Source organism: Mobula hypostoma, chromosome 14, assembly GCF_963921235.1.
Source record: "Mobula hypostoma chromosome 14, sMobHyp1.1, whole genome shotgun sequence".
Taxonomy (NCBI): Eukaryota; Metazoa; Chordata; class Chondrichthyes; order Myliobatiformes; family Myliobatidae; genus Mobula; species Mobula hypostoma.
The window spans coordinates 33008131-33296488 of NC_086110.1; the positions used below are offsets into that span (position 1 = coordinate 33008131).

General features: G+C 42.2%; 1 protein-coding gene across 2 annotated transcripts; it reads left to right on the plus strand.

Annotated features, from left to right (window-relative positions):
• Positions 1-37479: 37479 nt before the first annotated feature.
• Positions 37480-207646, plus strand: si:ch211-212o1.2 (uncharacterized protein LOC492735 homolog). 2 transcript variants are annotated; one of them, XM_063066914.1, is made up of 6 exons: positions 37486-38291; positions 63628-63747; positions 136432-136523; positions 154365-154509; positions 193466-193678; positions 204310-207637. In XM_063066914.1, the coding sequence occupies exons 1-6, from the start codon at positions 38129-38131 to the stop codon at positions 204429-204431; spliced, it is 855 nt and encodes a 284-aa protein (XP_062922984.1). In that variant the 5' UTR covers positions 37486-38128; the 3' UTR covers positions 204432-207637. The 2 variants fall into 2 exon arrangements, with proteins under 2 accessions (XP_062922985.1, XP_062922984.1); XM_063066915.1 differs by lacking the exon at positions 63628-63747 and having other exon boundaries at positions 37480-38291; positions 204310-207646.
• Positions 207647-288358: the final 80712 nt, after the last annotated feature.

Here is a 288358-nt window from a genome sequence, read left to right on the forward strand (position 1 = left end):
AAAAAAATCTTGATGGTCTCATCACCGTTACAGCTGCTGATTATAATGTTCCTTTTTGCAGGAGGAAATCCTAAATTGACAATGAATTAAATGGTCACTGTGAAACGATTGGGCCTATTTCAAGTGTGCTGGATTAGTACATATATGAGCTATTTGTATTTCATAACTGGGAAAAAATAATTCTTAGTGGCATTATTTAAAGACGTTTTCCAGCATTTTCCATTGGAGGTGGCTTCCAGCAGGTGAGAAATAATGTTCAAAAATGTGTCGTTGCTGATTAATATTGTGTAAAGTTTATGCAGCACAGAGAGAATTCCGCGCCCCCCCCCCGCCTTGTTTTGGGCTTTTTTAAAAAGCAGCTTGCAGATGGTGCACATGATATATTGTACTCTGTTGAAATTTCTCCCCCTCCCATACATCAGACAGACTGTTGAAAGCAGCAGATGGGCAAAATGGTCAGCAGGAGGGTGGTGACTATGTCAGTGCTGGAGACTGCTCCGTCCCCAGTAAGGTAAAGTGCAGGAGCAATATTTTTTCAATAGATTGTCCATACAAAATCATTGCTATGGAAGATATTAAAAATGTGCTTTGGAACTTAATCAACGTGTGTACTGTTGAACACACAAAATACTAGAGGAACTCAGCAGGTCAGGCAGCATCTATGGGAATGAATAAATATCATCATTTCGGGCCGAGATGCTTCATCAGGACTGGACAGGGGAAAGGAAGGGGAGAATGCCAGAATAAAAAGTGGGGGGGGGAGGGGAAGGGGGACCAGCTCAAAGGTGAAGGTAACAGGTTGGTGAGAAAGGTAAAGGGCTGGTGAAGAAGGACCTCTGATAGGAGAGGGGAGTGGACCATGGGAGAAAGGGAAGAAGGAGGACCATCAGAGAAGTGGGAGGGACATTTTTTTTACTGAAAGGAGAAATCAATGTTCATGCCATCATGTGGAGGCTATCTAGATGGAATATGAGGTGTTGCTCCTGCCCCCCAAGATTGGCCTTGTCAAGACTGCGGACCAATGTGTTGGAATGAGAATGAGGATAGGAATTAAAATGGTTGGCCACCAGGTAATTCTTTTTTTTGGCGGATGTAGCAAAGGTGCTCATCAGAGTGGTCCCCCAATTTACGTCGGGTCTCAAAATTGTAGAGGAGGCCGCATTGGGAGCTCCTGATACAATAGACAACCTTGACAGATGCACAGGTAAAGTGTTGCCTCACCTGGAAGGACTGTTTGGGGCCCTGTATGGAGGTAAGCGAGGAAGTAAATGGGCAAGTGTAGCATATCCATCGCTTGCAGGGATATGTGCCAGGAGGGAGAGTCGTGGAGAGGGATGGATGGAGAAGGGGGTTGTGGAGGGACCGATCCCTGCAGAAAGTGGAGAGTGGGGAGAGGTGAAGATGTATTTGGTGACGGAGGTTGCGGAGAACTATTGGACGCAAATGGGGTTGTAGGTGAGGTCAAGAGGAACTCTAACCCTGTTAAGATGGGGTGAGCATATATGTCTGGGACATGGTGGAGACAAGGGTGAGGGCTGCATTCAATGGTGGAGGAAGGGAAACTCCATTCTTTGAAGAAGGAGGATATCTGATATCCTGGAAAGGTAAACCTCAACCTGAGAACAAATGTGGCAAATGAGAAAATGGAATAGCATTTTTACAGGAGATAGGGTGGGAAGACATACAGCCAAGATAACGGTGGGAATTGGTAGATTTATAAAAGATGTCGGTGGGCAGTTTGTCTCCAGAAATGGAAACGGGGAGGTCAAGAAAGGGGAGTGAGATGTCAGAAATGAATTTAAAGGGAGGTTGGAAGTTGGATCCCCATTCTCATTCTGATAAATCAGTCTATGGCCTCCTCTTTTGCCACAATAAGGTCATTCTCAGGGTGGATGAGCAACACATATTCCATCTAGGTAGCGTCCAACCTGATGACATGAACACCGATTATTCTTTCAATTAAATAAAAGATTCCCTCCCTTTCTCTCCCCTTCTATTCCCCACTCTGTCCTGGTAACTCTTCTCCTCACCTGCCTATTACCTCCCCTTGGTGCCCCTCCTTCTTTTTCTTGCATGCTCCACTCTCCCATCAGATTCCTTCTTCCCCACCCTTTACCTTTCCCTCCATCCTGGTTTCACCTATCACATTCTAGCTGACCCTCCTTCCCCTTCCCCCACCTTTTTATTCTGGCATCTTCCCCCTTCCTTTCCAGTTCTGAAGAAGGGTCTGGGGCCGAAATGTTGACTGTTTGTTCATTTCCATAGATGCTGCCTGATCTGCTGGGCTCCTCCATCATTTTGAGTGTGTCGTTTAGATCCAAATGAAAGATGTTTAAAAGAATCTTTTAAGTGACTCTTACATCGGTACATGGCACTTAGAAAGATAGAGGGCTATGTGGTAGGGAGCTACTCTAGGCAGCTTCTAGAATAGGTTACATGGTCGGCACAACATTGTGGGCCAAAGGACCTACAACGTGCTGTAGATGTTCTATGTTTCTATATCACACTGCAGAGATTGAAGGCAAGTGCCCAATGAGGTAAAGTTAATTTTCCCATGTAGAAGAAGTAGCGGCAATGGATCTGCAATCCCCCTTACTGCAGTGAGCTAACCGGAAAGGGACATCAGTTGTCAATTCATCTGCACTTGTTGAGACACTAAGATGTATTTTACCCATTAACACAAAAGCCATTCATTAATAACACAATTCATAGCATTCATGCCAGCAGTTTCAGACTTCAAAGCTATTGTTTGAATGTAATATAATTTTATCTGGTGAAGAAAATGAGTGTTACAGAGTCCCTTCTCCTCCTGGAGAACATGCCTTTACTGAAAACGTGCTGACATTATTTGCACTTTCCTGTTACCCACTCCTCCCCCAGCTGTACCATATCTCAATGTCTGATGTCTTTGTACAGTCAGCAGTCCAGTGACCGCGACACAAAACAGGGGAAGTAAATATCTCATTGTCTTATAAATATTGTAAATAACATCAACAATTGTACAGTAATCAGTCCATGTCACCTACTGATGGCTGCATTCACCATCCTTTTATCATTTTGTGAATGTCACGCTTGATTAAATCTCCTAAGTAAGAGGGAGAGAAACCAGACTATAATTATTGAAAACCATTCTTTAGGACAGTTGGTTGCTCAAATGCTAAAACAGATTACAAGCTGTAAAACTGATTCAGGATGCTAATCTGAAGGCAAGAGTTCCTGGCCTCTTTATTCTGTCTCCTTGATTACCTCAGCCAGAGTTCCCTGATGAGAATCATTTTAAGTTCACAACAATAATCAGTGATCTTGGCTTCCAGTTCCTTCTCTTACCGGAGTGTTGCATAATAATTTATTATGTACAAATGAATATATTTATCTAATTTACAATATAAATAGATGCTAAATTTAAAATTGTTAAATATTTTAGCACACCCATTTTAAAATCATATAATGCTTTGAAACAAATATGATGAGGTGCAGGATTAGATTTATAGTTGGCAACAATTCTGGCAAGATGCAGCCAGGGTACAGACAGAAAGCTTGATGGCCCAGTTTCTGTGGTAGTAATAATTAATGGAAGTACTGATCTTCCCTGTCAACAGTCCATGGAACTGACAGAAACCTTGGGATTTCATGTATGCTTAGTTTAAGATGGAAAGTGCGAAGGTGGTGTCAGTGATTCAACATTGCTCCATGGCTATACCGTTTGCATTCTTCACCATAACCAGTGAAGTTCGCCTGAACTGACAAAGAATAAGTGACCTGATACCACTGTCAAATGCTTTCAAACCCTATGGCTTCCTACATGAGATCTAAATGAGGATTAAATAACATAAACATACTCTTTGCTTTCAGTAGTTTCAATTCTGTATTGTTATTTATGCAAATATTTAAATGCAAGCAGATATATCTATTTTTAACCACATATATAAAATTTCATTACATATTGGCTTCAACCATAATCATTAGTTTCAATGTCTTTTTTTTTAACACTTTGAAGTGAATACAGAATTATACTTTTGCTCCCTGTGAGAATTCTTGAATGTGATTGGCTTCTTTGACATTTTCATAACATGGGCTCAATAGGAAACCATCAAAACCATGTTTTTTGATGGATTGTTCTGGCAGATATCATAAATGAGGTTTTGATGAACTAGGTGAGGGGAAATTTTCTCCAGATCAATGGCAAATGCAATTGTTTTCTGTAACAACAAATCTTGAGCCTCTAAGTCTAAGACAGCATCCTCCTCACACTTGACAAACCGCTTAAAACAGATATCAGGGTTTCTTTGTCCTATGAAAACAATGATTTACGCTTTAGCTATCATTGCTGCCCTCCTTTAAAAATTTTAACGTTGCTACATTTTTCCCTATCTTCCGTTTAAGTTAAACTTTAACTTTAACTTTAGTTTAACTTTAGGTTAATCTAAAAAAAACTTCGAAGTGTGGAGGCATAGGAGTGCAAAGTGCATGTTGAGCCTCAGTGCCATCACCGAGAACCTGGCAGCGTGCTGGTGGAGACTTCGATGGAATCAGTTACAGATACAGCCAGAGAAGTAGCAGGTGATGTTTAATCCAGGCAGATGTGAGTTTTTCAGTTTCGATGGTCAAATGAAAGAAGGGTGTATAGAGTTAGACCCCTTAATAGCATTGAGGTACAGAAGGACATTGGGGTCCAGGTCCATAGCTCACTGAAAGTAGTTACACAAGTGGATAGGTGGTTAAAAAAAAATGTGTGGGATACTTGCCTTCATTAGTAGGGGTGATGAATATAAGAGTTAGGAAGTCATGTTGCAGTTACATAAAACTTCAGTCAGATGGCACTTGGAATATTGCACGTCGTTCTGGTTGCCCCAATACAGAAAGGATGTGGAGAGAATGCTGAAGATGTTTACCAGGATGCTGCCTGGATTAGCGGTTGTGAGCTATAAGGAAAGGTTGGACAAACTTGGATTGCACTGGAGGTTGAGGGGAGACTTGATACATGTTCTTAAAATTATGAGAGTCATGGATAGGGTAGACGGTCAGAATCTTTTCTTCATGGTAGAAATATGACGGTATTTTGTTTGCTGTCCGTAAAATTCGGAACTCAAAGAAGATCTTAAGCCCTATCCAATATAGCTATCAATGGGTATACTCACTAAAGGGACTTTATACTGTAGCCACCCACTTTTCAAAGGCTAGATCACTTCCCTGTCTCTCATCCATGGTGAGTTTACCTGTCAGTACCCACTACTTGAGTGGTGGGTCCCTCCTCGCTACTAAGGAGAAGATAATTCCAGCTAACAAAGTAGTTTTAAACAAAGTTTCTTTATTTTTAGTGATACACATTTAAATTTAGATAAAATTCTTGAAATACATTTCACAGAGGATCACAAATGATTAAAAATAAAGGATTTCCAAAACACAGGTACAGTTCCTATAAGGTAAAAAGGCAAACCAACAAGTTGCACATGAATGAGTAGTCCATTGCAGAAATTGAAAGCAGAGGAATGGATTCTAGTCACCCTGTCTTTCTGTCATTCTTCTGGTCATTCCTTGACCATTCATAACAAGCGTGATTGCTCTCCAATATTTATTTTGTTTTTTCTCTACTTGGCGACTTCACATGCATGTGATGTTTTTCAGTTACATTTGTCAGGTCAGATGAAGGCATTGTTTAATTAAGCTGAAGTGGACTCCATTGTCTGATTAAATAATAGGCCAACCAGGACTGAATTTTTCACTTGTTTACGACAAGAAGCTGAGCTGAGATTATTGGTTGGAAGTTTAACTTAGTTTAAAAAAACAACTCTTTGACCCCTGGAAGAGCCAGCTGCTATGTTAGAAAGCTGAGCTTAGCAAAAAGGCCCCTGGACCCTGGACAGTGAATATCCATCACAGAAATGTCAAACACCAGATGACATACTTTGAAGGTTAAAGGGGGGATGTTTAAAGGCGACATAAAAGGCAAGCTTTTTTATATGGCAAGTAGTACCCAGGTAGTGGTGGAATCGGGCATTCTGGTGAAGTTTTAAAGGCTTTTATATAGATACATGATTATGAAGAGAATGGAGGGATATGGATGATGCACAGGAGGAGAACATTTAGTATATATTGACATCAAGATTGGCAAATTTTTGGGCTGAGTAATGATGTATTCTTGAGTCCAAAGGAACAATCCTCAATTCTCTTAGCATGGAGGCTCTTCACAGATTTGTAAGTGGAAATCAGTTTCTTTTCATTTGATTCAATTCAGTTAATTTAAATGTATTTAAATATGCACAGACATATTACTGTATAAAATATTTCAGAAGGATTTTGATTGTTGTAGCTGTGCTGAGTATTTTTGGATAGTTATGAATTTCGCAGAGGCTTACAATTGTTTCTGAAGGGCCTCAGCTACTGTCAAGGCCATTCTGGGAGCAGAACCTGGCACTTAGTCTTGGAGGTAGCCATGCAGAAGGCTGGGCCAAGCTCGTCAGCTGAGCCCAGTCTCATGGTAGGAGACCGTAACATAGGGATCTGCTGCAAGAAGGTGGTTACGTCAAAGTAGGTGAACCATGAGCTCCAGGGGTCTGCTGATCAGCAGTAAATTCTTTTCCTCTTGTTCTAACCTTCAATTACCTGAAGGTGCTGACTGAAGATCAGAAAGTTACCTGCCAATTTTACAAAGGGCATCCCATCAATATGTCATACCCACAGTGTTATTTAGACTAATGCAACACCAGTGTAGAAACTAATTACCTTACTGTTACCTAAATAACAGATTTAAAGCTAAGTTAATGGTTAGGCACTGAGTTAAATGAATAGGTATTTAGATATTTCCTTAATTCCTAAAGCACACATTAATAATTTGTAATGTATAATTTAAGCCATGGTGTTGATTTAAACAGTAAATACAAATCATCAGACACATCCTTAAACCTGGTTGATATAGCAATCATAATAATTACAATGACTTGGTGAAACTAGGTTACCACTGTGGCTGTACTAGTATCATCTGATATTTGGCACATGAAAGAGCTAATATTTGTCTTCAAGCACTGTTGACAGTAATAAGCGGTTGAATTTATACAGGCAATATCAGCACAATCCGGGCAGACGTAAAAGTATGACGTGGAGGCTTCTGCAGTTTGTTAAGAAAGAGTCCTCCAACACAGAAAACCATGAATAAAATCTGATGATTGAATGTAGAAGCAAACAGGCAGGTGCACGAAGATAGATTATTATTTAAGGATTTGTAAAAGGCAGCATGTGTAAGCAACAAAACCAGTAAGAATAGAGGTAGTTGAGGACATTTTACAGTTAAAGCCATTATATTCTTCCTCTTCAACTGCCAACTATGAATTAATAATTTATAATAAATGGGATAGTGTGCCATAATTTAGATTGTCACTTCAGGAATGAGGCATTCTTGTTGTGTTCTACTGTCAGTGAGTTTTCATTGTTGAATTTAACAAGCTCCACTCTTGCTTTGTTTGGAGAAAAGAACATGAAAAGTGTAATTAGTCACTTTCTGCTCTTTACAGAATAGTAATTATTTCAGTAAAGTTTTTGGTGTTAACTAATGATTAATCTGTGTGCTTGATGTTCTTTCTCTGGCATTAGCATCAATTGAGTTCAATTATCTTATTAGTGTGAATAAATACAAATGGGGGTGCCTGATATTCTTTCTGGAATGAAGAGGAATTGTTGTGATGACTAACTTACTTTGTACCTTGCTAGAAATGAAAACAGAAACTAGATCAGTGGGGGAAAATCAGGTGATTGAGCTCCTCCATGTGACTGTAAACAAAGGAAATGTTATTCCGGCTTCAATAAAGCGAGCACCGTGATGACCCTGTTTTCCACAAGTCGATTCACTTGCTTCACATATTTGGTATTGACTGATTTGAATCCCTTTCAAATCTATGCTCAGTTCCCTGAGTAAGATGCTGAAGGTCACAACTCTGGTTACTTTCCCCAATCCAAGAATACAGGTTAGCAATCTAACAACGGTGACCAGCATTAATTTTGGATATGCCAGAATTTCTACTAGCTGAACATCAAGAAGATCAAAGCTATGTTTAAACCTCTACTGCCTTCCCTTTGGGACCATTTTACTCTCTGTTACTTATACAGGCCGAACCAAGCTGTTCAATTTGCAACAGGACTAAAAACTATTTTCTGGACCAAAAGTACCTAATAAGGGTTGAGCCTACATACATACATATGTGCTATTTCAAGTCTATATATATATATATATACACACACACATTTAATGAGGTTTGAACCTACATATGTGTGTATGTGTGTGTATATATATATATATACACATACATACATACACATACACACACACACATAGTGGATTACAGTTAATTGAGTCAACAATTCATTGGGAATCAGGGCAGCTGCTTATTTGGGACAACTCTTAACGAACAAAAACTCATAGAGAAAATAGCCAGGATTCCCTTTGTTCATTTGGGCCACTTACTTGGGGACAGCAGACTGTTTCTGAACAGATTCTAACTAGCCTCAATCACGTGCACTTGTGTGGCTGTTAGACACTACACTCTGCTTACAGTGAACGGTTTTGAAATAGCATCAGTTGCATGTGTTTGTGTTCAAAAAGCAGTGATTTTGGTCACTTATAGTCGGTGTGGAATAAACAATAAGTCAACTCAGAACTGTTCTCTCACCGCAATCTCAGGCTTACAGACTTGGAAATGCTAGAAATGGCCAGAAGTAAAAATGAAATAATTTCACTATTTCAACAAGTTAGGAACTATGAAGAATTCGAACGTATCATCAATCATCTTGAATGATACAATGAAAATGAGAATTTGGAGGATTGTATGAAGGCAGTCAATTTTCTGCACTGATTTTGTTTATTTACAGTCAATTGGCAGCGTACACTGAATGAATTCCTCCATCGATCACGACTAGAAACTAATATGTAGTTTTATAGTACTGTAGAGATATTACTAGTGTTGTAATTTGTTTTGTTTTTCATTTAAATACATAAATTGTTACTCAGTTAAATGGTAGTTTGTCTTTTTTATACCTTTTTAACCACGTCCATGAAACTTTGGCTAATTGGGGCAGCCATTTAATTGGGCCAAAACGTACTGGTTGCAATGTGTCCTAATTAACCGGAATCCTATATACTATACTTACGTTGACTGCAATCTTGAGAAAAGTCAACCAACATTTTATTAATCACATATATATCCTTTGTTTGTTGAAAAAAGAATTGCATGGCCTTCTCTTCCGATATACTTTGGTGATTCCAAACTGTATTTGAAACAGTATCTCTGAAAATACTTTAACTACGTTGAGTGATAATGTGGCCAATATCATCTGTTTTACACATTTTTCATTAACTAATCCTAAATACTACCATTTTACCATCTGTTGGTGATCTCATAATGCTGATTGGAGCTTACTAATAAACCATTTCAGCAGACAACACATTTTTCCATCGTGACTTTATACACTGAAGGCTTTTTTCTTTCATGTCAGCCAACCTTTCTGCATTAATCCTTCAGACTATTTTTGTATTTCTCCTTTAGATGATAACAATACCTGTAGCCATGGACATTTGTAATTATGAAACACATGCAGTTTCGACATTTTTAGGAAATACTCAATTCCTGAAAATATTTTTTCCTGGTGTGAGAAATTATCTAATGAAAGTTTAGAACACTTGCAGTAAATTACATTTTATTAGGTACAGCAGTGCATCTACTTGTTAATGCAAATACACAACTAATCAGCCAATCATGAGGAGGCAACTCAATGCATAAAGGCATGCAGACAGGGCATCGCAATGGGGAAGAAATATGATCTAAGTGACTTTGATTGTGAAATCATTTTTGGCGCCAGATGGTATGGTTTGAGTATCTCAGAAACTGCTGATCTCCTGGGGATTTTCACACAGAAGTATCTAGACTTTACAGAAAATGATGCAAAAAGCATAAAAGAAATATCACGTGAGTGGCAATTCAGTAGGTGAAAACTCCTTGTTAATGAGCGAGGTGGGAGGAGAAAGGCCAAACTGGTTCAAGCTGACAGAAAGGTGTGACAGTAACTCAAATAGCCACACATTACAACAGTGGCATGCAGCAGAGCATCTGTGAACATACAACACATCAAACCTTGAAATGGATGGACAAAAGACAGAGAACATACACTTAGTGTCCACTTTATTAGGTACTGGAGGTACCTAATAAAGTGGCCACTGAATGTCAGGAATCAACAGAAAGTGTTGCTGTTCATTATCCACAGCATGTTATCCACAGCAAGCTTTGCAAGTTATCAGCGTTGGTGAAGATATTCTGAAGGTCATCCTTTGGGATCTCCTGCAGATGTAAAAGTCTTTATCTAAAGCAGCAAGTCCAAGGGAGTTGGGACTCATCCATGACATTGATTTAAAATATATTAGCCAATAAGAAAGCTGGAAAAGACACAAAGCCGTAATCTTTACACAAAATAATTATTTTGTTTTTAATTTGCTTTGGTTTCCCATGGGGTTAAGACCAATGTTCATATCTGGAAGAAAGATTAGAACACAGGTCCCAATAGAAGAATGTCATTATTTGGTAAACTTGTTAATTCTTGGCGTACATTGAGACATGCTCATAAGTGTTTGCACATCTACCCCTTTGTTATCAGTGCTGTTCGTTCAAGACCAGTTTCTACTTTAGATTGAATCAATCATTGAATATTCATTTCACACATCAGGTTTCCTTTTGTCTCATTGTTAAGTTTTAGTGGTCATGAAATTAATTTATTTTTTATTCCACTGTTTATCAGAATTGATTAAAATGATAGCTTGACATAAAATCTATTGACTTATTTTTATGTATATTGTTGATATTTTAGAAAGTATACAAGTCACTGAGTTTGATTTTGTTTGTTGTAAAAGTACACCATTATCTTGTGTCAGTGAGCAGCGATATTTAGAAGAATGAACCATAGAAGTCTATGTTAAAATGTGCTTCACTCTGGACAATAGTTGAAAGTTAGCTTTCTGTTTATGAGTGGCATTTAAATGTCTCTAGTTACTTTAAAGAAGCAAGTCAGATTTTGCAAGAACAACCTAATTATCTCTTTCTTTGTTTTTATTTTTCAACCATCTAAGTACAGCCTTTTGGAGGAAGTTCACAAATCGCTCAATGGTGGACATGTAAGGAAGGACATAATTCAGAATGCAGAATAGATGTATTCCAATAAGGGGAAAATTTCCAAGGAGAGGACATCAGTGATTAACTAAGAGAGTTAATGATAACATGAAATTTAAGGGAATAAAAGCATGGGCAGCACGGCAGTGTAGTGGTTAGCACAATGCGTTACAGTACCAGAGACACAGGTTCAATTCCCGCCGCTACCTGTAAGGGTACATTCTCCCTGTGACCGTGTACGTTTCCTCCAGGCGCTCCTCCCAGAGTCCAACGACGAACCAGTTGGTCAGTTAGTTTGTAGATTGTTCATTGATTGGGGACAGCATGCTCAAAGGCCCAGAAGGTCCTATTCCATGCTGTATCTCAATAAATAAGTAACATGTAATTACACAACACACACCAAATGCTGGAGAAACTCAGCAGGCCAGGCAGCATCTAATGGAGAAGAGTACAGTCAACGTTTCAGGCTGCATAGACTCTTTTGCATAGATGCTGCCTGTTCTCCAGCATTTTGTGTGTGTTGCTCAGATTTCCAGCAACTGCAGAATCTCTTGTTTGTGATATAGTTACACAAGCATGAGTAGCAGAACAGATCAGATGCTTTTCACAATAAATACCAAGAATGGCTGAGCAATTAAAAAAAGGGAAATAAAATGATTGTATGAAATAACTTCAGAAGTGTAAGAGCATAATTCCTGTAGATATTTAAAACAGAAGAGTTAATAAAGTAAATGCTGATCCTCTGCAATGTGAATCTGGAGCATTAGCAAGAAGAAATAATGAGACAGCAGATGAATTTAACACATGTTCAATTAGCCTTCACAGTAGAGAATACAAGTAACTTCCCAATAATAGCTGTAAGTCAGGAATTGGGAGGGACTCTGGAAAATTGCAAACACCGGGTGAGTGTACTGAACAAGTCTCCCAGCTCCTGATGGACTTCAGCCTGGGATACTTAAAAGAAGTGGCTTGTGTGATAACTGATGCATTGGTTTCAATTCTCCAAAAACCCCTAGATTTGGGAAAGGTACCATTAGATTAGAAATTTGAAAATGTAATGCCTCATTTCAAATTGGGAGGAAGACAAAATGCAGGAAACCACAGACCTGTTAACATATGATCCATCATCTGGAAAATGTTGGAAGCAATTGTTAACAAAATGATTATGGGCAACTTAGTAAAAGTAAAGTTATCAGCAAGCTCAACATGGTCTTGTAAAAAGGAAGTCATGTTTGACCAATTTATTTGAGTTCTTTAAAGAACTAATGCATGATGTGGTAAAGGGGAACTGGCAGATATGGTATACTTCTAGAAAACATTTGATAAAGTGTGGCATCAGAGGTTATTGTGGAAAACAAGAGTATGGTCTAGTAGGTCATGGACGGAAGACTAGCTAGCTAACAGAAAACAGAAACATAAACAGGTCTTTTTTCTGGCCGGCAGGATACAGAACTGTGGTGTCAATTTGTCAGAACTTACACAAATGTTTTCGATGTGGTCACTAGAGCTAAATTGGCTGATGACATAAACATAGCCAGCAAATAATTTGTGAAGAGGACATAAAGAAACTTTCAAGGGATATACGAGCAACACACACAAAATGCTGGAGGTGCTCAGCAGGCCAGGCAGCATCATGGAAAAAGTACAGTTGACAGTTCAGCATGAAACATGGAGGCAGGACACACCTGAAAGGACAGAGTTTTGGTAAGTGGAGTATAATATTGAAAAAAATGTGCTTACTTCAGCAAGAAGAATGCACCAGCATAAATGGTAACAGATTGCAGAGCTCTGAGATGCAAAATAAGCTGATTTCTAGTGCATGATTTGAAAGGATTGGATAGTGAGAAATTAGGAAAGGTATCAGAATATTATTGTTACTTTAGCAGAATTGAATACAAATGCAGGATAGTTGTACTTAAGTTATATTGGTGAAACTGGAGTATTGTGTACAATATTGGTCTTCTCACCTAGAAAGGATGTAAATATATTGGAAACAGTTTGCAAAAGGGAACTACCTGGAATAGATGGGTAGTCTTATCAGAATCAGCACCAGAATTAGGTTTATTGCCGCTGACATCTGTTGTGAAATTTATTTTGTGGCAGCAGTATAGTTCAACACACAAAAATTACTCCGAGTTACAAAAAATAAACAAGTGGAGTGTGCAAAAGAGGAATAGCAAGGTGCGCCTGTGTTGGATTCATGGGTCTATGGACCATTCAGAGATCTGTTGGTGAAGGGAAGCTGTTCCTGAAACACTGAGTGTGAATCTTCAGGTTCCTGTACGAAAAGAAGTCACGTCCCAGGTGGTGAAGGTCCTTAATGATGGATGCCGCCTTTTTGAGGCGCTGCATTTTAAAATGTTCTCGATGGTCTGCAGCCTTTGCAATCCTGTGCATTGGACTCTCCCTACCAGCTGGTGATGCAACCAGTCAGGATGCTGGCCACCACAGAAATGTCTGAGTGTCTTTGCTGATATAATGAAGTATAGTCATTGGCATGCCTCCTTCTTGATTGCATAAATGTGCTGGGCCCAGATTGCCGAACAACTTGAAGCTGCTCACCTTTTCTATCACTGACCCCTCAATGAGGATTGGTATGTGTTCTCCCAACTTCCCCTTCCTGAAGTCCACAATCGATTTCTTAGTCTTACTGAGGTTGAATGCAAATTTATTGTAGTGACAGCTCCTCTTGCTCCTGTTTGCCTCCTCATCATCCTCATCACCATCTGAGATTCTGGTAGCGATAGTGTTTTCACTGGCAAATTTATAGGCATTAGAGTTGTGCCTAGTCATGAGTGCAGAGAGCAGTGGGCGAAGAATTCATCCTTCAGGTACGCCTGTGTTGGTAATCAGTGGGGAAGAAATGTTATTACTGACACAAACAAAAGAAAATCTGCAGATGCTGAAAATCCAAGCCACACACACAAAATGCTGGAGGAGCTCAGCAGGCCAAGCAGCATCTATGGAAAAGAGTGTTGCCGACGTTTCGGGCTGAAACCCTTTGGCAGGACTGGAGAAAAAAAGATGAGGGGTAGATTTAAAAGGTGGGGGAGGGGAGAGAGAAACACAGAGGTGAAACCTGAAGGGGGAGGGATGAAGTAAAGAGCTGGGAAGTTGATTGGTGAAAGAGACAGAAGGCCATGGAAGAAAGAAAAGGGGGAGGAGCACCAGAGGGAGGTGATGGGTGGGCAAGGAGATAAGGTGAGAGAGGAAAAAGGGGATGGGAAATGGTGAAGGAGAGGGGGGCATGAGGGGATTACTGGAAGTTCAAGAAATCGATGTTCATGCCATCAGGTTGGAGGCTACCCAAATGGTGTTGTTCCTTCAACCTAAGTGTGGCCTCATCACGAAAGTGGAGGAGGCCATGGATGGTCAAATTGGGATGGGAATGGGAAGTGGAATTAAAATGCGTGGCCACTGGGAGATCCCACTTTTTCTGGTGGATGGACTGTAGGTGCTCAGAGAAGCCGTCCCCCAGTCCCGCTTTGGGAGCGGCATCCCACCACCAAGCTCATGTTTCCCTCTCCCCCCGCTTTCTGCAGGGCTCACTCCCTACGCGACTCCCTTGTCCATCCCCACTGATCTCCCTCCTGGCACTAATCCTTACAAGCAGGACAAGTGCTACACCTGCCCTTACACCTCCTCCCTCATTACCATTCAGGGCTCTAAACAGTCCTTCCAGGTGAGGTGATGCTTCACCTGTGAGTCTGTTAGGGTCATTTACTGTGTTTGGTGCTCCCAGTGTGGCCTCTTGAATATCAGTGAGACCCGACATAGATTGGGAGACCACTTCGCCGAGCACCTATGCTCCGTCTGTTTGGAAAAGCAGGATTTCCCAATGGCCACCCATTTTAATTCCACTTCCCATTCCCATTCTGTTATGTGCATCCATGGCCTCCTCCATTGTCGTGATGAGACCACACTTAGGTTGGAGGAACAACACCTTATATTCTGTTTGGGTAGCCTCCAACCTGACGGCATGAACATTGATTTCTCAAACTTCTGTTAATGCCCCCCACGCCCCCCTCTGCTTCAACATTCCCCATCCCTGTTTTCCTCTCTCACCTTAACTTCTTGCCTGCCCATCGCCTCCCTCTGGTGCTCCCCCCCCCCCGCTTTTCTCTCTGCCACAGCCTTCTGTCTCTTTCACCAATCAACTTCCCAGCTCCTTACTTCAATCCTCCCCCTCCAGGTTTCACCTATCACCTTGTGTTTCTCTCTGTCTCTCTCCCCCCCACCTTTTAAATCAGCTCCTCAGCTTTTTTTCTCCAGTCCTGCCAAAGGGTTTTGGCCCAAAACGTCGACAATACTCTTTTCTATAGATACTGCATGGCCCATTGAGTTCCTCCAGCATTTTGTGTGTGTTGCTTATAACCAATCCACACTGACTGTGGTCTCTGTTATGTTTTGTAACTTCAAAATGTTAAACTAATTCAAAGGAAGACATGGGAGTCCAACATGTGAGTCTAACTTGCTTTCTTTTCTTTCTCATGTTCCTTCTCACTTTCACATCTTTCCCAGTTACATTCTTTCTCTCTATCTCTTCTCTCCTTTTCAACTTCTTGTCTTTCTTTTTCTCCCCTTTTTCTTCTCCTATCTCTGAATTTGCTAATTTCTTGAGAAATTTGGTCTAGTTCATCCTCTTCTATTTCCATAGCCCTTATGTCAGCCTGCTCTTTCTTTTCCTTTTTCTTCTTTCAAGGATGTGAATTTTGATCTTGGGAAGGTGCATTTAGTTCACTGGAGTATTGACTTATTAATCCCTCTATTGCTCCATTTACGATCCAATTGCTCTTCACTTCTTCATCCACATCATCTGACAAGTCCTCTGTTTTTGTGTCTCCATTGATTCCTTTCTTTTTGGCATTCCATTCATCCAGCTGGGCGTTGGTCTTTTCATTACTTTTACAAGCAGTTTTTTGTCTTCCACTTGAAGTTCATGTAAAATAACCTCAATGCATGAAGAGTAGATTCTGGTTCTTTATTCTCACAAAAACAGAATGCTTGCAACTTTCCTGAAACTCATTGAATGCTCTTCCAGCTGAAAACCAAGCCACAATTCACAAGGAACTGACTGATTAAGGTATCAGAATCTTTCTCAGATGTGTTGCTTACAAAATCTTTTGTAGTTGGCCCACTGCTTTGGTCACTTTCACAATTCCTCTAAGCAGCATGGTCCTTCCTTGCTCCAATATGATTTCCAACCGGAGACACGGAGACTGGCACCAACACCTGGTTGTCCTCTGTTGGGCAAGAGTCATGGTGTTTTACATGGAGACGGTTGTGGCATCATCCAGTATCTTTTTAAATTCAATTTCAATTGACTTTATTACAAGGGATGTGGAATGTAAATGGTGGATGGATCTCCAATCAAGTTGCAATTGTCTTAGCCCCTGTTGGGCAAGAGTCATGGTGTTTTACATGGAGACGGTTGTGGCATCATCCAGTATCTTTTTAAATTCAATTTCAATTGACTTTATTACAAGGGATGTGGAATGTAAATGGTGGATGGATCTCCAATCAAGTTGCAATTGTCTTAGCCCCTGTTGGGCAAGAGTCATGGTGTTTTACATGGAGACGGTTGTGGCATCATCCAGTATCTTTTTAAATTCAATTTCAATTGACTTTATTACAAGGGATGTGGAATGTAAATGGTGGATGGATCTCCAATCAAGTTGCAATTGTCTTAGCCCATCACGCCCCACAGTGGTGGCCCTCCTGTTTCTCCCACATACAAGACCAATGGTTATTTACACCCTGTACTCACTTTTCATGAACCCCTGAATTCTTCCGTTTGCTCTTTTGCGTTTTTAGAAACTCAACAGTCTCTGCACGTGGGGGGCTGTTTTCTCACTCACCATTCCTCACTACACTTTTCTTTGAACTTGAACGTCTCGTTGCACTTCAACAGCCGTCACAGGTTCGTTTTAAAAATACCTCGTCGCCACTGCGATGTTCGGTAACTTCAAAACATTAAACTAATTCAAATGAAGACATAGGAGTCTGACATGTGAATCTAACTTTGCGTTTTACTTTAAGCGAGGCCTGCGCTTATCACATGGTAGCGTGATGTCATGTGCAATTCCTGTATTTACAAGTATATGTATAACGCATCATGAATTATTGAAACGAAGAAGACTGCTTAATCAAACAATATATTTACAAGGCTACTCAAATATAACTGAAATATTAAATTCTCAAGTCTCTCAGTGAGCAAGTCAAGAATCCAGTTGCAGAGACCCAGGTTTTGAATCTCGTTGATTAATACTGAGGAGCGAATGGTATTTAATGCCAAGCTGTGATTTATAAACAGCAGCCTGACCTCTGTATTGCTGTTGTCCAAGTGGTGCGAAGCTGAGTGGAGAGCCAATGAGTTTATGCACATTCTAAATCTGTTGTGTCAGTATAAGCAACAATTAACCTGGCCAGGCCTATATCCTTTGAAGTTTAGTAGAGTAAGGGGGACAGTGATTGAAACATTATGACAGGATGAATGTGGAGGAGATGTGGGAGAATCCAAAACCAAGGAGGCAGGAATCATTCAAAAACACCACTAAGCACATCTTTCCCTCCCCCCCCCACTTTCTGCGGGGGTCACTCCCTACGCGACTCCCTTGCCCATTCGTCCCCGCCATCCCTCCTCACCGATCTCCCTCCTGGCACTTATTCTTGTAAGCGGAAAAAGTGCTACACATGCCCTTACACTTCCTCCCGCACTACTATTCAGGGCCCCAGACAGTCCCTCCAGGTGAGGCGACACTTCACCTCTGAGTCGGCTGGGGTGATATACTGCGTCCGGTGCTCCCGATGTGGCCTTCTATATATTGGCGAGACCCGATGCAGACTGGGAGACCGTTTCGCTGAACACCTATGCTCTGTCCGCCAGAGAAAGCAGTATCTCCCAGTGGCCACACATTTTAATTCCACATCCCATTCCCATTCTGATATGTCTATCCACGGCCTCCTCTACTGTAAAGATGAAGCCACACTCAGGTTGGAGGAACAACACTTTATATTCCGTCTGGGTAGCCTCCAACCTGATGGCATGAACATTGACTTCTCTAACTTCCGCTAATGCCCCACCTCCCCCTCGTACCCCATCCGTTATTTATTTATATACACACATTCTTTTTCTCTTTCTCCTTTTTCTCCCTCTGTCCCTCTCACTATACCCCTTGCCCATCCTCTGGGTTTTTCCTCCCCTCCCCCTTTTCTTTCTCCCTAGGCCTCTTGTCCCATGATCCTCTCATATCCCTTTTGCCAATCACCTGTCCAGCTCTTGGCTCCATCCCTCCCCCTCCTGTCTCCTCCTATCATTTTGGATCTCCCCCTCCCCCTCCCACTTTCAAATCTCTTACTAGCTCTTCCTTCAGTTAGTCCTGACGAAGGGTCTCGGCCCGAAACGTCGACTGTACCTCTTCCTAGAGATTCTGCCTGGCCTGCTGCGTTCGCCAGCAACTTTGATGTGTGTTGCTGGAAAAGTGGACCTTCCTGTTTGCCAGCTCTATTATGTTTAGCTCGGGCCTTTGGTCATTGTGCAAGACACATTGGCAGCTGGTGGAATAAGAATAACAGTACAACTGATGCCCTGCAGCATGCTTTCTCTTTGAAGTTTTGTGCTAAATACCCCTGAGTGAGAAACATTCCTGAAGTGGAATATAGTCAACTTGGCTTTGCATAACTAACACCGCAAACTAGAATTTACAATCTCCCATTCAATCCTTTTAACACCTTGGAAATTTCGCGGCAGCCCATGTTGTACAATGTTTGTTTATAAATTAAACAATGTATTATCAGGACTTGGCAACACGCTGTGCAGCATAAGGCAGTGTTTGTTATTAACAATCATTGCGTTTGCTCACTTCGAGCTAGTTTCTCAGCTTATTTCCTTTGGAAAACAACTATCTTCACAAAATCTGTTTCCACGATACACAAGGTTGGTTCGTGTGCAGAGCTTCTTGGAAGCCGGCGAGTTTGCTGTGGGATTGGCAACTGCTGCGCAGGATCCACGCATTGGCAGCGAGCAACCCTGGGACGGGCTTTGCACAATGTCACTGCAGCGATGAAGTCCCTCTAACAGTGTACAGGTTCCTGTGGTCTAAATGCTACAGGAGCCACTACATGCCAAATGTAAAACTGCCAGGACTTGTTAAGAAGGGTCATGGTGCCAATATAAAGAGACGTGGCAAAATACAATAACTTAGCCACTCAATAAATATTTAATTAAGGCTCTGCCTGCTGTATTTTTAGACAATGGTGATCTTGCCATGGCATTCATATAGTCAACAATCAAAATGGGGTGCATAAACAGACACAGAAAGGTCATGGGACTGTCCTATAAAGCAAGAATGAAAGTAGAATATAACATTGGCTGTGCCATTGACTGTACAGCACATTAATGATGTGAGGGAGATATGAAAGGTTATCTTCACACTTTGTGATGGAGGTGTCCATAACAATTGAACCACACAGGCATGGCTACAGTACTGATAGTATTTCCTTGAACAATCATGACGAGTGTTCAAATGGGACTCAGACCCTTTGCTTTAATTCGTTTGAGTATCCTGCAATGTTCCCTCCATGCGCACACATCTTTTGTTACTATCGCACAAAGGACTTTAAACTTGGCACAAAAGATCATCACCATCTACCTCATTGGCATGGTGGGTATATTTCACGATTATACACAATCTCATTTCCTTTTCCGGTTTCTGATGCGGATGGTGTTGACAAAGTGGAGTTTGCGATGATTTGTCTGCAGAATTTAGGACTGGCTTATTTATACTGTTCTTTATTGAAGAAATTATTGATTCACTACGTCGAATTGCAAAGAAGCAAAAGGCACGAAGCGCAAGAGAACTGCGAGTTCATTTAGAGCGGAATGGATTTTTATCCTTAAATAGTTTTGGATTTACTTGCACTTAAAAACTCAGTGCACACATGTTGTCACTAGGCACAAGATTTTTTTGCACGCCGGTCATTACAAATTAGAGGGAACACTGGTGTCTTGATGCTTCAGTAGAAAGCTGATCCAGTGCAATGGATGTAGAATGTCCAGCTCAAAACAGATGTGAAAGATCCGAGTGGCATCTAGCTTTGTAAATTGGATGTGGAACGACTTCAATTTGAACAGGTAGAAATTTGTCCTTGGTCAAATTCTCAATCAATGAGAAGTGCGGGTTATACAATGGAATCAATGGAAGCAAATGTCAGAAGCAAAGCACAACACACAATTGCTGCTTATATCATGCATCGTGCCCATGGGACTCGCGAATAATTTCTTGCCCTGGGTTCTGGTATTTTTATTGCATCCATATTTGAATTTAATTGGTATTGTTGCCTTCCAAATGTGGTAAGCTAACATACCAGTAAAATATATTGTAACTAATTAATGCTCCATTGACGTGGGCATTGATGCCATGAGTTTTAAGCAGTGGATGATGTTGTCGCCAATGATTCAGACTTGGATCTGTAGATCAGCAGTAATTAGATTATTTTCTATTCAAGTAAACAACTCTGCAGTCTCTGGAAAACAAATAGTCCTGTGACCAATGTTCGGTTCTCCTGGTTTAGACATGGAGTACTGCCACATTATTTGCTCCTTGTTCCAATAATGAGGTAGCAGTATCTGTTCTGTGAAAACTAGCATTCAGGCAAACAACGCAGCAGGCTTGCCCCATGATTTTCTCTCAATAATTTTGAAGATTCTTAAATCTTCAGAGATTGCTTTTCTGTTGCTTATTTAATATTATAAGTATTTACTTTCCTTATTCAGTTCACAACGTGATTTGAATCAGGAATATTATCAGTGCAGTTCAGCCATCACATGCTGATGAACTCACTCTATAGCTTGGATTGGTGCACCACATCATACGAAGGAATCTGAAGCAAGTGTGGGGATTACTGCAATAATGCATTTCATTAAAAGAGAAGATAAAGCAATTTAGGACTGTATTTGTCAGTATCTAAAGGATAAGGGTGATTTCATTGAAAATTTCAAAGTATCAAATGAATTGGTAAGGTATGTAGAGAAAAACTATTTCAGTTGAATGGAGAGTCTATGACTAGAGGGCATGGCCTAACAACTAAAACCAGTCCCTTGAGGAGCAAAGCTTAGAGACAGTTCACTTCTGCAACTGGTTTCTTGATTTTCGCACTTGCAAAGCCCAGTCAGTTCGGATTGGCAACAACATCTCCTCCACGATCTCCATCAGCACGGGTGCACCACAAGGCTGTGTGCATAGCCCCCTGCTCTACTCGCTTTATACTTGTGACTGTGAGGCTAAGCACTGCTCCAGTGCCACTTTTAAGGTTGCTGACGTCACCACTGTCATTGGCTGAATCAAAGGTGGTGATAAATCAGCACATAGGAGGGAGGTTGAAAACCTGGCTGACTGGTGCCACAACAACAACCTCTCTCTCAATGTCAGCAAGACCAAGGAGCTGATGTCAGGAGGAGGAAACCAGAGGTCCATGACCTAGTCCTCATCAAGGGATCAGAGGTGGAAAGGGTCAGCAGCTTTAAATTTCTCCGTGTTTTCATTTCAGAGGATCTGTCCTGGGCCCAGCAGCTATATGCCATTATGAAGAAAGCATGGCAGGCCCTCTATTTTCTTAAAGGTTTGCAAAGATTCAGCATGTCATCTAAAATGTTGACAAACCTCTACAGATGTGCACTGGACAGTATATTGATTGGATTCATCTCGGCCTGATATGGAAATAGCAATGCCCTTCAAGGGAAAACCCAACAAAAGTCATGGACATGGCTCAGTCTATCATGGGGAAAGCCCTTGCCTCTATTGAGCACATCTATAGGGAGGGCTGTCGCAGGAAAGCTGCTTCCATCATCAAAGACCATCACCATCCAGGTCATGCTCTCTCCTCACTGCCATCAGGAAGGTGATACAGGAGCCTCAGGACCCACACCACTGTGTTCAGGAACAGTTACTACCCCTCAACCATCAGGCTCTTGAACCAGAGTGGATAACTTCACTCGCCCCATCACTGGACTGTTCCCACAACCTATGGACTCATTTTCAAGGAATCGTCATCTCATGTTCTGGATGTTTATTTATTTGTTTGTTTGTTTATTATTTTTCTTATTGTATTTACACACTTTGCTGTCTTTTGCACACTGGTTGTTTGCCACCCTGTTGGGGTCTGTATTTCATTGATTCTATTGTGTTTCTTTTAGTTACTGTGCATGCCTACAAGAAAATGAATTTCAGGGTTGTATATTGAAACATGTATATATTTCAATAATAAACTTTGAACTTTACTGTGCCAGAAATTTGGGGATTGCAAATAGCAGCCAATGCTAAGTCAGTTGCTAATTTAAATGCTGAGGTAGATGCCAATTCCGAAACTTTTCTTTTGTTAGCTACAATCATTAACAAAAGTAAATGTTTCCGCCCCAACATGCATCCGTTAAACCCATTTAGGGCCTAGCAAGGAAATATTAGCATGCATCAAATTTCCAAAAAAACTTAAGAGTAAATCACACTATTTCTCTATCCCATTGCTTGATTTTCAAATTTTCAACAATTTCAGCTCTGTTTTTTACTTCAACTATTTGCAAAGTCCAAAGTTTAAAACCTTGATTCTGCTGATTTCCAAGCAATTAACTTGCTGAATCCTTTTCATCAATAAGTCACTGTTAAATTCTCTGAAATCATCTCCCATTCTCCAGATAACGTTGGAAGTCCTAACTGAGACTCGTGCACACAAACAAGGAAGAGTTTTGTTTTAATCTGAAACAAAGAGTGCAGTGTGCAGATGCAGAGGTTAGTGCCTCTGACGCATGGTTCCAGCTACCTTGGTCCTGTCTGGGGCCATGGCTACATGCGTTTCATCCGGGTGCTTTGGACCTCCCATGTCCCAGCCAAGTGCTGCTCAAATAAGCAACTGCCATAAATAAGCCTCAGTATAATTGGGTTTCATGATCGAATTCAAGAGAGAAGGGGTGAGGGGGGAGAATAAGTTACAGGGAAATACTTGAGAAATAGAATGAGTGGATTTGCTCTGAGAGCTGGCACAGATATGATGGGCCAAATGGCCTTCTGCTGTATCTTTAAAAATATGAGAAACATTTGAGAATGAACTGGTTTTGGCAGGAGCAATTGGTCACAGTTGGAGGAACAACAAAGGGAAACTGTGCAAGAATTCTGGTTCGAATTCTTGCTGGCTGCTGCTCCCTGAATCTAAAATGTGTTGATCCCACTCTTAACTAGCCCACCGAACCTCATTATCAGTCCCCATATTGGAAAGGTAAGGTATTGCAAGTTGTTTCTAATCTTCACATTGGAATCAGACTCAGGTTTATTATCTCTAAAGTATGTTGTGAAATGTGCTGATTTTGTGACAGTAGTACAATGGAAGACATAAAAAAAACTAGATGTTATAGGCATCCGTTAGTCTCGTGAGACCATAGGTTTGTGCCTTGGAAGGTTTCCAGGGCGCAGGCCTGGGCAAGGTTGTATGGAAGACTGGCAGTTGCCCATGCAGCAAGTCTCCCCTCTCCACACCACCAATGTTGTCCAAGGGAAGGGCACAAGGGCCGATACAGCTTGGCACCGGTGTCGTCACAGAGCAATGTGTGGCCTTACTCAAGGATGCAACACGCTGCCTCAGCTGAGGCTCGAACTAGTGACCTTCAGATCACTAGACCGACGCCTTAACCACTTGGCCACGCGCCAACACACTAGATGTTAAAACATGTGACATTTAATATACTGGCCACTTTACTTACAGGGAGGCAGTGGCGAAACAAGTGATGGAGGAAGTTGGAGAGTGATAGGAAGTGACAGGTGGAAGTGGGGGTGGTGGTGATACAGTCTTCTACTTCTGGAAACCCAAAGGAAACAGCATGAACTAACTTCTGTACTATATTGGAACTTGTTTCCTAGCTTCATATTGCTGGGTTGATTGGCTTTCACTATCAGAACAGAGGTGAAACACTTTGAAGGGGATTGGAGAAGTGATGGCTTGTTGAATGGAGGGAACACTGATGAGGGGTGTGGGGAGACTGGGTTTCAGTGAAATGTAGAAAGAAGGGACGAAGATCTAAAAAGCTGGAGAAGTAAAGTGAGAGAATCCAGGAGTTATAGCAGGACATGTTACTGGAACAGGTCCAGCGTGATGGGGGCAATAGTATAGTTGGGTTTGATCACTGGGGAGACATATAGGTTTGTTTGGCGGGATTATGGAAAGCATCCTTCTCCAACCTGACTTGGTGACAAGAGTTGGAACAATTCTTTCATGTTCCATCAGCATATTTCTTCTGCCTTTAGGTGTCACAACCATGGATTTGGCAGTGCAGTAGATACGACAATGGTGCTTGTGAATTTGCACGTGTCAGCTAATTATTACTTAATCGTGATGGTATTTAACTCCATACTTGTTGTTGTAGTGCTTGTCGAGACTTCGACAGAGCATAGCAACGCTTCGCTGCTGTTTTGCATTCAGCCTTCCCTGAGATATTGGACTTTCAAGTCAACTGACTCTGAAGACTGGCAGTACTGGTTTAATGTTTAGATGTTCTTTTCAGCCGCAGTGTAGGCTTCGTTTTCCTTTTGAGAGTTTTAGCTAACGGCCCTGTTTGGCCTTGCATTTATTGTTTTATTTTCCCTCTAACACTGTTCATATTAAAGTCAGTGAACTATTGACCCACTTCAATGTGTCTCACTCCGCACTTGGGCCATGTCCGAACCCGGTGACGTTAGGTGTTTGGCTCCATGGTGCCCTGGAAACCCTCCATGAGGATTTCAACCTAAAACGTCAATAATTCCTTTCTTTTCACAGATACTGCTCGATCCATGGGGTTATGACCCAGTTTTTCAACCTCATTGAAATATTTAAGTAAAAGGGTATCCTGAGAGCTTGTTGTCACCTGACCCATCTTCATTAAAACTGGAACTAACTGTTTACATCTTGGCTTGGGTCGACATTCTTTATTCATTTATTTCCTGGCTCAAACATACATCTTGGAGAGTTAATGTTCCTCCCTGTCTCAGCCAGAAGTTCATGTCTTAGGAAAGAAGGTAAAGAAAATCTCCTCTCTGTCTGAAATCATTATTTCATGGTTTATCTGGTGCAGCTGTACAAATGAAGTTTACATTAGAAAATAACAGCAGATTCATCAACTGCAGGAAAAAGTTTTGAGCTAACAATTCTCAAGGAATTCTCACAATTTTCCACCATAACTTTGATGGTTGAATGACAAAACTGCTGTGAAACTTTGGAAATGATGGGGAACAGAAATGTATCTGCTGAGTAGCTAGCTGTCTTGGGTTGGACCAGTGTGGTCAAAATGCATTTAAAAATAGACATTGAACCCTTGAACACTACCTCACTTTTAAAATATTTCTGTTATTTCCGTTTTTTGCACGATTTTTAATCTATTCAATTGATTTACTTACTTATTTGTTATTATTTTATTTTTTTCTTCTATATCATGTATTGCATTGAACTGCTGCTGCTAAGTTAACAAATTTCACGACACATGCCCGTGATAATAAACCTGATTCTGATTCTGACTGGACTTTGTACTGGTGTTAATGGTGACAGTCATCAGCTTTTGCTACAGTGGGGAAGGTCCTGAAAATTCAACAGAGTCAGCTGGAAATCACCAATTTTATCTTTGACTTGTTAAAGTGCAACAGCATGGAGACAGGGGTGGGGCAGACTGAGAGGGGTGCAGCTTTTGCTGTTAACAACACGAAGGGAACACCTCTGCTTTGTTAAAACTCAGAACATTGCAACTTGAATCAATAACTACTGGGGTGAATTACAAACAAGAGAAAATCTGAATTCCTCCAGCATTTTGTGTGTGATTTCCCCAAAATGCTGGGGGAACTCAGCTGGCCAGGCAGCATCTAAGGAAAAGAGTAAACAGTCAACATCTCGGGCCGAGAGCCTTCATTGTCTCAGCCCGAAACATCAACAGTTTACTCTTTTCCATAGATGCTGCCTAGCCTGCTGATTTCCTCCAGCATTTTGTATCTGTTAGAAGGGTAAATGTGAGCTTTAGATTGCTGTTGTGTTCCAGAGACACACAAAGGTCTGCATCTTCTGCAATTGTTAATGTTCTGGGTTGAAATCCCAAACACACTGGACCATTGTTATACTGCCATCAAGGATGCCTACCATGTTAATCCACGCCCTCACTTCGGGAAGTCTGATCACCTATGTAGCTGTACTTCTACTCCCTGAGTATAGGCAGAGACTGAAGACTGTAGCACCAGTAGTGAGGACCAAGAAGGTTTGGACCAGGGAAGCACAGGAGTGCCTACAGGACTGCTTTGAATTGGTGGACTGGACTGTATTCAGGGATTCATCTTCGAACCTGGATGAGTATGCTGCAATTGTTATCGGCTTCATTAAAACCTATGTGGATGAGAGTGTACCTACAAAGACTTACTGTACATTCCCAAAACAAAAGCCATGGATGAACCAGGAGGTTTTTCATCTGTTGAAGGCTAGATCTGTGGCATTCAAGTCTGGCAACCCAGGCCTGGATCAGAAAACCAGCTATGATCTGCGAAGGGTTACTTCAAGGGCAAAGAGACAATTTTGAATAAGTAGGAGATGACATCTGATGTAGGACAGCTCTGGCAGGGTCTGCAAGACATTACTTCCTACAAAGCGAAACCCAATAACATGAATGGCAGTGATGCTTCACTACCAGATGAACTGAATGCCTTCTATGCGTGCTTTGAAAGAGAGAACACAACTACAGCTGTGAAGATCCCTGCTGCACCTGATGATCCTGTGATCTCTGTCTCAGAGGCTGATGTTAGGCTGTCTTTAAAGACAGTGAACCCTCACAAGGCAGAAGGTCCCGATGATTACCTGGTAAAGCTCTGAAAACCTGTGTCAACCAACTGGCAGGGGTACTCAAGGATATTTTCAACCTCTCACTGGTACGGGCGGAAGTTCCCACTTGCTTCAAAAAGGCAACAATTATTGCCAGTGCCTAAGAAGAATAATGTGAGCTTCCTTAGTGACTATCGCCCGGTAGCACTCACATCGACAGTGATTAAATGCTTTGAGAGGTTGGTTATGACTAGACTGAACTCTGCCTCAGCAAGGACCTGGAGCCATTGCAATTTGCTATTGCCACAATAGGGCTACGGCAGATGCAATCTCAATGGCTCTCCACACGGCTTTAGACCAGCTGCACAACACAAACACCTATGTCAGGATGCTGTTCATTGACAATAGCTCAGCATTTAACACCATCATTCCCACAATCCTGATTGAGAAGTTACAGAACCGGGGCCTCTGTACCTCCCTCTGCAATTGCAACCTCAACTTCCTAACCAGAAGACCACAATCTGTGCAAATTGGTGATAACATCTCCTCCTTGCTGTCGATCAACACTGGTGCACCTCAGGGGTGTGTGCTTAGCCCATTGCTCTACTCTCTATATACACATGACTGTGTGGCTAGGCATACAACCATTGTTGGTAGAATCTCAGGTGGTGACGAGAGGGCGTACAGGAGTGAGATATGCCAACTAGTGGAGTGGTGCCGCAGCAACAACCTGGCACTCAACATCAGTAAGACGAAAGAGCTGATTGTGGACTTCAGGAAGGGTAAGATGAAGGAACACATACCAATCCTCACAGAGGGATCAGAAGTGGAGAGAGTGAGCAGTTTCAATTTCCTGGGTGTCAAGATCTCTGAGGATCTAATCTGGTCCCAACATATCGATTCAGTTATAAGGAAGGCAAGAGAGCGACTACACTTCATTAAGATTTTGAAGAGATTTGGTATGTCATAAATCCACTCAAAAACTTCTACAGTTGTACTGTCGAGAGCATTCTGACAGGCTGCATCACTGTCTGGTATGGAGGGGCTACTGCACAGGACCGAAAAAAGCTGCAGAGAGTTGTAAATCTAGTCAGTTCCATCTTGGGTACCAGCCTACAAAGTACTCAGGACATCTTCAAGGAGCGGTGTCTCAGAAAGGCAGTGTCCATTATTAAGGACCTCCAGCACCCAGGGCATGCCCTTTTCTCGCTGAAGGCACACACTCAGCGATTCAGGAATAGCTTCTTCTCCTCTACCATCCATTCCTAAATGGATATTGAACCCTTGGACACTACCTTACTTTTTTAATATATATTATTTCTGTTTTTTGCACAATTTTTAATCTATTCAATATATGTATACTGTAATTGATTTACTTATTTATTTGTTTGTTATTATTATTTTTTTCTTCTATATTATGTATTGCATTGTACTGCTGCTGCTGTTAACAAATTTCACGACACATGCCGGTGATAATAAACCTGATTCTGATTCTGATTCCTGATGCAGGGTTTTAACCTGTAATTTCCTTTCCTCCCACAGGCGCTGCTTGACCAACTGAGTTCTTCTAGTTTCATTGTTGCTGTTGTATTCAAGGTGTCTTGCAGGAATGACAAAACATAATACTTCAGAGCACTGATTACAGAATAATTGATAGGGGCACCTCCGGTTTGTGGCTCAGTAAGAGATCTCTGTAGGCAGAGTACTTTGTGGCTGGTTCCAAGACTTATGTTTCTGAATTTATTCTTTTCCTCTTTCTCACGCACAGCTACAGACCATCTGAGCTTTCGAATCACTGACCTTTAACAAAAGACAGTAATCGGAGATTTCAAAAGTAGATGCTTATTTTTTTGTTTGAAGCAGAAAATGAATTAAATGAGGAAAGACCGACATGTTTTATTTCGCTCTCTTTCCATTGATGGGTCTCTGACAAAATGATATCTTTACATTGACGAAACTCATGATAAATACTTGCACTGAGGTTTTCAAAGGGTCACTGCAGCAGAAAAATAAGAACTGAAAATCAAGCTTACAACTGGGAAGTCCGCGCGGTTGTAAATTCTTTGTGATGCCTACTCACATTCACATGAAGAATTAACTTGAAGATTTTTGATGGTAATGGCATGACATCAGAAACTTGCCATGGGGTACACAGAGAGTTCTCGGTGGCTCCAGACAATATCCTTTCTCTATATTTAACATTTTGTGCCTTTTCTGCTAATTAGGGCAGAAGAAAATGGCTGGCAAGAAAGCATAAAAAGCAAGGAACAGAGGTGAAACCAAGCTCGGAGGAGGAAAGAGGGCAAACTGGTCCAGCAGTCTAACAGAAGTCATTGGGAAGCAGGGATCGGGAGAATTTAAAGCTGGTCGTAATTTAGCTCCAGGGTTTCAAGATAACACAGAGGGAGCAGAAAATCTGTGAGGAGTCAACAGAGTAAGTTAAACAGTCTGAGACTGATTGTTTCCAGTAGTTGAACTGGAAAAAAAGTGCAATTAAGAGAATCAGTCAGTGTACAGCCAGAGATTAGGTGTTACATGACTGGAGGCACTAGTTTCTACTGATCTATGAACAAATTCTTCTGTTCCTTGTGGGCCAAACAATGGAATATTAGTGCTCTGATTTCCAGTGTAAGTGGAAAGTAATTTAATTACAACAGGAGTGCCATTACAAGATAAGTTAATTAGTATATTGGAATTTTTGACTATATTCTTCTATATTTAAATGAACTGCAAATAAACCTCATTCTAAGTTAATATTTCATATACATGTGAAAAATCTTGAAGCTGCTGCAACATAAGGTTGATTATGATGCATTTGATTGGATTTGCAGATGTATCTGGTATTGAATCATTATCATAAGATGAGTGTAGCGGGGTTTAGAAATTAAACCAGAGCCCTTGTCCACCATGGCTCAATGAGTATATGTACTACATAATGTGCTACTGATCTACAGAAAAGGAAGGTCAAACATTCAATTCTAGGCTTGCCTTGAGACTAACAGATCTCAGCCTAGCTGGTAATAGTCTTGCACAACAAAGCATAGGAATGATTTCAAAAAAGACCGAAGTTACCTTTTCAGATTGTCAACCAGTATACGTGTACTGGCATTGCACAACTTCTTATGCTAAAAGCTCCAAATTTTAAACCTCTGCCTTGTGGTTAAAACCTTTCCAGACTACAGTTTCTCCTTTCTCCAGGATTTTTTTTTTGTTCTGTGAAGTGCCTTGGGATGTTTTTTTTTACAATATACAGTATTGAAGACATTGTCCAGATGTAGTATGTTGTTTTGATTTCTGTCAGTTTGAATTTTCCATCTTATGTTTTCTGTGAGTAAAGATATTTTAGATATTTTTCATCCTCCAGATGTGGCCTTCTCTCAAAAGGACTAATTGTACCTTCCAGATACTTGTTGCTGTGTTGGGAGAAAGGGTATGCGTGTGCTCTGTTTTATAAAATGTGACACACCAAAGATAATGAGAGGCATGCTGGAATTTCTGAGATTGGAGGTGGGTTTTCATTAAGGGCTGTTGTCTGCTTTTAAAGTTGTTCTGCTAGATGTGAAAAATGGCCAGGGGCAATTGGGCTCAGTTAAACAACCAGGCAGATACAGGGAGCCCTGCTCCAAATGATCACCACATTTGGAGGAAAATATCATCCTGTAACAATGTACTTTTGGTGATGATGATGGCCTGAAGCTGGGGAAGAGATGAAGATGACATTTTCTGTCCTACTTACAATTTCTAAGCAGTTGAGCAGCATTTAAATTGGTTATTTTCTGAAACCCATTGCTTTTCACTATAAATGTGGTACACCGCCATAAAGTGATAATATGTTCATTTAACTAAATGCATGGGCATGCACATTTTCCTTCATGGAAATTTAAATGCAGCCATTTCAAAGTGAAGATTACATTTCCCATGCATGAAATTGTCCGCTGCACAATTTTTGTTAGTCTTTATACTGCTTAATTCTCCTCTACTTATGCCTCTAATATCTGAACATTCATCGAGTAAAGTTATTAAGTGGAGTCACAGTGTGAGATGGGCAAGCATGGTTCTACAGATGTAATAATTTATGTCATGTGTTTATAGCAATCCTACTTTTTAGTAAAAGTGGCGGTTTTTATCACAAGTTTATCATTCATGTCCAATCGCCCTTACGTGATTTGATAACTCATTTTAAAGGACAGCTAAGAATCAACTACTTGTCTGTGATCTTGAGTCATGTTCATGGCGTTGGCTCATATATAGATCTGACTGGACAAACGCAGCAGACACCATATCCAAATGACAACAGTAAACCAGCTGAGTTTTTTAAATGACAATCAAGTGGTTTCATGGCCATTGTTATCACGACTGGATTTTGCTTTGTTTCAGATCTATTCAACTGAAATTGTGAATTTCATAGTTGTCAATGCAGAGTTTGGTCTTGTGCCTTTGTTTCGATAGTCCAGGTTTCTGAACTGCTAATGTTGGTTGCACAACTGCTTGGCTACTGTAGCCCCACATTGTCGACTGGTGAAAGGGAGTGGCAGATACCAACGTCCTTGAATGGAAAATCCTACAAAAAGTAGTGGATTTGGCCCAGGTCATCACAGGTAAAGCCCTCCCAAACATTGAGCACATCTACATGAAATGCTGTTGTAGGAAAGCAGCATCCATCATCAGAGATCCAGATCATGTTCTCTTCTCACTGCTGATATCAGGAAGATACAAGAGCCTCAGGACTCGCACCACCAGGTTCAAGAACAGTTACCATCCCTCAACCATCATCTCTTGAACAAACAGATAACGTCACTTTCCCTTCATTGAAATATTCCCAGACACAATGGACTCACTTTCAAGGACTCTTCATTTCATGTTCTCGTTAATTATTGCTATTTATTTACATTTGCACTTGCAGAGTTTGTTGTCTTCCACACTCTGGTTGAATGCCTCAGCTGGGCAGTCTTTCATTGATTCTGTTATTGTTACTATTCTATAGATTTGTTGTGTTTGCCCACAAGAAAATTACTCTCAGGGTTGTATATAGTGACATATATGTACTTTGATAATAAAATTTACTTTGAACTTCAGCCAAAGGTGGGGGCGGCTGAACGGTATATCTGGCCATAGGATACATTTCTTTTTGTTGTTTGCACTCTCAATGTTATCGTTCAAAGTTCAAAATAAATTTATTATGAAAGTACGCATATATCACTATATACTATCCTGAGATTCATTTACCAGTACTTGTGGGCATTGACGGTAACACAAAGAAATGCAATATAATCAATGAAAAACTCCATACAAATAAAGACTGTCTTAGATTAAGATTGCCTCTCGTTCTTATAACTGTAGGCATGGTCGACTCAATCTCTTCTCATTTTGAGCCCCAGCATTCTGCAACCAGTCCGGTAAATCTTCACTGCACTCCCTCCATAGCAATTGTATCCTTTTCTAGATTAAAATGTTGTATTGTGAAATAGTACTAATACCCTTATTTCTGTTTCCCAACCGCCTTCCGATTTTAACTAATATACAATACTGTGCTAAAGCCTTAGGCACTCTAGCTATATATATGTGCCTAAGACTTCTGCACAATACTGTATCATTATTGTACACAATGTCTCAAATGTGGTTTCAAAATGGCCCTGTGTGATTTCAGCCATTCTGCGATTAAATGTTGAAAGGCATGGACAGAATGGATGTGGCAAAGTTGTTTCCCATGATGGGGGAGTCTAGTACGAGAGGGCATGACTTAAGGATTGAAGGGCGCCCATTCAGAACAGAAATGCGAAGAAATTTTTTTAGCCAGAGGGTGGTGAATCTATGGAATTTGTTGCCACAGTGGAGGCCAAGTCATTGGGTGTATTTAAGGCAGAGATTGATAGGTATCTGAGTAGCCAGGGCATCAAAGGTTATGGTGAGAAGGCAGGGGAGTGGGACTAAATGGGAGAATGGATTAGCTCATGATAAAATGGCGGAGCAGACTCGATGGGCCAAATGGCCAACTTCTGCTCCTCTGTCTTATGGTCTTATGGATTCAACCACTTTTGCATTCAAACTCTCTTGCAATTAAAGCAAGATTTAAGATAATTTACTGTCATTCTTCAGAACACAGGTAAAAAGGAGAATGAAATGATTGCTACTCTAGATCTGATGCAGCACAAAAAAATAAATTAAACATAAAGAGCACAATAAATATAAATATAAAAGGGATACTATAAACACAATATACAGATAACTGAATGTGGTCCTATATATATAACATTAACTTATATACATAAACTGATTGTATGCATATAAAGTGATACACGTAGGACAGTGACAGTCAGTGTAGGTATGAGGTGTGGAGTCTAGGGGTATTGTGGTAACGCATGGGGGGTGGCGAAGGATACTGTGAGGCTGTAGAGAGGAGAGGCTGACGTGGATGTAGTGATGGTGGGGCAAATGATACAAACCCGCTTTCTGTTTGCCTACATCAGGATGTTGTTCACCGACTATAGCTCAGCATTTAATACCATCATTCCCACAATCCTGATTGGAAGTTGCAGAACCTGGGCCTCTGTACCTCCCTCTGGAAGTGGATCTTCAACTTCCTAACCAGAAGACCACAGTCCATGAGGATTGGTGATAACATCTCCTTCTCGCTGACGATCAACACTGGCGCACCTCAGGGGTGTGTGCTTAGCCCACTGCTCTACTCTCTGTATACACATGACTGTGTTGCTAGGCATAGCTCAAACACCATCTACAAGTTTGCTGACAATACAGCCATTGTTGGTAGAATCTCAGGTGGTGACGAGAGGGCGTACAGGAGTGAGATATGCCAACTAGTGGAATGGTGCCACAGCAACAACCTGGCACCCAACATCAGTAAGACAAAAGAGCTGATTGTGGACTTCAGGAAGGGTAAGACGAAGAAACACACATCAATCCTCATAGAGGGATCAGAAGTGGAGAGAGTGAGCAGCTTCAAATTCCTCGGTGTCAAGATCTCTGAGGATCTAACCTGGTCCCAACATATCGATGTAGTTATAAAGAAGGCAAGACAGCGACTATACTTTGTTAGGAATTCAAAGAGTTTTGGCATGTCAACAAATCCACTCAAAAGCTTCCATAGGTGTACCATGGAGAGCATTCTGACAGGCTGCATCACTGTCTGGTATGGAGGGGCTACTGCACAGAACTGAAAGAAGCTGCAGAAGGTTGTAAATCTAGTCAGCTCCATCATGGGCACTAGCCTACAAAGTACCCAGGACATCTTCCGGGAGTGGAGTCTGAGAAAGGACTTCCAGCACCCAGGGCATGCCCTTTTCTCACTGTTACCATCAGGTAGGAGATACAGAAGCCTGAAGGCACATACTCAGTGATTCAGGAACAGCTTCTTCCCCTCTGCCATCCGATTTCTAAATGGACATTGAAGCTTTGGATACTACCTCACTTTTTTTTAATATACAGTATTTCTGTTTTTGCACATTCTTTTAAAATTATTCAATATATGTAATTTATTTATTTATTTATTATTATGTTTTCTTTTATTTATTATTATTATTATTTTCTCTCTCTGCTAGATTATGTATTGCATTGACCTGCTGCTGTGAAGGTAACAAATTTCACATCACATTCTGGTGATAATAAACCTGATTCCGATTCTGAATCTAGATGCTAACTTTCAGACCTATATGTGCAAGAATACATAGGAGGGAGGGACTGCAGATGCTGAAATCTTGGGCAACACCCAAAATGCTGTTGAAACTCAGTGAATCGGGCAGCAGTTAGCGAGAGAAATGGACAGTAGATGTTTTGGGTCAAGGCCCTTCTTCAGGACTGGAAAGAAAAGGGAGGAAGCTGGTAAAAAAGGATGGGGAAGGGATGAAGAAAAAGCTGGCGAGTGATAGGTGTATCCAGGTGATGGGGGCAAATAGGCAGTTGGGGGTCAGGGAGTGTGAATGATGTAAAAAGTTTGGAGGTGATAGGTGGAAGTGACAAAGGGCACAAGAGATGGAAACTGATCGGAGAGGGCAGTGGACCAAGGAAAAATTGGAAGGAGGTAAGGAGAACTGGAGGGAGTACTGTGTGGGTGATGGGCAGATCGGAAGGGTGGGGGAGGGGAAAGGGAAAGGTCAGTGGAATAAGGGAAAACAAAGGGGGGAGGGTGATGGGAATGGTTACCAGAAGTTGGAGAAATCTTCGTTTGTGAATCTCCCATCGGATTCCATCTTCTTTATCCCTTTGTCACTTTCACCTATCACTTCTGAGCTTCTTGATTCATACCCAAGCCCTCCTTCCCCACCTGCCTATTATCCCACTCTCACCTGGATCCCCATATCACCTGCCAGGTCTCACTCCTCACCGCCCCCCGACTCTTTTGTGCCAGCTACCTCGCCTCTCTCTTTCCATTTCTGAAGAACTCCAAATGTTGACTGTTCATTTTGCACTGTAGATGCTGACTGATCCACTGATTTCCTCCAGCATTTTGTCTGTTGCTATCTGTATGGATAATCAGGTTCCTTTGAACATAAGCATTCCCCAAGTAGCTCACCAGTTTTGTCTAATTGATGGGCTCTGGCCATGTTCCGTGTGAAAGTGACTAACATAATTCTTCTTTTGAAAACATAGCTTTGGGCTTCTAGGTGTCAAACGTAATGGTTTGGAGCACGTTATCGTCATTGCACTGCAGATCACAGGAAAATTTCTGTTTAACGTCAGAGTCCGTAATCATGGTGAGAATTGTCCAATCAAAATATTAAAGGGCTGTAAGCTAATCTCAGAGCACATATTTACTTATTTAGTGATACAGTGCAGAGTAGCCCCTTCCAGCCTTTCGAACCACATTACCCCAGCAAGCTCGATTAACCCTAAGCCAATCACAGAACAATTCACAATTACCAATTAGCCTACCCGGAACACCGTTGGACTGTGGGAGGAAACTGGAGTGCCTGGGCGTTCCTTACCGAACTGAACTCTGTACTCCCGAACGCCCCGAACTGTAACAGCATTGTTTTAACCACTACGCCACCCTGGCAGTTGGTATTTAACATACCAAGAGACTGAAAGTATCATTATCTCACCCCTTATTTTAATGTGCTCTGCTGTAACCACTTGTAAGTCAGACTGGACCCGTGTCAAATCCATTCCTGGAATAAACACGCTGTGGTACTTCAGCGAAGGGACAGGCAGACGTGCTGAAGCTTTCTCCCCGTCACACCTTGGACCTTACAGAGGGACTCTTCACTCTCTCTCCTACCAACCCCTCACACCTTCCACTGATCCCAATTCAATCAGAATCTTTTAGTTTCCCCAGAGACGGCAGGCGCTGGAATCTGCAGTAACAGACAATCTGCTGGAGGAGCTCAGGCAGAGAGTTGGGGCCATGGAAGGAACACTCTGATGCAGGGTTTCGATCCGGGCACCTGTGCTCCCTGTCCACCAGAAAAAGCAGGATCTCCCGGTGGCCACTCGTTTCAATTCTACTTCCCATTCCCATAGCCTCCTCTACAGCTGCGATGAGGCCACACTCGGGTTGGAGGAGCAATATCTTATATTCCGTCTGGGTAGCCTCCAACCTGACGGCATGAGCATCGATTTCTTAATTTCCGCTTATTACACACCCCTCTTCACCATTCCCATTCCTGTTTCCCTCTCTCACCTCATCTCCTTACCTGCTCACCTCCCTCTGGTGCTCCTCCCCTTCCCTTTCTTCCATAGCCTTCTATCCTCTCCTGTCAGATTCCCCCTTCACCAGTACTGATCTCTTTCACCTGTCAGCTTCCCAGCTCGTCACTTCACCCCTGCCCCCTCCCGGTTTCACCTATCACCTACCACCTTGTACTTCTTCCTCCCCCCCCCCCCCCACCACCTTCTTGCTTTAACTTATCTTTTTTTTCGGTCCTGACAAAGAGCCCCAGCCGGAAACGTCGACTGTTTACTCTTTCCCAGAGATGCTGCCTGATCTCGGAGTGCCCCCAGCATTTTGTGTGTGTTGCTGGGATTCCCGGCATCGGCAGAATTTCACATGTTTGTGCCAGAGGAAGAGGCATGGCATGGACAGTTGTAATATTTAAGAGACATTTGGATTGGTACGTGGAGGGACTTTGAGTGTTACAGGCTAAACTTGGCCAACTGGGACTAACCAGGAGGACACTGTGGTCTGGATGGTCAGTTGGGTCAAAGGGCTCGTTCCTGGGCTGTTCTACTCTATGATAGTATTGTGGGCCGAAGGGCCTGTTCCTGTGCTTGCACCTGTCCTTTGTTCTAAGTTGCTACATCTACTCACTACACTAACGCTACGCCTGGTTCTGCAGACATTTTTGCTGCCTAAATTTCCTGCCACGATAGCATCCCTAAGGCCTTCATTCCTGTTGGTTCCCTTCATGACATCCCCGGATCCCCTTCACTCCACTCTCAAACTCGGTATGATTCCCCTTCCCCTCACCACTTCCTTCCATCATCGGGCAGCCAGGGCGGACGCTTGTGTGATCTGGGAACGGACTGCAGTGGCGAGTTTAAAGCGTGCATCGGCAATGCAGAATGGAATCTGTTGGACCTGCACGGAGACGGATGTCCTGCGAGATTTTTGATTGCGTTAACATCATATGGACCGAGACAAAGTGGCCAGACATGAACACTGTTTCTCTGTCCACGTATGGTTTCTGACCTGCTGAGTTTTCCCAGCATTATGTTTTATTTTCTTAGTTACTGTTTTGTTTACTTAATGCCGCTGCCCCGTATTTGAAAACCACCCAGCAAAAGTAATAGGAACTCTGTGGACTCAGTTTACCACCTGAGCACGGTTACTTGTGTTGCATTCTGACATTTGCTGGTGTGCGTGTGGTTTTCTCGTTGCTTTCTGTGTTCGGGCAGCGAGAGTCGGGTGGAGCGCAGGCAGTCCGTGCTGGAGCAGGCTGCTGCACGCCTTCCATTGCACGTACGGGGCTGCACGTCTTTCCGTGCCGAGAGGCTGCGACTCTCCTCGCTTCTCGCCGGCCCGCCCGCAGCATATCCCGGCGCCGGTTTTGCATACAGCTGCTGCTGAGGGCGTGGGCTCTGTCCTCTAGTTGCTGCGGGCTTTCTCACACCGAGCCCCGGGCTTCCCCTGCGCCAGCTGGGTCCCGGCTCCAGGCTATCAGATCCCCGGGAGCCCGAGCTTGAGCCGCCGGCTTTTCCTCTTCTGCGGGGCGCGGGCGATGGCGGCCGCATTGCTGTCGGAGACGGAGATCGAGCAGCAGTCCATGGCCGAGGAGGACCCGAACGGCAACGAGCACGGCGCCGGGGCCAGGAGCAGCACGGTGCCGCGCTGGGGACCGCAGCACGCTGGCGCCAGGGAGCTGGCTCAGCTCTACTCGCCGGGTAAGCCATGCCAAGGTGCCAGCGGACAGTCTGGGCACAATCTAATTATAGCTGAGTGAACCACCCGCCTCGGTACCACTGACATCTCTGTTTGCACTGCCAGGCGGAGCAGGGAAGGCCAGGGGAATTACAACAACGCAGAGACATTACAGTAACATTACTCTGAGGTTTATACCATAGGACGGGGCCATTTGTCTCTCCGTGTCAAAATTCATCCCAATGACCCTGTTTTTCCCCGCAGGTAATGTTCCCTGCTTCAAACATTTTGTCAAACTTTCCCTGAAAAGTTAAACTAGTCTGTCCCTCAACCACTTATTGCTGGAAGGCATCTATACACCAACTGTGTATGGAGTTTAGCACTCTGATTTGTCTTCATTGCATGATCTGTCTGGACGCACGCACACAAAAGCTTTTTACTGTATTTTTGGTACATACTTCAATTATAAACCAACAGAGCACTGGACATTACAGCACAGTACAGGCCGTTCGGCCCACAATGTTGTGCTGGTCTTTTAACCTACTCTAAAATCAATCTAACATTTCCCTCCAACATTTTGTATCAACCAAGAGTTTGTTAAGGGAACTGTACCTGCCTCTGCCACCACCCCTGGGCAGGCAGTCCGTGCGCCCGCCACTCGCTGTGTAAAGAACTTAGCTCCGACATCCCCGCTGTATTTTCCTCCAATCACCTTAAAATCATGCCCCTTTGTGTTAGCCACTTCTGCCCTGGGAGTGTTATTTCCATAATTGCAATGCTGAGATGTGGGATCCCGATGGTTCAGTTACCCCTATCGATAGCCTGGGGAGACACAATGCAGAGGGCATGCTGGTGTATCAGCGTTGTCACATATGCTGCTTCTAACAAAAAAATTACTTGACAGTACTCAACAGGGCTGGCATCTTCCCTGGAAACTAAACCAAAGTTAATGTTTATTTCCTGGTTTGGTTTCAGAATTGCAATAGCTGTTTTTTTTCGCTTTATATTCACTAGTCCCAACTATAAGCCGTGTACACATAATCCAGGCAGACACACAGGAGCCCTACCAAGTGCTGTGTTAAGGAGGTCCATTTGTCAAGCCAGGCCCTAAAGTGAGGCCTGTCTGCTGTCTCAGCTCTGCCCTGTGCTGCTCTTTCAAAGAAGAGCCGGGGTGCTGTTGGGAATCTGGGCCAATACTTATCAGCAAACACCTCCAAAGCAAATCAATTAATGATTATCACAGAGTAGTTTGCAGGCTAAATGCAAACTAGAAGAACAGCACTCCTATTCTGCTTGGGTAGCCTACAACTCAAATGCATGAAAGTTGGGAGTTCTCTAGTTTCAGGTAACTTGATCCTCCTTTGTCCCTTTCCCTTTCTGTCCCCCCATTCCCTCATTTACCCAGGCCTTGAATACCCAGCTGCATTCCCTTCTCCCACCTACTCCACCTGTCCATCACCCTCACACTCCTCTTACTTGGGTACTCACCAAGCCCATTCCCATCTGACCACCATCCTGTCCCACCAGGTTTCATCATTATGCAGCCCTTCACTCTCTCAACCGATCACCTCCCAGTCTCTCTTGCTGTTTCCACCCTTCCCTCCCCAACCTGACCATGTGTCAGTCACCCCTCCTGGTCTCAATCCACCGATGACATATCAGCCTTCCCCTTCACCTCTTTACGCTGCCTGTCTTCCCACTGTTCTTTTTGTCCTGATGAAGGGTTTTGACCGACAGTTTCCCTTCACAGATGAGCTGCTGAGTGCCTGCAGAAGCTCTAGCTTCCAGCATCTGCAGTTTGTAGATGTTTGATGCATAAAAATGGTAGTTTCCTGCAATCCTTTTCAAAAGTACTTTTCATGTGAAGTTTCTTGGTATACTGTGTAATTTCATTTACAAGTTCTCATTGCCATTAAAGAACCTTAATTTTTTCACCATAAGTAGTATTTGTCTTGATCTAAATTTAGATACAACATTTAAAGAAAGCTGTTTGAATTCTAGGCTCTTTAATTAAAGTTTGCAGCTCCTATTTAACTTTGCAGTCAAAGTTGTGATCATTGCTTTAGGGTTTTCAAAAATATCCTCTGACAAGATTATATAGAGAAGCATAGAGACACTGTCTTTGGTATTTAGCTTTGATTACTAACCTAAAACCTTGAATATTTCATTCATATACAACATTGCTGCTTTTTAGAGCAGTTCATGGTTGATCCCACTAGAGGATCAGCTATTCTTGATTGGGTGTTGTGCAATGAACCAGAATTGATTAGCGAGCTGAAGGTAAAAGAACCCTTAGAGGCAAGTGGTCATAATATGATCAAATTCACCCTGAACTTTGAGAAGGAGAAGCTAAAGTCAGATGTATCGGTATTACAGTGGAGTAAAGGCGGATTACAGAGGCATGAGAGAGGAGTTGGCCAGAATTGTTTGGAAAAGAACACTGGCAGGGATGATGGCAGAGCTGCAATGGCTGGTATTTCTGGAAGCAATTGGGAAGGAACAGGATATAGACATCCCGAGGAAGCAGTATTCTAAAGGAAAGATGACACAACTGTGGCTGACAAGAGAAGGAAAAGCCAACATAAAAGCCAAAGAGAGGGCATATAATAGAGCAAAAACTTAGTGAGAAGTTAGAGGATTGGGAAGCTTTCAAAAACCAACAGAAGGCAACTAAAAAGTCATTGAGAAGGTAAAGATAGAATATGAAAGTAAGCTAGCCAATAATATTAAAAAGAATACCAAAAGTTTCTTCAGCAACGTAAAGTGTAAAAGACGAGAGAGTGGATATCGGACCTCTGGAAAATGACACTGGAGAGGTAGTAATGGGGGACAACAAAGTAGTGGATGAACTCAATAAGCATTTTGCATCAGTCTTCACTGTGGAAGACAGTAGCAGTGTAGTGGAAGTTTCAGGTGTCAGGGGTCATGAAGTATGTGATGTTACCATAACTAGAGAGAAAGTTCTTTGGAAACTGAAAGGTCTGAAGGTAGGTAAGTCACCTGGACCAGATGGAGTATCCTCCAGAATTCTGAAAGAGGTGGCTGAAGATATCATGGAGGCATTAGTAATAATCTTTCAAGAATCACTAGATTCTGGTATGGTTCCAGAACAGTGGAGAAATGCAAATGTCACTCCACTCTTCAAGAAGGGAGAGAGGCAGAAGAAAGGGAACTATAGGCCAGTTAGTCTGACCTCAATGGTTGCGAAGATGTTGGAGTCGATTATTAAGGATGATTTCTCAGGGTACTTGGAGGCACATGATAAAGTAGGCTTTTGTCAGCATGGTTTCCTCAAGGGAAAATCTTGCCTGACAAATCTGTTGGAATTCTTTGAAGAAGTAACAAGCAGGATAGACAAAGGAGAATTGGTTGGCATCGTGTACTTGGATTTTCAGAAAGATTTTGACAAAGTGTCACACATGAGGCTGCTTAACAAGCTACGAGCCCATGGTATTACAGGAAAGATTCTAGCCTGGATAAAGCAGTGGCTGATTGGCAGGAGGCAAAGAGTGGGAATAAAGGGAGCCTTTTCTAACTGGCTGGGAGATTGGGGCTGAGAGGAAAATTGGTTCAGCCATGATGAAGTGGTAGAGCAGACTTGATGGGCCAAATGGCCGAGTTTTGCTCCTATATTTTATGGTGTTTATGAGAACACTGTTACTTTTATGAACATTGAGTAATGTATAAATAATTATATTAGAAAGCCGGTTTTGGTAATATCTCACAATCTAGCAATATAAATGTTGACTTAAATACATAATTTCTATACAGCAAACATTTCCACTCTGCAAAGTAATATTGGCTTGTGTGATGTAGGTTAAGTGATAAATAAATCTAGCTGGGATACGGGGAAGAAACAGGACATTTTGCATCTTATGAGCTGGCAGTCATTCATTTGAAGGTTGGAACCTTCAACACGACAGTTCATTTTGTGATAGAATACAGAACAAAGTGTACAGTGCAGTACAGCCTCTTTGGACTTCTGTGTTCTTTATAAGGCATGTTCTCTAATCCAGGCAGCATCCTGGTAAATCTCTGCACCCACTCTCAGGCTACCATAACCTTCCTATGACGGGGCAAAAAAGAACTGAAAACAATATTCCAAGTGTGGCTTAACCAGAGTTTATAGAGCTGCAACGTTACCTTCCTGCTCCTGAACTCAATTCCCAACTAATGAGGGCCAACAGACCATATATCTTCTTAACCACTCTATCAAGTTGTGTGCCCACTTTGAGGAATTCTGTGGATGTGGACCCCAAGATCCCCGTTTCTCCCCACCGCTAAGAATCCTACCATTAATCCTGTACCCTGTCTTCAAGTTTGACCTTCCAAAGTATATCACTCCACTCTTTCCCAGATTAAACTCCATCTGCTACTTCTTAGCCCAGCTCTGCATCCTATCCATGCATCCTGATGTAAACCTTGACAACTATCTACACTGCCAACAACTCCACCAATCTTTGCGTCACCTGCAAGCTTCGTAACCCACCCTTTCACTTTCTCATCCAAGTCATTTATAAAAATCACAAAGCGCAAGGGTCTCAGAACAGATCCCTGTGGAACACCATTGGTCACTTTGCTCCAGGCAGAAAACATTCTATCTACTACCACCCTTTGCCTTCTGTGGGCAAGCCAACTTTCAGTGTCTGCCCAAGTTATGTGCTTAACACTGAAATGGGATTTGAACCTAAACAACTCTTGTTCGTGCTATGTTTCTCCACCTGTCACCTTCCCTTAGTATCTGAAATTCATTCATTCCATTCGCATAATGTTTGGCTTGCACTCCTTCCACAGATGCCGGAGCGCGGCGACTCTGCGAGCTGCTCTCTGCAGATTTACCAATTTATCGGTGGTGGGAAGTGGATTAGAGTGTTTTTATTTTGTAATGTGATCCTCTCGTGTGAAAGTGGAAAAAACACCGACCCAAGTCTCCACAGAAAATAACAATAAATTTAGTTGTTTATACAAATGTTCCTAGTAACTGATTAGTAGAGGTAAGACTTGGAGTCATTCATGCTTTATGAAGTGGGTACTGCAGCTAAGTCGTTTTCCTGAATTGAGGATGCAGTTTATTCCCTCATTGTGGCCCATTGCCAGTTGTGACATCCCTAAATTGGCATATCAAATATTCCTGGCATTCAAATGTGACTGAATATCCAATATGGCACAGAGTTATTAGATTTGACTTTGACTCTCATTTTAATGAGAGCTGCAAACCTTATTTAATTAAAGAGCCTAAAATTAAAATGGTTTCACTTAAATTCATTGTCTAAATTTAGTGCTAGACAAATACTACTTGTAATGAATAAATTAGGGCTCTTCATCAGGAATAAGAATTGTTTTGCCTTTTAAATAAAATTAGATCCGTGGTATTTTAAATAGAGTTGGAGATGGCACTACCTAATTGCAGGGTTAGTAATTTATTGTTCATTGTATAACTGAGGTCACAGGGTTCAGGTTTAATCAGTGGTGAATTAGATGATTTCTGTTGGATGACGATTGGGGCCAATAATTGGCCTCAGCATCCTTCAGTTAAAGGGAGGGAAACCTCCAGAAGGTTCTTGGTGATGATTGTGATTCTCTACCTCCTGTCAGTATAATGGATGTCAAGAAAGAAAGGATCGGGTATGCAGTGATAACTCTTAAGGTTGAATAACTTCTATGGAACAATTGCTCATCAAGTTCCCTAATCGTAGCTGTGTGGTCAACTGGGAGAAGCAAAGGCATGTTTTAAAGAAACAGGTGAATTTAGGGGAAATATTATTTGGGAAATTAGCTGCAGACCCTGAAGATGATCAAATTGAGATCCAGTAGCAATGCGTTACATCATCCACCATCTCACCTTTCATACACTGTGGTTTATCAGTCACAGCAATCAACTGAATATGTGTAGAGTCCAAACAAACTGCAGGAACTGGCAACTTCTTCAAATGGTTCACTACCTTTTACAAAAGGAAGCAGTTGCTGCCTAATCTATTGCTGTGTTTACAGTTTATGTGCATTGCCAGCACTCTCAACAAGTTTTGCCTGCTCTGTTTAATTCAGGTCATCTTTCAACATAATTACAGTCTAATTTGTTCATCATTTTCAACACTTAAGTTACTTCTAAATCTATGCTATTCCAGAGCAAGTCATTTCAGCCTTTGATGTCTATTCGATTGTTCTCATGGAGAATTTTACCAGGGTCTTCATTTCGCTCTGCGTGAGGGAAGCAAAGCCGAACACAGTACTTCTAATAAGGCTGTGCTGGGGGTATGGGCATGACTGGCATAAAAATACCCTTAGCTCTGGTAATTCTCCCAGCCTGTGATGTGGGGACCGTGGGACGGATTCTTCCTGTTGAGGTTCTCTGTGAAGAAAGAACCTTTGCTTAGAGGAGAAAGCTATAACAAGCCTGCCCTTAGAGGGTATTAGACAGCTGGCTAATTCACAGAGAACTGACAAACTATCAAACCTTTTACAAACACTGATGCACGAGACGTTCCAGAATATTCAGAAGCTTAGGTGTTAAAGGAAAGCAGAACTTACAGTGGTGCTCTAAAGTTTGTGCACTCTGTAGAATTTTCTGCATAAATATGACCTAAGGTGTGATCAGATCTTCACGTAAGTCCTAGAACTAGATGAAGAGAGCCCAATTAAGTAAATAATACAAAAAAACATACTTGTTCATTTACTTATTGAGAAAAATGAAACAATATTACATGTATTTGTTGGAAAAAGAATGTGAACCTCTGGGGTAATGCCTTCGACAAAAGCAACTTGGAGTCAAGTGTTCCAATCAATGAGATGAGATTGGAGTTGTGGGTTGTAGAGGTGCCCTGGCCTATATATAAAAAAGAAAGACAAAAAGTCAGGTTACTGATAGAGCCTGCTCTTCTCAAGAAAGATCTGTTTATGTGCACCATGACTTGATCAAAACAACTTTCAGAGGACCTTAGAAGAAGAATTGTAGAGATGCACGAGACTGGAAAAGGCTACAAAAACGTCTCTACGGACCCGAGTGTTCATGCAGCAAGAGAGATTGTCTGCAAATGGAGAAAATTCAGTACTGTTACTATTTACCCTAGGAGTGGGCATTCTGCAAAGATCACACCAAGAGCACAACATGCAATGCTGAAGGAGGTGAAGAAGAACCTAAGGGTGACAGCAGAAGACCTGCAGAAATTACTAGAACTTGCTGAAGTCTCTGTTCATGTGTCCTTAAGGCATCTGTTAGTCTTGCGAGACCATGGATCTGCACCTGGAAAGTCTTCACTCTCCAGGGCACAGGCCTGAGCAGGGTTGTATGGAAGACTGGCAGTTGCCCATGCTGCAAGTCTCCCCTCTCCACAACACCAATGTTGTCCAAGGGAAGGGCATTAGGACCCATACAGCTTGGCACCAGTGTCATCGCAGAGCAATGTGTGACGACACGTTGCCTCAGCTGGGGCTCGAACTCACGACCTTCATGTCGCTAGTCCAATGCCTTAGCCACTTGGCCACGTGCCCACATTCATGTGTCCACTAAATAAAAAAACACCAAACAAGAATGGTGTTCATGGAAGGACACTACAGAGGAAACCACTGCTCTTCAAAAAGAGCATTGCTGCATGATTCAGGTTTTTAAAGGACCACCTGGATATTGTACATTGCTTCTGGGACAATGTTCTGGGGACAGATGAGTCTATAAAGTTGAACTTTATGCACGTTGCTATGTTTGGAGGAAAAAGGGCAGTGCACACCGACACCAAAACCTCATCCCAACTATGAAGCATGGTGGAAGGAGCATCAGGTTGAAAGTTGTAAAATTAGTCAGCTCCATCAAGGGTACGAGCTGCCGTAGTATCCAAGGTATTCAAGGAGCAGTGCCTCAGAAAGGCGATGTCCATTACTAAGGACTCCCATCACCCAGGGCATACCCTTTTCTCACTGTTACCGTCAGGAAGGAGGTACAGAAGCCTGAAGGCACACACGCAGTGATTTCAAGAACAACTTCTTCCCTCTGCCATCCGATTCCTAAATGGACATTGAACCCCTGAATACTACCTCAGTTTTGTTTATATACACGTTACTTCTGTTTTTGCGCTCCTTGGCATTAAAAAGTGAAATTAAAAAAGTGGTTGTAGATATACTTGTCCAACTGTGGAATAAGGGAGAGGTGGGATGGTGAGCCATGGTGTAGAGCTGCATATACAGTAGCTCTGGTCATCATATGACCCAAAGTTTGTGAAAACCTACTAATTTTGAGACTGGTATACAAGTCACCCTTGCCCTTAATTCAGTCCACTTCACTCTGAAGTTCTGTGAATAGCAAGAGTTTTTGCAGATGCAGAAGTCATACAACGTCAGTTTCACTGTGCATGTTGGATTTGTAAAACTCAGTTCATATCAACTCACTGCAGCAGGTCACACTTCAACTATTGTTTCTACTTTGTTCATGGGATCTTTTCAGTGGCACAGCTGTCTTCTCCAAACTTTTATGAAATGCTTCTCCCATGCTCTTCAAGAAATTAAGGCAGTTCCTCTGAAATTGTCTGCCTCCGAGTCTGAAATTGCCAATTTGCTGTCAGACTAATGCTTCTGTATTCTCTGGGACAGCTCACTTTGGTACAATCCCCTGAGCGTCTGATTACCTCACCTTCTCATCTGCTCATTATCATATCTGGCTCCACTCATCTCCTGCCAGCCCCTCCCCAAGCTGGTTCCATTTACCTGTCACCCCTCCCCAAAATCAGAACCAGGTTTAACATCACTGGCATATGTCATGAAATTTGTTTCGTGGCAGCAGTATTGCGAATACATAATAATAAAACTATAAATTAGGGTAAGGAATTTTGTTCCTTAAAATGTTGAGTGTGTGTCTTCACGCTCTTGTACCTCCTCGTAGGTGGTAACAGTGAGATGAGGGCTTGCCCTGGGTGATACGGATCTTTAATGATGGGTGCCACCTTTTTGAGGGAACACTTTTTGAATATATCCTGGATGCTGGGAAGACTAGTGCCCATCTTGGAGCTGGCTGAGTTTACGACTTCCTGCAGCTTTTTCTGATCCTGTGCGGTGGCCCGTCCATACCAGATGGTGATGCAACCAGTTGGAATGCTGTGTGTGGTACATCTGCCTATCCCCTTCCAGCCTTTATTCTTACCCTCCCTCGTTCTGCTACACTGGAGGTTAACCTGGGAGTTCACGGATGCTCGGTTAATGATAGGGGTTCATGACATCAAAAAGGTTGGGACCCTTGGTACAAAACACTGGCAATTTTTACTGTCCTCTCTCAGTGCTGATGCAAGATCTCCACCCAAAATGCCACTTTTCTCCTTTTTGCCTCCACAGAAGCTTCTTGACCAACTGAGTTTTTCCAGCGTTGTGTTTTTTTTTGTGAACATTATCCACTGCTCCAAGTCTGTTTCAATTTCATGCTTGGCCACTCAGTGTTTCTGTTCTCAATACTTTCAGTCTGAGTAGTTCATGCCACTTTGATGCATATCTACTTCACCCGCTGACCTGCAGTGATGTGTACACATGCTTAGCCTTTACTGTTGCTCCGACCTCCACAATTCACTCTGTTCTTAATGGCTTTGAAGTTGTATCTTACGTGATTATTCACTTCATTGCATACTTATGAATGTATCATGTTACTATTTATTGCTGTGCTTCGTTACCACATCTCTGGGCTCTCAAGCTTGCTTGCTTATTTGCTTTCCGTCCCGCGTGTCACGTTGCCAGTCAAAAGGACTGCTGTCTAATTGTACGTGAGTTACTGCATTGCTACCTGTGCCTTGATCACTGTACCCGCCCTTGCGGAGAGAGCTACTTGTACTCATGGTACTGTTGTACCACTTTGCAGTTTCTCTCATTGTTGCTGGTAGTTACCTAGTAGTTATTGATCTGCCATTTTCTCCGATTGCACCCTGTTTGTTTCTACCTGCTGCCTGACAAACCTTTCTCTCCTCCTATCTCCAGTGGCTCAGGTGGGGCCACTGCACCCAGAAGTGTGTGGGATCCCTCGACTGCACCCCTGAGCGATCATCATTTCAAAGATACTGTCATTCAATTGGACAGACTCAATCCATTTTATGTTCCTGAGGCAACTGGACACCTCCGTCTCTCCTAGACGCTCAGCGTTTTACTTCCCATGTAACTCAGAGGTCCCTCTGTTGCTAAAGAGCCCAACATAATTCTTCTCTGCCTTATTCTGGCCTGTGATGGATTGTTTTGGCATAGTATCCATGTACAATGTATGTTGCTTTACGATTGGTGTTAAATATATTGTCCTTATTACAGTGCAGTAGATACTGTGGAGTATTTCTCTTTCCATCTTCTCAACATCTCATTCTTCCATGTGTACGGGTACCCCTTCTGGAATGGGCTCATCAACTTCTGTACCCTGAACCCACTCAAACCATACGGGAGCCTCCACCTTTGGCAACTGTCGCCATTCTCAGGGGTTCACCCCCCCCTTACAAAATTTGGCCCATTCTGCGATATCTGTTGTGCTTGTGTAGTGCCCCGTGTAGCATCCATGCCAAGACCTCTCACCTTTTGCACTCAGGCGACCTACTGGTTTTTCTCCTGATCCACGTAACTTGGCCAAGTCCTGCCGAAGGGTCTCGGCCCGAAACGCCGACTGTTTATTCTTTTCCACAGATGCTGCCTGACCTGCTGAGCTGCCCCGGCGTTCTGTGTGTGTTGCTCGGCCAGGAGGATGGTCTTGCTGCCAGTATCACCTCTTGTTGCCTTTTCCCCTATGTGCTTCTTAGAAGAGTGGCCAGAATGAACCAGCCTCAAGTTTTTAAATGGCATCTCTGTGTTAGTGGCCCTGCTACTTGCAGCCTCAAACGTTAGATTCGCTGTTTTAAATAGTATTGCCTTAAATTTTCTGATCAGTCCAAATGCATAGTAAGTGATTCTGCAATGGCCAATCTAAAAAGGCTTGGAGAATCTATTTATTTGTTTGTTTGTTTATTTTATCTATATATTTATTAATTGATTGAGATACAGTGCAGAATAGGCCCTTCCTGCCTTTCAAGCCGTGCGATCCAGCAAACCCCCTATTTAAACCTAGCCTAATCGTGGGACAATTTACAATGACTAATTAACCTACCAGCTGTTATGTCTTTGGACTTTGGGAGGAAACTGGAGTACCTGGGGAAACCCATGTGGAGACGGGGAGGACGTACAAACTCCTTACAGGCAGCGGTGGGAATGCACGATCCTTCCTTGTCTTTAGGCTGAGCAGGCGTTGCTAGTCATTTCCTCTGGCTGCATGTGTCAGACTTGTAGCTCTTTTAAAATCTCCAGTGACACAGAGGACTGAGTTGCCCCTTTGGCTTTTCAGTCTTTGTGGTGCAAGGGTACTCACGAAGCTCTCAAATGCCTCTGGCCCTGCTACCAGGAGCAGTGCCTCTGTGTTTCAGTAATCTGTGCATTCCCTCAGGACCTCGATGATATTGTTTGCCTTCATGAACATCAACAGAGAGGGTAGTTAGTATCTATTTCTGTCTCTCAGGTTTCCTGACACATGTGGCATGTCCACTGTCAGCCAGCAACACTGCTCTACTTAGTATACCCTGTCTCAATGTTCTTTGCACCCCAGTTACTCAACCAGTAACATTGCAAAGTCAGTGCCCACTTAGTGACTGAAGTTCCTTTTGTGCTGTTTGTAGAAGCACATAAAGAGAGAGGGAGAGAGAGAGAAAGAGAAAGAGGGAGAGAGAGAGAGAAACAGAGCAGTCTTTAATTTTTGAGCAGTGGCTTTTAATTAAACTACAGTGTATAAATATGTGAACAACATATGAAAAGTCTTAAATTGTAGATTCTGGTTCTGAAGCTATGCTCTGGATAATGTACTTTCAAAGATTAACTTCTTCAAGAAAGTGACAGAACAAGTCGATGAAGGTGGAGTGGCGGATGTGTTGTCTGTTTATGGATGTACGTAAGGCGTTTAGCAAGGTTCTTCATGGTAGAAAGTCAGGAGGCATGAGATCCTGGAAAACTTGGCTGCAAGGATTCAGAATTGGAGGTTGGCGACTGGTGATGTTCTGCGACCTCTGCTCTTTGAGATTTTTATAAAGGCTTGGATGAGTAAGTGGATGGGCGGCTTAGTAAGTTGGCAGTTGACTTGAAGATTGGCAGTGTTGTTGATAGTGTAGAAGTTTGCCGTAAGTTACAGTGGGACGGTCTTTGAATGCAGAGCTGGGCCAGATGGAGTTCAATCCAGGGAAGTGTGAAGTGTTTGGAAAGTTGAACTTGAAGGTGGATTACAGGGTTAATGGCAGGAATATTAGCAGTGTGGGGGAACAGAAGCATCCTGGGGTCCACGTCCATAGAGTGCTCAAAGTTGCCGCACAAGCTGACAGGGTGGTTTAGAAGGTGTATGATCTGTTGGCCTTTATTAGTCAAGTCCAAGTGCCATGAGGTAGTGTTGCAGCTCAGTTAAACTTCTGTTAGACCATGTTGTGTTCTGCTCAAATAATTTTATGAAGGAAGTGGAAGCTTTAGAGAGGGTGCAGCGGAGATTTACCATACCTCTGGATTGGAGAGCATATCTTATGAGGAAAGGCTAAGTGAGCTAGGGCTTTTTCCATTGGAGCGAAGGAGGATGAATGATGACTTGATAGAAGTATATAAGATGATAGTCGTCATAGTCATAATTTATTGATCCCGGGGGAAATTGGTTTTCGTCACAGTTGCACCATAAATAGTAATAAAACCATAAATAGTTAAATAGTAATATGTAAATTATGCCAGGAATTAAGTCCAGGACCAGCCTATTGGCTCAGGGTGTCTGACCCTCCAAGGGAGGAGTTGTAAAGTTGATGGCCACAGGCAGGAATGACTTCCTATGACACTCTGTGTTGCATCTCGGTGGAATGAGCCTCTGGCTGAATGTACTCCTGTGCCCAACCAGTACATTATGTAGTGGATGGGAGACGTTGTCCAAGATGGCAGGCAACTTGGACAGCATCCTCTTTTCAGACACCACTGTCAGAGAGCCCAGTTCCATCCCTAGAACATCACTCAGCCTGCTGCCCCAGCACACAACAGCAAACGTGATCGCACTGGCCACCACAGACTCTTAGAACATCCTCAGCATCGTCCGTCAGATGTTAAAGGACCTCAGTCTCCTCAGGAAATAGAGGCGGCTCTGACCCTTCTTGTAGACAGCCTCAGTGTTCTTTGACCAGTCCAGTTTATTGTCAATTCGTATCCCCAGGTATTTGTAATCCTCCACCATGTCCACACTGACCCCCTGGATGGAAACAGGGGTCGCCGGTACCTTAGCTCTCCTGAGGTCTACCACCAGCTCCTTAGTCTTTTTCACATTAAGCTGCAGATAATTCTGCTCACACCATGTGACAAAGTTTCCTACCGTAGCCCTGTACTCAGCCTCATCTCCCTTGCTGATGCATCCAACTATGGCAGAGTCGTCAGAAAACTTCTGAAGATGACAAGACTCTGTGCAGTAGTTGAAGTCCGAGGTATAAACAGTGAAGAGAAAGGGAGACAAGACAGTCCCCTGTGGAGCCCCAGTGCTGCTGATCACTCTGTCGGACACACAGTGTTGCAAGCACACGTACTGTGGTCTGCCAGTCAGGTAATCAAGAATCCATGGCACCAGGAAAGCATCCACCTGCATCGCTGTCAGCTTCTCCCCCAGCAGAGCAGGGCGGATGGTGTTGAACGCACTGGAGAAGTCAAAAAACATGACCCTCACAGTGCTCGCTGGCTTGTCTAGGTGGGCGTAGACACGGTTCAGCAGGTAGACGGTGGCATCCTCAACTCCTAGTCGGGGCTGGTTGGTGAACTGGAGGGGAATCTAAGTGTGGCCTGACCATAGGCAGGAGCAGCTCCAGGACAAGTCTCTCCAGGGTCTTCATGATGTGGGAGGTCAATGCCACCAGTCTGTAGTCATTGAGGCCGCTGGGGCACGGCGTCTTCGGCACAGGGACGAGGCAGGACATCTTCCACAGTACAGGAACGCTCTGGAGCCTCAGGCTCAGGTTGAAGAGATGTAGATAGAGTGAACAACCAGTGCCTTTTCCTCAGGGTAGCAAGGGCCAATATGAGAGGACATACTTTTGAGGTGTTTGGAGGAATTTATAAGGGGGATGTCAGAGTGAATGGTAGATGCATGAAATAAGCTGCCAGAGATGGTGTTAGAGGCAGATACGTTTGGGACATTTAAGATGGTCTTAGGTAGGCACATGGAAGAAAGAAAATTGGTGCGCTATGTGGGAGGGAAGGGTTGGATTGATCTTGGAGTAGGTTAACTGGTTGGCAGCACATTGTGTGCTGAAGGGCCTTGTATTGTGTATTGTCCTGTTCTATGTAAACACTTTTGTACTATTACATAAGGTTCCTTACCTGGCCAACTGGTTTTAATTTTGTGCCATGCATGAAGTATATATTTGGCATGCATTCCAGGCTCGAACAGGGTGTTATATTGCTGATGAAGAATTGTTACTTAGATTAAGAACCAATGATTGTGAAACTGTACACCAACAAGAATTAGCACCTTGCAAAGCAGAGAATAACAAGTGCTTCACAAGAAATGCTCACTTTGAGAAAGTACTGGCACATTTTCAGGCGATCAACAACTGAGTTTACTCTAAGATAAAGCAAATTTGACTTCAGATAGCCCTTCAGCTTGGCGCTGATTTGTTTACATAGATTCAATGCACATAATTTTACTTAGCAGGGTAATAACTTTTACTGAGTATTTGTAAACAGATAAAGTCACTCAATTGGATTTTTTTCCAGTTTAATTCTATACTCAAGCATTCAAACTTAACATTAATTTTCAAATTATACTTTAAAATCAGTGTGTTAAATATGATAGTCAAATAGATACTTTGAAAGGTAATATTTTTCAAGATGTCTAATTTGCTTCGGTGAATGAGTTGCACACAAGCCACAACTTATATGATCTGCTTTTGAATTAGATAATCAACTTTAGCATATGTAGCTTATCATTTTAGTTCCAAAATCTGACTGTAATTTTTAAATTTTTTTTTGTAACAAGGACAGTAAATGGATTGGTTCATTTTTCTCTTCCTGTGGTGACCCATGTTTGCTTTCTATAGAGTGTAAAGAATTCACAGCACAATCAATTACTTTCTATTAGATACTTACAATCGGGTGGGAAAAGGTACTCCCTTCATTGTAGGAGATGTGAAATCTGTCTACAGGCTTGGTTAGCTTGACAAATACAAGAAAATATTGTGAATAAACCCCCAAGAATATTACAGCAGATTCCTGGTACCTTACTCAGTGGAATTTGGATGTCATGGAATACTGGTTAAAGTAAAGATGACAAAATATTTTTGATGTTTAAATGAATTTGACCACATTTATTCCATAGTTTTTAAATTATATGCACTGCAAGCAGAATGATTACAGTATTATAATTTCTGCCCTTCAGTAGGCAAAGTAAATTTATTAAAGCAACACAGACAAAACGCTGGAGGAACTCAGCAAGCCAGGTAGCATCTACGGAAGAGAGTTCCAGCACCTGCAGATTTTCTCTTGTTTGTAAATGTATTAAACAACTTTTAGTTGAAGCTTTATTGTCATAAAACTGTGGCAGGACTGAGGAGTTGCAACCCAAAAACCATGACTAGGTAATTGGGAACTTTGGATGTTGAGAGATATCGAGGTTTGAATGAAGAGAAATATAGGAGTTATTGGGAACTAGTGATGGGGGAGGCCCATCAAGACTACAGTGTATGTAGGAAGATGCCTAAAAGGAGATTAGGAGGGAAAAGGGGGATTATTAAATTTTACCGGCAGAAAAATTGATCAGCATGGATATACTCTTAGTGGCTACTTTATTAGGTGCATCTAATCAGCCAATCGTATGGCAGCAGCAACAGGACAGTTATGGTCATGAGGTTCAGCTGTTGTTCAGGCCACACATCGGAATGGGGATGAAATGTGATTTCAGTGATCGTTGGTGCTAGACAGGGTGATTTGATCTCCTGTGATTTTCACACATAACAGTCTCTAGAATTTACAGAGAATGGAGCAAAAAAAAACAAATTAAAAAAAATCCAGTGAGCAGCAGTTCTGGGGGCAAAACCGCCTTGTTAATGAGAGAGGTGAGAGGAGAATGGCTGGACTAGTTCAAGCTGACAGGAAGACGACAGTAACTCAAATAATCACGCGTTACAACAGTGGTGTGCAGAGGAGCATCTCTGAATGCACAACATGTTGTACCTTGAAGTGGATGGGCTACAACAGCAGAAGATCACAAATATACACTCAGTGGCCACTTTATTAAGTATAGGACGAACCTAATAAAGTGGCCCCTGAGTGTTTATAGTGGTTGAGTGGCTTGTTTCTACACTAACACGAGGAAATCTGCAGATGCTGGAATTTCAAGCAACACACATCAAAGTTGCTGGTGAACGCAGCAGGCCAGGCAGCATCTCTAGGAAGAGGTACAGTCGACGTTTCAGGCTGAGACCCTTCGTCAGGACTAACTGAAGGAAGAGCTAGTAAGAGATTTGAAAGTGGGGGGAGGGGAGATCTGAAATGATAGGAGAAAATAGGAGGGGGAGGGATGGAGCCAAGAGCTGGACAGGTGATTGGCAAAAGGGATATGAGAGGATCATGGGACAGGAGGCCTAGGGAGAAAGAAAAGGGAGGGGGGAAGCCCAGAGGATGGGCAACAGGGGTATAGTGAGAGGGACAGAGGGAGAAAAAGGAGAGAGAGAAAAAGAATGTGTGTATATAAATAACGGATGGGGTACGAGGGGGAGGTGGGGCATTAGCGGAAGTTTGAGAAGTTAATGTTCATGCCATCAGGTTGGAGGCTACCCAGACGGAGTATAAGGTGTTGTTCCTCCAACCTGAGGAACATATATAACATTAGATTTATCAGAAAAGGTTGTCAGTTTTTCTGACCCCTAGTCCTGATTGTTCAAAACCAAAGCACATAGTCCTGTCTTCTTTTGAAATTGTTGGGCGTTTCTTTTCTCAGTGCATCACTGTTTGAGTTCACTACATAGACTAACGAATTTAAAACGTGTCAGGAAATTTCTTTCAGGCTGAGAATGGGTCTTCAGGTTCTTAGTGATGGACTTAACAATAAGCATTTTATGTAATAATCAGAACAGTATTTTACATAATAACTTGAACAGGTTAATGAAGAGAACCAGGTTAATTTCAGTCCAAGCTGCCTGACCTGCTGGGTTCCTCCAGCAGTTTGTGTGTGTTGCTCTGGACTGCCAGCATCTGCAGAATCTTCTGTGTTTATAATGAAGAGAGCCCCCTGACTTCTGTCACAGAGAATTTTCAGTTTTATGCTGTGTGAGTAGCATTATAAAGACCACTATTAGACAGCGTTAGACAGCGTAATATAGATAATTTGGATTTTGTAGTCAGTGAGGAAGCAATGAAAATCCCATTCACTGTACTTATGCTGGCCATGGGCTTTTGCAAAACATGGTAATTAGAGTTATAGTTTTGCACTCAAAGGAATCAGAATGATGTTTCTTATCACTGTCTTATATGATGTGAAATTTATTGTTTTATTGCAGCAGTGCAAAGATATGTTACCATGAATTGAAAAGTAAATAGTGCATAAAAATAAACAATGAGGTCGTGTTCATGGGTTGAGGGAAGATAAGAACATAAGAAATAGGAGCCAGAGTAGGCCATCTGGCCCGTCAAGCCTGCTCTGCCATTCAGTATGATCATGGCTGATCTGACCATGGACTCATCTCCACCTACTTGCCTTTTCCCCATAACCCTTAATTCCCCGACTGTGCAAAAATCTGTCCAACCTTGTCTTAAATATATTTACTGAGGTAGCCTCCACTGCTTCATTGGGCAGAGAATTCCACAGGTTCACCACTCTCTGGGAAAAGCAGTTCCTCCACATCTCGATCCTAAATTTACTCCTCCAAATCTTGAGGCTATGTCCCCTAGTTCTAGTCTCACCTACCAGTGGAAACAACTTTCCTGCCTCCATCTTATCTATCCTTTTCATAATTTTATATGTTTCTATAAGATCTCCTCCCATCTTTCTGAATTCCAGCAAGTACAGTCCCAGGCAACTCAATCTGTCCTCATAGTCTAAACCCCCTCATCTCTCGAATCAACCTGCTGAACTTCCTCTGCACCACCTTCAAAGCCGGTATATCCTTCCTCAAGTATGGAGACCAGAACTGCACGCAGTACTCCAGGTGCAGCCTCACCAGTACCCTGTACAGTTGCAGCATGACCTCCCTGCTCTTAAATTCAATCCCTCTAGCAATGAAGGCCAACATTCGATTTGCCTTCTTGATCACCTGCTGCACCTGCAAACCGACTTTCATGATTCATGTACAAGCACTCCCAGGTCCCTCTGCACGGCAGCATGCTGCAATATTTTACCATTTAAATAATAATCTGACCTTCCATTTTTCCTTCCAAAGTGAATGACCTCACATATACCAACATTGTACTCCATCTGCCAGACCCTTGCCCACTCACTTAACGTATCTATATCTCTCTGCAGACCCTCTGTATCCCCTGCATAATTTGCTTTTGCACTCAATTTAGCAAACTTGGGTACATTACACACGGTTTGCTCTTCCAGATCATCAATGTATATCATGACCAGTTGCACCTACCCCCGTGGCACACCGCTCACAACTGATTGCCGACCAGAGAAACAGCCTTGTATCCCAACTCTCTACTTTCTATTGGTTTACCAATTCTGTCTCCATGCTAATACAGAAATTTGAATTCAGGCATTCAGAAATCTGATGGCAGAGGGGACAAATCTGTTCCCAAATTGCTGAGTTTGGGTCTTCATCCTCTCGCACCTTCCCCCTGGTGGTAGTAATAAGAAAACATATCCCAGATGGTGAAGGCCCTTAATAATGGATGTTGTCTTCTTAAAGATGATGGCCTCAATGGTAGGAGGGTTGTGCCCATGATGAATCTAGCTGAATCTACAACCCTTGTGATCTTGTACATTGGGTCCTTCATACCAGCTGTGAAGCTGGACAAAAATGGTACATGTAACCAATCACGTTGAAGAGTCTTTAATGAGGTTCTCAGCTCTGGTCAGGTTAATTGTAAAAGCATTCCAGGGTGGTCCGTAAAGTATTATCTTGAGGACCTACCGTTGCAGATGTATTGTGTGTTTTGGAACTGTACTTGTACACATTCAGCTATTGAAAGGCATTTCCTTTGAGTGCTTCACCACTGAGGAGTCACCTGGTATACAGATGGAGGGGTAGGGTTGCCGTGGGTGCTGAGAGTTGGCATGGCATTTTTTTTCGAGAGAGGAGTTGGGGTTCTTGACATTTGGGCTAATACGTGGGAGGAAAGGGGTCTGCGGGTTCCGGTCAGCTACTTAAAAGCAGGCCCCGATGGGACCATCACAGCCAGGTCCCCATTTGTAAAACAGCCTGTGAAGTCCTGTTTGTGCATGTCGTCTGCAGGCCACATTTGTGTGGACAGAAATCACAGCAGTGGCATTGAGGGACACATTGTGCAATGTTGAAGCCGCTGTGCTTGTCCAACTGTGCCATCACATCAGGCACGTGAAGTCTGGAAGGAAAATCATGCGTATTGTTGTAAGCTCTTTAACCACAGCCTTTTCGTAGAAATTGTATGATGCAGCTTACATAAATGTTGTATTAAATGACTAAAATTCACAAGATCTGAAGCAGAAAATGTAAGTTTGGATATATTGTTCATTGTAACACATGGACCCAAAGAGAAGTATATAATAGAGAAAGATAGGGAGAAGAACATAATAATGAAATAAAGAAGGAAAAGGTAAAAGTGAATCTTTATAAATAACTACAATCTGAAGAATAAGATTGCACAATAGTAATTTTGCACTGCCAGAACATTTTTTGCAATGTTGTTTTAAAAAAAATCACTTGCGTTGGAAAGGACAGGTTTCAATTTTTCTAGTATATAACTGGGCAAATAATAATGTTTCAAGGCCACAGTTTCAAGAATGCTGCAGTCTCTCATGAAGTGAAACTTGTGCATTGAATTACATATGCATGGATACTGTATGGCCATATGAACCATGGCCTCAGATACGTGTGGCACATTGAACTACTTCAAGTCCATATGGCATATAGAGGCTTCTTAGATTTCCTATTACAGAAGCACCAGGAGATACTGTAAATATTGAGTACTGCATCTCCTCCTTTTTTCCTCATTAATATTCTATACAGACACTGGTTCCAGCTGGCTCTCCAGGTGAGGGTTGATTCACACTAGGCTGTGAATATAAACAGATGACAAGTCTACAGTCAGAGATGATTGCATCATACTTTCCAAGCCAGATGTAGGAATAATATTCAGTGTGAAATGGAAGATCTCAGATGTTGATGGTATTATTCAAAATAAACAGATAACCGTGTTTTGAACTGTGGCAAGCTATTGGTGAATAACTTCGACTTATTCATAGAATGTCATCATTCAAAATTTCATATACAAAATTATGGGGGGTATAGATAGGGAAACTGCAAGTATGCTTTTTCTGCTAAGGTTGGGTGAGACTAAAACTAGAAGTCATAGGTTAAGGGTGAAAGGGGAACATGAGCGGGAACTTCTTCACTCAGAGGGTGGAAAGAGCTGCCAGCAGAATTGATGGATGTGGGTTCTATTTCAACATTTAAGAGAAATTTGGGTGAATAGGTACAGTACATGGATGGGAGGAGTGTGGAGGGCTATGGTTTGGGTGCAGGTCGATGGGACTAGGCAGAGTAATAGTTCGGCATGGACTAGATGGGATGAGTGGCCTGTTTTTGTGCTGTAGTGTTGGTGATTGTACGACTATAACTTATACCCCTGAACTGAGCAGGCAGATAAAGGTCCTTGTTTGTGGACCTTGGAGTCACATATAGGCCAGAATGAGTAAGGAAAACTAATTTTGCAATTCAGAAAGTGCACTGTGAATACTTCAGTGCATTGTATTCCTCTGGATGGTGAGGAGTGATGGCAGAAGATGGATTCATAAGTTAAAGAGTCAGAGGTGTTATCATGAACATTTGTAAATGGAATGAGTGTAAATCAAGCAATTGCTCTTAATAAACAAATGCAGTGTTCAGAACGTCTAACTCTTAAGTACTAGATCCTTTTTCTTATCACCCAGTCCAAGTCATTGCTTCTACTGTGTGAATCTTAGGTCAATCTATCAGTTTGATGCTCATATTTGGTCTTCAGTTAAAGTAACCTTGATTCGCCTGTTGTGGGTTGTTTCAAGAAACTACATGCTGCTCTTTCTCAAGCTCTCCAGCGGCTATTGCAGTTGGGTGTTGATCAAATCTTTGGGAGATGGAAGTCGTTTTACTAGAAGGTCACTGTTTTGGGTGTGTCTCTTTACCTCTGACCCATTAGATGCAGTAAAAGTCAACACATTCTCAGAGGAGGTAGCTACCTGGGGATTCTAACTAGTTTTTGAGTTACCAAAGGAAATTGAACTGCACAGAGAGAACATTTCAATAAAATTGGCACAGGAATTTTCCCAGTTGGAATGGAGTATGTATCATTATTGGCCCACGTGAATTGAAGCAATCCATAATTTGGTCAATGTTAGTGAATCTGTGGAAAAGTCTGGTTTGAAAGCAGTAATTTGTTTTTGCTGATTTATTAGTTTTCTGCGTTCAGGCCTGCTCAGAACCCAATGGACGAACGATGAGGATGTTAACACTTCAATTCAGTTGCATCTAAATTCAGAAATTTGCATAATCTCTTGAAAAAGAATCCTTGCCTGAGATTGAGATTGTGTTTTAAAATATAAGTTTTGCTATCAGTCAATTAATGTTTTGCTTGTAAGTTAAGACTTGTGTAGTTGAAGGTTATATTTGGTTTGCAACCCTCAGCAGTTCAGTATGGACTTACTGTTTAGCACCTTTTTGAAATTAGATTTTTGTACAGAACTAAAAACAGTTTGCCCTTCAATTCTCTGGAGTCTGAAAGTTACTTGTTATTGAAGGGTGGAATCTTGACTCTCGTATGGAATCTTGACTATCCAGTTTTGTCTTGTAGTATCCATCAGGAACAGAGTCTCCCATCAGAAAGAGTTAAAGAGGTAAATCACAATACAGTGGATGCTGGTTAATTGGGACACATTGAGACCAGCACAATTTGGCCCAATTAAGTGGCTGACCCAATTAGCCAAAGTTTCATGGAAATAGTTAAAAAGGTATAAAAAAAAGACTTTTAAATTAAATTACAACACTACCAATATGGCTGGTGGCTCTGTCATATCAGATGATGACAGGAAGCCTGTGCAGGACAGTTTTTAAAGTGGAAAGGCCGTTGCAGCAGTTCCGCTGGCTTGACCTCAGAAAGCCAGGTCCAGTGGTATGACAGCTGGGGTCTTCCTTGGTTACAAGGGAATGACTCTGACATTTTCTGTGCCTCGCCACGGAAAACTGCAAAACTGACTTCCTGGCCATTGGATCTCACTGTAGATTTCATGCCAGAGCTGACTTCACACGCGTTTCACACGCGTGTCCCGATCTCACTGGGATATGAGACCTGCCAGCTACCCTCACCTGGTTTAGCCCGCCTGTCAAAGTGGGGCACTGGGATGTGTCCGTAGTTGCATGCAAACAGTTACTTCGAGCCACAGGAGAGGACTGAGTGTATGGTGGGGTCCAGAGGTAACATTCAAGATGATTACTGATACATTCAACAAGCTTCTAACTTGTTGAAGTAGAGAAATTGCTTCATTTTCACTCCCAGCCGCTTCTGGCATCTCCATGCCTGAATATTTGAAACTGCAGCGAGCAGAACAGTTCTAAATTGTCTTATTGCTTATTTCCCTCCAACTATCAGTAACAAAAATCACTGCTTTTTGAACACAAATGCATGCAACTGATGCTATTTAAAAATTGTTCACTTTAAGCATGGTGTAGTGTCCATCAGCCACACAAGTGCATGTGACTGGTGCTTGTTAGAAACTGTTTAACTACTCAATCCTGTTCCAATTAAGTGGCTGATGGCCCAATAAACTGGAATCCACGATATTCCTTTAAGACACAAATACTCAACAGGAAGTGTCCTGTCGAGCCCATAGTATCCCAAATAAATGAAGTGAAGCCCGGCTATTTTCTTAATAAATTTTGTTCATTAAGGGTTGTCCCAATTAAGTGTCTGCCCTGATTAACCTATGGCCCAATTACCTGGAATCCACTGTTTAAGAAGAGACCCAACAGTTTCAGCATGAGATCAAATAAACTTGCTTTTCTTCAGCTGCTTCTCAGGTGAATGGGGATGAAGATGTTTTTAGCTAATTTGAAAATAAAATGTAAATCCCTACCTGTTGTAATTGTTACTTTGGAGTCCAGTGCTGTGAGTAACAGCACAGAGTATTGTGCACCCCTCCCTTCTATTTAAAATGCTTTTGATGTTCAGTTTGTGAGGCAGAATGTTGCCAACATTTTGGAAATAAAATACCTGCAGCAACGTCTCAGTGATCATTTCCCCAGGAAGGAACTTCATTAATCCCCTGGCTTTAAATGCTGCACTTTGAAACAATTAGATAGTTGTATCAAATTTTATATTTAGACATCCAATGAATTGTTTACATCCTGGAATGGCATTCTATTTGCATAAATTCTAGGTTGATTCTTGCATAATTTCCAACTGCTTTTGACGCAGACGGTCAGTAATTCCTTCTGTTAAAACATGAAGGAGTGTAAAACATCTGAAGATTGGTAGGTGGAATTTAAGGCCTAGTTAATTAATAAATTAAAGTGTTTAATAGGATAAGACTTGGTTTATTAGCTGGCAACAATACCTTTAGTGAAATCCACACCTTATAAGTGTCTGATGATAGAATTCTTGATCTAAGCTAGTCTGACCTGGTTTGACAGTAACTTTATTCTGTGCATTTTCTTTGAAGCTTGCTTACATCGTGCTCTGTCATTAGTTTTTCCTGGTGTCAAATATGGCTTCCGCAGGAGGCCTTGGATGTCATGAGGCAATCCCTCCGTAGCGGTCAATTTGATTTATAGTTGTAAGTCTGTAACCCTGGTGCAAATGCTCTCAATAAGGTATGGAAGCAGTATGATGCCTAGTTTACATTTTGGGATTGTTGTCCTTTCCCCTCAGGCAGTCCCTTTGTATCGAGGATGATTTTATTTCCACTCCGGTTTTGTGGGTTGTGTGGTGGCTCAGGAAACCAATGGCAGAAACAAAAGACTTTTCCATAGATGAAACAGGTGGTGATTTATGAGGCGTGTTGGGTGATTTTTTTTGAGGGTGGAGGGACACACCTTCTGTAAGGTCACTGTGTCCTTCTGATACATGACTGCAAGGTTCTCTGTATCTTCACAAATGCTCCTTCTCCACTTCAATGTCAAGGGTCAGAGGTTCTCAAGAATTTGTGGGGATTTTGTATTTCCTCAAGGAGGCTTTCAGCACACACTTGAATCTTTTTCTCTATTGGCCTGGCAGTCCCTCTGTGTTGCAGAGCGCAGAATAGAGCATTTGTTTTGGGAGGCTGGTGTGAGGCATGGGAATGGTGTAGCCTGCCCACACTGGTGCATTCTGGGATTGTGCCTCACAGGCCGGAACATAAAGGTAAAAATGCACTTACTTTTTAAAAAAAAAACTAGCTACCTGCTGTTTCCATCAGCCTTCCATTCCAATTCCATACAGCAGAATTAAAAAGGCAAGAAAAAAGTATTGTTTCTTTGTTCAACCTGCCCACTCTGAAAGCTGGAACCTTTACACTAACAACTATATTTTCTCTTCACAAATATTTTGGAAAAAGTCTTCAGTTTCTGCTTTCAAAGGGAGGCCATGAAGTAATGAAACACGACAGAATTGAGGCCATTTCTGTAGCTGAGATAAACCTTTATTTATGATATAGTTTGTAAACTAATTTAAGTGACTCAGCAGGGAAGTGCTTTGCTGAGTGATGGATTAATTGGTCTTGGAACTGCAAAGATTTATGCTTCATATATAAATGCAGTGGTTATGTTTTACAACTATCGTGTAGATTGCTTAAAGCAGGCAATCAAGAATATATTGTTTGACCATAAGATTAATTGGTATGATATAAAATATTTTTATGAAGGATCAGACTACCAAAACTCCTTATTTAAATATTCTCTGAATTCATTTGTAAGTATCAGTTGCAACATTTTGAACTGACTACAATGCCTCGCAAGTCAAGGCGTTGTTTTAAATTGCCTTGGTTCAGGCAAGTTTTTAAAAAAAAAAGTATAACTTCGCATTGGCAGACACATAAGACGCGTAAAATAAAGTGGACCAAAATGCATTTAGTGTAGGGTATTGTGCTTACAACTTCATTATTTGGTTTTACGTTGAATTATCATTATTAAGATGAAACTACTTCAGTATTATAGTTTCCAAAACTTTCTTTTCCCCCTTTGTTCCCAGGAAAACGGTTACAGGAGTGGATCTGTGTCATCTTGTGTGTGTGTTTGGTGGCCATCAACTTCCTGTGCCTGGTGCTGCACTTTTCCATGGATCACTGTTTCAAATTAGCAATAGCCATTTGTAAGTATTATGCATGCATTGTTGATCTTACATTGTGTACCAAACAGTTGAGCAAATTATTACTGGTAAATTGCAGGAGATGGTGTGAATGAATGCTGGATTTGCACTGGCTCAAGGTTCAAGATTGTTTATTGCCATTGTTCAGTGCGCGAGCTTAAAGGAGAATAACATAATACTCCAGATCTGATGCAGCATAAGAAACACAATAAATACAAATACATAGAATTAGCTTATATACACAGACATAAAGTGGACATCAGGAGCCTGTGTGCATAAGGTTGCTCTGACGGGTAGTGGCGGCAGACATCCCACCCTGAAAAAACTCATTTCAGGGAGGTAGCACACCCGCCCCCCGCAACCCCATATTCCCCTCCCCCCCCCCCCGTTGACCTCCAAGGGTGTATGTAATACTTTGTTTAGTGATTTTGTCTAATCTGTAAACCAAGTTGGGTAATAGCTTGTTTATTTCGGCTTTTTTCTTAAAGATGTGTGGCTGCGTTCCAGCCACCGCTGTATTTTTCGCGGCCCGGAGGTTGGGGACCACTGAATTATGAGTCACTTATAAGTCAATAGCATCATAGCATTTTAAGTAACGTTTGGATATTAAACACACAGCACATATTTTCCTCATATGAACATATAAAATCATTGTAACACACCAATATCGCTGAATCAGTGGGAGCCCTGGGCTTGTTTCCCTGCAACAACACGGTCCTATCGCGGGGTGATGGGAGACAGCGATACTCAAAGGGGGTTCCTTATGTCCAGTCTGTTCCGCAATTTAGTTTTCATTGCATTCAGTGCCGAAAACTCCGCTTCGCAGAAATATGTTGGAAATGGAAGCAACGTTTTCAGTGCTTTCGTGGCTATCTCAGGATATTCAGCCTTGACTTTGATCCAGAATGCCAGCAAAGATGTTATGTCGAACATACTTTTCAGCTCACCGTCATTTGCGAGCTCGAGGAGTTGATCTTTTTCCCGCACTGACATGGATGATTCACCGGGGACATTCACAAATGGCTCACGGACCCATTCCTTTGCACGTCTTGGGTCACTGATGACCTCGTGTGCGTTAAAATTCAACAATGTGTGACAGGGAATAAGGAAAGTGGCAGTTGACTCATATTGTTTCATATCGCCAAATGATAGTGTTTCCTCACGGCCCGGTGGTTGGGGACCACTCTTAGCATGAAGAGAGACCAATCAGGATGCTTGGTCTCCCTCTCCCTCTCAAAAAAATCTATTTCCAGGATATTGTATATAATTTCCGGGTGTCAGGGAGCCACTATCGATATGCGGGAGACTCCCGGAACTTCCGGGAGAGGTGGGATGTCTGTGGTGGTGGTGAGTCTCAAAAACGAAGTTACCTTTGCAGCTTTTTGGCATTTTTCTTCCCATTATAAATGGCAATCTCTGATCATTTTTCTGCATTTATGGCTGTGGATTTGCACTGAGGACTACAATATATGATGCTACAGTCCACATGGAGAGATGGTAAATTGGATTAGACATTGGCTCGATGGAAGAAGCCAGAGAGTGGTGGTAGAGAATTGCTTCTCCGAGTGGAGGCCTGTGACTAGTGGTGTGCCACAGGGATCAGTGCTGGGTCCATTGTTATTTGTCATCTATATCAATGATCTGGATGATAATGTGGTAAATTGGATCAGCAAGTTTGCTGATGATACAAAGACTGGAGGTGTAGTAGACAGTGAGGAAGGTTTTCAGACCCTGCAGAGGGACTTGGACCAGCTGGAAAAATGGGCTGAAAAATGGCAGATGGAGTTTAATACTGACAAGTGTGAGGTATTGCACGTTGGAAGGACAAACCAACATAGAACATACAGGGTTAATGGTAAGGCACTGAGGAGTGCAGTGGAACGGAGGGATCTGGGAATACAGATACAAAATTCCCTAAAAGTGGCGTCACAGGTAGATAGGGTTGTAAAGAGAGCTTTTGGTACATTGGCCTTTATTAATCAAAGTATTGAGTATAAGAGCTGGAATGTTATGATGAGGTTGTATAAGGCATTGGTGAGGCCGAATCTGGAGTATTGTGTTCAGTTTTGGTCACCAAATTACAGGAAGGATATAACTAAGGTTGAAAGAGTGCAGAGAAGGTTTACAAGGATGCTGCCGGGACTTGAGAAACTCAGTTACAGAGAAAGGTTGAATAGGTTAGGACTTTATTCCCTGGAGCGTAGAAGAATGAGGATTTGATAGAGGTATATAAAATTATGATGGGTATAGATAGAGTGAATGCAAGCAGGCTTTTTCCACTGAGGCAAGGGGAGAAAAAAACCAGAGGACATGGGTTAAGGGTGAGGGGGGAAAAGTTTAAAGGGAACATTAGCGGGGGCTTCTTCACACAGAGAGTGGTGGGAGTATGGAATGAGCTGCCAGACGAGGTGGTAAATGCGGGTTCTTTTTTAACATTTAAGAATAAATTGGACAGATACATGGATGGGAGGTGTATGGAGGGATATGGTCTGTGTGCAGGTCAGTGGGACTAGGCAGAAAATGGTTCGGCACCGCCAAGAAGGGCCAAAGGGCCTGTTTCTGTGCTGTAGTTTCTATGGTTTCTATGGTTTACAGAAGTGGCATTGGTGTCTGTGCTAATCTGTAGCTGGATTTTCAGCAGAATTTGCTGATCACTTTTCACTGGTAATTAGAACTTTCAGAATGTTAGGTGTTGCTCCTTTTGAAACCAACATACCCAACAATAAGATGCATTTGACCTTTTTTTCTGGGTAGAAAAAGGACAGGTACTATCATATTGCAGTTTTAATAGTACAAATAAATGATAATAGCCCTGTACTCCAAACAATCAAGTCTTTCTTAACAAGTTATTTTGTGGGTCTTCATCACTTTAACAAGAAACATCAAAATTTCAGTTCTTCATTGAAACAAGAATATTTCCATTCCAATCAAATCCTCCTGTCCTTTTCTGATGTGGGATTGCAAACAATTGGATGAGGGTGCTGAAGAAACCAATCTCTAAATGTTAAAACACTTAAACTGTTGAATTAAATAACTGGAACACTTAAAAAAACAAAAGGTGCATTTCAAAATGTATTACTATCCTACTGCCAGGGGTAGTGATAGACGCAGATACATTGGGAACATTTAAAAACTCTTAGATAGGCAAATGGACGAATGAAAAATGGGAGACTATTGAGAGAGAAGGGTTAGGTTTATCTTAGGCTACGTCTACACTACGCCGGATAATTTTGAAAACGCCGGTTTCGAGTAAAAACGACAGGCGTCCACACTAAGCGTTTTTCAAAATAAGTCCGTCCACATTAGGCGGATATTTGGGCGAATCTCCTCCTACTGGGCATGTGCAGGACACACAGAAAACAAGCGAAGCAGAAACGATATACTTAGTGCGCATTTGTCCAGTTACAGAGTAGAAAAACTTTAAAGTAATTGCTCTTGGCTGTCGCACAGGAGGACTTAAAACTTAAAAAAAAAACAAATACTGGAGCGTATGGAGGCAACCGACAGGGAGTTCACGGACAGTATGACCCTGCTGACGACGAACGTTGAAAAACTGACTAACTCTGTTGCATTAATAAAGCACCTTGTTAAATGTATAAAACGTCTGCATCAGCGTTATCTTGTATTTCCATACAATGTTACATTAGGCTGTTACACATCTATTGTCACAGAAGTACTTGCATAAGTAGGTAAGCCACCTTCATACAAGCAAGGACAGAAAACAGGGCGAAGTGAGTATACTTATTCACTTCTTCACTTCGTTGTTAAAACATCGAACATCTGTTCCGGCACGTCATGACAGTGTTTTTAAATAGTCAAAAAAGCTCACTTTACAGTTTAACTCTCACGCCGTTCACACTGACTGCGCGTTATAACAGCAGTACGGCAGTGCTTGCGCAGTACCAAGCAGAAGCAGAAAAAAGCATTGTTGTTGTGGTGTTGTCATGACAGCGTTTTTAAATCTCTCTGGTTACCCCGTACACACTATGCTGGATATTTAGCATTTTCAGATTTATTCACTCTGGAGAGTGTTTTCGAAAATCTCTGTTTTCAGGGGCTGAAAACGCCGGCTCAGTGTAGACGGGAGGGCAAAACGAAGAGAAAAAGCTTTGTTTTCAAAATTACCTGGTGTAGTGTGGACGTACGCTGAGTTTAAAGGATCGACACAATATCGTGGGCTGAAAGGCCTGTACTGTTTTATCTTCTCTCTAAGTGTGCATGCTTTACACCTTGTTATGATATAATAGTGAACAGTAAGAACTAGCCTGACTGTAGAGTGAATAAGAAACTATTTCATTTCAAGGTTTATATTGGGCCTTGTTTAGTGGAATTCTGAAAGCTCGCTGTTAGTGACGCTGTGTCCTAATCTCTCTTCCAGTGACGATGCTGTATCATCTTCTTCCTAGATGGTGTGAGCATTAAAATACTTGCACTTAAAATAAATTCTGAATTAAATATGCGGTCCAAACTTTAAGGTGGAAGGAAGGTTGATTTTTCTGCCCAATCTACTCCTGACACTGTCAATTTTCCAAAATGTCCGTTTTCAAAATAGCCAGTTCTGGAGCACTGACGCTGAAGTGGATTAGAATTAGCTTTTGATCCTTAACTAGTGATGTACATACCCACTACCAGCAGATTTATACATTGTCCTGCCTGTACCTTGCTATCCAGTGTATATTTTATATTGTGTACAAAGTACACACTGCTGTCTGAGAGCCAGGGTTCTGGGTTCAGTCCTGGCCTGAGCTGCTGTATGTGTGGAGTTTGTATTTCTCTCCGTATCTACATAGGTTTACTCTGGATGTTCTCCCGCACCCCAAAGGTGGACGTATTACTCGTCCAATTGGGCAATGTAATGCCACCAGTGAGTCGGTGGGAGCAGAATTTTGTTGGGGGGGAGTTAGGGAGAATAAAGTGGATTTAGCAAATGGTGTAAATGGGCCATTTGCGGCCTTGGTGGGCTGTCCTTGGTTGTCAAGGCCTTGTTGGGCTGTCCTTTTGGGTTGACAAGGCCTTGGTGGGCTGTCCTTTTAGGTTGACAAGGACTTGGTGGGCTGTCTTGGTTGGCAAGGCCTTGATTGGGCTGTCTTGGTCGGCAAGGCCTTGATTGGGCTGTCTTGGTCGGCAAGGCCTTGTTGGGCTGTCTTGGTCGACAGGGCCTTGGTGGGCTGTCCTTTTAGGTTGACATGGCCTTGGTAGGCTGTCCCTGGTTGGCAAGGCCTTAGTGGGCTGTCCCTGGTTGGCATGGCCTTGGTGGGCTGTCCTTGGTCGACAGGACCTTGGTGGGCTGTCCCTGGTTGGCAAGGCCTTGGTGGGCTGTCCCTGGTTGGCAAGGCCTTGGTGGGCTGACCTTGGCTGGCAAGGCCTTGGTGGGCTGACCTTGGTTGACAAGGCCTTGGTGGGCTGTTCTTTTAGGTTGACATGGCCTTAGTGGGCTGTCCCTGGTTGACAAGACCTTGGTGGGCTGTTCTTGGTTGGCATGCCTTTGGTGGGCTGTCCTGTGCTCTATGACCTTATGTGGCTCATGTAAAACTGATAATTCAGGACTTGGGTTATATGGTGCTAGCTGTTTCTTTTTCCCACAGTATTGGATGTTATTCCTATTAATACCCTGACACATTTTAACTTGCTCCTCTAGATACAAAGCAGAATGATAATTTTTCCAGTGAACCCAATAAGTTTAAAGGTAGCATAACAAGCTGGGCAAACAACAACCCACATCAAAGTTGCTGGTGAACGCAGCAGGCCAGGCAGCATCTCTAGGAAGAGGTACAGTCGACGTTTCAGGCCGAGACCCTTCGTCAGGACTAACTGAAGGAAGAGTTAGTAAGAGATTTGAAAGTGGGAGGAGAAGGGGGAGATCCAAAATGATAGGAGAAGACAGGAGGGGGAGGGATAGAGCCGAGAGCTGCACAGGTGATAGGCAAAAGGGGATATGAGAGGATCATGGGACAGGAGGTCCGGGAAGAAAGACGGGGGGGGGGGAACCAGAGGATGGGCAAGGGGTATATTCAGAGGGACAGAGGGAGAAAAAGGAGAGTGAGAGAAAGAATGTGTGCATAAAAATGAGTAACAGATGGAGTACGAGGGGGAGGTGGGGCATTAGTGGAAGTTAGAGAAGTCGATGTTCATGCCATCAGGTTGGAGGCTACCCAGATGGAATATAAGGTGTTGTTCCTCCAACCTGAGTGTGGCTTCATCTTTACAGTAGAGGAGGCCGTGGATAGACATGTCAGAAACAGTAGAGGAGGCTGTGGATAGACATGTCAGAACAGTAGAGGAGGCCGTGGCTGGGCATTGGCCATTTTAAAGGCAATGTGGATAATGGAGCCCCGGTGAGTTTTTGGGAGTATGGGGACTGGATTCCTGGTCGAAGGGAACGTGAAAGGGGCTGAAGTGACTTTAAAGGGAGCGTAGGAAATCGGACTGTGGTTAGATTAATAGGAGTGCAGGAACTGGACTTTAATGCTGCGCTTCATTTTAAAATTACAAATGAGTAGATAAAGATTGCATGACCACTGAGATGAAAAGAAGCACAGCAAATATCATTTGATGAGTCAGATGTCACACCATTTGGGATTTTGGAATAGTCAGAATATGGATTATCAGAATTTTAGTGTATTTCTTCAATTTGTATTTTACTGAACTACATGAAAGGTTTGACGGAAGTAATGTGATGGGTTTTGGCACACATCATATATACTGTGCTCTGGAAGGGACTGGTTCACAATGTTGCCATGAAATTTCAGTTTAACCAGCTAAAACTGATAACCTTCCCTAACTGTATACTGGAGTGAGTGTAGTAAGAGCTGTTCTCCAGAGAATACCCCTGACTGGTGAAGATAACTGGTGCAGTGGTGTCTAAATCATAATTACCTCGCACTGGCACACTGATCATCTGTGGAATTCACCATTTAATAGATTGCCTTCACGTTTGAAGTAATTGCATCTCTGTGTTATTGTGTCCAACGTGGAGGTGTTTAGATATGAAGCATCTGTAAAAATGCCAATCATTTTTTTGTAATTTAAAATAATATCTCTCATGAGACAGGGACCAGGTTGGCAGAGAGTTATTGTGAAATATAGAAGTAACACAATAAATAATTATTTTTAAATGAAGATTATATAATGCATGTTGAGCATCCTATTGGATTTCGTTGTTTTGCTGAAGCTTCTAACTTTTCTTGAACATGGGAAGATATCATATAGGTGTGTATTCCTCCTCTCTTCCCTGCTTCAAGTGTGAATTAATTTTCACTGACGAGGATTGCTGCACTAGTTAGTTTCACCAGTCAGGGACAATTTTTGGAGAGTTACTCCCGTACAATTGCTGACTTCAGTTTGGTATCAGAAACCAGAGAGGGGCTGTTTCAATTAGGTAGTCTAAATTCCATTGCAGCATTCTGGAATGGCTCTTCTCAACTTGCTTTAGAAATGATTTATCCTCAGTACCAGTGATGTCTTCTGAAATCCTCTCAATGGCATTTTGCAGTGTTACTTAAAAATACTTTAAACCAGCGATATAAATTTGTTTACATCATTCACAATGTACATTGTGACCAAAGTTCTCATGTTATAAATGGTATACTGTACAGTTAGGTGTCCAAAACAAACAGCATATCATGTAACTTACGATCTGTTATAAACAATGTTCTGACAGTAATATTCTCATTCTCAAAATTTTATACTGCTTGCTTCATGATGTAAATCTTCCGTTGGGTACACAATCTTATGTGATGGATACAGCCCAGTCCATCTCAGGCAAAGCCCTTCCCACCATTGAGCACATCTGTAAGGAGCAGTGCCCCAAGAAAGCAGCATCCATCATTGAGGATTCCACCATCCAGACCATGCTCTCTTTGCACTACTGCCATCGGGAAAGAGCTATAGGAGCCTTAGGAGCCTTAGGTGCCTTAGGTCTCACATTACCAGCGTCAGGAACAGTTATTACCCTTCTGCCATCAGGCTCCTGAGCTAGTGCGGATAACTTCACTCACCCCCAACACTGTACTGTTCCCACAACTTATTGTCTCACTTTCAAAGAGTAGATTTTCATTAATTTGATTGTATATTTCTTTTCCTACTGTGAATTCCTGTAAGAAAATGAATCTCGGTAGTATATGGTGACATGTTTTGATAATAAACTTACTTTGAACTTTGAAGAATTCCCATTCCTGTTCTCAAAGGTGTACTGTCCAACACCTCTCTCAACTTATTGTCCCTTCTCCACTTATCACCTCCCAGCCCAGTCTCTGCCTTCACTTATCATCTCTAACCCCTGTTGCCACCCACACACTCTTCCACTGGGTCCGCTGTGCCCTCCCCTACTGTTCCCATCTGCCACCATCCTTGGTAAATTAGCAAAAAGGATAATTTTTGTCACATATATACAAAGGTAGGGTGAAAAAAACTGTCTTACAACCTGTCCATACAAATCAATTTATTACAACTGGAAATAGAAAAGGCATGTAAAGAGGGGAAACGTTACAATACTCATGGAGGATTTCAATATGCAGGTAAATTGGGAAAGATCTGGTTGATGCTGGATCCCAATAGAAGGAATGTACAGAATGCCTATGTGATGGGTTTTAGAGCAGCTTGTGGTTAAACCCCCTGGGGAAAAGGCAATTCTGGATTGGGTGTTGAGTAATACAGTGGTGTGCAAAAGTTTGGGCACCCCTGGTCAAAATTTCTGTTACTGTGAATAGCTAAGCGAGTAAAAGATGAACTGATTTCCAAAAGGCATAAAGTTAAAGATGACACATTTCTGTAATATTTTAAGCAAGATTTTTTTTATTTCCATCTTTTTACAGTTTCAAAATAACAAAAAAGGAAAAAGGCCTGAAGCAAAAGTTTGTGCACCCTGCATGGCAGTACTTAGTAACACCCCCTTTGGCAAGTATCACAGCTTGTAAACACTTTTTGTAGCCAGCTTTCAATTCTTGTTTGGGGGGTTTTTGCCCATTTTTCCTTGCAAAAGTCTTCTAGTTCTGTGAGATTCTTGGGCTGTCTTGCATGCACTGCTCTCTTGAGGTCTATCCACAGATTCTCGATGATGTTTAGGTCAGGGGACTGTGAGGGCCATGGCAAAACCTTCAGCTTGCACCTCTTGAGGTAGTCCATTGTGGATTTTGTGTTGTGTTTACGATCATTATCCTGTTGTAGAAGCCATCCACTTTTCATCTTTGGGTTTTTTACAGACGGTGTGATGTTTGTTTCCAGAATTTGCTGGTATTTAATTGAATTCATTCTTCCCTCTACCAGTAAATGTTCCCCGTGCCATTGGCTGCAACACAAGCCCAAAGCATGATTGATCCGCCCCTATGCTTAACAGTTGGAGAGGGGTTCTTTGTCGTGAAATTTTGCACCCTTTTTTCTCCAAACATACCTTTGCTCATTGCGGCCAAAAAGTTATATTCTGCTGTGTACATACATCTACTGATGCTTCTGGACACATCTTCAGTGATGTTCGTGGAATCATCGGGTGTTTCGGGTCTTTCAACATCATACAACCTCCTCCAGGTGACCCAGCCGGGGCTGATCAGACCCCAGCTTGTGTCCAGATGGCGAGCTACTTATGACTCCATGGCTCCCCTCTTTTGAGCCACAGCCATCTTGAGGCCCTCTCTGCCGCATCGGTGGTACTGCGGATGGCTCTCCTCTTCCTCTCTCCCTCGATGCCCAAATTGCTGAAGGCTCTAACTAAGGAATGGGCTACGAATCCCCTACAACCAACCTCCACTGGGAGACACCTCGCTCTCCATCCAGCCTGCTGACAGTTGCTGACCAGTCCTGTGTACTTGGAGAGCTTCCTTTCAAAGGCCTCTTCCAAGTTATCTTCCCATGGGACTGTCAGCTCCAGTAGCACCACTTGCTTAGTAGACTCAGACACTAGGACAATGTCTGGTCGCAGGGTGGTGGCTACGATATAGTTGGGGAACTTCAGCTGCCGTTCGAGGTCCACCAACAGCTGCCAGTCCCTTGCAGAGGTCAGAATGCCTGCAGATGTTCTTTTGGCAGGTATTGGCTGCTCCCCAGCTCTGACAAAGGCAATGGTCTGCTTGGAGGGTCGAGACCACTTCGCCCACTCAACTCCTGCGCTGACGGCTTCAGCGATGGTCTTCAGGACCTGATCATGCCTCCACCTGTACCGCCCCTCACCAAGTGCCCTTGCGCAGCCACTGAGGATGTGCTCCAGAGTTCCTCGCTTGGAGCACAGTGGGCACGCAGATGACTCTGCCTTTGCCCCATGTGTGCAGGTTTGATGGGCTTGGAAGCACATCGTACACTGCTTGGATGAGAAATTGGATGTGGTGTGGTTCGGCTTTCCAAAGATCAGCCCAGGTCACTTTCCTCTCAACCGCATTCTCCCATCTTGTCCAAGCTCCCTGTTGCTTCATTCCCACTGCCTTGCAGGTTCTCATCTCCTCCACTGCTGCTCTCACCTCCTCCTGAACTAGGCAACACCTTTCCTTCCCTCTGTTGTCCATTTGGGGAGTTGGAAAGGATCCTAGCCCAGCTTGGCCTCGTGTGACCACTCCCACCAGCCTCCTGTGACGCAGCCTTGTCTCTGCCTCCTGAACAGCTTCCTCTGCCTTCCACTTCCTGCCAGTCCTCACTTGGATCCCTGCTCTAGCCACCTTCAGGTCACTTGAGTCCCTGTACTGTAGCACTTTCCTGGCTCTTGTTACCTTGAATTCTTCCTCCAAGGATTTGAAGGGCAGTTGCAGTTTGTTGTGGTGTCCATAGAGTGCGATGCTGCTCAGGCTCTTTGGCAGCCCCAGCCATCTCCTGAGGTGGTTGCTAACCCTCCTCTCTAAGGTTTCAGCTGTCAAGATCGGAACTGCATAGACGAGGAGGGGCCACAGGATTCTGGGAAGAATGCCATGCTGATACACCCAGGCTTTAAACTTCCTCGGTAGGCCAGACTTGTCCTCAAAAGGTTCGAAGGAACATCAAGACAAGCCTGCTGCATTTTGGAAACAAGTCCTGTGGACTGATGAAGTTAAAAAAAGTGGGTGCTACTAAGTACTGCCATGCAGGGTGCCCAAACTTTTGCTTTGAGCCCTTTTCCTTGTTTGTTATTTTGAAACTGTAAAAGATGGAAATAAAAAAAGTTTTCTTGCTTAAAATATTAAATAAATGTGTCGTCTATAACTTTATGCCTTTTGGAAATCCGTTCATCTTTTACTCGCTTAGCTATTCACAGTAACAGAAATTTTGACCAGGGTGCCCAAAATTTTGCATTGTAAATCAGATTTGATCAGGGAGCTTAAGGTAAAGGACCCCTTAAGGTAAAGGGGAAGTGACCATTGTATGATAGAATTCACCCTGCAGTTTGAGAGGGAGAAGCTAAAACTAGATAAATCAGTATTACAGTGGGGGTGAAGGGAACTACAGAGGCATGAGGGAGGTGCTGGTCAAATTTGATTGGTAGGGGACACCAGCAGAAATGATGTCAGTACAGCAGTGGCTGGAGTTTCTGGGAGCAATTGGGAAGGTGCAGGATAGATTGATCCCAAAGAAGAAATATTCTAAAGGTAGAATGAGGCAACCTTGCCTGACAAGGGAAGACAAGGATCATAAAAATTTAAGTAGGCATGTAATATAGCAAAAATTACTTGGAAGCTTTACAAAACCACCAGAAAGCAACCAAAAAGGGAATTAGGAGAGAGAAAATGAAACATGAATATAACCTAGCAAATAATATAAAAGAAGATACAAACATTTTTTCAGATACATAAGGAGTAAAAGAGAGGCGAGTATAGATATCCGGTCACTGGAAAATGATGCTGGAGAGGTAGTAATGGGGACAAAAATATGGGGTCGAACTCAACAAGTATTTTGCATCAGTCTTTACTGTGGAAAACACTAGCAGTATGCCAGAAATTCAGGAGTGTCTTGGGACAGAAGTGAGTGTAGTTGCCATTACTAAAGAGAAGGTGTGTCACTTGGACCAGATCGACTATATCTTAAGCTTCTGAAAAAGGTAGCTGAAGAGATTGTGGAGACATGAGTAGTGATCTTTCAAGAATCACCGGAATGGTTCCAGAGGACTGGAAAATTGCAAATGTTACTGCACTCTTTAAGTAGAGAGGAAGGTAAGAGACTGGAAATTATAGCCCAGTTAGCTTGACATCAGATGTTGGAGTCGATTATTAAGGATGAGGTTTCAGGGTACTTGGAGGCACGTAATAAAATCGCCCAAAGTCAGCTAAAGGAAAATCTTGCCTGACAAATCTGTTGGAATCCTTTAAGGAAATAACAAACAGGATAGACAAAGGAGAGTCAGTGGATGTTGTTTACTTGGATTCTCAGAAAGCTTTTGACAAGGTGTTGCACGTGAGGTTGCTGAACAAGATCCCAGGGGAAAGGTACCAGCATAGCTTGAAGATTGGTTGGCTGGCAGGAAGCAGAGGGGAGCCCTTCAGGCTGAACACACATGAGTAATGGTGTTCTGTAGGGGTCAGTGTGGGACCGATTCTTCTCACATTATTTATCAGTGATTTAGATATTGGAATTGATGGTTTTGTGGCCAAGTTTGCAGGTAATACAAAGACAGGTGGAGGGACAGGGATCTGCAGAAGGACTTGGATCAGGAGAATGGGTAGATGGAATACAGTGTACGGATGTGCATGGTGAAGCACTTTGGCAGAAGGCATAAGAGCATTTTCTAAACGGAGAGCAAATTCAGAAATCAGAGGTGCAAAGGGACTTGGGAGTCCTCATAGAGGAATCCTTAAAGGTTTAAAGTTCAAAGTACATTTATTATCAAAGGTATACTATATATAACCTCGAGATTTCACTTCCTTACAGTCAACTACCAAACGAAGAAACACAGTAGAGCCTGTTAAAAAAGATCACCCAATGTGCAGAAAACGAAATGATGTAAACAATAAAAGTAAACAGGTAACATTCAGAACTGAAGTCCATGAAAGTGAGTCCACAGTCGCAAAGCCATCACAGCTGACCCAGGAGCTGGTTGGTTGCTCTCAGTTCAGCTCGCGGAGCAGTGAGTTCAACACTGGCCCGTCCCTGGCCTCCAGCCCCAAAACCCTGAACTTTTCAATTTGGCCCGGCACATAATTCAGCTAAACAGCTGGTTGTTCCTCGCCCCTGGACTTGGACCGTGCCGCTTTGGTATACCCTTGGGCCCTGAATATGCGCCTTGCCTTAGCCCATACTTGGCTCTTCCAATTCATCCTGGCGCGTAAATTGGTGAAACTTCTGCCTGTTCCTCGCCCTCAGGCTCGGGCCCCACCGCCAGTGCCCTGATTCGGTCAGTGCACGCCATGCTGCAGCTGTTGTAAGTTCAACTTCGAAAGACAAGTTACAGGTTACAGATTGCAATGATTGTTATCGAGAACAAGTGTGATTAATAACGTGTTTGCTGACAGCAAGTCATCGCTGTGCTTTATCTGTGCCATCTTAAACCAGAGATTATTTTGCAGGTTGGGTCTGTGGTGAGGAAGGCAAATGCAATGTTAGCTTTTATTTAGAGAGGATTAAAATGTAAAAGCAAGGATGTAACGCTGAGGCTGTATAATGTATTGGTTAGACCGCATTTTAAGTACCATAAGTAATTTTGGGCCCCATATCTGAGAAAGTTTGTGCGGGCATTGGAGAGGGTCGAAAGGAGGTTCATGAGAATGGTCCCAGGAGTGAAAGAGTGAATGTATGAAGAGCGTTTGATGGCTCTGGGCTTGTACTTGCTGAAGTTTAGAAGAATGGTGGGGGGGGGCGTCTGCTCTTATTGAAAAGCCTAGACAGAGGATGTTTCCTATAGGGGGGGAGTCTAGGACCAAGGTGCACAGCCTCAGAATACAAAGACGTCTCTTTAGGATGGAGATGAGGAGGAATTTCTTTAGCGAGAGTGTGGTAAATCTGTGGAATTCATTGCCACAGATGCCTGTGAAGGTTGAATCATTTTGTATATTTAAAGTGGAGGTTAATAGGTTCTCAATGAGGAAGGGTGTCAGAGGTTGTGGGGAGAAGGCAGAAGAATGGGGTTTGAGAGGGAAAATAAGTCAGCAAAATGGAATAGCAGAGCAGACTCGGGCTGAATGGCCTAATTCTACTCCTATGTCTTAAGTCTTATAGCCATGCATTGAAGTAGTACAAGATAAAACGATAACAGAATGCAGAATAAACTGTTGTGTACCGAGAATGTGCAGTGCAGGTAAACAATAAAGTGCAAAATTGTAGCCAGATAGATTGTGAGGTCAGCAGTCTATTTTACCATCCTAGGAACCATTTAATAGTCTTATAACGGTGGGATAGAAGCTGTCATTGAGCCTGATGTCTTATGTACCTTCAGGCATTTGTATCTTCTGCCCAGCGGGAGGGGGGAGAGGAGAAAATGTCTGCAGTGGATAGGCGGCTTTACCGAGGTCGTGAGAAGTGTGGACAGAATCCATAGAGGGGACCATGGTTTCCTTGAAGTGCTTCTCTTATTTTGTTCCACAGTTCACATTTTCTTATCACAGTCCACCTTTTCTTATCACAGTCCATGATCCGGAGCCCTTTATTTTCTCTACCCACCACCTGCCAGTCTTTGTCATTTTGCCCACCTTTCCCTCACCTACCTGACACCATCCCCCAGTCACCCTCCTCACCTGGATCCACCTATTGCTTGCCAGCTTTGGTCCTACCCCTTCACCTCACCTCCTTATAATGGCTTCTTCTTCCTCTACTCTTTCAGTGCAGATGAACTCTGGGCTGAAAGAGCAGTTTTAGCACAAAACGTTGACTGTCCTGATCTGATGAGTTCCTCCAGTGACTCATCTTTTACAACCAAACAGCCTGAGTCATATTTTTACTATCAAAGATATGCTTAGTGGCAAAAGGTTATTGGTTCTGATGTTTCCAGAGTACCCTATGTTGCACTGTCAAAGCTCTTGACATAGTCAGTGCACTCCATGGAAATCATAAACTCAAGATTCTGCAGATGCTGGAAATCCAGAGAACAGACACAAAATGCTGGAGGAACTCAGCAGGTCAGGCAGTGTCTATGGAAAGGGATAAACAGTCGATGGTTTGTACGAAGAACTTCCATTGGGTGCAAGATCAATACAGGGTAGATTGTGAGGTCAAGAGTGTATATCGTCATACTAGGGAACCATGAGTTCTGATGAAGGGTCTCATTGTCCCTTTCCGCAGATACTGCCCGACCTGCTGAGTTCCTCCAGCATTTTGTACGTGTCATTCCATGGAGAGAAGTTCATGCTCCCTTATGAATGGTATAGTGTACAGGAATGTCTTTGGGCTTCTGATGTAAAATAGTGTGGTATATAGCATGGTGTTCAAATACCTGATCGAAATTTTATACTTTACAGGAAAGTATTCCAACTCCTTTGAAAAGAGTACATTGTATAGCAAGGTATTTATACCCACCTATAAATAGCATAATGTATAGCAAGGTGTTCATATTCCTGATATAAATGGTTTACGTCTAAGGCTGCTATTCAAGCTGCCAGTGTAAATGGAGACACAGGGGACTGCAGATGTTGGAATCTGGAGCAACAGACAATCTGGATGAACTTAGTGGGTCAAGCAGCATCTGGGGTGGGTGGGGGGGGGAAGGAATTGTCAAAGTTTTAGATGCAGAGTTTTAATCCATAATGTCAACATTTCCTTTCCTCTTACAGATGCAGATTGACCTGATGAGTTCATCCTGCAGATTGTTGGCTGCACCTCATATAAATGCTACAGTATATGGCGAGGCCTTCCTATTCCCATATACTTGTCTTGTGCAATACAGTGAAGTGCGTACACTCCTCGGTCACACTCACTCATTGTGTTACGGAAGCTTTTCATCTTTCCCTGAACTGCTGGACTCTTACAGCCGTAACACCAGCGTAATTAAACCAGCAGCTTTGTTAAAACTTGTATGAACATATGAGCTAACATTTTACAAATATAAGAAACTGTCAGCATCCTTAATGGTGCAGCGGATTTTGCCTGCTTCCTGTCTCCATTGTAAGTTCTAGGAAGAACCCCATTCCCCTCTCTCATTGACCATGATTTCTTCACAACCTTGAGCTCCTCCCTAGCTTCTCTCAGGCCTCCCCATGGAGCACAGCCAGCCAGCAGCAGCTCTTCCTTGATCTGTTCTCTAGCCCTGAAATAAAATTGCTTTTGGAATGAGCTGCCATTGAGCACACATCTCTAGGACTCAGTGAGGAGCCTACTCTATTCTCACAGAGAGAGCGAAATGATTAAAGCATTTATATATAAAAAAATTCCCCCAATGAATAAAATACAGAATGGTAGCAATGGAATATCCTTCAGGACACAAACACAAACACACACACACACACACACACACACACACACACACACACACACACACACACACACAGAGACAGACAGACAGACAGACACACACACACACAGTAGTCAACTCATGACCAGTCCTACGTGTAAATACGATTTTGTATTCAGCAGTGCCTGCAGGATGTCTATTCTCCTGTGTACTGAGAAATTACACAGAAGAGGGAAAAAGCCATTTGCAGTAACGAGGAGTTGTAGGGCCAAGAGGTTGGGGGAAGGGGGGTTGTGGTGAGAGCGTAAAGTAGAATGATATCAATAGTCTTCATGATTTGAAGCATTTATACTGGGACATTTGCAGAATGTCAGGCTCCGGGATATAGACGAGTGTGATGGAAGAAATGCTGTTCAGATGTGGAAAAATAAATTGCCTGCAATTAACCAATGGCCAGTGTGAAACCTGTCACCTATTGAAAATGTGGTCCAGAGTCTGAATAGTGTTGACCCAAAATATTAAACTCTGTTTTCATGGAAGGCATTTAACTGGTGCTGACTGTGTGTTCTTTTAAATATGATCCTGCATTCCAGTGTCCTCTGGATTTCAATGTCTCCACATTGGGGAAACATTTCTTGCTGTCCACTCTATCAAAGCTCATCATCATTTTGTATAGCTCTCTCAGCCTCCTTTATTCCAAGGAAAACAAACCCAGCATGCTTATGCTTTCTCTGCCCTGCATCCCATATACCTTTTTCACTGTTTAATCTACCTGTGCTGCTATTTTCAGAGATGTGGGGACATGTACACCAAGGACCCTCTGTGATGTTCTGTCGGTCCAAACCAATCCTACCTATGTCCCATCTTAAATAGTCCTCTCAAAAACTGTAACTATTGGGATTAAATTCCATTCATCCATTTTTCCAGATGATCGGTAATTTCTCTGTGACCTATGAACTGTCCTCCTCACTGTCAACAGCACTAGTAACCTTTGAATCATTGACAAACGAATTGTACTGCCCGTGTTCATATCCAAATCATTAATGTACTGTATATGACAAACAGCAGGGGTTTCAGCACTGTGGCGCCATGCAAGTTGTAGATTTCCAGTCACAAAAACAATCCTATACCTTCACTTTCTCAAATACCTCGCTGACATCCATGTAGACTACATCAACCCCACAGCCTTCATCAGATAGTTTATTACTAATGCTACAAAACTCAGTCAAGTTACTCAGACCTCATCTCCCAACAACAAAGTCATCCTGACAGTCCCTGATCAACCCCAACCTTTCCTTGATTTTCCTGTCCTTCAGACTCTTTCCCACACCCCGCCCCAATAATTTCTACACTGCTGATGTTAAACTCATTGGCCTTTAATATAGGAAAAAAATTGGTGGGATGTTAGAGGATTGGTAAGTTTTTAAAAACCAACAGAAAGCAACTAAAAAGCAATAAGGAAAGAAGAGATAAAATGTGAAGGTAAGTTGGCCAATACAGTAAAATACAAACGTTGTACAAACGTTTGTAGAAGGGGGTACTGAAAGCTTTTCAGATATATAAAGAGAGGCAAGAGTGGACCGCTGAAGACTGACATTGGAGAGGACAAGGAAATAGCTGGCAAACTGAGTAGGTGTTTTGTGTTAGCCTTCACTTTGGAGGACACCAATGAACATGCAAGGAATTCAAGAGTGCCAGGGAACAGAAGTAGTCGCTATTAATAAGCAGAAGGCACTTGGGAAGCTAAACCTCGTGGAGGTAGATAAGTCATGTGGACCAGATGGACTAGATCCCAGGGTTCTGGAAGAGGTAGCTGAAGAAATTGTAATGATCTTTCAAGCATCACTAGGTTCTGGAATGGTTCCAGCGGATTGGAAAATCACAAATGTCACTCCACTGTTTAAGAAGGGAGGGAGGCTAAAGAGAAGAAATTATTGGCTAGTTATCCTGACTTCAGTGGTTGGCAAGATGTTAGATTATGTTATTAAGGTTGAACTTTCAGGGTACTGAGACAATAGGGAGAAATCAGCTTGGTTTCCTTGATGGGAAAACTTAGCTGACAATTCTCTTGGAATTCATTGAGCAAGTTACAGGTAGGATAGACAAAGAGAGTCCATGGATGTTGTGAACTTGGATTTTCATAAGGTCTTTGACAAAGTGCTACACATGAGGCTGCCAAACAAGATAAGAACCCAAGGTATTGCAGGAATGATGCTAACACGGAGAGAAGATTAGCTGACTGGTAGAAGGCAAAGAGTGGAGATACAGGGGAACCATTTCTGGTTGGCCAATGTTGACTAGTTGTTTTCAGCAGAGTTTAGGCTTGGTACTGCCTCTTTTCTTGTTCTGTGTTAATGACCTGGATGATGGAATTGATAGCTTTGTGACCAAGTTTGCAGATGATACAAAGATAAGGTAGAGGACCAGGTAGCGTTGAGGGAACAGGGAGTCTGCAGAAGGAATTAAACAGATTAGAGAATGGGCAAAGAAGTGACAGATGAGATATAATGTTGGGCAGTGTGTGGTCATGCACTTAGTAGAAGGAATAAAGGCATAGACTATTTTCTAGATGGGGAGTGAATTCAGAAATCAGAGGTGCAAAGTGATGTGGACCTAGTGCACAATTCTCTAAAGGTTGAGTTAGTAGTAATAAAGGCAAATGCAATGTTAGCATTGATTTTGTGAGGACTAGAATATAAGACCATAAGACCATAGGATCTAGGAGCAGAATTAGACCATTTTGTCCATTGAGTCTGCTCCGCCATTTAATCATGACTGATCTTTTTTCTCCTCCTCAGCCCCATTCCCCAGCCTTCTCCCCACAACCTTTGATGTTGTGTCCTGATTTTCCCTTAAGGCAAGGTTGTAAGGCTAAGGCTCATAAGGCATTGGTTAGACCACACTGAGTATTGTGAGGAGTTTTGGGCCCCTTATCTAAGACAGAATGTGCTGGCATTGGAGAGGGTCCAAAGAAGTTTCATGCGACGGATCCCAGAAATGAAGGGTTAAAGTTTGAGGAGCATTTGATGCCCCTGGGCTGTATTCACTGGAGTTTAGAGTGGCGGGGGGGAGAATCTAATTTTTGCTGTAGTAAATGAGTCTTGGACCAGAGGGCACACCTCAGAATAGAAGGAACTCCATTTAGAGCAGAGGTGAGAGAGAATTTCTTTAGTCAGAGGGTGGCGAATCTGCGGAATTCATTGCCACAGACAGCTGGAGAGGCCAGGGCGCTGGATATATTTAAAGCGGAGATTGATAGGTTCCTGCTTAGTAAGGGTGTCAAAGGTTACAGGGAGAAGGCAGGAGGATGGGATTGAGAAGGATCATAAATCTGCTACGATGGAATGGCAGAGCAGACTCAATGGGCCGAATAGCCTGCTCCTACAGTGTGTCCTATGGTCTCGTGGTCAGTACCTGTGTCATTAAAAGCTAAAGCATAGACATCAGAAGCACTCTAAATGACAAAATTGCTGCTGATTCTCTCAAGGGGCGATGATACTTGAGTTGTGCAGAACCTTAGACAGGCCATAGAGTGTTGGACTGTGATTTGGCCTTCAAAGGGCAACAGTGGAGATTCAGAACAATACTAGGGTTTAAATTAGAAGGATGTGAAAGATTAAAAGTATTATAGATAAGCTTTATCTGTCACACGGGCAGTGAAATGTGTCCAATGTGTCAGAGACCAGCACAGTCAGAGGTTGAGCTGGGGGCAGCCTGCAAGTGGCACCTGCTTCCGGCACAACGTGGCACAACATGCCCACAGCGTACTTCCGGCACAACAGGGCACAACATGCCCACAGTGTACTTCCGGCACAACGTGGCACAACGTGCCCACAGCATACTTCCGGCACAACGTGGCACAACATGCCCACAGCGTACTTCCAGCACAACATGCCCACAGTGTACTTCCGGCACAACGTGGCACAACATGCCCACAGCGTACTTCCAGCACAACGTGGCACAACATGCCCACAGCGTACTTCCAGCACAACATGCCCACAGCGTACTTCCGGCACAACAGGGCACAACATGCCCACAGTGTACTTCCGGCACAACGTGGCACAACATGCCCACAGCGTACTTCCAGCACAACATGCCCACAGCGTACTTCCAGCACAACATGCCCACAGCGTACTTCCAGCACAACGTGGCACAACATGCCCACAGCGTACTTCCAGCACAACATGCCCACAGCGTACTTCCGGCACAACAGGGCACAACATGCCCACAGTGTACTTCCGGCACAACGTGGCACAACATGCCCACAGCGTACTTCCAGCACAACATGCCCACAGCGTACTTCCGGCACAACGTGGCACAACATGCCCACAGTGTACTTCCAGCACAACATGCCCACAGCGTACTTCCGGCACAACGTGGCACAACATGCCCACAGCGTACTTCCAGCACAACGTGCCCACAGCATATTTCTGGCACACCATGACAGAACGTGCCCACAGCATACTTCCGGGGCAACGTGGCACAACATGCCCACAGCATACTTCCGGCACAACAGGGCACAACATACTTCCGGCACAACAGGGCACAACATGCCCACAGTGTACTGACCCTAACCCTTTTGGAATGTAGGAAGAAACCAGGGCACCAGGAGGAAACTCACATGGACAGTGGCGGCAATTAAAACTGTAACACTGGCACGGTGAAGCGTTATGCTAACCGCATGCTACTGTGCCACACCCCAGGTTGCATAAATGCCACTTCTTTGAGGTCATTGAAGTCTTGAGGAGGTGATCAAATCATTGAAACTCATGAAAGGATTTAACAGGGAAGGTGAGCAGATCTGTTGGAATAGCAGGGCACTGATGAGTGCTGTGGTTGGAGTGAACTGAGCATACAATTGCACAGATCACTGACAGTAGACAGCCTGGCAAAGGGGGCATTTATGCTGGCATTCAGGGCAACAAGTTAGGAGCAGGGACATCATGTTGCAGTTATATAAGTCGTTGGCAAGGCTGCACTTGGAGTATTGTGTGCAGTTTTGATCACCCTATTAAAGGAAAGCCATTGTCAAGTTGGAGAGGATACAGAAGAGATTTGCAATGCCATCGTCTGAACTAGAGGGCCTGAGTTATAGGAAGGGGTTGGCCACGCTGGATCCTTCTTCCATGGAGTGTAGGGGAATAAGGAGTGACCTCGCAGAAGTTTAGAAAATCATGAGGGGTATGGATAAGGTGGAAGGTCATTGTCTTTTCCACAGCGCTGGGAAGTCCAAAACAAAAGGGCACAGGCAAACTGCTGGAGGAACTCAGCAGGCCAGGCAGCATCTATGGAAAAGAGTAAACGGTCGATGTTTCAGCCTGAAACATTGACTGTTTACTGTTTTCCATAGATGCTGCCTGGCCTGCTGAGTTCCTCCAACATTTTGCATGTGTTGCTTTGGATTTCCAGCACCTGCAGGTTTTCATGTGTTTGTAAAGGACACAGATAAAAGAGCGGGGAGACTTAAAAGAGACACAAGAGGTAACATCTTTACACAGAAGATAGTGAGTACGTAGAATAAGTGGCCAGACGAGGGGGTTGAGGCAGATACAGTTGGAACATTTAAGAAGTATTTGCATAGATACATGGAGGGCAGGGGCTTGGAGGAGGGTTATGGTCCGAATGCTGCCAACTGGGACTAGCAGGAAGGGTGCTATGGTTGGCATGAACTAGATGGGCTGAAGGGCCTGTATCTGTGCTGTATTACTCTATGACTTCCTTACAAGGAAATAAAGGACATTGTGACCTTGCACATAAAGGGATTTGGAGATGTCAAATACCTTCCTTCCAACATACAATTGACACTGGTGGTCAGGCTCTTGATTTGGAGAAGTGAAGTTGAATCTCAGCAAAGGAGTGGGGATTTTAAATATAAGGAGTTAAATAAATTTGGAAGAAAATGCTAGCAATAGTCGTGGTGGCTGTAAAACTGCCAGATTATCATAAAAATCTGTTTGGCACACAATGTCTTTCAGGAAAGAGATCTCCTATATTTATCACCTGAAACGTTGTCAGATTTCACCCCCCCCCCCGCCCCCGTAGATGCTGCTTTACCCACTAAGTTCCTCCAGTAGGTTATTTGGTGACCACATGTGACTCAGGGGTAACTGATGTGGTGGATTTTTAGTTGACCTTTGAGAGGGCTTGGGAGGAAACTCATGAAGGACAATAAATTCTGGTCATTGACAACCACATCCTTTTTTACCAATAAATAAAATAAAAAGTGCAACTCTCAGTAGTGGAATCATAAGACTTTTGTTCGTTGCAAATATTGACAAATATAAATAAAACAATAATTAAAATGCAGATAAGGTTCGAGGAAGGCCTACTCGTCTCTGTTCCTGTATTTCATTCATATCTCCTTATTGTAATTAAGAGAGTTCTGTAAAAACAATCTTTTATTCCTGTTAGCTGTTTCCTTGTAGCATTGTCAAACATTTTCTCTTCCTGTGTCCAGTGAAACACTTAAGAAGTGTCGATAGTAAAGTGAGGTTAACAGAATATGTAAACTCTGGTAAAGTTCAAAAGGAAGATTGGCAAATGGGCAAAAACAATTATTTTCAAAATGTTGTGAATGTATAAAGGTCCTGAAAGCTGCATCTGTCATTTTATCTTTGGCGGAGATTCAGTCATCTGTCTCATGACATCTTCCAAACCCCGTTCATTGTTCTTTAATGTCACCAACTCTTTTCTCATTCTTTTGTGATTTCACTATTTTATCTGATAGAATTGATTGGCTAATATTTCAGATGTTAGGAACGATTAACCCTCTGTGTTTACTTGCAATTCTCTCAAAGTTATTTTGAAATCTTAACTTTAAATCTAGCTCCCCACACCCCTTGCCATCTATTGTAATCTCTGACATGCTGTGAGTTATTCCACAGGAGACCTTCCTGTATTCATAATAATATGCACTTCTCACCTTGCAATCAACTGTTAATTATTTTGTGATTAAGCATACCGTGATTACATCACTGTCAAAAGTTGTGTGGTTGTCTTAGCACCATGAACGCCACAGAGTGTTCTGGTTATTCTGGCTCTTTGAAGTCACAGCAAAAACAACTTGGTTTTGAAAAATAAGTCAGAAACTGATTAAAATGTCCCGATGGTGTTAATGGCATATATTCCAAAAAATCGACTGCACTGAAATACTTGTTCAAGATTCAACCTAACTTGGGGCGCTTTGGGCTAAACCACTTGTATTCACTTTTGGTGAAGTTTGCCTAAAGAACGAGATTAGCAGCTGAGAGGTTCACACAGCAGTGTTGTTGGGTTTCCATGTGGAAATGCAGCAGTGAAGCTAACACTGTTGGTCTCAGCCTGGCTTTCTCCGTAGATCATTTTTGCATTTGCCAGTATTTAGCCTTACAGCCAATTTGGTGTAGAATACCACAAAACAATGAACCTGCTTTCAGCCACAGGGTGCGTTGTTCTTGAATGAATCGATGGTGCAGTGAAGAAAAAGGTTGGTCAGAGGGACTGATCAGGCCAGTGAAAAAGAGGCATGTTATTTATGCATGGGGGGAGGCGGTGTTGGCAATGAGATCTTTGTGTGGTTAAAACTGCAGTCTGTGGTCACCTGCACATTAAGGGAAGTTTGTGAGTGAGTGAGTCTCCATCAGTCAGGATTGACCATGGATACTGCATCCTAGCTGTCTAGATACACAAGCCATGGCAGTATGATATGGAAAGCAAGCTGTTGCCCATGTAGCAAGCTCCCCTTCTCCACGCATCTGATGAACCCAAAGGAATGGTAGAGACCGATACAGTTTGGTACCAACAGCATTGCAAGAGTTGCCAGTCAGCATTGAATTCACTGTAATACTGCCTTAGGAGACTCTAGTTCCGGCTTTTTCCCTTGTAGTTTACTTTCAAAGCCTTTCCCATCAGCGGGTATCGCCACAGGGCAGCAGAGTTTTCCTTCTCCTGGATGAGCTGCCAATCACAGCTGATGAGCCCCATCTGCCAAAGCGACTGGTTTTAAGGCACCAGTAACTCGCCTTTGCCCCTTCTCCTGTTGGCAGAAATGGTCCTGCCGGGCTTAGTAAGGTCAAGAGCTGAGCTTGGCTGTCGGAGGCTATTTGAGGTGTACGCCATTGGGAGCATTTGGTAGGTAATGGGAGCTTGTCCCCATTAACATCCCTGGCTATAACAACCTTAAGGAAGCTTGTAATATAGGAAATACCTGTGTCTGCTCTTCCTGGGCCTCTGAGGTGAAATAAAAGTGGTTGAACTCTTCACTCCTTGAACATTAGGTTTGAGTGAGATCCGTAATGAGATGGTGAGTGACATGTTCGGAGATGTAGGAGATATTAGCAGAAGCAGCCTGGAATGACCCTGATGAGATTAAACTGAGGGTGACCTTGGACGCGACCACTGGAGGCATAGCAGTCAAGGTATATACTGTATGAGAGACACGTGAGACTGCAGAAGCTGGAATCTGGAGCAACAGATGATCTACCAGAGGAACTCAGTGGGTCGAGCAGCATCTGTGGAAGGAAGTCAATTTCCTGATGTAGTCTTGATCCAAGGCACACGTGAGATTGTGTCGGAGGTCTTAGCAGCCTAAAGCCTGGTTTATACTTCTGCGTCAATGCGTCGCCGCAAACCCTACGCAAAGCCGATGTGCATCCCTACGCCAGAGCCTGCGTTGCTGCGACGCGTACCTCTCCCAAAATGTAACCGCACGTCGCAGCAACGCAGACCGTAAGAACTGTGATTGGTCCGCTTGGTAGCATCGCATTTCTTCTACGCTGCAATAGCTTCCCATTGGGCGACTGAAGGACAGGGAAGGAACTCTGGCTGCAATGCTTTCTATAAAGCTTTACAGACCTGCGAAATTATGGTGGACACATTTCATTTTTACGAAAAAAGACGCTCGCTTCTTGTTTACCCCGAGAAAGACTACCATGACCATGAAGCCTTGCGTGGGCAGGTCAGTGCACATGCGTGACCTGCACGAATTGCAGAGCGACGCAGACACACCAACGCACAAGTATAAATGCTCACAACGTGCGTAGGTTATGGCGTCCAGTTAATGCAGAAGTATAAATCAGGCTTTAGTGATTTCAGTGAGGACGCAGAATGCAGTTTGAGTGTTACCCTATTAAATAGCTTAATTTTAGGAGTAAGTGAAGTAGTAAAATCTTAAATAAAAACAGAAAATGTTGGAAATACTTAGTAAACCAATCACAAACAAGAGAAAATCTACAGGTGCTCGAAATCCGAGCAACACACACAGTTGAAGTTTTGGGCCGAAATGTTGACTGTACTCTTTTCCATAGATGCTGCCTGGTCTGCTGAGTTCCTCCAGCATTTTGTGTATGTTGTTCGAAATAATTAGTGGGATGAGCTTTTTGTTATCTGTTTTACTCCCCACCATGCAGCTTGACGTGCTGAGTATTTCAAACATTCTTTATTTTGACTTTAGGTGTCCAGCATCTGATTTTTTTTTACAATTTTTCAGAAGTAAAATCTTGTTCTATGAACCAATATTCTACTTTTCAGACTAACTAAATCTGATAGGTTATGAATGATGTCAAGAATCAGGAAAAATCGAAAAGAAACTGCAGATGCTGGAAATCTTAAATGAGTAAAAGGGTCCTTGACTTTAAATGTGAATTCTCTTTCTCTTCCCACTAAGCTTCAGATGATTTCTGCCATTTTCTGTTTTTATTTATAATTCAGGGAATTATATGATAGAAAAAGAAGGTGCTTGGACATATTTAAATCCTGACTACAAGGCTGGAATCAAATTAGGACCCCCCCCCCCCCCGCCGCCCCACCAAATGGACATGGAATTTCTCTACTCTGAGCTCAATCAATTTTCATCTGCTTTGCACTTTTTTGTTGGGAGTGTGTGAAGGAATTTCTAGGCCTTGGGCTTTGTTGCCATGGTTAAAAGTTTTGTGTCGACTCTTTAGTAGATTACTATCTTAATATCTTAATGAGGACTGCATGTCCTCATAATCTAATCTAATAGCACTCCCAGGTATCCATTATTCTTCACTTAATATGGTTCAACAGATGTCATGCTTACCCCATTCTTAGAAATACAAAAAGCCCTTTTAAAAACACGGATCACTCAGAAGTAAATTATATAGTTACCTACAGTTTATGGTACAGACGTGGGTCATTAGGCAACTGGCCGTTATTCCATGTGAGCATCCTACCATAACATTATAATATCTTATTAACCAATTCCCCTTCCTTTCTTCTCCTTCTTTATCTGATTTACCCTTAAGCACATTAATAATATGTCTCAACTACTTCTTGAACTCATCCTATATCCTTCTGAAATCCATGTTGACCTCATTAATTGCTTTTTAATGATTTCTGTTTCTGGAGTCTGTGAAGTCTTCCTGACGTATATATCCTCTCAATTTTTTAATTATCCTTAAAACCATTTTTCCACTTTCTCAAATGCCTTTAATAGTGTTTATATCGAAGGGCAGATGAACACTCTCATAGGGTCAACTACCATCTAGAAAACACGTGTCGCGAAGCGCAGAAAGGATATCCCTTGCATCGAAGCTTGGTCTGGCCATTCACTGCAACAGAACTTCCTCCAGCCGTCTTGGACCCAACCATGCTGCTGGATCCGGGAGGGGATGTGGAGAGGATGGGTCTGAACCTGTGCAACCCCCTACTCACCTAAAATCCATTCACGCACACGCTGTTCCTTTCTGAGTTAACCCCACTAACTGACTGAAAGGAACCATCATCATCCTATGGGACGGATAGCCAGAGAGAGAGAGTTATAACAAGAAAATGTAAACTGAACTTGGTGCTCTGAAATATGCGGCTAATAAACTATTATAGAAATTTAACATTGCAGAGTTGAGACAGAAAAACAGAGAAGTAGAAATAAGCTCCTGTGGTTTGATATGTTTAATGTCCTTGTTAACTTGTGCTACTGCTTTGTGATTTGTGTATCTTGGTCTCTCTAATTCCTTCTGATTTTCTAGCTCATTACATTTTTGAGTATGTGGCTTTCTTAGTCCTTCTACCAAAATCACCTTGCAGTTAACCCATGTCACAATTACTTTGTGAACTGTATGGCTATTCTGCATGTTTTTGTGTATCTCATCATATTTCTCTTAGTGTCTGTATCAAGATAGAATACCAGAATCCATTTCGTTCATGTAAAAGGTGATCCACAGTACTCTACTCTCATGTTTAATCCCATGAACCATCACCACAACTTTTTGCAGTCTTGAGGAACTACTTGTAACTGCTAATCTCTGTTTTCTGTTTTGTAGTCAGCCTTCTTTCCGTTCTGCTGCATGTCCCCTGACTTGACCTTAATTATGAGCCAACTATGTGATTTTTCTGAATTCTTTCGAAAGTTCAGATATATTATGAGGATTCATAATATATATATTATATATTATGAATCCTCAATATTGCATTGAGGATGTTTAATATGAATTCTCTATTTAAATAAGACAACAGTGTAACCTCACATATATCTTGTAATGGTGTGAGTTTGGATATAGGCCATGTCCCACAACACAGAAATTAATGTTTGGATTGTGATTGGAGATATTAGTAATGTTGTGGTTGATAATGAGGGAAGTATCAGTGGACTAGTTGAGTGAGCAGTGAAATAACTAATGGAATTCAAACCAGAGAAGTGTCCTAGGTAAAGCATTTGAGAAGGGTGACACAGTAAAGGAGTACACAATGTATAATAGCATCAGTGTTACATTTAGAAGAAAGAAATCTTCAGTGCACATTCATGGATTCCTGAAGGTGGCAAGAGTAGTTTATTGGGGATGATAGAGAAATAAAAGTTGAGAGAGCCAAAGAACTATTGAACAAAGAAAAACTGCATTGAAGGTTTGGCATTCTTGTCCTGGCCTTTTATTAACCCTTGCCCAACATCCTTTGCCAACTTGCTTTGATAATAGATTTACTTTGAACTTTGACCTTTGAGCATTGACATCCGTTAGGCATCATCTTGGTAGAATGTGCAGTGTTTTTCAGCTTGACGTCACCAAGCAGGCTGAACGGCCAAACATAGTGAGAATACCCTATTGTCTTCAATCAGTGGAGAAAGCAAGATAAAGCTATACAAATAATATGAATTCATACATTGAAATATGATCAATATTAAAAAGTGAAAAAAAAATTCTTGTAAGACTGAAAATACACAAATGCAAAATTAGTTTTATTGGAATCTGAAAGGTTACTGAGCAATAAGTATACTATAGTAATCCATTAAGATTCTTTGCATCTTAATCAATAAAACATAATTTCAGGATTTAGTTTTTACAATGTGCTTAGTTCAGAAGTATCTTATATTCTCATCTATTCATTAATTTTTGTTAATGACACTAGAGAAGGCAATATTAGCACACCTTACAAGGTATCACTGAGGGCTACTTCTGGATTTCCGCACTCTAGAAGCCTTCTCAGATATCCTCCATTATAATTGAGCGCTGATAGCCACATCATCACTTCCCATTACAAATTCTTGTCCATTAATGATCTGGGATTTATTTTTATGGTGGGCGGATTTCTCAATACTCTGGAGATGTGTCTTTATAAAACATAGATCAGAATTTGGCCATTCAGCCCATTGGGTCTGCTCCACCATTCCATCGTAGCTGATTTATTATCCCTCTCAACCCCATTCTCTTGCCATCTCCTCATAACCTTTGGCACAATTACAAATCAAGAACCTATTGACCTGTGCTTTATATATACCCAGTGACTTGGCCACCACTGCCAACTATGCCAGTGTTTTCCACAGATTCACCATTACCTGGCTAACAAAATTCCTCTTCATCTCTGTTCTTAAGGATTTGTCCCTCTATTTTGAGGCTGTGCTCTCTGATCTCAGACTCGCCCACTATAGGAAACATCCTCTCCACAACAACTCTATCTATGCCTTTTAATATTTGATATTTTCATTCTTCTAAACTCCAGCGAGAACAGGCCCAGAGCCATCAAATGTTCCTCATATGTTTACATATTCATTCCTGGAGTCATTCTCGATTATTAGCACTAGATCCTTTTGTTAAGCATTAGATCTTAATTCTCGTGAGCCTTTCTCCACTGTCAGCATATCCTCCAAAATGGCTCACTATACTCCAAGTGCGGTCTGACCAATGCCTTATAAAGCCTCAGCATTACATCCTTGCTTTTATATTTTAGTTCTCTCGAAATAAATGCTAACATTGCATTTGCCTTCCTTATCACCGACTCAACTTGCAAGTTAACCTTTAGGGAATCCTGTGCAAGGACTCCCAAGTCCCTTTGCACCTCTGATTTCTGAATCTTCTCCCCACTTTGGTGCACGACCACACACTTCACTACACTATATTCCACCTGCCTTTTCTTTGCCCATCCTCCTAATCTGTCTAAGTCGTTCTGCAGACCCTCAGTCTCCTCAAAATTGCCGGACCCTCCACCTATCTTTGTATTGTCCACAAACTTGGCCATAAAGCACTGGCATCCCACCCTGCAAAAACTCATTTCAGGGAGGTAGCACCACCAATTTGCGTGAGACTTCCGGAACTTCCGGGAGAGGTGGGATGTCTGCAATAGAGTAGCTCCTTAGCAGCTAGCCAGCTAGTTTAAATAACGTTAGCTATGCTAATGAACGAATGACACCTGTTAAACTCACCTCAACACGTCTTTTACAGTCTTAACCCACCATGGGCAATAGAAGAGTCACTGTTGCAAACAGTGCAGCGAGCAACACTGTCATTATTTTTGACCCCTATTAGGCAGGGGTACACTTTAGTGTAGTCTGGGGTGACGTACGTTTTATATTTTCTTTTTTTGGAACACTCTGCCATGGTGCATGTGCGCTCTCACTCTCTCTCGCTCGCTCTCTGTCACGCTGCTGCTCGCTCTCTTTGGCATTCGCGCTCTCTCTCTCTCACTCTCAAAAAAATTGATTTCTGGGATGTTGTATATAGTTTGCGGGCATCAGGGAGCCACTATCAATATGCAGGAGACTCCCGGAACTTCCGGGAGAGGTGGGATGTCTGAAATCATTGACATATAATGTGAAACGAAACGATCAAACATTGACCCCTGCGGACCACCACAAGTCACCGGCAGCCAACCAGAGAAGGCGCCATGCTTGCGTCCTGCCAGTCAGCTATCCATACTAGTATCTTTCCTGTATTACCATGGGCTCTCGTTTAACAGCCTCATGTGTGGCACCTTGTCAAGGGCCTTCTGAAAATTCATGTAAGCAACATCCTCTGACTCTCCTTCATCTACCTTGGCTGTTATTTCCTCAAAGAACTGCAACAGATTTGTCAGGCGGGATTTCCCCTTCAGGAAACCATGTTGACTTTGGCATGTTTTATCGTGAGCCTCTAAGTACCCTGAAACCTTAACCTTAATAATGGACTCCCACCCACTGAAGACAGGCTAACTGGCCTATAATTTCCTTCCTTTTGCCTCCATCCCTTCTTTCCCTCCTTGGTTCTGGAGGACTAGAAAATTGCCCATATCCCTCCCTTAAAGAGTGGAAGGACATTTGCAATTTTCTGGCCCCCTGGAACCATTCTAGAATCTAGTGATTCTTGAAAGATCATTATTAATGCATCCATAATCTCTTCATCTACCCCTTTCAGAACCCTGGGGTATAGTCCATCTGGTCCAGGTGACTTACCTGCCTTCAGTCCTTTCAGCTTTCCAAAAGCACCTTTTGCATAGTAATAACAACTACATTCACTTCTGCCGCCTACACTCACAAGTTTCTTTTGAAAGGTAGAAGATACGCACATTGAATCCGTGTTATAGGAACTACTTGAAAATTCCTTTCTGTAACTTAATGTGCCAAAGAGTTAGTTGAGCGTAATTTAGAGCATCACATTGAGCGTTAAGATGTTCAGTAATAAAGAGGTGTAGCAATCCAGTGATTAGAAACTGTAGGACTTCTAGCAATTTAATTTGTTACATATATGTTGTGCAGGTTGTGAAAATTAATGGCACTTATCACCATTCTTGTCAACAGCCATGTTGTCCCCTTTACTCCTTGAGCCTGTGATGGGCATGTCTAGACCTCGTACATCAAATTCGCTGTGTAGTTCTGTCCTAACACCAAAGAAATTTGAGGCCCACAGACCCTCATATTATCATGCATAGCATAATCTGTTAACTGCCCCCATAATCATATGTTTATTGTACTTGGTTTTGCCAAACAAGTGCAACTGCGGTGCTATTTCTAACCCAAGCTTTTATGGCTAGGTATTGTGAATCGCTGTTGTGCTGAGTTGTATTCTGGCTCCCTTCCTCATCTCCCTGAACCAAATATTATCACTAACTGAGTTTTCATATTGTGACTTGCCTGATCTCATCAAAATGGCTGTCATCTGGCATGTCTGAGAAGACACAAAAGTAGTGCATGGATGATCCTTGTCTCCATTTGGCTTCCTCCCCTGTGGAAAAATACAACACTTCAGTACCAGTGCTGGGTAGTGTAATAGGAACAAGACCCCAGCAGTGAGAAAGATCTGTTAAGCCATAAAACGTTGGAGCATGTGGGGGTTAATTAAAAAAGGGTTACTTGCCAGAAGTTGATGTCAGGTAAAGCCTTTGCATACATATTAGAGGAGGAGTGAAAGCCCTCATCAGTAGAGAATGCGGTTGTGGGATTGCGGAAAGGCACAGAGATCCAGGCTACTTATATAACCTGCAGTTATTTGAACTAAGCTTTATTGTTTTTGCAATGAGGATTTCTGTCATACTGCTTTCAATTCCTTTCAGATGATACATTTTAAAGTATAAAATATTGTTTTTATTCTCTTGTGTTTGAGGGGGAGATGAACCACGATGATCAAATCCTTTATTGAGAAACAAATTGAAAAAGTACTGAAAGCTTTTAAAGTCAAAATCAAAAGTGGCAGCCATTTCCTTTGGGGAAGTTCCTGCTATGCACGATGTTGTCTATTTGTGTTAGGATGAGTTTTTGAGCCTTCCTTAATCGTCTTTTTCTTTTAAACTATTATCTCTGTCTCTGTGAACAATGATCTTGGGTGAAGATGATGGAGAGGTTGCTTCTAGATCAGGCCCTGCGCGCTGGTAAATGGGTAAATTTTAGATGCTGCTTTCAACAGGTCATGGTACTTACTTCCACCTCTGGCAGCAAGAGCTATTGTGGATCATTTAGTTTTCCCAAGTTATGTATCAGAGTGAAATATAAATCATAGGCTTCCTCAATAGGTAAGTAATTATATTTTGAGTGTAACCAAGTTTCTCTGAACACACAGTCCAGGGGGAGTTCCCGCCACTAACTGCAAGGAGTTTTATACGATCTCCCGTGAGCACCTAGCTTTCCTCTGGATGCTTCAGTTTCCTCGCACCTCCCAAAACCATAAGGGTCAGGAGGTTAATTGGTCCCATGGGTATAATTGGGCGGTACGGGCTCGTTGGGATGAAGGGGCCTGTTATTGTGCTGTGTCTGTTAAAAAAAAAAGTGGCTGAGTTCGATTTCAGCTGATCTCAACGGGGCAGTGGTAGTGGTGTTACTATCAACTCTGGTACTCCTGTGATAAAGAGGAGAAAATTAGTGCAGATCGCCACACTTGATCGCTGCGAAATGCTCTCGATGAGAAGTTTGAAAGTGTGGATATTCTGTGAGGATGTGAACAGACTTAGCTGAGGTACCACACACGATGGAAAAATCAGAATCGGGTTTATTGCTACTGACATAGGGCATGAAATTTGTTTGTGGCATGGCAGCAGTACAGCGGAAAGACACAAAAATGTATAAATTATGGAAGCAATTACAGTGCGGAAAAAAAGGAGCGATGATATTGTGCTCATAGATTATTCAGAAATCTGATGGTGGTGGGGAAGAAGCTTTTCCTAAATCTTTGAGTGTGGGTCTTTGGACTCCGATTCTTTCTGTCTGATGGCAGTAACAAGAAGAGGGAATGTTCTGGATGATGAGGGTCCTTAATGGTCAATTCTGCCTCCTTGAGGCACTGCTTCGTGAAGATGTCCTCGACGGTGGGGAGGCTTGTGCCTGTGATGGAGCAGGCTGATTCTATAGCCATCTGCAACCTCTTGCGATCCTGTGCATTGGAGCTTCCACACCAGACTGTGATGCAACTCTCCATTGTGCATCTATAGTCACTTGTAAAGGTCTTTTGTGACATACCAAATCTCCTGAAACTCCTGATAAAGTAGACCTGCTGGTGTGTCTTCTTCACTATTTCAGGCCCAGGATAGATCCTCTGATAAGTTGACGCACTGGAACTTGAGGCTGTTCATCCTCTCCACAGCTGACACCTCAACGAGGAGCAGAACATAGAACCTGTAGAACGCAGGACTGATGTGTGTTTGTCCAACTTCCCCGTTCTGATGTTCATAATCAGTTCCTTGGTCTTGTTGATGTTGAGCGTAAGGTTGTTGTGTTACCACTCGAGCAGCTGATCTAACTCACTCCCGTAAATCTCCTCATTACCAAATGAAATTCTACCAACAGCAATGGCGTCCTTTTGGTGAACTTACATATGGCATTTGAGCTGTGCTTTGCCACACAGTCATGAGTGTAGAGAGAGTAGAGCAGTGGGCTAAGCACACATCCTTGATAAGTTGTCCCTGTGGTGTAGATTCACCATAATTTAAGCATTTAAATTCCGAAGAAATTTTGATTTTATTTAGTTTAGATGGTCGACAAGTGATCAAATCGAAGGCTTAAAGTTATTTTAAAAATTGAGAGATGCAGAACAAAGGGTTGTGATCTTAGAATGAGAGAGCAGCAGGTTTAATGTGATGGTTGATCTGAAGCCCTCTTCCCTGAAAGGCTGTAGATGTCAGGCCAGTTGAAAATTTCAAGGCACATCAATAGATTACAGGCTCTCGGGGCTCGAAGGCCTACTTCTGTTCTATAGCTTGACATTTGCTGTTAAAGCTCACACATGAAGAATGGCCACTTTGGCAAGGTTCCAAAGGGCAATTGGTGCCTATGGCACCGCACCTGAAAAGAAGCTAACACATTCAGAACATGAGAGGTGGGAATATAGGGAAAGAAATTCCACTATGTAATTCCCAGCTCTATGAGCCTTATTTTGCAGTTTGCCAGGAACAATACACATGAGTGTATCACCCTGTGTTATGCTACTGATTCTGAAATAAATAAAGATACCATATCTTGCAGGAATAATATTGCATATTATAGCATTAGTTATTGTTCGCTCTTTTGGTAATCACTTGTTTCTTATTTGACTGTTTTCCATGAAATCATCTGAATTTGTAAATGTTTTTTTTAAAGAGCAGATAATTAACTAAAAGCCACACAAATTATCTCACAATGCCAGCCTACTTTCGTTTTCCCAGGGGTTCAAACTTGTCTGCATTATTTTACATTAAACCTAGTATAATATAATCCTGTGTACGCACAGGAGATGGCAAATGCATTGTTCAGTTGACTTGTACTCAGTCAGCCCGTAAACCCTTTAAAAATGGTGACAATGTTTTCGCCTGAAATCAGGAGTTCCCATCCCTAACAGATGCCGCTGTTGTATATTCAGTGCATGACAGACATCAAAGAAAAGCTGCTGCTTATGAACTTACTGTCAAAATCAGTGGTAATAGTAAAGAGAGAAATCTTCCGAAACAGACCAAAGTTTGACAGCCGACTCCTTTTGATACATTACTTACTTTATCACAGTTAATGCTAAGAAACCAGGGTGTCTGTCATTTTGGCAGGAGTTAAGAAAAGTGCAAGTGAATCTCAGCTTTTTAAGACTTCACTGCATGGATATTGTGTAGTATTTAAACTTTTAACAGTGTGATGCCTCTGGCAGTATCATCGTGTCATTGGCACCACTGCAATACGAACTTCACTCCGCTACTAATGAAGGGTGTGCATAGCGATATGCTATCTGGGTGACCTTGAGGTGCCATCAGTTTTCGAGCTTGCTGTAGTACTGGAATGTCTCCTATTTCTATATATAGTGCAGCAGCAATATTGCTATGTTGTAAATTCAATAGTTTCAAGGTCCCTGTGAAAAATTTGTTAACGCAAGCAACAAATGCACTCAAGATGTATCATCAGGCAAATGATCAATGCAAAATACCGATGCACTCGACAAATTTCAATTTATTTAATTTTCTTTGCTGATGGAGCAATATTAGTTTCCTTTATAGTTATTTGTTTTTATTATGAAGTGACAGAAAATTTAAGCCTGAAATCAGCTCTCTGTTAAAGCATTGATAAAGATGAATGTGCATGTTGGCTTACAGGACTATCATAGCTCATCCTTAGACACAAGGCCCACCTATCCTCATTCTGAATTAATTGCTCTCTTCTCATGTTGCTTTTTCTGAAACCATTTTGACAGTTCTTCACTAGGCTGCAGTTGGTAGATAAAACATTTTACAACTTGTCGAGAGATCTTGACTGAGGTAAAGGGATGGTGATGTGACCTGTCTCATTTCCTGGATTTGCACGGTGGTGAGTAAGGCTTAAGGTGATAGGGTTATAGCCCATTCTAAATTGTTCTTGGCTGTGTAAGTAAGTGGTAACATCTAGGGGGCTATGAGGGAAGATGGGAATATGAGGAGAATATGATTGAATTAGTACAGAATTATTGTAGAAAATGGGCTCAGAATAGTTGATGTGAATTCAGTGAGATGAAGGGTGTTTTTCTTTTTTGTATCTCGGACTCTCTGCTCTCCAGGAAACCTCAGTGTGACAGGAGGGAGAAATTGAGAGGAATATCAATGGAATGACAACCTTGGAACTGAATTATGAAAACAAAATATTTGTATTGATTTTCTTGGTCATAATATGCACCTAACTATATTTATTCATTTCCTATTGAAGTTCTGCCCAAGGGGATTGAATTGTGCACTTCCTGTTGTGACTCAACTAAACACAGATACTGGTTCCACATTAGTTTCTGTGTATAGGATGACAGCAAAAATGAGTTTCTGACTTCCTAACAGAAATTTGCTCAAGTCACCATGACCTGTGGCCCACAACCTTTATTCGCTCACAGTAGAACAATAAGTCCTTCATGCAGAGAGTTGAAAATTAACAAAGAGCCATTTGGGACATAATTTAACATTCATCAGCTTGCCTACACTGATTTACCTTCTGTCCTTCTGAAAAGGATGATGCTGAGTAAGATTGCATCTCCTGTGAACTTGAAACTGCTTCGTCACAGCACTGTCTCTGTCCGGGCTGTTCTGTCGAATGGCGCTTTATAACTCACAACACTGTCACCTGTGTCAAAGGAACTTTTGAGCTAGATTGATCTTATCAGCCTATTTCTGTACACATTGCAACATTCTAGACCAAATGTTATGGTCTTCTTTGAGAATGAGTGACGACCAACACAGATTCTGATGAACAAACTCCACCATTTGTCCAATTTCCTCTTCGATTTGCTCTTCTGCCTGCTTCCCTCTCCCTCTCCCCCTCCCTCCCCACTCACTCTCCCTGTCCCCCTCCCCCTCCCCCTCTCCCTCTCCTCCTCTCTCTCTCCCTCTCTCCCCCCTCTCACCCTTCCCCTCCCTCTCCTCCCCCTCCCTCTCACCCCTCCCCCTCACCCCTCCTCCTCTCCTTCTCCCTCTCCCCCTTCTCCCCTCCCCTCCCCCTCTCTCTCCCCTCTCCCCTCCCCCTCTCCCCACTTCCCCCTCTTCCTCCCTCTCCCTCATCCCCTCTCCCTCATCCCCTCTCCCCATCCCCCCTCTCCCTCCACCCCCTCTCTCTACCCCCTTCTCTCTCCCTCCCTCCCTCTCCCTTAATCCCCCTCTCCCCTCTCCCTTCCTCTCCCCCTCTCTCCCCCTCCCCATCTCTCCCCTACCCATCTCCTCCCTCCCCCTCCCCCTCTTCCCCTCCCCTCTCCCCCCCTCCCCATCCCCCCTCCCCCTCCTCCTCCCCCTCTTCCCCCTTCCACTCTCCCCCTCCCTCCCCTTCTCCCCCTCTCCCCTCCCCTTCCCTCTCCCTCCACCCCCTCTCCCCCTCTCCCTCCCCCCCTCTCTCTCTCTCTCCTCTCCCCGCCTCTCTCCCCACCCACTTTACCTTTTCCTCATTTCTGGCTGCCACAGAAGGAACTCTTGAACAGTGTTAACCCATTTTGTTGAGGACAGGGTGTGGATGAAACTACAGCATGAGTTAGTAGGATTTAATTTTTAACACTTTAAACTGGGAGAATGCCAAGGTATAGGATGTCTCAAGTTAGTGAGTTGGTTATTTTGGAATCTCCTTCCCCCCATGCAAGGGAAGAATAACTTCCACATGGTACTTTAAAAAAAATAAAGAGTGATAAAGCATGGCAATGAGGAGGTGGTCTCCTGAATCCTGTAGCTGGAAACTCCTACTTCAGCAAGAGCTGGAATGTTATGATGAGGTTGTATAAGGCATTGGTGAGGCCGAATCTGGAGTATTGTGTTCAGTTTTGGTCACCAAATTACAGGCAGGATATAAATAAGGTTGAAAGAGTGCAGAGAAGGTTTACAAGGATGTTGCCGGGACTTGAGAAACTCAGTTACAGAGAAAGGTTGAATAGGTTAGGACTTTATTCCCTGGAGCGTAGAAGAATGAGGGGAGATTTGATAGAGGTATATAAAAAATTATGATGGGTATAGATAGAGTGAATGCAAGCAGGCTTTTTCCACTGAGGCAAGGGGAGAAAAAAACCAGAGGACATGGGTTAAGGATGAGGGGGGAAAAGTTTAAAGGGAATATTAGTGGAGGCTTCTTCACACAGAGAGTGGTGGGAGTATGAAATGAGCTGCCAGACGAGGTGGTAAATGCGGGTTCTTTTTTAACATTTAAGAATAAATTGGACAGATACATGGATGGGAGGTGTATGGAGGGATATGGTCCGTGTGCAGGTCAGTGGGACTAGGCAGAAAATGGTTCGGCACAGCCAAGAAGGGCCAAAGGGCCTGTTTCTGTGCTGTAGTTTCTATGGTTCTATGGTAACTTCCCATCCATGGAGTAACCTTTAACATTGACAAATTTGGAACTCATTTCTTAGTTCCTTCTGAAATGTGGGGCATCAAATTGTGACAATATTGCTTTAGTTGTTGTGTTTTATTTCATATCGTGTAATGCATCAAGACTTTACATTCAGTTTTATGTAATTCGTTTAATCCTCGTAATATTTATGTATAAAATAGCCTAGTTGCTCCAGTGACTGGAGTTGATATGGAAACATACTTAAGCTTTATTGTTTTGTGCTTTGAGCCTGTTAATGTGCCACTCCCTGACTAGTGAACTAGATCTTTGTTTAAGTTCAGGAACAAAGTTTTAAGACTGAAATTCACTTTTATTTCCTCGTGTTAAAACATTTAACCGACTGAATAAAGTTCAGTGTCCTTCAGATTTGTCTCATTCTCTCAGATTCTCTATGCTATTAGTTTTATTCTGGTTTGTATGCTATGTCCTTGTTGGATACTACATAGGCCACTGAAATACATTGAAGCTGCAATGATGTAAAATTGTTCCGTGAATATTACATATAGTATATCTGAACTTTAGCTTACACACTTCCATGTCAGTTTCTGGATAAGCTGAATTATGTTTTTGCCCTTTTGTTGCTTCTCATCCCAAAACTGAACCATATTCTGGATCTCAGCCGGAAACGTAAACTGTACCTCTTCCTAGAGATGCTGCCTGGCCTGCTGCGTCCACCAGCAACTTTGATGTGTGTTGCTTGAATTTTCAGCATCTGCAGAATTCTTCTAGTTTACATGGAGAAACATACCCTCCGGGTCCTCCGAGAGGGAGGGAGAATGATGGACCCAATCGGATGGATACAGTTAATTACAGGGAACGACTACGACCAAGAGCTAGGATAAGAGGCTCTGAGTGTCCAGTGTGTTGGTGTGGGAGAGTGTTTTCCAGCATTAAAGGTTTACGAGTCCACCAAGCAAAGTTAAATTGCTATTCCATCCCAGTGGATGAAAATGAGATTTCTTCACCAAGCACAGATGATGTGGTCTTTTCAACCACTAATTCACAAGCCACAGCGATTCGCTCTGGAGAGCGTCATCATACTCCAGGTCAGATGAGATAACCCAGGTCAGGTTTCAGACCACAGTACCCAGGTAGATTCTTCGCATGATGGCGGTGGTGAGGAGGTAGAGAAGAAGAGGAAGGTCAAGTGGCCAGCAATGGCAGATGAGAAGGCTTGGCGTGTATTTGATGAGGATATCAGTATGATGTTGGAGAACACGCTCAGGGGAACATCAAAGAGAAAGTTGGAAGTGATGGGCGATATGATTTACGATATTGGAAAGTACAGGTTTGGTTTGGTTGAGTTGAAGAAAACAAAGCCTACACAGCAACCAAGCAGGCGCCAGAAGGAGATTAGTAGGTTGAGGAGAGAGCTTAGATCGTTGAGACAGAGGTGGAAGGTAGCAAGTGAGGATGACAAGCCAGGGCTTGCTGATCTTCAAGAGCATTTTCGAATAAAGTTAGCATCACTCCGTCGTGCAGAGTCACAACGTAAAAGGAGAAAGAAGAGAGAGAAGGCAAAAAAGTCATTCTTTGAGAACCCTCACGAGTTCACAAAGAAATTGTTTGAACAAAGTAAGAGCGGGCAGCTTAACATCTCTCAACAAGAACTTGAGGATCAGCTGGCAAGCACTTACTCTAATGAACAGCAGGAGGCCCCTTTGCTTGACATTTCAGGGCTTGTGAAGCCTACTAAGCCAGGGGTGAAGTTCGATCTGTCAGAACCCAAACTGGCAGAAGTCGAACGGTTCATCGGAAAAGCAAGGTCAGGCTCAGTGCCAGGACCTAATGGAGTGCCGTATAAGGTGTTCAAGAAGTGTGAACAGCTGAGGAAATACTTGTGGAGATTGTTAAAGGTGGTGTGGAGACAAGGTGTTGTTCCTTTGTCATGGAGTGAGGCTGAAGGAGTATACATCCCGAAGGAAGAGAATTCTTCTACATTGAATCAGTTCCAACCAATTTCACTCCTGAACGTAGAGGGGAAGATTATGTTTGGCATTCTGGCAGAAAGAATATCTTCATTTGTGATTGAAAATGGATTAGTAAATATATCTGTGCAGAAGGCAGGAATACCAGGCTTCCCAGGATGCCTTGAACGTTCTAGTATGATATGGCATACCATCCAGGACTCAAAAAGGTTGAGAAGACATCTGGCTGTAGTTTGGCTTGATCTGGCAAATGCATATGGTTCTGTTCCCCATGTTCTGATTGAGTTTGCGATGGAATTCCTATGGATTCCTGCTAAGGTGAGGAACTTTGTTATGCAGTACTACAACGATTTCCGGATGAGGTTTTCCACTCAGCAGTTTACAACTAGGTGGCAGAGCGTGGATGTTGGAATCCCAATGTGATGTGCAATTTCACTCATCCTTTTTGTGTTAGCCATGGAGGTATTGTGAGGGCTGCAGAATCAGTAGGACCAGGTGGCGCACTTGATGGCGGAGAGGAGTTACCACCAATACGAGCGTTCATGGATGACCTTACCCTTTTGGGTCCCAGCACGGAGGCAGTGGGAAATGTACTATCTAGACTCGAGGAGCTAATGGATTGGGGAAAAATGAAGTTCAAGACCAAGAAGTCAAGGAGCCTTGTTCTTAGGAGAGGAAGGCTGGTTGACTTTCATTTCACCCTTTGTGGAGAGGAGATTCCATCCATTCAGGACCAACCAGTTAAGAGCCTCGGGCGATGGTACACGGAGGAACTGAGAGACACCAAGAGGGTTCAAGAGACAGGAGAACAGATCAGCAGAGGTCTGATGTCTGTTGACGAGTGTGGCTTGCCTGGCAAGTTGAAGTTGTGGTGCTTGCAGTACAGACTGATGCCACGGATAATGTGGCCACTAACTGTCTATGAAGTGGCAATGTCCCACGTTGAGGCAATGGAACAGAAGATAGTGGCTTGGAGTACCGAGCAGCCTCACCAATGTTGCAATCCACGGTAGCCAGACAAAGCTTACCAGTGCAATCCCTTGTTGAGGAGGTCAAGGTAGCCAAGGTAAGATCATTCTTGATGCTTCGAGACTCAAAAGACCCTGTCATCAAGAACACCCAGCCGGATGTGAGATCAGGCAGGAAGTGGTCAGCCCGTGTAGCAGTTGATGAGGCAGAGTCCAGATTGAAGCACAAGGAGACGGTTGGGGCTACTCAGCTAGGCCACCAGGGACTTGGATGGACAACCCACAAGTGGTGGTCATCTTCTACAGGTAAGGAGCGCCGTGAGCTTGTAACACAAGAAATACGAGAGGTAGAAGAGGAGAAGAGGCTAGCTAAAACAGCTGGCCTGGCCAAACAAGGGGCTTGGACCCGGTGGGAAAGTGTTGAACAACGACACCTATCTTGGAATGTTCTGTGGCAGATGGAACCGCTCCACATTTCTTTTTTATGCAGAGCAGCGTACGATCTGCTCCCAACACCTGCCAACCTCGGCACCTGGTATGAAGATAAGACAGACAGATGTGCTGCTTGTGGCGAGAAGGGAACACTTCAACATATCTTGAGTGCATGCAGAGTCAATCTTTTCAGCGGCATGTACACGTGGAGACATAACAACGTTCTCAAAGTTGTAACAGAAGCGGCTGAGCAGAAAGTACTGCAGCACAACTTATCTCATGCCCCATGCTGCACAGAACATCGCATATCATTTGTGAAAGAAGACTCCAAGTCAAGGGTGTACAGTATAGGCTCACGATCAAGCATACTTTCTTCAGCCAATGATCGGTGTGTCAAGGCTGACTTGGACGGGAAAGGCAATTTCCCGGAGCAAATAGCTTTTACAACATTGCGTCCAGATATAATCGTATGGTCTGACACCAGTAGAGAAGCGGTTATTGGTGAACTCACAGTCCCCTGGGAAGACAACATCGATGAAGCCCATGAGCGCAAGTTAACCAAGTATGCAGAGTTGAGATCAGAGTGCAGAGACAGAGGGTGGAAGGTCTCATGCTATCCATTCGAAGTAGGCTGCCGTAGGTTTATTGCGTTCACTCTCCAGAAGTGGCTGCGTGACCTTGGCTTCACTAGAAGAGAGATCAAGTCAACCAGCAGGGCTGTAGCTGAGGCAGCAGAGAAAGGATCAGCATGAGTGTGGACCAAGTATGTCCAGAGGGGCAGATAGTCAGATAGCGTATACATATCTTGCAAACCCTTCAGTAGTTGCATAGACACCTGAAGAGTAGACTATCTGTTGGATGGAAGTGACCAACAACTCTGATAGAGGCAGATGCCAAGTTTTTAAGCTCACCAGTGGGAGGTAAGTGCTTTAGCACTGCTGGCCCACCACCTCGAGGGAGTCTTGATCATAAGCGGGCCGAAACTCCTGAAGACAGGTGGCAGATCAACTGATGATCCCACTGGTGATAGCACAGGACAGTTAACATCTTAGTCCATGTGTATTTTGTAATTCTGGATCGCAGTGTTGGCTGCACATCTGATCCACTTTCCTGATCTCTGATCAGAATTCAGAATCAGGTTTAGTATCACTGGCATGTGATGTAAAATTTGTTAACTTAGTAGCAGCAGTTCAATGCAATACATAATATAGGAGAAAATATAAAATAATAACAATAAATAAGTAAATCTTATTTCGTATACTTTATTCAGTATACGTATATTGAATCGATTAAAAATCGTGCAGAAAACAGAAATACTATATATTCTAAAAAAAAGTGATGTAGTGTCCAAGTGTTCAATATCCATTTAGGAATTGGATGGCAGAGGGGAAGAAGCTGTTCCTGAATCGCTGAGTGTGTGCCTTCAGGCTTCTGTACCTCCTACCTGATGGTAACAGTGAGAAAAGGGCATGCCCTGGGTTCTGGAGGTCCTAATAATGGACCCTGCCTTTCTGAGACACTGCTCCTTGAACATGTCCTGGGTACTTTGTAGGCTAGTATCCAAGATGGAGCCGACTAGACCTACAGCTCTCTGCAGCTTCTTTCAGTCTTGTGCAGTAGCCTCCCTCCCGCCCCCCCCCCCATACCAGACAGTGATGCAGCCTGTCAGAATGCTCTCCATGGTACATCTATGGAAGTTTTTGAGTGTATTTGTTGACATGCCAAACCTCTTCAAACTCCTAATAAAGTATAGCCGCTGTCTTGCCTTCTTTATAACTGCATTGATATGTTGGGACCAGGTAATATCCTCAGAGATCTTGACAGCCAGGAACTTGAAACTGCTCACTGTCTCCACATCTAATCCCTCTATGAGGATTGGTATGTGTTTCTTCGTCTTACCCTTCCTGAAGTCCACAGTCAGCTCTTTCCTCTTACTGACGCTGAGTGCCAAGTTGTTGCTGTGGCAGCACTCCACTAGTTGGCATATCTCACTCCTGTACGACCTCTTGTCACCACCTGAGATTCTATCAACAATGGTTGTATAGTCGGCAAACTTATAGATGGTGTTTGAGCTGTGCCTAGCCACACAGTCACGAGTATAGAGGGAGTAGAGCAGTGGGCTAAGCACACACTCCTGAGGTGCAGCAGTGTTGATCGTCAGTGAGGAGATGTTATCACCAATCTGCACAGATTGTGGTCTTCCAGTTAGGAAGTCGAGGATCCAATTGCAGAGGGAGGTACAGAGGTCCAGGTTCTGTAACTTCTCAGTCAGGATTGTGGGAGTGATGGTGTTAAATGCTGAGCTATAGTCAATGAACAGTATCGTGACATAGGTGTTTGTATTGTCCAGGTGCTCCAAAGCTGCATGGAGAGCCATTGAGATTGCGCCTGTCATTGACCTATTGTGATGATAGGCAAATTGCAATGGGTCCAGGTCCTTGCTGAGACAGGAGTTCAGACTAGTCATGACCAACCTCAAAGCATTTCATCACTGTTGATGTGAGTGCTACCAGGCGATGGTCATTAAGGCAGCGCACATTATTCTTCTTAGGCACTGGCATAATTGTTGCCTTTTTGAAGCAAGTGGGAACTTCCACCCGTAGCAGTGAGAGGTTGAAAATGTCTTTGAATACTTCCACTAGTTGGTTGGCACAGGTTTTCAGAGCCTTACCAGGTACTCCATCGGGACCTTCTGCCTTGTGAGAGTTCACTCTCTTTAAAGACAGCCTAACATTAGCCTCTGAGACAGAGATCACAGGGTCATCAGGTGCAGCAGGGATCTTCACAACTGTAGTTGTGTTCTCCCTTTCAAAGTGTGCATAGAAGGAGTTGAGTTCATCTGGCAGTGAAGCATCGCATCATTCATGCTATTGGGTTTCGCTTTGTAGGAAGTAATGTCTTGCAAGCCCTGCCAGAGTTGTCGTGTATCCAGTGTCGCTTCCAACCTCATTCAAAATTGTCTCTTTGGCCTTGAAATAGCCCTCCGCAGATCATACCTGGTTTTCTGGTACAGGCCTGGGTTGCCAGACTTGAATGCCACAGATCCAGCCTTCAGCAGACAACGTACCCCCTGGTTCATCCATGGCTTTTGGTTTGGGAATGTACAGTAAGTCTTTGTGGGCACACACACTCATCCATACAGGTTTTAATGAAGTCGGTAACAACTGCAGCATACTCATATAGGTTCGAAGATGAATCTCTGAATATAGTCCAGTCCACCGATTCAAAGCAGTCCTGTCGGCACTTCTGTGCTTCCCTTGTCCAAACCTTCTTGGTCCTCACTACTGGTGCTGCAGTCTTCAGTCTCTGCCTATACTCAGGGAGTAGAAGTACAGCCAGGTGATCAGACTTCCCGAAGTGAGGGCATGAAATAGCACGGTAGGCATTCTTGATGGTGGTGTAGCAATGGTCCAGTGTGTTGTTTCCTCTGGTATTGCAAGTGATCTGTTGATGGTACAGTAATTGCTTAGTGATTTTTTCAGACTGGCCTGGTGAAAATCTCCCAAAACAATGTTGAAGGCGTTAGGATGCGCTGTTTCGTGCATGTTGATCCCATTGCTCGGATCACCTAAAGCCTGGTTGACATTGGCCTGAGGGGGAATGTATACTGCTACCAGAATGACCCCGGATAACTCCCGGGGTAGGTAAAAAGGACGGCACTTAACTGCTAGATACTCCAGGTCTGGTGAGGAGAATTGGGACAGCACTGATATATTTGTGCACCAAGGAGAGTTGAGGCATACACCTTAACCTCTGCTTTTGAGAAACTCTATAGATCTGTCCTGACGATATATAGTAAACCTGGTGATCTGAATCGCTGCATCCGGTACAGAAGGGGTTAACCAGGATTCTGTAAAACAAAGGACACACGCGGTTCTAATGTCCCTCTGATTCAGCATCCTGGCTCTGAGATCATCGATTTTATTCTCCAGAGACTGCATGTTTGCCAGGAAGATAGTCAGTATTGGGAGTTTAAAACCTCGTTTCCTTAAATGCATTTGTAACCCCGATTGACAGCCGCGCTTCCATGGGGGTTTCCATCCACAGTCAGAGTTCACCAGACCACAAGATCACAAGACAAAGGAGCAGAAGTAGGCCATTCGGCCCATCGAGTCTGCTCCGCAGCTCCCCCATGAGCTAAACTATTCACCCATCTAGTTCCAATTTCTGGCTTTTTCCCCATATCCCTTGAGACCTTGACTAATTAGATACCTGTCAATCTCCTCCTTAAATACCCTCAATGATCGGGCCTCCACAGCCATATGTGGCAACGAATTCCACAAATCCACGACCCTCTGGCTAAAAAAATTTCTCCTCATCTCTGTTTTAACTGGGTACCCTCTAATTCTAAGACTATGGCCTCTTGTCCTGGACTCACCCACCAAGGGAAACAACCTTTCCACATTTACTCTGTCCAACCCTTTCAACATTCGAAATGTTTCTATGAGATCCTCTCTCATTCTTCTATACTCTAATGAATACAATCCAAGAGCCGACAGACGCTCCTCATATGTTAGCCCCTGCATTCCAGGAATCATCCTTGTAAATCTTCTCTGAACTCTCTCCAACATCAGTATATCCTTTCTAAGATAGGGGGCCCAAAACTGCACACAGTGTTCCAAATGAGGTCTCACTAATGCCCCATAGAGCCTCATCAACACCTCCTTACTCTTATACACTATTCCTCTTGAAATGAATGCCAACATAGCATTCGCTTTCCTTACCGCCAATCCCCTCCAACTTGGTGGTTAACCTTTAGGGTATCCTGCACGAGGACCCGCAAGTCCCGTTGTACTTCGGATTTTTGAATTTTCTCCCCATCTAAATAATAATCTGCCCGACTATTTCTTCTTCCGAAATGTACAACCGTACATTTGTCAACGTTGTATCTCATCTGCCATTTCTTTGCCCACTCTCCTAAACTGACTAAGTCTCTCTGCAACCTTTCCGTTTCTTCAACATTTCCTGCTCCTCCACCTATCTTGGTGTCATCTGCAAACTTGGCCACAAAACCATTTAATCCATAATCCAAATCATCGATATACATCGTAAAAAGAAGCGGCCCCAACACCGACCCCTGCGGAACACCACTAGTAACCGGCAACCAGTCAGAATAGGATCCCTTTATTCCCACCCTTTGCTTTCTGCCTATCAGCCAATGCTCCACCCATTTCAATATCTTTCCCATAATTCCATGGGCTCTCATCTTATTAAGCAGCCTCATATGCGGCACCTTATCGAAGGCCTTTTGAAAATCCAAATACACAACATCCACAGCCTCTCCCTTGTCAATCTTATTCGAGATTACCTCAAAAAATTCCATTAAGTTGGTGAGGCAGGATCTTCCCTTCATGAAACCATGCTGGCTTCAGCCTATCTTGTCATGCACCTCGAGGTATTTCATAACCTCGTCCTTGAGGATTGACTCCAATATCTTTCCAACTACCGATGTCAGACTAATAGGTCTGTAATTTTCTTTTTGCTGCCTCCTTCCTTTCTTAAATAGCGGAACTACATTTGCAACCTTCCAGTCCTCCGAAACCATGCCAGAGTCTATCGATTCCTGGAAGATCATTTCCAATGCTTCCACAATCTCCAAAGCCACCTCCTTCAGAACCCTTGGGTGCACCTCATCCGGGCCGGGAGACTTATCTATTCTTAGTCCACTTAGCTTCCCAAGCACTTTCTCTCTAGTTATCATGACTGTACCTAATTCTATTCCCTGATACCTCTGGCTATCAGGTATATTGCTCATGTCTTCCACTGTGAAGACTGATGCAAAATACTCATTCAGTTCCTCCGCCATCTCTTTGTTATCCATTATAATTACTCCAGCATCATTTTCAATCAGTTCCATATCTACCCTTGTCACTCTTTTACTCTTCATATATTTAAAAAAACTCTTAGTATCCTTTTTTATGTTAATCGCCAACTTCCTTTAATAATTCATCTTTTCTTTCCTAATGACTTTCTTAGTTTCTTTCTGTAAGTTTTTAAAGGTCTTCCAGTCCTCATTTTTCCCACTAAGTTTTGCTTCCTTGTACGCCGTTTCTTTTGCTTTTATTTTTGCCTTAACCTCTCTCCTTAGCCACATTTGTGCCATTTTTCCATTCATGATTTTCTTTTTTCTTGGAATATATTTTTCCTGCATTTTCCTTATTTCTTGTAGGAATTTCATCCAATTCTGCTCTGCCGTCCCTCCATTTAGTTTACTTTTCCAATTGACTTGGGCCAGTTCCTCTCTCATACCACTGTAATTTCCCCTGTTCCACTGAAATATCGATACACCTGATACCAGCTTCTCCTTTTCAAATTTGAAACTGAACTCAATCATATTATGATCACTACTTCCAAGGGGTTCCTTTACCTCCAGCTCCCTAATCGCCTCAGGTTCGTTACACAGCACCCAATCCAAAACAGCCGGTCCCCTGGTGGGCTTCTGGACAAGTTGCTCCAAAAAGCTATCCTGTAGGCATTCTGCAAACTCCCTCTCCTGAGATCCATTACCTTCCCGACTTTCCCAATCCACTTTGATATTAAAATCTCCCATAATTATCTTGACATTGTCCTTCTGACACGCTTTTTCTATTTCCAACTGCAACTTGTAGTCCACATCCCGACTGCTGTTTGGAGGCCTGTATATAACTGCTATTAATGTCTTTTTACCCTTGCCATTTCTTAATTCTACCCATAAGGATTCTACCTCTTCTGATCCTATGTCCCTTCTTTCTGTTGATTTGATATCGTTACTTACCATCAGGGCCACGCCACCCCCTTTACCTACCTTCCTATCCTTCCTGTACACTGTGTATCCTGGGATATTCAGCTCCCAATCACATCCATCATTTAGCCATGACTCGGTGATGGCCACAATGTCATATCTTTTAACCTGCAGCTGTGCAGCAAGGTCATCCACTTTATTTCTAATGTTGCGTGCATTTAAGTACAGTACATTTAGATCGGTACCTGTTGCCACTTGTGCTATATATCTATCTTGCAGCAAACTATCCTGTATATTCACCGGCCTGTCCTTCTTACCATCTTTGCTGCACAGTATTTTTGACTTATTTCTATTTTCCTCTTCCTCGATCCTAACACCTTGGTTTCCTTCCCCTTGCCAACTTAGTTTAAACCCTCCCTAACAGCTATATTAAACAATCCCGCTAGGATATTAGTGCCTTTTGAGTTCAGGTGTAATCCATCTTTTTTGTACAAGTCATACCTTCCCCAAAATAGATACCAATGGTTCAAGAATTTGAAACCCTGCCCCCTGCACCAGTTACTTAGCCACACATTCATCCACTTAATTTTGCTATTCTTACCATCATTAGCGTGCAGCTCAGGCAGCAATCCTGATATTATTACTCTGGAGGTCCGGCTTTTCAATTTTCTTCCTAGCTCCCAGTAATCTTTTTTCAGGACCTCCTCTCTTTTTCTGTCTATATCATTGGTACCAACATGTACCAAGACTTCCGGCTACTCGCCCTCTCTCCTCAGAATACTCTGGACTCGATCTGAGACAACCCGTACCTGGGCACCAGGGAGGCAACACACCATCCGGGTATCCTTGTCTGGCTCGCAGAACCTCTTGTCCGTCCCCCTTACGATGGAATCCCCTATAACTACCGCATTTCTTCTGCTCTCTTGATTTTGGCACTGTTTCATCAATTTTAAGCAGCGATAGTTTGCTTAAATGCATTAAGACATCTTTGTTGACTGTACTGACCTTGGAAGCAGTTGTGCTTTTCTGATTTTCCTGACACTGACCTCGTAAGGTTTCTGAGTGGGAATTTAAATATTGGAGAACTCCATACACCAGAGTTTCTAAATTTGGTCTGTGCTGTGTCTGCTCATCAAATGAAAGTGGTGTATGGTTCCTTTAGGTTTTGCCTTTTCAGTTACTGCTTCTGGACAGGGAAGAGCATGAAGAGCTGAGGTTTCTTTTCTTAACCACAATCCAATGACCATATGTTGGACCAAGGACAAAGATTTGGCTGTTTCAGTATCCACTACAGCTATACTGTCTGTTGGTCTCCACTGTCTCAGCCTATATGTTACAGGCACCGTGGCTTTCAGTTGCCTCCCACTTCATTACTCAGAAAATGTGTGTACTTTGGGAAAAGATGAGAAAAAAATAGCTTAATATTTGATGGTGAAGGAAATGTCATGTATTGACCACTGTTTTGGATATGGTTAACTTTAATAATTAATATTTGCAAGATCAAAGTTGCTTCCAAGATCAGAGTTTCATATGGTTGAGCCAATGGTATGGTTGCCTAACTGGTACTCAAAATATGCCAGGGATTTTTTCTGCAGTAGCATAGAATCATATCATGCAGAGATATTCCCTTTGACCTGACATTTCCACAATGACCATCAAGCGCCCTTTTATACTAAATATATGCTTTTCCTATTTTAGTTTCCCCACATTCCTGCTAATTCCTGCACATTTGATCATACACCTACGCACTAGGAGCTATTTACAGTGGCCAGTTAATCTTAACAACCTGCACATCTTTTGGGATAAGAGAGAAAACGTGGCGGCAGGGAACACAATGCATGTTTTGCACTTGGCTCACTGGAATTGTGATGTGCTTTGTGTGAGAACACCCTGGCAAAGTGCTTACACTTGCTTTCTACTAATTTGAAGCACTGCCACTTATCCTGCACCCAGCACTTAAGCTTCATCTGGTGCTTGAGAATATACCCTATCCCTTCTAGAGCCAAGGGAATCTGGACCTTTGCGGAGTGTTGGACCCAACCTCACTTGCCCCTATTGAAAATCCTGCCACCACATCCCACTCCCGCACTGGCTACCCACCATTACATTCAGTTGGCCGTCTTTCATCTTTGAGTGCACCCAGCCCTTCTCTCCCGTGACAGGAATTGTCTTTAATATTTCCCCAATGCTGTGTTCGCCAGTCCTACAGATTATTTTCCTCTATCAATTCTAGTTCCTTACTTATTACTGAAAGCAAGTTCTTTGAAAAAAACATTTTCGTTCTCCTTAAATGACATTTCTCCTCTCCTCTCCTCTCTCCTCCTGCTCGGTATCCTGAGCTCGTAAATGTGCTCGGAGATATTTCTTTGTATGTCTGGAAAGCTAAAGAAGTGTAAGTGGCAGGTTTTTTGTACTTCTAATAAGGTCAGCCCCTAGTTTCGACTCCTATCAAGGATAAAAGCTGATGCTTTCTCTCATCTTTTCTTGGAGCCCACTGCTTTGATGCTGGGCTCAGTCTCAGAGTCTAAGTGCTCGAAGGGCAGGCTTCTCCCTTGGTGTGTCTGCTGACCAGCGCTTGCTGAGAATGTCTGATCAGAGCAATAATCAGCTTAAAAATGACTGCACTGTTGTACTCTTGTTGTTTTGGTTGTATAAAATATCATTCCATTACCAACTCTACTGAAACCCCTGGAGTTCATTTCATTAACATTCGCGGAGTCATTTTGCTTTCCATTTTCCATCCTGTGAACAGCACTTTTTACTTGTTTACCTTAAGTTTCATCTGCCATTAATTTGTCTCCAGTTAATTTGGTTTGTAATTTCTAAGCTGTTTCCCCATCATACCTTGTTCATGTTGGCTACAGTTTCAGTACTTGACCACTTGATACTGAGCTTTGAATCCATTTTATCTCTATACATTAGAAGATTAGTGATCCAAAATTTGGGCGTGACATTAATCTTGATAACTATCTTCTGCTGCTGATCCTTAATTTCCTATCCAAGTTTTTCTGATCTGACCGATGAGATGGTTGGTTATTATGTCAAAACAGAAATAATGTGTAGGGTTGCATGTGGTACTGTGAAGATTTACGCTTTTTATGAAAACAATGCAGTGTAAATATGTGTGCTATGAATGTAATTAATAAATATCCCGTATTTATCATCCATCTGAAGCCATATACAGCTCCACCACAATTTCCTATCTATTCTTAAAAGCCATAGTGCTGCAGAACATAGTTCTGCTTTCCTGCTATTGACTGAACATAAGAAATAGGAGCAGTAGTATGTCGTATGGCCCCTCGAGCCTGCTCCACCATTCAGGAAGATCATGGCTGCTCCTGTATCTTTAATCCACTCTCCCACCCAGTCCCTGGTGTCAAAAAAATCCATTGGCCTCAGCCTTGGATGTTCTGAATGATTGAGCATCTATAGCCTCTTGTGTAGAGAATTCCAAAGATTTTTCCTCCGAGTATAGAAATGGTTCTCCATCACAGTGCTATCAGTCCACAGAATCAGGCTCAGCGCTTGTTCCAGGCTCTCCAGCCTGAGGAAGCATGGATAAATTTGGAGAGGAATGACCTGTTCCTTGCCCTCTCCTCGTCGTCCCCCACCCCACCGCCCATGCCCTCTGACAGACAGGGCTTTTGATTTAGTCTGTCATCCAGAAGATGGCAATGTAGCACATCCATGGTACTGCAGTGACGTGTCAGGTCCCTAACCTTCTGACTGACCCAAGAATGAGGCTTTAAAATCCTATCCTCCTAATGGAGCCACAGCTGGCTTTGTGTGTGCATTTCTGTAAACTCAAACTTCCCAAACACGTTACACAAGGTTAGTCAGTTTACAATATAATTAATACTGTTTTGCAGACAAATGCAGAGGTTTCCGATGAATGGCCTATTAATCTGGTATCAGCGGAGTTGTTTGAAGAAATAATATTGATCAAAGCACTGAGAGAACTGCTCTCTTTATCAAGCCCTACCAGCTTTCTGTTTCTCAGTATTGATTTTAAGATTTTTTTCCCCTTTAGATCTATCTGGAGCCTTTCCTATCCTGCCTTCTGTTATTTTCTTCACTTTTTAAAAAATCTGCCAACACTGTATACCTGAATGCTTCTATTATCTGGTGAGCTCTTATCCCCATTCAACGCTCTGAAACTTCACTTCACTCCTCTTCTTCTGGTATCCGTGCTGCTCAGTGTCTGTTCCTAACAATAGTCTCGATGCCTGACCTATTTATTGAGTTGTGGCCCATTATTCTCTGCCATCATTTACTTAGGGGGTGGGATGCTTCATGAAACTACTGATTGACTAAAGACCACTAATGTTTTCCCTTTGCTTTGCAATTAAAGAACAATCTGCCATCATGCACACCTGATTGACCAAGCAGCTTTAAGGGAAGTATTTTGACCAGGTATGTGAGCAAAGTCTTTTTCTACCTCTGTCTGTCTTCACTGAAGACAGAGAATACATCTATGGCCTGTAAATAGATGTATTTACTGTCCCTGCAGGTGGCGAAGTAATGTTGGTCCAACGTGGGAAGTTTGCTGGGGCTCTTCTCGAAAGGCCATGCTGCAACTGTGTTCTGTTAAGTTCCCAACCACCACCATTTTTTTCAGGTGCAGTTACTTCGAAGGGGAAACACAGAAACTAAGCAATCCTGGAATACGTAAACTAGGATCTTGGGGTTCCAATCCAGAATGGCTGCCACTTTGTAGACAGAGACTGACACATAACCAAGGTGCCAAAGACGCCAAACTCTGCAAATAAAAATAACACTGAGAACATGAGTTGTAAAGAACCCTTGAAAATGAGTCTGTAGGTCATAGATTCTGTGCAGGGTAGTAGTGAATGAAGACATCTATGCTGGTTCAGGAGCCTGATGGTTGTAGGATGTAACAACTGTTCCTGAACCTGGTCGTTTGGGACCTAAAGCTTCTGTACCTCCTGCCCAGTGTTAGTAATGAGAAGGAATCATGGCCTGACTGGTGGGGGTCCTTGATGATGGATGCTGCTTTCTCGGGGCAGTGCTCCATGTTGACGTACTCCATACTGGGGAGGGTTTTACAGTATCCACCTCCTTTTGTAGCATTTCTGTTCCTGGGTACAGTGTTTCCATACAAGCCCATGATGCAACCAGTTAGGATTCTCTCCATTGTGCATTGATAGAAGTTTGTCACTGCTTTCGATGACGTGTCAAATCTGTGCAAACTTCTAAGAAATTCAAAGTGCTGTTGTGCTGTTTTTGTGATGATGCTTATGTGCTTGTCCCAGGACACATCCTCTAATATTTAATGCCAAAGAACTTAAAGCTATTGATGCAACATACATTAAAGTTGCTGGTGAATGCAGCAGGCCAAGCAGCATCTATAGGAAGAGGCGCAGTCGACGTTTCAGGCCGAAAGCTATTGATCCTCTCCACCTCCATTCCCCTAATGAGTCTGACTCCTGTCCTCTGGCTTCTTTCAGTTTTTGGTTTTATTGATGCTGAATGAGAGGATGTCGTTGTGGCACTATTCAGTTTCCTTTCTATATGCCAATTCATCACCACTTTTGATTTGGCCAACAACATGGGTGTCATCAATAAGTACAGCATTGGAGTTGCAATTAGCCACACAATTGTAAGTATAAAGTGAGTAGAACAAGGGGCTAAGCGTATACAGCTCTGTGGTGCATTGAATACATTGAATGACTCCCACCTCTACAGTTCACTGTGATAAGGAAATCCAAAGATTCGTTACCCTCTGAGCAGCGGTTTGTCCTCATCGCCATCTGAAACGGGTGGCTCCATTTGTCAGGAAGTGTAAGTAGCAGAAAGAGTACACCATCTCTGAAGTCCCTCACCTTCTGCTCTCCTCTCCCCCACCCCCCGTGATAAAGTTTGTGGGTTCCACATTGGCCTAATCAGCCACTTCAGAAATCCCAGAACTGAAGTAGAAGCCGATGATCCTTAACATTGAGGAACAACCGCAGAAGAGCAAGAAAAAGAAGATATTTCAATTTGCAATGATCCACGTTAATTCAGAGATGAGGTTTAAGTGATTTCTGAGGCAGCGTAAGAGAGGGAATGGGGTTTGGCAAGGCAAATTCACCTTCCCCTCCTTTCGTCACAATCTTATGATCAAAAGGTAGTCTTCTCCTCGTATATATGGTATCAAAATCTTTCAGGAATGAGATTGCTCAGAATCACTTCTATGCCTTATTTGCCAGTCTTATTGCTTCAGAATTCTAAAAATCTCATCTTTTTAGATTTCTAAAACTAATTAAACAGAAAAACCAGAATTGAAACGCTTTGTATTTCAATATTAACTTACTGTCTTGATGAATGGTTTTGCAGTGGTTAGGCCCAGACAATGATTTTGTGTTTCTGCAGTGTGTTTCCTTGAGTATCGAATTATTGCTTTAGCCATGCCATCCAAAGGAAGTGGTGAGCGGAGACTACAGATTCTCCACAGGAAGTGAGGAAACATCTGTTGCTGAATCTGCTCTCACTCATCTCCCAATGACCAGGTCAAGCTGGAGAAATGTGGCTGTTGGAGGGGGGTGGAGGAATGGTTGGGGGGGGGGTGCGGAGTGTAGGATTAGCCATAGAGTATTAGAAGGGGAACAGGAAGAAATACTGAAAGAAATATTTTTTTTACCACACTTGTCAAGTGTTTCATTAAACTTATCATTCATTTTATGTTAAAGATTCAAGAAATACTTTGCTCATGCTGTTGTGTTTGGAAAGGTGGATTTGTTGTTGAAATAAGTCAAAGATTTTTAACCAACCATAAAGGTAGTTCTTATTTTGTAATTCTTAATGAAAAAAAGAGCAGAAGGGGCCTTCCTGATCCCTTAGCATGCAAAGCTGTTAGTTTACAACAATCTAGGCTCCCACTGGATATCTTTTTGTATATCTAATACTTGAGATTACTCCCATAAGTAAATTCATTCTTAGCAAGCAGCAATACATTTTCTTATGCCCGTTTTACCCCCTGTTGATGTAGCATGCTCAATGCGAGCAATAGGCTCCTTACACTACTGATAACTAGAAACAGCATGAGATCCCTCCTACCTCTCTGTTTCCTCTGACAGATAATGCTTGCCAGACCAAATATCTCAGCCTGCAAACTAGTTTTGCAAAGATCGAAAACACACAGCAGAAGAGTCAAGTAACAAAGGAAAGATAATGCATAAATAATCATCTATCTTAAAAACTTGTTCCACAATGCACCTGCCTCAGTTCATCAGTTGTTTAGCAAACCAGGTGTTCAGTAAAGGAATCTTGGTAAGGTTTTCCTGCTCAGAATCCTCATTGCTGTGAATCTCAAATTGGAATACATAATAATCAAAAGGATGAACTTCACAATAGACAACGCTACCAGTCAACTTAGAATTCGAAAGGATTGGTTGGCCTGGAAAGGTTTAGAATTAGAAGTTTGATACCTGTATGGCAAAGTACTTCATCCCACAAAGAATGCTACATATGTTGACACTCATAACCGAAAGGTTTTTATTCCTTAGACAAAATACGAACAGCTGGGAGAAATTGAGTGGATCAAGAAACAACTGTGTAGACAAAAGGAAAGGCTTTTTTTTCTTGTAGCTTTGTCAAGGTATTAACTGTGTATATTACCTGTACCGTTGTATTGACGTTCATTCAACATATCTTAAGCTCCTCCATTTGAATAACATTGATGTGCCAGATTCATCATGGAATATATTTTAAAAGTGCATTCTTGAGTTAAAAACAGACTTGTCTTGAGGGCAACACACAGAAAATGCTGGAGGAACTCAGCAGGTCAGGCAGCATCTATGGAAAGGAATAAACAGTCGACACTTTGGGCCAAGACCCTTCATCAGGACTGGAAAAAAAGATGAGAAGTTAGGATAATGAGGTGGGGAGGAGAGCAAGAAGTAACTGTTGGTAGGTGAAGGGTGAAACCGGGAGAGGGACAGGGGGATGAAGTAAAGAACTGGGATCACAGAGGGGGAACAGTAAGAGAGGGTTTCACTGAACTCCCATTGAAGAGTTCATTGTGTAGCTATGATGGACTTTTTTTTACAGACAAGATATTACCACTTAAAATGGTATAGGCGGATTTTGCATTTGCCATTCATAACCTTTTAAATTTCAGATTATATTTTCATGTCCAGGGGCATTCTTTCAGTTTCAAACATTTTTCATATCTTTTCCAGTCAGCATGTTTCATGTTTGCTTTGTGCTCTCTGTGTTCTGCCTTCAGAGAAAATCTTTTAGTCCTCCTTGCATTCCTGAATGACCCAGAGCTACAAAACTTACTTGGTAGTTAGAAGTAGTGAATGAACATCGTTTCTGCACACTTATCAATTCATAGTTTTTGGAGAATTGTAGAATTTTGATGTGGTTATGGCTTTTCGTATAATATTCTAATTTTTTAAAATTATGGTGTTTACAAGGAGGTTACCTATTGCTACCCATTGATATTAAATAGAAAAGTTTCTTTTTACTTAGTGATATCAAAATAAATAACTAACTTTGGAATCGTAAATATATTTAACTTGGTAACAGAGAGATTGAAAAGACATCTAGATTGATTAAAGCCGATATTTTAACACCACCTTTCTCTTTACAAAGGTTGTATGACTTGAAGAGCATCTGTCAAATGTTCTGTTTTATTTGTCGTTTAGAGCTGTCTGCAACATTTTCCTTCTCCAAGGTCCAGCTAGTTTAGTTGTTACCATCCTGTTAATGAACTGTCTCAAGGACAATGGAGTCATTGACTAGACATAGCAATCAGTCTCCATCAGTTCACACGCCACTTGCCATGTCACGTCTCAGATTACATGGGCTTTAACTCAAAATGCTGTTTTCTGATATGTCTGCCTAAGTTTCATCTGAATTTAATCAACACCCAACTGCTTCTCCCATCTCCTTTGCTCCATAACTTTGCCACTGACTGGATTTAAATGTACTATATCTTCACCAGTCCTTTGCCATGGACAGAGTGAAAGAGTTTGTCACTGTCTGTATCACCTCAAGGCAGTGGTTGTACTTGTTGCTCCTTCCATGAGTCTCCCGTTTTCCGAAGAGCCCATGTCCTGCTTCTATCATTGCCCCTCACAATCCAGTGTCTCTATCTTAAACAGTCTGGTGGTTCTTTTTGTTCTCCTTCCAATAACTGTGCTGCACTTTTCTGCACTGCAATAAAGGTTCTATGTTGTCACCTATATTTTAATCTAACATTATTGATTGTTCCCTTACTAAGGGAATTTGAGGGGGAGGGGTGGATCTATTGGACTTTGCAAATTAAAAACCAGGTATACCTTTGCCAGATTTCCATTCTCTGCCCTATCATTTTAAGTGAAAGCTGATAGTTGGTCTCTCCCTAACTATTTTCATATGTGGTTGCAAGAGATATGAAGACAAATCAATGTATCTCTTCCTTCTGTATCAAAACCGAAATAGTTTATCCCTCTGTACTTTATGCACAGCTCCAGCAAGTTAACAAGCTACTTTTACCTGTCATTTTGTTAATTGTGAAAACGTGAAAACCAATGTACATGGTATAATTTCACCCCATGTCATTAATTTTTCAACCTCAAGTATTACAAGGTTATTTCACAGGGTCCAGCCCCTCAGTATCCAGTCGTGGAAAGATGTTATATGATGGTCTTTCTTCATAGTGGTTGCACCAAATGTGGTGTGTACCTGAACCGTGAAGTTCTTTGCACTGGAAAAGCAATAGGTGTCAGGCAGACCTTCATCGAGTTGATGATTATCCATCAGCAGTTAATGTTTGTTTCACTGTGGAGCAGCCCACAGAACTTAGAATCTTGAGTTGTGTAACTGGATTCCTGCATTCCTTCCCACACCTTCCTGAAAATACACCGTTAATGAGGAGGTAGCTGGCACCTCAATGGCAGCATGCAGGGATGTGGGCAGTTACATGAAAGATCTGATAAACTGTATGAAAGATATGATGGAGAAAGCCCATCTCACTTGCATGAACCCATGAACACTACCTCACTATTCCTCTTTTGCACCAGTTTTTTTAAGATTAGATTAGATTCAACTTTATCGTCATTGTGCGGAGTACAGATACAAGGCCAGTGAAATGCAGTTAGCATCTAACCAGGAATGCAAAGAATAGTGTTATTTACAAAATAACTGCGAATAAAAAGTAAGTGCTACAGCACACAAATATAAAAGTACTGAGACAGTACAATATGGATGCAATACTGCTTAGCGCTGTGATGTGAGGTTCAGCAGGGTCACAGCCTCAGGGAAGAAGCGCTTCCTGTGCCTGCTAGTGCGGGAGCGGAGGCTCCTGTAGTGCCAACTGGATGGGAGGAGAGTAAAAAGTCCATGGTTAGGGTGAGATGCATCCTTGATAATGCTTTTCGCCCTGCCCAGGCAACGTGTTTATGGTAGATGTTCTCAATGGTGGGCAATTGGGCACCGATAATCTGCTGGGCAGTTTTCACCACACACTGGAGTGTTTTGCGGTCCGATACGGGACAATTGCCATACCACACTGAGATGCAGTTGGTGAGTATGCTCTCAATGGTACAGCGGTAAAAGTCCGTCAGTATCCTGGGACAGAGGTGAGCTTTCTTGATGCCTCACAGGAAATCAAGGTGCTGTTGCGCCTTTTTGATCAGGATGGAGGAGTTCAGGGACCATTTGAGATCCTCGGAAATGTGGATACCAAGGAATTTGAAGCTTGATACACGCTCTACTACAGCTCCGTTGATGTAGATGGGGATGTGAGTGTGGCTCCTAGCTTGTTGAAGTCCACAATGATCTCCTTGGTCTTCTGGGTGTTAAGAGCCAGGTTTTTGTCGACACACCACACAGCCAGATGCCGGACCTCGTCCCTGTAGGCCTGTAAACTATAGTAATTTTTTTACCTCTTGCTGTAACAAAACAACAAATTTCATGACATGTGTCAGAGGTAATAAACCTGATTCTGGTTCTGATCCAAAAATGGCCTTGCTGCCTGTCTCTAAATTCTGACAATGAAATATCCTGGCAATTGACTTTGCGGGTCTTCTCAGGAGCCATCCAAAGGATCCACGTCTCTTTGTCCTTCAAGGATTCAGTGCCTACAGCCTGATTGATGAGGTCAAAGGTGTTGTTGTATAGAAACTACGTATTCCATGTCAGGTGATGCTGTACTGCCCATTTGAATGGAATGCTTCTTGGAAACAAGGCAGTGCCCATTTACTACACCCACCCTTTGCAACACAAGAGGCAGGTAGAATTTCAGGATGTGGTGATATTTAGTGTTTACACAGCCAGGTTTTGTGCCACACACAATATTTGGCCAAAATTCAGATGAGGGTTTCATTATTCTCCCTTTCCCTGCATGTTGATTTTGGATCTCCAGATAAAAGGTGACTTTTGCAATGCAGGAGTGGGATATGGTCCCTAGTTGTGCAACGTACGGCAGGATAATGTGCAACGAAATTGTAATTGTGGTTGTGCCTTCAGCTGAGTGCCCCTGTTGAGTTTGCTACTTAGTTAATGTTGCACTTAGACTTATAATTTAACATGAGAAAATGTAGGTCAGAGAAAGATTTTACTTACATCCAGAACTCTGAAGGTTTACAGACTCATTGGGGCTGGCAAAATCATAGCTTCAGGAAAACAGATATGTGCAAGTACATTTACTTGAGGTCTCTCAGGTGGTGCTGACATGCCTAAGGAATGGGATTTTCACCTGCCAGCTATCTAATAATTTTTTCCCATTAAATTCTCTGAATCTAATGTACACTTGTTGATTCATAGTTGATCAAAAGCATCAAACTCATGATCACATCATTGTTCAACATCATCATTCCATAAAATCTGCTTTCTTCCCCACATTTACATATCAGCAAAATGATTCTAAGCTAATTTATTTCTATAGTTGCAAATGCAGATTTGCCTAAGAATTAACTGGCAAATTTAACAGGATCTAATCGCGTTTGTCATTAACATTTTCAAGCAGTGAGTGCTTGCCACGCAACAGTGTTAAACTTGTCGTCCTGTAGATCTTTCTGATAATGCATCGTTGGGTTCAATTTCATGATGTACATGGGACAGAGCAAACATTCATTCCTGCACCCAACTGAAATGTGGAAGAATGGGACAGATTCGAGGACTACTAAAAGTGGTAAAAAAAAATACCCTTGCGTATCTCCAAATAAGGAAAATTTTGGAAGGTCTTCCTTATTCAGAGATATCACTTAAGTTTTTTTTTTACCACTTTTAATAGTCCTTAAATCTGTGGCTAAATTCAAGAATGATGAGATACGACTTGATCTGAATTTTGTACATTACCTCTGAATTACTTTATCATTGAAGCTCTCACAGAAGAATGGTACAAAGAAGAAAATGAAAGCTTGAGAGAATAATTAGTTTTAGAAAAGGTAGCAAGGAATTTTGATGATGATGGAGGTGTTCAGCCTTTATGTGATGTACACAATTTGAACAATACTTAATGAACTGAATGAAGTGCACAACTCCAATCACCAACTTGGTAGCTAAGCTAAAATATTTTCTGTGTGGTTAGAAACTAAAATACTTTCAAATGTATAATAGCCATTTAAAAATATTCATTATGAATTATGATCATATAACATACTAAAGTTATAACGTGGAAGAGTGCATGCTGAGCAAAAATGGATTTTAGATGGACCCCATTTCCACCTTTGCCTAAAGGTAATGTGCTCCTCCAGCTATTCCTTCACACAAGGGAGCTGCTTCCTGCACACGCTACGTACTCAGGGGTCTGTGCTAGTTGGTGTAATGCAGCATAACCTGTCACTGAAAGGTTGCTGCCTGTACAGTGGCAGCAAGAACCAGCATTACAAACCAAGCCACTTCTGAGGGCCACTCAGGGTTTACGTATGCTTAGTGTGCACCATGCCTAACCGGGCACCTATAGGGATGGCATGGTTGCCTAGCGGTTGGCATAATGCTCTTACAGCATCAGCAAAATGGATTCCATTTTGCTCCTGTCTGAGAGGAGTTTGTATGTTTTCCTCATGACCATGTGGGTTTCCTTCCACGTTCCAAACATGTACGGGTTGGTCGGTTAATTGGTTTCCTGGGTGTAATTGAGTGGCACGGGCCCATTGGGCCGGATGAGCCTGTTGCCGTGCTGTGTTTCTTAAAAAATATATTCATGTTTACAGACACAAGAGCCTTAGTCCTCTCTGCTCTGTCACATGTTCTCACTGCTGCACTCACAGCCCTTGTTGCATTTACTTCTAATCTGGTGTTTCTCCCTGTTGTTGTCCTCCTCGTCCTCCATTTTTACTCCAGTTACTGTCTCCTCCCTGCTGCACAGTGCAGACTCTCCTTTCCATTTCAGCGTTCCTGTGCCAACCAGTGCATTACCTTTGTTATACAGTGACAAACCTATGCCCATCTATCACATATAGCCTACTGACAGTGTGCACTTGGGACCAGGGATGGATATCAAAGTGAATCTGCACCTGGGCCCAGAAAGCCGAACTGCCCCCAATGTGGACGTGGGGTTTCTGATCCCTGGGGAACTTGCTACTGGGTCCCTGTCCCAAGTTCAAATGGGTCTTGGCCTGGTCCTGGAAAACTGAGCTGGAGTCCGTGGTCTCTGAGTAACTGCGTTCAACTTCAGGTGGGCTGTGAGGAAGGTGGAAGTGGGAAGGATGGGCCTATTCTGTGGGATTCAAGGGCTACTGGCTGAGGTCATACTGTGAGGAAAGGTCCTGTTAGTATGGCTGAGTTGCAGAAGATGATAACGCCGACAAGCTCTGTTATGGAACTGGTGGTAACAAACCTCATGATTTTTTAAAGAGGTTTTCAACACTGTGAGGAAGATTGCTGACAGCAGAAAAAGAGTGACAATGAATTTCTAAACTCAGGTTCCTTCAAAACTTCCAAACATTTGTAGAAATTGATTTTACTAAGTTGTTTGGAATCCATTGAACTTGTTTTTTTGAATTATTTCTCCATTTTCAAATTGTAGATTCCAGGTCCATAAGTAGTGGTATAAATTGAACTGATAAACCTCCCTCATTGTAACAATCTTGACAAGTGCATGATGTCAGCAAGAAATGCATCTTTTTGTGTTGGCATTTATATTTTAAATATAAAAGAAGTAATTATTTAATGAATTTTTAAGCCAAGTTTGGCTGTGGTTACCTTCAATGCAACTAGAACATAGAATTTTGAAATGCCTTTGAAAAGGGGCCAGGATAACAGAGCTGATTTGGGAGCAGGCAGAGTACTATGCACATCTGAATCATTTTAATGAAAATGATAAGAATCAGAGCAGCATGGCGGAACGAGAATGCTAGTGTACCAGCAGGGAAGTTGTGGTGTCGTGCAGATGTAGGATGCAGGTTGGCGTCCACAATTCCCACACAGTTGCATGTCTCATTATTTTAAATCTGCCTAACTTCTGCAACTGGCATTTTTATTTCAGAATTCCTCATTAAAATAATGAGCTATTTTAGAAATAAGAGCAACAAAAATTGGCTTTCTCTAAATAATCTACAATTAGTTCTTTAATAAAATGTATTTTTTCTTTGTTTTATAAATTGAGTGGACTGTAGTTGGAGAGTCTGACCCAAGTCTCCATTCCTTAGAGCTGCTTTTATGTTGTAAACAATAACATCATGGGTTCCTTCCCTCCTTTCTTTGCCAGAAGGACCATAGTCAATTATCCCTTGATTATTTTGAAATGCTAATAGATCTCCTGTGGCACCCCTCACAGTGTGTCTGAATGCTCTTTGATACAAGTTACAGTGGCAATATAGCTCCACCCTGTGCTCAATGCACATAATTACAACGTCACCAAGACCTGTTTACATAGGAAATTAGCATTAAACCTGGTTACATGGATATTTGCAGTGCAAGATATTTGCACAGAAGTGTGGGCAGGTTTTCCTTGTGGGGACAAAATTGTAGTCTTAAAGAAGATTCTGAATATATTCCTGATGAAGGGTCTCTGCTCGAAATGTTGGCTGTTTATTCCTTTCCGTAGATGCTGCTTGAACTGCTGAGTACCTGCAGCATTTTTGAGTGTTACTTTGGAATTCTAACACCTCTTGTGTTTCTTACAATAGTACTAAGTTTTTTAAAAAATAAATGAGGCATATATTTTTCACAGTGCATCATCTTCTGCTTGCTGCTTGAAGGAAAATAATCTAAAATTTTAATCACTAAATATGATTGGCTCCTCTGTGCATGGGCAATTTTATTTTTGCTGACTTCCTCTAGATGTGTGGAGTTCTCTTTCATGAATAGTGATACTGACATCTTTGATAATTATTTTTTCTGTGGACCACTCACAACAGCAAGCTACTTGAGGTATGTTTGTGCTGTAATTAAACTAATCAGCTCCAACATGCACCCTGGTTGTTCAGTGGCTCATGTGGACCTCTTGCCTGCCAGGACCTCAAGCATTTTTCTCACTATTTGATTTGACCTTACCTGGCCAATATTGCCATTTTGTCTTATGCCAGGTACATTCTCCCATCTGACACTTGCATACCCTCAAAGATTAAAAGTCCCAAATGGCTGCTCAATCAACCTCCCGCCACAGATTATTCCCCCCCCCAACTTTCCTCCCCAAATTTCCTAGTCTCATTGAAACCTCCCAAGATACTTGCTATTACCTGAAAATCTTTCTCATATTTCCATACCTAAGGTCTCTCAAAGGTTCATTTTACTCTTAAGGCATGTATGCAGAATACAACTCTGAGACTCGTCTTCTCCAGATAGCCATGAGATACAGAAAAGTCCTTCAAGAGCATTGACTCCCCTTCCCTGCATGAAAAAGAAACAAAACTTGTAAACCCCAAACCCCTCACTCGCACAATAATTTACAGATTGCCCACCAACACACAGCAGCTAAAACATCAAACCCCTAACCCCCAAGCCCCTCCCACGCACAATAATTTACAGATCGCCCACCAGCACACAGCAGCTAAAACATCAAACCCGTAGCCCCCAGGCCCCTCCCATGCAAAAAAAGTGACAATTGTTCCTTACAATAGTGGTACAACAGTATAGGTGATAAGATGGCCACGTAGAAATGGTTCTGAGTGTTCATTAACTGTTTCTGTGTGGCCATCATATTCCCTATGACTGTTGTACCGCACATTGTAAGCAATAGGAAGGCCTTAGGTGTGGAAATATGAGAAAGGTTTTCAGGCAGTAGCAAGCATCTTGGGAGGTTTCATTGAGACTGGGAAAGTTGAGTAGATTGGGGTGAAAAGTTGCTCAGGTTTGTGGAAGGTTTGTCTTTGGTGGAAGGTTGAGATGCAGAAGCATTGCTTGGCTTATTTTTTTAAATCTGCAGTTTGAAAGGAAGCTGCAGAGCTGAGAGAGCAGAAATAATGAAGTGATTTGGATTTAGTTAAAATTCAAGAGTCCTACAACGTGAAGCAAAAAAAAAAATCTGTTGGAGGAGCTCAGTGAGTCACGTGATTCCTGTGGAAGCAAAGAGATGGTCAGTATTTCAGGTCAAGATACTGCATCAGGACTGAGATTGTAGAGATGAGATAGTAAAACAAAGTGAGAGAGAGGGGCTGGTAGGTAAGAGGCAGAACCAAGTGAAATGGGGGTTACGGCAAATGGAGGCCGATGGGAAGAGCGGAAGGGGTAAGTTTAGAGAGAGAAGTTGGTGGGCAATAGGTGAAGGGACCACATTCTCAGCGACTCCCTGGTCCACATCCCTTGGCACTACCCTGCAGCCATTGGTGATGCAACATTTGTCCCTACACCATTTTCCTCACCATCAAAGCAGCCCTTTCAGGTGAGGGAAAGATTCATGTACACTTCCTTGTCTGTCGTACTTAGTGTCCTCGATGAAGCCTCCTTTGTTTCAGCAGAAACGAGCACAGATTAGCAACCATTGCTGAGTACCTGCATTCTGTCTGCAGCAGCTAACTTGATCTTCTGGTTGCATGTCACTTAGAAACCATAGAAACCATAGAAACTACAGCACAGAAACAGGCCTTTTGGCCCTTCTTGGCTGTGCCGAACCATTTTCTGCCTAGTCCCACTGACCTGCACACAGACCATATCCCTCCATACACCTCCCATCCATGTATCTGTCCAATTTATTCTTAAATGTTAAAAAAGAACCCGCATTTACCACCTCGTCTGGCAGCTCATTCCATACTCCCACCACTCTCTGTGTGAAGAAGCCCCCGCTAATGTTCCCTTTAAACTTTTCCCCCCTCACCGTAAACCCATGTCCTCTGGTTTTTTTCTCCCCTTGCCTCAGTGGAAAAAACCTGCTTGCATTCACTCTATCTATACCCATCATAATTTTATATACCTCCATCAAATCTCCCCTCATTCTTCTACGCTCCAGGGAATAAAGTCCTAACCTATTCAACCTTTCTCTGTAACTGAGTTTCTCAAGTCCCGGCAACATCCTTGTAAAACTTCTCTGCACTCTTTCAACCTTATTTATATCCTTCCTGTAATTTGGTGACCAAAACTGAACACAGCACTCCAGATTCGGCCTCACCAATGCCTTATACAACCTCATTGTAACATTCCAGCTCTTATACTCAATACTTTGATTAATAAAGGCCAATGTACCAAAAGCTCTCTTTACGACCCTATCTACCTGTGACGCCACTTTTAGGGAATTTTGTATCTGTATTCCCAGATCCCTCTGTTCCACTGCACTCCTCAGTGCCTTACCATTAACCCTGTATGTTCTATGTTGGTTTGTCCTTCCAACGTGCAATACCTCACACTTGTCAGTATTAAACTCCATCTGCCATTTTTTAGCCCATTTTTCCAGCTGGTCCAAGTCCCTCTGCAGGCTCTGAAAACCTTCCTCACTGTCTACTACACCTCCAATATTTGTATCATCAGCAAACTTGCTGATCCAATTTACCACATCATCATCCAGATCATTGATATAGATGACAAATAACAATAGACCCAGCACTGATCCCTGTGGCACACCACTAGTCACAGGCCTCCACTCAGAGAAGCAATTCTCTACCACCACTCTCTGGCTTCTTCCATCGAGCCAATGTCTAATCCAATTTACCACCTCTCCATGTATACCTAGCGACTGAATTTTCCTAACTAACCTCCCATGCGGGACCTTGTCAAAGGCCTTACTGAAGTCCATGTAGACAATATCCACTGCCTTCCTTTCATCCACTTTCCTGGTAACCTCCTCGAAAAACTCCAATAGATTGGTCAAACATGACCTACCACGCACAAAGCCATGTTGACTCTCCCTAATAAGTCCCAGTCTATCCAAATGCTTGTATATTCTGTCTCTTAGTACTCCCTCCAATAACTTACCTACTACCGACGTTAAACTTACTGGCCTATAATTTCCCAGATTACTTTTTGATTCTTTTTTAAACAATGGAACAACATGAGCCACTCTCCAATCCTCCGGCACCTCACCTGTAGACAGCGACATTTTAAATATTTCAGCCAGGGCCCCTGCAATTTCAACACTAGTCTCCTTCAAGGTCCGAGGGAACACCCTGTCAGGTCCTGGGGATTTATCCACTTTAATTTTCCTCAAGACAGCAAGGACTTCCTCCTTTTCGATCTGTACAGTTTCCATGATCTCACTACTTGTTTCCCTTAATTCCATAGACTTCATGCCAGTTTCCTTAGTAAACACAGACGCAAAAAACCTATTTAAGATCTCCCCCATTTCCTTTGGTTCCGCACATAGCCGACCACTCTGATCTTCAAGAGGACCAATTTTATCCCTTACAATCCTTTTGCTCTTAATATACCTGTAAAAGCTCTTTGGATTATCCTTCACTTTGACTGCCAAGGCAACCTCATGTCTTCTTTTAGCCCTCCTGATTTCTTTAAGTATTTTCTTGCACTTCTTATACTCCTCAAGCACCTTATTTACTCCCTGCTTCCTATACACGTCATACAACTCCCTCTTCTTCTTTAGCAGAGTTGCAATATCCCTTGAGAACAAGGGTTCCTTATTCCTATTCACCTTGCCTTTAATTCTGACGGGAACATACAAATTCTGCACTCTCAAAATTTCTGCTTTGAAGGCTTCCCACCTACCGACCACATCCATGCCAGAGAACAACCTGTCCCAATCCACGCTTTTTAGATCCTTTCTCATTTCTTCAAATTTGGCCTTCTTCCAGTTAAGAACCTCAACCCTAGGACCAGATCTATCCTTGTCCATGATCAAGTTGAAACTAATGGTGTTATGATCACTGGAACCAAAGTGCTCCCCTACACAGACTTCTGTCACTTGTCCTAACTCGTTTCCTAACAGGAGATCCAATATTGCATCCCCTCTAGTTGGTCCCTCTATATATTGATTTAGAAAACTTTCCTGAACACATTTTACAAACTCTAAACCATCTAGACCCCTAACAGTATGGGAGACCCAATCAATATATGGAAAATTAAAATCCATATTTTAATTTCTGCTCCCCTTCCCTTTCCCACACTTGTCTTTCTGTCCTTGGACCTCCCTACGGCCAGACCGAGGCCAAACATGCCTCATTTTCCTCTTGAATGGTCTCCAGCCCAATGGTATATACAATACTGAATTTTCAAGTTCTAGGTAACCCCATCTCCCTGTGTTCCTTTACCATTCCGATCCGACCACCCAAGTGTAACTTTTTTTTTTCATTTCTACCCCCATACCTAGGTTTGTCACCCTCTTCTATTTTACCCATTACCCATGCACCTATCCACCTGGACTTCTTCCTTTGCCTACCCTTCCAATTCCCCGCTCTGTCTCATTCCATCTTCTCATCATCCCTCCCTTTTCTAGTTCCACTTATCACCCTCTATCTCTATCTCCTCCTTCATCTTCTACTACTGGGATCTACCTGCCTAATATTTTTCCACCTGTCTCTAATCTTCCCCATCCTCCTCCTTCACCTGTCTCTATCTGGCCATCAACCCTGGCTCACCTATCACCCTTCCTTTCACCTCTTTATAATGGTTATCTTCTCTCTACATTCTCAGTCCTGATAAGAGTAATGGCCCAGAAACGTCGGCCAGCCCTTCGCCTTTGCAGGTGCCGCCTGGCTGTCCTTTCCTCCCACACATATGTCTTTTGCTTTAGATTCTAGCATCTGCAGTGTCATCTCTGCCCTCTGCAATGTGAATGTTGGTGAGTGTGCAGGAAAGGTGATCTCAAACTGCATACTTGCACACTGATGTCATTGTCAAGGTGACAGAGCACACATTAACGCAGGTGATGGATTTATACTTTGCATTTCCTTTTCATGGTAAACATATGTTGAGTTGTGGTGCTGAGTGAATTCTGCCTACTGAGGAGGAGACTTAAACATGGTCATTTCACTCCAGCCTCCATGGTGCTATGTGCTGATGGCAGATTTCGACTCCAATATGCTGTCGAGCTTCTTGACCACTAAGGACCATTGCCTGAGTGGCCATTATTCGGTGATTTGTGTTTGGAGTCATGGCTATAGAAGACTTTTACACATCAAATCTAAAGCCTGCAATTTGCTGGTCACATTTAAGAATGTCTCAGGTCTTTACACATCAAGTATTCACAGTATTCAATCATATATTAATGAAAAGTAATTGGTCTTTGAAGCTGCAGAATTCTTATGGGGCTTGGCAGGGTGAATGCAGAGGTGATATTTCCCGTGGCTCAGGTATCCAGAACCAGGGGTTCACAGTCTCAAGATAAGGAGCTGGTCATTTAGGAATGAGATGAAAATTCTGCACCCAGAGGATAGTGAGTCTAGAATTCTCCGTCCAAAAGGATTATGGAGAGTTAGTTGCTGAGTGATTTCACATCAGAGGTAAATAGATTGTTAGGATGTTAAGGGTATCGGGGTTGGACTTGGTGCAGAAACATGGTGCTGAATAGAAAGTCTTGCAGAATGGTATAGAATGGTAGAACAGATATTTTGGGCTGAATGGCCTATTTCTGTGATTTAAAAAAAATCAAATCATATAACGCCACAGCACAGAAATGGGTTCTTGGGGCCAACTAGTCCATAACGAACTTTTGATCTGCTTAGTCCCATTGACCTGAGCCTTTCATGTCCCTCCCATCCATGTGCCTATCCGAATTTTTTTCAGATGTTGAAATCAAAATCATGCCTACCACTTCCACTGGCAGCTCATTCCACACTCTCAGCGCCCTCTGAGTGAAGAAGATCCCCCTCATGATCCCCTTAAACAGTTCACCTTTCACCGTTAACCCATGAATTCTAGATCACTATTAACCCATGATCTCTCACCCAACTTCAGTGGAAAAAGTCTGCTTGCATTTACCCTCAATATACCCCTCATAATTTTTTATACTGCTATCAAATCTCCCCTCATTCTCCGATGCTCTAGGGAATAAGATCCTAATATATTCCACCTTTTCCTATAACTCATGTCCTCAATTCATGCCAATATCCTTGTGAATTTTCTCTGCACTCATTCAATCTTATTGATATCTTTCTTATAGGTAAATGACCAGAACTACATACAATAGTCCTAATAAGGCTTCATCAATGTCTTATACAACTTCAACGTAACATCCCAACTACTGCACACTATATTGATTTATGAAGGCTAATGTGCCAAAAGCTCTTTTTACAACCCTGACTACTTGTGACGCCCCTTTCAAGGAATGATTAATTTGTTTCCCAGACTTCTCTGTTCTACAGCACTCCTCAGTGCAGTACCACTTATTGTGTAAACTCTACCCAGGTTTGTCCTCCCATAGCGTAACACCTCACGCCAGTCTGCATTAAATTCCATCTGCCATATTTCAACACATTTTTCCAGCTGATCCAGATCTGATGCAAGCTTTGCTAGTCTTCCTTGCTGTGTACTATGCCCCCAATTGTGGTGTCATCCACAAATTTGCTGATCCAGTTTACTGCATTATCATCCAGATCATTGATACAGATGACAAATAACAAAGCACCCAATCCCTGCAGCACAGGGAAGGAATTGGACGGCATTTTAAGGGATCAGTTGTGTGAGTATTTGGCTAGTCATGGGCTGATTAAAGATAGTCACCATGGCTTCATGCATGGTAGGTCATGTCTAACCAATCATACAGAGTTTTTCAAGGAAGTTACCAGGAATGTGGATGAAGGCAAGGCAGTGGATGTTGGTTACATGGACTTTAGCAAGGCATTTGACAAGGTCCTGCATGGGAAGCTGGTCAAGAAGGTTCAGTCAGCCGGCATTCAGGTTGAGATGGTAAACTGGATTAGACATTGGCTTTGTGGGAGTAGACAGAGAGTGGTAGCAGAGATTGTCTCTCTAACTGAAGGCCCGTGGCTAGTGGTGTGCTGCAAGGATCTGTGCTGGGTCCTTTGGTCTTTGTCGTCTATATCAATGATCTGGATGACAATGTGGTTAACTGGATCAGCAAATTTGTGGCTGACACCAAGACTGGGGGTGTAGTGGATACCGTGGAAGGCTATCATGGCTTACGGAGGGATCTGGATCAGCTGGAAAAATGGGCTGAAAAATGGAGATGGAGTTTAATGCAGACAAGTGCAAAGTATTGCACCATCCAGGGTTAGTCACCTACCTACAGGAAAGATGCAAACTAGGTTAGAAAATTTACAGGGATATTGCTGGGTCTGGGGGACCTGATTATAAAAAAGATTGAATAGGTTAGGACTGTATTCTTTAGAACGTAGAAGATTGAGAGCAGATTTGGATAGATGTATACAAAATTATCAGGGGTATAGGTAGGGTAAATGCAAGCGGGCTTTTTCCACTGAGGTTGGGTGGGACTGCAACTAGAGGTCATGGGTTAAGGATGAAAGGTGAAAAGTTTAAGGGGAACATGAGAAAATTCTTCACTCAGAGGGTTGTGAGAGTGTGGAATGAGCAGCCCACACAAGTAGTGCATGCGAGCTTGATTTCAACGTTTAAGAACAGTTCGGATAAGTAAATGGATAGTCAGGGTATGGAGGGCTCTGGTCCTGGTGCAGTCGATGGGGGCTGGCAGTTTAAATGTTTTTGGAATGGACTAGATGGGCCAAAGGGCCTGTTTCTGTGCGGTACTTCTCTATGACTTTATGACCACTGGCTACAGGCCTCCTGTCAGAGAGGCAACCATCTACTATAACTCTCTGGCTACACAAAATACTCTGCAGATGCTGAGGTCAAAGCAACACTCACAACATGCTGGAGGAACTCAGCAGGTCGGGCAGCATTCGTGGAAACGATCAGTCAACGTTTTCACAGACGCTGCCTGACCTGCTGAGTTCCTCCAGCATGTTATGACTCTCTGGCTTCTCCTGCAAAGTCAATGACTAATCCAGTTTACTACCTCATCCTGAATGCCGAGCCTTTTGAATGTTCTTGACCAACACTCCCATGCGGGACCTTGTCAATGGCTTTGCGAAAGGCCCTTGCTCTCATGCTCCAGTTACTACATTTGAGAAAAAATGTGCACCATTGTGTATAAAAATATTTTTACACTCTTTACACTAATGATTTTTTAGAGGTGAAGCATGGTAAAGGGCCCGTGCTGCCCATTTACATCCATGTGACAAATTAATCTCCTAACCCGTATGTCTTTGGAGTGCGGAAAGAAACTGGAGCGCCTGGAGGAAATGGGAAGAGCGTACACATTCCTTACAGGTAGAGGTGGGATTGAACCTGTGTCACTGACACTGTAATAGGATTTGGCTAACTACTGTGCAACCTCAAATTCTGAAATTACCTCAGTCGATTTAAATATTCGAACCTACATGTGCAGGGTACAGTGGATTGACAGTCTATCTCCTCAGCCACTTGGCTACCTCATCACATTAGTTGAGTGGATTTCCAATCCCAGACCAGCCGTTCAATACTGACTCTTGTCATTCTGCAGTTTTGCGCTCTTCGGGGCTGCTCACTGCCAGCTTGAAAATACTTACCGAGATCAGGAAGTTACGAGTGTAGGAAAACACTAAATGTTGCAATTATGCAGCAGATTAGTCAGCATTTGTAAACAGAAGAAGAAAAGGATGATGTATTAAACTACTTATTAGTGTGTGTGTGTGTGTGTGTGTGTGTGTGTGTGTATGTGTGTGTGTGTGTGGGGGGGGGGGGAGAGGGCAGTGTTTATTTCTAAGGGAAAGCAATAACCCATGTCCGTGCCTTACCAAACTGTGACCAAATTAACCAAAATGACCTCTATCTTGAAAAAATTAAACCATTGCCTTGAAAATGTCTGTCTGTCTTTAACCACATTAACTTGAAAAGCATAAGTCCCTGCTGGTTTGTAAAATGATTTAGAATGATATGAAAAATATGATTTCATTGTCCAGCCTTTTTATTTTGGAAAATTATGTTTTTATGGTGTACTATTAAGAAAACAAATAAGATATAAAAGCAATATATAATTTTTAAAAGATTTTAATATAGATGTATGACTTTGGATTAAAAAAATCTATCTGATCATTTTTAGTTTCAGACTGTGAGCTCATTATGGATTTTCCAATCCTTTCCATATTTTCCAGTTGCTGGGATTGTTACTGCAGATTTTGCCTCCGGCCTGGTTCACTGGGGAGCAGACACCTGGGGTTCTGTTGATATCCCTGTCATTGGCAAGGTGAGGGCCGACTGGATGAATAGCATTTAATATGTGCATTGTCTTGTGAGCATGCTGACATCTGGGCCACAATTAAAAATTGTGTCTAAAAATAAGTGCATTGTTTCTGTGACCCATTCACAATGCTACTCTTTTTCTTACACACAAACACATTGCAAATGTTTCTGATCCCATATTTACACTTGAATGCAAATTCAGAGGGTTTCATTGTAAATTGAGCATGAAGTAATGTGAACCAAATGTGCTGGTGACTCTTAGTGAGCTGTGCTAACATCAGAATCCTTTGAGAATCGCGTAATGTAGAGTAAGGTCCTGCACTTGAAAGGATCCTTCTAGAATGAGTATTTAAAATGACCCAAAGATTTTGTCTGAATCAGATTAATTGAAATCAGCTTGTGGCTTAACTGGACACAGCTGAGAGCTGCGAAAGCAACACTACCAGAATGTTGTGAAGGTAGGATGCAGCTTTTTAAAGCGGCAATGTTATCTTTCAAACCCCGCTCCACAGATCCACATTGCACAGAAACAATTATTGCAAAAAAAAAGGTGTATTTTTCTTGTTTGAAGATGTCGTACATCCCCCCCCCCCCAAATTGCAATGTTAATCTTGAATTGGGTTGTGGATTGTTTTCCCTTGCTCTGTACCTCTGCACTTGATCTCTTTTGAAATCGTTTGTGTACAGTTATTATTCATCCAATAATCTAATTGGGTAGTAAACAGGCACTAATTAATCTCAGTTGTACCATGTCAACTGTACCTGTCTCAATTGTACTATTAGGGGAAGTACTGAGTAAAGGCCCCCATAGGGAGGGAAAATTAAAAAGTGAGTCATACCGGACCATTCTCCACTGCTCCAATGGGCTGATTTCAAAGTGTTGTTGACAGAGACCTGGAAGCCAGTTGTTTGCCCCTCCCCTGTCGTATTTTCTAGGGATGCAGTGCAACGATGAGGCCCAGAAGGGAAAGAGAGGAAAATAGCTTAAAAAAAGGAAATGCTTCCTTCAAAAAGTGGCAGCTGAGACAGAGGGCAAAGCCGCCTGGGCTCGGTGCTCTTCCCCAGCAGGACAGCGCGGAACATGTATTTTGTAAAGGGCGTGATCGTGTTACCCACCCAGTCGAGGGAAATAGAAGTTTACAATGCAGCTGAAGGGCTAATTAATTTTCAGAAAAAAAAAGTGTTTACACAGCAAAGCCAGAATTGGAGTCCCCAAAGTCAGAGATCTTTTGTTGTTAGGAATGAAGACTAAAATGAGCTAAAAGTTCAACATGGGTCTGATCTGTTCTGTTCTGGACTCCAGCATGGTCCCCAGTGTAAAATCTGACTCAAAGGACACGGTGTACATTACAGGCTGGAATGCCCTTGATTTGAGCTGAACTGGACCCCACCTCACTGCTGGGAAATTGAATCTAATAACACTCAGTGGAGTGTATGTTTTGGCTGTGGGATCCTATTTGGTGAATACTTTTTCCTATTTCTATAGCACAGCTGCTGCATCAGATTACTCATTGGTTTCTGTTGCTCCAGCAATCCTAAGCACCCATAAATCGAAACTTAAAGACAATAACTAGCTCTTACATGGTCACAGACTGTGGTTAGCGTTTTATGGTTGGACTGAGGGCTAAACTGTCTGAATTCACTGTGACACTGACAACAGCTTTGGGATTCATACACATGTGTAATTTAACATGGTGTTAGTAATTCAGTTTAAAAGCTGCCTACTAATTCTCTTTCACAAATAAACTCGTATGTGGACTATGGTCCACCTTAAATCTTTCAACGAATTTTAAGTGTATATTTGAATATATATTGAATGCTTTTAAAGTATTGGAAATAGTAACTTTATACTTCTGCTTTTCATTTTGTTATCTGTGGGAAGTTTCCAATTTGATAGGCTGCTCAGCTAGTTTGACTGCTGCTGGATGTCAGGTTTGTATTGAACTGATATCAGCCAGGAATGGAGAAGAGGAGCAACACATGGGATGCTGGAAGAACTCAATAGGTGTGTGAGCACCTATGGCGGGAAACAGTCAGTTGGCATTCTGAATTGAGACCTTTCATCTGGACTCATAGGTGCTACCTGACCTGCTGAGTTCCTCTGGTATCCTGTGGGTGGAGAATTTGTGGAATTCACTGCCACAGACAGCTTTGGAGGCCAGACCATTGGATATGTTTAAAGCAGAAGTTCATAGGTGCTTGATTATTAAAGGTTATGGGGAGAAGGCAGGAGAATAGGGTTGAGAGGGATAATAAATCAGCCATGATGGAATGGCAAAGCAGACTCGATGGGCCATATAGCCTAATTCTGCTCCTATGTCTAATGGCTATGATCTGAAACAGCTAATGTCTCCACTGGGAAAGTTACATGCAGGTTGGCAGGTCTCTGCCTAATTTTTTTCAAGGTCAATGGTGAGCTCTGTTACCCCACAACTGATACACAAGCTAGTCCTGAGATTTTCTTTCCATTTCCGCCCAAATAACGCTGTGAGCACCAAGTGTTGACTAACAATTCGCAGCCAGCAGTAGACAATTTCTTTTTTTAATCCATTGCATTGATTTCATTGAAATCAACAAGGACATTGAACAAAGGAGAAAACTTACCCCTGGGGTTTCTCTTAAAACTGTACTTGCTCATTTGCAAACATTAATTGCCATGTGAGCATTGGGTATGCTATGTGACTAACCCAATAATAGCTTTTGATTTAACAAAAAGCTAGTTGTTGTATGAAACACCTTGATCGTTTTTGTTGTCCTGACCCAGTCACAATCTAAATTTATACTGGATGAGCAGAGATTTCTTTGCATTAAATACTAAAAGGCCTTTTTCTGCCCCAAATTCCATTACATGACTTCTCTCCTTAGGAAAAAAATGGACTTTTTTTTGGCAAGCATGACATCACATATCACCTGTCATTAAAACTGTTGCTTTCTACTTCCAGAGCATCTGCTCTGTGGCCAAAACTCTCATCCGTACCTTTGTTACAGGTACAGGTAACGTTCGATTTCTGGCTACTGTTACCATTCTACACTCAGTAATCTTGAGAACACCCAAAACACTTCCATCATCGTTCTAACTCACACCAAGTCATGTTCATCTGCAGCAGCTCCTTCTGCAGATTTCTAACGTCTCACCCTTGTTTTGAGTTCCCTCCTCAGACTTGCCCCTCCTAATCTTTGTGATCTCCTCCAGCTATAAACCCCATCAAGAAAATTCATCAACTCTGCAGAATTGACCTTTCATCTCCAAATTTCATCATTCCACCAGTGGAACTATGTCTCCTATTGCCAATTCTCTGAACTCTTGGTGATTCCTACCTCAACTTTTTTTTTTGCCTTTACATTTCTCTTTGTGCCTTTACTGAGCTCCTTAAGATGATCTCTTTGAACATATCAGCTGCCCTAACATCACTGCGTGTCATGGAACTTTTTCTTTGATAAAGCATGCTGTACTTGGGAGCTGAATTCTAGAGGCGAAGCCGAAGTGGCAACCTTTGACATCAAGGAGCATTTTTTAATGATGTGGCTGAAAAGGTGTTCGGCAAAGCTGAAGTCAATGGGCATCAAACGGAAAACAATCCAGTGACTGGAAGAAAAGTAAGATGATTATGATTGCTGGAGGTCAATCATCCCAGCATCAAGGTATCACCGGATAGGATTCTGACTGGTTGCATCACATTCTGATATGGGAACTCCAATGCATGGGAGTGGAAGAGGCTGTAACGAATGGTGGATGCAGCCAGTTTCATCACAAGTGCAGATCTCTGCACCATTGACAAGAGGTGTTGTGTCAGCAAAGCAGCAACAGTCACGGAGGGCCATTACCATCCGGGCCATGCCCTCTTCTCATCGCTGGCCATCAGGCAGGAGGTATAGCAGCCTGAAGATTCACCCTTCAAGGTTCAATAACCGCTTCCCCCCCCCCACAACTCCATCAAGATTTTGAACTGACCTGAAAAGTGCCAGTTCTGCCTCGAACTATATTTCCTTCAACTTGCACTAAGATTGTTGTTATTTTGTTTACTTTGCCATACAAGGTTATGTTAATTTAAATTTGTGTTTGTCATGTTTATAGTCTATTGCACTGCTGCTGCTAATAGGTATATATGTCCAAGACAATTAACATGAACTTGAACTCACTGCAGGAGTGACTTAGGGCATTCTCTGAGGATCAGCTATCTTCATTTGCTTTGTCAGAGGAATTGATGTTTGCTGTTGCTCGCATAATATTCAATCCCATTTACAACTACTTAGCAAATGAAGCAACAAGACAATCTTAAGGCATGGGGTGATGTGGCAAGTAATATTCATGCTGAAGACCAAAGGCAAATGACCCTCTCCAAAAAGAGAGAATTTGAATATTTATCCTTGATGTTCGATGGTATTGTGATTTCCATGGCTACAAGGGTAGGTCAGATGCTGGGTGACAAAGCCCTTCCGCCATCCACATGGCAAAAATCAGGGGTGCGATAGAATCGTCTCCACTTACCTGTCCAGGTGCAGCATCAGCAGCTCTCAAGGAGCTCAGCAGCACCCAGGAAAAGCAGTCGGCTGCACCAGTGCTCCATCACCACCCTGACCATTCACGTGACCCATCACTGGCACACTGCTGCGTACCGTCTACAAAATGCCACTGAAGTTACTCACCCAGGCGACACAAACAGCATTCCTCGACCTCTAACACCAAGGAAGCCAAGGCAGCGGCAAGGTTCCCTCTAAGTCACCCATCATAATGATTTAACTTGCTGGCTTGAAATTCTTTAACTTCCTTCCCAATGAATACATTAAAAAGGAAAGAGTTGAAATGTTTGAAAAGATATGCCAATCTGGCAGCCCATCTGTGAAATTCTGCATTTATTTCTTGACTTGTGTCTTACCAGAATAGCAAGGGGTTGATAGTATTTCCTCGTCTAGCAGAGCTGCTAGATCATCATTCGAACTTCAGGTGCAGGTATCAAGCAGCACCCATTAGAGACAAAAGGCTAGTATGGAAAAGGATCTTTTAGACAATGGGAGAAGAATCTTTGGTTGACAGTGCAATATTGGTTATGCTTTTTGAAGGACAGTAATGTCTACCTCAAAGCCAAAATTGGGAGGTTTCATCACAGTTTAATGTGACTGAACACCGTGTCAACCGGTGATAAAACTGGGAGAATATGAATACACTAATCTTTACATTTCAGAATCAGAATCAGGTGTATTATCACTGACATATGTTGTGAAATTTGTTGTTCTGGCAATAGTAGTACAATGCCCTACATAAAAGGTTACTGTAAGTTATAATAAAAAATATTTAAAAATAAATAATGTGAAAAGGGAACGATAGATTAGATTATTACATTAGATTAGATTATGAGGACACTCAGTCCTCATTTATTGTCATTTAGAAATGCATGCATTAAAAATGATACAATGTTCCTCCGGTATGATATCACAGAAACTCAAGACAGACCAAGACTAAAACTGACAAAATCCACATAACTATAACCTATAGTTACAACAGTGCAAAGCAATACCGTAATTTGATAAGAACAGACTATGGGCATGGTAAAAAAAAGTCTCAAAGTCCCGATAGCCCTAACATCTCACGCAGATGGTAGAAAGAAGAAACTCTCCCTGCCATGAGCTTCCAGCACCACAAACTTGCTGATGCAGCATCCTGGAAGCACCCGACCACAGTCCGACTCTATGAGTCCGTCCGAAGACTTAGAGCCTCCGACACCGAGCGCTGAGCCCCATCTCTGCCAAGCGTTTCGACCCTGGCCCTGGCCGCCAAGCAACAGGCAAAACCGAGGATTCGGGGCCTTCCCCTCCGGAGATTTCGGACCACACAGTAGCAGTGGCAGCGAAGCAGGCATTTCAGAAGTTTCACCAGATGTTCCTCCGTGCTCTCACGTCTGCCTCCATCAAATCAGAATTGTGCACGGCCTCCTACTTGACAGATTACAGATATTCATCACCGGAGAGGCCGTGTGCGTTGTGTCGCGCCGCCATCTTCTCCTCCTCCCGATATAGACCTACAGCTATTCAGGCTGAGGACCCATTGATGTTATATTGGATGATGAAACTTGAAGCTTTGGTGTGACCAGAACTATAGAATCAAATATGTGCTTGCAGCTATGGCAGTCAGGAGCGTTGGTATTCCTTGGCTTACTTGGGGGCTAAGGGTGCACCATCAATCGAAGCAGCAATGTGAAAGGTGGGACAGAGTTGCATTTGGATGATTGGAGATCCCAAAGGTGAATGATGTTGGAGTTTCACGGCAACTGTGGTTTGCTGGTGGGGTGAGGGATAATAGATAGTAGATTAAGGCCTCAGGAGCTGTGGGTCATGGAGGGGAGGGTGCAGATGAGGAGATGGTTGCCTGGGATCAAGAAGGGGATGGATGTTTCAGAGACGTGGTGTGAGAAAGTTTATGATTGGGGCTAATTCTGTGATGGGGAATAAGGTGTGGGTGATCATCAAAGTTGGGACCTGTGAGGTGCACCAGAGTCAGGCTGTTGGTGGCAGTGGAGGCCCTAATTTTGTGTGAATCTGACCATTATTACAGTGATCAGAAGAGAGACCTTATGTAAACATTCCATCATATGTACCATCAATAAAACATGGTTGTTCAGGAGATGACCAGGACTGTTGATTAATGTCACTCTTGGGTCAACATGATTTAGTTTCTAAAGCAAGAAAACAGGCCAAATTACATGATTGGAATACGCTGATTATATAATTGGCACATAGGTGAATCATGTTCGGAAATATCTGGTCAAACTTCTGAAGCTGTGTTACCCCCAGTAGAAAACATTGCAGATGTCATTTATCTCTTACCTACCTTTTTGGATCTCATTCTTCTGGGCAGGAGAGTCAACCAGACTCATTGTCTGACTTGTATTTTGTGAATAATGCCATGCTGAACATGGCTAAAGAAGTGAGGTGAGAGTAATATTAACTGGCCTATATCAGTAAGTTGATAAATTGCCATATTTTGGAGAGGGAGGGACTGGACAAATTTTGATGTTAGTTTTCAACTTTGCAGATGAGTTGCTGATCTGCAGGAGAGTAAAAGTATTAAAGTAAATGGCTTGTGTTAACTTGAGGATTTTTGCAGGTACTTTCTTCATATATCAATGCTTGACTGTACAGTGCCCATTTGGAAAAATTAGTGCAGTACTATAGGTTAACACTTTGGAGATCTAGTATGCTCATTACTTGTCTTATAAGAACAAGGGTACACTAGCTTTGCTTGGAGTCATTAGATCCTCACATATTAAATCCATACTTTAAATAATTGGATTGCAAATACAGATAAGTGATGTTACTGTCTTTGAACAGTATCACCACTGGCTTTAAGTTGAAAAGGAACCTGCATTGTGAATGGTATATTGATGGACAGGGCATGTTGTTGGCCTTCCTGACATCAGAGACAATAAGACACTCTAAAACAAACACTTTACTCTGAGCTCTGTTATGACAAAAGATTGTCAAATAGACAGAGAAAACTTTAGAAAGTATTGCACCCTATCAGGTCCTTAGTGTTCTTGCTCAAGGCCACTCAAAATGAAGAAGCATTCAGCATTGCACTGCATCTCATGAAGCAGTTTGGGAGCACACAGAAACCAAGCAAAACTGGCAGAAGGAATACACCACTTTGCAAACTTCCCAGCTACCTGTGCACCAAGCACTGCCGCTTGTGTGTGGACCCCACATTGACCTCATCAACTGCTTCCAAACCATCTGAACTATGGAGGAAGCAAACCTCCCTTAATCTCAAGAAAATACATATGAAGAGTGAAAAACAGTCAACATGAATGCACTGCAATGTGTTTTGAGAACTGTTATCAAAATCGACAACTTTATCCCTTCTCATTGCTAATGATATGATAGTTTGTATGTTGAGTAGATTATAGGCATCTGTCTTCAAAAGGAGGTTGATGTAAATGGAGTGAAGATGTACAAAGTTGGAACTTATGTAACTGAGTTTGCTTATTTAGAAAATTGATCAATAGAAAATCTTCAACATACAGTAAATATAATCAGCCTATCTCTCATAATGAGAAGATAGGCAGCCTCAGACTACGAACACGAGGAATTCTGCAGATGCTGGAAATTCAAGCAACACACATCAAAGTTGCTGGTGAACGCAGCAGGCCAGGCAGCATTTCTAGGAAGAGGTACAGTCGACGTTTCAGGCCGAGACCCTTCGTCCAGACATACTTCTTTCAGTTAGTCCTGACGAAGGGTCTCGGCCGGAAACGTCGACTGTACCTCTTCCTAGAGATGCTGCCCGGCCTGCTGCGTTCACCAGCAACTTTGATGTGTGTTGCCTCAGACTACAGATGAGAATATTTTCTAATGCCATTTTCATGAACATGTCAGGTGGATTCAAAGTAAACAGCTGATGTCATGTTGATAATCATTAAAAGTGTGGTTTTAATCTATGCTTAAAATTATATTGAGGATTTTAAGATTGGAAGGACAATAATCAAAATTAGTGATTTATTTTGAGAAATCCTGTTGGTTAAATTTGGATAGTTGAGGAGTACTATTGGATAAATACATTGCTGTTTCATAGCTTTTGAGGATTGGGACGTATTTAAGAGCCTTATTTTCCTCTATCTGTGTTAAGCCATCTCCCTTAAGAGATTTGGTGGTTTGCATAGATCCCATAGCAAGACAAATTGTACATGATATATGGGGCTGGGAAGATGCTGGCGAAGGCTTTTTGCCCTTTTATTGTTTCATAACTTTTTCAATTATCTAAATGCTGCAGTTATTGCCTGCATTGGCATTGGGATTTGGGATAATAACTTTCAAGATTTAATGCTGGACTTGTTTATCGGGTAGATTAATGCTTCTTCAGACTGGAGGCAGCCTTTGGCATAAACACGGGGACATTAGTCTTGTGACTCTAGACATAACTGAGTGCTTCTTTGGCCCAAAGAAACTGGCTTGTGGAATATTTTCCTATTTTACATACTGAAAACATGATATAGTTCTGAATGGACTAACACAGAGTATACTAGTGTTCTGTTATGTCCCCATTATCAGTCACTTCTTCTGACATTCTCATTTTCGCTTTGTCTTTCATTATATTTACTTTTACTAGCTCCAATATGCTTCTGCTTTTAGTTTGTCCTTTGTGTAGTGATGGATCACTTTTTATATTCCATATTTTCTTAAGGGGCTGGCTGAGAACTTCCTTGGAGAACACCACCTCTTTGTCATTGTGACATTTAAAAAGTAAATACGTTCATTAAAATAGAATTGTTGCAGGAGATACATGTTCTATTTTGAGGGAGGAAGGTGAGAGAGAAGGTTACTTGAATTTTTTTTTAATATTGTAGTACCACATGAGATCTGCGCTCATCTAGTTTGTTGTCTCCCTCTTCTCCTTTCATCAATTGTTCTTCTCATTGATGTCCATCCTGATTTCAAATTCCTGCTGAGTATTTTCACAATCATTTCAGAAGGAACCGACAAGACCTCATGTTTATAGAGCCGAAGGATGTTTTGTTGAACTGCCTAACAAAAAAAAAAGTGGCAGTGGAGCCTAGATTAAGTTTTTGTAATGTACATTCATTTCTAATCCTGATTAGCGCAGGATGCTTCTTCTACACTGGTGTACCTGCCATATAAAAGCACAGAGAAGTTCATTATTGTTCTATGTGAGTTTATTATTTGTCATTCAAAGGAATAAATCTGAAAGGGTCCTTGAGAACTGATCAAGCACCTTAGAAGATTTCTTCAGGATCTTCTATTCATATGGGGAGGATGTTGAGCTGCTAAATGGAACGCAGCATGTGTCTTCATGTCACTTGCACACATTTCATTGGAGAGGTCAGATCTGCTGCAGTTTGAGGAGAACACCAGATAGGGAGATAATTATCTTGTTTGGTGTTGAATCCACTCTTTCTTCCCACAGCCAATGTTGTTAGGGCTCCCAATCACATATTGAGCAGCATGCATCTGCAGCAGTTGGTCTTGCTGCTACACTCGTTCAAGAACCCAGGTTCGATCCTGACCTTGGGTGCTCTCTGAGCAGAGCTTGCATGTTCTCTTTCTTGGTACATGGGTTTCTTTCACAGTCTCTCGTTTCCCCAGCCTTCTCTGCTGGTGGGTTAAATAGTTCTAAATGATCTAAATATGCACGTTAGTGGCTGAAAGAATCGAAGGGCCATTGATGAGCACCTGTGAGAGAGAGAAGTTGCAGAATACAAGAAAACAAGGGTAGAGGAGATAGAACTAATGGAATTGTTCTTTTGGAAGCCAGCATCTATGTAATGATCAAACTTCTCCTATCCTGGAGTAACTCTGCACCTTAATTCCACCTATTCATTACATGTCTGGCAGTTCCCACCCCTCCTGATCATGTGTCTGATCTCAGAATCTCCTTCTTCCCTTGAATTCAGCCTGCTCCCAATGTCAATCCTTCCTTGATCATTTGACTCTCCATCGCCCAAGAGTGCACAACCCACTTGATTTCCTCTGTCAGCTCTGCAATGTATGTGTGAGCACCTTCTAACCTGTGCAATGCCTTGCTTGGACAAGGTTTGATGGATAAGTGCAGCTAGGGAGCCTCACGTTAAGCTGGCATGTGCTTCCACTCTTTGCTGTGTTAACATGACTTTGGGCTTTGAAGACTTTCTAAGCCAGCTTCATATCTTTACTCCGTGGCAGGATTGAGAGATATTTAAATCACAAAATAAATGTGAAGCAGGAAACTGCAGCACAGGGCTGTGACATGTAGTAGGTGTGCTTTTCTGTCAGGAAAGTTAAACGTAAACAGTTCATTCATGTCGATAAAAGGTGCATTGTGATATTTAATTCACCACCTCCTCTTCCGCTTTCCAATCACTAACAAAAGTGCAAGTTGGATTTGCCTCCAGTTCAGCATTTAAGTGATTTGATGATAACTGTACACAGATTCATCATTAATTCATGAGAGTGAATAAATAAGTGTTCCAGTTAATTCTACTTGAAATAGAAACTGTCAACATAAGGTCCTCAGATAGATTGCTTGTTAAAATTAAACTTTTTCAAAACTAACTTTAGCTGCTTTATAATGAGTCCACCCCTTGTGAAGCAGTAATATCTGGTAAATACGTGAATTTGTTCTGCTCTGTTGGTAAAAGGGGGCAAACAATTCAGTTCATTGCCAATTAATGCTGATGAGAACGATTAGATGTGAGAGAACAATGGCCTGAGCCAATTGTGTAGCATGGCCAGTACTTAAATTAGCCTGACTCTATTGCACTGATAACTCCCTTAACTGTTTTAAAGATGGTTATAACCAATAACACACATTTCTTATTGAGGCTACGTCTTTTGATGATCTCCTAATTTTATATTATTCCCCAAGGTGGGATTTCAATGAGCAAAGATACAAATAATAAAACCACACATAAAGTGAAGAGATCTTTTTAACTTAATTTTTCAAGACATGGACATCACTGGCAGAGCCAGCACTTATTCTCTCTATCTAAACGCCCTTCAGATGGTGATGGTTAGCAACCACATTGAACTGCAGTGGTCAATCCCAGGTGAGGTATGGCCATAGCATTAATGAGCGGTGAGTTGCAAGATCAAGACCTAGAGATGACAGATGGATGGTCACGCATTTTGAAGTCGGGAAAGCTGGTGTGTTAACTTGGAGGGAGAACAGCAGGCGATGATGTTCCTACAGCCTAGCTGGTCAAAGACTTCATGGCAGTAGAAGTTAATGGTTTGAGAGGGGCTGTTGGAGTAGAGTAGGTGACTCAGAGAAAATCCTATTGAAGCAGCACACACTGCCGCCATTCATTGTTGGTGCTGCTTTGTTCTGAATGCCTTAGGATTCCTGAGTTCAGTTGGCCCTGTGCTCAACCAGACACGTAGAGAGTATTCCACCATGATGGTGATGTGCCTCGTAGAACATGGAAAATCCTGGGTCCAGAAGCAGGGTACCTGGGCATTAACAAGTTTTAAATAGGCACAGTATTTTATGTGGCTAGTCAATTTGAATTTCTGGTTAATGCTGGTCTTTAGGATATAGATGGTTGGGGACTTTGTGATGATAAGGCCATCAAACGTCAATTTGCAAACGTCAATTGGCTGTCTCTTTGCAGAATGATCATTGCCCAGCACTTGTGTTGTATGAGTGTTACTTGTTACCTACGTTGTTTACATGTTGGTGCATACAGGTGTGGGCTGTTTCATTTATTAATGGGTTACAGATAGAACTGTACAAGCTGAGAAAGCACCTCCATTTTCAACATTAAGCTGGAAAGTCATTGATGAAATGCCTGAAGATAGTTGGGTTTTGGGTCACTGCCCTGAGCTGGATGGCTGGCCGCTAATCATTGGAATCATTTTCCTTTGTGTGAGTTACGACTCCAGTCACAGGAGTATTTTCCTCCAAATGCATTTTTGATTGCCTATTCACAAACTGTCCTGATTTCTTGGGCAGTCACTCTCACCTCCCCTCTTGAATTCAACTCTTTGGTCCGTGCTATGATGAGGGCTGGAGAAGAGTGGTCCTGGCAACACTCTAAAACTAGTCTTTGGTGGGTGGGTTATTGGTTAGGTCATGAAATTGGATAGCATTGTCAATGATACCTTTTATCAATTTACTAATAATTGAAAATAGACTGATTGGGCATTACCTAATCAGCTTGTTTTTGTTCTGCTTTTAGTGCATGGGATGTTCCTGGGCGATTTAGTACATTTTGCCAATTTTGGAACAACTTAAACAGTGCAGCTGTTTCTGGCACTCATCTCTTCAGTACTCCAGCTGGAATGCTGCCTGTCCCACAGTCTTTGTTGTATTCAGTGCTCAAGGTTGCTTCTTGATATCATGTTACATGAGTTGGCAGAAGACAAATGCTGGAGATCTTAGGAGGAAGCGAATGGACCACCTACTTTTGGATAAAGGGGTTAAGGTTTTGTTCATCTTGTCTATGGCAATGTGTGTGTTTGAGCTCCAGCACTATTGAGGGAGGGGATTCTGCTGTTCACTGCGTATCTGTCCAACACCATAGGCAACAAGATGTGTTAAGATGCAGAGCCTTGAGATGGTGCACCACGGTAGCTTAGCAGTTAGCGCAATGCTATTAAAGCTCAGGGCGTTTCAGAATTCGGAGTTCAATTCTGTCGTCTGTAAGGAGCTTGTACATTCTTCCTTTGACTCTGGGTGCTCTGCTTTCCTCCTACGTCCCAAAGACGTGTGAGTTAGTAGGTTAATTGGTCATTGTAAATTGTCCCATGATTAGGCTGGGGTTAAATTAGTGGGTCGCTGTCTGGTGCGGCTCGTTGAGGTGCAAGGACCTGCTCTGTCTTGTATCCCTAAATAAAAGAATATTTGTTGTGGAATCACTTGGTTCTGCCTCGTGCATACTGTTTTTCTATTTCACACGTGGTCCTGTGTCTAAGGTTCAAAGGTTCATAATATTTTTTTTATTGTCAAAGTGTGCATGTATGATACAACTTTGATATTGTCTAGTCCAGATAGCCATTAAATAGTCAAAGACCATGGGTATTGTTGGAAGAAAAGACATCAACTCCCCCAACCAGCATGAAAAAGTAAAGAAACAAAACTCACGGGCCCCAAAATCTCCCCTGCCCATAGCAAAAACAGCTACAAAAACAATCAATGATCCTCTACACATAACAATCCCTGACCCCCTCACTTGCAGAAAATCCCCAACCCCACCCTTACACACAAAAAGTTAACAAATCACCCACCTGTCAATTGACCGCAAGAAAGAAAACACCAGAAAGTTGAAGGAAACCAGAATAAAGCACAGTCCAATAATCACATAAATCTCAGAATGTGGGAAACATCTTTTCACTGTATATGTGGGGAGCAGCCGCATGAACGCAGTCCTTCTGTAAAGAGTGACCGCTGATCCGGGCCCTAACACTGTCCACCCAGGTCCTAGTTCTGCTGAACCAGGGCCGAATGTGTCAATCTGGCTGCCAACCATCTCGCGCCGAGCCATTGCTGACCCCTTCCGCGTTCACCTCAATGCTTCAGTCTTCCTCGCTGCTTTGAAATGGAGCCATTCTTGTCTTTTCCATGAGTTGGTTTGCATTTTCGGACCTTTTCGGCCCACCCCATCTCTTGATTTCCACAAGACAGCTCTCCAGACACAGCACAGCGCTGGATCCTTCAATCGAGATTCAAACCATAAGAATATAGATATAGGAGCGGAATTAAGCCATTTGGACCATCGAGCCTGCTCCACCATTTCATTATCGCGGATCCAATTTTCCTCTCAGCCCCAATCTCCTGCCTTCTCCCCTTATCTCTTCAGGCCCTGATCAATGAAGAACCTATCAATCTCTGCCTTAAATATACAGAAAGACTTGACCTCCACAGCTGCCTGTGGCAATGAATTCCACAGATTCACCACTCTCTGGTTAAAGAAATTCCTCCTTATCTCCCTTCTAAAAGGGCGCCCCTCTATTCTGAGGCTGTGTCCTCTGGTCTTAGACTCATCCACTGTAGCAAATGTCCTCTTCACATCCACTCTATCAAGGCCTTTCACCATTTGATAGGTTTTAATGAGGTCACCCCTCATTCTTCTGAATTGTAGTGAGTACAGGCCCAGAGCTATCAAATGCTCTTCATATGACAAGCCTTTCAAACCTGGAATCATTTCCATGAACCTTCTTTGAACTCTCTCCAGTTTCAGCATATCCTTTCTAAGATAAGGGGCCTAAAACTGCTCATAGTACTCTAAGTGAGGCCTCATCAATGCTTTATAAAGTGTCAACATTCATTCCTTGCTTTTATATTCTCGTCCTCTTGAAATGAATGCTAACATTGCATTTGCCTTCCTCACCACAGACTCAACCTGCAAATTATCCTTCAGGGAATCTTGCATAAGGACTCCGAAGTCCCTTTGCACCTCAGTTTTTTGTATTTTCTCTCCATTTAGAAAACAGTCAAGCCTTTCATTTCTTCTGCCAAAGTGCATGACCATACACTTCCCAACACTGTATTCCATCTGCCATTTTTTGCCCATTCTCCTAATATGTCTAAGTCCTTCTGTAACTTCTGTACTTCCTCAAAACTAACTGCCCTCCACCTGTCTTCATATCATCTACAAACTTTGCAGCAAAGCCATCAATTCCATCATCCAAATCATTGACATATAATGTAAAAATCAGCCTCAATACAGACACTTGTGGAACACTAGTCACAGGCAGCCAGCCAGAAAAGTCTGTCTTTATTCTCACTCTTTGCCTCCTGCCAATCAGCCACTGCTTTATCCATGCTAGGATCTGTTCAGTAATACCAAGGACTCATAGCTTGTTAAGCAGCCTTGTGTGTGGCACCTTGCCAAAGGCCTTCTGAAAATCCAGGTACACAAGATCAAGTGATTCTCCTTCGTCTACCCTGCTTGTATGTCACAGGCTCCAACAGTTTCTTTAACACAAACAAAACTAAAAGGACAAACAGAAGGCATAGAAGAAGTGAGAAAATCAGAAAGTTTTGCTGTCTCGAAGATATCAGCCATGGAATTGTGGTTTGGTGGCACCATCTTGACCGGATGTATTTGGCTGGATATATTGGCTTGGTCAGGTGGTGTTTCATTGTTGGGAGGTGCTCCAGGCATGTCCTTCTGCCTTCTTCTGTCAATGAGCCAGGACTGATCCCCTCACTTGACAGTCATGGTGGAGAGAAGGTTATACAGGGCCAAGTGGTCACTGATGATGCTGAAATACATTCCTGCTACTGATGCTGATCCACAGTGCCAAATGGACACTCATTTTCTGTTGCTGGATCTGTTCTGAAATGGGCCACCATATTTACCACAGGTAGACTGGTGCGGTTAATCTCATGTAGGATTATTCCCCATGCTAGTTCACTCATTACATGCTGCAGATACAGTCCAGTAGATCCATTCTTTGGCACTGAGCAGCTCTTGGTGCTCTATGTTAAACATTCCTCCCAGGATATATTCTGTGTCTGTCCTTGCTACTTTCTGTGCTTCTTCCCAGTGTTGCTAAACATGGAGAACCACTGATACATCTTCTGAGGGAGGAAGGTTGGTTGTAATCAGCAAGGTGTTTCCTTGCATGCATTTGTCTTGATGCCATGAGATGTGTAGGTTCACTGCTGAGGATACCAAGCCCTTTCTGTCCCACCTGCAGTTGACTCTACCACCCAGTTCTTAGCTAAGAATTATAATGATGGAGCCAAGCATGCAAGGTCTGAAAACTTGCAAACAACTTAGTTGAACTGCCCTTTGAACAGTTTTTACCCTTCAACCATTAGGCTTCCAAATCTGTGTGGATAACTTCACTCACCTCTACTCTGAACTGATACTATAGCCTACAAACTCACTTTCAATGAGACTACAACTCATGTTCTCCGTGTCTACCTATCTATTTGCATTTGCACAGATTGTCTTCTTCTGCACGCTCATTATTTGTCGGTCTTTGTGTGTAGTTTTTCATTGATTCCATTATATTTATTTGTTCTGTGAATGCCTGCAAGAAAATGTATCTCGAGGTAGTATATGGTGACATATATGTACTTTGATAATAAATTTACTTTGAACTTTGACTTTTGACTTGTCAGCTGAACAGGTTTCCCAGTTTAGACACCATTCTGCTGACACTTGTAATGAGGACTTTGCAGTGTCAAATGGGTTGGAACAACTCTGGCTTGTTAGTGCTCTGTGCCAGGTTGTTGAAGGATGTTCTAATCATGTTAATCCTTTCTCTCCTTCAATATGATGGATAGTATCCAAATGAATGGTTTTGTGGGCCATTTCAAAGAGCCACTAATCAACTATGTTACTGTGGGTCCTTTGTCAATAAAAGACCAGGTTGGGTAAGTGAACCCATTGAGTTTTCACAATAGTCCTGTGGTTTTGTGGTCATCATAACAGAGCCTTTTTTTGGGTTAAGTTCCAGCTTATTTAATTGACTATTAAATTCAATGGTTGCTGTGCCGGGATTTGAACTTGCCTCTGGATTGTTTAGTTCTGTGTATTATTAGTCCAGTAACATAACCACTACATCACCACCAAGAGAGAATGAGCAGTATTCAAGGAGATGAATAAAAATATAATTGGGTAACTAGATTAGTTGAAGGCAAATCCTGGAGATCCATAAACTTTACTGCAGGAGTCAGAGCTGGTATTTTTTTTCTTTCTATTTGCCTATCTGTCTATCTACTACCTACCGAGTCAAGTATTCTGACTTCCTTAACTAATTACTCATGGGATGAAGACATTTCTAACACATCTAACATTTATTACCCATTGCTAATTGCCCTTCTGTCGTCGGTGGTGTAGTGTCATTTGCACCGGACTTCGAGGGTAGTGGTCCCGGGTTCAAATCCGGCCAGTTCCTTGCATGCTTTCCATCCGTGTTGTGTTAAGCATCTATGGAAGTGACTAACCGGTCCACGTTTCGGGCCAAGTCCCTTGTTCAGGACTGAATGAGGTGGTTTAGTCTTTCTACTAAAAGAGTGCCCAGAATGCTTTCAGGATGCAGGCTTTATTCCAAATGTTGAAGATCCAGCGATACATTTACAAGTCAGGATGGTGTGCAATGCAAAATGGTCATTGTAATGCAGAGTTAGATGATTGATCCACTTCAAGTATAGGTTGTCATCCAACAGACAAATAACTTGTAACAATATATTTCACATATCTTGGATTTTCACTTTATTCTCAAACAGCTCTTGTCAAAAATTCTTAATTATTCTGACTTTTCTTCCTTGTAAGCATTTCATCATTGGAGTAAGTAATCTTGGTGTACTTTGAATGTAGAATGTAGTCTTTGTTTAAATGCATTTTTAATCTAAAACATACATTGAAAGTCAAGCATCTGTTGCATTTCTTTTTGTATGCAGGCATTTATTAGGCCTTTCCGAGAACATCATATTGACCCGACTGCAATAACCAGGCATGACTTCATTGAGACTAATGGAGATAACTGTATGTTTGCCATTATTCCACTGGCCCACATGACCTACAGGTTCATCAACAACAGTCCAGGTGAGATTATGTTGTTCTTGTGCCCTTCCTATTGATTGAACAAAAATGTCTTCAATGTCATGAACACCAGAGGCTTTGAGTTCTTGAATTTGGATTACCAGGTTCCCAATGACTTAGTTACAAGATAGAAGGGATGTAAGGAGCTTGTTGGCACATAGTTAAGAGTTCTGGAAAGAGCAGAGGTCCCAGTCTACCTCTGATCTCTTAGGAAAACTCAAGAATTCTTCTGTGATCAAGATGGAGGCTAGGTATTAAACCTCCTGTGTTACTTTTTCACAAGTCTCCTACCCCATCTCAAAACAAACAAATGATCACACATACACACACAGCACTCTGTAGGGTGAAATAGGTAAGGTGAAGGTAAAGAAGGTAAGGTGACTACTTTGGAAAATCTTAAATCCTTGTTTTATTAACGTTAATGCACAATGGGTTGTATACAAATTGTGTTGGTATAATCTGAAATCATTGGTACAACAATATTAAGAATGGCTAAATTACTTTGAGAGATTCAAGGATTTATTGTTTATTGACATCCATCTTATTGCTAATCAGGATTGTTACTTGGACTTGTTCCTTCTTATTTTGGATTGGCTATCCCTTTTCCATAAGCTCGGGAAGTAACCATTTAATGAAACATTTCTCTTTCTCGCCTGCTCCAGCTCCTGTAGTCTTCAGTGGATTTGAAGAATGCATTTCACAGAATTTGAACCAGACAGGCCCACCTTCTAAACCATGGAAGCAGCAGTGATTCTTTCCCGACTTGGTCCAGCTTTCAGAATGTGCCACTGTAAACTGCTGTGTCGGATGATCTCTGCTGGCGCTTCTTCAACTGCTGAAACCCGCATGTTGAAAATTCAACCCTCTTAAAAAATAAGAATGGTTTTGGTGACTGTTCGTCACTTTCCCTTCCTCAGTTCTTTAGCTATTGGATTGTAACTGCACATTTTTTGCCCACCTGGGTGGGACTGTCCAACTTTTGTTGTCCCTTACATCCAGTCTTGTCCCTTGAGATGTTTTGGCATCTTCAGTGGCATCTTGACCTTCCCTGTATTGTCATATCTACCTCTGTCAAGCAACATCAGAAGTTGTCATCAGTGGATCTCTCCATAGCAACCTTATTCCTGAACTACCATTATTACTCAGACCACTGGCTGTGGGTGCTGTTGTTCACACGAGACATCAAAGCAAAGTGCTGTCTGCTCTTTTGGCATGCAAAAATATCTATCGCTACTTTTAAAAAGTGAGATAGTCAACTCAGGAACCTTGGCTGATAGTTACCCATCAATGAGTGTTGCTAAAAAGAAATGGTTTCTCTGGTCATTTAGCAAATTGCTACCTATGGGAGTCATTGTGATTTGATTTGGGTATCACTTCAAGTTGTGAAAGCTGCAACATAAATGGAAGTTTTTCTGTGCATGGCTTCGCACAATAAACATCCCAGTTTTAAATCTACCTGCAGAATTCATCTCCAGTGCTGATTCCACTTTTTCTCATCTTCTTGTGGCTTCTCGTGGTTCTTCTTAAAGCATTTTGTGCCCAATGCTTTAGCATGAGTGTGATTGCTTTCATCTGCAGAGATTCCATACTGTGGAATAGTTTGTGTTCAAATCCTGTCCAATGTATTTAGCTCTGAAATAATGTGTGTGTGTGTGTGTGTGTGTGTGTGTGTGTGTGTATGTGCGTGTATGTGTATGTGTGTGTGTACGTGTGTGTGTGTGTGTGTGAGATCTGTGCTGCTTGGATAATAAAGATAAAAAATGTACAATGGCCTGGGACTGTATGAAAAAAATGCGTAAAGCTAGGCAATTCTTGAACTTTTTTTTTGTATTTATATTTTACATTACCATTCTCCATTGTTGCCCATTACTTATAGGAACAGTTCATCAAGATGAAAGATTTTTTTCCAAGTTTGTGATTTTTTTTAAACCTCCCAAAGCCCTGTGGATTTAAGTGGTATTTACTTGGATCTGATGGAATTAAGTTAGGATAATGAACAAAGAGGCTCTCCAGGTGCAGAGGCTAATCTAGTTTATGGTCTCATCGAGGACATGCTGTTTCCTTAGAGTGAATTGGCCTTGTGATCAGTGACAATTACTGACCAAGTGACAGGAAGTTTCTATTTTCCTTTCAGCTATCACTGCCAAGTATTGGTGGAAGTGGGTCCAGTCTAGATTTGGCAGCTGAAGATCTGAGCAATCACATTGGTTTGTTTGAAGCTTGCTGATTTTATGTTTGCGAGCACTGATAATTCTGTTGGGTCAACTGGCATACAAACACTGCACCAGATTAACAAGTATGTTTTGGTGCTGTGTCCCTGTCTCTGGAAAGAGGATTGGTTTTTGGGTGTTTAGAGAGGACTCTGATTGGACGTCCTGTTTGAGAATTTGTGGAAGTAGGAGGAGGAATACAGTGTTAGTGTTGGAATTGTTTTATTTGTTCATTGTGCAAGAAACTCCCTCAGGAAACACCTGATAGAGAAGCTGTTAGCTTTTGTCCCAGTTCGTAGGGGAGAATACATTTTCAGACCTAGAACCTGGGGGATAAAGCTTCCTAATTGGACACCTGGCCGGATCATGACTTCAGGAGCAACTTGTTACCACATTATGACTTTCAGAGAACTACTGCAATTTATGGAACAGAAGGAGGCCATTCAGCCCATTGTGTCCAGGATAGAGCTATTGAAATGACTGCCAGCCCCCAGATATGTAGTTTACAGCTCTTCAACTGTACATCCAGGTGACTTTAAAAGGTTTTTTGGTAGTGGATTCCAGAAACACCACCACACTTAGGGTGAAAACAAGTTTCCTCAACTTCCCTCTGATTCTTCTACTGATTAACTTAAATCTTTGTACATTTGTTATAAATCTCTCTGCCAAAGCAAATAGATCTTTGGCTTTTCATAATTTTATACGGCTTATTGTAATCTCATTTCAGTCTAACTTGGTCCAAGGAAAACATCTCCTGCCTGGGCAGCTTCTCTTCACATTAATTGTACAGCCCTGCTAATGTTTTTGTAAATCTTATCTCTAGTGCTTCAGATACTAAGGTGATCAGAGTGATGAACATTTTCCCAGCTAAGGCTTGATTAGTATTTTACATACTATTGGCGTGGTCTACCTTCTCTTGAAATTTATAGTTCAGTTGATAAAGGTAACTACCCATGTTAATTCTTCAGTACCTACCTATCTCTTTTGAGGCCTGAAGTGATTTCTAACATGCAGTACAAAGTATTTTACTTTGGTATTTCGAGGTGCTTTGGCCCCAGTAATGGATCAGCCCAAATTTCTCCAGATTAAATTTGATTTGCTACTTTTATTAAATTAGAATATGGAGAGGGTTCAAAGGAGGTTCACGGAAATGATTTTGGAATTGAAAGGCTTGTCATGTGAGTAGCATTTAATGGCTCTGAGCCTATACTCACTGGAATTCAGAAGAATGTGGGGTGATTGCATTGAAACGTACCGAATGTTGAAAGGCCTTGATAGAGCGGATGTGGAGAGGACGTTCCTATGGTGGGGAAGTCGAAGACACAGCCTCAGAATAGGTGGATATCCTTTTTGAGCGGAGATGAGGAGTAATTTCTTTAACCGAAGACTGGTGAATTGTGCAAACAAAAACAGATTGTGGAAATTAAAGAAAATAAATAATACTGAAAACTGAGAATGATATTGAATGCTGAGGAAAAATTGGGGAACTCAAAGCCAGAAATGGTAACATAAAATCAGATCTGAGGTTTGAAGGCTTGTGTAAGTAACTGAGATAATGAACTGCAAGACCATAAAGAAGTTTGAAAGCAAATATGTAATTTTTTAAATAATGGAGTGCTTTAGTTGGCTTGGAGGAGGCAAATATGGATGACAGATGAATGGGAATTGGTGTGATTTATGATGTGGCAAGGAGAATTCGAGAGAGCTTTGAATTTATGGTGGTTAGTACATAGAAAGTCAGCCAGGTGTGTGTGGGAATCGTCAAGTCTTGAGATAATAAAGACATGGCTGATGGTTTCAGTGCCTGGTGAATAAGATGATGTTGTGGAGGTGGAAACAGATGGTCTGGTAATGACATGGATACCTTATTAGAAACTCTGGGTCAAATGTGACACAAAGGTTGTGAACAATCTGGTGCAGTTTCAGACAGTTGCCAGTGAGAAGGATTTCGACAGGGACTGGGGAATGGAGCTTGTGGCAGAAGACAAGGGCTTTGATCTTCCCTGTATTTAGTTGGCGCAGACTTATCTGTACTGAATATCAGGCAAGCGTCCAGTACTGATGTGCAAGAAACCCTGATGGTTTAGAAACCATAGAAGAATCAAGAAGTAGAGTGGAGCAGGGTATAGTTGATGTGCACGTGCAGTCAGACCTTGTGTTTTGGTTAAGGATACCAGCTGACAGCAAGCAAATGAGAATCAGAAGTGAGGCAAGGATGTATCTCTAGGGACACTGGAGGGAATGTTTGGGACTGGGATGAGATTACAGTGCCATCAACACCAGAAGTCATCCTGTAACGCATGTTCGTCTTAAACGTCAGAATTCCTTTGTGATATTTAATGCCAGATGTTGCACTATTTTGGGGACATGACTTCTTTCCTAATTCAGTGTGTACTTTTGGCAATAGTTGGACGCTCATAATTGTTTAGCTACTAAAAGCTCTAAAATTTCTCATGTTGTTGCCAAAAATCTACATGGTATACGTAGCACATTCTTCAATATCTGGGCCAGTGTCTCAACTGGGAGTGCCTGGACTTTTGGATAAGAGTGTGCTTGCCTTCAGTATCGTGGAGAAGAATTCAAGTGCAATTAATAACCAGGGAGGCCTGTTAAACTGTTGGTTTAGAAGATGCAACAGATATGGTTTACTAAACCATTTGTTTCCTGTTTATTAAGCCCATGTGCAAAATCTTTATTTTTCTTAGTGTCATCTACTGTCTGAAATCAGTTGATTTTGGTGTCTCTTAATGTTACGATTCTTAAGGTATATTTGGGGCACAAACTTTAAGAGTTACGCCGTTTCTTTTTTCATAGGCCAAATGTTTACTGGTATTCCAGAAATAGGACTGAATATTTCTTACTCAGCATTTGTAGGAAAGTGTAGCTCCTAGATTTTAAAGCTCACGCCATGGTACCAAATTGGTTCAGTAGTAGTTATTGTTACCTCTTTAAAAAGGCAGCTTTTTTGGAATATGCACGGTTATGAAAATTGACCTGTAAAATTTAACCTGGTACTACTTTTAAATTATCAACCAAATAACTAGAATATAGGCTTAGTGAAACACTACCATGATAAGAACAGTTAATTTTTTGTTTCCAGTTTATTTTCATGACTTCCACAAAGTATGACAATGACAGTGAACTCTGCCTCCCTAATATCCCTAACTACACCAGTGCCTATTCTGTCCTGGCTGCTTATGCAAAGTGTAATCTTGAATTTCCTTACTGTAAACATTGGAAAGATCACTTCAACTCCCTGATACACAACAGAACAGTATGAGTGCAGTCTTGGTACCCTATATGATTCTGAGCAAGGCTCTTGATCAATGTTCCCTCTAATTTTTAGTAGTCAGTGTGCGCAAAAATTTTACGTTGTGCAAATTCTTTTCCTGTGACAAAAGTGTGTGCACTGAATGCACACATGGCACAGTTTATGTAGGTTTATAAAATATTTGACATAAAACTGCACAGAATAACAACAAAATAACATACATATTTAAGTCACTCAGTTATTTTTTACTCTCTCCTGTCATTGGCATTTACCCATTCTTTGTAAACTCTATCTAGCCTATTAGAACTTCCATCCAATTGATAGCGTTTGATTCTCATCAACATATCCAAATGACATTCACCTAAACGGTTTCTGAGGTTGTTTTTGAGTTGATTCATTAGGCTAAAACCTCGCTCACAGTCCGCATTAGATGCAAGAAAGGTTCCCCCAATGTCCATCAACTGTGCAAGGTCGCAAAACTGTTCATTTTGAAGTACAAATGCCACCATTTGAGCAAAGTTTGAAATCAGTTTGGATTTAATTTTTTCTTGCATGGGAAGTTAGAAATCATTAAACTGTCTAACTATTACAGTATTTTCAGCTAGAAAATCATGGTATTTTAGACATAAGGCATTAACTTGTTCTTCGCCAGATGAGATGTCACAATCTGCAATTGCGGAGAAATCAAAAGCTGACCATTCTTGTACCTCATCTTCAGGAAACCTTTCTTCTAAATGAGCACAAAGACTATTTATAAAAGTCAACAGCGAACTTGTATCTACTGTGACGTTTTCTTCACGTTGTTGGCTTAACAAAACTTTAACTTTGTCACTCCACGAAACATTGTCTCCCAGATACTGCTTTACCCCTTGGGTAAGAGTGACCATAATATGGTGGAATTCTTCATTAAGATGGAGAGTGACATAGTTAATTCAGAAACAAAGGTTCTGAACTTAAAGAGGGGTAACTTTGAAGGTATGAGACGTGAATTAGCTAAGATAGACTGGCAAATTACACTTAAAGGATTGACGGTGGATATGCAATGGCAAGCATTTAAAGGTTGCATGGATGAACTACAACAATTGTTCATCCCAGTTTGGCAAAAGAATAAATCAAGGAAGGTAGTGCACCCGTGGCTGACAAGAGAAATTAGGGATAGTATCAATTCCAAAGAAGAAGCATACAAATTAGCCAGAAAAAGTGGCTCACCTGAGGACTGGGAGAAATTCAGAGTTCAGCAGAGGAGGACAAAGGGCTTAATTAGGAAAGGGAAAAAAGATTATGAGAGAAAACTGGCAGGGAACATAAAAACTGACTGTAAAAGCTTTTATAGATATGTAAAAAGGAAAAGACTGGTAAAGACAAATGTAGGTCCCCTACAGACAGAAACAGGTGAATTGGTTATGGGGAGCAAGGACATGGCAGACCAATTGAATAATTACTTTGGTTCTGTCTTCACTAAGGAGGACATAAATAATCTTCCAGAAATAGTAGGGGACAGAGGGTCCAGTGAGATGGAGGAACTGAGCGAAATACATGTTAGTAGGGAAGTGGTGTTAGGTAAATTGAAGGGATTGAAGGCAGATAAATCCCCAGGGCCAGATGGTCTGCATGCCAGAGTGCTTAAGGAAGTAGCCCAAGAAATAGTGGATGCATTAGTGATAATTTTTCAAAACTCGTTAGATTCTGGACTAGTTCCTGAGGATTGGAGGGTGGCTAATGTAACCCCACTTTTTAAAAAAGGAGGGAGAGAGAAACGGGGGAATTATAGACCGGTTAGCCTAACGTCGGTGGTGGGGAAACTGCTGGAGTCAGTTATCAAAGATGTGATAACAGCACATTTGGAAAGCGGTGAAATCATCGGACAAAGTCAGCATGGATTTGTGAAAGGAAAATCATGTCTGACGAATCTCATAGAATTTTTTGAGGATGTAACTAGTAGAGTGGATGGGGGAGAACCAGTGGATGTGGTATATTTGGATTTTCAAAAGACTTTTGACAAGGTCCCACACAGGAGATTAGTGTGCAAACTTAAAGCACACGGTATTGGGAGTAAGGTATTGATGTGGATAGAGAATTGGTTAGCAGACAGGAAGCAAAGAGTGGGAATAAACGGGACCTTTTCAGAATGGCAGGCGGTGACTAGTGGGATACCGCAAGGCTCAGTGCTGGGACCCCAGTTGTTTACAATATATATTAATGACTTGGATGAGGGAATTAAATGCAGCATCTCCAAGTTTGCGGATGACACGAAACTGGGTGGCAGTGTTAGCTGTGAGGAAGATGCTAAGAGGATGCAGAGTAACTTGGATAGGTTGGGTGAGTGGGCAAATTAATGGCAGATGCAATTTAATGTGGATAAGTGTGAAGTTATCCACTTTGGTGGCAAAAATAGGAAAACAGATTATTATCTGAATGGTGGCCGATTAGGAAAAGGGGAGGTGCAACGAGACCTAGGTGTCATTATACACCAGTCATTGAAAGTGGGCATGCAGGTACAGCAGGCGGTGAAAAAGGCGAATGGTATGCTGGCATTTATAGCAAGAGGATTCGAGTACAGGAGCAGAGAGGTACTACTGCAGTTGTACAAGGCCTTGGTGAGACCACAGCTGGAATATTGTGTGCAGTTTTGGTCCCCTAATCTGAGGAAAGACATCCTTGCCATAGAGGGAGTTCAAAGAAGGTTCACCAGATTGATTCCTGGGATGGCAGGACTTTCATATGAAGAAAGACTGGATGAACTGGGCTTGGACTCGTTGGAATTTAGAAGATTGAGGGGGGATCTGATTGAAACGTATAAAATCCTAAAGGGATTGGACAGGCTAGATGCAGGAAGATTGTTCCCGATGTTGGGGAAGTCCAGAACGAGGGGTCACAGTTTGAGGATAAAGGGGAAGCCTTTTAGGACTGAGATTAGGAAAAACTTCTTCACACAGAGAGTGGTGAATCTGTGGAATTCTCTGCCACAGGAAACAGTTGAGGCCAGTTCATTGGCTATATTTAAGAGGGAGTTAGATATGGCCCTTGTGGCTACGGGGATCAGGGGGTATGGAGGGAAGGCTGGTACAGGGTTCTGAGTTGGATGATCAGCCATGATCATAATAAATGGCGGTGCAGGCTCGAAGGGCCGAATGGCTTACTCCTGCTCCTATTTTCTATGTTTCTATGCTTTCTTATCTTGTTAATTTTGCCTCGCGCAAAATGAAGTGAATCAATCGGTGTCAGGCCACTCTTGCAGAATCTTGCACAGTGTAGCCAGTTCATCAAAGACATCACCTGAAACCTGTAAAGCTACTTTGTATGCGATGTTTATCAATTTATTGTGACAGTATATAGCCACAGGGTCATTTGACTGATCTTTTTCAATAAAAAGTTAGTAAGCTATCTACAGGATTTGAAACAGATCTTTGTAAACTTTACGATATGAACACTGTCCGCCAAAGATGGCTGCTGCCATGATGCAGCTGTACAAACCGGAACAGGAAAGGTGAGGTGACGTAAAATAGTGACGTGCATTGTGGTACAGTGTATGTTGATTAATTACTACATTGTTTTAGGTAACTAACCTTTTGTGTGCACATTGATTTCCTTTGTGCACTGGTTGAAAAACGTGTGTGCGCGTGCACATGAGCTCAGCTTAGAGCAGGGATCCCCAACCTTTCTCACACTGCGGACCGGTTTAATATTGACAATATTCTTGCAGACTGGACAACCCCGGGGGTGGGGGGGGGGGGTGGTAGGACAAGAGTAGCAGTCAAATACGTTGTGTTTGCCAAAGGACAACAGTAGCAGTCAAATACGTTGTGTTTACCCCGAGAAAGATTACAATGAGCATGAAGCCTTGCGCATGCACGTACCTGGCGATTTTTTTTCCTACAAATAGTTTTTGCCGATTCTGTTCGGGGGGGGGTGTTAATCAAGGCCGGAATCTAGGTGATAAGTGGCTAATACACTCAATTTCAAACTCACAGCACATATTTTCCTTGTATGAATATAGTGATAAGTCAATTATCAAGGGAGCTTGAAGTAAGTGTTGAACGAACTTCCAGTAGAAGTGGTAGAGGCAGGTTCGATACTATCATTTAAAGAAAAATTGGATAGGTATATGGACAGGAAAGGAATGGAGGGTTATGGGCTGAGTGCAGGTCAGTGGGACTTGGTGAGAGTAGCGTTCGGCACGGACTAGAAGGGCGGAGATCGCCTGTTTCCGTGCTGTAATTATTATGTAGTTATATAAGTCACTTATCAGTCAATAGCATCATAACATTTTAAGTAACGTTTGGATATTAAACACACAACACATATTTTCCCCATATGAACATATAAAATCAATGCAACGCACCAATATCGCTGAATCAGTGGGAGTCCTGGGCTTGTTTCCCTGCAACAACGCCGTCCTAACAAGGGGTGATGGGAGACAGCGATACTCGAAGGTGGTTCCTTATTTCCAGACTATTCTGCAATTTAGTTTTCGTTGCATTCATTGCAGAGATAAGTTGGAAATGGAAGCAACGTTTTCAGTGCTTTCGTGGCTATCTCAGGATATTTAGCCTTGACTTTGATCCGGAATGCTGGCAGAGATGTTATATCAAACATACTTTTCAGCCCGCCGTCATTTGCAAGCTCGAGGAGTTGATCTCCTTCCCGCGCTGACATGGATGACGCGCGGGTAATGACCTCGCATGCGTAATGGCTCAACAGAGGGCGTGACAGGGAATGAGGAAAGGTGCAGCTGACTCATATCACCAAATCATATTGTTTCCTCACGGCCCGGTGGTTGGGGACCGCTGGCTTAGAGGGAACATAGCTCTTGATCCCATGTTCTCTCCTGTATTTTCATCTGTGTTTTATCACAATCTGCATTCCCACTTCAGTTAATCATCCACTGAAACCTCCATCCATGGTCAGAGTAAAACACATCCTGCATTGACTGGCTCTCCAACGTTGCCCTATTTTTTCAAGCTCAGCTGATGATGTTGAAGGAGCTGTGAGCATGTCTTTCCCAACCCTTAATGATTTGGAAACTGATGCTGGCTACTGAGATCCAACATCCGAGAAGTGTGATGTGCATCCTTGAATTTAAATCCAGTCATTGTTTTTCCTAACTTCTGTCTCCTTGGATCTGTCGCCCAGGGCCTTCCTGAAGACCATAAGATTGAGGTGCAGAATTAGGTCATCTGGCCCATCGAGTCATTTTTCACTTTTTTTTTTCATTTTTCATTTGTCTGTTTTATAATCCAGTCTATTGCCAACAGATACAGGAAAGGAGTCATCAAACATCCCTGCGTCACCATTATTTTATTTCCTAGGCAGAGTAATTAAATCAGAAAGTGCTGACAACACTTTGAAAGTTGGGCAATATCTCTGGAGAGAGCTAATGTATCAGACTGATTATATTTTATCCTAAAGGCTGTTTTGATTTCATGGAATTATTTTCAAATTTTCAAATCTGAGCTCATATCTGGTATTATGGTCACTGTTACTGTTGAATCATGTGAATATATTGAAGCCCCTGAGATTATGACGTTTGTCATAATGGCTTGGGATTTTCTGTGCTCGACCACCCCTGAATTTGGAATTTCTAAGTGTAATTTCATTATATGTCTTTGCTAGTGGGGTCTGTGGGTAAAATATGAATCAAATATTGGAGAAATTCTCTTTCAGAATGGGTGAAGCAGTGGAGTTAAGTTGTTTCAGATCTGCAGTGGAATACAAAATTATACAGTTCAGATGAAATGTATTCAGGCTGAAATATTTACTGTTGCCTGTCTATCCTTCTAAACGTTTCCAAGGTTTTTCTCCGGATTTTCAGGATGCACAGTATTTTGTTTTGCTGCAAGTAAATGCAGAATGTGTTGGATTCCATTTTATTTAATTTTATTCTGCTCTATTCATGTTAATTTGCAAGGTTTTGAGTAGCTGGGGTTCCCTGCATCACCATCTGTTTGAAAGAAAAGGCAAAGAGAGACATAAAAGCCGTTCACAATTCATTCCAAACACTCTGTGGGGGTTTCATGCTGCCGTCATTGCAATAATACTCGCACTTCATCCAAATGCTCAACAGGAGGACTATCATGCTGCCATCATTCCAGATTGTTTGTGCTCACAGCCATTCCAGATTGTTTGTAAAACCTTTCATTTATATGTAATCAGACTTCAAACAAGCAATGCTATATTTTTGCTGGCTGTGAGTGTGGATAATCCTGAACAGTTCTGGTTCTGTTCCAGATCTTCTTGGAAAGATGTACGCAATTATTCAGCCTATGAACAGAAAGCTGATTTGAAGTGATCTGTTTTTAAAATTATGTGAGGGCTTATCACTATAATGCTGTAAACATTTCTTACTCACCTGTCTTTTTTTTTAACCTTATTTTCTCTCATTTTTTTGAACTTAACACAATTTTTACCCTCGTTCTTTCCAGTTTTGTTACACAGGTAAAAGCTGCACCTGATTTCTCCATCACATTAAAGACCCTCCACTAGAGAATACAACGCAATCCAAAAATAGTTTTTACACAGATGTGACCTTTCTGGGGAAGGAGGAGCAGATAGAAAGAACTAATCTTTCTTAAACAATGACCATGCCTTGCTTAGCCCTGCAAAGTCAACAAATCATTGCATCCAAAATAGAATATTGGCTTTCAATGACTTTGGATAGTTACTAAATTACTTTAATTGGGAACATTCAACATGCATATGCATTAGGTGCACGCTGATCATTTGTGAAATAAATACAAAATAAATTTGGCTGATATGAGCTACTTTTTTTGTATTGATACTTACTGTGGGAGACATTTAATGGTGTCCTAGAATGGATTTATTATATTTAACAAACTCTGCTAGAATATTTGTTGCTGACACATCCATTTATTATGGTACTGCAATGTGTGTGAAACGGCAAACTCAGAGAATTCGAGAGAAGGTTTCTTTTTTGTGTGGACCAACGTAGCAGTATGCTTGAAGCCACAACATTGTCAGCTAGCTGATGGATGAATGCAGCCATGAGCTGGTTCACATATAATTGAAGAAAAATGATGTAAGATATATTCCTTCAGAAACCAAATTTAATCAAAAGTAATAGTTTCTAGAGGATAATCTTTTTATTTTTAAATGTAAACTAAGTTGAATATAAACAAATACACCATAAACTATAAATGAACAAAATTTAAATGATTAGTTAGCTGTTATTTTCCCCAATATCAGTTTTCCACCCCCTTCCTATCTCCTTGCTGCATAATCTTTACACTTTATAATTCAGTGTGGCACCAAGGAGCCTCTGGTAAAACTGAAGTCACTAATCACCATGGAAAGAACATTTCACTAGTTGAAGTCATACATCTCACAAAGGAACAATGGTTGTGATTATTTGGTGTCAATCATCTGAGACCTAGGCACCACTGCAGGGGTCTCTCGGGACAGGCTTGAGCATCTTCAGTTGCTTCATCAATGACTTCCCTTCATCAGAAGGTGGGATCATCTGATGATTACACAACATTCAATTCCATTTGCTGCTCCTCAGCAAATGAAACAGGCCATGTCTGTTTGCAGCAAGACCGAGATAACAGTCAGGCATTAACTGCTAAGTGACAAGTGAACGTCTCCAACGGTCTAACCTCTATACCATTGCTTCTGCCAAATCATGGTGATGGTCAGGAATTTGGCAATGATGAACAGTAATTCATAGGGACCGGATGCATAAATGCTGTGACTACAAGAGCGAGTCAAAGGCTAGGAGTCTGTAGCATGCGACTCAGTTCCTAGCACCCGAAGCCATGTTCAAGGCACAAGTGTGAGGCAGTTGTTTCCACTTGCCTGCAACTCCAGCAAGACACAGAAAGATTCTTACCTTGCAGGATAAAAACAGCCAACTTGTTTGCCACCCTGACCACTACCCTAAATATTCATTAACTCCACTACGAATGTACAGTGTTTGTAGTGTGTATCATTTATGGTTACTCATCTCAGAAGTCAGCTAACTACTCGGACAGCTCTTAACAAACCTGTGACCACCAAGAAGGACAATGGTGGCAGAAGTGTTGTGGTGTGGATGAAATCACTGGAGAGACAGAGTCACTGGTAGATACAAAGCAGCTTCTTTATTCGACACAAGAAGGTACAGCAGGCATCATACGGACAGAGACGCTTTCGGGAGAAAGGTCTGCTAGCCCAATGTGGGCTCGATATTTATATACTAAACACAAAAGCAATCGCTACTTAAAAAGTTATAGACAATGCTTCTTTTTGAAGCTACGTACAAACATCACACCTTCTGACTTCATCCTTTCCTTCCAACGCCAATATGTCTGGGTTGGTATCCACAGCCCTTAGGAATGCAAGTTAAATCCACAATACATTTATTTGGCATTTTACGTGCTAACATAGAAGACAATTAATATTTATAAAATATAGATAATACTGTCTTCGAAACTACAGCATCTGGTCAAACTACGGCGCCAGAAGCATCCGGTATTCACACTTTTTTAGGAAGCGCATTATTGTGGACTCAATCCACAGTACTTTGTCAAATAGAAGTCTGGTGGCCAGAGTCATTTAAGTGTAAATGAATCATCTACCCAAAAACTCACTCTATCAGTATACACAAGAAAACACTGCCACATGCATTTTCTCTTCCAAGTTGTATATTATTCTGACTTTGAAATATATCAGCATGTCTTCATTATTATGAATGCTGGAACTCACTCCCTTACTTCAGCAAGACTTTGACAAGGTCCTGCATGGTATGCTGGTCCAGAAGGCAGGTCACATGGGATCCAGGGTGAACTAGCCATCTGAATACAAAATTGGCTTCGTGGTAGGAGTCCGAGTGTGGTAGTGGAGGATTGTTTTTCAGATTGGATGCCTTTGACGACCGGTGTATTTCAGCGATTGGTGCTGGAACCCTGTTCTTTGTCATACTTCAATTATTTGGATGAGGGTGAGGGGATATCATTAGTAGGTTTGGAGATGGCATCAAAATGGGTAGTACAGTGGGCAGTAAAGAAGGGTAGAGAACTGAAGAGGGTGGCAGCAGTTGTAGGGGGACTCTGTCGTCAGGGGGACAGATAGGCGAAAAGGAAACAGATGGTAGTTTGCCTGCCAGGTGCCAGGGCCCGAGATATTTCTGTATGCATCCACAGTATCTGAAAAGGGAGGGTGAGCAGCCAGGAGTCATGGTACTTATTGATACCAATGACATAGGAAGAAAAAGGGTGGAGGTACTGAAAAGAGAATATAAAGAATATAGGAATTTCAGAAGGAAGCTGAGAAGCAGGACCTCAAGGGTGGTAATCTCGGGATTGCTGCCTATGCCAGGCAACAGCGAGGATAGGAATAGAATGAGGTGGCAGATAAATGTGTGGCTGAGGAACTGGAGCAGGGGCAGTAATTCAGACTTCTGGGTAATTGGGACCTCTTCTGGGCTGCGTGTGAACTGTACAAAAGGGACTGGTTGTATTTGAATCCGAGGGGGACCAATATTCTTGTGGGCAGATTTACTGGAGGTATTGGGAGTGGTTTAAACTAGTATGGCAGGGGGATGGGAACCAGGATGATAGACTGAGAATGAGCCAGCAGGTTTACAAGTAGATGATGAGTATACCGTGAATGTAAGGAAGGACAATCCCATGATTGGGTACAAATGCAGACAGAGCAAAGAGTTAAATTGTATCACAGAGGCAAAATTCAAAAGGGTGAAGAATGCGGGACTGAAGGTGTTGTATTTAGATGTGCGTAGCATTCAGAATAAGGTGGATGAACTTGTGGCACAGTTAGAGATTGGGTGGTATGACGTTGTGGACGTCACTGAGTCGTGGAAAAAGAAGGCCATAGTTGGGAGCTTAACATCAAAGGATATACCTTGTACTGAAAGGACAGGCAGGACGCATAGGCAGCGGTGTGGCTCCGTTGGTAAGAGATGGAATTACATCTTTAGAAAGAAGTGACATAGGGTCAGAGAATGTTGAATCTTTGTGGGTGAAGTTAAGAAATTACAAGGGTAAAAAAAATCATAAGAATCATATATAGGCATCCGGTAGTCTCGTGAGACCATGGATTTGCGCCTTGGAAGTTTCCAGGGTGCAGGCCTAGGCAAGGTTGTATGGAGAACTGGCAGTTGCCCATGCCGCAAGAACCCTCTCTCCACGCCACCGATGTTGTCCAAGGGAAGGGCACTAGGGCCGATACAGCTTGGCACCGGTGTCGTTGCAGAGCAATGTGTGATTAAGTGTCTTGCTCAAGGACACAACACGCTGCCTCAGCTGCGGCTCGAACTAGTGACCTTCAGATCACTAGATCAACGCCTTAACTACTTGGCCACGCGCCAGCAATAAGAATCATATATAGGCTTCCAAATAGTAGCCATGATACAGGATTGAGATTGCAAAGGGAGCTGGAAAAGGCATGTAATAAGGGTAATGACACAATTGTAATGGAGGACAATATGCAAGGGGATTGGAAAAATCAGGTTAGCATTGGATCGCAAGAAAGGGAAATTGTTGAATGCCTATGAGATGGCTTTTTAGAGCAGCTTGTGCTTGAGCCAACTCGGGGAAAGGCTATCTTAGATTGGGTGTTGAGTAATAACCCAGATCTTATGAGGGAGCTTAATGTAAAGGAACCCTTAGGAGGAAGTGATCATAATATGATTGAATTCTTACAGCAATTGGAGAGGGAGAAGCATAACTCCAATGTATCAATATCGCAATAGAATAAAGGGAATTACAGAGGCATGAGAGAGGAGGTTGCCCAGGTGGATTGGAGGAGGATACTGGCGGGGATGACAGAAGAGCAGAGATGGCTGAAGTTTCTGGGAATAGTTCACAAGGCACAGGATAGATATGTCTCACAGAGGAAGAAGTTCTCAAATGGCAGGGGTAGGCGACTGTGGCTGACAAAGGAAGTTAAACACTGCATAAAAGCCAAGGAAAGAGTATATAAGGTAGCAAAAGAGGGTGGGAAGTTGGATGATTGGGAAGCTTTTAAAATCCAACAAAAGGCAACTAGAAAGGCTGTAAGAAGGAAAAAGATGAAATATGAGAGCAGTCTAGCCAATAATATAAAGCAGGATAGCAAAAGTTTTTCAGTTATATAAAGAGTAAATGTGAGGTGAGAGTTGATATTGGACCGCTGGAAAATGATGCTGGTGGGGTAGTAATGGGGGACAAAGAAATGGTAGATGAACTTAATGGGTACTTTGCAGCTGTCTTCACTGTGGACTACACCAGCAGTGTGCCAGAGATCTGTTAAGTGTCAGGGAGCAGGAGTGAGTGCTATTGCAATGACAATGGAAAACATGCTAGGCAAACTCAAAGGTCTTAAGGTGGATAGGTCACCTGGATCAGATGGACTACATCCCAGAGTCCTGAGGGAGGTTGCTGAAGAGATAATGGAAGCATTGGCCATGATCTTTCAAGAATCACCTGATTCTGGCATGGTCCAGGAGAACTGGAAAATTGCAAATGTCATTCCACACTTAAGAAGGGATGAAGGCAAAAGAAAGGAAATTATAGGCCAGTTAGCCTAACCTCAGTGGTTGGGAAAATATTGGAGTCTATTATTAATGATGAGGTTTCAAGGTACTTGGCGACTAATGATAAAATAAGTCAAAGTCAGCATGGCTTCTGTAAAGATAAATTTTGCCCGACAAATCTGTTAGAGTTCTTCGAGGAAGTAACAAGCAGGGTGGACAAAGGAGAGGCAGTGGATGTCATTTGCTTGGATTTTCAGAAGGCGTTTGATAAGGTGCCACGTATGAGGCTGCTTAACAAGGTAAGATCCTATGGTGTTACAGGAAGATACTGGCATGGATAGCGGAATGGCTGACAGGCAGGAGGCAGCGAGTGGGAATAAAAGGGGCCTTTTTTGGTTAGTTGTTGGTGACTCGTGGTGTTCCGCGATGATCAGTATTGGGACTGCTGCTTTTCACATTATTTGTCAGCCATTTAATTTTCATATTGGTTGTCAATGATTTAGATAATGGAATTGATGGCTTTGTGGCAAAGTTTGTGGATGTTACGAAGATAGTTGGAGGGGTAGGTAGCGTGAGGAAGCAATGCGATTACAACAGGACTTAGAGAAATTGGAAGAATGGGCAAAAAAGTGGCAGATGGAATACAGTGTTGGGAAATGTATGATAATGCATTTTGTTCAAAGGAACAATAGTGCAGACTATTATCTAAATGGGGAGAAGGTTCAAACATCAGAGGTGCAGAGGGACTTAGGAATCCTCATGTAAGACTCCCAGAAGGTTAATTTATAGGTTGAGTCTGTGGTGAAGCAGGCAAATGCAATGTTGGCATTTATTTCAAGGGGAATAGAACATAAAAGCAAGGAGATAATGCTGAACCTTTATAAGATACTAGTCAGGCTGCCCTTAGGGTATGTCAACAGTTTTGGGCCCCATATTTCAGAAGGGATACGTTGGCATTCGAGAGAGTCCAGAGGAGGTTCATGAGGATGATTCCGGGAATGAAAGGGTTAACATATGAGGAGCATTTGGCAGCTTTGGGCCTGTAGTCACTGGAATTTGGAAGAACGTGGGGGGAATCTCATCGAAACCTATCAAATGTTGAAAGGACTAGATAGGGTGGATATGGAGAGGATGTTTCCTATGGTGTGGGTATCCAGAACTAGAGGGCACAGCCTCAAAATTGAAGGGTGGCTCTTTAGAGCAGGGGTAAGGAGGAATTTTTTTAGCCAGAGAGTAGTAAATCTGTGGAATGCTACGCCACAGAATGTGGTGGAGGCCAAGTCTGTGCGCATATATAAGGAGGAAATTGATCGTTTTGTGATCAGTCAGGGCATCAAAGGGTGTGGTGAGAAGGCAGGTATATGGGGTTGAATGGGATCTGGGATCAGCCAAGATGGAATGGCTGAGCAGACTCAATGGGCTGAATGGCCTAATTCTGCTCCTATGTCTTATGGTCTTATAGTTGTTTCAGGTTACATCAGGATCTAGATCAATGGAGAAAGTGGGCAAAGGAATGTCACAGTGAAGTGAACTCAGTTACATTTTGGCAAGTTACACCAGTTAAGGGCATACACCGTGAGTAGCAGGGCCCCGAGGAGTGTTGCACAGAGGGACCTAGTGATACGAGTGCATAGTTCCCTGAAGATGGTGGCAACAATGGACCGATTAAAGAGGCATTTGGCATGATTGCCTTCCTTGGTTGAGACACAGAGTACAGGAGTTTAGACATCGTGTTACAGCCATACAAGACATTGTGAGACCACACTTGGCCAGGATGATCTACTTCCATTCCATTTGACCCAATAGTCAAATATATAGTCGGATATATAATATGGTACATAATTAGGCCGTCTTCTCCATTTACATTTATTGGTGGAAGGCTCTGATTCTTTCTCCCTCAGTTATTCAGTGACTGCATTACTAAAATAATTTCTCTTCCAGTGGCCACATGGCCAAAATCATTGCACCTCAAGGTCTCATCTTGAAACCCTCTGGAGCTAATCTACAATAGTAGCCTTTCAGTGATATGAATGAAGGGATACCTAGCTCTTGCCCTTCACTGATTCATTCACCTTTAATTCTAAGTTTCTTGCTTTGCTATCAAACTGCCCATCCAACATGAAGACGTGGATCAATCGGAGTTCCTTGTAACTTAACACTGAAAAGAAAAGGGCCTTATTTATTCAAGTCTATCTGATTATCATCAGAACATGGCAAGAAAGCTCACCACTGCCTTTCCTTTCTGAGGAAGGTGAAGAGAGCTGGACTGTGCACATCAATGCAACCACTTACTGATGTGCAGTTGAGAGTGTCCTACCATGTTTCATCACTGTACTACTGAAACTACACTGCGACGGACAAGGGCCTACTCTACAATGGGTAGCTAAAACTGCCCAACACATCGCTGGCACCAGCTTACCAGCCATCGAGGAGATATATGCGGAAAGTTGCCAGAAAAGGGCCAGCAACATCATGAAGAATGCCACCACCCTGCTCGTGGTCTGTGTCCCACTCCCATCAGGGAAGAGGCTACACAGCATCCATGCCAGGACCACTAGACTCAAAAACCCAAGCCATCTGGCTGATCAACACCTCCACCCACTAACCCACCTCAGCACACTCCCTCCCACCACTAGCTTTATCATTTCCAGTCAGTCAACCTACATACAGACACTCCTGTACCTAACATCAATTTATGTGCATACAATCAGACTATGTATAGACGCTTATCTTGTGTATTTATATTTATTGTGTTCTCGCTGCTTGTGTTTTTTTAATGCTTTATTGGATCTGGAAGAGCAATCATTTTATTTCCCTTTACAATTGTGCATTGAAGAGCAACAATCTTGAATCTTGAATTGTATCCTACTATCATACACTATTCATCGATCTCACTTCCCTATCAGGATGCCAGCTGAAGAATAACCCAGCAGTTTGCAATTTCTGTGTATTACTTGCCCCTCCAGTTATCTCGCAGTCCTTCACCGTGGTGTACCCAACCTCTTGGTACAATCTATCTCTGCCAGCATCATACCTTAGGAGCTGCTGAAACTTGCATGTGTGCTTCATATTTAAGTTTACTAATACCCTCCTTTTTGTCCCCACGGACTTTTCAGCTCATTCACAGGCAAGTTTGAAATAACCACTGAAAAAAAACCCAGCAGATGGAAGGAGAAAAGCACTGTTTATCATTCAGTCAGGGCCTTTCATCAGAACCAGGAAAAGTTAGAAATTTGAGGTGTGAAAACACGGAGAGGCAAGAGAGATCTGCGAGTGGGCAAGGATTCAGAAGGATGGGAGTGACACCAGTACTGATGGTGCCGGTGAAAGAGGATGATAAAGGTGTGTCCCCAGTAGGGGTAAATATGAAGAGGCAAATTTAATCTCAAGTAGCATGAGAGAGGAGAAAAAAGTTGAATGCTGGGAATGAAAGATTCCAGATGTAATGAATGATTATCGAAAATGGTTGAATTTGTTGTTGAGCCCAGAAGACACCATGTTTGGCCAGAATGTGATGTGCTGTGTTGAGATTTAGTGGAACGATGTAGAAAGCCACATATAAGAGGTTAGAGAATTAAAGTAACAGGCTGCTGGAGGTTCAGGGTTTGCAGACTGAATGGAGGCATTCTGTGAAGCGTCTGAACTACATTGGATTTCAGTTGATTTGAGGTAGACTGCATTGTGATCACTAAGTGCAGCAGTGTAGAGTGTAAAATGTACAAATAAATCTCTACTTCACCAGAAAGGAATGTTTGATTGCCTAAAAGAAAGTTTTAGAGTCTTTGTCCTTTCATTCATCTGTCTTGTCTTACTCTATCTAACTGTCAGAATATTTTCCAATTTCCTGCTCTTGTTCACCACCCTTTGAATTCTGGTCTGCTGTTCACTATCCTCTCCTCTTCTACCATCTCTGGTTGAAATTCCTGTTGTCCTTATTTTGAAGCTTGTTTGGACATTCAGAGGCCTTCATAAATGACCCTGCTTTAACTGTACTTGGGTTCGTCAACCCCCTTTTAACTCCTGCTTCGTTCTCATTCCTCACTACAGGTGTCTGCATGTTTGCTTTATTGAGTGTGTGTATAATGATGTTACAACTTAGAGTAGTTGTTGCATATCATGTGATACACGGCACGCATTTTGTACGCCCTACCTTGATAAGATGTTATAAACTGCTTTCATCATGATGTTGCTTGTTAAGACTTTAAGTTATGGGGAGAGACAGAATAAGCTGGGCTTGTTTTCTGTGGTGCAGTGGAGGCTGAGCGGGTACCCAGTAGAGCTATACAAAATTATAAGAAACGTATATAAGGTGGATAGTGAGAAACATCCTCACAAAGGAGACGTCTAATGCCATGAGACTTAGTCTGAGATGTTAGGGTGGATTCCTTTTATGGAAGAACACCCCTGTGTGACCTTATTTATCATGGTGAGGCTGATGCATGGGCACCACCACGTGGTCCTTGACAGATCAGGGTCAGGGGTCAGGGTCCAGGGGCATGCAAGCAAGATGGCTGGGGACTTCCTTTACTGCTGCGTACTTCCTTCGCCTTCATTGTAGTTGTGATGTGTCATCATCTTCAGCCAGCTACACTGTTGAGGTCTTCATTGGATCGCTCTTTGTCTGGAACCTCCTTCCAGACCTTACCGTCAATGGGTTACCCTACCAGGAGCTAAGCACCGAATGGCTAAACTCTCGATGGCATCACTCTTGGGATTTTGGGAACTCACAAACCTCTCCACCACGACACGGAGATGATTCTAGCAGAGGTATTAATGGGTACTTGATGGTTTGCAGGAACATGATGGCCACTTTCGTGCTTTGTGACTTTAGGTTCTAAGACAACCTGCTATCCATATTTATTCAAGTTCTTTCACTTCTCTCTGTCTACCAAATATGCTGCTTAATACAAAGCTCAACCTGCGTCCTCCTGGACCAAACTGCTAATTTTGCCCGTTCCTTACTCCTGCCCAAAGAGATTCTTCAGAATGGGACAGAGAAAAAAAGCAATGGAGCTGAGTGATGAAGAACCAGAGAACATCTAACACATCCATATTAAAGCCAGGGTCTAGGTAAGGATATAGAGTGTACTTTCAGAAACCCTTCTCCCCCTTTGGCACACTGCACTCAGGAGGTTAGGAAGGGTCCTGTTCTGTACTAGAGATTGCAATTGTGCATTGGGCAGCTGGGGTTAAAACTGCATTTACCCCACTAACTGATATCATACATTGGTTACTCCAATTTCATTTCACTCCAATACTGAAAATGTGTGTAGAAGCACATGAAACAAAAGGAGAACCCTCGGGCTGCATTGAAATGTCCTCATCCTTGTGCATGCGATGGAATGACAAAGGAAAGAGGGACTTGGAGCCGACCTTAATATGGGCTGGCATTAGACTGGTTTGTTTGTGTGAGATATGTAAGTCACATCCATGGAGATTATTCGATTCTGGTCTAAGTCCAACTTGCTTATTCACTAGAAAGAATCAGGATGTAAATTGGAGCAGGGAAATGAGCTGGTGCTTGTCTAGTTTGCTTATTTTGTTTGAAAAGGTGTAGCGTAAGATGGGCCTTCTTACAGAAATGTTGATTTGAAAGCAATGTGTACAGATATGCTGCTTTTGTATTCTGGTGTTTCTCTATGCGGGAGCCAAGTGCCAGCGCATGGGTCCAGTGCATCTGGCGGTTGCCCCAAAATAAACTTGTTGAATTTGTTAAGACCATTACAGAGCCAGGTCTTTCCTCCCACTGGTCTCTACAAATCTGACACACTGTCTTTGGGCTTGCTGCAGGCTGCACAGGACCCATGGCATTGGGAGCTGGCAGCACTAACGTAATATAACAGCAACATAGAAGGAGTTATAATGTAAGCCAAACCTGTAGGGATGCATTTTACTAACAATAGCTGCTTGCTTCATTATTCTAACGCATTTTAAGTATTCAAAGGAATCCAGGTCATGCGATCTTGAAAGTATGAATTCTTTTTATGCTTTGTCAAATACTGTTCTATTGCCCATATATAAAGACCAAGCTGTTTACTTTTGAAAGGTTATTTGATTTTCCATTGTTCTCCTCTGCAGCATATAGTATGTCATTGAATCTTTTTGTCTCTACCCCGTAGTAGTCAGTTTAAGTAGCAGTCCATTGGTGAAAGCATCTCCCACCGAAGGGAATGGGTAGTCATAATGAAGCTGGCACTTCTATTAGCCCACTGTGTTCGGAGAGATTGCTGTGGAAATACTTTATTGGCACAATCTGATCAGCTGAGTAACAGCAGTTCAAATAGACCCATTATGCCAGCAGATGATGTCAACTGATACGGGGTTTTAAAAGCTTTGCTAGTCTGATGTAAGTGACTGTGAATTGCAAGGAACGCGTACAATATTTTTGCTATTTTTTAAATAATAGCTGAATGATTCAAGCTCACAGCTCCCACTCAGTTGCAACGTTAACTGCTTTCTTGCAGTTCAGGGCTATACGTGACATCATATCGAATATAGTTTGGGTCACACAGGAAAATTGGGGTGAGCCTTGGTGCCATTTCCTGCAAGGAACACAGGGTCATATCCATTGGCCCATTAACAACCAACAGGGGATGCATTCTCAATCAGATGTCCAGCTGTTAAGGCCTTTTTCCCAGGAGACTGGCATCCAGATGGTGTTGTTTGAATTTGGCTCCCTGGGGATAATCCCGTATGTGCTTGGAAAACTCATTCACCACATGTTCTTCCTCCCCTCTAGTTTCAAATGGACTTTTGATCTCACCCCCTTCTGTCTCCCACTACTCTTTGCAGGAAACATTATTACGACCCCCCAGTAAGCAAAGTCTATGTAAAAAGTCAGCACTGTTTTGTCTGCAGTGCTATGGAATTTTTAAATCCAGCTCCCAGATGGGAAAGTGGATATAATATTGGTGGTCCCATTCCTCCTTCTTGCTGAGCTGACTGTACAGATTTGAAACAGCTCACAGACTTGTGCTGAATATTACAGTGACATTCTCTAGAGAATAAACTTTGCTTTCAGAGCCGGTCTGCTTTGATTTAAGAAAAAGAGCATCATCTTCAACAACGTCTGTAAAACCAGCTAACTACCAAGAGCGGGCTTTGAATTACATAGTGTGTATTCTTTGCATGGAATAATTAGATGATTTTCTTTCAAATGAAGGCCAAATGCCCAGCAAGCCTCGATTTCCTGTTGCAGCTTAGGAGTACTTGAAATTCTGGAGAGCATGGAAGTCCACAGAGGATTCAGTCCTTCCGAATTCCAACCGTTTGGTCAGTCCAGAGCATTCAAATAATCTATGCAGAACCTGCTGAGAAAATCTGCTTGAATGAGAGGGGAGTGGGTCAGCAGGTCATACAAAGTAAAATGCACCGTTGCTTGGTGATATTTTGATGAGGATTACTTAAATTTGGGAGCAAACGAGCTTGATGGAAATGATTTTTCTGAACTGCTGTTGAAAAAGGCAGTGGAGGATTTTTGCTAAATCGGTGAGAATGCACAAATCTATTGTATTCATTGCCATTTCAAGCATGTTTATTCATACAGACTCAAAATGCTTCTAATATGTGAACTGTTCACAAGGTTGGCATTGCAGTGATAATTGCATAACAATCAGAATCAGGTTTAATATCACTGGCATATGCCTTGAAATTTGTTGTTTTGCAGCAGCAATACATTGCAATACACAATAAAAGTTATAAATTACAATGGGAAAATGGATAAAAAAATAAATCAGTGCAAAAAGAGAGGGAAAAGACACTGAGGGAGTAATCGTGGGTTCATTGTGCTTTCAAAAATCTGATAGTGGAGGGGAGTATGTGTCTTCAGGCTCCTGTATTTCCTCCTTGATGGTAGCAATGAGAAGCGGGCATGTGTTGGGCGAAGGGAGTCCTTAATGATGGATACCACCTTTTTGATGTAGCGTCTTTTGAAGGTGGGTGCTGGGGAGGCTAGAGCCCATGATGGCGCTTTCTGGAGCTTTTCTGATCCTGTGCAGTGGCCACTCCATACCAGATGGTGATGCAACCAGTCAGATTGCCCTCCACAGTGTATTTATAGGAGGTTGCGAATGACTTTGGTGACACACCAGTTCTGCTCAAACTCCTAATGAAATATAGGCGTTGCTGTGCCTTTTTTGTAACTGCATCCATACGTCGAGCCCAGGATAGATCCTCAGAGATGTTGACAGCCAAGAACACGAAACTGCTCACTCTTTCCACTGCTGATCCCTCGATGAAGTCTGGTGTGTGTTCTCTTCACTTCCCCTTCTTGAAGTGAGCAAGGAATTCCTTGTTCTTACTGATGTCGAATGCGAGACTGTTACTTCGACACCCATCAACTGGCTGATGTATCTCGCTCCTGTACTCCTCCTCCTCACCATCTGAAATTCTGCCAACTATAACTGTGCTGTCGGCACATTTGTCGATGGCGTTTGAGCTGTGCCTCGCCACTCAATCGGTGGGCGTAGCAAGAGTAGGGTAGTTGGCTGAACATGCGTCCTTGAGGCATGCTGATGTTGATTGTCAGTGAGGAGGAGATGTTATTTCTGATCTGCACAGACTGTGGACTCCTAGTGAGGAAGTCCAGCTTCAGAGGGAGGTACAGAGGCCTTTGGAGCTTAATGATCAGAACTGAAGGCATAATTGTGCTGAACGCTGAGTTATAGTCTATAAACAGCAGCCTGACATGGGTATTACTACTGTCTAGGTGAGCCAAGGCTGAGCGGAGAGCAAGTGAGATTGCATCCGCTGTAGACCTATTGTGGTGATAGGTAACTTGGATTAGGTCCAGATCCTTGCTTAGGCAGGAGTTGATTTTAGCCATGATCAACCTCTCGAAGCGCTTCACCACAGTAGATGTGTGTGTCACTGGGCGGTAGTCATCGAGGCAGCTCTCCCTGCTCTTCTTGGGCACTGTTATGATTGTCACCCTTTTGTAGCAGGTGGGAACCTCTGACTGCGGCAGTGAGAGATTAAGGACGTCCTTGAACGCTTCTGCCAGTTGGTTGGCACATGTTTTCTGAGCCCTACCTGGTACACCATCAGGGCCTGACGTCGCCCTCCGAGACAGAGATCACAGGGTCACCAGATGCTGCAGGGATTTGCACAGGTGTAGTTTATTCTCCCTTTCAAAGCGTGTATAAAAGGCAGTGAAGCATCACAGTCATTCATGATGTTAGGTTTTGCTTTATAGGAAGTAATGGCCTGCAAACCCTGCCAGAGAGACAGATTCTGTCTCTAATCTCTAACGGGATTGTTCTGTCACCCTTTAAAATAGCCTTCCATAGATCATACCTGGATTTCTTGTGTCGTTCTGGATCACCAGTCTTGAAGGCTACAGCTCCAGCCCTCAGCAGACTACGAATCTCTTGGTTCATGCACAGCTTTTGCCTTGGGTACGTCTGGTGTGTCCTTGAAGGAACACACTCATCCACATAGGTCTTGCTGAAGTTGGTGACGACTGTGTGTATTCATTCAGACTTAGTGGTCTAATAATCCCTGAATATTGTCCAGTCCACTGATTCAAAGCAGTCCTGTAAGCACACCTCCACTTCACTTGACCGTACCTTCTTGGTCCTCACTACTGGAGCTGCAGTCTTTCGTCTCTGTCTATGTGCTGGGAATAGAGGTAGAGCCGGGTGGTTGGACTTTGAAGTGTGGGCGAGGGGTAGCACAGTAAGCATGTTTGATGGTGATACAACAGTGGTCCAGTGTGTTGGCTCCTCTGGTTCCACAGGTGATATGTCGGTGATAGTTGTTCAGAGACTTCTTCAAGCTGGCCTGGTTGAAATCCCCTGCAATAGTAGGGAAGGCATCAGGGTGCGCAGTTTTGTGCCTGTTGTAATGTTTCTAGTCAATTAAGGTTATTTTATAAGTACTTCAATTTGTATCCTTAGATTTCTACAGATGACTTTGGAAGTGAAAATGAAGCATGTTTTAAAATATTAAAGCAATTAATTTGCTCAGTTTACTGCCCAACAGTTGAGTGTGAGGGTTTGCTTTGAAAAACATTTTAACAGTGCTGGTTTCGGGGAGCAGTTGTTGATTAGCTTTCGGCTCTAACCCGGAGGTTTGGCAGTGATAGAAGTCTGGTTAAATGGAGAATAACAGCTGCATAAGTGTGTGGTTTAATGAAAAGGTTTTCTTCACATCCCTGCTTAGCAGACTCGAAGTAATGACATTAGACACATTTACTTTGAGGACCTGAGCATTGCTGCTTCCCAATTAGCTGCTGATATCTCTTACAAGAGAAGATCTGCAGATGCCAGAAATCCCACCACCAAACCCATCTTTCCCACTTTCCCTTACTCACTCTTCCTCCATTTAGTCCTGACGAAGGGTCTCGGCCTGAAACGTCGACTGCACCTCTTCCTAGAGATGCTGCCTGGCCTGCTGCGTTCACCAGCAACTTTTATGTGTGTTGCTTTTTCCCACTTTCTGCTTTCTGTAGGGGTTGCTCCCTACGCGACTCCCTTGTCCATTTGTCCCTCCCCACTGATCTCCCTCCTGGCACTTATTCTTGCAAGCGGGACAAGTGCTATACCTGCCCCAACACCTCCTCCCTCACTACCATTCAGGGCCCCAAACAGTCCTTCCAGGTGAGGCGGCACTTCCCCTGTGAGTCTGTTGGGGTCATATCCTGTGTCCGGTGCTCCTGCTGTGGCCTCCTGTATATCGGTGAGACCTGATGTGGGTTAGGAGACCGCTCTGCCGAGCACCTATGCTTCGTCTGCCAGAAAAAGTGGGATCTCCCACTGGCCACCCATTTTAATTCCACTTCCCCTTCCCATTCCGGTACGTCCATCCATGGCCTCCTCCACTGTCATGATGAGGATCAACACCCTATATTCTCTACTCGTGTTGAGGAGTCTCGGCCCAAAATGTCAGCTTCAGCTGTGCTCTTTTCCGTAGATGCTGCCTGGCCTGCTGAGTTCCTCCAGCACTGGGTGTGTGTTGCTGATGTCTCTTGGGGCTGTTGGCCACTCCCCGACATAGATCACATACCCAGCCACTGCTAACCACCCCAACACTCAGCACCTTCCTCCACCACTGTCCCTTCCTCTCAGTGCCTCCCAATCAGAATTGCTGCAGCCAATATCAATGACTCTAAACTGTAGGGTAGCTATCTCAACACCAGTGACTCTACCCCTGCTCCATACAACCCCAAATGCCCAAGTTTCTCCTTGGAAGATTTCCTCCAGCAGCTTTTCTGAACCTTAGAATTTTATTAAGCTAAAAGCAACAGTTAACTGCTAATTCAATAATTTCATTGTGACTAAGGATATAGAATTTATACCACACAATTTACTAATCAATCTATAATCTGGACTGCAAAAATAAAGAGCTTAGTTAATTCAATTCGTGGTAGACAGGAACAGAAAAAAATCATGTTATGTAAATAAAGCTGGCTGTGCTATGTAACTTCGAGGAACACCAGGGAAGATCAAAGATATAGAGACACAAAGATTTAACAGTTCAGCTTTCAAATATAGGTGTTAGGAAGTGTCGTTATGTTGCCTTACTCTTTTCATTCAGAATCTGAGTCCCACAATACTTAATATTCTACATGCATTGCTGATTTGAACAGCAGGTTTGAGCGATGTGTAGGTTGCTGCAAGAATACCAGTTAGATACTTGTAATGGTGTCTGACAATCAAGCTGATAAGTGTGTTTACGAAGGATGCGCATTGTCGGGAACTTTTCCCTGTGAACTGAGTGCCTGTTTATAGGGCAGTCAAGAAGTGAAAATATAATGTTAGTGTTGTAGTTAGCGCAACGCTGTAACTGCTTGGGACATTGGAGTTCAATCCTGGCGTCCTCTGTAAGGAGTTTGCATGTCCTTACACCCAGGTTTCCCCCGGGTGCTCCGGTTTCCGCCCACAGCCCAAAGATAAACCAGTTCGTAGTCTCATTGGTCATTGTCTATTGTCCCATGATTAGGCCAGGGTCAAGTTGCTGGGTTCCTGGTGGCACAGCTGGAAAGGCCAGAAGGGTCTATTCCATGCTGTAAATCTAAATCAAAATAAATAACTTTGTAAGTTATCATGCTCTTTTAATTATTTTATTTGGTTCATATAGACTTATGAGCCAAGCATGGAAAAAGGTACAGTTGATGTCTCAGGCGGAGACCTTTCATCAGGACTGGAGAAAAGATGAGGATTCAGAGTTAGGAGGTGGGGGAGGGGAGAAAGGGACCCTCAACCACACTCAGATTGGAGGAGCAACACCTTCTATTCCATCTGGGTAGCCTCCAACCCGATGGCGTCAACATCGATTTCTCGAACTTCCGGTAATGCACCCCCATCCCCTTTCACTATTCCAGCTTTCCATTTCCCTCTCTCACCTTATCTCCTTGCCTGCACTTCACCTCCCTCTGGTGCTCCTCCCCCTTTTCTTTCTTCCATGGCCTTCTGCCCTCTCCTATTAGATTCCCCCTTCCCCAGCCCTGTGTCTCTCTCACCAATCAACTTCCCAGCTCTTTATTTCACCCCTCCCCCCTCCCGGTTTTACCTATCACCTTGTGTTTCTTCCTCCCCTCCCCCCACCTTCTCACTCTGGCTCCTCATCTTGTTTTCTCCCATCCTGATGAAGGGCCGTGGCCCAAAACATTGACTGGACCCTTTTCCATAGATGCTGCCTGGCCTACTGAGTTCCTCCTGCATTTTGTGTGTGTTGCTTCGATGCCCAGCACCTGCAGATTTTCTGTTGTTTGTGATGAACTAAGAGACCATTTGCATGTGATGACCATTGATAGTTATTCTGAGGGAATGTTTCATCGCAGAGGCAAAACACTTTGCGTATTCCATTTCTGGCCGTCCTTCCGGATGAATCACAATCAGAAGGAATCCTGGCATTTTTGCTCCACTGCTCCAGCAGTGCATTGTTGAACCATTGACTGACACCAGCAAATCAACAAACTGGAGCTTAGATTGAGTTGGTCTGTTAGCTTTGCTATTTAGTATCTTACCTGAGGAATCATTCGGGGAGTTGCTCCTTCCATTATTAGAAGGGGACCCCAGCGGTGAGAAAAAAGTATATATGTTACGGTAGACATAAGCGGGCAAAAATGAACGTTTGAGAAAGAGTTTAGCGCATTCATTAGCTAACAAACACAATGTTCATGACCCTCTTTCTGCAATGAATGAGGGAACAGGTCACCTGTTTATGATCTTCTATAACTTCTGGTAGCTCATGTAACTGACATAGATTGTGAGGAAATATCTAATTATTATTATCTTCAGGACTGGCACGCTAATCATGAAGGAAGAAATATTAATTCATCAGGTAGGTGCTAAAATATTACATGATTCAGGAAAGGATTATCTTTGTTCTTACCTTCCACCCACCAATCATATTATCTACTACAGCGTACTGCATTTCAAACATCACCTCAGTGCCAGAAACATCAGTACACTGCTCCATTTTCAGCATCCTAAAGAGATCATTCCTTCTCTGATGGTTTACTCTTCCATTTCCATCAATACGCACTAAAAATACTGTTTTAGAATTGCACCCTGACAAAGCAATCAATAAGTTATTGCTACACCCTGAATGCTTTTATAAGTTCCAGAATTCTACAAAGATAACCAGGTGTCTATGATCTGCGGTGATTAAAGACATACACTGGCTTCTCACAGGCAACACGAAACACCCACTGTCTGTTTGATTATCTTTCCTGTGCACACACATTCAGGCATCTGTTCATAACTTCTGCACTGGTTTGTGGTCTACATATTCTTTATTGTACAACAATCTGTTAACTTTAAAGAAGTTGCAGTTTATGATTTGTTTTGATAATTATATTAGAAATCTGGCACCTAAGAAGAGCTGCTCAGCTTAGCTGCTGCTGCTGTGATGAAATCACAGATGATCTTATTTAGCTCGGCCAAAGCATCACCACCCTGGAGGATGACACTGCCCAGCGATTCAACAAGACCAGGCACATAAATACAATGGCAACAATCATGAGTCAGAAGCTGTGTGTCCTCAGCTCCTGATGCTGAAAGTTTTTCCGCTGTCCGCAATTTAGGAGCTTATAAAACTGCTGAGAGGTTGAGTGAGAGGTGGGGTATAGGCTAATGCAGGGTGACCAGGATATAAACTGTAAACAACGTTATTTGGTCAATGAGTGAATGGGAACAGTTAGAGATCGACAGCAGGCAAAGAGGATGAAAGGGTTGTGAATTGTGTACCATCCATTACCTGTCTAATCAGAAACAGCATTTCTCAGAATTGGTGGCGCCTGGGAAGCCACAACATGTACCCTCCCTGCAAGTCAATGCTATCCGGACTTGGTAAAACATTGCTTGCACTTCATCATTGCCATGCCTAAGCAGAGTCATAGAATTATACAGAATAGAAACAGGTCATTTGGCCTACCTAACACATACAAAAAGTTGGAGAAACACAGCAGGTATGGAAAGCAATAAAGAGTCACACTTCAGGCCAACACTCCTCATCAGGACTTATCTCGTCAGTGCTGAGTAAATTGTCCACCTGAGCAGTGTTATTTCCTGCATTTAACCCATAACCCTCTCAATCTTTCCTACCTGCCTCTATAGTTTCCTTTGGAAGCTTGTTCCCGTATGTTCACCACCCTCTTGGTGAAAACATTGACCTTCGGGTCCCTTTTAAATCTTTGCCCTTTCACCTTAAAGCCACACCTTGTAGTCTTAGACTCGCCTAGCCTGGAAAAGAGAAAGACAGAGACCATTCACCTTACCTATGCCTTTCAAGATTTTCTTTATCTCTATAAGGCGTCCTTCAGCCTCCTATGCTCTAGGAAATAAAAAGTCCCAGCTTATTCAGCAACATACACAAAATGCTGGAGGAACTCAGCAACTAAGGGGAATAAACAGTCGATATTTTGGGCTGTGACTTTTTATCAGGACTGGCAAGGAAGGGGATGGAAGCCAAAATAAGGTGGGGCGGGAGAAGGAATACAAGCTGACAGATTATATCTCAGACCCTCCAGTCCTGGTAGTGTCCTTGTCAATCTTTTCTGTATCCTTTCCTAAATCCTGGAACTCTCTACAACACAGCCCTCTGGGAGTTCCGTCACCAGAAGGACTTCAGTGCTTTAGAGTGGCCGCTCACCAGTCACCATGAAAGATTGCAGAACATTTATAAGGATGGTGCTGGGACTTCAGGACCTAGGTTATAGAGAAAGGCTGAATAGGTTTGGACTTAATTCTCTGGAGCGCAGGAGAATGAGGGAAAATCTTATAGGTTATTATAAAATTATAAGGGGTATAGATAGGCGGAATGCATGTAGTCTTTTTCACCGAAGGTTGGGTGAGACTAGGACTAGAAGTCATGGGTTTCTCATGAAAGATGAACTATTCTGAGAGAGGACTTCAGAGAGTGGTACGATTGTGGAATGAACTGCTGGCGAAGGTGGTAGATATGGGTTCAGTTGTAATATTTAAGAGAAGTTTGGATAGGTACATGGATGACAGGGATGAGGAGGGCTATGGTCTTGGGGGCAGGTAGATGGGACTAGGCAGAAGACCAGGTTGGCACGGACTAAATTTACCAAAGGGCACGTATCTGTGCTGTAGTACTTTAGGACTTTATGACTCTTTGACCTTGTCAAGAGCAGTTCTGAACCTGCAATAATCTACAGACCAAGCTCGTGTTGCCCAAATGTTGAAAAATAATCATTAAATCAAAACTCAGCTCCATTTATAGGCATTTTAATCAAATTATTTAAGGCTTGACCACAAGTGAGCTAATGAAAACATACACTCAATTTTTATTGAATTTTCCTTTGTTTTCTTATTGTAAATAAACAGGACGGTTACATAGTGAACAGATTCTTCTTTCAATTATGCACAGAACATTTGCAAATTGATTCTTTCTCTGTGTAAATAGAAAATGGCATGTTTTGGTATAGTATGGAACAATGCATGTAAAATCAATTTTTTTTAGGTTTTGTGATTTTTCTTGGTAATGAGTTGTGGGAGGTATTTAATTTGCAGTCAGCTGCAGTCTCGCACGAACGCAGTTGACCAAATGCTGACAGTATAAGGTATTGCGGGAAAGGTCAAGAACGTAATTAACACAACCGTCTTGGAGAAGTGGAATCATGTAATATTCAAAAATATCTAGAAAGATCAAAATCAGGCAGCATGAGATTAACCCTTGAATGTATGATTATCTACCGAAAAGAACAAACAAAGAGTCAGAGGTAATCTCTGAGAAAGATGTAAATCTGAACTGTTGACAACGATGTGTGAAAAACTCATGTGGGTTCACTATCTGATGTGGAAGTGTGTCAGGAATAATCAACTGCTCTGATAAAATAGCTGATCATCTTTGACAAACTTGGTATTGATTGGTGGAGTGAGATTGAGGTAACACAGTCAGATGTGACATGAACCATCAGTGGGACATAGCATGAGATAAGGCGCAAGCTGGCAGGCAGTAAAGGAATGAAGAGATAAAGAAAAAGCTGCTACAGTCTTGCCTGACTAGGATCAGGCATCCTTTGGTGCTCATTAGAAAATGCAGTAATTCAGAAGGAGGATGATGGCTCCAGTGGTTTCGTGCTCAGCTGCAAACCACACCAATCTATGTTCTGATTCCAAGGGATGTCTGTCACTCAAACTTGTTTGCCTTGGAGGTTGAATCTTCATTTTCCTTAGGTGAGCTGCTAGAGAGGATGTATTACAAGACTGATTTTTGCCATGGGGAAGAGATAAAATATGCGGACGTACCCAGTTTGAATTGTCTACTGCAGGGATGATCTAGGCTCTTAGACAGGACTCTGCCTGCTCAATGCATTCTGCTCTGAAGCAATAATATACTTACTTGAGAGACTGGTATAGTTGGCATGCTGCATGCCGCCTAATTGTGGAGAGATCTTGCTATACAGTGGCTTTTAGCTGGTTATATGTAGGCGGCCTTCTCTGCAACCTTCACTACTGTGAGTACGCAGTCTGCGTGCAGTCCTTTCTTCTATTGTCTAACTTAATAGGCTGGCCTCTCCTGCTTTCATACTTGTAAACCCAGTTATAGCCAAGAATGTCTTGTAATTGCTCGTGTCCCCACACTGTTACTTCAGAGTCCCCCAGGAGTAATACTTGTTTTCTCATTGATTTACATGGTGAAAGGAACCACGGATGTCCAGTTCCACACGTGCACTGAGGCCACGTACCCCTCCATCTCTTACATGCCCTCTGTTATTGCTGTATCATCAAACTGCTCTTCGGACATTCATTCCTCAATGAGTCACGGTTTGCTCAAGGTGAACTTTGTGAAGTCCAAAGTCTTTAGCCATGAACAGAGGTGCCCAAGCCAACTGCTCCATCTCCTTACCAACCTTGAGCTCTGATTTAACTTTCAACCTTGGTATTAAAACAGAACATTGTGGATACCAGAAGGCTGACATAAAATCAGTAAATGCTGAGAACACAGTCAATTAGACAGCTTATTTGGAGGGTGAACATTTTGAATGCTGATGTTTTGTCAGATCTGGAATGAAATAGGAATAAACCGAATTCTAAGATTTAGGGAAAGCAGGGACAGAAGAACAAAAAGGAAAGCCTGTGATTGAAAGACAGAGAGCAAATGACGAGTGATGGCATGTCAGTGCAAAGTGAAAGAAGGTAGGAGGAAGATGTCAGTCTGCAGGAAGTCTACTTGAAGGATATTCGAATCGACCAGAGGAATGTGAAATGAAAGTGGAAGATTTGGAGCCGTAAGCTGAACATGTTGACTAATTAAAGATTTTTAATTCTAGAATCTGGTGAAGTTTCTCCAGCTTATATTATGCTTTGTTGGAATGGTGTAAGGAACTATCAGTAAGGAGATTGAACTGGAGTCCAGAGCTAAAGGGACAGAAATCTTGAAGCTCGGGTGATGAACGGTTTACCTTATGAGGAGTGATTGCGCGATTTGGGTGTACAAGCCGGTGTTTTTGGGAATGAGAGATAATCTTATTGGAAATGTATAAGAGTCTGAGGAGGCTTGTCAGGGTTGATGTTGAGGCCATGATTCCCCATGCATATCCTGGAACACTCTACACCACAGCCCTCTGGGACTTCTCTCACCAGAAGGACTCCAGTGACTTAGAGTGGCCACTCACCATTCACAGTGAAAAGAGTACAAAAAATAAAATTACAAGGATGTTGTTTGTCTCTTGCATTGACTAACGTAGGGAAAAGTAACTTGCTGACTCTTGAATGTATTCAGTAGCTGCTTTAAGTCACCCTCTAACCAATAAGTATTCAAACCACCATGACTACAAGGTGAAGTCTTTAAATGGATGTCTGCAATGACTTGCTCCAACTTCTGGGCATAATATTTACTGGTGTGCTGAAAATATTAGTAGTTTAAATAGTCGTTCTGTCAAGTTTTTAGATTGTTAAATTGAAAAGGTCCTTTTTGATGTGCTGTATGTAATATTTTATCAAATTTGGTGGATATATTTACTATGACAGTTTGTGGTGAAGGTTTAGACTTGAAATAAAACCTCACTTTGCAGATGCTAACTGACTTGTTGAAAACTTACAACATTTAGTTTTTAGTTTAGCAGGAAAGAAGTTGCAAGCTTCAGTTTATGTTGTTTGGAATTCTTTTGCATTTAATTAAGTATCACCTTTTTAACTAGATACTTGCATATAATATATTTTAGTCAGTTTACTCATGCCAAGTTGCAAAGAAAGCAACTTACTCTTTTATACCACCATCTAGTGGTGATATGATAATATGTCATGTTCTGACAACTGTAAATTTAAAAGTTTAAGAACTTTTCTATTAATTATTCATTTTGTTAAAGGACTTTACTTAAGGTAGTGCTTTCACCAATCATTTATCAACACAAAATGATGATTCCCAAGATTATTGACTAGGAAGCACTTAATATGAAGAGTGTGTAGTATTAAGCAAAGTAATTTGATTTGCAGTCTGCTTTTCAAGGCCTGTTTTACAGAATTGGTTCTTTTCAGTATAAACATGGTTTATAAATTTATAATGTGATTACAGCTATTAAGTTTATAATAACCTATTCACTATACCTTTTGATCCAAGACTATTTAATGTGTGACAACTGAGTTAAGAAATTTCTGAAAATTGAGAGTATTTGGGGATTATTACAAAATATACAAATTAGCTTCTTATTTCATAATTGAGTCTGATAAATTTCAGAAAGTTGCTTCTGCTGTGTTTGTGATTTTCTGTGTTCTTGGACTACACTGTGCTTCACATTCTGCAGTAACTCTCCAGTCATTGCATGGAGACACTCAAACTTATTTAATGGATTGGAATTATTTTATTGATTGTCCTTCACACCTATTATAATGCATGTCTAATTCCTATCAGATCGAATTAATGGAATGGTTTCTTTATTTTAAAATATTATTATTCTAAAACAAAAATTGGGAAGTGGAAAAAAAATGCATCAGCAAATAATAAGTCAGTATAATCTTGTGGTAATTACAGTTTTCTGGTGTAACAGTATCTTTGTCCACAGTGATAATAATAGGTTTATCTTGTGCTTGCTTTCATCCTTTCACAATTTCCTGTCGCATAATGCTCTAAGTTATTATTACTTGCTCAGGTGGCAAAAAGTTTTGATTTACCCAATCCTACTGAATAAGAACCAGGCAATGGTTAACTCACCATATTGATCTGAAATAGGTTGACATTTGAAGGAGTGTCAAAATCTCAGTGAAGATTCCCCTGCCCTTAAAGACTGAAGAATTTCAAAGACTGCAACGTCACTGTTTTAACCACTGCTCTCTATGGCAACTACTGTATATTTTAATATTTTATAAAGGGGCAAACACCACAATGTATCCAATTCATGCCATCAAGTAGGATCAAGGATCAATTTTTTTCTTCATGTACAGGTCGAGTACCCCTTATCCGAAATTCCAAAATCAGGAAACCTCTGAAATCCAAAATTTTTTTTGATCCCTGACATGACATCACGAATGGAAAATTCGTCAAGATGCTGGGAAGATTCCCAGGCGATACGCAGGTCTTTGCACACCACAGACAGTTCTGTGAAGTGACTTCGCATGTAATGAACAGAAGTTAATGAAAAACAGAAAAACATGGCAAAAAGTGGAAAATGAAGAGTTCAATCGTGTATTGAAAGAGTGGATTCGTCAGCGATAAAGTGAACATTTTCCGCTTAATGGTATGCTGATCACGAAACAAGTAAAGATCTATCATGACAAACTGAAAATTGAAGGTGATTGTGAATATTCAGTAGGCTGATGTTGAAATTTAAGAAAAGGCACTGCATTAAATTTTTAAAGATTTATGTTGATAATGGGTGGTGGGGTGAAGGTACATCTCTACAAAGGAGGTGTCAGGTGCTCCTTCCCCCCCGCTAGCCTGCAGGTCACCTTTGGGCAAGGTGTAGCCCCCCCCCACCCCCGATCAGGGTCATGTGAAGCCATGGGAGCAGGTGGTGGATGGTTTATATCACAAGTCCTGGTTATGCAAGTACCGATGCCAGGCAGACAATCTCTGAAGAGTATTGATAATGATTGGGGTCACCCATCTTGTAAAGACATTGCCCAGAAGAAGGCAATGACAAACCACTTCTGTAGAAAAATTTGCCAGGAGCAGTCGTGGTCATGGAAAGACCATGATCACGTATGTCACATGCCACGGCACACGTTGAACAAATGAACAATGTGGTGATAAAGTGTCTGCTAATTGCGAAGCAGTAGAGAAATTCATTGATGAGTTTGCCGAGATCGTCACTGATGAAAATCTAACGCTGAACAGCTGCATCAGTATATGTGTGATGAACAAGTGTAAGACAAAGACGGCTTGCCAGTAGCACGTAAATTCAGAGTCAGAAATTATGGTGACCCCAAGCTATCTCATTATATATTACAAACTCCAAACAAAATCCGCAACACTTCTGGCCCCAAGCATTTCGGGAAAGGGGTACTCAACCTGTATTAGGAATTTGCTGTGGTTGTGACAGTTGTGGGAAGGATTTTGATTTTATTCTTTTTACAATGCGTAAGAGTTTTTTTGGTTTATTCTCGGAGTTGCACATTTCTGTGGGATTTAACAGCTCAGTATTTTGATTTCAAATGTTAGAAGATTGCAGAGACTCTTTTTCCATCTGTTGCCTGACTAAAAAGCATTTGGGACTGTTGAAGGCTGCAGAGGACGTGAGGTATTCAGTAGGTTAACCATATAAAGCATTGATAAAGTGGGCCTTTTGCTTTCATCCCAAAACACTGTGCAGGTCAGCAACCTCTTTTTTTCTCCTCGTGCAGACCATCCGACAGGGGAAGTGCTGTTGCCAGGAAAGGAATTCATCACTTCTGGTAAAGCACGGCGTTCTACAACCTTGTGTTTTGAGATTACAATAAAGTGGACTGAAACTTGTGTTTAAATCACAATTTTTTTTTCTGTTCCTAAACTAAATACAAAATTCATGGAATATTTATTTCAGGTTCATGAATGGTTGATAAAAAAATCTTAATTTTTTTTGAGGATCAGAAATCCTTACTTTGAGAACAAAGAGCAAATTGTATAAATTGTTAAATTCACTGGCTCTTTCAAGACAGAGTGTGGCAATATGATATATCTCATTATAATGTAGATCCGTGGTCCTGATTCACCACTGTGGAATTTTTGCATAGTCCATCTTAACTATATCCACTCCAACCTTTTGTTTAATTATAACAGGCCGCCTAATTCTCTGACTGGGCAATGTATAAAATTTAGTTCTGATCTGATTACACAACCTAAGCAGGAAGTACTAAAAAAGTTAGAAATTGTCCTTTGGATTCATTTAGTTTTGTTATTTTAATGTCTAACTGGCTTGTGATTTCCACTTCTCACTCCAGTACCCATGGATCATCATAAATCACTGCAGTTAGATTTGGAAAGCATGTCCAATTGATGAGTATTAACAGAATTATATTAATAATTGTTTTCCTCACAATTATTAGCTAAAAGAAAATTAACTTCACTTGTATCAGTAAATATTTCAGTGAGTACAAATGGCTTTTGTTTTGTTTTCTTTTACAGATGTTGTGTACAGAGCCTACCCCTGGGACTGTTACTTATTCTGTTTAAGCGTATTTGTGACAATGACCAATCAAATTCACAAATGGTCTCACTCGTACTTTGGTCTGCCTCGCTGGGTAAACGTCCTGCAGGACCTCCATGTCATCCTGCCTAGAAAGCATCATCGGATCCATCACATTTCCCCTCATGAGACTTACTTCTGCATTACCACAGGTAAGAGCAGGGCTGTAAATGTACCAGAAATAGAGGTGAAAGACTGTACAGTCAACATTATTCCTGAACCATCACAATTAAATTGAAACAGCAAGTCTTGTTTACAATACGTTTATTGTTTAGTAATTTGCTTATGAATATTTTAGCAGTGGAGCATTAATCTGTAAATTTAATCTCACCCAAAAGTCAAACAATTTTGCTAATATAAATGCTTACTGTGTTAAACAATGATATTGATATGAGACCTGCAGGACGGATTAGAAAATTCATTCATGGCATTTTATTCCTGCTACTGTAGTTGCAAAAGAGGAATCAGCCCTTATTCCACACTGAAGAGACATCAAAAGCTGCCTATGTTCTTTCGGGTTTTGTTTTCATGTCTGACGGTGAAATATTGGTGGCTGAATTTAGGTGCGCACGATACATTTATCATTTGCTATTGAAATTCTTGACCAACTCTTGCTAGCCTAAAGGCTTACAACTGAAATAGTGCTATTTACTTCTCAAAAGTGAGTGATAATGCTGCCAATTTCCTACCTGCTATAGAATGTTTGGACAAGAATTGATTACTTTCCATCCGCCTGTATGAGCCCATCTTTCATTTTCCAAGCTGAGTGGTGCTGTTGCTAAATGTTCTTTTGTTTCAGAGAAGGCAAGGACTAACTACAACACTTGGGTTATCTGGAGGACTTGTTTCAACCAATAGTTATCTGAAGGAAAAGGGGTTATCCCATTCTGCTACAAAGGGCAAGTTCTTCCAGGAGCATGGTGCAAGCGGACAAGAATGTGGCAATGGTCATAACCAAACATCTCAGATCAAGGGCATTTGGAACTTTAATTGTATGTTTCCTATTTGTGATTATAGTTCTTTAATGAAGACCAGGCCTATATTTTACATCCAGAAGCATCCAACTCCAACTTCCAAATTGTTGAGGAAACCAAGCTCACTAACAGCCATCGGAAAAAGTGATGAGTTGTTTTGTAGGACACCAACGATGAGCGTATTTATGAGCAATCCACATGGGAGAGCATCTGTTTCAAGGGAGAATATGGCCTAACAGCCCTCATCTCTCTCAGGAATGATATGTTCTCAGTTCTCAGTAAGCAACACTCTCCACGTTGAATTATTAATAGCCTACTGTCAGTAGTAACAAATAGACTCGAATAAAGCAGAACCAGTAGAAAACAAGAAAAATTGGCTGCACAGGGATCAATCAGAGGCTTGAGGTAGCCTTGTAAAACTGTTTCTTAGTTACAGTGTTTCAAAAAAAATTTGTTAAAACGGACATGCTTTCATGTCTTTTGTTCAGTTTCATTTGCGTTAGAGTTATCATGAAAGCCTGCTTCAAAATTGGATCGGAATATTCCACAATACACCAAAAATGCAAGTGCCAGCAGGTTATTTATTATTCTAGTACCATAGCAGAAATGCTATCTTGATCAGTAAAGCTGTTTATTTCGTGTTTTAGCACATTCATTCTCAATTATTAAATAATTGATCGTAGTTAAATGATAGCATTTGGATGTTTTCTCATTGAGAAATGCAGCCACGCTTTTCTAAGTTATTCATGCAGTGATGAGGTGGACATGTTGGGTACATGACAAGATGTATAGAGAGATGTTTCAGATTACATCCTTCAATAAACAAGATTTCTTTGCTGTCATACTTAACAATCAGACACCAAAACATCAGTGTTCTCTGCTAGGAGCCCCATTAGATGTATACCGCAATGAATATAGTTGTGGTGTTTCTGGTTTATCACTCTGTTATTCTTCGTGCTTTGTAATATCCATTTCTCTGAAACCCCATCAACCCTGATATTCTCAAGGCCAGACAAACTACTCTTAGATTACAATATTTACTCAGCTTGACCACACTGACTTTATTTCTGTCATATTTTCGTTTATTTTTCATGTAAATTTAATGTATAATTAATGCTCCAAATTGATAGGATTTGTCAGGCTGTATGAAAGAACAGTACCGTGCTACATTTGTACACTCTAATATTTAGAGTTCAATATTGATTTAGGCTTCTTTGCCATTCTGGCCTTCCTCAGATGTTTTTGGAGAATTGTATAGATCTACCCATTTTAAAGGCCAAAGATCTGTTATAGTCAGGAATTTGTTTGTCCTCTCCCAGGCTTGGAAACTAATATGGAACTTCTGAAACCCAAAGAGCAACTTTAGAAGGCAGAGAGAGAGAGATTCCCAAAAACTGACAACCTGAAATCCTTGGACGACAAATACTTAAGAGACTAATTCATCTTTTGGAGATAATATTATTTAAATTTTTTTTGCTTTTCTGCTAAAAACTAAATTTGACATAATATGAGATTGCGGCTGTACCTGAACCTCACGTAAAACTAACATCTGCAAGAACTCTGTGGCTCAGACATCTGTGGACGCTGCAGTGTTTGGAAAAGTGCATGTGCAAATTTTGACGTGGTGTATTTAGAATCTTTTAAAATGGGAAATAAATTCTGATGATGTGCAATTTATTACCTGGGAGAATCTGATCTAATGATCCCACTGAGGAAAATTACATCTTTACACATTTTGATACTTTTCTAATATTTGGAAATCTGCTTTGATGTGTCAATTGAAGCCAAATAAACTAAAAAAAAGTTTTTTTTCATATGATTTGTGAGTTTGAGATCATTGGAAGTTTATGTACAGTTGATATATGCAGTGGTGTACAAACATAAGGAGTAAGCCATTCGACCTCTCAAGCTTGCCCCAGCATTCAGTATGATCTTGGCTGATCTATTCTAAACCTCATCTCCTGTTATATGTTTCTTGTAGCCACAATTCCCTTGCTGATATCATGACCTACTGAGATCTGATTGATAGGTGGTTGTTAGGTTGTAATTCTTTCGAGCTCTTTCAGTGCAAGAAGATGTCTCACTTCATTTAAATTAGGAGGATTCAACATAATCATGTCCAAATAACTTTTGACCCAGGCTTTCCTCTGACATCCAGCTCTGTGTTGACCAAACGTACAGAAGATTGGTGACTTCTCCATACCAGGCCCAGGGGGAATCACACTCAATCCATTTCACAAAGACATCTCTTGCAGACTGAGTGAATCCAGAGAGATGGCAGTGTTTTGCAGAAGTACAAGGGTCCATTTACCACACCCCCCCAACACTTGAACCTGCAATCCGAGCGTGGAGCAGTGGTGACTGAAGTGGAGAGGACCAACAGTTAAGGTAGTGAGAAGTCCCTTAATGATCTAGTCCAATGATTTTTCTTTCAGAATTAGGAAAAGTTAGAAGTAAAGATTTTTAAGATGTAAGAATAAGCAAAAAGGGAGAAAGGAACGTTGTGCTTGGAAGGCAAGGAAACTGCAAGGAGATGGAGGATGTAGACGAGACAGGTAAAGAAATAAAGGACTGGTGGTGACGAAGTGTGGATGGACGAAGCGGAATCATCATCGAGTCATAGAGGGCTACAGCACAGTAACTGGCCCTTTGGCCAATCTAGACATGCCAAAATATTATGTTGCCTGATCTGCACCTGGATCACAGCCCTCCATAACCCTCCCATCCACGTACTTATCCAAATTTCTCTTAACTCTTGAAATTGAACCCACATCCACCACTTCCGCTGGCAGCCCTCACCATCTTCTGAGTGAAGAAGATACCCCTCAGATTCTCCTTAATTGTTTCACCTTTCACCCTTAACCTATGACTTCTAGTTTGAATTGGATTGAATGATCTTTATTGGCATTATACATAGGTACAATGAAACTCCATTTGGCTTCCTCTCAGGCAATTAAATAAAGCGGTAGATAAAAACAAGACAGTAATAGAAAAGTGGTAGTAAAGAGATAAGTAGCAGAAAATAAGTTGCAGCAGCACCAGAATATCACAGTAATGCACAAAGTGCCGTTAGTGCAAGTATTTGAGTCCTTGTGTATGCATGTGTGTGCTCACAGTTTCAGTCATTGTTCTGTGGGAGTGGTGTGATGGAGGCCACAGCTCTGGGATAGAAGCTGTTCCTCAGTCTATTTGTTCTGGTTTACTCAGTCTCAGTGGAAAAAGCCTGCTTGCATTTACCCTGTTTATATCGTTCATAATCAAATCCATCAAGTCTGATCTGAAATTACAAATGAGAAAATCTGAAATAAATACAGAAAATGCTGGTGGTGTTCATTGTCTGAAATTGTAGAAGTCAGTGTAGAAAGGCTGCAATCTTTCATTTTAAGTGTCAACAGAAGAATCTAACAGGCTGACGACTGAGTGGGGACTGAGGAGAGAATTAAAGTGACAGAAAACTTGAAGGTTAGGATCTAACTTGTGGATCCCTACTTTGCATTTGGTCTCCCAGGGTAGAGAAGACCTCATTGTGAGCAGGAAGTACAGAAAGGGAGTTTAGGACCCTGAATGGCAGGAAACATGACGGACAAGGGCCCCTGTGCTGTTTTAAGTGTTGTCACGTACACCCTATGACGTGATTGCCAGAGTACATGGGCTGTGCCTGTACTGGTGCAGGTTCGGAATGACTCCTTACTCTGATTTCCCACCATACCTACTGTCCTGATTCAATCAGAGAACAGTAGATGCTCACTGTTCCTCAGCATGGTTCAGTATACTGACATTTGTCCCTTATACTCCTTTGGGTGTTTGCCCTTTACAAATGCATTATCTGACTCTTCTGAATTTAATTCCATTTTTCTGCCCAGCTGCTCCATCCATTAATCCTTTAATAGTCTGCAACTTTCTTCCTCATTAGCAAGGTGATCATTTTTGTAACATCAGCATACCTTCTTAATTACAGCTGCTGCATATTAGTGTAAAGCATTAGTACACACCACAAAAAGCAAAGGACCTACTACAAACAGCATTCTTGTCTCTGAAAAATCTCATTTTTTATATACAGTGTATATATATACACACACACACACCAACTTCTCACTTTCACTTGGATCTTTCATTTGTCTTGTCAGTCTGCCTTGAGCAATCTTGCCAAACTCTTTGTTACAGTTAAAGTTTTATCCTCAAAGATTCTTTTTACTACCTGATCAAGAAGTCAAGAACATATTTGTATTTGTAGTCATTTCGTGCCATACTACAAGCCCAGATAATTCCTTGTTGCAGTTTGGGAAATATTTTATCAGGCTTGGAGATTTTAAAATGCTAAAACACTTCCTGGCTATCACACTCAATAACGTTGTGTTTTTCTTAACTCCTTTGTGAAGACCATTACATGATAGACATTTAGCCTGTCTTTTTGTTAAGCTCCAGTAAAACATTATACAGTGCAGAACAGGCCCTTCTGGCCCTTTGAGTCACTCCCCCAGCAACCCACCGACTTAACCCTAGCCTAATCACAGGTCAATTTACAATGACCAATTAACCTACTCACCAGTACATCTTTGGACTGTGGGAGGAAACCAGAGCACTTGGCAGAAATCCACTCATTCCATGCAGAGGACGAACAAAATCATCATAGAGGATGCTGGGATTGAACTCCGAACTCTGACGCCCTGAGACGTAATAGTGTCACACTAACCACTACGCTATATTGGCACCCGATTATCTTTTTGTCCCTAGTAATGACTTTCTGTTTCTTTGTTATTAGCCTTTATGTTTATAAAACATCTTTGATTTTTCCTTAATTTTCTTTGCTAATGCTTTTTTAATGCACTTCCTTTGCCTCCTTAATTCCTTTTGTAATTTTGCTCCTGCTGTTTCGATACTCCTCCAGGCTTTCTGTAGGTGTTGCATAAAGCCGAAGCTCTCATGTTTCTTAGTGTTCTGTATTCAGGGTGGACATTGGGGATGTGGTAAAAAATTTTAGCAATGTACAGTGCATTCCTGTGAAATTCAGCCATTTGAATTGAACCAGTGCATGTTGAGTCTTATTACTTTCACAGTTGCAGTAGGATCTCAAAGCTATATACTGACAAGGTTAGTTGGTCTGTCCAGTCCTTTTGAGGTCGTTCATCAGATTCTGATAATTCAGCTTCAATCTAGGATTAAATTGGGTGTTTTCAAGATTTGGATAGATCGTAACATACTGAGTATTTATAAGAGCAAAATAAACAAATTAACAAAGTTGCAGCAAATCAATTTGTTTATTGTACCTTGTCTATCTCTTGGCATTAAAGTCTTGAATCTCATTGATATGTTATAATGGCTCCGAGTAGAATTTTACCAGTTTAAGTGAAGCAGGTTAGGGAACTCTAGGTGTGCACTGTCAAACATGGAAGTACTGAATGCACTAAGAGATTTGAAAAAGTGACTATGTTTGTTTTCTCCATGTGGATTCCACAGAGTGAGTTCTATCTTCCAGAGGTTCTCTATCACAAGCTAGGATCACCGCTTGGCTTCTGCCCCGGGTTGAATTGTCTCGGTATTGGGATTGGTTTATCATTGTCACAGGCAGGTACCAAAAGCTTGTCGTGCACACTGTTCAAACAGACCAGATCATCGCACAATGCACTGAGGTAGAACAAGGTAAAACGAACAAGGCAGAATAAATTACAAAGGCTACTGAAAAGTGCAGTGCAGGAGAACAATAAAGTGTAAGATTATAATGAGGCAGTTTGTGAATTCAAGTCCATTTGATCATACAAAAGCTCCAATCGAGATTCTGAAAACAGCGGGATAGAAGCTGTCGTTCAGTCTGGTGGTATGTACTTTCAGCTTTTTGTATTTTCTACCCCACAGGAGGGGGGGGGAGAAGACAGAATGTTTGAGGTGGGTGGGGCCTTTGTTTTATTGGGGATTAGGAATTATTTGAGATTAATTTAATATTTTTAAATTAATTTAACTATCTTTAAAATATAACCTGAATAATTTTGAATATTGGATAATTTTAGTGCTATGTAAAAGGCTGCCAAGATCTTTAAGCAGGGTAGGCTGGGGCCGAGGCAGTGCTGGGTGGAATATAGTAGTTTGCCGGCCAGCTGGATAGACTGACTCCCTGCATAAGGGTCTGACGAGAGTGAGTTTGTGTTGATGCCTTCCATAGCCAGTCATGTGATCATTCTGTTGTCATTGCTTAATGAAATCCATACTCCACCAGTTGTGTTGCTCTCAAGAGGATACATTTGACCACAGAAAAGAAAAACAATACCATGGTGAAAATTCTTACTGAATGTAGAGGGCAGCACAGTGGTGTATTAAGAGAGGCACTGCCTCACATCTCCAATAATCCAAGTTCAATCCTGACCCTGGCACTGTCTGTGTGGAGTTTGCATGCTCTCCCTATGTGCATTTCCATCAAATACTCTGGTTTCCTCCCATGATTTTCTAAATGGAGAGAAAATACAAGAGAGAGGTTGAAAGGGACTTGGGAGGATTCCCAGAAGGTTAATTTGCCAGCTGAGTCTGTGGTGAAGAAGGCAAATGCAATGTTAGCATTCATTTCAAGAGGACTAGAATATAAAAGTAAGGATGTTATGTTGAGACTTTTTATAAAGCACTGGTGAGGCCTCACTTGGAGCACTGTGAGCTGGTTTGGGCTCCTTATCTTAGAGAGGATGTGTTGAAACTGGAGGGGGCTTAATAGAGATTCACAAAAATGATTCCGGGATTAAATGGTTTGGTACATGAAGTGTGTTTGATGGCTCTGGGCCTGCACTCACTGTAGTTTAAAAGAATAAGCGGTGACATAATTGAAACCTATTGAATGGTGAATGGCTTTGATAGAGTGGATGTGGAAAGGATGTTTTCAATGGTAGGAGAGTCGAAAAGCAGAGGACATAGCCTCAAAATAGAGGGGCGTCCTTTTAAAACAGAGATGAGGAAGTTCTTTAGCCAGAGAGTGGTGAATCTATGGAATTCTTTGCCACAGGCAGCTGTGGAGGCCAAGTCTTTATGTATATTTAAAACAGAGGTTGATTGGACAGGGCATGAAGGGATAACAGGGAGAAGGCAGGAGTTTGGAGCTGTGAGGAAAATTGGATCAGCCGTGATGAAATGGCGGAGCAGACTCAATGGGCCAAATGACCTAATTTGGCTCCTAGATCTTACAGTCTATGCCAAAGATGTGAAGGTTGGTAGGTTAATTGGGCTCTATAAATTTCCAATTGCCTCGAGTATTGGGGTGAATGGTAGAATCAGTGGATGGGGGCAGAATTGATAGGAACATGGGAGAATAAGATGCAAGGTTGGTGTAAATGTATGCTTGATGTTTGACATGGACTGAAAGGGCTGTTTCCAGGCTGCAAGACTCTATAACTCATAATTATTTGATAATTAAACTTAAACCATTCTATAGTCCTGTTAGAGTGATGTTTCTTTACAACTTTAAATATCTCTTTGAAGGTTTATACAGACCTTCGCAAACATATTCTTGTTGTCTGGGAGAGAGAAAATAAAACGTTAAGAATTTTTCTGCTTTTTGAGAATGGAGGGAATGTTTGATTGTAAATATTAATTGAGTGGCCGTTGTGGACTGGATCAATTTGAATTTGGATTTTAAATGTGCCTTACCCAAACAAGAGTTCATTTTCAGGATGTAGACTTTTCAGTAAAGTAGCTTTTCTGATCCTTCTCAGTTTCCTAAAGTCTTTACAAGGTGGCTTCAGTCTGCACGGTAGTTGTGGTGTACACGTTTTCCTTGTCATATTCATTTGTGCACAGAGGAAGCTGATGATCAAACCAGGACAGTGAGTTGTTGATCTGCCAAGTAATCCAAGGCTGGCAGACTTTGGTCAGCGGTAGGACTTTGAAATTCACACACTCATGAGGCACATTTTTTGTCAGTTGAGCAAAGATCTGCACTGCTGGCAGAATGCACAAGCCACAGTCTTGTACTTTCCTAATTGTCTCTTCCTGACAGCTTTTGAGTGAAATTTGCTCCTGTAGATCAAAACCAACCATTGCCGATTCTTGTCTGGTTCATCCGCAGGAGGGATCAAGACTGCACTCACTGTAAGGGAGGGGCAAAAAAAGGGCTTCTACAGTTGTCAAGGGTTCTGCTTTGTCTCTTTCCCTGTTGACACACAATGTCACCCCCAAGCCCTGAGACAAATAGTGTAGGCAGGTGGCTGTCAGTGTAACCCAATCACTTGAAATCTTATGCAGGCAGGTTGTTGGACACTTCCAATCATTGGCTGAGTTTGATGGTTTAGCTGGAAATCATGATAATAATCCCCATGCCAACAGATGGAAGGAGGGTGAATTAATTACTATTTAGATATGATGCTCACCCCAAGGACTGCCCCTCTGTCCATTTACCTGCTGGTAATCTATGGCATGAGATTTCCCCCAGTAGATTTACTGCCCATCCGCAATGGTAGGTAAACTTTCCTCTGAATTTGTTCAAGACAATTTCTGCAAATCAGATTGAACTGTCAGTGGATACAATAAATCTTAAGCTCTTGTCTCAGGAATAACTGCTGCATCTTACAGTGGAAAAAAGGCCCTTTGCTCCAACAAATACACATTGGCTGTAGTGCCCTATGTGAGCCTTTTCCCACTCTGACTATGCAATCACAGCAGTATTATTGTCTGTTCTAATTTGCTTCCAGTGTGCTCACCTAGGCTCCCATTAAATATACCTTTATTTGTCACCTCAATTTCTCCTTGTGGGGGAAAGTTTCATAGTTTAATCACACCCACGGCAAACAAAAACTTTCTCTTGGATTTACTAGTGGCTATTTTATATTTAAAGTCTCTCTTTTATCTTTAAAGCTTCTTTTTCTAGTCTCACTCAGAAGTGTAAATGTCATCTCAGTATCTGCCAGATCAAACCACTCATCATTTTGAAGATCTTTTCAGGTCTTGTTTAATCTTTGTAGATAGTTCAAAGAATCCTAAGCCTTTTGTACTCTTTCCAGTGCTTTTATATTAATCTTATAGTTGCAGACCGGAGTTGTTCACCGTGATATCGGTGTGGTCCAATCATAGTTCAGTATGCTTAACATAACTTCTTTCTTTTTCACACACAAATGCTGGAGGAACTCAGCAAGTCAGGCAACATCTACGGAGGGGAATAAACAGTTGACGTTTCAGGACCTTTCATGAACACGCCAGCATTTTGTGTGTGTTGCTCAAGGTTTCCTGCGTCTGTTGCATTTCTTGTTTATTTTTTCTATTTCAGTTCCAGTTCTCCAGGAGAACTTAATAAACTGAAAGTTATGATGCATTATTTTGCTTTACTGATCTAATATATCATTGCATTTTGGCTTGGTGTGCACTCAAATCACCTAACATTTCTGCCTGCTTGCTTGGATCTTGTGAATGATTATTTTACCTTGATTTCTTCAATAACCTTTTAATGGCTGGAGGCAGACCATTTTCTTCGCTGCTGCTCTTTTTTCCCCCCTGTCTTTCACTGAAGGTTTTTTGTCTTGTGAGAGCATAACAGCATTTAACCTTCAAAGCTATTGCAGTTCTTTAATTTAACAGGCTCTCAGTCAGTCAGTGTTTTTGATGCTTGAAAACTCTCCTCACATATGTTAATGAGGCAAGTTGCAAATAGGATCAAGATCTGAAAAACTAAATTAGAAATTTTCCCATTAATAGTATGATGATCGATAAAGGAATTTATATTACGGAAATGAACTACATTTGACAATGATGCTGAAATTTTGTTTCACTGAAGATCAAAATGTTTGAAATTTGTTTTGTGGTGTGCACTCTTAATTTGATGCAAATCTTCTGTGTGTACTCAGGATGGCTGAACTACCCGCTTGAAAAGATGGGATTTTGGCGGAACTTTGAGTATCTCATAACAAATATAACTGGGCACAAACCAAGGACTGATGATATGAAGTGGGCTCACAAGGTGGAATAAAAGACTACAAACAGACTCATGATGTGGAAAACTGAGGAGACACGCCATGCTTAAGAAATGAAGACACATATAATTAATTCTCCTACCCTTGTCCAGCACTTAGAAACTTACATTGTTACATGATGTGATATATGCTTGAACAACTTTTTATTTGCCATTCTAGCAAGCTGCTTATGTCAGTCCAAACATAATTTTAACAATAATCCTTTGTTTGCCATTCGACTATTATGCAGATGTTGATTATTCATATGTTATTTTGTACCTAGTATATGATTAGAAGTAGCACCAGCAACGCAGACAGCAAATAGAAAGTGCGAATTTTAAAATAATCACAAGAATGACTGTACCCTTATCAGCCTTAAGCACTTTAAAATTGATTATAATCCTCGTAAATGGAATGATTCTGTACAGAATTTAATATAAAAGATTATTTGAGTTTTATACTGGAGTTGTGTAAATGTAAGTTTGTTTTTGTGCTCCAGCACTCTACATTGAGATAACACATCATAATATAGAACCAAGTCAGAGAAACTTCACACTCCTGAAGCAGCCTCACTGTTGCATCTTTCTATAAGTTTTTGACAGATCACTTGAAAACTTTGCCATTTAGTTGTGCAACCAGTCAGGCAAGAAGTTAATAAGTCTGACTGGCAACGATTATTTTCCATGGGGATGGATCATATGTCACTCTAAGAATAAGTCATTTGATCCCAAGGGAAAGGGCATACACATCCTATATAGTTGTTCATATTCACTGCAAGCCCTATACTATACCATGATCAATCCCCACTCCCTGCAGAAATCGCATGTCCCTTTATGCTATAAAGCCACATCTAGTTAAGCTGATCTAAAAGTGCGTTTCCTCTTCTGTTATCCTGTAGTCGGTTCAGTTCATTAATAGCTACTCATTTTGTCCTGACTGCAATATTGTTTCCTGGTCATTGATCGAAGATATATATAAACCAGCATCAGTCCAGCAAGATGCATGACATCTTGTTGCATGCATGTGCTCTGACAGTGCTCAGAAATCTTGCCTGACGCATTGACAGCAGACGGTTATGTTTCACTTGTCATGCTGTCCAGCAACTAAATTCTGATGATGATCCTGAAATGTAAATGTGATTCAGATCACAATACAGATCTGGCAGTCTCTCTCCCATTTTAACTTTTTTTCTTGTGTTATCTATTGTATGTCCATGTCAGTCTTCCGAAGTTCTCTTTAGTTCTCCAGTAGGTCTTAGGTAGTAATCTCTCTCACATACTTACTCTCTCTCTATCTCTCACTCTCTCTCTATCACTCCCTCTCCATCACTCTCTCTCTATCTATCTCTCTCTATCACTCTCTATTACTCTCTTTTTGGTCCATTTTTTATTACCTTTTTAATTTCACTATTTTACTTAACTGTTAACCTTCATCAAGGCGCTATTAATTTCATCTGTCCTGATGATTTGGTTTCTAGCAAGATAAACCTCTTTATTCTCTTTCTGACACTTTAGTTTCACCACATAGAGCATATAAGCGTATCAGAAATATTGCTCCATATGGAGGGATATGATAGAACTGCATTTCTAATTTATCTTTGTTGAGTTATCAGGTCAACTCTCTCGTGTAGATTCAAATTCCATTGCCTAGCCCAGAACTGATCACACAGCTTCTTAGCAAATGGAAGAGTGTACATCAAAGTTCAGAAAAGATTTGCTTCATCTGTTCTAAGTGTACATAAAGTATGGCGAGTGCAGGCTACATTTAATTTCTAAATCAAAGTGAAACAAGTGAATAAGCTGGATCATTATTTATGAGTTGTATATGAAATGTTATTTTTGTGCTGGCTTACTGGGATACAAAGCTGTCTATGTTAAGTAGAAACCCAAACCACCCTCTAGTATCACTTGTTTGTTAGGTGAACTCTTCCACCTGTTCCAGTTTTAAAACCACAAATGCTGAAAATGCACTTTGGACTTTGAATATCCATCAGCTTTCCTCAAAATCATAAACATGACTTTACTCTTCTCTCATCTTGAATATTCAAACTGCTTTCTTAATTTCTAGGGGCTAAGTTGATTTAAAGTTCCAACTGTGATTACTGGTCTCAGATTTTAAAAAAAGTATTTCTGTCCATTAAAGTTTGAGAAAGTTTGCATGCTCCTTGATGTTTTCTATTCCCTTTGTGCTATTCATGTGCTTGACAGTTTGGATCATATTTAGGACATCCACTGAGTTTTTCACATAAGAAGCTGCACTTTTGTGTTATTTTGTACAATCATCAAGGTTAATCCTTTTCCTGTGGTGAAAGCACAGTATTGGTCACAGTTGGAATTATTGCTAAACAATCATCCTCCTGTCAGGTTTACATTTTTGTGCCTCAGCTCATTCACAGCATGTGGAAGCTCAATGTAAAGCTAACGGATGATGGTATAGAGCGTATCAGCTTGGGAGCATGCATGTGTCCATGAAGGTATTTTGGGCAAAGTTATGGAGGAACTGGAAGGTATGAATGAGAATCTTGACTGCATTGTGTGGGCCACATGAAGAACACGGTGATGTCAATCATTGAATTACCCTGTATTTTAGTTGAGATGTTTACGGAGTCAAAAATGCTTTTACTTCCCACAAACCAGTTGTCAGAAGAGATGAGAAAAGAAGGAAGCGCATGGATTATCAATTGAAAGCGCTTGATTCTTGCAGCAATTAATTGCAACCCTCTCACTTTTGATAGTAGATTACCATCATATTCTGCAGTACCAAGCTACAGCATGCTTATTTCCCATGGGCTTTGCTGCATTGTATCTTTAGCTCCCAAGGGTGCTCTCATTTCCTGCTGTGACTCCTCAGGATACATTGTCATTATGCAGTTGTTAGATCCTCCAGTATTTCAGTTTCTTAAGGTGCCTTGCCATATTTTTGACTCCTCTTCTCTTCCTTTTTAAAAACATTTGAGTCCTGGAGGGTTTAGCTCCTGACCTGCTTGGAGTGGTCCACTAACTTGTCAAAGTGTCTTAATTTTGTGTGTGAGTCTAGGCTGTGATAATTACCAGGCTGTTCAGCTGTGGAAGATTGCAAACCTAGTGCAGTGCAATTGGCACCTATATATGAACAACTTAATAAGACTCAGGAATTAGAGCCTTGAATGTGTTCTCCCTCCCATAGCTCAAGGGACAGAATGACAATAATAGTATCTTACCCAGCTGAGACTAGCTAACATAGCACAGGCTAATAATGAGTCTTTGTGGCTTAATGCATTTACCCGTTAGGCTTTTGGGGCAGATGTTTATATTTCTTTCAATGAATTTGTGTGATGAATATTCTTTGTCTCAACAATCTTTAAATCACTTCTTATTTGTCATTATATGCTTTCTGTCTAAAAACATTTGGTACTTTCCACAAACCGGCAACATAGAAGCAGGTTATTATGAACTCCCCAACTGTGCTTAATGCCCACTAGTTATCAGGTTGTTCAGGTAATACATAAGTAAATCAGAGAATATATTCCAATTAATTACTTGAATGTGATAGCAAGAGGAAATGATTTTTAATGTTGCTATTGCGAAACCAGTTTTGTGCATGTGCAACTGCATTCTTTTGCTTACTTTTGACATGTTTAATGACAGAAGAATATTTGATCATAGAAATGAAAATGAACTTCAGCATTTGCGTGGTGTTGGATTGTGTGAACTCCAATTGGCAATCGATGAAGCGAACTGCTGACAGAGATGAGACAAGGAAGCTTACAGTTTGCAGCTATTCTGAATATATCCCTGAAGTAAAGTAAGTCAAATGTATTAAGTACCAAGAAAAGAGTAAACGTCAACAACAATGCACGGAACCATGGCTGTACAGGGGAAAAGAAGCTTCACAGGGAGAGGTAAACCATGTCCCAAGTGTCATCGCAGACCAGGCTCAGCAGTTCCTTGGCGCTGGAACCGTGGGTACGGAGAAAGTTGTTCCATGCAGTGCTACTGGAGCTAATTTCTTCATTCCTGTGGGGCTCGAGATGTCTCCTGACGATTCAACTTTTTGCTAAAGCAGCCCGAACAAAGAGAACTATATATGTAAACAGGAACAAAAGAAATCCAAAAATTAAGAATTTGCACCTCAGTTTGAATGGATTGGTCTGACTGACATGAGGGATGTCTATCACACCATGCTGTTTTATTTTCTTATAAAACCTGCCTAAATTGAACAGTTGATCCTGGAACAATGCCTTCCATATTCCTCTCGGCAGATTTATTTTAGGGCTTGGGGGAGCTGCACGATACTCCTTTGTGTATTTATCAGAGCTGGTAGATTATTTTGTGTGGAGTACTAATATTGTGCAATGGAATAAAGACAAGTATGCATTATATGAAAAATAACTTTAATAGTGCCCTGGGATAACAAAACATAAACAAAACAAAAATTACTAGAGGGAGGATTCTATCTGAAAAAGTCAAATGGATGGACTTGCTTTATGGTACGCTACTGTACGTGTGAAGTTAAAGATAGGGTCCAATAACTCCCAGGATCTCAAATTGTCTTTATTATTCTACACGTTTCATATCTCACCCTTGACTCACATGTGCCATCTACTGAAATTTAATAAATAAATATACTGTAATTGAAAAAGAAAATGATTCTTTTAAGTTTCTTATATGACTGCTTGAAAAAGTGATGTCAACAGGTAAATACAATTGGGCCATGCAATAAGAAAGTAAGAAATGAATAGATAATTACCTACTTTCCTATATTCAAGCAAGTAGGAGCCAGGTGATCAATCCAGAGATTTATAAATGCAGAGCACAGGTGGTTCTTGCCATCTGTGAGGCATCTCTCTGCGTGAATATTTGATGAATGTAAAATTACCTGAAAAAGAGGCAGTTGTGGTTCTTCAAGTGTGTTCATTGCTATTTGCTGCTTTGGTTTTTTGAGATTTCTGTTTCCTTTATTGGCTGTAGTAGAATTATAGTATCACCCAGTTCAGAAGGTGGCCATTGAAACATTGAGCCCTGTCATCTGTTTAAAATTTTTCTCCTATTTGCTCCCTTACCCTTAACCCTGCAAAATAGTCCCCGTCTGATACATGTCCGATTCTATTGTGGCGTATCTTGAAAGGACCTTCTAGAAGAAAGCTGTCAAAAGACTGACCATGGATAGAGATCACTTCTGAAAGATATGATTGAATAATCCTTGACAATGGATTCATTCATCCTCCTTTCATATGACTGTGGTCTGGTGCCAGGAGAAAACTGGGTCATGAAGCTAAAACAAATTGGGTGATATGTTTAATTTTCCATAAGAGAAAGATTTTCAGCACTTCCACAAGATACTAAATATTGTGATTTCTCTTTCACACCGTGGGGAATTTGGAATTCCATTTGAGGAAAAATGTAGGTGTGTAGTGTGTGTTGCCAGTTAACTAAATTTATTCCCTTTCTAAATTAAGTTGGATACTCTTGTGATTCATATGATCTCGGAGGAGTGCAAAAAACAAATGTGGTACTGCCAATTTTTGCACCTGGTGTTTATTGTCAGAAGGACAGACATTTGCCCTGTAATTCTGAGTCTATCTTAACAATTTGGATTTCTCTAGTACTTATCCCAACTTAGCAATGTCTTGAGTGTTAGCATTTACCATCTGCTGACAGGAGGAAAGTTGATGCATGGTGGGAAATCTTTAAGACAATGGTCCCATATTAAATAATTGGTTTGAAAATAAAATACAGAAGGATGAGAAGTGCACAAGCCTAAATTTGAGTTTCTGTTGGCTCGAGGCATTTTGCTGATACCTTCCTGTGTAAATCAACGATTGGAAGTGGCTTCACTTCAAACTGTCTACTGTAGAATAGGTGGTAAAATATAGAATAGGTTGATTTACACTTCCAGCAAACTAAACGTTAAAAGAAAATTACTTCCACGTAATGAAATAAGTTTTCCACCACTAGCTGGTGCTAAAGCTATAGCAAAGTAGTGAAGAAAGAACCCAATTTTTATGAAACAATGTATTTGACGGAAAATTTTTAACTACAATCCTGTGAAGCAGCTTGAGACATTTCACTACATTTAATGGCACAATTTACGTTCAAGTTGTTTTGCACAAAACCAGCAAACAGCTTTTGTCTGTTTCTCAGTCAGTGTTGAAGTAGATGTTTACATATAATTCTATAGTTTGACTTCTTGAGTCACAAGATACCATAGTGGCTGTTCCAGCAGGATGAAGTGGACAAAAGAATAATGTAGAACTTGTAATTATCACTGCATGGACTCCTGGGAGGGAAAGGTTCATTTTAAAAGAATAATTAGTGATCAGAAAAATTTACAGGAGAAAGAGCAGGTGAATGTGACTAATTGGATAACTCTTTCAAAAGGCAGGGACAGGCATGACTACTGCTCCTGGTCTAAATTTCTCTAATTCAATACTTCACTATATTACACTGCGATTCTATTAGTATGATTGTTACTTTGAACTGCACATTTTAAAATTCAATTTGCTTCTCAGTTTGTATTTTATTTTATTGTATTGACATACAGTGTGGGTTAGGCCCTTCTGGCTCTTTAAGGCATGCTGCCCAGCAAAACCCCGATTTAATCCCAGTCTAATCACGGGACAATTTACAATGACCAATTAAACTACCAACCATGTCTTTGGACTGTGGGAGGAAACCAGAGCACCTGGAGGAAACCCTCGTGGTCACAGAGAGACCATACAAACTCCTTACAGGCAGCGGAGGAAATTGAACCTGGGTTGCTGGTACTGTAAAGCATTGTGCTACCTTTTAATGTTAGAACAACGATAAGTTCTTCTTGTTTGTTGGTGTAATATGAACGTTGCTGGCATTCCTGATGTTTATTATTCACTGAAATGTCCCTGAGTCAAGGATGAAGTTGAATGTTAACCATGTTAGTGAGTCTGTGGTCAAATATGGGCCAGAATGGGTAAGAAAAACAATCAGGTAGTTCAGTGCTTACATTTATTGAGTGGCAGATTTTCTATAAGTTCCAGATTTATTTGGTTACTTGAGTTCAAACTCCATTGCTGTCACATTGGGATTCCACTCGGAGTCTAGGGATGAATAGTCTAGAACATGGATATGTATCTACTTAATGATTCTCCTGCCATTGTACCACAAGGTCAATGTGATCTCAAGTGACCTCAGCATTCCAGTCCAAATTTATTTAGTTAGTTCCATTGGTACATCCACTAGGCTCCTGAAGCAATCTATTTCAGATTTAAAAATGTGAGAGATTACTGGGCAAGCAGTGGGAACATTCAAAGATGTGGTCAAACTTCACTGAAAAAATGCAGCTTCTCCATTGATGCCTCAGAATCCCTGGTGCATGACTCCTCAGTGAGGAGGGCACATTCAGGATGGGATTTAGAACTTGAGTGTGTAAGCTGGGAGCACGCAGAATGCTAAATAAACAACATAAGGAGTGTACTACCACACAGACTACCTGTTCACCTGCTCCAGGCAACTACAGTTCCCACATTGATTTCATGAGCCACCTTAGAATCTACAAATGTTTGTAAAAATCTAGAGTGTAAGCAAGTCAACCTCAATACCAGGCGATTCCCTATGAGGAAAAACCACTGAGCAAAACAGTGTGTTGGACCTCTCTTGATACTCAGAATAACAGTCAGTTTATTAAAGTCTGGTCTTTGCAAAATATTGGACCTTGACTGCGGCCAAAACTTACCATTGGAGAGACACCTCCTCCAACTGCGACTGTTTCATTTCTGGCCTTGTTCTTCCTTGTTCTATCAAGGTCTTTAGCATCCAAACAAAAACTTCTCATTTTTTTCTTTTCACTGCCCTGCAATAGTTTAAAAATCACCTCACCCTTAGCATCTGCCCAAAGATTATTAACCAAAAGCATTAATTTTTGTTCACCTTCTGAATTATTTACTAAAATAGTAAATACTGGATCAATTTTCAGTTTAAAAATCTACATGCACACAAATTGTAAAATCAGATGGAATGAGCCTTTGTTCTGGGTTCCCAGTACTGGTAAGGATACATGGCATAAACATGGCATTGTTGTTGTAAAGAGTTCAGAAGTAGCCCAAGGGCTAATGCCTTTTTCTCACATACTGTATATGCAGCATTTATTGCTCATCCCTGATTACCCTTGAGGTGATGGTGAACTATTGTCTTGAAAACATTACATTCTGTGCAGTAAACATTCCCCCCCCCCCTTTTTTCGTAAGGGATTAGAATTTAATCCTAATCGCAATGGCTCTTCACACGGTTTTAGACCACCTGGACAGCACAAACACCTACAGTTGAAATCAGAAATTTACATACACTTAAACTCAGTTTTTCACAATACCTGACATTTAATCCTGGAAAACATTCCCTGTTTTAGGTCAGTTAGGATCACTATTTTATTTTAAGAATGTGAAAATATCAGAATAATAGTAGAGAGAATGATTTATTTCAGCTTTTATTTCTTTCATCACTTTCCCAGTGGGTCAGAAGTTGACATACCCTTTGTTAGTATTTGATAGCATTGCCTTTAAATTGTTTAACTTGGGTCAAATGTTTTGGGTAGCCTTCCAAAAGCTTCTCACAGTAAGTTGCTGGAATTTTGTTCCATTCCTCCAGACAGAACTGGTGTAACTGAGTCAGGATTGTAAACCTCCTTGCTTGCACACACTTTTTCAGTTCTGTCCACAAATTTTCTATCGGATTGAGGTCAGGGCTGTGTGATGGCCACTCCAATATCTTGACTTTGTTGTCCTTAAGCAATTTTGCCATAACTTTGGAAGTATGCTTGGGGTCATTGTCTATTTGGAAGACCCATTTGCCACCAAACTTTAACTTCCTGGCTGATGTCTTGAGGATGTTGCTTCAATATATCCACTTAATTTTCCTTCCTCATGATGCCATTTATTTTGTGAAGTGAACCAGTCCCTCCTGCAGCAAAGCACCTCCACAACATGATGCTGCCACCCCCATGCTTCACGGTTGGGATGGTGTTCTTCAGCTTGCAAGCCTCACCCTTTTTCCTCCAAACATAACGATGGTCATTATGGCCAAACAGTTCAATTTTTGTTTCATCAGACCAGAGGACATTTCTCCAGAAAGTAAGATCTTTGTCCCCATGTGCACTTGCAAACTGTAGTCTGGCTTTTTTATGGCGGTTTTGGAGCTTCTTCCTTGCTGAGCAGCCTTTCAGGTTATGTCGATATAGGACTTGTTTTTACTGTGGATATAGATACTTGTCCACCTGTTTCCTCCAGCATCTTCACAAGGTCCTTTGCTGTTGTTCTGGGATTGATTTGCACCTTTTGCGCCAAAGTACGTTCATCTCTAGGAGACAGAATGCGGCTGCGTCTATGACGGCTACGTGGTCCCATGGTGTTTATACTTGCGTACTATTGTTTGTACAGATGAACGTGGTACCTTTAGGCATTTGAAAATTGCTCCCAAGGATCAACCAGACTTGACATCATTTTCTGACCTCAATCCGATAGAAAATTTGTGGGCAGAACTGAAAAAGTGTGTGCGAGCAAGGAGGCCTACAAACCTGACTCCGTTACACCAGTTCTGTCTGGAGGAATGGAACAAAATTCCAGCAGCTTGCTGTGAGAAGCTTGTGGAAGGCAACCCAAAACGTTTGACCCAAGTTAAACAATTTAAAGGCAATGCTACCAAATACTAAAATAGTGTATGTAAACTTCTGACCCACCGGGAAAGTGATGAAAGAAATAAAAGCTGAATAAATCATTCTCTCTACTATTATTCTGACATTTCACATTCTTAAAATAAAATAGTGATCCTAACTGACCTAAGACAGAGTATGTTTTCTAGGATTAAATGTCAGGAATTGTGAAAAACTGAGTTTAAAGGTATTTGGCTAAGGTGTATGTAAACTTCTGACTTCAATGTATGTCAGGATGCTGTTGTTCATCGACTATAGCTCTGCATTTAACACCATCATTCCCACAATACTGATTGAGAAGTTACAGAACCTGGGCCTCTGTATCTCCCTCTGCAACTGGATCCTCTGCTTCCTAACCAGCAGACCACAATTTGTGTGATCTCCTTCTTGCTGATGATCAACACTGGTGCATCTCAGGGGTGTGTGCTTAGCCCACTGCTCTACTCTCTCGCTATACCCATGACTGAGTGGTTAGGCATAGCTCAAGTAACATCTATCAATTTGCTGCTGATACAATCATTGTCGGTATAATCTCAGGTTGAGACGAGAGGGTGTACAGGAGTGAGATATGCCAACTAATGGAGTGGTGTCACAGCAACAACCTTGTACTCAGTGTCAGTAAGACAAAAGAGCTGATTGTGGACTCCAGGAAGGGTAAGATGAAGGAACACACACCAATCCTCATAGAGGGATCAAAAGTGGAGACAGTGAGCAGTTTCAAGTTCCTGGGTGTCAAAATCTCTGAGGACCTAACCTGGTTCCAACATATCAATGAGTTATAAGGAAGGCAAGACAGCAACTATACTTCATTAGGAGTTTGAAGAGATTTGGTATGTCAACAAATACACTCAAAAACTTCTATGGATGTACCATGGAGAGCATTCTGACAGGCTGCATCACTGTCTGGTATGGGGGCGCTAATGCACAGGACCGAAAAGAGCTGCAGAGGGTCGTAAATTTAGTCAGCTCTATCTTGGGTACTAGCCTACAAAGTATCCAGGATACCTTCAAGGAGTGGTGTCTCAGGAAGGCAGTTCCATTATTAAGGACTTCCAGCACCCAGGGCAGGCCCCTTTTCTCACTGCTACCGTCAGCTGGGAGGTACAGAAGCCTGAAGGCACACACTCAGTGATTCAGGAACAGCTTCTTCCCCTCTGCCACCCGTTTCCTAAATGGACATTGAACCCATGAATACTACCTCACTTTTTAAATATACAATTATTTCTGTTTTTTTGCACGATTTTAATCTATTCAATATACGTATACTGTAAATTGAATTACTTTATTTATTATTTTATTATTGTTTTTCTTCTATATTATGTATTGCCTTGAACTGCTGCTGCTAAGTTAACAAGTTTCACAACACGTGCCGGTGATAATAAATTTGATTCTGATTCTGAATAAATTAAGAAACAACAATAAATTTCCAGACAGAGTGCTTCCTGTTTCGGAGGGGAAATTGGATGGGTTGGTATCTTCATGAGCCTGATGCTCAAGTTTTTCTAAATGGTTTCGAGTTTGTTCGAGAAACCTAGTCAGTTAACTTCAGTGCCTCACCCAGATGGTGCACACTCTATAGTCACGGTGTACAGGTGGATGTGGACATGAACATTTCAGGTGACAGATGAGGGATTGTAAACAACTGGGGTGTTTTGCCAAGAGGAACAGTTGTGCTTCTGGAAGCTTCATTCATCCAGGCATCTGGAGAGCACCCACCAAACACTTTATCAGTTACAGGAGTGGAACCCAGTGTGATCTTCTCTGCTGTAGCCCATCCACATCAAGGTTCAGCATGTTGTGCATTCTGAGATGCTCTTCTGCACACCTCTGTTGTAACCCATGGGGGTGGTTATTTGAGCTACAGTCGCCTTCATACTAGCTTGAACCACTCTAGCCATTCTCCTCTGACCTCTCTTATTAACAAGGGGTTTTTAACCGCAGAACTACCATTCACTAGATGTTTTTAAAATTTTTTCACACCATTCTCTATAAACTATAGGGACTATTGTGTGTGAAAATCCCTTCATTTTCTGAGATACTCAAACCACCCTGTCTGCCACCAACAATCGTTCCACAGTCAAAGTCACTTTGATCACATTTCTTCACCATTCTGATGTTTGGTCTGAATAACAACTGAACCTCCTGACGATCTGCATGTTTTCATGCATTGAGTTGTTGCCACATAGTTGTTAGAATAGATATTTGCAGTAACAAGTTACCTAATGAAGTGGCCACTTAGTGTATATGGTGGGAATGCTTCATGAAATTAGGAAGTGTGTTACTTGCCGCAGGATAACCTGACCTGTTGTAGTCATAGTTTAAACCTTCAGCTAACAGTGAACCCTGTGATGTAAATGAACATAATTCAACAATGTTCCAGCCATTGAAAATTGGAGGGACATGGTTAAATTTACTTATGTTTGTACGGGTTGTTGCTGGGAATACATAATGCTTGGATGATACTTGGCATTTATTAACAGCCATATTATCTGAGAAGTTGTGAAAGGAGCCATCATCATCAAGGACTCACATTCCTGTTCTTATAATGGTGGGAATGCCCTTGATGAAGCAGCTAAAGATTGGCCCAGGAAACGATTGTGAAACATCAGCTGTGTAATCATGGAAACTAGACATCAATCTTTATTTTGCCTGTAACAGTATACAGTAGCAGGTAATTCACTTCTTGCTCATTGGGTTTGGAAGTAGTTGTTGAAAACAAAATGGCAGAGTGTGTTTAAAATTTTTGGACATCATCTGTGAAGAGAACAGATGAATTAACTTTTCAGATTCAGATGAAGAATCTGAATCAGGTTTATTTTCACCGGCATGTGTCGTGAACTCAGCAGCAGCAGTTCAATGCAACAGATGATAATATAGAAATTAAAAAAGTAAATCAATTACTCTCTCTCTCTCTATATATATAAATAGTTCAATTAAAATAGTGCAAAACAGAAATAATATAAAAAAGTGAGATAGTGTTCATGGATTCAATGTCTAGAAGAAGCTGTCCCTGAATCACTGAGTGTGTGCCTTCAGGCTTCTGTACCTGACGGTAACAATGCAAAGAGCTCTTGGGGAAGGTCTGAGAAGCATCAAGACCTGGAGCTTGATGCAGCACTGGAAAATCCGGAGCAGTCCTGAGGTAGATCTGAAAAAATATAAGGTAGGGCTCATGTACATCTTTATAAACATTGGAACTATTTTGTTCTATCTTCAAATACTGTAACTACTGCTAATTAAAAAAAATCATAATAATACACTAACAAAGTAACAAATTTAATATTCCAATTACTTACACTTTTGAAAATTATTCAGTAGTTTGAAATATTAATGAATCATTACCTAATATAGTAAATATGCACGCATCGTAAAGACTAAAACTATCTACTCTAAAAGTCATAATTGTTCAGTATTTTGTTAAGAAACTGTATCTGTGAAAGCTAATTGTGGAAATATTTATTTAAACCATAGGTAATCCACAGGATTTTGGCAGTCACAGACTATTCTTTTACTTCATTTGCACATTCGTGCAGTATTGGTTGAAATGGAGGAATTGACATCAAACAGCACAGGGACACCATTTTGCAGTTAATTCCTCTTGGCATTAGAATGTCACAAAAGTAAGGAGTGCATACAAATCAAAGCAAATTGACATGATTAATAAGACAACTCTCTTCTACTACAGTGTGTCAGAACTGTAGGAACATGAAAAAACTCCATCAACATTGACCTCTGACTCCTTCATATGTGGATGAATATCAACTTGGTACCCCGATTCTTCACACTGTTTCAGCAAGGTAGAAATGTTGTTTTGAGATAGTCTCAAATATCTGAAAATATATAATAAGAGTGGATTATTGACTGAAGATTATAAGTCATTCTTTTGCTGAATGTTAATGACAGAAATTCTATGAATATCAACCTTCAGTAAATTGATGACTTTTCTCAAAATTTGTTTAAGAATTCAATCATAAAACAATTACAAAAGTGGCCATTTGTTCTGTCTTAGAGAGTCATAGAAAAGTACAGCACAAAAACAGGCCCTTTGGCCCATCTAGTCCATGCTGAAACCTTTTAAATTGCCTACTTCCATTGATTTGCACCGGGACCATAGCCCTCCATACCTAAGAATCCATGTATCAACTGTGTTTACTTCAGCATTGAAATCGAGCTTACGTGCACTACATGTGTCGGCAGCTTGTTCCACACCCTTTGATTGGAGAAGTTGCCCCTCATGTTCCCCTTAAACTTTTCACCTTTCACCCTTAACCCATGCCCTCTGGTTGTAGTCCCACCCATTCTCAGTGGAAACAGCCTGCTAGCACTTCCCCTATCTATACCCCTCATAATTTTGTATACCTCTATCAAATCTCCTTTCAGTCTTCCACCTTCGAAGGATTAAAGTCCTAACCTATTCAAACTTTCCCTGTAGTCAGGTCCTCCACACCTGCAACATTCTTGTAAATTTTCTCTGTACTCTTTCAACATTAATTACATCTTTCCTGTAGGTAGGTGACCAAAACTGCACATATTACTCCAAATTAGGCCTCACCAACGTCTTTTACATGTTCAACATAATATCCCATTTCCTGTACTCAATACTTCGATTTATGAAGGCCAATGTGCCAAAAGCTTTCTTTACGACCCTATCAACTTATGCCACCACATTCATTCCCATACACCTTCATCTGTATTCCCAGATCTCTTTGTTCTATCACCCTCCTCAGAGCCCTACTGTTCACTGTGTAAGACCTACCCTGGTTGGTGCTACTGAAGAGCAACACCTCACACTTGTCTGCACTAAATTCTGTCCGCCATTTTTCCAGCAGCTGCAGATCTCTCTGCAAGCCATGATAGCCTTCCTCAATGTCCACTACATCCCCAATCTTATCTACAAATTTCCTGATCCAGTTAACCACATTATCATCCAGATCGTTGATACAGATGACAAATAACAATGGATCCAGCTCCTTTCCCTGACGTACTCCACTAGTCACAGGCCTCCAGAAAGAGAGGCAGCCATCTGCTACCACTCTCTGGCTTCTTCCACAAAGCCAATATCTAATTCAATTTATTACCTCGTCTTGAATGCTGAGCGACTGAACCTTCTTGACCAACCTCCCATGCGGGACCTTGTCAAAGGCCTTGCTAAAGTGCATCTACTTTCCTGGTAACTTCCTTCAAAAACTCAATACGGTTAGACATGACCTACAGAACATCACACAAAGCTATGCTGATTATCCTTAATCAGTCTATGTCTATCTAAATACTCATATATACGGTCCCCTAGATAACCTTCCAATAACTTTCCCACTACTGATGTCAGGCTCACCAGCCTATAACTTCCTGGTTTATTTTTAGAGCCTTTCTTAAACAGTGGAACAACATTGGCTATCCTCCAATCCTCTAGTACCTCACCTGTGGCTAAGGATGATTTAAATTTCTCCTCTAGGGCCCCAGCAATTTTTGCACTTGCCTCCCAAAGGATCTGGGAGAACACCTTGTCAGGCCCTGGGGATTTATCCACCTTAATTTGCCTCAGGATACCAAAACACCTCCTCCAGTGTAATCTGTACAGGGTTCATGAAGTTGATGCCACTTTGCCTCACTTCAATAGACTGCATCTGTCTCCTGAGCAACTCCAGATGCAAAAAATTCTTTTAAGATCTCTTCCATCTCTTTTGACTCCACACACGGATCACCATTCTGATTTTGTCCTTTGCAATCGTTTTGCTCTTAACATATCTATAGAATCTCTTAGAATTCTCCTTTACTTTGTCTGCTGGGGCAACCTCATGCCTTCTTCTAGCCATCCTGATTTCTTTATTAAGTGTTCTCTTGCATTTCTTATACTCCATCAGCACCTCATTTGTTCCCACCTACCTATAGCTGCTATGCACCTCTTTGTTTTTAAAACTGGGGCCTCAATAACCAGGGTCTCTGGAATTATCCAGTTTTCTCTTCAGTATCTAAACCGTAGGATGTTACGATGACCATTTGCTAGATATTTCTCCCCTTACATTTAGAGGCACAAGAGAGTGCAGGAGCTGGAATCTGAAGCACCGAACAACATGCTCAAAGTCAAAATATTTTATTTTACTGTGATACAGCGTGGAGTAGACTCTTCTGGGCCTTTGAGCCGCCCCGGCCAGTAATCTCCTGATTTAATCCTAGCCTAGTCACGGGACAATTTACAATGACCAATTAACCTACTAACCGGTGTATCTTTGGATTGTGGGTGGGAAACCGGAGCACCTGCAGGAAATCCACGTGGGTCATGGGGAGGACGTACAAACTCCTGACAGGCAGTGGCGGGAATTGAACCTGTGTTGCTGGTACTGTAAAGCATTGTGCTAACCACTACGCTACCGTGCTGCCCCCCATGTCAAAGCAAATTTATTATCGAAGTACATATATGTCACCACAAGATTCATTTTCTTGTAGTGATCAGCGTCTCTGAGGGGAAAGGAACTGTTGATGTTTCGGGTTGAAACTATTACACTTGCCTCATTTGGCCTGGCCTATTTCCTAAGACTGAGTTGAACAATGCTGCTCTCCTCATTAAGCCAGAAACTTAATGGTCAAGAGGGTTTTCCTCAGTACGGTCCAGGAGCTCATCCACATCTTGACCCTAAATTTGACTACATTATTTATAACGTAATTTCTAACTGTAATTATGTATCCTCTGGCATTCACATTCTATATTTCATCAAAAATGCAGATGACGAAATGATCACTTTTACTTTTTGTTACATATAAAAGGAAGATGAGTTAACCTGGTGAATAGATTCACAGAATAAACAAATATGCCATGTAAATTTTGCTGGATTATTTTGACACAATTAAACAAACAATGTATCTTAAGACATCTTCTTATAAATCAGTTTCACTCAATGCAGTTTTGTCTTTGTTTCAAGTTCTTAATCTCTTGCCCAACTCCTTAAAATCTGTCTGCAGGGTTTCACTCTCTCATGTATGGTACTAGTATCAATATACATCATAACCTCGGCAGCTGCTCAATAACACCCTCAAGCTTGGAACCAAGGAGTTAACACACCAACCTGGAGGCACATTTTTCACTGCAGAAATCACTATTTGCTCCTTTAACTACAGAAATCCCAATAAACAATTGCTCTTTAGCCCTTTCTCAGAACATGTTTAGTTGTGTAACCCCATTTCTGCTTTAGCCTGAGCGCTGGCTGCATTCTCCATGGGAAATTGTCAGTGCTAGGAACTGAATACAGGTTAGATGGTAAGATGGCCTCCCAACTGCTCTTCTTGTCAGACTGGTAGTCACCAATTCCCTCTCTGCCTGTACTTCCTTGTTATGCCGGGTAACCACCTCATGAACAATGTTGCTGAGGAAGCACTCAGACTCACAGATGGACCTTGGAGATGCCAGCCTTTTGCTAAGTGTCGAACACACCGAGGTAAATCTCCTTCAGTTGACAACACTGCCTGCATCTGTAGTTGTCCACAATGTGGGAAGCGCTCTGATTCCCACTGTATATGCATCTTATAGATCTGAGGTGTCTCAATTTATTAGATTAGCCCAACAGATAACGTACTTAGAATACGATTGTAGATTCTCCAACCACATCTGCACCAGATGCACCCAGCTGCAGCTCCCCAAAGAATGTGATAAGGAACTGAAGCTGCAGCTCGATGACCTTCAGCTCATACAGGAAGCTGAGGAGATGACAGACACAAGGTACAGGGAGGTAGTCACCCCCAAGCTGCGGCAGGCAGGAAAGTGTGTGACTGTCGGGAGAGGGAGGGGAAGTGGGCAGCCAGTGTAGAATACCCCTGTGGCTGTTCCCCTCAATAATAAGTATACCGTTTAGGATACTGCTCAGGGAGATGACCTACCCAGGGGGAACTACACTGACCAGGTCTGTACCACTGAGTCTGGCATTGTGGCTCAGAATGGAAGGGGAGGGGAAAAGACTGCAGTAGTGATAGGGGATTCTGTATTCAGAGGAGTAAAAATGAGATTCCTTTGACACGATAGGAACACCTGGATGATATGGTGCCTCCCAGATGCCAGGGCCTGGTACATCTCGGTTTGGGTCCATGACATTTAAAGGGGAAGGGTGAGCAGCCAGCTGTCTTGATACATATTGGCACCCATGACATAGGTAAGAAAAGTGAGGAGGTCCTGAAGAGGGAGTTCGGGGAGCTAGGTAAAAAGCTGAGAAGCAGGACCTCCAGGGTAGCAATCTCTGGATTGCTGCCAGTCCAGTGCCACGCGCCAGAGAGGATAAAAATAGGATGTCTGGCAGATCAATGCACGGCTGAGGAACTGGTGCAGGGGGCAAGGTTTTAGATTTCTGGATCATTGGGATCTCTTCGTGGGAAGGTATGACCTCACACCTGATTCTGAGCGGGACCAATATCCCAATATCCTTGCTTGGCGGGTGTCCTAGAGCTGTTGGGGAGGGTTTAAACTAACTTAGCAGTGGGATGGGAACTGGAGTGATAGGGTTGAGGACAGGAATGTTAGTTTACAACGAGGCAGTGTGCAGTGAAACTGTCAGAAAGGATAAGCAGATGATAGGGCAAAATTACAGTCAGTGGGATGAGTTGCAGTGTAGAAGGGGGACAAAATCAAAAAGGGTGTTGAATACGTGATTGAAGCTTTTATAGTTGAATGCACACAGTATATAGAATAAAGAGGATGATCTTGTAGCGCAGTTAAGAGATTGGCAGGCATGACATTGTGGGCATCACTGAGTCGTGGATGAAAAAAGATAATAGTTGTGAGCTTAACATTCAAGGATACACATTGTATTGAAAGGACAGGCAAGTAGGCAGAGGGGTAGTGTGCCCCTGTTGGTAAAAAAAATTAAATCAAATCCTTAGAATGAGGTGACATAGGATTGAAAGATATAGAGTCCTTGTGGGTAGAGTTAAGGAACTGCAAGGATTAAAAAAAAACCTTGAGATCCACTTCCAACCTGATTTTCCCAATCGACCTGCATGTTGAAATCTGATAACATCGCCCTTTTGACACGCCTTTTGTATTTCCTGTTGTAATCTGTGGTCTACATCTGAGCTACTTTTGGGAGGCCTGTGTATAACTGCCATCAGGGTCATTTTACCCTTGCAGTTTCTTAACTCAACCCACAAGGATTCAACATCTTCGGATCCTATGTCATATCTTTCTACTGATTTGATGCCATTCTTTACCAGCAGAGCCACACCACCCCCTCTGCCTACCTTCCTATGCCTCTGATACAACGTGTAAACTTGGACATTAAGCTCCCACTACAACTATCCTTTAGCCACGATTCAGCGATGGCCACAACATCATACCTGACAATCTGTAATAGTGCACCAAGATCATCCAGCTTATTTTTTATACTCCATGCATTGAGACATAACACTTTGAGTACTGTATTTGATACCCCTTTTTTATTCTGCACGCGCTAATGCAATGATACTCACCATGCTGGCTGCAATTATATCCTATCATCTGCCTGCCCTTCCTGACAGTATAAGTGCACACTATCTTTGCTTTTTTAATATCTATCCTATCCTGAGTCCCTTCACACTGGTTCCCAACTCCCTGCCAAATTAGTTTAAACTCTCCTCAACAGTTCCAACAACCTGCGAGAATATTGGTTCCCCTCGGGTTCAGGTGCAGCCCGTTAGTTTTAAACAGGTCATACCTCCCACAGAAGAGATCTCAATAATCTAAGAACCTGAAGCTCTGCTCCCTGCTCCTGCTTCCCAGCCACACATTAATTTGCCAAATCATCCTGTTTCTACCCTCACTAGTGCATGGCACAGGTAGCAATCCAGAAATTACTACCCGAGAGGTACTGCTTCTCAGCTTTCTACCTCGTTCTCTAAATTCTCTCTTCCTTCCTATGTCATTGGCACCCATATGTACCAAGATATCTGGCTGCTCTCCCTCCCTCTCCAAAATGTTGTGGACGCGATCCACGATGTTTCTGGGGTTAATGATGAGTCAGAGTACAGGAAGGAGAGAGCACTTTGTAATGTAGTGTCATGACAATAACCTTTCCTTCAATGTCACTAAAACCACAGAGTTGGTCATTGACTTCAGGAAGTGGGGCAGTGTGTATGCTCCTCTCTACATCAACAGTGCTGAGGTTGAGAGAGCCGAGAGCTTCAAATTTCTAGGAGTGATCACACAGTTGCCGTGGCCAAGAAATCTCACCACTGCCTCTGCTTTCTCAGAAGGCTAGAGAAATTTGGCATGTCCCCTTGAGCCATGACCAACTTTTATCAATGCATCTAATCTGAATGCTTAACAGCTTGGTATAACAAGTGCTCTGCATGAGACTGCCAGAAGAGTTGTGGACTTGGCTCAGCACATCATGGAAACCAGTCTCCACTCCATAAAGCGACGAATTTAAGTGAAGATGTATGTAATTTTGTACACCCAATGTTAAAAGCATGTACCTTGGCATATAACTGTTGTTAATTGCTCTCACTCATTTTACTCTCTACTCAAAGTCTAGTGACATTATCCAGTACTGCTAAAACAGGAAATTGAGAAGAAGCTGGATTTTGCAAATACATTGTAAAGCAAGAAAGAAAAATAAGTTGTGCAGGTTGACCTGAATGTGAACTTAGCCACAATATAGGGTTAATGAGGAATAATTAGAATCATTTGGTTTATTTATTTCTTAACTTCTAGATGGTCACTTCAGTTCGTTTGTTACCTGCATCGTAGAGCCTCTTCGGGCTTGAGTGCTTTTGCACCTGCTGATTGAACTTTAACTTTCTCATTGGCGATTCTTGAAAGCATCTCATTTAGACTTTTATCCAAGGTAAGAGATCCATATAAAGACTCTCGTGAGTCAGTGACATATTTACTCCCTCCTGCAGAAAGGACCTTCGACAAAGAAGGCATCCTTGTGATTGTTCCATGGCTGTCAAGATTGCTGGGCATTTGGCTTGAACGTGAATATGAGGTGTTATATTTACTCAGTTTGGACAGATTGACACTTCCTAGCCCACTGTTCATATTCTTGGTCAGGCTGTCTGTATTCTTAGAGGGTGACGTATTAATAGGTGAACTTAATCTGCTAAATGGTACTGAAGATCTTAAGGCTGACTGTCCTGCAGAAGAATGATTTTGAGTTACTAAATGTTTTTATTTATTTAGAGATACAGCATGCTAACAGGCCCTTCCAGCCCAATGCGCCTGCACCACCCAGTTACACCCATGTGACCAATTAACCCGTATGTCTTTGGAACGTGGGAGGAAACTGGAGAACCTGGAAGAAACCTACGCAGTTACATGGAGAACGTACAAACTCCTGTAATTGCGTTATGCTAATCACTACGCCACCGTACCCACCCTGTTTCTTAAGTTTTAAAGTAGCATTGTATAATTACTAATACTCTATTGAAGACGTGGCATGCTTAATTTTCATTTGCTACATTTTGTATTTTATTTATAAAATTGTAAATACATCATGAAAGTACACAGTGCCATAAATTCAACAAATACTGTCGCAGTAACGTAACCAATACTTCTCTGCAGTGTTTCATAGGAGGTAATCAGAAAATGACATTTTTTTCTTAGAGATCAATTTTCTTTACCCTCTTTTTCACTGTCATGGATACAACAGACACACCAGTGGTGTTTGCATACATGACAAAAGTGTGTGTACTGTATAAAAATCATGATAGCATGTGTCAATCTTGGTGGGAAGCAGCGATGGATCGAGAGCCTGATTCTAGCCTAAAACAACTATTGCTAGACAGGAACCAGCGGCAAGTGTGTGGCTAATTTTGCCACCTCCTCACATTTTATTTCCCATCTGAGAGGGACTAATTCCAAATGGTACAGTGATTGATTGTGGCAGTGGAAAGTTGAATTGTGCATCATGAAATATTTGATGTGCTGATTGCAGCTCTTATAAACTGCTAAGTTAATGTACAGATTCACGCAATATTTTACATCATTAAATTGAAAGAAAATGCTTGTATTTATATCAATATTTTTACAAACCTCATGACATTAACAAAGTACACTTAAAGTTCTCTCATTGTTGTTGGAACGTAGCCAAAACAAGGCAGGCAGCAGAGAAGATGCCATAAACGCGATAGGAACAAGGTAATCCATTTTTCAACGATTTGCTAAAATTTGATGAAGAATAAAAGTTGACCTGGCATTTGAACTGATAAATTAGAAAAACATGAGGGTTGCGTGGGAAAAGCAAGTTATCCCCAAAGCCTGGAGGAGAGCGGGGGTAGTTCTGATCCCAAAAGAAAAGAATTCGTCCACCATTGAGCAGTTTCGCCAAATAAACCTTCTGAACATAGAGGGCAAGATCTTTTTCAGCATGTTGGCGCAAAGACTTACAAAGTATCTGAAAGAAAACCATTTCATTGATACGTCAAACCAAAAGGCTGGCATAGCAGGCTTCTCGGGATGCCTTGAACATACCAGCGTCATATGGCATCAAATCCAGCTGGTTAAGAAAGAAGGATCTGCATGTCTTGATCCTCGACCTGGCTGACGCCTATCGATCAGTTCCTCATTCCCTACTGTGGACTGCTTTTGAATTCTTTCAGGTGCCTGCAACAAATCTGGTAAAACACTACTTCCAGGATCTGCAAGTTTGTCTCACAACATCAGACTTCACCACAGCGCGGCAACCACTGGAAGTAGGCATCATGGCGGGGTGCACCATCTCCCCATTGGCCTTCACTATGGCAATGGAGCTCATTATCAGAGCCTCAAAATGGGTTGCGGAGGGAAAAGGGCTACAGTTTGGTCAACAGTTACCACCGATATGAGCCCATATGGACAATATAACAATACTGACGACAACTGTCCCCTGCACCAGGAGACTTCTGGAAAAGCTTCATCAAAACATCACATGGGCGAGCATGAAGATCAAACCCAGCAAGTGCAGAAGCATCTCCATCGTCAAAGGTCAAGTCACGGATAAAAGATTTCAGATTGATGGGACACCTGTCCCAACTGTTTCAGAAATGCCAGTGAAGAGCTTGGGCCGATGGTATGATGCTAAGCTCAAGGACACCGAGCAATTTAAACAACTCAAAAAGGATACCATCATGTACACAGCTCACATCAGCAAGACCTGGCTGCCAGGAAAACTCAAGCTGTGGTGCTTCCAGTTCTGCATACTCCCAAGACTCATGTGGCCTTTAACAGTGTCTGAAATCCCCATCAACAAGGTGGAAAAGCTCGAAAGAGTGATCAGCACACATGTGAAACAGCGGCTTGGACTTCCACGATGCCTAAGTCCTATTGGACTGTACGGGAACGGCAAATTGGAATTACCAATTGCAAGTCTTGTGGAAGAATTCAAATGCACCAAAGCAAGGTTGGTCATGACCCTCACTGAATCTGAAGATAATGTTATTCGAACACTGGCCCCCCCCCCCCGTGTGGTAACAGGGAGGAAGTTGACCCCATCTGAAGCTGTTCAGAGTGCTAAGTCTGCTCTTCGCTTCAGGGATGTGGTTGGCCAAGTCCAACATGGGAGAGCCGGGCTTGGGCTCATCCCAAAAGCTCCTCAATGGCACATCAGTACAGAAGAGACGGCTCTTGGTAGAGGAGTTGAGAAGACAGGAGGAGGCAGAGCGAAATGCCAGGGCCATCTCAATGGCCAAGCAGGGCCAATGGACTAATTGGGAGAGCCTGGAAAAGAGAAAACTTAGCTGGTGTGACCTCTGGGAGATGGAAGGATCTCGGCTAAGTTTTGTCATCAGAGCCACTTATGACTCCTACCCACACCCCAGAACCTGAACCAGTGGTGGGGAGAAGACCCCGCTTGCTTTCATTGTCAAGCACCTGGATCACTAAGGCACATTTTAACAGGATGCACCACAAGCCTCAGCCAGGGGCGGTACACTTGGCAGCATAACCAAGTTCTCAGACAGCTGGCATCAATCTTGGAATAGAGGCGAATCACCACAAATGCTCTCCCACAAACATCAGCAGGAAATGTCCACATTACACGATTTGTACCAGCAGGCCAACCTCCACAGCACCATATAACATCAAAAGATGTAAGCATTCTGCAGGTTGCTCGGGATTGGAAAATGGACGTGGACTTGGAAAAAAAGCTTGTGTTTCCCCCAGACATTGCAGCTACAACATTCCGGCCAGTTAATGTCCTGTGGTCCACAACAGCCAAGCTGGCATACGTTGTGGAATTGACAGAGCCATGGGAAGATGGTGTCAAAGAAGCTTATGAGAGGAACAAGACCAAGTACTCTGAACTGGCAACTGAAGCTGCCCAGAATGGCTGGAAGACCAAGATTTTCCCTGTAGAAGTGGGATACAGGGGATTCGTCGCTACATCTACGACCAGTTTATTGAAGAAGATGGGGGTGAGGGGTCACTCCCTCCAACAAGCAATCAAGTCCTTGTCAAATGCAGCAGAAGAAAGAAGCAATTGGATTTGGATTAAAAGGAAAGACAACAACTGGGCTGCAAGATGAAGACAGGAGGGTATGGAACTGAGGGGGGTGTATCTGGGACGCCAGGTAGCACCGTTGAGCCCTCTGGAGACGTCGTGGGCTTATCAACGAAATGTCAAAGAAGGAGGGTGCCCACTTGATGACCCCAATGACGTACCTACCCCCTTTGTCACCACTCCAAGCCCACCGCCAACATCGAGAGTGCCGACTTATCATAGGGATTGAAACATCAAGTCCTAGTAGCTGTACTACTTACTGTTTTGGACATTTCAACTAACACATAACTTTTAAGTGACAAAATAGTTGAATGATTTTGTTAGTGCATTTGTTTCAGGACCATTTATTGTTTCTATCTTTTTAATGTTTCTGTATTTCCACCATCCCTTCATTATGCTTAAAGCCTATGATGGTTCTAGATTATAGTTATATCAGAAACTCTCTTCCATCATACAGGCAATGAGTGTTGGTAGATCAGGGTATGTCTGCTGAGTGCAATCTTGTCCCAAGACCACCACAGAGGTACTCTCTCTGAAGTGTTGCAGAATTTTGATCAAATGTGTAAATCTTATTGATAATCCCTTTCATTAACCCGGAGTGGGGGTGGGGGTAAAGTTAGATGCATCACAGCCACAGTAGAGATTGCCTTGTAATTGTGTACTGGTTCATTTTATCACCAATTCTCCTTTTTCAACGTACCCACAACAAGACGTGTAATTGCTTTAGTAACTTAGACTTCAATTATCAACTATTGCAATACTTAGCTTTTAATATTTATACAAGAAGCAATACAAATCAGAAAATTATTTTCACTATTCCTACCAATCTTCTTTGTGGGGTTCTGAAGAAAGCTCGCAAATTTCGGAAGATGGTCTCCAAATTGACTGCTCCCAGCTCTTGAAGATGACTGTACTGATTCCTGATGGTTTTCTGCTGCTGTTGTCTTAGCAACTTTCTCTGGCAACTTTGAAAACAAAATAGTTACTATCTATTGTACTTTCACAGTCCCCCCCTCCCCAGCCTCATCATAACTGTTGTGCCTAGTTAACATAAAACACATGCATGAAATGATAGTTGGAAAACCTGCATCAGATTTGAGTGGGCATCCAACAACTTACCTTGGCCTGTGTCAAGACCTCTGAGGACATAAACTGGTCCCAACATATCGATGTAGTTGTAAGGAAGGCAAGACAGCGAATATACTTCATTAGGAGTTTGAAGAGATTTGGCATGTCAACAAATACACTCAAAAACTTCTATAGATGTACCGTGGAGAGCATTCTGACAGGCTGCGTCACTGTCTGGTATGGGAGGCGGGGTTGCTACTGCACAGGACCAAAAGAAGCTGCAGAGGGTTGTAAATTTAGTCAGCTCCATCTTGGGCACCAGTCGACAAAGTTCCCAGGACATTTTCAAGGAGCGGTGTCTCAGAAAGGCAGCGTCCATTATTAAGGACCTCCAGCACCCAAGGCATGCCCTTTTCTCACTGTTACCATGAGCTGGGAGGTACAGAAGCCTGAAGGCACACACTCGGTGATTCAGGAATGGCTTCTTCCCCTCTGCCATCCTATTCCTAAGTGGAGATTGAACCCGTGAACACTACTTCACTTTTTTAATACATATTATTTCTTTTTTTCACAATTTTTAATCTATTCAATATATTTATACTGTAATTGATTTATCTATTTATTATTTTTTTCTTCTTCTATATTATGTATTGCCTTGAACTGCAGCTGCTAAGTTAACAAATTTCACGACACATGCTGGTGATAATAAACCTGATTCGGATTCCTTAAAAGCTCTGCTGGTGGGCATAGGAGTCTGCAAATAATGCAGACAGTGTGGTGAACAAAGTGGATAGCACTTTCCTTCAGTGTCAGGGCATTGAGTACAGAAGTTGGAAAGTCATGCTACAGCTGTACAAGATGTTGGTGAGATCATACTTGGAGTATTGTGTCCTGTACTGGTCATCATGGTGTGTGAAGGATGTGATTAATCTAGAGAGATTCACGTGGATGTTAGTCATGTGAAGGTTTGAGTCTTAAGGAGAGATTGGAAAGGTTGGGACTGTTTGCTCTGGAGTGAAGGAGGCTGAGGGGCTTAGATAGGGTACAGACTCCCAGCCTTTTTCCCAGTGTAGACTTATCAAAAACTGGAGAGCTTAACTTTAAGGGGACTCGGGAAAGATTTAAAGGGGATCTCAGGAGTATGTTTTTCCCACACAGAGGTTGATGGGTATATGGAATGAACTGCCAAATGAAGTAAGAGAGCAGGTACAATTACAAGGTTTAAAAGAAATTTGAACACCAACATGGACAGTATAGGTTTAGACTGGAGAGATATGTGCCAAACACAGCAAAATGGAAACAACAGGAATTCTGCAGATGCTGGAAATTCAAGCAACATACATCAAAGTTGCTGGTGAACGCAGCAGGCCAAGCAGCATCTATAGGAAGAGGCGCAGTCGACGTTTCAGGCCGACGAAGGGTCTCGGCCTGAAACGTCGACTGCGCCTCTTCCTATAGATGCTGCTTGGCCTGCTGCGTTCACCAGCAACTTTGATGTATGTTGACAGCAAAATGGAACTGTCTTAGGCAAGACATGGACAAACTGGATACAAAGTCCTGTTTCCATGCTGCATAACTCTGTGACTCTATAAACCCCCTCCAGCCTTCTCTCAGGATTGCAGCCTCCACCCAATGTCTCGCCTTCCTTGTCCTTTCTCATACCAACTATACTCCCTTCTGTTCTCCCTTCAACCATGTCCATCTCTCACCTGCTTAGCCCTCTGGTGTTTGACAAGGGTGAAAGCTGGGTGAAATTGGTCAGGTTCTGATCTGGAAGCTAAGGAAGAATGCCTAGTTAGTGTTTGAAACTCACTGTAATCCAGATGATGAGACTTGAGAGTCAAGCTGGAGAGGGTTGCTTGTGTATTGTATGTAGTGGTACAGCTGCAAGGGCTGCTACCTCATAGCTCCAGTTACCCGGGTTCAATCCTGATCTCTGCTTCTATGTGAACTTTGCACGTTTGCCTTGTGACTATGTGAATTTCCTCCATGTGATCCAATTTTCTTTCCACATTCCAAAGACATGGAGGTCGTTTGGTTAACTGGCCACTGTAAATTGCCCCTACTGTGTAAGGAAATCTATGTGGGAAGAAGAAAATGTAAGTTTGTTGTATTCTGTGACTATAGCCCATCTTCTTCAAGGTTCAATGTGTTGTGTGTTCAGTGATGTTCTTCTGCACACCACTGTTGTGTAATACATGGTTATTTGAGTTACTGTCACTTTCCTGTCAGCCTGAACCAGTCTGGCCATTCTCCTCTGATGTCACTTATTAACGAGGCATTTTTGCCCACAGAACTGTTGCTCACTGGATGATTTTTTTTCATTTTGCACCATTTTCTGTAAACTCTAAGAACTGTTCTGCGTGAAAATCTCAGGAGGTCAGCAGTTTCTGAGATACTCAAACCACCCTGTCTGGCACCAACAATCATTCCATGGTGAAACTCACTTAGATCACATTTCTTCCCCATTCTGATGTTTGGTCTGAACAACAACTGAACTTCCTGAGCATATCTACATACTTTGATGTTTTGAGTTGCTGCCACATGATTGACTGATTATATATTTGCATTAACAAGCAAGTATACAGGTGTAACCAATGAAGTGGCCACAGAGTGTATCGGATTAACTTACTATAAATGGCTGATTGATAATTAGAAATGGTCTCAACAGGCAGAAGAGCTTTTGTTTTACCGTGATGTATCTATCACCATTTTTGACAGGAGTTAGACAATAGGATATGCCCAACGCATTTTCTGATATTTGAATGATGAAGTCAGCTGACAATCTTAGATCAGTTTTGCTGACCTATTAAAGGTCACTATTAATTCCAAATACCTGTCAGGAAGATTATGCCTGAAGACACACACTCAGTGATTCAAGAACAGCTTCTTCCCTTCTGCCATCTGATTCCTAATTGGACATTGAACCCATGAACACTACCTCACTTTTAAAAAAATATATTATTTCTATCTTTGCACAATTTTCAATCTATTCAATATACATATACTGTAATTGATTTACTGCGAAGGAAGCAGAAAGAGCCCCTTGCTGGATCTGGAGCAGATGAGAGGAGTTGAGCTGGAAGCCTGGAGCAGATGGACAGTGACTTGGCCATTACTTCTGACCTGCCAACTGGAGAGTGTAGTGGTTAAGGGTCTCACTCTATGAAGGTCGGGCACCACCTGACGATATCTGCTCCTGGCCAAAGGCTGTGGTTACCTCATCAGGTAACTGAAGAGAGCAACCCAGTGTACAATTAAAATGGGATATTTCAAATTTCTTAGCCTCCTGAGGAATTAGATGTGTTGTGAGCTTTCTTGACCATGACATCAACATGGGTGGACCAGGACACAGAGGTGACATTCATTCCCAGACTCTCGAATCTCTCAACCTCAACAGCATTGATATGGACAAGAGCATGAGCACTGCCCTCCTTGCTGAATAGATTGATGCATTGAACAGCTAATGAAACAGATGTAAGGAAAAAACAATGTTTACACTAATTGCTTTAGATGGAGATATATGGAAGGAGGCTTGCCTGGAATTTTCAGTGCAACAGACCAAATAGTCAAGTGCCTTTTCCTGTGCTGTAGGTTCCATTTATCTTCTAAAAGCCCCTGAATTGGCTGAATTCTTTGCTGCCTTTCTCATCAATAGCATTTGGTCATAATTCTGCCCTAGGCTAATGAAAATTTTGGAAGGAATTGGTTACCTCCAGAACGTAGACTGGAACGTTAAGCTGCATGGAGCAATTTTACATCAAACTTTACATCAACGTATATAGTCAAGGAATATTCATGGCCACCAATTATTTTCTTAAAGAAACATCCTCAAAGAAATTGTATACTAGAGATTGTTATCCAGGAAACAGAATATGCTTGGAAAGGCAAAGAATTGAATGGAAGGGAGTTATTGTGCAGGATTCCCTAAAGATTAATTTGCAGGTTGAGTCTGTGGTGAGGAAGGCAAATGTGATTTTAGCATTCATATTAAGAGGACTAGAATATAAAAGCAAAGATGTAATGTTGAGGCTTTATAAAGCACTGTTGTGGCCTCACTTCAAAGGTTCATTTACTATCAAAGTATACAACTCTGAAATTCTTCTTCTCCAGATAGCCATGAAATCAAAGAAAGAAAGGCAGGAACCCCCAAATCCCTCCTTCCCACACACTAGGATGAACAAAAACAGAACAGGCACATCAACCCCAAATCCCCCTCCTCCTCACACAAAAAAAAGAGAAAAATCTGGCAAAAAGCACAGAATACAAAAATAACCATAAGACTGAAAAAAAAACTCAGCAATCCAAGTCCACATCCAAAATGCAGGAAACCTAGGCAACATTCTCCCTCTCCATATCAGAGCGATCTCCCCAGTGATAAAAAGCCAGTCTCCTCTATCCATTGTAGAGCGATTTCAACAGCGATAAAAAGGCAGTCTATTCTCCGGCAGCAGAGAGATCCCCCCCCCCAGTGATAAGACAGGTAATCAGTGTTTCAATCTCCCTTGTGGCTTTAATTGGTGAACAATGGAAGCTTTGATCGGTGAAATGGAATCAAACAGTGGCTTGCAGCCTTCTCACCAAGAGGCTTCCGCACGCTGCCTCAGCCGCCCGAGTCCCCTCGGAGACCGTAGAGCACTGAAACACCCAAACAATCTCCAATCTGCAAATCACAGGCTCTAACAGTTCCAGAATCACACACAAGACAAAAAACAAACATAAAAGACAAAAAAGCAGTGAAATATATGGTTTCATGATCTGTCCAGAAGACGTTGACTGAAGGAGTGTTGCACACAGGCGCCACCTTAACCAGGAGTCAACTATGCTGTGCAATTTTGGGCTCCTTATCTAAGAAAGAATGTGCTACGATTGGAGAGGATTTAAAGGAGCCTCATGAAAATGATTTACGGGATTGAAAGGGTTGTTATATGAAGACCATTTGATGGCTCTGGGCCTATCTCACTGGAATTCAGAGGAATGAAAGGTGACCTAATCGAAACCTATCGAATGTTGAAATGCCTCGATAAGAGTGGATGTTTCCTACGGTGAGGGAGTCTAAGACCAGATGACAGAACCTCAGAATAGAGGGGCGTCCTTTTAGAATGGAGGTGAGGAGGAATTTCTTCAGCCAGAAAGTGGTGAGTCTGTGGAATTTGTTGCCACAGGCTGCTGTGGAGGCCAAGTCACTGGGTATATTTAAGGCAGAGGTTCTTAGATTCTTGATTGGTCAAGGCAAGAAGGGATATAGGGAGATGGTGGGAGATAGGGGCAGAGAGGGAAAATGGATCAGCCATGATGAAATGGTGGAGCAGGCTTGATGGGCCAAGTGGCCTAATTCTGCTCCGATATCTTATGGTCTAAGCCAGGGGTGGCCAACCTTTTATATTTCATGCATCAATTTTTTCACTCACGAGTTCAGATGCACCATGCAACTCTTGTACTCCCATTCAATTCTTGTAAAAATATATAGAACTCGTGCGTGAAAAAATTGACGCATGGAATGTAAAAGGTTAGCCACCCCTGGTCTAAGCAGAAAATAAGGGGGAGATAATCAGAAACACTCATTTTTACCACATCAAATATCACGGAATATTGACCTCTATGGTCAAAATAGGATAATGTCTTAACAGTTGTTATACACCGATATAATATTCAATGCTTTCTCCTGAGTTTTGAGATAAACCGTAAAATTACAAACAGTACAATTAACAGGAAACAAAATATTGCAACTCACCTTTTGTCTGTTAATGAGAATCTTCTGATTTGAAATTGTCTTTAGTTTTTCCAAATTTTTTTCAACTTTTTCTTTCTCCATTCTTCTAGACTGCTTATTCAGGTAATTCATACGATCCAATGCCCGTGTGGTTTTCAGTAGCTGTGGTAGGCAGACAGGGGAAGCAGCAAATATATTTATGGCATAAATACAACAGCATGTCTTTCATTCACTCATTCTTTCACATGAAATATTTAACTCAGAAGACCTATTTGTATTTTTTATAGAATGAAATATGTGCTATCTTCATATACTTTTCTAATACTGTCAATCATAATTTACCACTTATCCAAGAAAAAGGAGCACATACAGAATGTCTGAATGATTGGCTTTTTTCCCCAATCATGAAAAAAATTTTAATAAGCTACAAGTACACTGCTTTTCTGGTATAAAATTATACTTTGCACCTTCACCTGGGCAATAATTTAGTGGAGCCAAACTATAATTTCTGGAATGATATCTACAGAAGAAAAAAATTGTGGGTGGGTGGATGAAATCTCGATTGTCATCTCACTTAGTTTGGAAGTTAAAAATGACCCTGGTAGTGCTTGACAGCAGATGCAGGGAACCTTTAAATGCATTGTCGATGTGAATGCTTATTTTTCCAGTTAGACTATTTCCATTAAGGATGCCCCACTGCAACGGAAGGTTGAGATTTTTTGTCACAGGTGTCTAAAGTGGAGCAGACCTCTGGAGATGTATATTTTTCGGGAGATTTCAAGCGGAGAAAGGCCAAATGGATCTTTTATTTAATCATCTTTTTGTGTTAGAAAATGTATGTGTATACACTGACCATGCAAAATATTTATAAACTGGCATTAAGCAAAAATGATTTTAGACTCTTAAGGGTCATTGTGGCATTAAATCCTGAGGTAGCATTTCCTGACCGGAAAATTCAGGGAGGGATACTTTAAACTTCCAATTAAATGTGAAAATTTCCCACAGTTCTTTGTCTTATTTGTGGGATGTATGCTTTGTAGGCTAATGCAATATTTAATTGCCCATCCATTATGAAAAGTTGGTGGTGAATTGCCTTCTTGAACCACTGCAGTCTTTGATGTTGTTAGTGAGAGTGTGCCAGGATTTTGACCCAGTGATGGTGAAGGAGTGGTAATATAATTCCGAGTGAGGATGGTGGTTGACTTAAAGGACAACTTTCTTAGTGGTGTTCCCACATTTTTGCTGCCCTTTCCTTGTAGGTGGAAGAGGTAGTGGATTTGAAAGGTGCTGCCCAAGGAGCCTTAGTGAGTTAATGCAGTGCGTCCTGCAGATGGCAAAAAAAAAGGTGCAGCAGCCAGGAAGTCTTGACTTCCATAGAATGATGTAACTCTTAAATATATGTTGTGGATGTTAAATTTTGCCATGCTTTTGAAGTATATTTTCAAGCAGATATTGAGAGAGATTAATTATATAATTCTGGACCACTGAAAGGATATATAGCAGATCAACACAATGTTGTGATAAGAACATTGGAAACAGGACTAGGTATACCTGAAAGATTCCAGAGTATGACAATTCAACACGATCATGGCTGATCTAGGCTTGACTTGTTACACCTCTACAGCTCTCCCAAATAATCACAACACCCTGAGAGAAGAAGTTTCTTCTCCTCTCCGACTAAAATGAATGGCCCCTTATTCTGAAACTGTTCTTCCCTGGGCGTGGATAGTCTCACCAGAGGAAGCATCAAACCTGTCAATCCTTGTCAGAATCTCTAAGAATTCTAATGCAGTAGGGCACAACTTACACGCTCTTTTCATATATCAGACCTCTCGACTCAGGAAGCAACACAAAGCATTTTTTCTTCGCTGTATATCCTTTTTTAAAAACAGTCAAATTTCTACACGATACTCCGGGTGTGGTCTCATCAGCACACTTCTAAGCTTTATTCTTCATATCCCTTGCATTAAAATGCAGTATTTCATCAGCTTTCCTAAATGTTATACCTGTATGCCAACTATTTGTCCTTCATGATCCCTTTAATAGTAACCTGTTTTTCATTTTTTCCACATTTTCCCACAAGATGCCTCATCTGATAATTCTTTACCCACTTACATAACCTATTGATGTGCCTTTGCACTTTGTTTGTATCCTCACAATTTGCATATCTTTGCATCGTCAGCAAATCTCACTACAGAACACACAGTCTTTTCATCCAGGTCATTAATAAAGATGAAAGTAGTTGTGCCGGCAATGATCACGTGACATTTCAATAGTTACTGATTACCAATGTAAAAGTATGTAGTTATACCAACACACAGCTTCTTGTTAGTTGGCCAACCTCCTCTCCAAGTATAATACCTCCAGCTCCATGTGTTCTCTGTCATCTTGTACAGTTATCACTTTTTAGGCATCTTATCAAATGCCTTCCTGAAATCCAAATACCCGAATCTAATCGTTCCTCTCTTACCTATCCAGCATGATCTCCTTTTCACAAACTATGTTAACTTTGCCTGTTTTATTATTTTCTGAACATTACTTCCAGCAAGTGTCTCCACACATTCTGTCATAATCATAGCATGTTCTCAATATTCAGCAGAACAACACAAGTAACAACAACAGCAGAAATCAAACAAAACTACAGCAGCACAGCAAACCCTTTTCTCCCACCATCTCTCACACACATACAGGTCTCCAACCCCAGAACAGGGTGGCTCTGGGCCTCCAATCTCCAGTTCCTGGCCCAGACTCATAGACATTAGGCTTCCAACTTCCATTATCAGCCTTTTTCCAGTGACAAATGTTAGGCTAAGTGACCTATAGACTATGATTTTCTGTTCCCTCCTTTTCTAAGATTGTCCTACTTTGCCTGGATAATGTGTAGCAAAAAAAAACTCCAATTACTGTTTAAAGAAGTATGCTAGCCTATGTAAGGTCTATTACCATTGTCACTTTGTGCCCTCTCTCACAAAGAGTTTGTCTTAATATCCTATTTCCATGTTCTAATTTGCATATTAGTGTCGACACTGGCTATTCTGCATTGCCTTCCTCTTACAACTGATCACTTTATAAAGTAAGTAGCTGTACAAGCAACTCTGCAGAATAAACTGTAATTAAGGGTTTGATAATTCTGGATGTGGTAATAGAAACATCAGCTTCCCCTTTGAAAGCAATTATATGATGCAGAATTGTAAAATCCCTTCACTTTAATAGCTGTTCTATTGCAGGAGCAATATGAATCAAAGGAGAGTATCTCTTGGGTGTTGGACCTTTACCTAACTCAGTTAATCTTGTTACTGAAGAAATTGTGAATGATGTCTTTGAAAGGTAAGGTACTGGAGATGATTTCTGCAACTTCAAAAAGCTGAAACTTTTACAAGGAGCAAGTAGGCTTGTGCTTTGCCTCGGCAGATGGGAGATCACTGGGAAGCTGCGGGTGGCAGATAGTTGGGAGCTCTCAGTAACAACCCGATCCTTCTGTTCCCTTAATTCCAAAGACTATATACTCACCTATACTTATTGCAGTGCAAATCCAGCTGATGAGGACAGAGGATAATGAAGAGAAAGGAACACATGTCCTTGGATCATGCTTCTCAAAGCCTCTGCAGTTGTTCAATCAGCATCTCAAGTCCTTCTTTGATCCCTTTCCCTCCAAAAAAATTCCTAATTATTTTCCAGCCCAAAAATTCTCCTTTTTAGTCTCCATTTGCCCCTCACTTTCAAATTCACAGACATTAATATCCTTTTCAATCTAATTTTCCATCCCCAATCTCCCTTTTCTCTTTGTCACTCCTAAAAAAGCTACAAGTGCAGTTCTCTGCAGACATGTGATTATCCAGATTTAGGTTAATTTAGATTGAAACGACAGTGAAATGCATCATTTGTGGTAACAACAAACACAACCTAAAAATATTATGGGGGTCACCACACATTCTGGCATAAACGTAGTGTTTGCTTAGATACAGTATCTGCTATTACAGTGCATTGCTATTTGCTCAACAGTTGTTATTTATAGTTAATGTGTCCAATTCTGTGTGTGACTTCAAATATAAACTTTCCACAAGCTGCTCTTCTCAAGTACAGTATACCTTTGATCAGACTAAATTTTGTCTCTTTTTTTTCCCCCCAAATCAGGTTTACTATCATCGACTTATGTCATGAAATTTGTTGTTTGGTTTCAGCAGTACATTGCCAAACATAAAAATTACTGTAAATAACGAGGGTAGATAAATAAATAAACAGCGTAAAAAAGAGAGCAGAATAGTGTTCATGGACTATTCAGACATCTTGAATACAGAGGGAAGAACATCATCAGCATAATGTGCCATGTGGTATGACCTGGGCGATCAAGGTCTTTCTATGACCAGGATTGTTCTTGGCAAATACTTCTACAGAATTGGTTTACCATTGCCTTCTTCTGAGCAGTGTCTTTACAAAATCGGGTCACCCCACCCACTATCAATACTCCTCAGAGATTGTCTGCCTGGCATCAGTAGTCGCGAGACCAGACATGTGATATGAACCAACTGCTCATTTGACCATGCACCACCTGCTCCCAGGGCTTCCTGCGACCCTGATCGGTGGGGTGGCGCTAAGCAGGTGCTACACCTCGCCTAAGGGTGACCTGCAGTCTAGTGAAGGGAAGGAAGGACACTTCCTTTGGTAGACGCGCATCTCCACCCTGCCCCCCCAAATAAACATAGCAAGTTGTCAATATGCAGCAGAATATCACAACAAAACAAAACTACAACAGCATAACACGTCCCTTTTCTCCCACTCACTTTCACACACATGCTAGTCTCCAACCCCAGGACAGGCCTACTCTGGGCCTCCGATCTCCAGTTCCTGGCTCAGACTCGTAGACTTTCGGCTTCCGACTTCCCGACCCAGTTCCACATCACCCCCCCACCCGCGGACCCAGGGACTTTGACCATTGGACAGCAATGTCTAGACTCGCTAACTGTGGTCCTTGACCTTCGGGCTTAATCTTCCGTATCAATCCCAGGACTCACCAGTCACAGGACTTTGAACTCCAGGCCTTGAACTCCTGACTCACATGGGCTTCTGATCCTTGGACCAGCCGATCTAGAGTGTTGTCCCTGGGCTGGACTCGTAGACTTGCAGACGTTGGGCCACCGATTTCCAGACACTCCGAGATCGGACCTCGACTTCTGGATGCTCTGAACTGGGGGAGGCACCAGCCCTTATCCATGGAGCCCGCCAACCCAAACCCCACTCACGGCATAACTGGCCTTCTACTACGGAGTGCTCCGATGCTCTTGGCCTCTTCTCTGCCTCCTCTTCCAACTCTTTAACCTCTAAATCCCGAAACCCTAAGCTGTCCTCAAAACAATTCCTATGAACTCAGCTAAGTCTGAGCCACGACCTCGACAGAGAATACAGCTTGGCACCAACTTGACCAGAAGTGAGGAATCAAGGATTATTGCTGCATTTGGCTCATTGAGTCTAGTCTGTGTACCAGGAGAGATGCCGTTGCTCCTATTTGTTTTATACTCTCTCAACAGCCAAGTTATTCTCTCAAGAACCTGTCCAAAGCCCTTTTGAAGGTGCGGTTTGATGATACAGAATTCTATATCCTAACTACTCTCAAGTAAAAGAGTAACTACTCTTTCATATCGCTTTGTACTTTTCTCCAACCAGTGCTTCCTGGTCCCTGTGCTATCCACAAATGGGAACAGTACTCTCTCTTAATCTTGTTGAAATCAGTCGTGATCACGTGGGGTGCCACTTTAACTCAGGATGTTTGAACATGAGAGACAGAAGCAGATGGAGAGTAGACTGCACGTCCCTTCGCTCACTGCATTGTTTAGGAAAATTATGGGTGATCTCCAAGCTTCCACCTGACAACTGTATCCCTGGTTTTCACTGGGTTCCACAAATCTATTGCCTTGGGTTTGTTACTGAGTATCATTCATCATTCAGGTGCCCTGCCGTTCGGCATGGGCGATCATGTCTCTCCATCCATCACGGTCCCTGACCCTCCGAATTGTAGTTGTTGCCGCCCCTGTTTCTAACCATGATGTTATTCTGTTTATCATTTTCATTCTCTGTCTGCCTCTGCTTCTTTTTCCTTCCAGCTTTCCTGTTGTAACTAAATGTTCTAATGTCTCTCTTCGCATGATGTGTCCAAAGAATTTTGATTGCTGTTTTCTGATTTTTTTTAAGTAATGTACGTTTTGTTTTCGTTCTCTGTTGAACTTCTTCGTCGGTTATCCTGTCCGTATATAATATGTATAGCATTCTTCAGAGGAACCACATCTCTGCTGCATTGATTCTTTTTTCCATTGCATTTGTGATGATCCATGACTCGCAGCCATACATCAATATAGGAAGAATGTAGCAGCTGAGAGTTCTAAGGTGGATGTCAATTGCTATTTTCTTGTTCGCTAGGATGTTTCTCATTTCTGTAAATGCTGTTCTTGCCATTGTTATTCTTGCTTTCATGTCTGTTTAGCATTTGCCATCAAATGTTACCCATGATCCAAGGTACTTGAAGTTGTGAACTTATTTCAGGATTTCATTTCCCAATATGATCCTACAGTTGATATCAGGTTCCTTTGATATTACCATTACTTCAGTTTTCTTTTTGTTTAAGGTTAGGCCAAGTCTTTCACTCTTGTGTTGAGGGTGGATACTAGTTTTTGTAAATTTACTTCACTGTTTGCTATCAGTACTGTATCATCCACATAGCGGGGTTTGTTGATATTGTATCCTCCTATACTTATTCCAGGTAGGTCTTGTATGGTTCTCATGATATTTTAACTGTACAGGGAGAACAGGTCTGATGATAGAACACAACCCTGTTTGACTCCTTGCTTTATTTGCTGATATTCACCAATCTCGTTGTCTGTCCGTATGGCTGCACTTTGTTGCCAGTAGAGATTCCTGATTATTCTTAGATCTTTTCCATTGATATTAATATCTTTAAGCATTTTCATGATGACTTGGTATTTCACTGTGTCAAAAACTTTTGTGTAGTCAAAAAAACAGAAGTATAAGTCTTGTTGTACTTCTATTGACCTTTCGATAATATTCCTGAGAATATAAGTGGCGTTTGATGTTCCCTCGCTTTCGACAAAGCCGCACTGTTCTTCACTGATCTCTGGTTTAATTTTATTTCTTATTCTGAGCATGATTCTAAGTAGAATTCTTGTGAGGTGGCTCATTAAACTAATTGTCCTGTGTTGTCCACACTCTGTTACACCTGGTTTCTTTGGCAGTGCAATGAATACTGTCTTTAAAAGATCTTCTGGTACTTTGCCACTGTTGTATATTCTATTCAATAAGATTAGTTAATTTCTCTACACCAAAATCTTCTAGCGCTTCATACAGTTCAACCGGAATGTTATCTGGTCCTGATGATTTCCTCTTTTGCATTTTCTTTATAGCATGTTCCACTTCTTCTTTTGGTATTGCTGGGCCCTTGTTGTTGTTGCCAATATCAAAGTTGTCCTCTAGGTCTTTGTCGTCGTATAGGTCTTTGATGTATTCTGACCATCTTTGCATTATTTTTCCTTTTTCCATAATTGTAGAGCCGTCTTCTGCTTTTATATATCCTGTTGTTGCCCTGCTTTTCTTCTAATTTGTGATCGCTTTGATTCTGTCATGCATACGTTTGCTGTTGTTGGTCTTCTGCAATTGTTCTATTAACTCACATTTGTCCTTAAGCCACTTTTCTTTTGTGTCCTTGCACTTGGTTGTTATCTGTGTATGCAAGGATACGTAGGCTTTCTCGTTTTCCTTACATTTTCTTCTTTGTTCCATAAGTATACAGTTACTGAAAACCCTACTTATGATGTTTGACACCATCGTCTGAGACCATGCCCCCTGGGCTTTAAACTGGCCTTTCTCTAGCCCCTTCAGAATCTTGCAATGTCAATACTCATTCTTCTAAAGTATATACCCATTTTTACACACTCTTTCCTCTGAGGACAACCCAGTCATCTAAGGATAATTGTACTATATCTAAGGTAAGAACGTTTAAGATCAGATAATTATTAGCTTACCAAAGCCCAATACATTGTGTCACTGAGTCAAAGGGAGAATCAGCACAGAAGAAGCCCTTTCTGCACTGACCATCAACCACCCATTCATACAAATACTACATTAATTTTATTCTTTGCATATTTGATTCAACTCCCGCCAGATTCCACAACTCATCTACACTGTAGGAACAATCTACACCGGCTAATTAACCTACTAACCCTCGAATTATTGAGATATGGGAGGAAGCTGGAGCACCTGGAGGAAACCCATGCAGCCACAGGCAGCAGCTGAGGTCGAGATTGAACCTGGGTCTCTGGCACTGTGAGGCAGTGGCTCGACTAGTTTTATAAAATAATTATATCTAATGTGGCACCTTTTGAAAAATTAAATATGGCACATCAACAGGTTCTTTTTTACCCAGCTAGCTATACCATTCATCAAAAAACAAATTAATCAGTCAAAATTATTCTATCAGAGAACCTGTTAATCATTTCCTTCAAAATAATCTACGAGATTAGCCCAAATGTCTGATGTCAAGCTTACTGATTTGTAGTTTGTTTTCTTTCTTCCTTTTTGTAGGAGTAGCAATGTCAAATGTTAGTATTCCACAACCAATGCATGCTCTATCAAGGTTGTGACCATTTCCAGTATCCTTGGATGCAAGCCATCAGATCCAGGTGATTTCAATTTTTAGACTCATTAGTTTCTCCAGTGTTTTTTTTTTTACTTCTATTAATTATGTTATGTTCCTCACTCTTATTAAGCCACTTGGTTCCCTGCTATGTCTGGAATGGTTTTCGTGTCTTCTACTGTGAAGGTAGATGAAGAACACTCCTTTAGCTACCCGTTTATTCCCCACCACAATATCTCCTGCCTTAATCTCAATGAGACCCCTATTTATCTTAATGATCTATTCCTTTTAATATACTTGAGGAATCTCTTACAAAGTGTCTTTGTACTTCCTGCTAATTTACTCCCATTTATGCGTTATTCCTTTGGGTTCACGTGATGTACTTGGCACAACAATTGGAACAATTAAGGCATTTTGGAGTGCAACCAGGAAACAATTTTTCATACAAAGCACTGTGGAAATCTGGAACTTGCTCCCCTAAAATGCTACAGATGTCAATTGAAATTTCCAAGACTGAGATTTAATTTTTTTTTTGTTGAGAGTTTCAAGGGAAATAGAGTTGAGGTGCAGATCAAACACAATCTAATTAACAGTCTCAAGAGGATGGATGCTCCACTGCTGTTCCTATAATCATTATTGGCAAACACATAAATAGAAGCCTCAGATCATAATGGAAATGACAGTCCTACCATCACTGGAAATCTGGTGCAAGTGAACCCACTCAGGAGGCACCTTCAAAATGATTACTAATTATATATTTTGAATCAGGATCAGAATCAAGTTTAATACCACTGGCATATTTTGTGAAATTTGTTGTTTTGCAGCAGCAGTTCATTGCAATACACAGTAATAAAACTATAAATTACGATGAGTATATCAAAAAACATAAGTAGTGCAAAAAGAGAGGGATAAAGTACTGAGGAAGTGTTAATGAGTTAATTGTCCATTCAGAAATCTGATGGTGTATGGGAAGAAGCTGTTCCTGAAACACTGAGTGTGTGTCTCCGGGCTCCTGTACCTCCTCCTTGATGGTAGCAATGAGAAGAGGGCATGTCCTGGGTGACAGGGGCCCTTAATGATGGATGCCACCTTTTTGAGGCACTGGATGCTGGGGAGGCTAGCGCCCATGATGGAGCTGGCTGAGTTTACAACTTTCTGCAGCCTTTTCTGATCCTGTGCCCTTCTCTACCAGACAGTGATGCGGCCGGTTAGAACGCTCACCACAGTACATCTGTAGAAATTTGCGAGTGCTTTTGGTGACATATCAATGGTACTCAAACTCCAAGTGAAATATAGCTGCTGTTGGTAATTGCATCAATATATTCGGCCCAGGATAGATCTTCAGAGATGCTGACACCCAAGAACTTGAAACTGCTCATCCTTTCCACTTCTGATCCCTCAGTGAGGACATGCCGTGTTCCCCTGTCAAGTCAAGTCGCTTTTTATTATCATTTTGACCATAAACTGCTGGTACAGTACACAGTAAAAATGAAACAACGTTCCTCCAGGACCATGGTGCTACATGAAACAACACAAAACTACACTAGACTAAGTGAGACAACACAAGGCTACACTAGACTACGTAAAACAACACAAAAACTGCACTAGACTACAGACCTACACAGGACTACATAAAGTGCACAAAGCAGTGCAGGGCAGTACAATAAATAATAAACAAGACAATAGGCACAGTAGAGGACAAATTACAATATAATAATAAATGATGTAGATGTCAGTTTAGACTCTGGGTATTAAGGAGTCTGATGGCTTGGGGGAAGGAACTGTTGCACAGTCTGGTTGTGACAGCCCGAATGCTTTGGTACCTTTTGCCAGATGGCAGGAGGAGACGAGTTTGTATGAGGGGTGCGTGGGGTCCTTCACAATGCTGTTTGCTTTGTGGGTGCAGCATGTGGTGTAAATGTCTGTAATGGTGGGAAGAGAGACCCCGATGATCTTCTCAGCTGACCTCACTATCCGCTGCAAGGTCTCGCGATCCGAGATGGTACAATTTCCGAACCAGGCAGTGATGCAGCTGCTCAGGATGTACTCAATACAACCTCTGTAGAATGTGGTGAGGATGGGGGTTGGGAGATGGACTTTTCTCAGCCTTCGCAGAAAGTAGAGACGCTGCTGGGCTTTCTTGGCTATGGAGCTGGTGTTGAGGGACCAGGTGAGATTCTCCACCAGGTGAACACCAAGAAATTTGGTGCTCTTAACGATCTCAACGGAGGAGCAGTCAATGTTCAGCGGAGAGTGGTCGCTCCGTGTCCTCCTGAAGTCAACAACCATCTCTTTTGTTTTGTTCAGATTCAGAGACAGGTTGTTGGCTCTGTACCAGTCTGTTAGCCGTTGCACCTCTTTTCTGTATGCTGACTTGTTGTTCTTGCTGGTGAAACCCACCAAAGTCATATCATGGGCGAACTTGATGATGTGATTCAAGCTGTGTATTGCTGCACAGTCATGGGTCAGCAGAGTGAACAGCAGTGGACTGAGCACACAGCCCCGGGGGGCCACCGTGCTCAGTGTGATGGTGTTGGAGATGCTGCTTCCAATCCGGACTGACTGAGGTCTCCCAGTCAGGAAGTCTAGGATCCAGTCGCAGAAGGTGGTGTTCAGGCCCAGCAGTCTTACCCTTTCTGAAGTCCACAATCAATTCTTTGGTCTTACTGATGTTGAGTGTAAGGTTGTTGCTATGACACCACTCAAAAAGCTGATCTATTTTGCTCCTGTACGCCTTCTCATCACTATATGAAATTCTGCCAAAAATAGTTCTGTTGTCAGCAAATTTATAGACGGTGTTTGAGCTGTGCCTTGCCACACAGTTGTGGGTGTAGAGCAGTGCACTAAGCACGCATCCTTGAGGTGTGCCAATGCCAATCGTCAGTGAGGAAGAGAAATTATTTTTGATCCACACAGATTGTGGTCTCCTGGTGAGGAAGTCAAGGATCCAGTTGCAGAGCGAGGCACAGAGGCCCAGGTTTTGAAGCTTTTTGATTACAATTGAGAGTGAGATTGTGTTGAATAGGCAAATTGCAGTGGGCTCTTGCTTAGGCAGAAGTTGATTCTAGCCATGACCAACCTCCCAAAGTAGTCCATCGCAGTAAATGTGAATGCCACTGGATGATAGTCATTGAGGCTGAACCTTTTGACCCAAAGGTTCAGTGTAAATTAAGTGTCACTGAGTTTGATGGTTTCTCTTTGGTATTTTCCAATGTATTTCCATTCCCTCTTGCTTATTGTTGGATTCTTTCATCATTGTGATTTGAGGCAGTCAGTTATAAGTTGGTGCTCATTAGTGGTGTGAGGGAATTGAATTGTGTACAAGATATGATTTACAAAAGACTGTCGAATGAATTACTAAAAATAGAAAACGTGTACTACGTCAGATCAACTAGAGCTCAAGAAAAGCAGCTATGATCTGCACAAAGCTATCAAGCCTGTGAAACAACAATATAGGGAGAAGACGGAGTCAAGATTCACAAGGAATAGCACATGTGACTTGTGGCGAGGGCTGCATACCATCGCAGACTTCAAGATAAACGTTGTGGTGCCGCCAACATCGCGGCCTCTCTCCCAGATGAGCTCAATCGCTTTTGCTTGGTTTGATGTCGCTAATTCTGAGCCTCCGAGGAAAGCCACCGCCACAACCTGCAACCTGGTCATCTCTGAGGCTGAGGTACGCAGATGTTTCAACGAGTGGACAGTCGCAAGGCTGCTGGACCGGACGGCATCCCAGGGCAAGTACTCAGGATGTGCGCAGCACAACTGGCCGGTGTGTTTACTGACCTTTTTAATCTCCCAGTGTAGGGTGCCCTTCTGCTTCAAATTATCCACCACTGTCTCTATATAAAAAAAAGACCAAGGTAACATACTTGAACGACTGCCGTCCTGTCGCACTCACCTCAGTAGTAAGCAAATGCTTTGAGAGGCTGGTCAAGGATTACATCTGCAGCTTGCTACCACCCAAACTGGACCCCCTACAATTCGCCTACCGACACAATCAAACGACAGATGACACAACAGCCACAGCTCTACGTACCGTTCTTACACATCTGGAGAAGAATGCTTATGTGAGAATGCTGTTCTTGGACTACAGTTCAGCAGTCAACACCATAGTTCCATCGAGGCTGGACAAGAAACTCAGAGACCTCAGCCTTGACCCTGCCTTGTGCAGCTGGATCCTGGACTTCCTGTCAGATTGCCAGCAGGTTGTAAGAGTGGGCTCCCTCACCTCCAACCCTCTGACTCTCAATACAGGAGCCCCTCAGGGCTGTGTACTGAGTCCCCTCCTGTGTACCCTGTATACCCATTACTGTATTGCCATCCACAGCTCTACTCTGGTAATTAAATTTGCCAACGACACTACATTGATTGGCCTTATCTCAAACAATAACGAGGTGACCTTCACGGAAGAGGTCAGCTCTCTGATACAGTGGTGTCAAGAAAACAACCTCTCCCTCAATGTCGCAAAAACAAAGGAGCTGGTTGTGGATTACAGGAGGAATGGAGATGAGCTAACCCCGATTGACATCAATGGATCTGCGGTTGAGAGGGTATACAGCTTTAAGTTCCTCAGCATCCACATCACCGAGGACCTCACGTGGTCTGTGCACACCAGCCGTGTGGTGAAAAAGGCACAACAATGCCTCTTTCACCTCAGACATTGAGGAAGTTTGGTATGGGCCCCCAAACCCTAAGAACCTTGTACAGGGGCACAATAGAAGCATCCTAACTGGCTGCATCACTGCCTGGTATGGGAACTATACCTCCCTTAATCGTAGGACTCTGCAGAGAGTGGTGCGGACAGCCCAGCACATCTGTTGTGAACTTCCCATGATTCAGGACATTTACAAGGACAGGTGTGTAAAAAAGGCCTGTAAGATCACTGGGGACCAGAGTCACCCCAACCACAATCTATCCCAGCTGCTACCATCCAGGAAGCGGTACCGCAGCATAAAAGCCAGGACCAACAGCCTCCGGGACAGCTTGCCATCAGACTGATGAACTCACGCTGATTTGAGTGTACTCTACATTACATTGGCTGTTCTATTTCTCATAAATTATTATAAATATTAAAAATTATTATGACTGCACATTGCACATTTAGATGGAGACATAACGTAAGATTTTTACTCCTCATGTATGTGAAGATGTAAGAAATAAAGTCAATTCAATTCAATTTGTGCAGTGTCTGTAAAGAAAGAGAAAGCATGTTAACATTTTAGTCTGTGATGAAGACTTTTTCTGTCCATAGCATACGGATCAAATGCATTGTTCCTCTGCTAGCACTGAGAAATAGAGAGGACGTAAACCGTAGCCAAGAAACTGGGCCAATCTGCAATGTATCAGCCATGAAGGTTGACGTGCCTTGCAGAGTGGTGGCTCTAACTGGTGATTTGTAGAGGAGAGGGTGTTTGGGAATCACATCCTATTGAGGTGGTAAAGAATATGGTATGAACTGCCCTTGCTAGTCTTGTTTCCTCCACAGATCTAAACATTGCAAGCTTTATTGGGTAGTAGGGAACAGTGTTTGACAGCGTGATGCAATGATATAAAAGTTGCATCTGTCAAGTATTTAATTCTAATTTCCTATTACGTTTTCATAAAAGCTTCTTGGGAAGGAGCTAAAAAAGATGGTGTCAGAGGTTTTTGTGGACCCAGGCAACTTCTTCCAGTCTGTCCACGAAACTGCTGATTCTTCTTTTCTCATGTCCTTCTCTTTTCAAGGTGGCTGGGGTCCTGTCAAAGTCTGTGATTGACAGCTACAGCTCAAGCTATGGTTCTCCGCGAGTGGTGGGTTCTCAGACTAGTCGTGTGGCCTGGCGTTTCGATATCTCTAGGAATGCCTGGAGGACGTGTGCCTTCAGGGTGCGGCCCTGCAGACGACCTTGTTCCTCACTGACTGAAGCGTTGTAGGAGACTGAAATGTTGGGACAGCAGGCAGTGTGCACTGCTGTCGATAAAAGGCCCCTGTACCAGAGCAATCCCTCTTCTTCTCTTTCCTTGGATGGTGAGTGACAGCTTGCTGGTCCTCGAGTCAGGGGGCTTGGAGAAGCAATGTGGAAGATTGCAACGTCAGAACAACGAGCTGCTAGTTTCCCACTCTCGTTTTGCAGGAGTGATTTTTTTCTCCCTCACTAGTGAAAGACAGCCTATCATGAGATACCCAAGTGTTGGGTTGTGGATTGTAGTTTTTGATTGAGGCCTCTTTGGGGGCTTTTGCGTTACTTGCGTGATGGGGGGGTGGTGCTTTTGCTGGTGCAAGTGGGAGGAGGGGGGAGGAGGGTCGATGCTTCCATGCTGCTTGTGCCTGGCAGGGGGTAGGGGTCTTTGGGGTTCTGATGTTTCCGTCATTCATCCTTTTGGGTTTTTTGTTGCATGGATGTCTGCAAAGAGTAAGAATTTCAGATTGTATACTCTATACACTCTCTGCTATAAAATTGAACCACTTGATTTAAATATGGTAGTGGAAGCTTGCTATCATTATTATTTATTACTGTTACAAAGAGTTGTCCTTCTGCTGGTTGTGGGTGGAAGAGATGGATCCTCAAAGGCCATACGGATTAGGAATGGGAGAGATAAAGGACAAGATTTTAAGGCAAGGTTTTCCCTGAAGTTTTGGAAGTAGTGGGCATAGGAATCCTTGGTTATGCACAAACCGGCTGAGAACTGATAATTAAGTGATAAAGAGGTGGATGAGCTACAGACTCTTGTACAAACACTTCCAAAGGCTGGAGCAAGAACGAAGGAGAGAACAAGAAGCCATAAACATAAGAGATTCTGCGGATGCTGGAAATACAGAGTAATACACACAAAACACTGCAGGAACTCAGCAGGTCAGGCAGCATCTATTGGAAAGGAATGAAGAATTGACATTTCAGGCCGAGACCCTCATCAGAACCCAGTAAGACGCCATTTTAATTAGCCTCCGCAGTAACACAAAAGTCGAAACCCCCTTACACCAGTATTTCCTGAACTCTCATCCCTCAAACAGATGTCTTGAGTCACCTTACAACCTTTAATATCAGAGTTTGGTACATCAAGAATAAACTAAGGGACTGACCTTTGAAAATGATTTATGACAGTTAATGAAGACAGAATGTCCTGAATGTAGTACTCCGAATGCCAGATTCTCCTATCCAAAGTTCAAAGTAAATTTAATATCAAAGTGCATATATGTCACCATATACAACCCTAAAGTTCATTGTCTTGTGGGCATACTCAATAAATCCATAGAATAATAACCATAACAGAATCAATGAAAGACCATACCAACTTGGCTGTTATACAAAGCCAAGCCTGAAATATAGAAAACTAACTTTACGCAATGGACAGATAGCACACTCCTGAAACCACCATAGTCGAGACACATCTACTGCACTAGAACAAGGAAAATGTTAGCAAAGCACGTGAACATTATGCAAATGTCTAATGATGTAACAGTGCAGCAGTCAAGCAGATGGAAATTAGATGGTTGTGACAATGTGTGATAGACAATGACAATGCGTGATAACTCGGACCCCCTGAACACAAACTTAAAACTCAGAAATTAGAGAAATAAAATACGTGTGAGTTGTTTCTTAGGGAAAATAATGTGGCACAAAACATACTTTGTTTGCAAAACTTTAACAGTCCTTGTACCCTAAACAGATCATATATCAACACACAACAGAAGTGAGGTAATTAGCTTCTTTGACAAGTGAGTCTCCTTGACCCATGACCCTGCAAGGTTTTCCTCCAAATATTCATTGGACTTCCTTTTGCAAATTAGATGAATCAGATTACAAATTGTAAATTCTAAATCCTGGTTTAAATCAATTAATTGTCCCATGGAGCCTTCAGCAGTTTTCCCTATCACATTTAATCCCTGCCTGTGGTTCCCAAACCCTTTTGGGGCGTGAAACATCTCTGCATGTCTCTCTAGTGTAAGAAGAAACTCAATTTGGCCAGTGGATCAAAAGCACCCCATTCTTGTCAAACTGGTAAATCACTTCTGCCTGCTGTGAATGGGAAATCTTTAGATAAATTTTAAGTTTTTTTTTGTTACGTAAATGTAATTGGAGAAAATACCACTTAAATGGAAGCTATAACAAGTATTAACAAAATATACATTATTTTTGTAAAAGGAAATTTGAAGATATATTTTGGTATTATTTCAGAAATATGTTTAATATGAGGCTGGGAGGAAAAGATTTAAAAAATGGGCAATACAGACAACCACGGCATTAAGTGTTTTTGTTACAAATATTGTAATACAGGTACCGAGCACCTGTTTTCCAGAATCATTCAGTTTAACATCCACCGTGAGACTATTAACGTATGATCTTCAGCAGAAGGTCTTGGTGACAACTGAAGTGGGATGTATCCCAGGGAAGCATTTCGCTCCATAGATGCTGCCTGACCCGCTGAGCTCCTCCAGCATTTTGCGCGTCTTGGTCCAGATGTCCGGCATCTGCAACCTCTCTTGTGGCCCTAAAGAGCGTGTCCGCAGTGAGTGAGTCGGGGAGCTGAAGCCGGCATGTGGCCAGCTCCTGCCCTGAGCCTCCTCCTTCCAGGTTCCCACCTACCTGGCATTTCTCCCTCTCGTTGTTGACCTTTAGAATTCGCGCGTTCTTGCCGTCGATCCAGTCCGGGCAGAGGCCACCCATACCCGCTCCACTCCAGCCCACGGCGGTCGCCACCTTCTCCTGCGGGGCAAGGCAGCAGCAACTCTCTGCCTGCCAATCCATTGTGATGTCAGCGTGTGACCCAAAGGCCGGGGCCGGAGCCGGGGGCGCGCAGCTCGTCCGCGGCCCCAGTAGCGCAACTACTGTCCTCGGTGATGGAAGCGTATTCCCTACCGCTAACTCAAAGTGTGAGCCCGCCCTCCCCTGCGTGCCCAGGTCAGTAAACGCTGTCTGGCCTGCTGAAATAAGCTCATTAACGTGGGAGCAGATACGGAAAATGCAGAAAAAGTTATATACCTTATTCATAAGAATTGTAAATATACATCATAATGTTAGTGCTCTCAACGCAAGACATACATATATTTGAATTAAGCGAGAGTGGGCCCTCTGGCAGCCCAATCCAACAGCACTACTTAGTGACATCTGACTGCAACTCCATTCTTTGTACTACTGCTCTCAACCTTTTGCCACCCATTAAAAATCCACCCAGTTTTGTCTTACCAGGGGTGATTGATAAGTTCGTGGCCTGAGGTAGCCGGAGTCAATTTTAGAAAACCTAGCACATTTATTTTTCAACATACACACTTATTTTTCTACATTTACATACTTAGTCCAGCGGTCATGGAGCACACGGATCTTGGACCTCCAGAAAGTGTCCACAGCAGGGGTGATTGATAAGTTCATGGCCTAAGGTAGAAAGCGATGAGTTACACAGCTCTCATTACATGCACAGGCAGTTCGACTCTTTGAGTGATTATGCAGAACGTTTGAAGTTAATAATTCATCTCCTTCTACCTCAGGCCACAAACTTATCAATCACCCCTGCTGTGGACACTTTCTGGAGGTCCAAGATCCGTGTGCTCCAGGACCACTGGACTAAGTGTGTAAGTGTAGGAGGGGGCTATGTTAAAAAATAAATGTGATAGGTTTTCTAAAATTGGCTCCGTCTACCTTAGGCCACAAACTTATCAATCACCCCTCATAAATGTATTTAAAAACTTTGCTTGCATCACTCTATATTGAGATGGATTATCCATAGAAAATATCTCTATCCTAAATGAGCAGCCCCTTACTTTTAAACAGTGACCCCTGGTTCCGGATTCTCCCGGAGGAAACATTCTCTCCACATTCACCTTGTCACAATCCTTTGGGATCTTATATATTTAAATCAAATCCTCTGTCCCTCCTCTAAACTCCAGTGAAGACATGTCCAGCTTTCCCTCCTACTCCAGGTGCGGAGAATGTGATGAGATGGTATCTCCCAGTGGCCGCTCATTTTAATTCTACTTCCCATTCCTATTGTGACATGTCTGTCCATGGCCGTCTCTACTGTCATGATGAGGTCACACTCAGGTTGGAGCAGAAACACCTTATATTCCATCTGGATAGCCTCTAACCTGATGGCATGAACTTATGGTAATGCCCCACCCACCTTCACCATTCCCCAGTCCCATTTTCCTCTCTCACCTTATCTCCTTACCTGCCCATCATCTCCCTCTGGTGCTCCTCCCTCTGCCCTTTGTTCCATGACTTTCTGTCCTCTCCCATCAGATTCTCCCTTCCCCAGCCCTTCATTCCTTTCAACAATCGACATCCCCGCCCTTTACTTCACCCCACCCTCCCGGTTTCACCAATCGTGTACTACCCTGTATTTCTTCCTCCCCTCGCACCACCTTCTTACTCTGACTTCTCATCTTTTTTTTCCAGGTCCAATGAAGGGTATCGGCCTGAAATGTCAACTGTTTACTCTTTCCCCTAGTTGCTGCCTGGTCTGTTGAGTTCGTCCAGCATTCTGTGTTTGTTGCTTTCCTATTCCATGTTGTCTTTTGTCTCAAATACATCATTCTATTTGCTTGACAGAGCTACGTTATATTTTAAGACCATAAGACATAGGAGCAGAATTAAGCCATTTGGCCCATCGAGTCTGCTCCACCATTGAATCATGGCAGATCCTTTTTCCTCTCTCCAGTCCCACGCCCTGGCTTTGTTAGCATGTCCAACCAAGAACTGAACAAGCTCTGCCTTAAATATACCAAACGACCTTGCCTCCGCAGATGACTGTGGTAACAAATTCCACAAATTCGCCATCTTCTGACTAAAGAAATTTCTCCGCGTCTCTGTTTTAAATGGACGTCCCTTCATGTTGAGGCTGTGGCCTCTTGTCCTAGACTCCCCCACCATGGGAAACATCCTTTTCACATCTACACTGCCTAGGCCTTTCAAAAATTCAAAAGATTTTAATGAGATCCCGCCCCCCCCCATCCTTCTAAATTCCAGCGAGTACAGACCCAGAACTATCAAACATTCCTCGTGTGAGAACCCTTTCATTCCCGGAATCATCTTTGTGAACCTCCTCTGAACCCTCTCCAATGCCAGCACATCTTTTCTTAGATGAGGAGCCTAAAACGGTTCATAATACTTAAGGTGAGGTCTCACCAGTGCCTTATAAAGCCTTAACATCACTTCCCTGATTTTGGATTCTAGACCTCCTGAAATTGAATGCTAACATTGCATTTGCCTTCTTCACCACTGACTCTACCTGCAAGTTAACCCTTAACGGTGTTCTGCACAAGGACTCCCAAGTCCCTTTGCATCTCAGATTTTTGGATTTTCTCCCCAATTAGAAAATAGTCTGCACATTTATTTCTAATACCAAAGTGTATGACAATGCATTTTTCAACATTGTGTTTCATTTATTTCACCGCGGCTGACAAGAGAAGTTAAGGACTGCATAAAAGCCATGGAAAGGGCATATAAGGTAGCAAAAGTGAGTGGAAAGTTGGATGATTGGGAAGCTTTAAAATTCCAACAAAAGGCAACAAGAAAAGCTCTAAGAAGGGAAAAGGTTAAATATGAGGATGGACTAGCCAATAATATAAAGCAGGATACCAAAAGTTTTTTCAGTTATATTAAGAGCAAAAAGAGAGGGGAGAGTTGATGTTGGACCACTGGAAAATAATGCTGGTAAGTTAGTAATGGGGAACAAAGAAATGGCAGATGAACTTAATGGGTATTTTGCATCTGTCTTCACTGTGAAAGACACTAGCAGTGTGCCAGAAGTCCGAGAGTGTCAGGGAGCAGGAGTGAATGCAATTGCCATTACAAAAGAAGAAGTGCAGGTCAAGATCAAATGTCATTGAAAGTGGGCATGCAGGTACAGCAGGTGGTGAAAAAGGCGAATGGTATGCTGGCATTCATAGCAAGAGGATTCGAGTACAGGAGCAGGGAGGTACTACTGCAATTGTACAAGGCCTTGGTGAGACCACACCTGGAGTATTGTGTGCAGTTTTGGTCCCCTAATCTGAGGAAGGACATTCTTGCTATGGAGGGAGTACAAAGAAGGTTCACCAGATTAATTCCTGGGATGGCAGGACTATCATATGATGAAAGACTGGATTGACTAGGCTTATACTCGCTGGAATTTAGAAGATTGAGGGGGAATCTTATTGAAATGTATAAAATCCTAAAGGGATTGGACAGGCTAGATGCAGGAAGATTGTTCTCGATGTTGCGGTCACAGTTTAAGGATAAAGGGGAAGCCTTTTAGGACCGAGATGAGGAAAAACTTCTTCACACAGAGAGTGGTGAATCTGTGGAATTCTCTGCCACAGGAAACAGTTGAGGCCAGTTCATTGGCTATATTTAAGAGGGAGTTAGATATGGCCCTTGTGGCTAAAGGGATCAGGGGGTATGGAGAGAAGGCAGGTACAGGGTTCTGAGTTGGATGATCAGCCATGATCATACTGAATGGCGGTGCAGGCTTGAAGGGCCGAATGGCCTACTCCTGCACCTATTTTCTATGTTTCTGTGTCTTAAGATGGATAAGTCACCTGGGCCAGGTGGACTACATCCTAGAGTCCTGAGAGAAGTTGCTGAAGAGATAACAGATGCATTGGCCATGATCTTTCAAGTATCACTTGATTCTGGCATAGTACTAGAGTACTGGAAGATTGCAAATGTCATTCCACTCTTTAAGAAGGGAGGAAGGAAAAAGAAAGGAAATTATAGGCCAATTAACCTAACCTCAGTGGTTGGGAAAGTGTTGGAGTCTATTATTAAGGATGAGGTTTCGAGGTACTTGAAGACTAATGATAAAATAAATCAAAGTCAGCATGGTTTCTGTAAAGGGAAATCTTGCCTGACAAATCTGTTAGAGTTCTTCAAGGAAGTAACAAGCAGGGTGGACAAAGGAGAAGCAGTGGGTGTCACTTACTTGAATTTTCAGAAGGTGCCACATATGACGCTGCTTAACAAGATAAAATCCTATGGCATTACAGGAACGAAACGGGCATGGATAGCAGAATGGCTGACAGGCAGGAGACTGTGGGTGGGAATAAAAGGGGCCTTTTCTGGTTGGCTGTCGGTCACTAGTGGTGCTCCTCAGGGGTCAGTACTGGGACCATTGCTTTTCATATTGTTTGTCAATGATTTAGATAGTAGAATTGACAGCTTTGTGGCAAAGTTTGTGGATGATACGAAGATAGGTGGAGGGGTAGGTAGTGCTGAGGAAGTAATGTGATTTCAGCAGGACTTAGACAAATTGGAAGAATGGGCTAAAAAGTGGCAAATGGAATACAGTGTTGATAATGTATGATAATGCACACTGGGAAAAGGAACAATAATGTGGACTATTATCTAAGTAGGGAGAAGGTTCAAACTTCAGAGGTGCAGAGTGAATTAGAGTCCTCGTGCAAGACTCCCAGAAGGTTAATTTACAAGTTGAGTCTGTGGTAATGAAGGCAAATGCAATGTTGGCATTTATTTCGGGGGAATAGAATATAAAAGCAAGGAGATAATGCTTACCCTTTATAAGACACTAGTCAGGCCGCACTTGGAGTATTGTCAACAGTTTTGGGCCCCATATCTCAGAAAAGATGTGGTGTCATTGGAGAGAATCCAGAGGAGATTTGTGAGGATGATTCCGGGAATGAAGAGGTTAACACATGAGGAGTGTTTGGCAGCATTGGGCCTGTGCTCAGTGGAATTTATAAGAATATGTGGGGATCTCGTTGAAACCTACTGAATGTTGAAAGGACTAGATAGGGTGGATGTGGAGAGGATGTTTCCTGTGGTGGGGGTATCCAGAACTAGAGGGCACAGCCTCAAAATCGAGGGGCAACTCTTTTGAACAGAGGTAAGGAGGAAGTTTTTAGCCAGAGAGTAGTAAGTTTGTGGAATGCTCTGTCACAGACTGCGGTGAGGCCAAGTCCGTGCGTACATTTAAGGCGGAAGTTGATCGTTTTCCGATTGATCAGGGCATCAAAGGATATGGCAAGGAGGCAGGTGTATGGGGGTGAGTGGGATCCATGATCAGCCATGATGAAATGGTGGAGCAGACTCGATGGGCTGAATAGCCTAATTCTGCTCTTATGTCTTATGGTGTATGGTCTTTTCTGCCACTTTCTCGCTCATTCTCTTAATCTGTCTATGTCCTTCTGCAGCCTACCTGTTTCTTCATCACTACGTGCCCCTCTGCCACTCTTCATATCATTTGCAAATTTAGCAACAAAGCCATCTATTTCATCATCTGAATCATTGGTATACAGCATATAAAGAAGTGATCACAACAGCGGCCCCTGCGGAACACCACTACTCACTGGCAGCTGACCAGAAAAGGATCTACTCGCTGCCTCCTACCAATTGACCAGTGCTCTTCTAACCATGCCAGTAACTTTCCTGTAAAACCATGGTCTCTTACCTTGGTAAGCAGCCTCATGTGTGGCACTTTATCAAAGGCCTTCTGAAAGTCCAAAGATACAACATCCACTGCATCCCCCTTATCTATCCTACTTGTAATTTCCTCAGAGAATTCCAATAGGTTCATCAGGCAAGTCTTTCCTTTAAGGAAGCTATGCTGACTTTGACATATCTTGTCCCATGTCATATAAGAATGACAATAATTTTTTCACATACATGAATGAGGAATTTCTTTGAGATGTTTGTTCATAGCTCAGCGTGCATTAGTGGAACAAACTGCTTTCCCTGCACAGAGCCTATGCAGAAACATCACCTCATCTTGTAGTACCAGGCATTGGAAGGCTTCTTTCATTGAGTTGATAATCTTCCAGCAATATTTCGCGTTTGTCGCTGTGCATCTCTGGGAACAGTCAATGGAGTACAATACTGTGCTAAACAACTGTTTAGAATGAACCACAACACAGACATTGCATCCCTCTTTAGGCAAGCGCTCATTCCAGAATGATGGTTTCAAACCTACCAGAACCTCCTTATTGCAGCCTGTGCTAGTGCTGAGATTCCACCTGTTCAGCTAGGAAGAGACCAGATGGGTAGTTATCCCACCAGTCAAGCAACGAGTTGGTGCTTGTTTGAATGTTCTGGCGGTGAGAAAAACTGACAGGCTCTTCTGTTTCTATTTCCCACAGGACCTTGAAGACTTTCCCTGCAGATCACTGCCTGTTGACTTGTGTTGTGGTACACAATGGTTCAGGTGAAGGGAATATTCTGCATAATGTGGAAAGTACTCATTCTTCAGCATGTTGGGAGAATTTAGGACTTCATCATGTCCATAACATCATAAGACATAAGTAGAGATAGGGCATTTGGCACATCGAGTGTGCTCCGTCATTCAAATGTGGCTGATTTATTTTCCCTGTCATCCCAATTTTCCTGCAATCTTTGACACCCTTATTAATCAAGACCTATCCAACCTCTGCTTTGAATATACCTAAATAACTTGACCTCCAGAGCCATCTGTGGCAATGAATTCCTTTGATTCACCACCCTCTGTCTAAGGAATTTCCTCCTCAACTCTGTTCTAAAGGGATGCCTTTCTAGTCAGAGGCTGTGCCTTCTGGTCCTAGACCTCCCCCCTACCCACCACCCACCACCCACCACCCACCACCACTATTGGAAACATCCTCTCTGCATCCACTCTACTCAGGCCTTCCAATATTCAGTAAGTTTCAATGAGACCACTCCCCCTCATACTCTTCTAAAGTCCAGTGAATACAGGCCTAGAGCCATCAAATACTCCTCATATATTAACCCTTTCATTTCCAGAATCATTCTCGTGAACCTTCTCTGGAACCCCCTCAATGCCAGCACATCCTTTCTTAGATATGGGGCCCGAAGCTGCTTACAATACTCCAACTGTGGTCTGACCAAAGCCTTATAAAGTTTCAGTGTTACAGCCTTACTCTTATATTCTTGTTTTGTCAAAGTAACTACAGCAGATTCCAATTAATTGGGCCATCAGTTATTTGGGGCAGCTGCTTATTTAGGACCACTCTTAAAGAGGCTGAGAAAGTAATCAGGATTCCCTTCACTTATTTGGGACACTCTGCTGCTTATTTGGTACAGGAGATAGTCACTCACGTGCAGCTGTGTGGTGGTTGGACACTACACCGTGCTTAGAGCAAGGAGTAGTGCTAGTTGCATGTGCCTGGGTTATGTTGTCCATTTGGGCTGATGGACGGCGAATCAAAAAATAGTGATATTTGATACTGCTTTTTAAAAATTTTGGCTTTAAAATTTTTTTGAGGCCCTCGCCATAAAAAGAGTTGACACCAGCTGAAAAAATTACCTTTCTGTACCAGTTAAATCCATCCGCCAAACACCACTCATCGTCAGCTGGCAGAGATAACTGGAGTGCTGAAATCTAAAATTATATGATCAACACATCAGCAAGATAAACTGTGAGAACAATGGGCATTTAGCAAGGGAAAATCCCAAAAACGTAAGTGTGAAGGTCAGGATCCAGATGTTGAAAAGTCCCTTAATAAATGGTTTTCCATTGTATCTGGCCGGTGTGTGTGTGTTTATGAACCAGTGTTCAAAAACAAGTCACACAGAAGCTAGCTAAACAGCTTGGCCACAAAAATTTTAAAGCAACAGATGGTTGGTTATCTCAACAGAAATGTAGACACCACATTAAATTGAAGGAAGTGCACTGCGAGAAAGGTAGTGCTGATGTGGAAAGAGCAGAAACACGGAAATCTACACAATTCCCTGAATTGCTTCCAACATTTTGTATAGATGTAATGTACAATGCTTCTCATGGTGCAATTTCTAATCTTTTGTCTCTCCCCTTGTTCCTGTAGGTAAGGGCGACGTGGTGTCCTTCATAACACTGGCTTGAAGAAGGTGCTAGGCGAACCGGGTCCCACAGAAACAAGGACAACTCATTTGGTAAGGCACAAAACACAGAATGTTATCCAAATAAACAACGTGTTAGGACACAAGAGATGCTTACAGTGAGCCAAGTGAATTGAACAGTTTACTTATTAGTCCAATCTCGTACCATCCTGACTACATACTGTATCTCCCTCATTCTAAATTCTATTCATCAGAAACTCTGCTGCAAATTGCACTCACAAGGATTTTCATGAGCCGGTAAGGTTGCTAACCTGAATGCTATTGAAAGATCAACAGTGAAAAGACAAAGTCTGGAAGGTTTCTTAAGATGTAGGTCATGAACTTGGAATACGGTTGTGTTTATATTTTTACTGCAATCCCAAAAATATTATGTGGTTATTATCGATGCATATTCCTATCCTAAAAGCTGGTGTTGAATAGCAGGAAAAGATCATCCAACATTGTCTAGGGGTGTTTACTTTTGTTTATATACATACTATATAAACTATCACTCAGACACTAATCCAGATGAATTTGTGAGGCAACATTGCCCTCTAGTAATTGAGAAAGAGGCTCACTGCCATAGGACATGGGTTGCATGGGGATATCCTCAGCAACTACCCTTCTACCAGAATCCTGGCGTAAATTTGCACCCAGAATGGAAATGCTTAAGGGGAAGACACAAGTAGAGAAGCTGGGAATCTCCGTTTTAAGAAGGATTAGATTGCCTGTGTTCACTGGTTTTCAGGATTCAATCTGTAATACCGAATGCGCACTAAACGTGACACTCTGTTGTTGTCAGAGGCTAGAGGAGCACAGGAAAGGTTGCATAAGTGTGGTACTGCTGACTAATGATTACATGGGGACAAGATGGATTGGAGTGCTGTGTTGTTTCATTGCTTGACAGAAAGCCCTTTTATTTGAAAATGGGAGAAAAAGGTAGAAAGGTCATGCTGTCAGAAGACTTTTTCCTCAGTAAAATGTGCCATAATGTCTTTCGCAACAAGTACAGTGTGAATCTCCTTTACTCAACACTCTGGCACTTTCCTTACATAATGATGTGAAAAATGCTCACATGGCACAAAAAAATTCCTCGTGTTACTTTCTGAATGCAAAAAGTTGTATGGGAGAACATATAATTGGAAGCAACGCACCCTAAGACCAATGTAATTATGCAACATTTAAATATTTAAAACTGATTCACAAAAATGCTATTGTAGCAGTTACCTTAATATTGTATAGGACATGTGGTCTGCTGATTGTACATTGGACTACTAAGTAACTTGCACTTCCAACTGAAGCTTCTTTATGGCATTTCAAAGAGAATTTAACCTTTTGTCTCCATTCATGAAGTCACAGTAGGATGGGGTTCTACCCTGCCTCTAAATGGCGCAGATCAGCACAGGAACTGATAAAGGCCCTCAGAAGATGGTAGTTTTCTGTGCTGAAGCCCAGCTAGTAGGATCAAGGTGCACAGTCAATTGGACCTTGGTGCTGGCTTCACCAAGCTCAGTGATGGAAGACTTCTGGCCTTTTATGACCTGGAGACAGTCCAGTCTCTGCCTCTCTCGCCCTCTGTCTGTCTGATTCTCTTTCTTTCCTCCCTTCCCTCTTCCCTCTTCCCTCTCCCCCCTCTCTCTTTCACCCACTCTCCCATTCTCCCACCCTCTCCCTCTCCCTCTCTCCTTCTTGTCCTGCCCTTGCGTGATCAAAGTACAAAGTAAATCTATTATCAAAGTACATATGTGTCACCCTGAGATTCATTTTCTTGCAGGCATTCACAAAGAAGCACAAAAGAATCGATGAAAAACTGCATGCAAAGGCAAACAACCACTGTGCAAAAGAGAACAAATTCTGCAAGTAAAATTTAAAAAGAAATAATAATAGCAAATAAATAAGAATAAATATTGGGAACAATAGTTGTAGAGTCCTTGAAAGTGAGTCCATAGATTGTGGAATCAGTTCAGTGTTGGGGTGAATAAAGTTGTCCACTCTGGTTCAGGAGCCTGATAGCTGAGGGGCAGTAAGTGTCCCTGGACCTGGTAGTGTGATTCCCCAGGCTCTTGTACCTCCTTCCTGATTCAGCAACGAAAAGAGAGCATGGCTTGGATGGTGGGGATCCTTGATGAAGGATGCCACTCTCCTGTGACAACACTTCTTGTAGGTGTGCTCAGTGGCGGTGAGGTCTTTACCAGTGATGGGTTGGGCTGTATTAACTGCTTTTTGTAGGCTTTTCTGTTCAAGGACATTGGTGTTTCCATATTAGACTGTGATGCAGCCAGTCAGTATACTCTCCACTGTGCATCTATAGAAGTTTGTCAAAGTTTTAGATGAAATGCTGAATTGTCACTTATCTTCAAGAAGGTAGAGGGGTTGCCCTGCCTTCTTTGTAATGGCACTTCCGTGCTGGGCCCAGAACAGATCCTCTGAAATGAAAGCGCTGAGAAATTTAAAGTTACTGACCCTCTCCACCTCTGATACCTTGATGAGGACTGGCTCATGGACCTCTGCTTCCCTCTGCTTTGTTGTTGTAGCACCTTTCAGCTAGATGTTGCACCACCTTTGACTTCGCCAACAACAGTGCTGTTGTCGGCAAACTTAAATATGGTATTGGAACTGTGCTTAGCCTCACTGCCATAAGTATAAAATGAGTAGAGCAGGAGGCTGAGTCACAGCGTTGTGGTGCATCTGTGCTGATGTTAAATATGGAGGAGATGGTACAGTGACCAGTGTAGTCTAGCTGCTTTAGTTCAAATCTTTAGTACTAGTGAGTTACTAGAGCTGTGTGAAAGAACATAGGCGTAATTAGCACAAAATCAAGATGAATGCTTATTTGAGTTTTGCTGGCTTTCACATTACATTGTGTTAAAGAATAATGTACACTTCAGTATTTGCTTCCCTGAGCAGCTATAATAAAGTGTGCAAAATAAACAAGTATTTTATTTTTTTTCAGTGACCCTGTTGCATTAAATGTAAAATCAGGTTGCATTTTGAAAGTGTTATTATTCTCAAATCTTTAAGTGATAGCCCTGGTGAATCCATGAATGCAATCAAACTGATCTTCATTCTTGTTCTGGGGAATTTTTTAATTTATCAAGTACTGATTCTTCCACGTCATCACTGTGTGAGACTGTAAATGCTTCTTTTGTTCATTTATCCCAGGTCAAAAACCATGACCATACCATTGACTAGGTATTGCATTATCTAATCAAATGAACAGTATGCGGGGGGCGTCACGTGATGATGTGGGATTGAGACTTGTAAATCCAGCTCTCCCGTAAAAAATTAGCAAAGTACCGTTTAAACAAAACAAAGTTAATAAATACTTTCCGAAAACTATTTATAAACTTTGCAAGACTACTTTACGATATGCCTCGTAAACCGCAACAGAAGAAGTCTGTTGTTGCGAAGGCGCCGCGAGATGGGAAGAAAAAAGGGCCTATTGCAGCGATGGAGCCTTGGACTCAGGTTGGATCTCCTTTGGAGGAGATGCATTCTATCCCCGCCATAGAACAGGGAGCAATGGCGGCGGTAGCGGTCTCTCGGAAGAAGATGCCAGAAATGCGCATGCACAAAGAAGAACGCATGCGCAAATCGACACAACTCAACTACAAGAACCGACAGCCACTGCAACTGAAAGTGACTCAGAGTCAGAATTGGATACCACAGAGAATACAGATGAAGAAGAGGAGGAAGAACTGGAAGAGATTGGAAGTAAAGGAGATGACAGAGACATAAGAAAGGCTTTATTGCAATTAACGGCTGAACTAAGAAAAGTAAGAGCAGAGCTTAGAGACATGAAGATGTGCTATAATAAAGCTATGAAAAGACAGGATAAAATGGATAAGAAGCTTCAGAAGATGGAAAGAAAAATGGAGCATATTAATGATAGAGTGGAAAAAATAGAAAATGACCTGCTTGTCTGGAATACGGAAAGAAATCGACTCTTGGAGAAAGTGGACAGGTTGGAATATTTTAGTAGATGTAATAATATTAAAATTGTTGGTCTTAAAGAAGGTATGGAGGGAAAAAATCCAATAAAATTTTTTCAAAGATGGATCCCGGAAGTTTTGCAAATGAAAGAGGAGGACCGATCAATTGAAATTGAGCGGGGACATAGAGCTCTAAGACCAAAACCACAAGATGACCAATATCCACGAGCAATTTTAATAAAATTCTTAAGGTTTCAAGACAAGGAAAGGATTCTACAGGCAGCTGCCCAAGCTGCCAAGAATAGAAAAGGGCCATTGATGATTCAAGGGAACAAAATTTTTTTCTACCCTGACGTAAGTTATGAACTTTTGAAGAGAAGGAAGAAATTTAATCCAGTGAAAAAAATCCTATGGGATCACGGTTATCAATTTATATTGCGTTATCCTGCAACCTTGAAGATTTTTTTGGCTGGTGGAGAAAAAAGATTTTTTGATGATTACTGGAAAGTGGAGCAGTTTGTGCAAGACTCTCTGAATATTCACCAGATACAAGAATAAAACCAAGGGAGCGAGATGGATTGAAGAAGACTGGGTCAAAGAATGGACTTGTTGAATTTTTGAAGGCGGATGAATATATAAATATATTACTAATTATATGAGGGAGGGGAAGTAAGGTTAAAATTTGAGGAATACTAGTTGGGAATAGTAACATTAATTTTTAAAAAAAAATATATAATTTTTTTGTTACGGGGAGCTGGAAGGAGCACTGATCAATTGCTACGCTAATCATGTGTGCAAGCGTGGCTTTAGCCACGACCCGCAAAATGGAGGGGGGTAGTGTTGTGTATCCTTTCATTCACAACATTAGTGCGGGGGTACTTTGTTTTTTCTTTTTTTATATCTCATCTATCTTTTTTTTTTCTTTTTGCCTGGATGATTGGGAGGGAAACACATAGCAACATGGTGAAGTTCAAAGAGATTCCCCAAGGAACTATGAGAGTTGAGAAGCTAAGTAATGTTTTAGATTGGAGTAACTTTGTTAAAAATAATGACTAATTTATTGAATTTTTTGTGTTTTAATGTTAATGGACTTAATGGACCAGTGAAAAGAAAAAGAATCTTAACACATATTAAGAAAATGAAGATAGACTTAGCCTTTTTACAGGAAACACATTTAACAGAAACGGAACATCAGAAATTAAAGAGAGATTGGGTGTGGAGCAAATTACTGGAACTCAACTTCCACATAACCCTGTATTATTTCTACTAGGTGATATTGAAGGGATAAAGCCAAAACTTAAATTGAATAAGTATCAGAAAGAATTTATAAAAATTGCATTGGCAGTAGCTAAGAAGACTATAGCTGTTACTTGGAAATCTGATTCGTATTTAAGTATGAATCATTGGAACAATGAAATGGCTAGTTCTATTCCACTCGAAAAAATTACTTATAATTTAAGAGATAAATATGAAACATTTTTGAATATCTGGCACCCTTATTTACAAAAGATAGGATGGCATATTTAATTGCTCCGATAAAGATCTTGGTCCCTTGGGGAAACTAACGAATAAGTATATTAAATTTATTTTGATCCCGTGGAGCATGTGGAAACCTTCCAATACCCAGGCGGTTCTTCTTTTTCTTTTCTTTCTTTTCCTTTTAGGTAGGACTACATACGGCGGGGGGGTAGGAGGGTTAAGGGGAGGGGGGAGGGTAGATATTATCTTCCATGTATTCATTTTGAAAATTTAATAAAAATTATATTAAAAAAATAGAAATTCAAGTAAAAATTTATAAGATATTTAAGATAAAAATTTTAGAAAAAAAAAGAAAAAAATGAACAGTATGCAAAGAACAACACACACAAAATGCTGGGGGAGCTCAGTAGATCAGGCAGCATTTGTGGAGGGCAATAAACAGCTGACATTTCAGGCCGAGACCCTTCAGGCTTTTGTGCATGTTGCTTTGAATTTCCAGATCTGCAAAATCTCTTGTCAGTATGTATAGAGTGCTAATGTTTGCCCAGGTTTCCCCCACCCTGCCCCCCACCTTCTCACCTAGATTCCTTACATCAGATGTTTAAGCCTTACAATAGTTTATGAGGACAACCTCTTTACCAAGATTCCAGCTGCCTTTCTGGAGAGATGACAAAGCCTCCTGTTTATTTCACTGCGTTCCAACAAACGACTACACTTTGCATTATGACATTTTAACATCATAGAATGAAAGAATCTAAATGGGTTTCACAGGAACGTTGATCAACATTAAAAGCGATGCCAGAGAATGAAGAGATCAGGTTAGATGGCTGAAGGTTTGGTCAAGAGTTGGTATCTTACAGGAGGAAACAAAGAAAGCGTTTTAAGGAGAAAACTGCAAAGCTCAGGGCTCTGGTATTCAAAAACAATTGTGAACCTTTAAAAATGTCCGGATGAGCAGGAGAAAAAATTTGATTAAGCATTGATAACTCAGAAGAAATCAGGGCTGGGTGAAATTTTGGTGATATTGTGAAATAAGATTAAAATGATATCTAAAGAGAGGGATAAACTTCTTGGACGAATGATCTGATGGTTTAGTGAGAGCAGAAAGTTGCCTTTAGTTAGAGTTAGCTCTTTCTGCAGATGCTGCCTGATCTGATGATGTTTTTATTCCAGCATTTCCCTTTTTTTTTGTTTCAGGTTTCTAGCACCTGAAAACAAAAAAAAATCTTTTACTTTAAGGTCATGTAATAGGAGTTTCCTTTTGTGTTGAATAATAATAAAGCACACATTAGAATTCCTTCAAGGTTTTCTATCCTAACACAGTGCAAGCTAACAAAGTAGTGAGAGGCAGCTCATGTTAATGAATAAGCTTTGGGAAATCTAAGAATCATCTTAAGAATTTGGCTTTCTTTCCCCTTTTTGCAGGTGTGGTTGAGGTTTACCTATTTTAGGCCTGCAACGTCACTGTGTAGACTAGTGTAAGATCCACAAGAAAAACTGTAAATTGACTCTTCAATGTAGGTTCGGTTTGTCTGTGATTGATCGCTGTAATATTTCTTCGGTATCCTATATCAGCAAGTATTAAATCAATGCAAAAAAGAAGTCCAGGGGTGAATACCAGAGTATTCTGATTCAGAAGCTGTCAGAATTAATATCTTTAATTGTACTTATTGGATGAGTAATGTAATCATTGGGTACAATTGTTAAAATAAAATCAAAGAGGAAGCAATATATATGACATAATTAGAAACAAGAAGCCGCTTGTGATTTTGTCATCGCAAAATTACCTTGTGCATGATTATCCTCTATTACTGTATTCAAAATTATAGCATTCTCTTTGCTTTGTCAGATTTGAGTATTGCAAAAGTGCTTGCTTATATTTTAACATCTACATTTTCATTATTTTAAACAAAATTGATTTAAAATTGTCCGTTGTCCAGGGAAGCTGCCATGTAGAAGGAAATAACTCAGTAATACAGTATATTTAAACAGGTGCCTGATAAAATATTGCCAAATACGTAGACTGATGGGCAGTTGTTTCCAGATTTGAAATATCTATGTTAAAGCCTATCAAGCAGTTTAGGAGATGTGACGAGATCAGAAACACAAGCATTTTGCTCAAGCAGGTAGCTGAGTACAACAATCAAGGCAGCATAAGGTAATAGGCTGGAGCTCAGCATGTTGCTGTACAAACATCACAATAAGATAACACATGAACAGATATAGAAGAATCCATTCACAAGAAAACAATGAGTACACAGAAAGAGCCAGATGAGAATAATTTTGAGCAGGCTTTTGTTATTTGTAAGGACTAGTTATGCCACCTCTGTTTTTAAATTTAATGTTTGGATTTAGAAATAAACAACATCTCTATAACTGGTACAAATTTTCTAAGTACTATATTATAGTGCAAATTGGAGGAGGAACTTGTTTAAATCTTGAATTTAAATACAAAATACTGTTTGTTAAACAAGGAAAAGTTGGGTTAGGCATAATTCCTACGTCATTAGAAACAGAAATGTAACCTTTAAACAGGGTGACATTTCAACTGCAGGTATGTTTATAGAATTGTGCAATATGAAGCAAAGATTATTTTCATTTATCCCCAGGCAGAAAGTAAAGCAAAAGCTATTTATTTTTGGGAACAAATTAGGAAGAGGCGCAGATGTGCCAGCCTCCTGTACATCGGTGTGATCTGATATGGATTGGGAGACCACTTGGCTGAACATCTACACTCTATCCACCGGAACAAGTGTGATCTCCCAGTGGCCACCCATTTTAATTCCACTTTCCATTCCAGTTCTGATATCTCCATCCATTGTCTCCTCCACTGTCGTGATGAGGCCACACTTAGGTTGGAGGAACGACACCTTGTATTCCATTTGGATAGCCTCCAACATGATGGCATGAACATCAATTTCTCAAACTTCCGGTAATGCCCCCAACACCTTCCCTTCTCCATTTCCCATCCCCTTCACCACTTCCCATCCCCTTTCCCCTCTCTCACCTTATCTCCTTGCCCACCCATCACCTCCCTCTGGTGCTTCTTCCCCTTTTTCTTTCTTCCATGGCCTTCCATCTCTTTCACCAATCAACTTCCCAGCTCTTTACTTCATCCCTCCCCCTCCAGGTTTCACCTATCACCTGGTGGTTTTCTCTCCCCTTCTCCCACTTTTTAAATCAGCTTTTTTTCTCCAGTCCTGCCGAAGGTTTTCGGCCCGAAATGTCGACTGCACTTTTTTCCATAGATGCTGCCTGGCCTGCTGAGTTCCTCCAGCATTTTGTGTGTGAGAGTCCTTTTTAGTGTACGTGAATTGAATAAGTTGTCTGAACATTGCTAGTTCAATGATGGGCAAAATGATGCACTGAGAGGTCGGTTAGTTGGTGAAATCTTACAAGAAATCATTCAAAAGTGGCTCCTAACTGAAGCACAAATTACACTTAAAAGAACAGTTGAAGTAGCTCTATCAATGGAAACAGCAGACAGAGGCTCAACTGAGTTGCAATTCAGAATGAGCATGAACAAAATTGTAATGACTAAATAGAAACCAGGCTGGCCAGACAGATTGTGTTGCTGTTGTGGCAGAGGCTCACATGCACCAGACCAATGACGATTTAAAGGCAAAACTTGTAGAAAATTCAACAGAGAAGGACACATACAAAGACCATGTCGGGTAGACAAAAATAAATGGACTGCACAGGGAAGAGAAAAAAATTCAAGTTAAAGTTTTAGAAAGAACACTAACACAGAGGGAGGAGAAGATGGCAACGCGACGCAGCGCACACAACCGTTCTGAATGATATCAATATGTGTTAACTAGGGGGCCGTGCACAATCCTGATTTGATGGAGACATCCATGAGAAGAACAGAGGGACACCTGGAGAAACTTCTGAAATGCCCGCTCCGCTGCCGCTGCTACTGTGTGATTGAGAATCTCCGGAGGGGAAGGCCCCAGATCCTTGGCTTTGCCTATTGCCTGTTGCCGGGGCTGGGGTCGAAGTGCTCGGCAGAGATGGTGCTCGGTGCTCGGTGTCGGAGAGCTGGTTGGCGGCTCGGAGTTTTCGGATGGACTCGGAGTCGGACTGTGGTCGGATGCTTCCAGGATGCTGCATCGACAAGTTTGTGGTGCTGGAGGTTCACTGTCTGCGTGAGATGATGGGACTTTCGAGAGACTTTGAGACTTTTACCGTGCCCATGGTCCGTTCTTATTAAATTACGGTATTGCTTTGCACTGTTGTAACTATATGTTATAATTGTGTGGTTTTTGTCAATTTTTAAATTGGTTTATCATGTGTTTCTGTGATATAAAAATTCTGGAAAAACATTTTATCATTTCTTAATGCATGCATTACTAAATGACAATAAAAGAGGACTGTGTGTCCTCATAATCTAATCATAATCTAATCTATATGCTGTTGATGAAAAACCTGGCTGTGATGAGAGTGACAAAGAATGGGTAGGCTTGAGATTTACAATGTGAAAACTAGCAATAGACAAACAGTATGGGTTACGCCAGAAGTGAACGACAAATTAATTAGAATGGAATTGGAGACTGCTTCGGCTGTTTCAATCATTCTACAAAGTAAGTTTGAATGACATTTCGAAGATATGAAACTGAAGCCTGCAGATATCCAGCTAAGAATTTATGCCAGAGAAAAGATAACTCCTGTGGGAATGATGTTTGTAACAGTAAAGTACAACAACCAACATACCACATTGAGATTGTATATGTTAAAAAACAGGAGGACGAGCATTGTGGGGGTGGAGATCCATCCACCATTTGTATGCCACATCCCCTGTAATAGAGTCAACTGAATGTGATTGAAGGAAGGTACAGGGTGATGCCACAACTGTCTCTATGCTATACACCACGAGCTGTTTCCCAAAAGAGGGCAAACAGGCGTTGTTGCCAGCCTCTGTGCCTCTGGTTGGAAAGCATATTGAACCAAGGAAGGACCATGCTGTTCAAAGGAATCATGAAAGTGACATAAGCAGTGGTCCGACTACAACATGCAACAGCAGGCAACATATCTGAGAAAGGTTCTGATATGTTAATCAGGCAGTTACTTGCAAAATGTCGCTTGATTTTAAACTGGAAGAGAGTTTAAGGAGCTTTAGGAAAGTTGCGAGCATTCAGCTTTTGTGAGTATAAAGAACCAGAATCTATTCTGCATGAATTAAGGTTATTGCATGAACTTCAAGTGGGAGACAAAAAATTGCTTGTAAAAGTAATGCAAAGACCAAAGCCGAGCTGGGTGAGTGGATGGACAAAAAGAAAAGTGTCATAGTCATGGTCATACTTCATTGATCCCAGGGGAAATTTGTTTTCATTACAGTTGCACCATAAATAATTAAATAGTAATAAAACCATGAATAGTTAAATAGTAATATGTAAATTATGCCAGGAAATAAGTCCAGGACCAGCCTATTGGCTCAGGGTGTCTGACCCTCCAAGGGAGGAGTTGTAAAGTTTGATGGCCACAGGCAGGAATGACTTCCAATGACGCTCTGTGTTGCATCTCGGTGGAATGAGTCTCTGGCTGAATCTACTCCTGTGCCCACCCAGTACATTATGTAGTGGATGGGAGACATTGTCCAAGATAGCATGCAACTTGGACAGCATCCTCTTTTCAGACACCACCATCAGAGAGTCCAGTTCCATCCCCACAACATCACTGGCCTTACGAATGAGTTTGTTGATTCTGTTGGTGTCTGCTGCCCTCAGCCTGCTGCCCCAGCACACAACAGCAAACATGATCGCACTGGCCACCACAGACTCGTAGAACATCCTCAGCATCGTCCAACAGATGTTAAAGGACCTCAGTCTCCTCAGGAAATAGAGATGACTCTGACCCTTCTTGTAGACAGCCTCAGTGTTCTTTGACCAGTCCAGTTTATTGTCAATTCGTATCCCCAGGTATTTGTAATCCTCCACCATGTCCACACTGACCCCCTGGATGTGGAGATACGAAAACAGGGGCTTTGTCAGATGATGTTGTGGATGAGGAAATGAAGAGATCAGATCATAAAAGGAGCAATAGAAGGATTAATAAGACAATACTCCAGTGAACTAAATGCGCCTTCCCAAGATCAAGATGCAAACCTAGAAAGAAGAAAGAGGAAAAGAAAGAGCAGGCTGACATAAGGGCTATGGAAATAGAAGAGGATGAACTAGACCAAATTTCTCAAGAAATTAACAAATTCAAAGGTACGCACAAGAAACTAGAAGAAAAAAAGGAAGATGAGAAAAGTTGAAAAGGAGAAAAGAGAGAGAGAAAGAGCATAAATGAAAAAGAGAAAGACAATATAGGGAGAAGCAATGTGAGAAAGAAGAAAAGCAGGAATGAAAATGTGAGCAGGATTGGGACCATGAGTGAGACTATAACAGACATAGTGAGAAAACCAAGGATGAGGTGGGGAGCGTGATTGAAAAAGGGATTGAGAGTGGGATAAAGGCAAAGAAAGAAGCTGGGACTGGGAAACAAGTAAGGATCAAAGTAGATCCAGAGATAAAAGCCGAGAAACCACTTCCTGCAGATTCAGAGTCATCTCCTACAACTACAACTGAGGGAGCTCCAGAACCTGAGGCTGTTTCACAGCCACAAGTCTCACCTGCTAAGCAGAGTGACCTTCCAGAGTGCCCCGGTGACCAGTGGTGTGCCTCAGGAATCTGTTCTGGGACCCCCACTCTTCGTGATTTTCATAAATGACCTGGATGAAGAAGTGGAAGATGTGTTGTGGATAGTTGGAGGGTGTCAGAGGTTACAATGGGACATTGATAGGATGCTAAACTGGGCTGAGAAGTGGCAGATGGAGTTCAACCCAGATAAGTGTGAGGTGGTTTATTTTGGTAGGTCAAATATGATGGCAGAATATAGTGTTAATGGTAAGACTCTTGGCAGTGTGGAGGATCAGAGGGATCTTGGGGTCTGAGTCCATAGGACACTCAAAGCTGCTGCACAGGTTGACTCTGTGGTTAAGAAAGCATATGGTGCATTGGCCTTCATCAATTGTGGGATTGCGTTTAAGAGCTGAGAGGTAATGTTGCAGCTATATAGGACCTTGATCAGACTTGGAGTACTGTGCTCAGTTCTGGTCACTTCACTACAGGAAGGATGTGGAAACTATAGAAAGGGTGCAGAGGAAATTTACAAGGACGTGGCTTGGATTGGGGAGCATACCTTATGAGAATAGATTGAGTGAACTTGGCCCTTTCTCCTTGGAGTGACGGAGGATGAGAGGTGACCTGATAGAGGTGTATAAGATGATGAGAGGCACTGATTGTGTGGATAGTCAGAGGCTTTTTCCCCAGGGCTGAAATGGCTAGCACAAGAGGGCACAGTTTTAAGGTGCTTGGAAGTAGGTATAGAGATGTCAGGGGTAAGTTTTTTACGCAGAATTGTGAGTGCATGGAATGGGCTGCTGGCGATGGTGGTGGAGGTGGACACAATAGGGTCTTTTCAGAGACTCCTGGTTAGGTACATGGGGCTTAGAAAAATAGAGGGCTATGGATAATACTAGGCTATTTCTAAGGTAAGGACATGTTTGGCATAGCTTTGTGGGCTGAAGTGCCTGTAGATCGATAGATAGATATACTTTATTAATCCTGAGGGATATTTGGTTTCATTACAGCCGCACCAACCAAGAATAGAGCGTAAATACAGCAATACCAAAACCACCAACAATCAAACAGCAAAATGCAAACGCATAAGTCCAGGACCAGTCTATTGGCTCAGGGTGTCTGACCCTCCATGGGAGGAGCTGCACATTCGATGGCCACAGGCAGGAACGACCTCCCGTGCCGCCAAGTGTTGTATCACAGTGGAATGCGGCTGAAGTCCAACAGTAAAAAGTTCAATATCCAGTCTGCAAACACGTTCCTCGATCGTAATATGACCCGGATTGCACCATCTGTTGTTAACCAGATCAGTAAGCACCCAACTCCTTTACGCTTACCACTCCCAGTGCACTTCCGGTCAGCCAGAATGGTATTACCCACCAAACTCCTCTTCTCCAAAAGTCTCTGTTGTCTCGACCCGGTCCTCTTTCCTCTTTCCTGTTTTGTGCTGTAAATTATATATGTGTTTGTATGTGTGTGTGTATGTAAGTTGAGACGCTTTCTATATTCAGTTGGAGTTTATAGCTAAGCAGGGAGGAGTGTTGTGTATTTAAATTTTCAATAATATTTGAATATAATTGTAAATATATTGTCTGATTAAGCATACTATGTTCAAATATGTACAAAGTACGTGAATGCAATACATCATTATCATATGTACGCATCTTGCTTAAAGTAAAAATGAAACTAAGCCACATTCTCTTGGCCTCCTGTCTTTTTTTTACAATTAGATTCATGTTTTGGAGTTACAAAACATAATGATTCCAGGTTACCAAGTGAACGTTAATGCTCACAGATAATACACAGAAAATATCCCCCCAAAAATGTGTCTGTAAATAAATGTGTCCTGCTCTTCATCCTCTTTCTCTATCCTGCTGAAAGGTCTCGGCCCGAAACGTCGACTCTACTCTTTCCCAATGATGCTGCCTGGCCTGTTGAGTTCCTCCAGCATTTTGTGTGTGTTGTTTGGACTTCCAGCATCTGCAGCTTTTCTCTTGTTTGTCCATAAATAACGCCTATTTGCCAATGCATACTCCACTTAGCAGATTTCAGAAAATTTAATGGTATTGTTTATGGTTTGTGAGACTTGAATATTGTGTACAGCTTTTGACATTATAAAAGAACGTCTTTGTCACAGAGGAACTGCAGATCTGATGGGTTTGACATATGATAGGAGTTCAAATTACTGAGGCTGTATTCTCTGGATTCTGAAGAATACAAGGAGATATTTTTTCAAAAGATAGACAATGCCTGAAGGGCATAGAAGCGAACTGTTTTCCCTAGACATGGAATTTAAGATCATGGAGCAGAGTTTTGGAATGAGGGATAGACTGTTTATGACTAGATGAGGATAAATTTCTTCACTCAGATGACGATTAATTTGTGGAATTCTCTGCCTTGGAGAATTGTGAAGGCTTAGTCCTTTTGCTTCTTTACAAATTTCAGGACATTAAGGGGATTTGGGATAAAGATGTACTGGTGATACATGGTGACGTTTTGCAAATGAAACTTAAAACTTCCAGATACACCTCTTCTGAAGTACTATTGCTGCAATCTACTGTCTGCAGCCTGTGTTTTTCCTTTAAGTAACATACTTCTAAACCAGCTAAACGAACTAGTGATTTTACAGTCTTCTGATGGACTTAGATCAGAAGACCGGAAGACATTTGGCCCATTGAGTCTGCTCCGCCATTTCATCATGGCTGATCAAATTTTCCTCTTAGCCTCAATTTCCTGCTTACCCCCTCCCAGCCCCATACCCCTAACCAATGAAGAATCTGCCAACCTCTAATATCGACTTAGCCTCCACAGTTGCCTGTGGCAACGAATTGCACAGATTGACCACTCTCTGGCTGTAGACTTGGCGGACTTAACTCTCAAGAATGCAGGTGCAGCACCTTTAAGCAGACAGAGGCATATCACCACAACCAGAAAAGGAGGAGGAGAACAGGACTCCAAGCCAGATTGGAATCCTTTACTCATTATCTTGTTAGCAAATGTACAGTCACTGGCAAACAGGATTGAAGACTAAAGGGCAAGAATTGGAGGGAAATGTGGAATTGCTGTGTTCTGTGTTTTACAGAGACATGGCAGGTTCAGTGATGTGACCCAAAGTCTTTCTGATTTGACGGATGGACCAGACTGCTGATTCGGAGAAGGCAAAAGGTGTAGTCTGTGCTTCATGATAAACTCTTTGTGGTGCTCAGATGCAGCTTTCTTGTTGCACTCTTGTTCCCCCGACTTGTAACGTCTAATGGTTAGTTGCCGACCATATATATCAAGAGAGTTCTCCTCCATGCTCCTGACTTCAGTTTACATACCGCCAAAGGCCAGTGTTAAGTAGGCACTCGAGGTTTTGCGTGCCTCAGTCAGCAAACAGGAAACAGCCTACCCTGACACCCTTCCAATCATTGTTGGGTACTTCTGTTTGGTTTTGTTTGAAGAAATCTCTACCCAAATATCATCATCAGATCACCTGCAGCACTAGGGGTTCCAACACAGCTTTACTATCATAAGGAATGCTTACTGTTTGGTCACCAGACTGCATTTTGGGAAATATGACCATCTGTTTGTCCTCCTCCTCCCACATACTGGCAGTCGCTCAAGAGCAAGACTCCAGAAGTAAGGACAATGAAGAGGTGGTCGTGGGAGACAAAGGACCAGCTACAGGTTTGTCTTGATTCGTGGACTGAGTCATGTTTAAGGGCTCATCAGAGGATCTGAACAAATATGCTATGGTAGCCACAGACTTTATAGAAATAGTTACAGATGAGTGTGGGCCCACAAAATCATTCAGCATCTTCCCCAACTAGAAGCCCTTGATGAACCATGAGATCCACAATGTGCAGAGGGCCAGATCAGTGGTGTTCAGGATGAGCAACCAAAGAAACTACAAGAGGTCCAGGAGGGAGATCAGTGGGGAGGGATAAAGGGGCAAGGGAGCTGCATAGGGAGTGATCCCTGTGGAAAGAGAAAAGGGTGAAGGGAAAGATGTGCTTGGTGGTGGGATCCTGTTGGAGATGGTGGAAGTTACGAAGAAATATATGCTGGATACGGAGGCTAGTGGATGGTAGACGAGGACAAGAGGAACCCTATCCCTGGTAGGGTGGTGGGTCCTTACCCTCCCCCTCTCTCCCCCACCTTCTGCTTTCCAGAGGGATTGCTCCCTATGCAATTCCCTTGTCCATTCTTCCCTCTCCATTGATCTCCCTCCTGGTACTTATCCTTGCAAGTGGAACAAGTGCCATACCGGCCCCTACACCTCCTCCCCCACTCCTATTCAGGGCCCCAAACGGTCCTTTCAGTTGAGGCAGCACCTCACCTGTCAGTCTGTTGGGGTTATCTACTGCATCTGACACCCCTGTTGTGGCCTCCTGTATATCAGTGAGACTTGACATAGATTGGGAGACCGCTTCACCCAGCACCTACACTCTGTCCTCTAGAAAAAGCCCGATCTCCCAGTAGCCACCCTTTTCAATTTTACTTCCCATTCCCATTCCGACACGTCAGTCCATGGCCTCCTCTACTGCCAGGATGAGTCCGTTCTCAGTTTGCAGGAACAAGACATTATAATCCGTCTGGGTAGCCTCCAATCTGATGGCATGAACATCAAACTTCTGATAATTGCCCCCCACCATCACCATTTCCATTCCCATTTCTCTCTCTCACCTTATCTCCTTACCTGCCCATCACCTCCCTCTGGTGCTCCTTCCTCTTTCTTCCATGGTCTTCTACCCTCTCTTATCAGATTTCCCCTTTATCCCTTTCACCTCTCAACCTCCCAGCTCTTTATTTCACCCCTCTCCCTCTCCCAGTTTCACCGATCACCTGCCACCTTGTACTTCTTCCTCCCCTCCTCCCACCTTCTTGTTCTACCTTCTCATTCTTTTTCCTAGTCCTGATGAAGGATCTTGGCTTGAAACGCCTTCTATTTACTCTTTTCCATAGATGCTGCCAGACCTGCTGAGTTCCTCCAGCATTTTGTGTCTGTTGCCTGGATTTCCAGCATCTGGAGATGTTCTGATCTTTGTGACGTAGGTGGCAAGAAGGTTCCACACTCAGATGAGTTCGATGCCTTTTATGCTTGCCTTCACTGTCAAAACATGGAGGCATCTTCATGAACTCCCACAGCCCCTGAGGACCCTGTGATTTCAGCCTCTGAGGCCAACATGAGAGTATTCTTCAGGAGGCTGAACCCATGGAGAGCATTCAGCCCTGACAGGTATCTATCTGAGTGCTGAGGACCTTTGCTGATCATCTAGCTGGAGCGTTCACTGATATCTTTTACCTCTTGCTTTTGCAGTCTGAGATACCCACCTGACCCACCTGCTTCAAGTAGGCTTCAATTATACAGGAGCCTAAGAAGAACGTGGTAACCTGCATCACTGACTAACATCCAATGGTACTTACATCCACTGTGATGAAGTGCTTTAAGAGGTTGGTGATGAAGCACATAAAATTATTCCTGAGAAGCAACTTGGATCTGCTCCAGTTTGCCTATGATCACAACAGGTCAAAATCAGATGCCATTTCATTGGCTCTTCACTCAATCCTGGAACATCTGGACAATGAAGATGCATACATCAGGATGCTCTTCATTGACCACAGCTTGGCTTTCAATACTATCATCCACTCAAAGCTAATCAATAAGCTTCAAGACCTTGGCCTTGATATCTCCTTGTGCAATTGGATCCTTGATTTCTTCATTTGTAGACCCCACTTAGTTTGGATTGGCAATTACATCTCCTTCGTGATCTCCCTCAGCACAGGTCCACCTCAAGGCTGTGTGCTTAGCCCCCGCTCTACCTGCTTCACGCTTATGACTGTGAGCCTAAGCACAGTTCCAATACCATATTTAAGTTTACTGACAATATTAGCTGAATCAAGGGTCGCGATGAATCAGCATATAGGAGGGAGATTGAAAATCTGACTGAGTGGTGCCACAACAATCTCTCACTCATTGTCAGCAAAACCAAGGATCTGATTATTGACTTCAGGAGGAGGAAACTGGAGGTCCATGAGTCAGTCCTCATTGGGGGGTGAGAGGTGGAGAAGGTCAGCAACTTTAAATTCCTCGGTGTTATCATTTCAGAGAATCTGTCCTGGGTGCAGTATGTATTTGCCATTGCAAAGAAACACAGTAGCACGGCTACTTTCTTATAAGTATGCAAAATTTCGGCATGTCATCTAAAAATGTGACAGATTCCTATAGATGTGTGGCATCAAGGGCTGTGATGGAAACACCAATGCCCTTGATTGGAAAAGTCTTCAAAAAGTAATGGATGCAGCCCAGTCTATCACGGGTAAAGCCCTTCTCACCATTGAGCACATCTACATGGACCCCTGTTGCAGAAAAGCAGCATCCACCATCAAGGAAGCAGACCATCCAGGCCATGCTCTCTTCTTGCTGATGCTAGCAGGAAAGATGTACAGGAGCCTCAGGACCCACACCACCAGGTTCAGGAACAATTATTTACCCCTAAGCTAACAGGTTCTTGAACCAGAGGGGATAACTTTACTCAACTTTACCTACCTTATCAGTGAATTGTTCCCTCAACCTATGGACTCACTTTCAAGGGCTCTTTGTCTCATGTTCTCAATATCTATCTACTTGTTTGTTTGTTTGTTTATTTATTTATTTATTAATTATACTTTTTTTCTCAGCTCAAGCTGGTAAAACCTGAGGTACGGGCATAACCAAGCATACTTATTTCTCAATTGCTAGAAACTTTTGGACTACTCTAGTGATATGGCTTTCTGGAGATTTACATAAATATAACTGTGTAGGCCTAATTGTTTCTATTGTGTAGGGACTTTCGTATGATAACATTTGATGATATTACTATTGGGACAATGTATAGCCTGTTCATGTTCCATAGTCTTTCAATTTCCTCTTTTAATTCAGCATATTTCTGGTGTTTTTCACTTATTGATTTCTGTATGTTATGTGTTTGGAAGGGCTTTATCTATTAAATAAGTTGTTCTTGGTTGTTTATCTGGTAATATTAGACCTGGATGGTTATTATGGATTGACTTATCTGTAATAATGAATTGATGGTAATATAATTTGTAGGAATCTGACTCTAAAATTCGAGCAGGCTTGTATTTATGGGAAGGTATGGTGTCTTTTATGAGTTTGTATTTTAAAGCAAGATTTTGTTGAATGATGTTTGCCACTTGATTGTGCTTGAGTAAGCGATCAGATTGAGTTAAACATTGAGACAACTCGCGGATACCTCCTCTTACTTACCCCTTGATCGTGACCCCACTAAGGAGCACCAGGCCATTGTCTCCCACACCATCACCGACTTTATCCGCTCAGGGGATCTCCCATCCACTGCTACCAACCTTATAGTTCCCACACCTCGCACTTCCCGTTTCTACCTCCTACCCAAGATCCACAAACCTGCCTGCCCTGGCCGACCTATTGTCTCAGCTTGCTCCTGCCCCACCGAACTCATTTCCGCATACCTCGACACGGTTTTATCCCCTCTTGTTCAATCCCTTCCTACCTATGGTCGTGACACTTCTCACGCTTTTAAACTTTTCGATGATTTTAAGTTCCCCGGCCCCCACCGCTTTATTTTCACCATGGATGTCCAGTCCCTATATACTTCCATTCCCCCATCAGGAAGGTCTCAAAGCTCTACGCTTCTTTTTGGATTCCAGACCTAATCAGTTCCCCTCTGCCACCACTCTGCTCCGTCTAGCGGAATTAGTCCTTACTCTTAATAATTTCTCCTTTGGCTCCTTCCACTTCCTCCAAACTAAAGGTGTAGCTATGGGCACCCGTATGGGTCCTAGCTATGCCTGCCTTTTTGTTGGCTTTGTGGAACAATCTACGTTAGGTGCCTATTCTGGTATCTGTCCCCCACTTTTCCTTCGCTACATCGACGACTGCATTGGCGCTGCTTCCTGCACGCATGCAGAGCTCGTTGACTTTATTAACTTTGCCTCCAACTTTCACCCTGCCCTCAAGTTTACCTGGTCCATTTCTGACACCTCCCTCCCCTTTCTAGATCTTTCTGTCTCTGTCTCTGGAGACAGCTTATCCACTGATGTCTACTATAAGCCTACTGACTCTCACAGCTATCTGGACTATTCCTCCTCTCACCCTGTCTCTTGCAAAAACGCCATCCCCTTCTCGCAATACCTCTGTCTCTGCCGCATCTGCTCTCAGGATGAGGCTTTTCATTCTAGGACGAGGGAGATGTCTTCTTTTTTTAAAGAAAGGGGCTTCCCTTCCTCCACTATCAACTCTGCTCTTAAACGCATCTCCCCCATTTCACGTACATCTGCTCTCACTCCATCCTCCCGCCACCCCACTAAGAATAGGGTTCCCCTGGTCCTCACCTACCACCCCACCAGCCTCCGGGTCCAACATATTATTCTCCGTAACTTCTGCCACCTCCAACGGGATCCCACCACTAAGCACATCTTTCCCTCCCCCCCCCTCTGCATTCCGCAGGGATCACTCCCTATGCGACTCCCTGGTCCATTCGTCCCCCCCATCCCTCCCCACTGATCTCCCTCCTGGCATTTATCCGTGTAAGCGGAACAAGTGCTACACATGCCCTTACACTTCCTCCCTTACCACCATTCAGGGCCCCAAACAGTCCTTCCAGGTGAGGTAACACTTCACCTGTGAGTCGGCTGGGGTGATATACTGCGTCCGGTGCTCCCGATGTGGCCTTTTATATATTGGCGAGACCCGACGCAGACTGGGAGACCGCTTTGCTGAACACCTACGCTCTGTCCGCCAGAGAAAGCAGGATCTCCCAGTGGCCACACATTTTAATTCCACATCCCATTCCCATTCTGACATGTCTATCCACGGCCTCCTCTACTGTAAAGATGAAGCCACACTCAGGTTGGAGGAACAACACCTTATATTCTGTCTGGGTAGCCTCCAACCTGATGGCATGAACATCGACTTCTCTAACTTCTGCTAATGCCCCACCTCCCCCTCGTACCCCATCTGTTACTTATTTTTATACACACATTCTTTCTCTCACTCTCCTTTTTCTCCCTCTGAACCTCTGAGTATACCCGTTGTCCATCCTCTGGTTCCCCCCCCCCCTGTCTTTCTTCCCGGACCTCCTGTCCCATGATCCTCTCATATCCCTTCTGCCTATCACCTGTCCAGCTCTTGGCTCCATCCCTCCCCCTCCTGTCTTCTCCTATCATTTTGGATCTCCCCCTCCCCCTCCAATTTTCAAATCCCTTACTCACTCTTCCTTCAGTTAGTGCTGACGAAGGGTCTCGGCCTGCAACGTCGACTGCACCTCTTCCTAGAGATGCTGCCTGGCCTGCTGCGTTCACCAGCAACTTTGATGTGTGTAGATTGAGTTAAACAGTTGGATTGTTTCTGGTTTCTCCTGGCATTTTCTGAATATATCGTCTTGAATTTGTTGGTCTTTTATTCTATATGTTGATAGTTTTTTTGTGTTAACCACCTGGTCCTGTATTGCCCGGAGGAACTCCTTTGTTTCTGGGAAGAGGTTTCCAACTCTGAACCAGGCCTTTGTTGCTTCCTTGCTGACATCTAGTCTGCTCAGATCATGGGGATATTTTCCTTGAAGGGTCATGTTCTTCCACTGATCAACCTTTTCCTTGTACTGATAACTTCTTCATTTATCTGGGTTGTGCTTTAATTTATGTTCAGTAGTGTGTACTTCATATCAGAATTGCATATGCTCATATGGAGTGCTGGATCGGGTGTTTTTTTATGAAAATATATCCTTTGTGATTTTATTTGACTACTGTGTAAATTTTTTATGTCTGTTATTTCTCTTCCTCCTCCTGTCCTAGGTAGTGTCAACCCAAGTGCATTCAAGTGTACATAGTGTTTTTTTAAAATTTGTCATTTCAGTTCTTATTTTTCTTCGTAAATTTTCCAGAATGGTTCCAGACCAAGATAATATAACAAAAGAATACATTAACATGGGTTTTGCAGAAGTATTTATTGGTTTTGTTCTATTTTTACTATTGAGCTCTGTTTGATAGATTTTCTTAAGCCTTGAAGTAAATTCTGTCAAAAGTTTTCCCTTTATTATTTATGTTATTGTTATTATTCTTTCTTTTTTCTTGTTCTTTGTATTTGCACATTTAGTTGTCTTTTGCATGTTGGTTGTCTGTTCTGTTGTGTACGGTCCTCCATTGATTGTATTGTGCTTCTTGTATTTACTGTGAATGCCCACAAACAATCTCAGATTTGTATACGGTGGCATATATGTACTTTGAAGTAACTTTGAACTTTAAAAGGAATACGACTGAGAAGTGGTTGAAGATAAGTCATGAACCTAAAAAGTGGGAAGGCTTGTATCAAATATCACATAGCTTACTCTTGCTTTTATTTCTTAGTTGTTATGATATAACCATTACCTTTATTTTTGAAAGTATGCAAAACTCCCTCCACAGGACAATTGAAAAATGTGAGCATATTGGAGCAGTTTATAAATAGCAATGTTAGTGAATCGGAGAGTGCATTGTCACATCCCTTCTTACCCTCTATCTCAGCTATTTGAAAAGTAGCTGGAGATGTGGGCTTGAACTGCCTGCAATCCCTCAACCTACACATGGTGGAGGCTGAGCGCAGGTTATATGAATGTTTTCTTTTAGCTGCTCCTCAAAACAATTTATTTCAAAGTCTTTATTTCAAGTCTCAATAACTTAGATGATCTGATAACTATCATACACATAGGAAGCACCTTGATAATAAAACACGGGTGTGTCCTTTCTAAGCTGTTCATCATAAAACGTGAGTCATGCTGATTGTAATGGTTGTGACTGGGCTATCTCAATGATGTGTGTTGGCACAGCTCTTTTAATAAAAAAGTGTACTCATGGAACAGCACCAAAGATCACTGGAACACCAAACATTAGATTGAAGTGATATGCATTTTAAAGTTTGCCTCACCAACCAATACAGACAGGCTAGAGGAAATGTCGACCTTGCTTAAAGTAAAGCTGCCAGCTTCCATGAAAAACTGCCAGATGTGTCTTGAATTTGAGCAGTGTTGCTGCACAGTGAGAATCCTCACAATCAGACACTGCTGGCCCTTGCTGGGCAGCTCACAGAGCAGGCAAATTGCCGAAGTCAGACATCGGGGGAGTTGCTCATACAGCCTGGAGTCGTCAGTCAAAGGTAAGCATAATGGCCTGGAGATAGATATGGATTTTGATGCTGTCATTTTTCTCAATAAGAATTCGGGTTTTCCAAAGCTTTGCTAATAACACACTGCAATACTAAATGCATCTGATTTTCCATTTGGTGTTTCTCATGCCAAAAACCGGATCTTGCTATCAATTGTTGTTTAAATTCTCACCATATGATTCTCTGTTAAATGTTTTAACCTACATTGGGATCTTCGACTATAAGCAAAATGCAAGCGTTTGTTTGAAAGGAGCCCGCCATTCCTTGGATCTATTTTAAAGATGACTCTCAGGTTTCTTTTAAGGACTTCACATGAGTTCTTCCAGTTGAGTATAACATCCTCAAGTAAACTCCAGAAAGACATAGACAGAAGAGAGCAGAAGTATAGAGGATTCAATGTGTTAGAAGTGAGGTGACAGATTGGGTCATAGAGTCACAGAAAAGAACAGTACAGAAACTGGCCCTTTGGCCCATCTAGTCCATGCCAGACCATTTAAACTGCCTATTCCCATTGATCTGCACTGGGACCATAGCCCACCATATCTTGGCCATCCATGTACCCATCCAAACTTCTCTTAACCATTGAAATCGAGCTCGCATGCACTGCTTATGCTGGAAGCTCATTCCACAACTCTGAATGAAGAAGTTTCCCCTCATGTTCTCCTTAAACTTTTCACTTCTCACCCTTAAGCTATGACCTCTAGTTGTAGTTCCACCTAACTTCTGTGGAATAAGCCTGCTTCCATTTACCTTATCTGTACCCTTCATAATTTTGTATACCTCTATCAAATCTCTTCTTAATCTTCTATGATCTAAGGAATAAAGCCCTAACATATTTAGTTTTTCCTTATAACTCAGGTCCTCCAGCCCCAGCAACATCCTTGTAAATTTTTCCTGTACTCTTTCAACCTTATTTGGCCAAAACTGCACACAATACTCCAAATTATACCTCATCAATGTCTTATACAACTTCAACATAACATCCCATCTCCTGTACTTGATACGTTGATTTATGAAGGCCAATGTGTCAAAAGCTTTCTTTACAATCCTGTCAATCTGCGATCCCACTTGCAATGAATCATGGACATGTATTCCCAGATCTCTTTGTTCTACCACACTCCTCAGTGCCCTAATGTTCACTGCGTAAGGCCTACCCTGGTTGGTCTTACCGAAGTGCAACTCCTTGCACTTGTCTGCATTAAGTTCTATCTGCCATTTTTCAGCCCATTTTTCCATATGGTCCAGATCCCACTGCAAGCCATGATACCTTTCCTTGCTGTCCACTACACCCCCAATCTTGGTGTCATCCACCAATGTGCTAATCCAGTTAACCACATTATCATTCAGATCATCGATATAGATGACAAAAAAAAACACACAAAGCCATGCTGACCATCCCTAATCAGTCCCTGTCTATCTGAATGCTCATATATCTGATTCCCTAGAATACCTTCCAATAACTTTCCCACTACTGATGACAGGCTCGCCGGCCTATCATTTCCTAGTTTACTTTTAGAGCCTTTCTTAAACAGTAGAACAACATTGGCTGTCCCTTAATCCCCGATACCTCACCTGTTGTGAATGATGATTTGAATATCTTTACTCAGGACCCAACAATTTCTGCACTTGCCTCCCGCAGGGTCCGAGGGAACACCTTGTCAGGTCCCGGGGATTTATCCACCCTCATTTGCCTCAGGACAGCAAACATCTCCTCCTCTGTAATCTGTACAGGATCCTTGAAGTTGATGCCACTTTGCCTCACTGCTATAGACTTTGAGTCTGTCTCCTGAGTAAATACAGATGCAAAAAAATCATTTAAAATCTCCTCCATCTCTTTTGGCTACAGAAAAAGATTATCTTTCCGATCTTCCAGAGGACTAATATTGCCTCTTACAATCCTTTTGCTCTTAACCTGTCTGTCGAATTCCTTGGGATTCTCCTTCACCTTGTTTGCTAAGGCAACCTCATGCTGCCTTTTAGCTCTCCTGATTTCTTTCTTAAGTGTTCTCTTGCATTTCTTATACACCATATGTACCTCATTTGTTCCTACCTACCTGTACCTGCTATGCGCCTCCTTTTTCTATCTCAATCAGGGCCTCAATACCTCTTGAAACCCAAGGTTTGCTACACAAGTATTTTTACCTTTTATTCTGATAAGCACATACAAGCTTTTTACTCTCATAATTTCACTTTTGAAGCCCTCCGACTTCCAAAATACACCTTTGCTAGAAAACAGCTGGTCCTAGTCCTCACATGCCAGATCCTTTCTAATACCATCAAAATTGGCCTTTCTCTAACTTAGAGTCTCAACCCAAGTACCAGACCTATCTTTTTGCATATTTGCTTTGGAACTAATGGCATTGTGATCATTAGATGCAAAGTGTTCCCCTACACAATCTTCTTTCTCCTCTCCTGTCTCATTCCCTAATAGCAGATCAATAGCACAATCTCTCACTGGGACTTTAAATACCGATTAAGGAGTCTTTCCTGAACACATTTGACAAACTCTATCCAACCCAGTCCTTTTACAGTACGGGAGTCCCAGTCAATATGTGGAAAGTTAAAACCACCTACCATTACAAGCTATAAAAATTGCTGGTGAACGCAGCAGGCCAGGCAGCATCTATAGGAAGAGGTACAGTTGACGTTTTGGGCTGAGGCCCTTCGTCAGGACTAACTGAAAGAAGAGATAGTAAGAGATTTGAAAGTGGGAGGGGGAGGGGGAGATCCGAAATGATAGGAGAAGACAGGAGGGGGAGGGATGGAGCCAAGAGCTGGACAGGTGATTGGCAAAGGGGAGATGAGAGGATCATGGGACAGGAGGCCCCGGGAGAAAGAAAGGGGGAGGGGGAAGCCCAGAGGATGGGCAAGGAGTATACTGAGAGGGACAGAGGGAGAAAAAGGAGAGACAGGAAAAAAAAAATAACAGATGGGGTAGGAAGGGGAGGTGGGGCATTAACGGAAGTTAGAGAAGTCTCCGATGGAGGATGAAATAATGGGTAGCCTCCAACCTGATGGCATGAACATTGACTTCTCTAACTTCCATTAATGCCCTACCCCCCCTTCGTACCCCATCCGTTATTTATTTATTATTATAATATTTTTTTCTCTCTCCTTTTTCTCCCTCTGTCCCTCTCACTATACTCCTTGCCCATCCTCTGGGCTTCCCCCTTCCCCCTTTCTTTCTCCCGAGGCCTCCTGTCCCATGATCTTCTCATCTCCCTTTTGCCAATCAACTTTCCAGCTCTTAGCTCTATCCCTCCCTCTCCTGTCTTCTCCTATCATTTCGGATCTTTCCCTCCCCCTCCCACTTTCAAATCTCTTACTATCTCTTCTTTCAATTAGTCCTGACGAAGGGTCTCGGCCTGAAACGTCGACTGTACCTCTTCCTAGAGATGCTGCCTGGCCTGCTGCGTTCACCAACAACTTTGATGTCTGTTGCTTGAATTTCCAGCATCTACAGATTTCCTTGTGTTTGCACCATTACAATCTTATGTTTCTTGCAAAAGTCTGCAATCTCTTTAAAAATTTGTTCCTTTAAATCCCCTGCACCTTTGAGTGGTGTGTAATATACACCCATTAACGGGATCATGCCTTTCTTATTCCTCAGTTCCATCTATAATGCTTCACTAGACGAGTTTTCCAGTTTGTCCCGACTGAGCAATGCCGTGACGTTTTCCCTAACTAGTAATGTCACCCCTCCTCCTTTAATCCCCCCCCGCCCTGTTGCAGCGAAAGCAACGGATCCCCAGAATATTGAGCTCCTAGACTTGTCCCTCCTGCAATCAAGTCTCACTAATGGCTACAGTATCCTAATCCTAGGTGTTGATCATGCCCTGAGCTGATCCTCCTTTCCTACGATAGTTTTTGCATTGAAGTAAACGTTGCTCAGGACGTTGGTCGCACCATGCTCAACCTTTTGATCCCTGACTTTGTCTGAGGTCTTAACAACATCTGACTCCACAACCTCTCCACTATCTGTTCTGGCACTCTGGTTCCTATCTCCCTCTAACTCTAGTTTAACATCCTCCTCCCTCCCCCCCTCCCACCTTCATGCAGCACGAGCAAACCTTCCCACTAGGTTATTGGTCCCCTTCCAGTTCAGAAGAAACTGTCTCCTCTGTACAGGTCTCATCTTCCCTGGAAGAGAGCCCAATGATCCAAAAATCTGAAGCCCTCCCTCCTACTCCAACTCCTTAGCCACACATTAACCTATATAATCTTTCTATTTCTGGTCTCACGAGCATGTGGCACCGGTAGTAATCGTGAGATCACAATCCTGGAGGTCCTGCCCTTTAATTTAGCACCTAACTGCCTGAGCTCACCTTGCAGAACCTCTTCACTCTTCCTACCTACATGGGCCACGACCTCTGGCTATTCACCCTCCTACGTAAGCATGCTGAGGACTTGATCCAAGTTGTCCTTGACCCTGGCACCCGAGAGGACTGCTACCTCACAGGGTTGACCCTGATCTCGGATGCTGCCTG

What these genes read in the sequence shown, in the direction of transcription:
- si:ch211-212o1.2 (XM_063066914.1), top strand. Translation starts at nt 38,129, where the DNA reads ATGGCGGCCGCATTGCTGTCGGAGACGGAGATCGAGCAGCAGTCCATG. An exon ending in GTTCATCAACAACAGTCCAG is followed by an intron (nt 154,510 to 193,465) that starts GTGAGATTATGT and finishes TTTCTTTTACAG; the next exon opens with ATGTTGTGTACAGAGCCTAC. An exon ending in TTACTTCTGCATTACCACAG is followed by an intron (nt 193,679 to 204,309) that starts GTAAGAGCAGGG and finishes GTGTGTACTCAG; the next exon opens with GATGGCTGAACTACCCGCTT.